The sequence below is a fragment of the Eleginops maclovinus genome, chromosome 4, assembly GCF_036324505.1.
Source record: "Eleginops maclovinus isolate JMC-PN-2008 ecotype Puerto Natales chromosome 4, JC_Emac_rtc_rv5, whole genome shotgun sequence".
In the NCBI taxonomy this organism is placed as follows: Eukaryota; Metazoa; Chordata; class Actinopteri; order Perciformes; family Eleginopidae; genus Eleginops; species Eleginops maclovinus.
In genome coordinates this window covers 29,342,561-29,615,615 of record NC_086352.1, presented here as the reverse complement: position 1 = coordinate 29,615,615, position 273,055 = coordinate 29,342,561, and the positions used below count along the sequence as shown (strand labels likewise).

The window sequence follows — 273,055 nt, the reverse complement described above, 5'->3', positions numbered from 1 at the left end:
AGGTGTTTCAGGCAGGGGGGGGAGGAGGAATTCCCCCTTGAATGACCTTGGGGATTTTAGCCTTTGCTGTCTCTTTTTCTGCGCAGTTTATTAGTAAATGTTTGCACGGAACTATTTGTACACAGCGTGTTCCATGGCATGCACAGCAGCGCTGCACACTTTCAGGTAGGGCAGCAGGTAAAGCCAGGACCGATGCTGTTGGAGGGCCTGCTAAGCCACCCCAATCCACACTCATTGGTTTGGAACTTTAATGTGGCGGATCCTCCACGAGAACATGCAAATGTAGTCCGTAGGGGAAAGGTGTGTAGGAGTTGGTTTGGAATTGGGCCTAAGAAAACATATGGGGCAAGGTGTTGCAGGATTTTGTGCAATGTCATGAAGACTGTACAAATCAATAAAGTGTGCCTGGCAGACAAACTGTGGGGGGCCCAGCCTCATGAATATTGAGAGTGCTTATAACTAGCTTCTGGGTCAGGGGTTGGTCTGGATCACCTGACTCTCTTCTGACTTTCGCAGGTGACTAAGATAACACGTGAGCTCACATTTACTACATATTACCTAGCTGCTCCAGCTCTCCCTGGCAAGTTATCACCTGTCACAACTACCAAAACTGGCCGACCAGAGGGTCCAATCCGGACTGGGGGGATGACCTTTGTCATAGCAACTTAAAATCAGCTGCTGCCTAGAGAAAGTTATGAGTCAGGTAAGAAACATTCAGTAACACAATATTTCGCTTTCTATTAAAGGTTATCAAAGATCTTTTAATACTTGCAAGTATGATGTTCTCCTCCAAAGAGAGCGTCATGAGTAAAATCAGCTTCAACACCCAACCCTTTCAATGCACATTAAAACCCCGCTTTGAGGCCCTCCCAAAACACGATAGACAAAGATCCATACCTTACAAAAGAACAACTGGGTGTGATCAAGACTCCCCCAGGGCAAATTGCTTCACCTTCTTCATTAATAGTTCCCACTTTAGTTTGTATGGTGGTGAGTCAAGAGGACTACAAAGAAGTGGAAATTAATGTAAAATAATTACAATTTAAAAACATTGTTCATTGAATGTGAGAATTTTCAGAAAGTACTTTTTGCACTAAAACAAAGTGAACGATTTGGAGTTGTGGTTATTTATAGGTTATTATGCTATGATTTTACTGGTCCGGCCCACTTGAAATCTTGTTGTTGCTGTCTGTGGCCCCTGGACTCAAAGGAGTTTGACACACCTGACCTACAGTCTCAGGTTCCCCTCACAGTGGTCACCACGGATATGTCTTCAAAGCTGGGTGTAAACTGTATGATTTGAGATGATGCCAATCATGGACATTCTTCCTGTTCATGTTCTCCTTGCTGATGTTGTTCTCCTGGTTATTGTTGTTGTTGTTGTTGTTGTTGTTCTTCTTCTTCTTCTTCTTCCGGTGCATGCTGGGAGATTTTCGGAGTGCGAGTTGAAGAAAAGAACGACACTTGTTGCGTTATATTTCCGCTTATTTTTGTTTATGGGTGTTAGTTTCATATAGTTTATCGGTGATAGTTTACTTTGCTTAACTTTTGGGTCTTTTGGTGGTGGGTTTGGGGTGTTTTGCGGGCTTCTCCTGCCGGTGTCTCGCCGGCCGGCGTCTGACGTAGGGTGGCCAGACGTCCGGCTTTAGGCCGGACAGTCCGGCTTTTCAATGCCCTGTCCGGCGTCCGGCGCAGCATCAAGCCGGACACGTATTTGTCCTCCTTCTTGAGGCACTAGGCTTGAAGAGCGGAGTTCTAGAATCTTTGCTGGGACCAGCACAACGTCCAATGCTGTAACATATCTGTTCTAACAAATGATTGGCTAAGAGCGGTGTCAGATAAATATCTGCTATATCATTGGTTAAAAACGTAAACAAGGCTCCATGTGCTGCCACGTCATACATATGCCGGCTTCTTTGACAGAACGTTTGCATCATACCAAAACGTAAGACCTCATTCAATCCAGAATGGACGAAAGAGCACGATTTTATATCTAAAACCAGTCGAGACTCTTTTCATGGCTTCTGCACACTTTGTCGTTGTGATTTTGACATAAGCAGTAAGGGAAAAGCTGCCATTGAAGGACATGCGGATACCGAGAAGCATGAAACTAATAGACGTGCGGCAGGTACCTCTTCAATGAGGACATTTTTTCGTGAAGCCTCGTCGCCCCTGGATAATAAAATAACCGCTGCTGAGCTGTGCAAGGTTTACCATGCTGTAAAGCAACACCAGTCGTACAGAGATTTTCAGTGACTCGCCCACAGCTAAAGGGATGACCTGTGGCCGAACAAAAGCCAAGGCATTGTGCGAGAACGTCCTCGGGCCCTATTCTGTACAGTTACATACCGACTACATAAAAGAAAACAACCTACCCTTTTCCGTGGCAACCGATGCCTCAAATAAAGGAACGACCAAGTGTTTTCCCATTGTGGTAAGGTATTTTCACTTTGATGAAGGCATCCAACATGTCCTGTTGGATTTCTATAGTGACAGCAACGAAACGTCACAGGCCATAACAATCCAGCTGCTGGCAAAACTTGAGATGTCTGGCTTAGAAGTGAAGAACATGTCTGCATATGCAGCAGACAATGCCAGTGTCAATTATGGCAAACATAACAGTGTGTATCAGAAGTTGAAACTGAGCCAAAAAGATGTGCTCCCTGCAAACTGTTTGGCCCATATTCTGCATAACGCAACCAGATATGCAGAAAACAGCCTTGATTTTGATGTGGAAAATGCTGTGCTGAAGGTTTACAGCCATTTCAGCATATCAGCAAGCAGAACAGCGCAATTAAAGGAATTCTGTGAGTTTGTGGAGGTGGAGGAATGCAACCTGCTGCGGCATGTTGTCACCAGGTGGTTGTCCCTGCTGCCATCCATTGACAGAATCCTGAAATATTGGAAGGCCCTGACCAGCTACTTCCAGAGTGAGGGTGAGGGGGACTGTGCCAGAACTGTGTGGAGATGTTTTGGAGAGGAAAGCAATGAGGTGTCAGAGACATATTTTCTGTTTCTCAGCCATGTTCTTAAGGTCTTCTCCGACACGATCGAAGCACTTGAGGCAAAATCCTTCAGCATTACATCAGTGTTTAAGGTAATGACTGAACTAAAACAAAAGCTAGAAAGAAGGATGAAGGACACGTACTTTGGGTTTACTGTTAACAGCAAACTGAAGCAGCTGCCCCCTTGCCAGTCAAAAAAATGTGAAGCAGATGTTCTGCTTTTTTATGAAAGAGCAAAGAAATACATCAGTGAAAGATATGACTTCTCTGACACAAGCTTTCATAGCAAAGTGGCCAAGCTTGGCCTCAAAACTTCTGTGCCATTTGAAGACTACAGTGCTGCTGTCCAGGCCTGCAATCTGGACATTGATATGGATGGACTGTATGAGGAATATGCCATGGTGGAAGGTTCCTTCAGCTCACCAGAAATGGAAGTTTGCCACAGTGAGGAACGATATTTGAAACTGTTTTCCAAAGCAGATGTACCACTTGTGAATCTCAGGAAGGTCAGTGCCTATATTTTCTCCATCCCATGCAGCAATGCACACACAGAACGTGTCTTTTCAATGATAATGCATGGAGAAACGAGAGGAATCGCCTGGATGTGGACAGTGTCAAGGCTGAGCTGCAAGTGTGTGTCAATTTCACTTATCCCTGCACAGAGGTGTACAAGAAGTTCATTGAAAACAAAAAACTCTTGGATGCAGCCAGGAAAGAACAGAAGTATTGCAGATAGACAATCAACTACTTTGTTGAGTACACTAGCTGCATGAAATATTTATATTTATTGGGTTGAAAACAATACAGATTTTTGAAGGTTGATAACAGTATTCTTGCTATGTTGTTATTTGTACCAGTCCCTGCAGGATATAAACAGGCCCAGGGGCAGTGGGGGCTTGGAAGCCATGATGTCAGAGGTGCTGTTGTCTCCTGAGCTGCTACAGAGGGTGAATGTGGAGTTTGCCTAAATACAGGTGGACTGCTGTACACACACACACACACACACACACACACACACACACACACACACACACACACACACACACACACACACACACACACACACACACACACACACACACACACACACACACACTTTTTTTACAATCTCCTTTGTTGTTTACATAAAAGGTTATTTATGGTTTTCAAAAAAGCATTTTTGTATTATTATGTATGTTACCTGTTATTTGTTTTTTACATTCAAGTCCACACATGTTATGCTTTGTGGCACTCTGCACTTTAAAAGATTCATCTCAGTGGTCAGTTTTTGAACACCACAATGTATTGAATAAATACAAATACTGTGAACAAACCTTTTTTGACTTTTCATTAATATTTTTTCCTATTCAGCTACACAAACATCATCTTTAAACCACACAAAATTGTATTGTAAATGAGAGTATACCAGAGTCCTATGTACACCATAGTAATTTATTGATATGCCGCATAATGTCCTCCTTTTTGGTGTTATGGAAATGGTCACCCTAGTCTGACGTCATGGTAAATGGAGACTTTCCCAGACTCACGCGGAAGCATGGCATTAAAATATCGGCCGGCTTCCCATGCACTGTGGAGGATATCGGGCTGGCTGTGGGGGAGAAGGTCGGACACAGCAGCATTAAGTCCCTGGCGCGGATGAACAGTGCAGTCGTGATCTTTCTGGACCAGGTGGAGAAAGTGAACCGCGTTATCGAGACAGGCATCACGGTGAGTGAAATGTTTGTGCGGGTGCAGCCGCTGACGCTCCCTGCAACCAAAGTGGTTCTGTCCAACGTCCCTCCCTTCATAACTGATGAGTTCCTCAGTAGAGAGCTATCCAGACACGGGAAACTTGTTTCTCCGGTGAAGAAGATGCTGTCTGGGTGTAAGTCTCAGTTACTGAAGCACGTGGTGTCTCATCGCAGACAGGTCTATATGATACTTAACAATCGGAACGCGGAGCTCAACCTCCGTTTTCACGTTAAAGTAGATGATTATGACTACGTGATTTTTGCAACCTCGTCAGTTATGAAGTGTTTTGGTTGCGGGGAAGAGGGGCACACCGTGAGTGCCTGTCCGGGGCGCGGGGACTCGACTCCGCCTGGTCCGGATGTCACTTCTGCCTCCGCGCCGGGGCCGGCTGTGGCCGTGCCGGTTGTAGTGGAGCAGCAGCGGGCGGCTGCTGCTGCTGAGGGTGAGGTGTCTCCAGCGGCGGTGTCCGCTGGTGCGGCCGCTGTGGTGGTGTGGGGCTCCCCTCCGGATGCGGCGGCTGCTGCTGAGGGAGGGGTGTCTCCAGCGACGGTGGCCGTTAATGCGGCCGCTGTGGTGGTGGGGGGCTCCCTTCCGGTGGTGGTGGGGGGCTGTTGGACACAGGCAGCCGGCTGTTCTGTGTCCAACGGGGCATGCGGGGGTGTTGCACAGGGTGTGGGTGATGGTAAGGATGTTCACGAAAGGGAGGTTGTGGTTTTGTGTAGAGGTGAAGAAAATCAGGTGGGGGGAGAAAAAGAAAAAAATAATAATAAAAATGGTGAAAAAAACACAAGAAAAAATGTAGATAATCGAAAAAATGGTAGAGACAGGTGAAGTCTGCGAAACACAGGAGGAAAATATGGGAAACTCTTTCGTGGAAGTGCTTGATAAGTAAGTCTGATATGTGACTGTTTTTCAGAAGTATTGCTGGATGCTTCACATATGGGTGTAACGTGGCTTCACTTAAACGTCCTCCCACTCTTAGGATCCCTTCCTCATCCAAAAATGGACATAACTTGTGCAGCTTGTTGTGCTTTGTCTTACGGATCACTTTCTTTACTTTCAAGCTCTTCATCTCATCTGGGAACGCTTCTTCTTGAACTAACCTAATGATAGCAATTTCCGCTTCTTTCCTTTCCTCTAAGCTTGTACTTCCACTGGTTCTTTGTTTGTCAGCTCTGTGTTCTTTAACTCGTCGTTTCAATCTGGCAACTGCTTGAACTACCCTTGTCCAGTCAGAAAACTTCTCGAGGCGGTCCAACAATGATCTGTTCTCCCTTGCCTTAGTGCTCAATACAAGAGCCTTGCGGAGCTCAGGATCATCTTTCGTAACTTCTCCCACCTTGCATGCTCTGTCAGGTAGGTCCTTTTGCCAAAGAAACTTCGGTCCAGAGAACCAGTTGGAAGACTTGAGTTGCTCTGCAGTTAATCCTCGGGACGCATGGTCGGCTGGATTATCCTCGGATGCAACGTGGAACCATTGTTCAGGCTTTGTACTTGACTTTATTCTTTGTATGCGGTTGGCTACAAACACTTGAAATCTTCTCGCATCGTTGTTTATGTAGCCGAGGACGACTGTGGAGTCCGTCCAAAAGTATTCTTGCAGGTCTTGAATTTCCAATTCATTGCGGAGCATGTCACTGGTGCGAACTGCAACTACTGCTGCAGTGAGCTCCAATCTTGGAATTGTTGTCACTTTGGTTGGTGAGACTCTGGATTTTCCCATTATTAGAGAGCAGTGGACTTCGTTGGACTCATTGATGACTCGCAGGTAAGTACATTCACCATATCCGGAGGAGCTTGCATCGGAAAAGTGATGAAGTTCATGACCCTTAATGTTGCCAAAACTTGAAGGTAAGTAGTATCTTTTGACTTCCATCTCAGCTAGATTGGGTAGATCTCTGATCCAGGACTGCCACTGGGGCTTCAGGGTTTCAGGAATTTCATCATCCCAGCCAATCTTTTCTCTGCACATTTGTTGGAGAATTTGTTTTCCGAGAAGGACAAAAGGTGCCATGAATCCCAACGGATCATACACAGAGGCTACTGTAGAGAGCACACCTGTTCTGGTGAGTGGATTGGACTTAACTTGAACTCTGAATCTGAATGAGTCAGAAGTAATGCACCATTCAACTCCAAGCACTCTCTCCATGTGAGGTAAGCTCAAGGCCATGTCTTGCTCTTTAATTGTGGCACGTTCTTCTTCTGGGATGGATGCCATCACATTGTCGTTATTGGAGACAAACTTGTGGAGTCTTAGCTTGCCAGTGGAGCAAAGTTCTCTTGATTCCTTTACAAGCTGAATGGCTTCCTTCTCAGTGTGAACACTTGCTAGACCATCATCTACATAGAAATTTCTTTGTATGAAGCGGATCGTGTCTTCACTAAACTGACCTTGCCCTTGTGCTGCCAGATGTTTCAGGCCAAAGTTGGCGCAGCCAGGAGACGAAGCCGCTCCAAACAGGTGGACTTTCATTCTGTAGGTTGAGGGTGTGGTTTCCAGATTGCCATGCTCCCACCATAGGAATCTTAAGTAATCCTGGTCTTCCATTTTCACATGAAACTGATGAAACATCCTTTCGATGTCACACATCACTGCGATCGAGCCTTTTCGGAATCTACACAGGACACCCACTAACATGTTTGTCAGGTCAGGTCCGGTGAGTAGATGATCGTTAAGAGAAGTTTCTTGAAATTTGGCAGAACAATCAAATACAACACAAATTTTCCCTGGTTTTTGCGGATGATAAACTCCATGGTGTGGAATATACCAAGCCGGGGTGTTGTCAATTTCCTCCTCAGGCACTTTCTCTGCATCGCCACGTGAAATGATGTCGTTCATGAAGTTCACGTAATCGTTGCAGTAAGCTTCATTCTTCATTAGTCTCTTTTGAAGACAATTTAGACGATGTGTTGCACATATCTTGTTGTTCGGTAGTTTCGGTCTTTCTTGTTTGAACGGTAATGGCATTTCGTAGTGTCCATCCTCCTTTTGTGTAATGTTTTCTCTTATCGTTGACAGGAACTTGAGATCGTCTTGAGACACAGGATCCTCTTCTCCAGCTCTTTCTGAGAAGTCTGACTCGAGGACCTTTAGGATGTCTGAGGGGGTGACTTCTTTGACTTTGGTTCTATTCACATAGTGTACTTCTGTTTTCAGACTGACGGAGGGGTTAACTCCTGGTGTCACTTGCCTCACTACTATGCGATGGCTGATTCCGATGGCATCTCCATAATCTACAGAGGCTTTCCCATGGCCGACAATGCTCCACCCAAGGTCTGTGCGCTGTGCATAAGGCTCATTTTCTTTGCCAGAAACAACTTCTCGTGGGAGTAAGGCTTGTGAGCAGTTGTACCCAATGAGCAGACCTACTTCACAGTCTTGTAAAGGTGCCACATCATCTTGGAGGTGTTCTAGATGGGACCAAGCTTTGGCAGTTTTAGCTGTTGGAATGTGAGTTCTGTTGGCGGGAATGAAGTCACGTGTGTAGGTTGGTGGTAAATAGATCTTCTTGTTGGAGTAAAAGCCACGGACTTGAAGGTTGTTTACTCTCTGAGAGCTTACCAGTGTTGTTCTTGAAGTCATTGTAGAAAGTTTTAACTTGACTTGCTCTTTGTCGGCCTCCAAAGCATTAGCTACTTCACTGAGAACAAAGGTTGTGTCACTTTGTGAATCCAAAAGAGCATATGTAAGTACTTCTTGTGCTGGTTGAGCTGCAGATGACAGCCAGACTGGAATTATTGCAGACGTTTGTTTGTTAGTTTCATCAAGGATTACTCTATTTGATGTAGCTACTGCCACTGTTTCATGTTGTGTGGCTTGGGGCCTTTCCCTACTCCTTTCCTGATGTGTAGTTGACCTGTCTTGCCTTAAGCTTTGCTTGACTTGTGGTGCTCTGTCTCTTTCCTCATGCAGACAAGTAGGATGGCGCTTGTTGCATGTGTCGCAAATGCTCCTTTTGTTGCAACTCTTTGAGAGGTGACCGGGCTTAAGGCAACCGAAGCACAGCTTTTCAGCTTGGACAAACTTGACTCTGTCTGAGATTGCTTTTTCCACAAACTTCCTGCATTTGAGCAAAGTGTGCCCAATCTTCTCACAGAAAGTGCAGGTTTGCACAGTCTCTTCATTGGAGCTTGTAGTCAGTGTCTTTGCTGTAATACTTTGATATCTTTGTTGTTTTGGCTTTTCAATTTCACCTTGTTTCAGTGAGTGCAATGATGTAACCGGGTTGCACGCAATTTTCGCTTCTCTTATCAGAAATTCAACAAACTGACTAAAGGAGGGGAACTTGCTGCTTTTCTCGTCCACTTCTATGACCTTCCGATTCCATCTTGCAGTTAACCAGTCTGGTAATTTTGACAGTATTTTTCTGTTTTCATTGCAGTCATTTAGAATCTCCAATGCTTTGATGTGGACCATGGCAGCCTCGCAACTTCTGAGAAAATCAACAAACTCTCTGAGCTCAAAGCTCTCTTTTGTGCCGATCCTGGGCCATGCTTGGAGTTTGTCTCTGTATACCTTTGCAACTGTAAATGGGTCTCCATATCTTTCCTCCAAAAGCTTCCATGCAGACACATAGGCAGATTCAGTCCCAAGTAGGAAGTACCCATCTAGTGCACTCTTGGCTTGTCCACTTACATATCTACGGAGGTAGTATATCTTCTCTTTCTCATTAATATTCTTCTGGTCTATCAAAGTTTGGAAAGAAAGCTTCCAGTCACTGTATATCAATGGATGGCCACTGAATACTGATGGTTCAGGAACTGGTATTCTGTTGGCACTTAAAGCATCTGCCAGGATCTTGACAAGCTCTTGTGTGCTTTCACTCGTGGAGGAAGTGACGGCTTGAGGGGCAGGAAACACAGGCAGGGGCAGGTGTCTTGGGGGGCTCCGTGGCTGGTTATCTGCAACCAACCGATGGCCTAGGATGTCTTTTGGCTCTTGATTGTACACTTGCATTCTTGCTTGCGCTGCACTGAGCTCCTTCATGGCCTCCAACTGCTTTATTCTTCTCCGTCTTTCCTCAAGAGTTCTTTGTATAGCCATATGCTCTTCTTCCAGCTTAGCTTTCATTTCAGCATCCTCTTCTTCTTTCTTTATTCTTCGCTTCACCTCTTCTGCTTCTTGTTCTAAGCGACGCTTTAGAGCTGCGGCCTCTTGAGCAGCAATCTTCCTTTTAACCTCTTCCTCCAGGCGCTGTATTTCCAACTGTTCTCTTTCTTGTTCTTGCAACACTTCCAGAACAGCTTGGCTTGCAGCAGCGTCAGCGGCAGCTTCTTGATGTTTCACAGAAGACCTATTTGAATGCACTGAGGCAACCTTTAAGATAGAGGGGACAGTTCCGAATTCGCTAATGCTTGAGTCCCAAAGAGAGCCTGCATCTGGCCAACCTTGTTCTTCTCCAGGGTACCCGCGAGGTCTTAAAAACGTGAAAAAGTCTTAAATTTAGTATTCGTAAATTAAGGCCTTGAAAAGGTATTGAATTTTGTTCACAGGTCTTAAATTTTGTTCAAAAAGTCTTCATTTTCATCCACCTCCTTATTTGATACGGCGCCACAACATGTATTTTTTTGTTCGTTGTTACAGCGAATCTTAGAACACCCAAACGTTGCATTTTAGTAGGTTACATCCTAAATATCAGGCAACCTGTACCGATTCATTGTAAACTGATTGAGACGCTGACACCCCCCTCTGCATTGCATTGTGTTCTCTTTGGTACAGTCTTTGAGTTCGCGCGAAGTGAAATCCGAAAAAAATGTGTTGACATTAAAGTAGGCTACTCTATTTGCTAGAGATGGGCAAATGTCGGTTCAATCCGTCGTGGGTACACGACCCTAAGTATAACTGGGTTCAGCCTGTGCCAGGGAATGTGTGGGAGGCACAGTGTACTTTATGCAGAAAAACCTTCAAACTTGGGACCATGGGGCATATAGCCTTGAACTCCCATATGAAGAGTGCTAAGCACACAAAATTGGTTGAAGTGCGTTCGAGCCAGGCACCGATAGCAACTTTCTGTGTGCCACCTTCAGTGCAGTCTACCTCCGTGGCTAGCGCTACACCACTGCAGCAGGTACCACTGTCAGGGTTACTGTGCGGGTCAACACCAACTCTGCAGGCAGAGGTAATATGGACTCTTAGGACAGTATACGAACACCACTCCTACTCCTCCAATGAGGGCATCACCGATGTATTCAAATGCATGTTCCCTGACTCTCAAATCGCGGCAACATTTTCATGCGGGAGCAACAAGACAGCGTATCTTACGAAGTTCGGTCTCGTCCCTTTTATCAGTAAGGAGCTCACCGAGCAGGTAAACCAGGCTGTTGGTTTTGTGCCAATGTTGGACGAAAGCCTCAACAAAAGCACAAAAACCAAACAGCTTGACATCCATCTCCGCTACTGGGACGGTGACCGTGTTCGATCACGATATTTTGGCTCGCAGTTCATGGGCCATGCAAAGGCGGTGGACCCTCTCAGTAATTTCAAGGTAAGTTGCTACAGATAACATTTCTGAAGAATACTTAATAAAAGATAATTCAATATGTAACCTAAAGGTAAAACAGGGATGTTTTGAAATTAAAGTCCATATAGGCAGAGCATATCCGTGCTACAGTGAGGCTCTGCACAAGAGATAAGCTAGGCTACTTTATGAAATGGTAAACAGGGCTGTACAATTATTCCCATGCTAACTTCAGAGCCCGCGCTAATGCGCTACTGCCATCTAGAGGAAATCGTTTTTGTCAATATTGAGTCATCACGTTTTCTTAGTTGCTTACCGTGCATTACCTAGATAAGAATTGCGATTCTTAAAACAACTGAGCTGAACAAGTTATTAGCAATTTGTCTAGTATAGTTTTGTTAGTAACTTTTCACACAGTCTGGCAACAAACTGCAGGAATAGCAGTACTGTGGAATAATGAATAGGCCTTCTATAATCTTACACAGTAATATGTAGTCTATTACTGTTAAGACTGACAAAATGTAAAACAAATAAAAAAATCTGTTGCCCTTTCATATGAAAATGTATATAGTGTAAACTGTTATATCAGCAACTTGTTCAATCCAACATTCCCCTACCCAAAGCATGATACAAATGGTTATAGAGCACTTTTATATTGTATGACAGAATACTGCAAAGGTATTGAATTTTGTTTCTGATATTTCTTGTAGGAGTGTTTACGTGACCTTGATTTGAGGAGGATGGTCTCTTTGTCCATGGACGGACCCAACGTCAATTGGCGTTTTCTTGAGATGCTGCAGACGGAGCATGCTGAGCATTTTGGGGGTGCCCAGTTGGATGTAGTGGGAAGTTGTGGGCTACACACTCTACATAATGCTGTCAAATGTGGATTCACTGAGTGGCATATGGAGAAGTTCTTAAGAGCTCTTCATACTATTTTTCACAATGTGCCAGCAAGAAGGGAGGATTTTTGCAATCTTACAAAGTCCAAAACCTTTGCTTTGCCTTTCTGTGGTCACCGCTGGATCGAGAACCTCCCAGTAGTGCAGAGAGCCATTGAGATCTGGCCTGACATGAAGAAATATGTTGATGCTGTTACAACCAAGAAGCTCCCAAACCCTGGAACGTCTTCTTATGACACCATCGAGGTGGCAACCAAAGACCCTCTTATTTTGGCAAAGCTGCATTTTTTCATGGCAGTTTCACGAAGTGTGACACCCTTCTTGACAAAGTATCAAACGGATGAACCTGTGCTTCCATTCTTTGCCAATGACTTGGCTGAATTACTGAAGGTAAGCTGAATCTTTTAAGTGAATCTGTGTGAATATATGTCTTTTTATTTAACATCATCTCTTTTCATTACAATAAGACTACTGCTGGTTGATTTGGGCCAATATGTGACCACAGACTACATCTATATAATCAATTTCAAATAGCTCAAGTGTATTGTGACAATGATGCTACTGTGTCCCAAAGACATTTTCATTCTCGGATATGTTTTCCCTGTTTTGTAGAATTTGCTGAGGCGATTCATCAAGCGAGAGCTACTGACTGATGTCACACCTCAGCACTTGGTACGGCTTCACTGTAAAAAAAAAAACGGTTGACAGAACACAGATTTTCTAGGCAACGTGATGCATTTGGTTTTTTGAGTTTTCTTAACTTAAATTCACTGTGGTTGAGTGTACAAACATTTTTAAGTTCTGCCAACTCAAGTTTTTGGAGTGTTGCATAGAAATTTTGAGTTCTACAAACAAAGGCTTTTGAGTTTCACATGTTAATATTGAGTTCTACCAACACAGTTTTTTGAGTTTCACCTTTATGCTCTGAGTTCTACCAACACAGTTTTTTGAGTTTCACCTTTAAGCTCTGAGTTCTACCAACACAGTTTTTTGAGTTTCACCTTTAAGCTCTGAGTTCTACCAACTCAGTTTTTTGAGTTTCACCTTTAAGCTCCGAGTTCTACCAACTCAGTTTTTTGAGTTTCACCTTTAAGCTCTGAGTTCTACCAACACAGTTTTATGAGTTTTACATATAGATTCCAGGAGTTCTACCAACTCAGTTTTTTTAGTTCTACCAATCCCCCTCACCACTCCCCATCATTCAACACACAACAAATTAATTGAATACAATTTGTTTTTATTTTTCCAACATCAATGGGCTACTGGTGTGTGTGTGTGTGTGTGTGTGTGTGTGTGTGTGTGTGTGTGTGTGTGTGTGTGTGTGTGTGAAAGAGCTGGTGTAGGCTTGTTCATGGAGGAGTGATGACAGAGCTGGGCGTGCGTGCGTTCGTGTGTATGTGTGTGTGAGTGTAAATCATACACAGGCTTCACAGCAAAAGCTTCTCTTTCAAGGATCGCGTGCGCTGCGAGCATCTTGAACCAAGCTCGGAAAAGATAGTCTGGATGGCCTCAAAGGTGTACCTCATCTTCTCTGGATAGCTTATGTCCATTGCATACATTAGGCCAAACAGGTAGGCGAAGGCAGCAGCGAGGTCAGGTAGGTCGTGTTTTATAACTGCCCCTTCCAAGATGACATTGATTTCAGTCACTGGTGGGGATTCGGTGCCATCATCATCGTCATAGACAGTCAGTATGGCAACTGCCACTCCTCCAACCACCTCTTCCTCAGGGTCTGTGTTCTGTGGGAAAAAACAGACACAGCAAATGTTTTAGTGATACCAACACCCCATTACAATTGCGGTCAACACATAAGCTAATTTAGTTGTTTACAGTCACATTTAGGACAAGACTACCAGTCAATATGTATCCAGCTTCTGGGGAGATATGAAAGAGGCACTGCAAATCTATTAATCACACCGAAATGCTCTGGACTGACTTACCATGCACTTCAGAAAGAACTCTGATGCATCCTCTCTAACAAAAATGGGAAGGCCTCTCAATGCTGTCGTCCTTCTATGGCGCGCAATGTCTGCCGTCTGTGAACACGTGCATACAACCATGGACAGACACACACACAGACAGACACACACTGTAATGCAGCAAGATAACTCTCAAATTAAGAATCTCTGTTTATAAACATCGAATGTCATGTGATTTTGATTATTTAAGGTTATTTTTCTTTTTTACATACAGTTTAGTTTGAGGAACATTACCCACCTCTTCATCAAGTGAATTCAGTAACTTTTCCAAATCTTGACCAAAAGCTGTCTTCCTGGCTCGGTAAAGTTTTATCAGGCGGGACGTATACTTGTCAAGAGATGCATTCCAAGTTTCATGGAGGTTTTTGCTGGTGACTCTATAAAATTCTTTAGATATCTGGACACAAAAAAAAAACAGTTTATAATTATAATATCCATACCAGGACTTAATGTGGTATAGTCATGCCAGTCTAAAGCTGCCAATGCATTACAAGACTTTCATCTCATCATTTGAATGAAAAGACTACATTTTCAAATGATAGTGTATCAGAAGATTAACCATATAGCCTAGTACACAGGAATGAGTGTTTCAGTACACAAATACACATGGGAAAACCATACACACAAAACATAAAGGAAAACATTACCTCCTCAGGAAAAAACAGTGCAGGCCATCTTTCTTGCACTGTTGACACCATAAATTATTCAAGTGCAGATTATGTTTAGATATTCATTTTCCATAAATGACTGAACAGTCCAATTAAAAGTAAACCAGTAAATTCAAAACCACAGCAGAGAAAAAATATATCAGTCAATATATAAGTCTATATATTAGTACTGAATGCCCTGTATGTAGGTTACCCCACAACCTAGCCCTTGCCTATCCTCGTGCTACTGCTCCCTCCACAACCAATGTTAGCGCTACTGTCGCTATCACTAGCTACTACTGCTTGATTGTTAAGCAGACATCACATGGTTCTTTCTGCAACACACGCGGTCCTTATGCAACATGTGTATGGAGTACATTCAATTAAGTTGAATATTTTAGCAATTTTAAGTTTAGATATTTATTTTCCATGAATTACTGAACAGTCAAATTAAAAGTAAACCATTAAATTCAAAACCACAGCAGCATTCATTAATGCGAGAGAAAAAATATATCAGTCAATATATAAGTCTATGGGTGCGTTCGTAAATTGCCACTCCGAGCACACTCTGAAACGTTTTAACCGATATATACAGTCTATGGATTTGACAGTATCATGAGACTGGTGAAATACTGTCTTTCTGGGAAGTGTTTCGAACGGTTAAAAAGTTTCAGAATGTGCTCGGAGTGACAATTTACGAATGCCCTGTATGTAGGTTACCCCACAAACTAGCCTCGCGCTACTTCTCCCTCTACTTCAGTTAAGACACAAGGGCACAAACTCTAACTCTCCCTCTACAACCAATGTTAGCGCTACTGTCGCTATCGCTAGCTACTACTGCTTGATTGTTAAGCAGACAGTTCTTTCTGCAACACACGCGGTCCTTATACAACATGTGTATAGAGTACATACAATTAAGTTGAATATTTTAGCAATTTGCTGCTACTGACTGTGCATAGAACATCACGTTCAAAAATTAGCATTAAGTTAGCAAACTAAAATCAGCTAATAACTTTGCTAATTTGGTTGAAATACATTAAATATACGACGCTGGTTAGTTCAGCGACCAAATCTATCTTCAATTATTTGCCTTACGCATTCTATTAAGTCATATTTTAGAGAAATAACAATAATTACCTGATATGAATCTCACGTCTGGCAATCCTCTCAACTTCGAGGGAAAATGGTAGAACGGTCGACTCGTGGAGACCTGTGTATGTCCATGGAGACAGGAAGGAAACCCCGTAGTAGGCGTGTCCATGAACATACAGTTGAGGAAACTTAATTTTTTGTGTTAGAATCTTTCTAATCTTGTTAGAAAGTTGAGGGAAACAAAAAATCTTGTTTTGGTGAATCAAATTTCCTTGTTGACCAAATTCTGAGAATATTGAGTTGGGCAAACATTAATTTATTTGTTAGATGACAAAATTGTATTTCTGAATTAGCTTACAATAAAATTGTGTGTAAGTACAACAACTGTAATTTCCTTTTTTTACAGTGTTGATGTCACTGACAAGCAGTCGAGGGTGCATCCAAAGGCAGTGGACATCGGCATTGGTGCAGAGACTGCCATAAAGGTATTCTGGAAATAATCATGGCCGACAAGTAGGCGTTTCACAAAATTGCAATTTGGTGGTTAAAGGGAAAGAGCAAGGAGAGTTGTGTTGTAAACAGTTGTGTTGTAATCAGGGACAGTTCACTTCAGCTAGTCCTTATTCATCCTTAGGAACTCCAACAGCGGAGTAAATCCTCAGAGGAACTTTCCATCCTACATTTTCAAAACCAATGCATGGAGTGTCTATCCAAAATGGTCCAGAAGATTCAGGAGAGGAGCCCTTTGAAGTTTCCGATTGTTAGACAATTAACTTGTCTGAACCCAGCCTTTATGTACAGCAACCCTGAACTGTGTCAGAAACAGATGAAGAGCATAGTCAGGAAGTTTCTACAAGACAGACAGTTGGATGGAGGAGTTGCTGCTGGTACATATTCATACATTATTTTATTGATGAGGTCTAAACATAAGCATACAATTTACTAATGTAATACCTGTACGTAAGGGATAAAGAACATCATGGTATTCTTGTATCAAAAAATACTGCATGTTCAAAGTGGTAGCACAGGCGTTACACCTCAAAGTGCATTATTTGTTTTATCTACGAATGCAGTTCGTTATCCTGATTATGCCATTGTTGTCATGCCATTATAAGTTAGAATAATGCTGTGCAGTGCATAGCACTAAGTGTATTGTAACACTCTTTAATGTGACAGTTCATTGAAGCTTCCCAATGCGGCCGATGGTCAAAAAATAGGAACTACGTAATAAGAATCATAACATAATGCATATGCTAACACAGCACAATAGGACATTAGATCAAGCAGTCGTATGAATAATAATATATTACTGATATTGTAGCTATACATTTATTTGAATGCTCTTTCATCCACTCTTCTTAGGTGATCTGATCACCCAGAAGTTCTCAGAGATGCTGTCCCTGGAGGTCCGAACTGAAGAATTTCAGTCCTTCCAGCCATTCAAGAAAAGACTGGATGTCTTTCTAAGCAACATCATCAGTGAGACCTACCCACAACTTTGGTCCTTTATCCAGAAGCTTCTACTTCTATCACACGGGCAGGCAACAGTTGAGCGGGGCTTTTCGGTGAACAAAGAAATTGAAACTGCTAACATTCACAAAGACACCGTTGTAGCGCAGAGAATCGTCTGTGACTACATCTCTCTCCATGGAGGGGTTACCAAGGTCCCCCTCATGCCAGCCCTGCTTTCCTCGGTCTCATCTTCCAGAGCAAGATATAGAATTCATCTTGAGACGGAGAGAAAAAAGAGAGAATCTCAAGCAGAGTCAGAAAAACGAAAGGCCATTGAGGAGAACCTGGAGCAACTGAGAAAGCACAGAAGATCCATCAAGGAGGTAGCCGAACATCTGCTCAGGGATGCTGATAAGTTGGCAGACCAGGCTGAAGCCAAGCAAGCAGGCAGCAAGATGGCGGAGCTAATAGCAAAATCGAATGCCTTTAGAAGGAGCCACAAGGAAAAGATGGCTGAACTCATTAAACTGGACGAACAGATTGCTGCCAAAAGAGCTGAGCTCCAAAAGCTGTAGGATCTATTGAAATGCACACAGGCACACCCACAGACGAATGCAGGCACACGCACACACAAACACACACACACACGTACACCCCTCACAGTTATTGTTTTAAATTATTCTGTCTTAGGACTTAAATACAGTGTAGATTGCAACAACCGCACACAGGCACACCCACAGACGAATGCAGGCACACGCACACACAAACACACACACACACACACGTACACCCCTCACAGTTATTGTTTTAAATGGTTCACTTAGATACAATGTAGATTGCAACAACCGCACACAGGCACACCCACAGACGAATGCAGGCACACGCACACACAAACACACACACACGTACACCCCTCACAGTTATTGTTTTAAATGGTTCTTAAATTAATGACTTAAATACAGTGTAGACAGGCTGTAGGTTACTTTGGGAAAAAACATCCATACAAAGGCGCACCCACAGACGTGTGCATGTGCATACATGCACTCCTCACACAGTTATTGTGTTTAAATATGGTGAATGTTATGTTGAAGCAGATCTTTGAAAGCTGTTGTCCTCAGAGCATATTGTTCATTAAAGTTATTTATTTGATTGATTGATTGATTGATTGATTTTCAATTTTTTCATTAATACGCATACCAGGGAAGGTGCGACGTTGGTCTTAAATTTTATTGAAAGTGGTCTTAAAAAGGTCTTAAAAAGTCTTAAATTTAAGACTAAAAATCCTGGGGGAACCCTGTTCTCCCTCTGGCGTCTTCCCACTAAACCGATTTGAGGCTTTGGACACGATGAAGCTGGAAATCTCTACACACAAATCCACTCTTCGACGTGTGTCTTGGTCTGGTGTTGTAACTCCGCGCAGCTCTTCATAAGCACGCTGGACATCTGCACAAAGGCCTCTGACGTCACCAATGATATCATGAAGCAGACTGTCTTCTAATGAATCTGATAATTGTGATAATGCTTGCTTAGCTTGTTTAACTTGTGTTCTCCATTTTTGGTTAATGTAATTAAATCTTTGTTGCAGTGCTTTAATTTTCGTATCTTGCATTTCTTTGCCTTTCTCTGTTAGATTACGGACTCGTTCACCGCGTCTTGGCTGATGCACTTCCTCTTGCTGAGCTTCAGTGTCTCTAGCTTGATCTTTGGCTGGCTCATTCTCACTATCCCTAACATTATCCCTTACCTGGATTGGAGACTCACTACCCTCTGCCATTATCAAAATGTCTTGAACAGTTTACTACATGTAAATTGTAAATAAAACTAAAACTCAGAAGTATAATAAATGTCTAGATGAATTGCTAAAGCTTACTCAAATATGTATAAAATGTGTGTACCTGCAGTGTCTTAATATTTAAACTGAAAAAATAATCATTAGCTATGATCATAAATAGCAGTAAAGTCAGTGGGTATTTTACACCTAAATAGCTCAAAATGCACTTAGAAAATGTACAAATAAACCTTGGTTCCCTTGGAACACTAATTGAGAACTTAAATATCAAATGGCAAATAGCCTTCACTTAGTATTACCACTTTACACACACTTTAAATTTGTATATTAGAAATTCAAAACGAAAAAGTATGTAGCATAGGCTACAACTTTAAGCCTTTAGCTTCTTAAACCTGGCTATACAGTAAATGGCAAGATTCAGTTGAACTTGCTGAACAAATAAGTTGCATTCACCACTCACACAACAGTGCTTCAATGTTAGCATCCAAATAAACATTTAACCAAACTTTGTAAAGCCCTCTTCTTAGCCCACTCTTATTAGTGTCCAAGTTCTTATGGCATTGCATATAAACGATTGCTAAATGAGTGTGTGTGTGCGTCTTCAACTGTGTGAAAGTGCGTGATATCGACTCATCTGCCAGTCCTTCGACGAACGTTCCAAGCACCGTAGCCACCGTAGCCACCGTAGCCACCACGTTGAGATTAGTTTGCTAGTCTTGGGACTTCTTGCTGCTTCGCCCACTCGCGTCGACGAACAGTCAGAGTTTTCACTCTGACTCCCTCCCAAGCACAGTCAGACACCAGTGGTTTTCTTATAAACGGGTTTTATGAAGTCTTCTCCCCATCCAACCGTGAAAACTAAAACACGGTATGAAACACATAGTACAAAACGTTAACGAGTTAGCAAACATACATAAAAATAACATACATTGAAAGTAAATGACAAACGGACAAAATACCTCTTTGGCTGCATGCACAGAAAGGAAATCTTCTTTTATAACACTTTTCTCCTTCAAAAGGCATTAACTAATCTTATAATGACCTCTTATAACTCTTAAACGTGTGTGTCACTACAGTACGTACATCTTCTCTGTCTCTATCTCGAGGTCTCTCCTGGCTCCGCCGAGGCTTCAAAATAAAAGTCCTACACATGAAATCATTTACTATCGGAAACCCTTAACAAATTATACAGCAACAGTTACATGTGTTTTAATTAACTTATTTGTTTTTATTATTGTATGCTCTACCTCACTCACAATGGACACTTTTAGAGTGGGAAGCCTGAACGTCAATGGAACCAGAGAGCTAAGAAAGAGGGCTTTAATTTATCAAACAGCAAGTATAAAACATGTCGACGTGCTTTTTTTTACAGGAGACGCACAGCGACGTTGGTAATGAGAATGACTGGAAAAAAGAGTGGGAGGGGGAAGTCATTTTAAGCCACAGCACCTCTCTCAGTGGAGGGGTGGGCTTCCTTCTCTCCAAGTCTTTTAATCCTGTCTCACTGGAGGTCGAGCAGTTTATCAAGGGGAGGTTGCTTTTAATAAAAGCAAGGTTTGACCTTTTTACGGCTGTTTTTATGAATGTGTATGCTCCAACAAACGGTGCAGAGAGGAAGCTGTTTTTACAAAAAGTGAATGATGTTTTAAACGGCTGTGCCACGGAGGATTTTTTATTCTTGGGTGGGGATTTTAATTGTACGGAGAATGCATCTTTAGATCGCAACCATGCAGAGCCGCATCCAGCATCCCAGCATGCTCTGAGGCAGCTGGTCCACTCCCACGGCCTGGTGGATGTATGGAGAAGGATGCACACAGACGATAGGCAGTACATCTGGTCCCACATCCGAGAGAATAGGATTTCATCAGCCAGACTAGATCGCATTTATTGCTTTAAGCATAATTTTAATACTTTTAAAATGTGCAGTATACTCCCTGCTGATTTTACAGACCACTCTTTGCTTCTATGTAATGTTTTTATTAGAAATGTTTTACCGAGAAGTGCTTACTGGCATTTTAATTCGGTTTTAACATTTGATAAACATTTTAAAGAGGCCCTTACTTATTTCTGGGGTGTTTTTAGACAGAGGAAGGGAGAGTTTAGCAGTCTTAGGCAGTGGTGGGACCATGGTAAGACTGAGATAGGAATGCTCTGTCAACAGCACACCCTCAAGGTCACACAGGACAACATCAGATCTATGAAAGACCTGGAGAGTGATATAGTGGAACTAGAAGCAATAAGCGAGTCCACAGAAGATCGAGGATATATTGAAATCCTCAAAGAGAAAAAGATGGCTCTAGCCAGCCTGCTGGACGTTAAAGTTCAGGGGGCACTGGTCAGGTCCCGGTTTTTAAACATAAATGAGATGGATGCTCCCACTAGTTTCTTCTTCGGCCTGGAGAAAAAGAATGGACAGAGGCGGGTAATCCACTCGCTGCTGTCAGACACAGGGCAGGAATTAACAGAGCCAAGCCAGATCAGGAGGCGAGCTGTGAGTTTTTATTCCACCCTCTACACGAGTGAATACAACGAGGACGAAACACTCTCAGAGGAGTTTTGTGCAGAACTACCTCAGGTCTCTGAAGAGGCCAACTCACAGCTCGCAGGGCCGTTGACAACGCAGGAGTTGCAGGCCGCACTGCAAGGCATGCAGGGGCGGCGGGCTCCTGGTATCGACGGCCTCTCGGTTGAGTTTTTTAAAGCGTATTGGGACATCTTGTCTCATGACCTTTTAGACGTTTTTAACGAGAGTCTGGCCTCTGGCTCTATGCCAATGTCCTGCAGCAGAGCGGTGATCACGCTGCTTCAAAAAAAGGGAACTTGCAGGACATCAAAAACTGGCGCCCTGTGTCTTTGCTGTGTGTGGATTACAAGCTTCTGTCCAAGGCTTTGGCCACCAGGTTGGGGAGAGCTATTGAGCAGGTCATCCATCGGGACCAGACCTACTGTGTGCCCGGCAGGTCCATGGTGGACAATGTTCATCTGATTCGAGATGTTTTGGAGGTCTCCAGCTCATTGGGCATTGATACTGGTCTGATTTCTCTAGATCCTGAAAAGGCTTTTGACCGCGTTGAGCACAGCTTCCTCTGGAAAGTAATGGAGAAGTTTGGGTTCAGCGCTGGTTTCATAGCTAAGATCAAAGTGTTGTACAATAAGATTGAGAGTGTGCTGAAGTTCAACGGTGGGCTGTGTGCTCCTTTTAGAGTGTGTAGAGGGGTCCGGCAGGGCTGTGCTCTGTCTGGGATGCTCTATGCACTCTCCCTAGAACCCCTCCTCTGCAAAATACGCTCTAAATTGCAAGGGCTGTTTTTACCTGGTTTTAATGGAAGCACGGTTTTATCTGCGTATGCGGACGACATCGTTGTTTTTATTAGTGACCAGAGGGATGCAGACATTTTAACCAATATTGTGACAGATTTTGGTTCAGCATCGGCAGCGAGGGTCAATTGGAAGAAGAGTAAAGCCCTCGCTGTCGGTGAGTGGCGTGGCGGTCTCCCAGTTCTTCCCCAGGGCATGACATGGAAAAGAGATAAAGTACCTGGGGGTGTTTGTAGGGAACACAAATATAGTCCAGAAGAACTGGGAGAACGTCACCGAGAAGATTGAGGAAAAACTGTCCAAATGGAAGTGGCTGCTCCCGCAGATGTCTTTTAAAGGTAGAGTTTTGGTTTTAAACAACCTTGTGGCATCCCAACTGTGGCACCGCCTTACCTGTGTAGACCCTCCCTCAGGCCTACTGGCCCAAATAGAAAAGAGATTGGTAGATTTCTTTTGGGATGGGCTACACTGGGTGCCACAGGGGGTGCTGTTTTTACCTAGAGAGGAGGGGGGACAGGGCCTTGTCCACCTGGCCAGCCGAACAGCCACTTTTAGAATGCAGTTTCTGCAAAGGTCTCTTACCGGCCCGGCTGATTTGGTGTGGAGAGATGTGAGCAGCTGCATTCTAAGACGCGTGAGTAACCTGGGGCTAGATGCTGCTCTGTTTTTAACTGATTTAACCATTTTAAAGTTAAGTGGGTTACCTCCCTTTTATCAAGGTGTTTTTAAGTCTTGGGCCCTTTTTTAACCATAAAAGGTGTCCAAAGACTGACTCTCTGCACTGGTTGTTAAAAGAGCCTCTGATTCATGGAGCCAGGCTGGACGTTAGCTGCAGCGAGACACCAGGACTGGCGGTGGCGCTGCGCAGATCTGGGACCCTGAGCCTTCAGCAGGTGGTGGAAGCAGTTGGGCCGGAGCTGAGCGATGCCTGGGCCTTGGGCTCTCTGCTGGGTCTACACTCTGTCCGGGTGGCCCAGAGGATCCTGCAACTCTGGAGCCGGAGCCTCTGCGCTGAGGAACAGAGACTGTTAAGGAGCTACGGACAGGGCAGAGCCAAACCAGACCCAACAGACCCTTTCCCGGAGATATACCTGAGCCCAGGGCTCGGAGAGCTGACGGGCCCCCTGCTCAAGGTTGCGAACCCAGAGAAAATGACCATGCACAAAGCGGACAAAAAGACTATATATACGCCTATATACGATTCTGTACAAACCCCCGTTAAAGAAACGTACTGCCGACCTCCAGTGGAGAATTTTACACGGCGCTATCGCCTCCAATTCTTTTATTTCCGTCATTAATCCTGCTGTCAGTAACAACTGTCCATTTTGTGGTGTTAGGAGACTGTTTTCCATGTTTTTACAGTGTGCCAGAGACTCACAGGTTTCTTCTCTCTTTTAACATTGGTTTTTAGTCTTTTTAGTATAGCTTTTACCGAGAGCGTGTTTATCATGGGGGCTCCATACAGAAAGACAAGCAAAGAAAAGTGGCAGCTCCTAAACTACCTCTCTGGTGAAGCTAAAATGGCTATCTATCTAAGTAGAAAGAACAGAGTGGAAAACAAAAAGGGACAAGAAGCAAAAGCGATCTGGCTGTGCAACATCAGAGCCAGACTCTGGCTAGAGCATAGTTTTTATAAAAACATCGGGGACTTGGAAGCTTTTAAACAACGGTGGTGTTATGAAGACATTGTATGTTCTGTGGTGAACGAGGATTTGCACTTTACACAAGTTTTTAAGGCTTAGCTTTTTTATTTATCTATTCTAGGTAAATTGAGTTGTGTTGTACTTGATGTAAATGTACATTTACTAAATCTGTAATAAAGTGTTTTTGTAAAAGTCAAAAAAAAGTCTTCTTCTTCTTATTCTTCCTCTTCTTATTCTTCCTCTTCTTCTTCTCGTTCAACTTTTTCCTAATCAGGTTCACTTTGCCGTTTTCAACACAGATGTGTCTTCAAAGCTGGGTGTAAACTGTATGATTTGAGATGATGCCAATCATGGACATTTTCCTGTTCTTGTTCTTTTATCCTTTAAAGGTATAGCCCAAGATCAGGAAGGGAGGAAAGAAAGAGGATGACATGCAGCAAAGGACCACGGGTCAGATTGGATCCCGGGCCACTGGACAAAGACCAAGCCCTCATTTAGAAGTGTTTTTTATCCTTCCTTCTACCATTGAGCTTTCAAACAAATCTTTATTGATCATTTCCAATAGCAGTATAAGTACAGTAGGAATTCATGAAGTGTATGCTCACCTGTTAGAGTTAATCTACCAACTATGTCTAAAGTTATAGGACAGCATATTTTTGGATGCTGCTTAAAATCCTGATATGAACAGATTTGTTCTTCTTCGCACCTAAAAAACACACACATATAAAAGTCTCCATTGACCCCCCCCTATACACCGTGTGTAGACTGGACTAGCTATGAGGCTTCCTGAAATGCTATCAACAAACAAAATCACCCCACTCTTCTTGATCAAGTAACATCGTACTAACTGTTAATGGTATTGGCAGTTTGACCGCATTGTCCTCCTCGGTTGAAAAGGGGAGTTTACCTCTGAACAGGCAGACCTTTGATCTCCATAAAAAGCCATTTATGTAAGCCAGGGTAATATGTTGCTGCAGTGTATGCTTTAGCTCCAGTCTCCACAAGCTGCCCAGGGTCTTCCTTCTCCTCCACACAGAGGTACTGTTACTTTATACTTTCACTAAACTCAGCTATCATTGGTTTGAACACTTTTTAGTTTAGGGTCTTTTTAGTTAAGTTAGCTGATATCAGTTAAGGTTCTCGATGTGTCCTTGTTTTCCGGCTGTGCAAGTATTTGAAATCACTTATTTCACTTATTTTACCCATCAGTGTCAACAAATACAGTAGCTAGTCATTATGCAAAAACATACAAACCATTTCACTTGACATTCAATTATTTGAAACAAGCCGTATAAGGGATAAGAAATAAGTTATTTTATTTACATACAATGAATTGCCGGCCACAAAAGCTTGATTTTATCAGATATCTTAAAGGACTGATCTATATTTCTGATGGTCTCACGTGCTTTTAGGTTGTAGAAAGTCCTCTTTACATATCGATGTTATGTTCTGTGACAGGTTTCAAAAACAAATAAGGATTTGTACATGGAGAATTAGGAGAGCCATTAGTTAAAAAATTGGGAACTTAGTATTCCAATTTTAAAATATTTAGCCCAGTCGCATAGTTTTGGTTTACACATCATTTGAGTTTCCTGGACTGGAAAACAAATTTTAAAAAAAGGTACTTCATACTAACAGTATTCACCCATCATGCATCACTGTGGCCACATAGACTATATCTACATTATAAATGAAAGTTTAAATGTAATCATTGTTTTTTCTTTTGGAAGCAAAATTAGCTTAATAATAACAAATCCCTTAATGAATGAATCATATGTTTTCACCTGTGTTTAAAAAGCAATTGTTTGGTTAAATTGGTTCGATTCCCGACCCGTGGTCCTTTCCGGATCCCACCCCGACTCTCTCTCCCCACTTTGTCACCCTCCTATCCAATTAAAGGCTAAAAGCTCCCAAAAATAACTTGAAAAAAAACAGTGATGTGTTTTGACTATATGCAATTATTAGGTGTAGGCTAGGTTTTAGCATGAGCAGCTTATATATAACGCGGCTGTATATATATGTATGTGGTCGTCATGCGTTTCAAATATAGCTATGAAATCTTTGATCAACATTTTTGGTCTGAGTATTGATCACGGTCCAGACAGTCATCTCAGGCCTAGAATGCTGTGACCCTTACCTGCACATACCTATAAATAGTACTGTCTGCAGTTTTGTGTCCATTTAAGACTTGAAGTTATGAGGTGGGGTGTTACTCCTGATCATAAATCCTTTACAGATGCTGCATGTAAAGTTGTGAAGTATTGAGTATCAGCGTTTTGTTGGTTTTCCTGTGCAAGGGTCACACAGACTCATCACCATGAACATGCATTTCATTTTGCTGTGGGAACTTTGACACAGTATTTACGAGGGACAAATGGGGAGGGGGTTCTGTAATTCATTGACACAATTGCATCAAAGACATTTGCTTTTTCTAAGTTATTATGTCACAATAAATATATAGAAGCAGTCTCAACAATCTTTAAAAAATACTTGTGAAAAATGTAAATAAAGAAAAGGCAAAAACAAAAAAGGAATATAAGACATAAATAGTGAACATTTTAAATAAAATGGATAAAATATAAATGTAATACAATATAGCTTTGAAATGGAAAAATGCTGCTTTATCTGTAAAGTATGTATTATAGGGGGAATACAGAAACCTCAAAAGTAAGAACAAGAAACATAAGATCATACCTAATGAGTTACACAGTAGGGACGTTGCCAGTGCTAGGGACAGTATACCAGCAGGAGGAAAATCTAAAGAAAATAAATCAGTAATCAGTAAATGTAGTCGCAGGGAGGAGGCAACACAGTTCAGAAGAGCAAAATAAAAGAGAGGCACCTACATTAAGAAAATGCTTAAAAATAAATAAATAAAATAAGTTAAATTGATAATATTACTAAACAAAGACTTTCAAATCAACTTTGACATTATTTTAAGGCGAATCAATCTTAGTATGGAGTCAATAACCTCAGCCGAGGTTAGTAACCTGCTCAAACTTGAATTATAAAGTCTTATGGCCTGCAGCCGTGGTGCAGGAAATAAATGATTGGTCGCTGTACTATAGTGCAGTCCTGGAAGAAGTACTCTATTTTTTTACATTTTACTTTTAAGTAACATTGCTAAATTGTAAAAATACTCAAGTAAAAGTCCTGCTACTTAAGTTAAAGTGCAAGCATATCAGGATCAAAATAGTTCCAAAAGCTAAATAATTTTTATCCATAATGGCCCATGTCCGATCAGACCTACATTACAGGATCATGATTATTGATCCCTCAATGTGTTGACCACAGTCGGTAAATGTAAAGCTATCCTTTCTATGGCTTTATATACTGCTGTTGGATATTTGAACCTATACTTCACTATGTCAAAATGTATTTAAATGATATCATGTTATTAGCTAACAATCTATAATTGAAAAGAAACATGTAACTAAATCTCAGATAAATGCTGTTGAATAAGTAAAAAGTACAATATTGGCTTCATAAATCTAGTGGATAACAAGTATGCTACTAAGTAACATAAACTGAAAATACTCTTGTGTAAATGTTGTATCCGCCACTGCTGTTGTGCACACGTTAAAAGTCACATAAAGAGGTATTGCTACAAGAGATTATATTCAGTAACTCCAAATATCAGCCTATAGTATACATTAAGGCTTCTGTCACGTTCTGTCTGGGTTTTCCTGTTTTATTCTGAAAAGTGTGCACTCCCCTAGTTATGTTTGCTTCTACCTCCTGTCTCTGTGTTTCCCTCCTGTTTGATTGCCTGATTGTGTTCACCTGGTGCTCCTGTGTTTTCCTCCCTCCCCACCTGTGTCTTTTCCTTGTGATCACTCCTCAGGTATTTCAGTTCTGTTCCTCTTTCAGTTGTTGTGAGATCCTCGTCGAATTTGAATGCATTCCCTAGGCAGAGAGTTCCGCTGTGTTTGCCGTGTCTTTCCTGCATTTGGGTCCTGCCTGCTTCGCTCCCCCTGACAGTTTTGTAGTCAACAAATACCAGATAACTATCAGAACGAAGCCCTATTTACATGATTTTGTCAGATATCTTTAAGACTGATGGTCTTACATGCTTTTAGGATGTTGAAAGTCCTCTTTGTAAATAGATGCTATGTTCTGTGACAGGTTATGTTTGTGACAGGTTAGGTTATGTTATGTTTAGTTATGTTTTCACCTGTGTTTAAAAAGTAATTGTTTGGTGAAAACAGTGATGTGTTTTAACTATATGTAATTATCTAATAGTATTAGGTGTAGGCTAGGTTGTAGCATGATCAGCTTATATATATAACACTGCACTACTGTATGTGGTCGTCACCCTGTGTCTTTCCTGCATTTGGGTACTACCTGCTTCGCTCCCCCTGACCGTTTCATATCCAAAAATACCAGATAATTATCAAAACATAGCATTATCAAAGCGCTAACTCTGTTTTAAACTCTGTCAGAAACAAAGTGGCAGCATTTGTGTACACCTAATGTAACTCCAGACAGATTCCTGGTTCAGAGACAACAACTTGTCCGAGGAGCTGCATCTATACTGTCAGTTAGTAACTGCTGGCTTAATGTATACTTCCTCTGTGGGCTCCAGCTAGCAGGATGTATTAGCAGGGTGTTTGTATACAGTATTTGCACAGCACAGCCTTCGTTATAGGTCAAGGCAACAGTATTTAGTAAATCCATCATTGCTCTCTGAGGTGAGATTTGTGCTGTGTCTCAATTTGGAAACGTCCCATAGCTTAACAGTGGCATATTAGCCCACCATTGTTGAATCTTGTTTTTCTGTAGAGTATTCTATATCTGTGCGTAATTGTTGGTCGGTATAACATTTCTGTTATGAACATCACTGTGGTCTTTAAAACAAGTATGACAGCTGGTGAAATATTAGCCTTCCCTATCCTGAGCCTCACCATTAGGATGCAGTTGTTCCAAAGTCTGGTGCTGCTGAATGACAAACTGTTATAGGATACATATTAACGCTTTTAGAAATATTAGGCTACAAGAAATGTTTCCACCCCTGCTGGCTGTTGACATTGCATGCTTACTGCCCTCCAAACAGGAAAAATGAAGCATGACTATACTTTGGACAAGGACAGTCAGCCTCCTGGAAAAGTCTCTTTTGTAAGTATAAAACACACAGCAAGTTTTCAGCAGAGCACTCCTGGCCTCTTCACATATTGCTTCCTTTGCCGGAGACCTTTTCCTCTACTATTGTTTCTCCTGCATCCTGTGTTTGTGTGGCAGATTTGTTTGATCCACCTTCTGTGACTTTTTAGTTGAAATATTGACAAAAGGTCCCCTTTCTTTCTGTCTTTCTCTCCCCAACATCTCTGTTTTTTTCTCCCTGTCTCTTTCGTATCCGTGACTCTGAAGACAGAAGATGGTGTCCGACAGAGAACTGAAAGTGCGGCCTCCAGTCCAAAACATACTGTATCGGACAACAGACAAAGATCCCCCCCAAGACACCCCACCTTGTTTGGAAAATACAACCACAGCATGCAGACCTTCAAGCCCTTCCGCTGGTCTTCATCCCAGTCAGTGTTTATTTACATCACTTTTCCATATTGATGCCTTCATAAATTGTTTGATTCATTTTGCTAACCTTTTTATACATGACGCCCACTACGTTTGACAAAATAGTAACCTCAGAGTCTAGAAATTGAATTGCCTTAAACCTGCAGTGTCTTAAATTAACCAAAGGTTGCAACAACAAAAAAATGACGAAACGATTGTATAGAAGTCTATGAGAAAATGTTCGAAGTTCTCACCTGGTTTATTAGGGCATTCAACTTTTTCCTGGTGAGCTTATGGTCTTAATCACCAGTTTCAAATCCTTTTTAATATATGGTGATCTTCACTTGGTAAATCAGGTTTCCGTTTACAAGAAATAGACAGAAAAGCAGACTATGTTTCGGGGGGGGGGGGGGGGCTATCTTGTGAATGAGAGTTCACCAGCAGGGTATTGTCAGGTGTTGGTACCGTCCTTGTTTTCTTCTTATCACTTCAACCCTTTCTCTGTGTTTTCAGTTCATGGAAGTTAATTCTAGCAGTTGGGTCATCTAGAAATGTCTTCATTGTTAGGTTGTACTCAGCTTCACCCTCTTGTGACAATATGTTGTGTCAAAAATACAACATTTCAGCATTCAAAACCGTAGTCCAAAAACCAATGGGTGACATCAAGGCGATCACAGCCCTTTCTTTTATCCAGTTGTCTTCTGAAGTGGAGAGATGCGTAGCTCCTGCTATATAAAATATAAAAGAAGAAAACAACATGATCTTTTACAAAAATAAAATTACAGTGTGATCTTACAATCTATACTTAAAGGATGTATGGTACAAATACAGTAATAAGCTAGTTCTGTTAGCCACTACATATTTGAACCTGTTTCATCATGGATGGTGTTTCATTGTCCAGGTCCCACCCTCTGGACAATGCAGGCTTCTTCTCCTTCACAACCTTTATCTGGATGACCCCCATGATGTGGGCCTTGTTTAGGAATAAGCTGGAAATGAGTTCTCTTAAACTGTCGCCTTTGGATGAGGCCCACAGCAGCGCAGAAAGGTCAGACACTCTTCTTGCTGATTGGGAGTTGGGGGGTGGGGAGACACTTGATGTAGATAGGGGAAAATGTAAGTATACAGTGGTATGCAAAAGTTTGGGCACCCCTCTGAGATTTCATGACAATTTGCTTTTCCTTTATAATAGAAGATCACAGCAACAACATTTGTTTTCCTACAAAGATGTAGACGTTTTAGTGTTTTCCAGACCAAAATTCTTAGGGTAGCATTACATAGTTTTATTATAATAAAATAAAATGCAAAAAATGGGATGTGCAAAAGTTTGGGCACCCTTATAAATAGCATTCATTTCAACACCTGTACGGATTTATAGCTGACAGGTTGCTGCACAAAATTGCTTTGATTAGCTCATTAGACCTTCAATTACAAAGACAGGTGGAACCAATCATGAAAAAGGCTATTTAACATAGGTAATAGCTGGCTGTGCCTGGCCTAGGTTCTTTCTTAGGGAGTGGCAAGATGGGGACCTCAAAACAACTCTCCACTGACCTGAAAGCTAAGATAATCCAACATTATAAATTAGGAGAAGGGTACAAAAAATTATCTGACAGGTTTAAACTGTCTGTCTCCACAGTCAGAAACGTAGTTGTGAAATGGAAGGCCACAGGAACAGTCCGTGTGAAGGAAAGATGTGGTAGGCCGACAAAAATAGGGGAAAGGCACAGGCGAAGGATGGTGAAAATGGTCACAGAGAAGCCACAGACCACCTCCAGAGAACTACAACAACATCTGGCTGCTGATGGTGTAGTTGTTCACCGTTCCACAATCCAGCGTACTTTGCACCAGGAAGAGCTCATTGGAAGGGTGATGTGCAAAAAGCCTTTCCTGAGTGTTAATCACAAGAAGAGTCGCATGAGGTATGCAAAAGCACATCTGGACAAGCCAGAAGCATTTTGGAACAAAATACTGTGGTCAGATGAGACCAAGATTGAGTTATTTGGTCATAACATGAACAGGTATGCATGGCGAAAAAAACACACTGCATTCAATGAAAAGAACTTGTTGCCCACTGTAAAATTTGGTGGAGGATCTATCATGTTATGGGGCTGTGTGGCTAGCACAGGTACTGGAAAACTTGTTAAAGTTGAGGGCCACATGAATTCCTTACAGTACCAGGAGATTCTTGACAAGAATGTTCTAGAGTCAGTCACAAAGTTGAAGCTACGCCGGGGTTGGATTTTTCAGCAGGACAATGATCCTAAGCACCGATCAAAATCCACCAAGGAATTCATGCAGAAGCACAGGTACAATGTTCTGGAATGGCCATCCCAGTCCCCAGACCTTAACATCATTGAAAATGTATGGATTTATTTGAAGAAGGCTGTCCATGCACGGAGGCCAAGAAACCTGACTGAACTGGAGACGTTTTGTGTGGAAGAATGGGCCAAAATACCACCTGCCAGGCTTAAGGGACTTGTCTGTGGCTACAGGAGGCGTCTACAGGCCGTTATTGCAGCAAAAGGAGGCAATACTAAATATTAATGGAATTATTTCTTAGGGGTGCCCAAATTTATGCACATGCCTATTTTTGTTTGAATGCACATAAACATGTTTCTGTTTGACCAATAAAAGTTATTTCACTACTGAGATGTTTCTGTTACCATAAGGTATAACATATGTTAAAATGAAGTTGCTGCTTCAAAAGCTCAGCAAGTGACAAACTGATGCAGTGGTTTTCCTAAGGGGTGCCCAAACTTTTGCATACCACTGTATATATGATATCACAACATTTGGATTACAAATTAAATAATATGTTTATTTAGGGAAATAATTCATTATCTGAGGAAATTTGGAGGCACAAATAGACAAAGTTGGTCAAATAAACAACAAGTCCACGATGTTTTAGAATCAGAAACGCCCAAACCATTCATTTGACCAATATTTTGGTCTTTTCAGAAAAACAGGGAACCTGTGTTGAGTGTTTCACAACGTAAAGAATTGACCAGGCTGATTGTTTTCATTGTGCACAGGCTTCAAAGACTCTGGGAGGAAGAGGTGGCTAAAGGAGGCCTGGAGAAGGCCTCTTTGACCCGAGCTGTTCTCCGCTTTCAAAGAACCAGGCTGATTCTGTCCGTCATTGTCGGCGTCCTCGCCATGGGAGCAGCGTTTGTTGGCCCAGTAATTATCTTAAGATTTTAAATATGAGCAGTACCAGTGCCACCTCTATTGATTGTAAAAAATACTCCACTAGTAGTAAAGTCATGCATATAAAACGTAAAAAGTATTATCTGTTGATAATTGATATTGAGCCTTAAAGATTTGTTTAAATGTGAAAAGTTTAGAAAGTGATTACGCTGCTTAACTAACAGACATCGTAAACATGAGAAGTAGGGGGTGTCACACAAGCCAAACTATTTGAAGGTGCAGTGCTTGGAAAATAACAATGTACAGCTAAGAAACACACACAGTATAAAGACACATTTTATTTGAAGTGAGTTAGTAACAGGTACTTATCCACAGTGAGAGTATTACCTGAATGGTTTTCAGAAAGGTTTTTTTCATGCTCTTTTACGCTGGTACTTACCATTTCTATCCTCCTAGGCTATCTTGATCTATGAGATCCTAAACTACACTGAGGCCCCAGAGCAATACCCACTATTCCATGGTGTAGGTCTTTGCTTTGCTCTGTTCACCTCAGAGTTCTTCAAAATCTTCTTCATATCCACGCTGTGGGCCCTGAATTTGCGCACTGCAGTCAGACTGAAGGGGGCCTTCTCTACGTTAGCCTTTCATAAAGTCATCTCTCTGCGTGGGCACAGCGGCATCTCAACAGGAGAGGTAAACACCGGGTTGCATACTTAATTCCTACATTCCTATTATATAGGGTAGCCACCATCATTTGTGATATCTTTGGGGGCAGCGTGTGCCGTAGGAAATAGTGTAAAGAGTTTATTATGAAAGGTAGTAGATCTATATGAAAGTGTTTGAGATCAGTGGTTCTCAACTGGTCAAGCCTCATGACCCACTTTTTCCGTCGTCAATCAATCACGACCCAAAGTTTTGAATTACTGCAGCAATGTATATATATTCATGCAAGTCAGATTATATCACTTCACAGAACTAAAGTATGCTTTCAAAAAAGTTCAAACTGGTGATGGTCATCACGTTTTCTAGAATCAGAATTGAACTTCATGAAATAAAAAAGGCACATATTTGTTGTATTAAATAAAAAGACAGACTTGGGATCAATCCTGGAAACTCAACACACGTAAAAAATGTGACATGTTGAAAACCCAACCCCTGAGATTTTTTGAAATACAAACATGTAAACTATGCATTCTGGTACACTCTGAGAAGCTAATAAATACTTGTTTTATTACCCGGCATATTTAATTATATTTAATGCCATTTATCTTTTGTTAGTTTGAGCTGACAGCTAAAGCTGCTGCTCCTCACAGAGAGAGGAGAGCGGCTGTGGGAATTACTTTACATTGTGGAAAAGGGTATATCGCCACCAAAATCAAAATGAAAGACAGCCTACACATTTTTTTCCTTATTATAAAAAAAAGAACGGTAAATGACATGGATGTCTAATGAGTAGTTCTACCGCAAAGTAATTCTCCGTGGAGACTTGCACCAACATGCCGTAATCTTGATTCTGATTGGGCAGAAGACTCAAGAAGCATCAGCAAAGATGTTTTATTGAGAAGATGATCACTATGTGACTGCAGTTTTCAAAACCGTTTCTGTTTTCCGACATCCAGTCAAACCGCTACTGTACGCACAGCATTAGAAATTCCTGTTTTCAAAATAAAAATAAATGTTTCACTTGCATATCTGCGACCCATTCAAAATGGGTCCGCGACCCACTTTTGGGATGCGACCCACCAGTTGAGAACCATTGATTTAGATGATTCTAGTATGAAGAAAGCACAACTCTACCATGAGGAAGCTTTGTTGGTTATGCTGGTTATTTAAAAAGAGACCAAACTGCTGGCACCAATTACTGTATGTTCTTTCTCCAGTAGGAGCAGAAACTTCAGCAGTATTATGATGATTTTCAATAAATCAGAGTTAGTTTCCCCCCCATGTAGGCTAATGATTAATCACAGACTAGTGTTTAGCATTTGTATTTTTGGTTGTTGATAATACGATCAAGGGATGTTAAAAAGAAATGCGTGACAAACTGGTAGGAGAAATCTGAAAATTCTTGATAGTTTTTATAACATATGGCAGACAAGGGTTCTAACAGAGGGAATTTTTGTGTCAATCTATTTGTAAAGCGCAATAATTCATAAAATACTGCCAACAGCCATAAAAAATACAATGTCCTTACCTGGGAAGTCATATGGGGAGAATCTATTACCATATTATAATTTTGCTGGATTTATTGTTATTATAGTGAATGTTTTCCAAAGTCAAAGTCCACTTTATTGTCAAAATGTCCACGTGTTAGACATACACACAATTGAAATACCGTTTCTGGCAGTCCCACAGTACAAATACAAACAAGAACATATAACAAAGATAAGAGCCTAGAAAAAAAGGGGGGAGTAAAAAGGGGTATACAAAAAAAACTAGATAATATATACATATGTTAGACACAGTCAACACAGTTTGACCGTAGTGCAAGAAGTTCTTTAGTGCAAAAAATACTTTGTGCAAAGTACATTTTCAGTAGCAGCGGAGAATAGAAAGTGACTGGTGCTGGGTGAGGGACGGGTGTGTGAGGGAGGGGGATTAATGTCCTGGATTAATGTTTCATGGCATTTAGAGTTTTTCTGCCCAAAATCATTCCACCAAAGCATCCCTCGTGATGTATTTCATGTTACATAATGTACTTTTCCAGTATTTGTTATCAACATTTTATTTGATAGGATCTTCTTCCTGTTTTTCATCTAACTTATTCAATCTTTCTTTTCTTTTTTTTACCAAACATCATTGTCATTACTATATCTAATTCTCCCTCTATGACCATTATAAACTTGCCCAATGAAATCTTGGCAAATGTGGATTAAAGCCTCTCCTCTCCCTCTCTTGTGCAGATGATAAGTGTTTTGACCAACGATGGCCACAAACTATTTGATGCAGTATTGTTCGGGAGCTTCGTGCTGGCCTCCCCGGTGCTTTTCATAGTGTGCATTGTCTATGCCTGCTACATTCTGGGCTACACCGCACTGACTGGAGTCGTTACCTACCTCATCTTCATCCCAATACAGGTGTGTGCTGCACAATAACTTCAAACAAAAGACTCTACATTAATCCTATTTTAATGGTGGCACATCACAGTTAGAGCTATAAAAGGGTACATCACAAAATTGAACAAATATGATAAGCAAGAAATACATTTACATATAGGCCAAACATATTTAATGATTGGCAAGAGGGTTTGGAAAGATTGTTTTTACTAGCATGTAGCATATATATATATATATATACTTTTTTTGAATTGTGACTTATATTAACTGTCTTTTTTTCTGCTTCCAGTTTGGGCTAGCCAGGCTCATTAACGTATTCCGATGGAAAAGCATACGAATAACAGACTGCCGTGTTCGCACAATGAATGAGATTCTCAACAGCATCAAACTTATCAAGATGTACGCCTGGGAGGATTCTTTTGAGAAGAAGATCACAGGTATGCGTGTTGACTTTGTCCTACAGAAAAAAATTATCTTTCTTGTTAACCAAATGTCTAAAGCAGGGGTCTTCAACGTTTTTCAGGCCAGGGACCCCCAAACTGATGGAGAGTTGGAGCAGGGACCCCCTACTATTAATATGGCATACAATTGTGTTTTATATTAAACGGGGCCTAGTGCAGTGTGTAAACATAGATACTGTTATTGTACATTCAATACTAAGCTATTCAAATAATACACAGGTTAATATATTCATGTTTTTATTTTAAACAAGTGCAAGGTACAGTGTGGCCGTACCACTGCCATTTATGAACATATATCTTGCTGTTGTCTGTGAATGGAAACAGTATCCATGTCTTGTCCCTGCGCCAGGAGTCAGCCTCAGAAAAGTAGTGCCCAAATTGTCCCTCGAGCGCCTCCAAATGCGCAAGAATTGCTCGTGTAATGGGGGGCGAGAGCACAGCAGAATCTCCCAGCTCATCCACTGATGGAAACATGGAAAATATTTCCTCCCCGATGCGCTCCCTCCACCTTTTGATTTTTTTTTAGAAAGCCTTCCATTTTGTCATACAGTTGAATGGCATGGGTATTGCGGCCTTGCATTGAACTGTTCAGTTTGTTCAGCTCAGCGAAAACATCAGCAAGATAGGCAAGTTTGGTGACCCAAACATTGTCACTGAAAAGTGCAGCCAGCTCTGTGCGCTTTTGGAGAAGTAAAAACTCCCGAATAGACTTGCGCAATTCCAGCACACGTGACAACACTGTTCCACGTGAAAGCCACCGAACCTCGGAATGGTAGAGTAGCGCAGTGTGTTCTTCTCCCTCAGCAGCACAGAGATTCGAGAAGAGACGTGTTTGCAATGCGCTCTTCTTGACTAGGTTGACTACTTTCACTACCGAGTCCATGACATCTGCCAATTCAGCGCTCATATCTTTGGCAACAAGTGACTCCCTGTGTAGCATGCAGTGCGTCCAAATCACTTGCGGAGACACATCCCTTACAAGCGCGATTAGTCCACTTTTTAAACCAGCCATGGCTCTTGCACCGTCAGTGCACAGCGCAATACATTTTGTCCACGGAATGTCATTCTCTCTGAAAAAAACATCGATCACTTTGAAGATTTCAGAACTGGTTGTGCGTTGAGGGAGGCACTTACAAAACAAAAATTCCTCCTGCATTTCCTTATCATCGACAAAGCGCACAAACGCCAGAAGCTGGGCGTCCTTCGACACATCTGTTGACTCGTCTAATTGTAACGCAAATGCATCTGCCAACCTCAGCTTCTCTATCAGTTGCATCCTCACATCAGATGCCATCTCGTCTATACGGCGAGCTATGGTTGTGTCCGACACTGGAATGGTTTTCAGTTTATTAATGTCAATATCATTTCCATACATGGTTTTACACATATCGGTTGCTGAAGGCAATATTAAATCCTCTGCAAGTGTGTATGGCTGTTTCTTCTGGGCAATCCGAAGAGCAATTTGATAAGAGCATTTCAAAGCTAGCTCCCCAACTTTGGCTGATTTTCTGATCAATGTCTGTTGACCTTGGAGGGATTTGAGGCTAGCTTGGAAGTATTCAACAGGTTTGTCTTTTAAGTGGCTGTGTGTTGTCTCCAAGTGACGCTGCAGCTTTGATGGCTGCATAGATTCATTTGAAAGAACAGTAGAGCAAATGACACACATTGGAAACTCAATGCCATCTGTCTCCTTAAAGGTAAACCCGAACTTCAGATAATGATCTGAATATTTTCGTGTCTTCTCCCTTTTGCGCTTACCCTTATTAGCTGCAACATCTGCAGGCGCAGCAGGTTCTGCCTCGTCACTTGCATGTTCACTGGTGGATGGTATCTCGCTTGTGCTTGTTGATTTTTTCGCTCGAGTTACAAAACGATCCATTTTATATGTATGGTCTTCTCAATAATGTCGCTGCGTGCATCCCTGTGTCTGGGTCTTCAGGAAACTGGGGCCTGAATAGGCTCTCGTCCAATCACGGGGAACCTGACAGAGCCAGCGCATAGACATAATATTATGTCTATGAGCCAGCATGTGTCACACGGCCTCGTGATTGGCACATCTGCCTCCATTTTTCCGTTCGCTATAATATTTTGGATTTGTGTTGTGCATTTAAAGACATTGCAATTTGTGGGAAAAAACGGTTTGTAAAAAATATATATATATATATATAAAAAATTGTCTAATCAACCAAAGATTTCGCGACCCCCCTGCAGTACCTCCGCGGACCCCCTGGGGGTCGCGACCCCCCTGTTGAAGACCTCTGGTCTAAAGCATCACTCAAACTGTCCACTAAACTTTGTTTTAAAGAAAATATGAATCAGGAGATGTTGTCAATTGTAAACCGCAAAGTATTTAAACGGGCCCTATTAAGCGACTGTTCAGGTTTCATAAATGTTTTGTCCTTCTATTTGACATGTTTCCATGCTAGAATGTTAAACACGTGCTTTATTATTGTCATACTGCCTGTGCTGCAGCACCTCTTTTCAGCCTCTATCTGAAACCTGAGCCCAGTCTGCTCTGATTGAAGATCTATCCCTTAGCCTATCACGTACAATGTGTTGTAGCACTAGCCAATAGAAGCGCTAGTCTTGCAGAGTGATGTCACCATGTTGTGGTTTAATCAATTTTGATGGAAAATCACATAGCCATGCTGCCTAGGCGGAGATGACGCTGCAGCTGCCAAATAAGACCATGTTGAATGATCTGTCTCTCAAAATGCTAGTTGGAATGAGCTCCAACGGGCCGTTTGCTCGAGCAGTCAGCATTAAGGTTTAAAATGTATTTATTTAACTTAGTTCTATAAATCTGATATTCTGATATGGACTGTTCTTGTGCTCACAATTACATGCTTTAAAGTGAGGTACATTATAATGTATAATAGCATTCTGAATATCTTGTGAGAATACAGTCTATTTAGCTTTTCATCAAATATGTGATGTTGCCTCTTTTATAGACTTCAGGAAAAAGGAGAAGAAACAACTGCAGAAGGCCAGTTACGTCCAGAACGTCAACGTCAGCATCACCACCATCATCCCCACCCTGGCCACCGTTCTCACCTTCATTGTTCACACATCACTGAAATTAGAGCTCAACACACCTGATGTGAGTACCGCAGCAGTTTGTTACACCATATGTAGCGCAGAGCAGTACATGTGTAAGTTAAATACATTAAGTATGACTTAAAAAAGGCACGTAAATGATGTGATGGAAGTTCAGAAATATGTGACAGCCATTAGAGGCAAACCTGCTTAGGCAAACCTGCTTGTGCAAAATGCATAATAGAGAGTAACATGGACTGTCATAGTTTGATGCATAGGGCCACTGATCAAGCTGTTGTATACTGTGTGATCAGTTGAGACTGTTAACTGGTTAAAATAATATTTATATATATATCACTTATACTTGCCCTACAAAAAATGATCAAACCATATGTGTAGACACCAAATTTCGACATCAGGAATTACTCAGAAGCTTCATTTTTTACCTTATCTATCCAAGCCATATAAAGACATAGTAAATTTAAATTCCCCATAATAAAAAACATATCATTAAATACCAAAATCATACATAACTGTTCCAGTGGTATAAATGATCTGGTAAAATACAATTTCCTCGGGTGGAAATGACGGCCATCTTGGATAATGGTGATACGTAAGTGGCGAAAAGTTTTTTTTTAATAAATGTCCCCAGAGGGATGATCCTAGAAATGTTGGTGCTTGTATCCATTTTTGAAAGATTATTAAAGCTATCTGCCGCACTAGTATGGATTGGACACCTAACATAAATATGGTTTAACAATTATCTTCCAGTTTCTTTTCCACCAGCGCACCTTTTGTTTGTTTGTTTGTGCTTGCACTGAGCATTATGGTCCATTTAAAGGTTATACATATGTCCATGACAGTTCTTTGTTATTTCCAGGCCTTTACTACCATTGCCGTTTTCAACACCTTGAGGTTCTGCCTGGGTCTGCTGCCGCTGTCCATGAAGGCTGTGGCTGAAGCTTCTGTTTCAATAAAACGACTCCAGGTAAATGCTTCTCTTTGTGTACTGCTTCTGGCATTTCTAATAAGTCTTCACAGCATTCATTACTACACTAATATTACTTCATGATGCCAAAATGATGCATTCAGCACTCGAAACTGCAAGGTTGTAATGTTTAAACCTGAGAGATAATCAAATGTGTACGTGGCTTTCCCCACCAGAGCTCATAAGCTGCAAAACTACATGGTGTGGATGTGCGGGATTTTATTTTTATCTTGAAATATCTTTTTTATGTTATTCCATTTTTATTGTCTTATTATAATTTGAGGCTTTTCCTTCTTAAAAACTTGATGTGTTTCTGTATCAGAAAATATTGCAGATCCAGAATCCAGACCCTTACCTGTTCCAGAAAAAGGACAGTGACTCGGCCATAGTGATTCAAAATGCTACACTTTCCTGGGCCAAACCAGCCAGCCAGCCGACCCCACTCCCAGCTCAGCCAATGGGGTGAACGGACAAAAAGTGGAGGATGTGTCCAAGAATATGGAGAGTGAAACCTTGCCGACCCTGAGGAACATCTCCCTCACACTGCCTAAGGTTTGCTTTACCACTGATAAGGATCATTTGGGTCCACCTGATTGGCTTAAACGTGAAACAATGTTCTCTGTCTTATCTCCTGAAGGGAAACCTGCTTGGTGTGTGTGGTAACGTGGGGAGTGGAAAGACTTCACTGATTTCCAGCATTTTGGAACAGGTTGGCTCCTTCTCTTATCTTTTTAAGTTTACTCATTCTTGTGAATGTCCTGTGTACACCTTGAGGGAATTTATTTTAAAATCTAGGGCAATGATCTACTGGGACTCAATGATGAACTGATTCGAATTTGGTGATAAAAGGTTAATCGTCAGGGCCGTGGAAAGAGCTGGTGGCCCATTTATTTGGGCTCACTTCAGGCTGCCGGGGCACTGGGTTTGACTCTTACTGGCAATTTTTTTTGCCAAATGTGTCAAATGTCACTTATAGAAAACAATGCGACTCCCGCCTTGAATCGCAATAAATATTTTACCTGTCATTTAGTTGAATTGATATGACTTATTGTAAGCAATTATAACTCAAAGGGGGCCTTTTCACAGGATGGACTACTGCGAGAATTGTGCATACAAATCATTTTATTGAATTTCTATGAATTTTTCAAATATTTATGCATTGTCAAGCAGATGGGCGCGGATTTTACAGTTTTTTCCATTTAGTCAGATACTGAATTAATGACACTTTCCCTGATCCCCACCTTTTATATTTTAGATGCACCTTCTGCAAGGGTCCTTCACAGCTGATGGGACATTTGCCTACGTTTCCCAGCAGGCCTGGATATTCCATGGAACTGTCCAAGAGAACATCCTGATGGGGGAACCATTAGACCAGTCTAAGTACGTTAATGATATGTTCCTGCAGACCATCAGACATGGAAACGGGAGGGATCGCTTACTTTGGGGATACTATTTATCATGTTCCTCTTTAGTGCAGGTTCACAATGGTTGATCTTATCTCACGTGACAAATGTTTAACTTGGAGAAAGTTCCTCTTATCTCTTACGGGTTACATCTGGCAAGGTAGTCAAACAAGACCAGAGATAATGGCTGTTATCCAACGGGAATATCACAAGGAAACCATTCCATGCTGCGGAACAAAGACGGCATGAGGCGAGACTGTTGACCTGTGCACAGGGTTTTGATGAGCCACCTCACTCAGCTGGGATTCATTACTGCAGTTATTGGCCAATAACTGTTATGTAATCTGTTTTATGAATGAAGTTATCGCAGCAGGAGAAGTTGACCTGCGTCAGACCATGACAGGGCTTTCCAAAACTACATTCAGAAATACAAAGAGTGTTTTTTGTCGACTCTCTTGCACATGTATTGTCTGTGGTTGGTGTAGGGTTAAGGATGCCCTAGTCAAATATAAGTTTGCCCTCAGATTTCTCCCATTAACTGCCAGAGACTGTACTGTATGTCTGAGCAATTTAAAGTATAATGTGCTCATTATAGTAATCAAACCTTTAAAAATAGTACTTGACAAAGGGTTTGTTCCTGAATTAAATAAGAAAGTGAAAAAGCAATAGTGGCCACGTATTTGATAGAATTAGAAATGTCTAAATTTTAGATTATTTTTCAAAAATGATACATCACATTTAACTTGTTTTCACTTTTAGGGAAACATCAAATCATGTCTACAAAATGTCTCTGTTAAACACACTCTATGTTGCTGTCCCTTGACTTTGAATGCATTGTCTTGCTTCACAGATACGACAGAGTTTTGGATGTGTGTAGCCTCAGAGCTGACCTCAATATCTTCCCATATGGTGATCAAACAGAGGTAGGAACTCTCAACTCGCCAAAGTAATGCTAATTTTTAGGATTTCTGACAAGCATAAAATACTGATAACACTGTTATGATGTGTGGTAAAAAACCCTCGTGCACTTTTGGATTCACAAAAGACAAAGATAAAGACCACCAAATTGTGTTATTTAGGGTTAGAGTTAACCTAGCGTAAGGGTTAAGATAATAATAATAATAATAATAATATAATAATATTACTATTATTATTATTATTATTATATAATAATATGGTCCAGGTACTATGTTTGTACCTGGACCTTGAAACGACCCGTAGCGATGCATTCGAGGATATCAGGGTGTAGGAGGGAGCATAGGGTTGGACAAATAACTTGCGGCAAGGCCTCTGAAGTGTCATATAAGCCATCAAACAAATCCTGAAATCGATTCTAAAAGAAAGGCATGTGATCAATAAGGGTCAGGTTAACCCTTAAAGCAGCCTGTGGTGAGTGATAGAAACAACATTTACCCAAGTTCAGAGGCGTTCAAAGTGTGTTCTACCTTTTTTGATTGTACCATTTTTTTCTCGTTTTATTGGCAGATTGGAGAACGAGGGCTAAATCTATCCGGGGGGCAGAAGCAGAGGATCAGCGTTGCCCGAGCTGTGTACTCTAACAAAGACATCTACCTCCTCGATGACCCTCTGTCTGCTGTTGACGCCCACGTGGGGAAACACATCTTTGAAGAATGCATTAAGAAGGAGCTTCAAGGGAAATCCATCATACTGATTACACACCAGCTCCAGGTGGGGAAATATATATACTGTTTTATTCTTTTAAGCATTTAGTCAATACAAAATTCCTGATTATTACACATAAGCTACAGTTTATGGAAGCCTTAAGAGGCAAGAATGAAAAAAAGTTCTATATATCCTGTTTTCAAAGTCTTAGTTTCTCTTTGTTTATTAATGAATAACTGGTATATCTATTTTTAAAATATATTCAGCAGTAGATATCTACCCCGTTATCTCAAAAAGGACTGGCCAAATTATGTTTTGTTCCAGGTTTAATTTCTTCATGCATTCTCAACACACGAAATGAAAGTACATATCGTGTAATGTTCGGATATTTCTTTGGACCCCAAAGCAGAGACTGACACGAGTAAGGATTTAAGGTGTTTAATAATGAAAGCAAGGAAAAGGCATGTAGTGAAGGCAGGGAGCTGGCTAGTTTGTAGAAAATGCTGAGACAGACATCCCAGGCCAAAACACAAAAAGTTGCACAAACTACAATCTTGAAACCACACGTTCAACAACCTTTAATTACCTGGCAGAGTAGTGGAGTGAGGACATGGGTTGCAGTCGAATAGTCAGTTTAGCTTAGAGAGGTTCCTAACGGAGCGAAATGACCTGGAAGAACCTCAGTGGCAGCCATGATAAGAGCTGTTTGAATTCTCTATATGATAGGAAAGGAGCTCTTAAACTTCCGTTATAACCTCCTTTAGCTTAGGAAACCCTGGACCGTCCTTTACGAAAGGAAAGGACAAAATGCTGTCCCACAATGCTTTGCGGCTGCAACATTTGCCTTGACACAACCTTCGGCCGTTCACCGAAACGGCCGGTCGGGACGAGAAATGCGTTTCATGAAAGTCACGGTGCTTATTAGGCAGTTTAAAACTTATGCCGTAACTTTCCAAAGTGCTTTGTTTTGAACGTTCAGCACTATATTAATCAAAAGGAGAATTATGAACATTACCTTTTTACTGAAATGATCAAATGAAGTCCACATTTCAGTGTTTACTACCGAGCTGTGTGGGGTTTCTTAAACGTTTTAAAACATGTTTGAATTGTGATATACAAAGTGATAGGTTAAGGCATAACTAGTTTATAATAAACACATTTGTATTTATTTAAAATATTTCATATAATCGTACGTATTGGGATTCATGTGGGTTAATACGTGGACCAGAGGGTGAGAGTGACAAGCATTAATTTCACTTTACTTTTTTATTTCAATTCCAACCTTGGTCCTGAAGAATATCTCTCTGTTGACCTCGTTCATAAAGCATAACACAACACCATCAGAGAGCACGGTGCAGAGTAGATGCGCTTTCAGTAGTCCGCTTTATAGAAAACTGAAGTCCTTCATCATAAATACGGTGGATAGTGTAAGTGCAGTCGGATTCTCAAAGCACCGCAGTCTCTTTTCTTAAGTCCTTTGAATGATCCTATCCATTATTCCTTAACCCTGTGACGTTTCACACAAAGGTCAAGGAATAGTAGATAGGAATAGACGATAGGAGCTGAGTTTTTGACAATTCGACCGCTACACCAGGCTCTTAAAGAGAAGGTTGATGAGGGGAGTGTGAACAGACCAGCCCTGCAGAGAAAGAGAAGCAGAGTAGGGAGGGGGGTAAAAGGAGCAAAGAACAGAAAAAACACCACAACCAAAAAAACATGCAGAAACATAACATATCGAGCCAAAATAAAGAAATCCCATTCATGATTACCTAACCTATAACATAAAATTGCATGGAACTAACCTGGGAGGAACTCTTTTATTTTATCTTTATTTAGAACCTGTCTTCTTGGGGCTGACATTAGTATAACAACAACACACAATAACAAATGTTCCACCTGTTTTGCACATAATAAGGAACTTGTAACAATTATTGTGAAATTTAAAATAAATGTTAGATTATAAATTCTAATCCATAGGCCTACTGTATGTGCTTAACCCCAAAGCGAGAGTTGCCATAGTGCTGCCATAGTATTTTCCTTATCATGAATTCTTGGCAGTATTGTAAACCGCTTTAGATAAGAGCCTGCCAATTGCCATAAATGTTATTGGTTCCCAGGTGATGATGGTTTTGTTGACCTCTGGCCACAGTGCTGGGATGCTTTCCTTGACACAGTTTGCTTCTGTCTGTCAGTATCTAGAGTTCTGTGACAACATTTTGGTTCTGGAGGATGGCAAGGTGCTGGAGGCTGGAAACCACCAGGACCTGATGAAAGAAAACGGACGCTACGCACAGCTGATCACCAATTACCAGATGGAAGAGTCTGAGGTAAAAACATACAGAAATATAACATGCCTTTGCAAATTGTTTTACCGATGTAAACCTTTCCCCCAGCTATAGTTTAAATAGCTCACAAACAATAAACTGCAACACTTGAACTGTAAACCAAATAATGAGAGATGTCAGAAGTGTATAGGTGGTAGGATCGTGTCTTTTACAAGGGACAATTTAACATCTATTCAAGGTGGGAAGTGAGGTTTTCTTTCCGACTCAGCAGTAACACTTTGTTCTTGTTTATCATTCACAGGCTGAGAATGAGGAGGAGGAAGTGACAAACGAATACAATGTCACGCTGAAGGACGTTGAGCTAAGAGCTGGAGCAGACATTGGCTTAGTGAACCCAGGTATGGACACCATGAAAACATTGAACACAGTGATTTAAAATGCATTGTGCTAACTTGTGATTACTTAATGTGTCACTAGAACAAGCTCATTATGGAGTTTAGTAAAAAGACTCAACAGATGTAAAGCACATTCTACAGTAACTCAATTCCTCAAAATAGAATCATTTAGAACAGGGATTCCCAAAGTGTGGGGTGCGCGAGCTGCCACCAGGGGATGCAAGAGATGAAACATGTAATGGTGGTCTGGTGTAAAAATATTACAGTGTTGTTTTTTAAGTGGGATTTTTCCATAGGCTACAATAAAAAACAGGAACAATAAACATTTCCTTTGTAATCCCTTTTATTTTAAATAAAAAAACTAATTTATTAGTTTTTGATAGAAACGTAGAAGAAGACAGCCGCTGTGGATTCTACGGTGGCCAACAGCTGCAAACGTGTTACAACGGTCTAAATACCTGAAACGTACTTCAGAAATATATTTGAAATAACTACGTTAGCTAGCTAGCAGATCAGCAATAATATCAAAAGGAGTGATTTGATCACATTGTTAAACCTAAGTCAATAAAACATACACTTCAGGTAAGTTTCCAGTGACAATAACAGTTGGCCAAATGAATAATCCCCAACTTCACCAAGCATTCCGGTCCCAGCCGTGTGCATGACTTTTTAGTGTCCCCGTTTCCATTATGTTTTGAGCTTCTCGCAGTTTTTTTGTTTGCAGTGTTTCATTTATTCACCTCTTTTAGTAAACGCTGCACATGTTTCTTCGACTTGTTGAATATTTAACTAAATCCTGCCATGTGTTGTCAAGTTAGTGAAGATGTTTCTCCATTTGTATGTGTTTGGCACGTTTGTGTTTTTATACTTGCATCTTTTTTGAATTTGTAGCGTTTCTAGGAAATGTTTTGGGCCACATTTGGACCTGTCGGTCACCAGAGAATTCTAATAATCCAGTACACTTAAAATAATTACTTTACTCATCACTATTATGCATTTGGCACAATAATGCGTAGAGCAAAGTGTAAAAAAAAAAAAAAAAAAAGGGAAAGTGTTGGCTAAATATACAGTAGGCCTATAACCGGGAGGAGGTAAAAGGTTGCGCAAACAGTCAATCATGAAACAAATGGACCCTAAAGGTTGAAATAAAGGAGGATGAAAATCCATATAAAATTACCAGACAGGAACATAAACCTATATGCTGTTAATATTGTATTCTTCCTGCATTTATTACAGTCTTCTGTATAGAGACGTCAAAAATGCCTTCCTGTAATATAATGCCCCCCCCCCACATGCTCCTTTCAGCATTTGTTCCAGACGAAGAGGATCCTGGAATGCTAGCTGACTCAAAATGTAAGTCTACACCATTACATTTTGTTACATTTTGAAAGAGGAGTGCATGAATGAGTTCCTCAGAACCCAGAAATGAGTTTGCATTTTATCATTTCTGGTTCCCTCGTCTCAAAGTCAGTGTATGACTCAATGTTATTTGCAACATGGCTAAAATGCAGTCTTTGGTTAAAAAAAGCAGAAGAGATGTTCATGTTTTGTTCTACAACATAGAAAATGTCAACAAGTATCCTACTCGTGATTGTCTGAAGTTGATCCCGCTACGATTCTATGAAATCTCTGTTTTGTTCCTAAGCTGCTGTGGGTGATCAGCTGGTCATTAAGGAGATCGCCTCGGAAGGTCTTGTTTCCTGGAGAGTGTACCATCAATACTGCCAGGCAGCTGGAGGTCAGATCACACACACACACACACACACACACACACACACACACACACACACACACACACACACACACAACACACAAACACAAACACAAACACAAACACAAACACAAACACAAACACAAAACAACAAACAAACAGTACATACACATACACATTAGCTCGTCTCCTGGCACAACTGGCACATTTTGACTCATGATGTTTATGTGACTGTGTTGCTGTAGGCTACTTCATCTGCTTCCTCATCCTCCTGAACATTGTCCTGTTGATCGGAAGCACAGCCTTCAGCAACTGGTGGCTCAGTTTCTGGCTGGGGCAGGGAGACGGGGTGAGAACCACACACACTTTCTCTGACCATCTGAATATAAAGTGCCATACTACCTGCCAGCTAAACTCATGCCTAGGGCAGAACAATGGTCAGGGCCGGGCCTGCCCATAATAACCACAAAGAAACATGAAATATATACTCAGAGACACAAAATGACTAGAAAATCAACCTCAAACAGCCACAAATCAAAATAAAAAGTACAAACATTTTCAAATAGACACAGAACTATTCAAAAAGATTGGATAAACAATGAGATGCCTAACAGACTTCCTTAGCTAACACTGCTGATCTTCAGTTTTTAGAGAATGCATTGCGAAGCTAGAAATAAATAGTTTCAACAAGCCCATACAAATAAACTAGCCTTAGCGTGCAAGGAAGAAACCGAGCCCTGTCTTATATGCAACTGATCAAGCTGTGACAGCAAGAAAAGGCTCAGTTGCCGTCTAAGCTGAAACCTTGGTAATCCCCGCCTAGTCACTGATGGAACATCTTCTGGCCATAGCATTTAGCACATAGTAATTGTACATGTCCAAGTTAGAATAAAAGGGATAAATTGTTTAACATTTTGTATGTGTTCTTTGTTTTTTTATTAATTGAACTTGGTTTTATTTGATTGGTAGCTTTGCAAGTTGTTGTGTTGGTTTCTATGCACAGTTGTAGGCACACTAACCTTCTTGTTAACGCAGCATCATTATCACACACGTGTTGATCTCACATTAATTGTAAAATGGCCTTCAAGCATTGTATAACAAACAGACATGGATTCAAAGATCCCGCTCATAAATACTGTATGTCCCTCTGTCCTATAACCAACAAACGGACGTACACAGATGTACACATTCCTCGTTGCACATTGGGTGCCCCCATGATGGGCGCACAATATACTTCAAACCAGAAGAATATTGACAGTTTTTGTATTTATATTTCAAACTCTTTAAAACAATTCTGTTGTGTTGATAAATGAACCATCTGGCCCTGTTCTTTTTCTAGCATCTAGTGTTTTCTCTGATTTTTTCCCCCAGTCTGCCAATAGCACATCTTCAAACCAGGGTGACATCTCACAAAACAAAGATTTGCAATTCTACCAAATTGTTTATGGTAGTATGGTTGCCGTCATGATTTCCCTTGCCATGATCAAATGCTTCTTCTGGACTTGGGTCACATTGAATGCTGCCTCCAAACTCCACAACACCATGTTCAAGAAGGTACTATTGAAAGAAAACTATCAAACTACTGCTACTTCAACCACAAACAATGTGCCTGGTGTTTGACAAGGATGACTTCAGTATCACCTGGTAGAACCAATAATAAAGTGTCCTTTTGTTCTCTTTCCTTCCTCAGATTTTCTCCAGTCCTATGAGTTTCTTTGACACAACGCCAGCGGGCCGCATTCTCAACCGCTTCTCCAAAGATCAGGAGGAAGTGGACTCTGTGCTTCCCTCAAACATGGACCCTTTCCTTCAGTTCAGTCTAATGGTCACCTTCACCATTGCCACCATCTCGGCCGTCTTCCCCTTCATGCTGATAGCTGTGGTTGTCATGGCAATTTTGTTAACCATTATTCTCTTGTGAGTTGACAACAGTTACAGCAAAGTGGTCCTGGTATGCCCTTTGGAGTTTCCTGGAGTGTGTTCTATAGGTTGTTGTGCATGTACATGGTCCTCAAAGGCTAAAATCCCTGTGTTCCCTGAGTTTCTCTCCCACACACTCCCCCCCCCCACCTGAAACGCCTCCATTGAACTCCTATGTTTACCTCTGCAACAGAGTGACATCACTATGTAACACTTGCAAAATTATATTGGCTAGCTCTCCAACACATTGTTCGTGATAGGCTAAGGGACATATCTTTTTGAGTTGACCCATCACAACAGAGCCTGCCACATAACGAATCAGAGCAGACAGACTGGGCTCTGGTTTCAGAGGGTGAAAAGAGGTGCTGCAGCACAGGCAGTATGAGAAAAATAAAGAGTTTTCTGAACATAAATGCATTTTAACAACAGTAAAATCAGCAGAATACATATATATGAAAGTGAAAAAGAGCATAAGATGTCCTCTGTGATCCAAACATGATTAAAAAAAATTATACGAGAGATGTGGGTGAAAAGGATCGGAGCAATTCTCAATCTAGAAATTGACAATCTCAGACTTGGTGAATTTAGTGAATTTGTGTCATTTGCAAGTTTTAGATTTTTATTGAAAATGTTTCAAAAGCAACATCTTTTTTAGGCACCTAGGGCGATAAGTGTTTTTTGATTAACAATGTCGGTCAGTGGTAAATTTGCTCATCACGTTGCATTTCCTGTGACTAATATACCGTCAACTTGTATTTCATCAGTCACATGTGATGCTACAGCAGTAAAATGTTCTGTAGGAGGAAGCTAATACAGTTTTCCTTTCTTTAAATGTCACCCAGATAGTAATAGTTGAAATATATCAATGGGTCATCACACCATTATGCTTACCCTTTCGGAAATAGAAAGTGACAGTTATTTAGATGAAAGACTTCGAGATTATTGCTTTAACAGACATTAATTTAAATGAAAATCTTCAAGAACGCTATTTAAGGTATGCTGAATATCCTCTGTGATTGCTCTGCAGTATGTTCCAGAGGAGTGTCCGTCAGATGAAGAGGATGGAGAACATCAGTCGCTCTCCCTGCATCTCTCTCACCACCTCCACCCTGCAGGGCCTCAGTACCATCCATGCCTACAACATAAGAGACAATCACATACAGCTGTAAGATACCAGAGTTCCTGAACGTGAAATACTTTATATCTTTTCTTTATGTATGCCAAAAGAAAGTGTGTTAAATGCTCTCTGCTTTACAGTCATGCTAAAGCAGCCGGTTTAGTCTGTGTCTGGTCCTAGTTTGCATGGTAAGCGCTGGTAAGGATATGCGTTCACAAACACTCCCATGCCCTTTAGGTTCAAGACACTGAATGACATCAACTCCAACCATTACTTACTGTTTAACTGTGGGACACGGTGGCTCTCCTTCTGGCTGGACTTCATGGCTTGCACCATGAACTTGATGGTGTCTCTGTTTGTGGTGCTCAGCAGTAATGACCTCATCTCTCCATCTTTGAAAGGCTTGGCCTTATCCTACACTATACAGGTACATTCGAACAGCAACTTAAATAGTTATTTTAAAAGAAATATATTTCGAACTGCAACGTGTGTGTGTATAAAGATTGTTTGTGTGTTTCCAGCTGACAGGCGTGCTTCAGTACGTAGTGAGACAGTCGACAGAGGTGGAGGCAAGATTCAACTCGGTGGAGCGGTTGCAGGAATACATCAAGGTGAGGGAACTGTACTCTTACAGTATACACAGGATGCCTGGCTAAGACCACCTACTCGTCCATTTCAACACTCAAGAGGAAGTCTTGCTAAAGCTCATTGTGCTAAGAAGTTATCTGCTGACCCCCCTCTTATGCCCTTCCTCAAGGTTTTTTTCTTTGTTGTTTTCAGGGTTGCAAGTCTGAGGCACCGAGACACATAAAGGAGACCCAGGTTGCTCAGGACTGGCCAAAGGATGGAACAATCACCTTCCAGGACTATAAGATGAGGTACAGAGAGAATACACCCATCGTCCTGAACGGCCTCGATTTCACCATTCGAGGTGGAGAGAAGCTGGGCATTGTGGGAAGGACAGGCTCCGGTAAGATACTGACGGCAGTCGTTTAAACTAATGATTCTGTTTTATTAGTTATATAGTTTGGTGTTAAGGGTTGATTCAGAAAATAATGTGATGTAATAATAACGTACATATAAACACATGCAACCTAATGAATAAATAGAAAACTATGGTCTATAGATCATAAGAAATCTTATATCATGCAAAGTTGATAGCCCAAGGTTCAGTGAGTAGCATTTAGTGACATCTAGAGGCGAGATTGAAGATTGCAACCTTCTGAACACCCCTCCTTCCCTTTTCCACCACATTCTCACATCACACTCACTTCCAAGTCATTAAATATGTCAGCTGGGTCAGTGACTCCTCTCTTCAAACTATGACGCTCTACGAACCACTACTGTTCTGTTCTGAACATTTTCATTTCTGCCTGTTACATGCCAACAATGGCTTTTCAAAAAGAACACAACTGTCCTGGGTTTAGGAAACAAAACTATAAAAACATTAGCATGTGGTTTGGATTACAAAAAACGTGTTTGTAACCTGGTTAATTACTCAGCTAAGCTAATATGTAACTTAAAATAAGTCAAGCCATTAACCCAACTCCTCCTGCCAACTCCTGACGGGCACTTTGCTGCCCTATGTGCCTGATTTCGGTCTTTACTCGCGCCAAAAAGTGCCCATGCTGAGCCTCATAGCTTGAAGTTATTGGCTACTGACAAACCTATTATCTTTCACGACTTGTGAATGAGAACAGGCTGTCTTTCTGAGCACATCGGAGAAACTACGGTGGCCTTCAGATGACACAAGCATATGAAAGGCCCTGTAGAGAGTTTAGTTTGTCTGCTCTGGGCTTCTGTAGAAACATGAACTTGCCTCCCTATGTAAATATACAGCTCATTCTAAGCAAATGAAAACTGAACCCTCCTTAGTTTCAGGAGTTTATACACATTATAATGAAAATATAGTTGTATTACTCTGCATAGATTCCTCTTACTCCTACACACTGGACTTTTAAATGTTATTGTGTTGCCATTACCAGCTGTACTATTCCTAGGAACTCTATGCTCTGTGTCTGTAGGGAAGTCCTCTTTAGGCGTGGCTCTGTTCAGGCTGGTGGAGCCAGCAGAAGGAACCATCGTGATAGATGGCGTGGACATTTCCACCATCGGCCTGCATGATCTGCGCAGCAAGCTGTCTATCATCCCCCAGGACCCCGTGCTATTTATTGGCACAGTCAGGTAATCCAGCTCAGTTTGAGGTTCATATTAACACCGGCCCACACTTCTCTCATTGTAGTAGATTATTCACCAACTGTGATAATGCCTGTGTTTGACTACAGGTACAACCTCGACCCTTTCAATAACTACAACGATCAGGAGATCTGGGCAGCGCTGGAGAAGACCTACATGAAGGAGTCGGTATGTTCTCCGAATGATATGAAGCCAAGTACATTCAAAATTCTGTTTTAGAAATGAATCCTAACCTAATCTTGTCAGCCAGCTTACGACTTTTGTCATCAAGATTGCTAATACTTAAATGCAATGGCAATTGAAATTATTATACAATTTAATTTAAAACACTATTTGTCCCTTTTGACAATTTACAGAGGAACACGGAGTAGTACAGTAACAAAATACAGGACATTTAAAAAAAGCTATACACATTATGATTATAAGGATAGTTATAAAAAATATTATTTTAATAAAATAAGGACATGTAAAACCGTACCTCAAATGTGTGCTCATGTACAGTGCATGTATAATCATAGTGAGTTGTGCTTCATCGCTGAGCTCGAGCAGTATTGGATCTTATCGTCTCACTGAGGAAGCCGATATGTGTATTTTCCAAAATTTCAAACCATCCCTTTAATGGGCTGTTTTGATCACTGTCAGCTTTTGTAGAAGCGATACAAGCTGTAGTAGAAGAAGTGCTATGAGTATTGTTTTGTTTCCTTAGATATCCAGACTGGAGGGGAAACTACAGGCAACAGTACTAGACAACGGAGAGAACTTCTCTCTAGGAGAAAGACAACTGATTTGTATGGCTAGAGCACTTCTCCGCAACTGCAAGGTTTGTACATCCCTCTTCTGATTCCTTTTTATTCAAACATCTTTAATATTGACTACTGATTAAAAGCACCTGCATTTCTAATGCCACATATCTGTGTGTTGCAACACCAATCTAACTGGTAACTGCTAGCAAGTTCATTAACAAAAACAATATGAAACCGGAGCCATACGAGCTGACATCAAAGAAAAATGCAAACTTCCCCATTTAAAAAAAGATTGCTGAAGAGGCCAAAAGCATTCGTTAGCTTAGCTGTTGGCTTTACATTTGGGTATTAAACATTATACCTTTTATACAGATTTAGCACCACAAATGAAGACGCATCCTGCCTCAAAGACCTAACTACCGCTATGCATTTCGCTCTTGCGTTAGGCTGCTACTTCTTCTACCACTCACTTATTGGTCGATAAAAGCCATGCTAAAAACATATCCTAAACTGCCAGTTTCTGACTAAACTGATCTTTATGCAAGATGCAACTTTTTTAAATGGTTAGTTAAAATTAGCTTGAAATTCAAACAGAGCTAATTTCCCCACAAACACTTTCTACACTATGCCATCCTCCCTCCACCTGGTTCCAGTCACTCCTCACTTATCTACGTCAATCTCGAAAAACATTTTAATGATGAATTAGCATCAGGAGGCTGAGGCCTTATTTCCATGCTTGAGGTATAACAATCTTTTATCCGAGCCAAGACTTCATTGTTCACCGTACGATCTGAATCTTGAAAGGCAGAATGGAGATTGACTTAAAAGACAATTCTACTATGACATTGTTTCAAGATCAGCCAATTGGCATTATTAATAGAAAGCCAAATTGTCATCAGGGGATAGTCATTGGGTGTCGAGACCGTATAGACCCAACTGTTCTGACACTTTTGCTCTCAGTAGGTCAACAATCGGTAACTTCAACACTTCCCATAGCGAGATGTTGTCCTGTTGCCTTCATTAGCAGATATCACTTTATAGAAATTAGGGCTATACTAACTGTCCATGCTGGTGCCCAACAGATCATTATTTTAGATGAGGCCACCGCCTCCATCGATGCAGAGACGGACACCTTGATACAGAACACTATCAAAGAAGCCTTCAAAGACTGCACCATGCTCACCATCGCCCATCGTATCAACACTGTGATGTACTCAGATCGAATTCTAGTCATGGACAACGGAGAGGTAACAGATAGACACAAAAACACAAAGGTAGGTCGATATGAATATAAACCTTGACTTACCGTAAGTGTTCTGTTCGACAGGTGGCAGAGTTAGACCATCCAGATGTGCTGAAGCAGCGACCAGACTCTCTGTTCTCTGCGCTCCTCGCCGCTGCTAACACTATGAACACCTGAACCACTGAGGCTCCACCATACGTTTCTGGCTGTAACAAGATAATAGTTATTCATGAGCCACCATCACTTGATCAGTCCGCTCATGTTATAATTTGGACTGGTTTCCTTGGATTATGCACAACTGAACAGTATAGATTGGGCCTACGGAAGCCCTGAGAAGTAAATTTGACTTTTTTTCGGTGGCTGTGGTTTTTGTCTTTATGCCAAAATGATGCATGACAGCAATGTCCCATAACTAGATTACACACAATATATGTACTATTTGTTCAGAGTGCAGGGACCAATTGAATCTCACCAAGCAAAAAACATGACTGTTTTTATTCCTATGAAGAACCTGTGCCTTTCTGCATCTTGTGGCAAAAATGTGTACTACAACGACAAACACTTTTTAGTTTGTTTTTAAGCCATAAACAAAGGAGATCACTTTTTAAAGTTCTGCCTTAGACAAGTAAATTGTCATAATTATTACTTTTTGCCACTTGTGCATCTGTAGCTCTCACCTTGATGAAGAAAAAGGATTAAAAAAAGATTTGTAAATAGTAATGTATTTATCTGTCCTATCTGTTGAAACAAATACCTGTACAATGTTATTTCACAAGATTTCTAAAGAAGTACACATAAATGTATATTTATTTATTGATTGTCTGACTTTCTGCCAAACTTGAAACATGTGTTGATCTGGGTTACAATGCACTACATGTGGAAAGCCTTTTAAAATAACTTTTGCGTTTCAGTATAACAATAGAATATGGATCTTACCATTTAAGTTAAAGATCCATAGACTGAAGTAGATGTGTCTGCATGTACTCAATGACAATAAATCATATAAATATGTAAGCTGTTTGCTTCAAACAATGATCATGTTTTTTTCCCTATCATCTCCTATTATTTGAATTTCAATAGTACCGTAACCGACCCACGCAAATGCGCTATGACAGCTACATAAGGGGAAATGCGCTGCACTTTCTAAAAAGGCATGCAAGTTAGGAAACATCTTCATCAACAGCGTTCACTTAAAGCTCTGCATTAAAGGAAACGCTGCAAATAATACAATTATGCAAGAAGCTAAAAACACAACAGAAACCCCAAAACATTTGTGTTTTTATATTTGCATTGATTTAGGGAGTTGGAGCGTGTTTCTCTTAATGTAAGTGTTTTGGTCTGTTGAAGCGTGTTTGCATCTGTTGGTCACCGTACAAAGTGTTCAAAAACCTTTCTTAGTACGCAAAATCAACAGCTTTTTTCTACAGACAGTAATTGACTGACTATCCTCTTTATAGGAAATGTGGATTGAAGGGGGGGGGGGGGCTAATGCGATCGATAGTTCCGCAAAGTCAGTGATATTTTTCTTGAGGATCAGTTAATACAGTAGAGAAACTTACCCTACTAACAGTTCTTTTCAAATGAATTTCACACATGTGGGCAGCAAATCCAAGCAGTGTTTAATAAGGAAGAGGGTGTTGTGCTGTGAGATCCTGTTAAGGTGTGACGTTTCTTTCATCTGTGCTTATTGTGTTTAGCTGGGGAGGTTTTGTCCCCTGCCTGCTCTTTCAATCCCTCCTTTATCTCCCCACTATGGGGATACACTATATACATATTAAGCAGTGGTGGGCCGTCAGGGCCAGCAAGGCCTTCTCTGCTGGCCTAAACATCATCAGAATATAAATTACATTTTGATATATTTTTTCCACAAATATGTATTAAATTATTCCCCATAGTCTATTCTCTTCATTTTATAGCGTTCGTCTTGGCTGCGCTGCTTCCAGCCTCAGAACGAGATTGGGAGGGCTGGCCTTTATGTTAGAGCTTTTATCCAATCATATTTCAGCCATAATGTGTTGCTAGGGTCAAAGAAATCTGCCCTTAGGCCTTCAGAACATAGACTGTATATATAGATGGACAGAGTGGCTCCATTCAGCTGTGTTCTATAGAATTGAAGCAACCGAGGCGACGCCATCTTTGAAAATTTGGAGCCAGTTCGAAGTACGCTTGCGCAGTAGAATCTGAAGCATGCGCAGTGAAGAGGAGGTCGCGATCAGACCCGCCCACTCATCGAGTGAAACACGCCCCTTATCGAGTGAAACACGCCCCCTTCTCCGTCCGTTCCCCACCACACACACAGGCCGAGTCCGACTCTCTGGGGCTAAACTGGCTGAAACTACAGTGCCCAGTTCGGTCTGGGTATTTGGATTTTCTCCGGTAAGTGTAACGTATGTAAAACAAACCTCTTGTCTGTGTTTGTGTAATACACCTCAGACAGCTTATATTTTTTGATTGTAGACACCAGTTTACCAGCTAATAACTTAATTGACATTACCGTTAACGTAAGTTAACCGTAATAACCGTAAGTTAAGTTAAGTTAACCGTAAGTTAACTTTCTAACGTTAGCGGCTAAGCTATCGCTACCGTCATTTTAATGAGTTCGCTAGCTAATATTAAGTTAATATTCACTTACCGAAAAAACTGCACAGAGCTCCCCTGAGATGGCCTGTTAGTACAATCAACAGCACAACACGACATGACTGTCAATATATAAATGTAAAGTAATAACAGCAAATAAAACAAATATGAGTTGCCTGACAAAAGAACACAACTACAGCCGAGCCTACAGCTACTCTGAATGAAATGAAATGTTGAAGGAGGTTGCAAGCGGCTGCACTGTCAATCAAAGTGTAACCACGCCCCTTTTATATTTATTAAAATAACATTAAAGAAAATAATTTCTCGGGAAAAAGAAAAATGGTGTGATGTGAAGCACCTTGAAAGCTATTTTTTCGAATAAAAAGTTGTGGATGCAAAATTTGTTTTAGGTGAGAAAAGTGACATAGAAAGTTGGTTACTTGCCCATTGAAAATACATGGGAATGGGCGGAGCTACGCATTGTACTGCAGCCAGCCACCAGGGGGCTCTGGACTAGCGCTTGCTTCAATTTTAACGGACGAACCTCTGTCCATCAATATATACAGTCTATGCTTCAGAATCAACAGTGCGGGCGGCTGTAGCTTAAAGTGAACGCAAACAAAGCTGTGGCGTTAACCAATCAGATTTCGAGGTGGCGACAACGGGCCAGCTAGCAGGCGTACGCTAACGTTAGCACGTGCACATCTTCTGATTGGATACGCACTATTGAGAGGCAGAGCTAGGCAGTAGGCAGAGCCATACAGTCTATGGGCAAAGCTAGCAAACAGAACTAGAACTTGAGCGAGCTAATTTGTGTAGATTTCTACAAGCTATTTTTTTTTCAACCCACAATGGCTGAAGGAGGAGAAGAGATCAATTTGGTCGAAGATATAATTACAACGCCATTTTCAAAACGAACTTTTCAAGTAAAGCTACACATCTTGAAAAGGGAACGACCAACTCCAACGCTAGTGAGCCTAGCACAGCAGGGAAACTACGAGTGGTACCCCTGGCTCACAGCCTCCGAGAGGCACTGCAAATTGTACTGCCGGGAATGCCTGGTATTTGCAACTGATCGATTTGGTGTTTGGAGCCACACTCAACGAGACACCAAAGCACAGCTGGGCACTTGGAAGCACTGGTGCTTTTGAAAACCTTTGGGGACACCCGAGTGGATCTACAGCTCAACGAACAAGTGCGCAGGGAAACGGAGCTCCACAACGAAAGGGTGAACAAAAATAGGGAAATGTTGAAAGACTGATTGATTGTGTCCTGTTTTTGGGTAAACAGGAACTTTCATTTAGGGGACACGATGAAAGCGCCGAGTCCAGAAACAGAGGAAACTACGTGGAGCTTCTTTCTTTTCTTGCTGAGAACAACACAGATTTGCATTACCACCTGTACACAAACAACATGTTTACTGGGACGTCAGGCAAAATACAAAACGACCTGATTTATGCTATTGCTGAAGTGATGGGAGAAGAGATCAAAATGAAGATTAAAAAAGCACCCTTTGTCGCTGTTATGGTGGACGAGACGTCAGATGTGGGTAATGTAGCACAGCTGGCACTTGTTGGCAGCTGGCGTTATGTGACGGACACAGGTGTCAAGGAGCGGTTTGTCAGATAATCTGATTAATTAAGTTAACTGTAAATGCTGATGTATTGATTATAAATGCTTCAGAAATATTCATATAACTCTGTTGTACTTGACTATGTTAAGGTGATGCAACGCCCGGTTATACTGCGTTTCTGTCTAAATGTATAGTTTCTAGAGCCATGGCGTCATAATGATGGTATTAAGAGGTGGAATAATTCAGGTAGGACTGTAGGACATCACTGAAGGCCTAGGTGTGAAATGCACGGCCCGCCACTGATATTAAGATATATCATTTTCACACATAAATATATAAAGGGATGCCTTACTTGAAAAAAATGCATGTTAAGAGCTAATCTAATAAGCACTTCACACTCAAACCTGTTTCTTGGTGTACAGATATCCAACATAAGAAGGTAAAAAATAACCAGCCTATGTTTTAATGTGTTGCTTTGATTTAACTTGGAGTTCAGTTTAGCTGATGCAAACACACAAGAACTTTTAGCTAAAATACAAGAAAACTCGTTAACAAATATAAAGGGGCTGACTTGTGGTGTGGGGTGATGGGATTTAAAGCATGTGGTGTTATGTTGTTGCTTTCTGATGATAGTGGGTGGTGATTGGGCGGGGGGATTTGAGAGTTCAGTTGAGTGATGACTCTTGAGTGAGATCTGTTTTTTAGCTTGTAAGTGTGAATCTAACACTGTAGCGCTTTCAGACTGCAGCAGAGACAAGAGATCATTTCGTATCATATCATTTTCACTTATTACAATTTCAGACCTCTGAAAAATGCTATTCTTACTCTACCAGGCCGGCATGTAATTTATTTAATTGTGAATAGTCAGAATTCGGGTGAGTACCATGGCATTGGGAGATTTGAGTTTTAGATATATTGTTAAAGTGACGTGATGAATATGGGTCATTCCTAGTATTTGGTGCCATTTGAGTCCCATTGACATAATATGGTATATTTTGTGTACAAATGGGCTTCTACTTATTTCTAAACCCTTTTCTTGTATGCTTAACCACCCTCTACCATAGGACACAATTATATGTACACAGGATAAATTAATTTAAAATAAAATAGTCTGATTTTAGCACAAGTACACTAAAATACTATGTCCCCAGACATGTTTGCGTGACTTCAGTTACATATATAAGTAAGGAAAATCTAATAAATTCAAGGTTTTTCATCATTTCTGTATTGTCTTATTTAAAGTATTTCTCACCAGATGTTATTTTCTGTTATTAATGCATTTTAAATGCTTAAAATCTTTCAAATATGTTATGTCCCTGAGTCAACTATCCCCCCTGTTACTCTGATGAGAATTCCATAGAACGCATCATCTGACTATTCTTTTAGTCACATGACTCTCTAATGTAACAATATTTTTGGAGGGAAAACATTCAAGAAGAAGCAGAGTAAGAACCACTCTTTACTCAACATTTATTTCAATGTTTTATAAAGGTTTACTGATGAGGTCAAGCATAACACGTCCACCCTGTTATGCTTGTTTATAGTGGGAACTAATATTTGTTTGTAATTTTGATAATATGGTTAATAAACATGTTAAAATCGTTGTCAGTGATCATCATGTACTAGCTTGTTGTTCATCAAATTAGCAGTAATGGCTGACTTTAGCATAAAACGTCCCCCCTGTTACTGTCCCTCCTGTTACTGTAATGCACGGTACCAGGGGGGACACATAGTAACAGGGTCGATATAAGATTTACATTTTGTTTCTTTAAGTGTGAATTGGTATGTATTATTAACGTATTATGTATTAATTTGCTGTATACTTCCAAAAAATATGATTTGAAATAGTATGCATGTATTTGTCAGGGAATGGCGCCATTGTCTGCAGCTGAAAAGCAGCGGCGCTACAGGGCACGTCGTGACACTGACCCTGAGAGAAGAGAGAAATATCTCAATAATGAGAAAGAGAAGTGGAGAAAGGACAGAGAGGAAGGAAGAAAAAAGAAAGTGGCAGATCTCAGTGAAAGACATCAGAGAGCACAGAGAAAGAAATGGCGAGAAAAGAAAAGAAAGCAGAGGGATAGTGCCAAAGGCAGGACGGCATTTGAGGCAATGACCACTCCTCCTCCAAGTCCAGATAATCCCCCAGAGCCAGAAAATGCCCCACAACCCGGACCCTCAAGGTTAGAAGAAAGTTGACAGTTAAATGCTTTGTTGATTTGGTAGATTCTAATTTGAATGATCAAACATGATCTTGCCCTTACAATGTGTGTGTGTGTGTGTGTGTGTGTGTGTGTGTGTGTGTGTGTGTGTGTGTGTGTGTGTGTGTGTTTGTGTGTGTGTGTGTGTGTTTCTGTGTGCTTGTGTGTGTGTGTGTGTGTCTGTGTCTGTGTCTCTATCTGTCTCTATGTATGTATGTCTCTGTCTAATGGTCTTCTATCCTTGAACTGGTGCATAGACATTTATCTATAAAGAGTGATTGTTAATTGTGACGATACTGTATGCTTTCTGTGTTTTAGACAATCTGTTGTTGGACGACGGAATGTCAGACAGGGGAGGAGGCAAGAGGCAAGCATGGGTCAAGAGGCAAGCCTGCATTGCACCGAAGGACCATCACGGCCTGAGAACATCTCAAAAGGCAACATTGGTCAGTGGTGCATTATCAATTATGATGGTGAGCCCTACCCAGGCATCATCTTGGAGGTTGAGGATGATGTACAAGTAAAATGCATGCACAAGAATGGCACCAACAAGTTCTACTGGCCAAGTCCACGAGAGGACATTTCATGGTACAGGGATGACCAGGTTGTGTGTCTAATGAAAGAGCCACAACCTCTGAATAAGAGGTCAGTTCAGCTGGAGAAGATGGTGTGGGATTTTGTTGGAAAACACATGGGTTGCTGGTCTGTTCCATAACTGTCTCCGTCTGTGTCTGTCTCTGTCTGTCTTGTTGTTGCATAGTTGAGAGGTGAGAGGTGTGAGTGATTTTTGGTGTACAGAGAGTTTGTTCAATGTGGACATGCATCTACATGAGTTTGTTGAGAGGTGCTAAATGTTTCTTGAATGTTTGTTGTTCACTGGTTTGATGTCCACCCTGTTACTTCCTGTCCACCCTGTTTCTCCTCTGTCCATCCTGTTACCTGTGTGTGTTTTTTATGTTAATTAAATCAAATCAACAAATGTAATGCATGTCTCTGTGGTTATTTGAAGGGAATGAATCAGCAAAATAAATGTACTTAAAAATGGGTTCAAATTCCATTTATATTCCTTTTAAATCTAAAAGAAATGTGTTGAAATTACATTGTGCCTTAAACTGAACATGGCCTCTTTCAATATAATGCTTGTTTATGCATACTTTCTGAAAATATCCTTGCAGGGTGAAATGAGGGACATTGTAGCTCTTAGAAAATGTAAATATTACTAAAACTGTGCATTCAAAACAGTTATCAAGAGGAATGAGAATGTCCCATAACAGGGTGGACATTTGGCTTACGTCATGTGTGAAGAATTTGGTAAAAAAACATTACAGTATAATATCCATAGCTGGACCAATACATTTTTCTTATAGTTTGAAAATCCCTCTTTCAGATGAAATGTTAAAAACATCAAACATTTTGTATTTTTTGATTGAAAGTTACCATGCTGAAATGGCACCGAATAGTAAGATTGACCCATATGTCAATTTGGATTTATTACAGGCGAAAATGTAATTGTAGATATCTGCAATCTGCCTTATGGACACATGGTGGCACCAGAGGTATTTTCTACTTATGGCCGAACATTGAATGCCTGAAGACTTGAGTTTCAAGTTAACATTTCACGCAATATTTTACAACATCTTCACCAACTTGACAACAAATGCACAGCATTTAAAAATATTACATTGCTGACATTTTAGGGACAGTGACAGTTGGCCAACTTTATAATCCAATGAATGTCAAAAAGTGTTCCGGTCCCAGCTGTGAACTTCACTTTTTAGTGTCCCCGTTTCCTGTTGCCTTGTCTTGTGTTCTCATTCTCACCTCTGGGCTCTCAGCAGACATAATGTTGATATTTGCTGCCCATTGGTTTAATCATTCTTTAAAATGGAGAAAAACACAACTTTCAATTCTTTATGCACTAAAGCAGTCCAATTAAAGGAATCGTATTTATATTTTGTACTTAGGAAGGCCTTTGAAAATCAAACCGTTACCTTGGTTTTGAATAAGTAAACACTTGATCTACAGTGTTGTCCATGTAGCGCTTCGAGCACAACTTCTCAGCTGCTTGAAAAACTTGGATTTGTTGCCATCCAGTCACAAGTTTTCTTCACCTTCCTTTAGGCCAGGGCTAAAATATATCAATGGATCGTTATTAGAATTTTGTTTTGGTTGCAGGCTGGTGAGTTTGATATCAACACTGTAAAATAGAAAGATCACAGGTTTTATATAGGTTTATTATCACATCTCAGATTTATACTGTCATCTTATCATCCAGCAAATTCATTAAGCTCCTCTGTGGGGACTTAACACTGAGGCCTTGATTTATTTAAGTCCCAATACACTGAGAAAATCACATCACAGGCTTAAATAGTGGGTACAGTGGTAAACAGAGCACATATTCCCTCTTTTCAAATTGGTGGGAAATGAAGCAGTATCCAAAGTTCAAGATATGTATTGTTTCTGTTATTTTAGATCTGTTTTTGTATTTTATTTTGGAAGGACTGAACTATGCAAAAACAACAGTTTTATACTGCATGTTATTTTTTGGGGTGGGTCATAGTGGAACTAGTTTCTTCTCATTTTTAAACCTTTTTCCATATTTTCATAAATGTTTCAGGAGTCAGACATTGAGCTGTCCAGATTAGACTGCCTTCTCTCGGGAACCTGATGGTCACTGGTTTAACTCCCAGCACAGACCAATAATATTCAAAACACATACATTTTGTGAACTATCAGCTGGAGAGATGCAAGTTTACTTCATGTGCACTGTTAAGGTTTTATTGAGCAAGGCACCAAACCCCAAACTGCTTCCAGTTACACACATCTCCATTAATGCATAGGTCCTGTGCATGTGTGTGTTTAACTGTAACTATATACCAACAGGGTAAAACCTGACTTTAGGTTTTATAAAGTATGCTATTTAGTTGTGCTACTACCCCAGAGTCATTTTAACAAATTGCCTACTGGTAGTAATATTCTCACATTTACTGACACACGTCACAAAATTACTTACACACGATATTACAGAAAAAAACACTTACACGCTGTTGGTCTTGTAGGATGAGGCAAACACGCACGCGCGCTGACGTAGTGAACGCTGGTGGGAGGAGCTAAGGTTCGCGCGGCTGTGAGTTTGTCAGTTTCCTAAATATAGCGGAGAGCTTCTGTCTCTGTTTGTTTGCGGGAGTCACTTTGATAAAAAGCAGTATTTACAGAAGTATACAGAGGGGTAAGTCTTCTGTCTTTATGTGTGAGAAGTCTGTTTACTGTCTGTCTGTTCGCTGTGGAGACTCAGAGGGAGGGGAGCCACTTCTTATAATGTTCCGATTTTCCTGTCAACACACAGCAACTTGGTCCGTTACATTGTTTCTTAAAAATAATGACAGTATATGCTCGTTAAGCTAAAAGTGAATTCAGAATTACGTCGAGAAACTACTTAATGTGTTTTTGTTGAGCGGTTGTGGCTTTACGTGTCCTTCCATGTGAGTACAGTACGTGTAGCCTACTGTACATGTTGTGATAAGCCGTGATGGAGAGCTCCATAACACTTTGATTCCGCCTGCAACGCTGTGCAAACCACTAGCTGTTTTTAGCCGGCAAGCTACTTTCTCCAATGTGTTCCTGGGATACTCCTGTGTCTTAATGTAATGGAACCTGCTGTTTCAGAAAGTGTTGTTTTTGTTTAATATTTTCTAAAAGGCTTACTAATGGGGCTGCTGTTGGAGTAGGACCAACAGCTGATACTAAACAAGTTCATTACAATTCAGAAACACTTTGAGTCCCTATTACAGTACAGGAATGCTATAGTACCAGTACACTGACTCTTAGCAATAGATGAAGGTGGTTGTCTTAAACACACAACTTTGATGTCACACAGTTGAACAACGAGTTCTGCATTATTACAATTTAAAGAGGTTTTTCCCCCCCAAAATGCTGTCAGTATAGTACCTCAAAAATACCAGCCGTACTATATCCCCTAAAAAGAGCTTGCCAGTTGTATGGTCTAATATAGTTTTGTTTGAAAAAGAAAAACATTAGATACAGTTTTCTGTGTTATTTTGTGTTCAGTATTGACAATAGGACCAATTACAGAATCCAATAGTGCTTTCAAATTGCATATCAGCATGTGAGGGTTGTCTTAAGACAGCATTGAAAATATGCCTTAATGTCTCTCCCTCTATTGCCACATATTTGAAAGGTTTTTAACTTAAAATGCATGCTCTGTTTGAAAACCAGTTGCTTTAATGCTGAAGATGTGGCGTCTATGAGAATTGAGAAAAATGTAAGACTTAGAAGGGAAGAAGTAGTAGTTTTTTTTTTGTCAGTGAATGTAAAACAGGAAAGTGTTTAGATTAGTGAAATACAGCAACTACCTCAAAGAGTTATGATCTTTTATATTTGTGTTCTGTATGATTTCCAAACAGGAGGAGAACACCTTTCAGATGAAAAATATGTTTGAATCTTCTCAAAGGACTTTTTTTAGTCTGTGTACATACATTCTTACTCTAACACATTTGTTCCAAGCGGCTCCATTTCAATGATATTTGGAGCTTTTCAGAGCAGTGCAGGGAGCGGATTGGCCTTGCTGTTGTGCTAGTTTCTGCTGTTGCTTTACAGATGTTTGCTCATAAAGTTATTTAGCCAACTCATTAAGAAAGGTGATAAGCATTGGACCTGGAATTTGAACAGAGATTTCTATACTATTTGAGCCCCAAGACAAATATAGTTCCTGGTTTTCTGAATGTTGTTCTCCAGTATAATTCAATACATTAATACATTTGCCCTGGGCTCACACAGATCCCTTTTCTCTGTCACAGATTTGTATTTAAAGTCAGTGTGAAGATGGTTTAACTTGCTCACATAACCTGGCAGGGCCTGGGGAATTCTCCAAAAGTCTCTGCTAGTTGTGTATGGAATAGCTTTATTTATTCAACATGACCGCTTCCTGGCCTTCCTTTCTTTCTTGAATCTTCCTCTGAGACTTTTTAGTTCAGTCAGGAGCCATTTCACCAGATGTCCTCACTAAGTTATGTTTGAAAGACATGCTTTTCTGAGTATTTTACAGTAAGCCTGTGAATCCAATTCCAAGTAAAACAAAGTAACTTCAGAAGGCTAGGGGTTAGGCATCTTTTTTATAATCTATGCTGTAACAGTGGAACCAGGAGAGACACAGATACAGTGGCTGGAAAGTGGCTTGTGAACAGACACAAAAAGGTCCTGCTCTGGGGTTCAGGCCTCTTTGGTTGCTCACTGCCAGGTCGCTGCTCTTTGTTTTCATATTTCATTAGCGGGGGTAGCGGCATGGAGCATCACCTTCAATTATCCTGCCTGTCAGTGGACTGACAGTGGCTGTCTGCTGGCTTTAGTGATTACAGGCTTCAGGGGACAGGTAATCAGGTCATGGTTACACTGTCAGCCTGTCAGACTGCTGAGACCACAGGGACCATATGGGATGGAGAACTCTCCCATCTACACTCAGTTGTCTCTGGCTTAGATATCCTGGATACTTTCTAGTCTGAAGCAGATATACTTTCATTTTGTTTGGTGTTTATATTTGTCTTCTTTTAGAATTCTGTTCAGTTATCATTTGAATGGCATTACGGATTTAAGGTTTCTAGAATGAGCAAACAACAATGGAAATATTGAAATGCTTGTATCTATTTGCTTTTAGGGACAGCCTGGGGCCCATAGCCAATGTACACTTTTTCCATGTGCAAGGCCAGTAATTACAAATATGACATTCATCGTTTTATTTATCATTTAGATCTGTTGTAAGCCATTGTTTCGGTGCCCTTGACATATTTAGAGCCTGGATGAGTTACAGTAAATATACTGAAACCTAAAGCACAAAATACACAATTCTAAGGCATAAAAACATGCATTATCAAATTTAGCCGAAATGCAGGGTTTATATTTATTTTGTCTCATAAAGCTATACATATGTTTTTGACCATAATCCCAAATCGTAACAGAAACCTCCATCTGATTTGATAAGCAATGACCCTCTGTGTCTGGTGGAGACCAAAAAAATGGAGCTGAAAAGATAGTATTTGCCATCAGGTGGCCAGAACGGGAAAGGAAATAGGAAAGTGACCAAAAATGTCCTTAAAAAAATACTTCCCCCTGATATGTTAAGGTCTGTCAGCAATATGTTGCAAAGCCCTGTGAAAGCCTTCTGGCATTTCAGTTACTGAAGGATGCATAAAGCCATCTCCAGGTCCTACCTTCTTGTATGGATAATATGGCTATTCCGGATCATTAGGACATCCTTGGGACGATAAAAACCCAGAACGTCTTGTGTTTTTAAAGTTTTGAAAATGTGTTTTTAACTTTCGAGGGAGGTACTGTCTTTTGCATAATGGGTACATAAGGTGTTGATTAGTAAACATCTGATTAAGATGTATGTCTCAAGTGTTCACATTGAAAGAAACATCACATGTATCATTTTTCAATATTTAGGTCAGGGTTTTCACATAAGGAGATTGAACAAATGGACCCAACCTTAATCATCTCTACATGAGTTAAAACAGGAAGCCTTAGCTTTAAAAAAAAACCACATTGTCAAGATGGGGAGCATGTGGGACAACAATGTAGATATTTTTTAAACCTGGCATTAATAGACATTTTATTCTGTATGCCAAACCCTCCAAACACTGACTGGCTGGATGTCATTTATTAGTTCATTAGAATGTAAATCCAAATATTGCTGTGCCCTAATGTAATCTGGCTCCAGACATTTCTGAGTCATCAAAACTCTTGGTCTTTATGCTAGAACAATGCTGTTTCAAGAGCCGTTTGATTTATGCATACATTTCTCTTTCTGATGGGTGTCAATCAGTTTAGGCTAGTTCTTTGGCATCATGGATACTTAGGTATAGTGACCTCACATAAAGGGCCAGATACCTGCATATTTATCTTTGTAGTGTAGATTTCAGTACCTTAACAATCGATCCACCTCACGTTGTGTTTATTGAAGTGATTCATGTCTCTTTCTTTGTTAGTCTCAGAAAGAAGCTTCTTCTTTTATACATCTGGTGATAAAGGTTGGTGACTGTTAATTGGCAATTGCGGAAGTTGAAATAGGTTCCATAAATGATACTTTAGGTTTGAACAGACATCAATTGCATTGTTACCAACAAAATCAAACACATGAATACCGGCCTGAAGCAATACTGCCCCCAAACAAAACTGTATTGCCAGTTATGTTTCAAAGGAAATGTTCTCCAGCATCACGTTGTCTTTCATCTCATATTTGAAATTTGACTTAATTTAAGTGTATGTATCACAAAAATGTACTCGAGTACATTTACTTATTACCATTCAAACACAGTTGCTGCATGATTTGAAAACAAATGAATAATTTAGATTACTTTGACCGATATTGACATTTTTATTGATGATTTATGATTTACAACATATGAAGGATTGGTCATTTTCGCATCATAAATCTCATCATGATTGAAAAATATTGTGCTTGCTTTGTTATTTGTTCCATATTGAGATTTTGATAACATTTCCCACTATTTGTTCAGCCGTAGTAAAGGTGCATCACATTCTGAGTCTAAAACTGAATTGACTGGTGTTGAATCAGTTGGTGATAAAGAGGACAAAGAGCTGCTGATTTCCTACGAGGGATAAAATATCACTTTTGAAACACCTTTACATGAATGGACTTAAAGCTGTAACCGGTAACATGACTTTGACCACCTGACCCCCGGCAGTCCGGCTCCTCGGGCGCCTGTATGGAGTCCATGTGTTCCCCAGTGGTGTTTTCTTTCCCTCCTAGTTTCCCTAAGGATAGAATATTTGGGGCCTTGTGGTAAACAGAAATAGCAACACTTCTGAAGGACAGGCTTCTCTTTTTGCACCACACGCTGAAGAAATAGACGCTGCACTGTGTGTGCGTGTGTGTGTATTTTATCCAAAGACTATTTAGAGTCGCCCGTTACCGACTGACTGGCCTACGGTTTTTCTAGTCAAGTAACATGGCCAGTTTTAGGGAGCCCGAGCTCAAGCAGGCTGCTCTTGTGTGGACCGAGGCAATTCTTATCCACTTTGATTAACTGTGACCATGTCTGGCTAAACCAATAACATGCTGAATCACGCACGGCACAGAGGACGAGATGTTTTGATGACTCTTTTCTGCTGTGGAGGCATGTTGTGTGTACCTGTCTGTGCTAATGCTAACATCCAGACTGATGAAATTATGGAACGGAACAGGCTCATACTGTCCACTTCACTTATGTCTGGGAGTTTTTTCTGCCTTCTTTTATTTTATTTTATTATATTATTATTATTAAATATATTCCTCTTTTTTCACCAATCTCATCCAGAAATATGGCTCCACTCATTACAGCGGGTCTACAGTTCGGTGCAAACTGATTTTAGGAGAAAAGCCGTGGGAGAAGGGGATTTCTGCTCTCATTGAAACTCCCGAATAACAGAACGAGGCCAAACATTTCCTTCTTTAACAATTAAAACAGATAACTAACATTTTTGTAACTTTTAATTTATTTTCAAGTTTTCCGCAGCCACGTGACGTACCAGAGTCCTGAAGGGCAAGGCAGGAGAAAACATCGTTGTCATTTTCTAAGTCGGATCTAAATAGTCGTCTCCTGTGTTATTCATCTTCTCCTGGACAATCTTTTTAAGGTGGATCTAGAGATTCACTTGCCTTGATGGGCCTCCGTTATTTTACTTGAGTGGGAAATTAAGATATTAAGAAACTCAGGCTTTTTCATACTGACACTTTCAGATAATATCTGATACCCCTTTGTGAAAATGGGCCAAAGCTCTTCCAAAACATAACAAAAGTGATCTTTTTCTGGCAATACGTAGGCCATTTATTTTTCTCTTTGCTAAGGGATGACTTATAATCACAGATATTTGTGTTTTAAGATTATTGAACCATAATTTCAGTTGGAAATAAATGAGTGAGCCCAGCGCATAATATTTCCTTAAATGTTACGCATTATGCAACTGTATTCAAATGACTTGCAGACTTTGCTGGAGGCTCAGGGGAAATAAAACAGTTTTATATGCATCTTTTATAGGGAAGTAAGATTGCAATCATGTTGCTGTGTTGAGCAATATGTTCTAGTGAGGGCTTTCGTTGTTGCCCTCGCTGTGGTTTCAGGAAGAGCTTCTAATCTGATGGACCTGAGAAGTCTTGCTGCTTTGGTAATCAGGCTGGAGCTGCTCCTTCCTAGCTAGCCCAACCTCTGGCTGCCTGCCGCCTGGCCACTGGGCCACACACCCGCACGTTTGATGCTAAAAATGCCGCAGAGGAGCTCAGAAATTACACTCAATAAATACAGAAATCAAATCATACAATTTCCAAATATTAGCCTTGCAATCTACTTTTCGGCAGTCATATAAAACCGTCTTTGTTGTTCACAGTAAATAGGTTTCCCTCCGCCTTGCCAACTCAAACAGTCATGTTGGGTCAATGGCGGCTCAGCCTAATTAAACTCGGTGTTGATTTGCTGAGACAGGGTCCAGACCAGAGAGCAGTTTGGGTCTGCTCAGAGTCCGGACGCTGTCATTTTGGAGCCAACACTTCATAAATGCTGGCTGTACATGAAGACTCTCACTGCTTTCTGAGTTAGGGACTATGCTAACAACTGGTATATGTTCAACTAAGGGCAATTGTGACTATTCAGACAAATAAAATAAGAAATGATGTTAAAATAGTTCTTGTAACCCATCTTACTATTACTCTTCCAGGGAAATTCCTAAGACCAGGGTGCAGGATCACTGAAATATCCTTAAAAATACAGTAGCTAAAAGGCAATTCTGGTTAAATCCTATCTGTTTATTAATGAGCTTTTGACGTGTCTGTCCAAATCGACTTACAATAAGTGCATTAAACCATGAAAAACAAACTCAAAAGCAAGAACACTGCTCATACAATAGATTTCAACAAGCCGAACTATTGTAACTGTACGGCGTTGAGAAGTGCGGTTCTCAGTTGTTATTGTCTAAGGTGCAGCAGAAACCGGTAGGTTTTCAGTCTGTGACTTGAGAAGTCATGATATCGGTTTTCTACTGGCTATTGAAAATTGTTGGTATATGAAGGTTAAGTCAGTAAGAAAATATAATGTCAATAACAATGTGTTGCTTTGATGACTGTTAATTGGAGTCAGCTTGTGTTGCATAGCCTCGGTGGTCGGGCTGGTGTTATCTCCCACACAGTGTGATCTCAAACATGGTTTACAGCAATTAAATCCTCCAATCCCAGGGGATCTAATCCCAGATGATATACCTCTTATTTTTCAGCAATCCAGTTTAAAGGAGCACTTTGTAGTATGGAAGCTATTCCAGCTGCATACAAATATGATCTTTGCTGACCAACTTTGCAGAAGCGGTCTCCTTGATGCTTAAAGTTATTTCAACTTTGACCTTCGTTGCCTCCAGCCTTTCAAAGGGCAGCTACTGAGATAACAGCTGTATGTGAGGGAGCCATTTTTATACTCCTACTCTGGCTCTACCTCTGCAGGTGACTCTCTGTGTAGGCAGCTTACACTTTCATTCTGATAAGGTTTGCACAACTATTATTCCATTCAGGAGGCCCTGTTGTGCTTTTTTGGGTGTTCCCTCTCCTGTAGTGTGGTGTAAAGGTTCCTGTGCATCTAAATGATCTGAAAAGGCTTAAATCCCAAAGTTCCCTCCAGAGGGATTTTCTATCCCACACAATCCCCCCCTGCCTGAAACGCCTCCATGTGACTCCTTTGCTTACTTTCGTAACAGAGTGACATCACTACATAATAATAATAATAATAAAGCTTTATTTATATAGCACTTTTCATACGTGACATGCAGCTCAAAGTGCTTTACAGAAAGGCATACATCACAAGTTAAAAACAAACAACAAGAACAGATGTTTAAAACCGATTCAGATACATGCAGCTCAACAACAAAGTATATATTGTAGCAGATTAAGAGATACATTCTTGCAAAGGTATGGTAATATAATAATAAACAATAACATTTTTAAAAGACCAACTTAAACGGAATGTTGCTATTAAAACTGTTACATAAATAATACAAGACCAATAAAACAATAATAGTAGGTAGATATTAAAGACTAAAAGACCATTTAAAAGGGGTCGCTAATAAAAAGCTAATCTAAAGAAATGCGTCTTTAGCTGTCGTTTAAAAATGTCCACTGAGAACATAACACTCATGTTTCCATTGGCTAGCGCTCCAACTCATGATAGGCTAAGGGGTTGACCAACCACAACAGATCCGACCAGCTAACCAATCAGAGTAGACTGGGCTCTGGTTTCAGACAGAGGGTGAAAGAGGTACTGCAGCACAGGCCGTATGAGAAACATAAAGAGCTTTCTGAACATTAAAGCATGCCACAGTAGAGACACAACATATCACCCTGAAAATGAGGATAATAGGGCCCCTTTAAATGCATGTCAAACCTTTGAGAGTGTGTCAGTATTTCATCTTGACAATGTGCTCCACTCACCCTGAAATGTTGATGTTGAATGCTTTAGTGGCACATTTACTTAAAGGAACAATTTTCCACACAAGAGTGATGGAGCTGAATGCATGTGGAAACTCTTCCATACCGGCTTTAACTGAACTCTAGTTGTCCCTTACTGTCTCCGAGAAACGGTAGTGTTGGTGTGTGAGGGAATGTGTGTAGGGGGTTTAGGGTTGGGGGATAGGAGATTGCCTGAAGGACCCTAAGGAGAGCGGCGTTAGATCTACTTAGCATCGCTTCACAACATTGAAAGGATGATATCACTTTGCTGAAAGCACAGTTTTTCAATGAGAGCTGGAAAAAAACCAAATGTTGAAGAATTCATTATAATATCATTTAGTAGATCAAAGGCTCGAGATGCTTCTCTGATGAAGCTCTGCAAACTCATCTGCAGTGAGCGTAGAGCAGGATTTGCTGCACATGTGGCTGCACTTTAGAATTTGTGGGGGCTTTACTAACTTTTAATTCTGTAAATATTACATCTATCTTTCGCTCACCTTTGTCCTAAGCATATCTGTCAAGACACATTTTATCTAAAGACCAGTGCTGTCCAATAGCTCTGTAGTTGGAATAAATTGGATAATCTGGAGGAGCTGGCTGAAGGGAGGACGAGGAAGAGGAAACTGGACAGTATCCTGGATAACCCCTCCCACCCCCTCCACGCAGAGGTAGTGTAGATGAGTACGTTCATCCACAGACTCATCCCACCTCGGCACAGCACTAAGTGCCTGGGAAACTCCTTTGTGCCTGTAGCCATCAGGCTGCACAACAAGGGGTTAACCATGTGACTCACTGACAATAACCCAGACTGTACATCAAGCCTGTTCATTGAATTCCCTGATTCCGTATTAACAGATACTCACCTGTGCGTCATTTGATTGAATGTTCATTTGATTTATCCTGTGTACTGTCCTGGTTTTTTCATTCTTATTCTGTTGTTGCTTTTACAACTGAACTTCCCCACTGGGATTAATAAAGGTACATCTTATCTTATCTTATCTTGGTTCCGAAGGGATGTGTTCCTGTGGGGTGAGGACCCTCAGGGGACATAAAGATGTTGTTGGGGGCCTCATATGTCCAGGGAAAAATGTTGGGGGGAAAAATGGAACTAACCTAGAACAACATTGTTTCACTTTGAAACTGAGGCCGCCAGAAATGGCTAATCCCACTTCTCAATAAAAAAAGAAGTACTAGATACGTACCTTTAAAAGGGAAATAGCAAAACAACTGTTCTCATTTCTGGATTTCACAATATACTGCTTTACTGCTTTTCTGCAATTATATTTTATGAATCAGAGGTTTATTAGTTTCTTTGTCAAGAATACCTAAAATAATAACATGCTGAAAGCGCTTTGAAGCTACTTCTCCAGCCAAAGTACAGTCCGTATATGAGATGTGTTTGAGTGTCCTTGACAGGGAATTGTCTGGGAGCAGTTGTGGTTTGGAGAGTTGTTTGATTTTATTGGCCCAGTGGGGCTCAAGCCTCTCTTGCCTGTTATAAAAATCATACTGTACGCCACATGATTACAGCTGGGAAGCAAGACATTTCTACCCGTGCAGTGTCACTTTGTTTTAGTCCGTTCTCACTTTTCCTCAGTCACAGCTGAAGCATGACAATGGCAGAAACAAAGAATGAAATAATGAGTTGGTATTGAAAGTTCAGCCGACGACCAATTAGAGTTTTTATGAAAGGAACAGAGAGTACGGAAGCCATATTTTACAGGGCAGCTTGTGTTTCCATCTGTGTTGCAGGCATGACATCAGTGTCTCTCTGTTGAGACAGGAAAATCTTATCCCACCGTCATAAAAGCAACACAATAATGAAATGACATCACAGCGGGTCCGTAATTAAATGAGTAGACTGCTGTCTTGGAGTTTTTACAAGGCTGGGAGATTGAGAGTCACAGTGCAGCATACTGGAGAACAGTGAGTAACCGGAGACAGCCCTGAAGCTTGGGGCTTGTCGAGTATGAAATTCATTTCATTTATTATGTTCATTTAATAAGAATGCTTTTTGTAATGTTAAGACATTATGCCTCAACATAGATCTAGCGACCCGGGTTTCCCGGCCAAATTACAATCAAGTATCACCCGTGTTAATTGGGCTTAATTAAATGGCCTTCATGAAGAATTATTAGTTGTGCTAATGTTTAAGGATACAGTATGTTCATGCAATTCTTACCCTGGGTGTTTATGGCCCTTTTACATACAAATAAGTATTATTTTACAGCCAATTACACCCCTTTGCAATTGAATTTCAAGTGTTCCTGCCTGCATTTATTTTGCCTTTGCCAGCTGGTGGCGGCTGCTTAAGTTGTTTTCCACTGCATGGTGCGCCTTTTTAAATGGATTTTACACAACTCGCATGCACAGTATTTAGTTTTCCACTGCAGGTAGTGCTTCTCAGCTGATGGCAGTAACAGTGCTTAAAAATGCTGTGTAAAACACTTGTTTAATCCTTTCATCTGCCACTAAAGAGAGAAAAGGCTGCAATTTGTCAATTATAGGTTTGGTGTTTTACTTACTTTTGGCTTTTATTTTCAATCCGCGGTTCAGTACTTTAAAAAGCAATCGATGTTGCATGAATATTCTGCCAGTGGTATATTCGCAGATGGATCTTGATCATGCTGAAGGGTGATCTTTTAATTAATGACTGCAGCATCACTCATTTTTACCGCTTATTACAAAGCCACATACTAAATAAACCAATGACTTTACTCGAAATATTGATACAAACTGATTTTATTCACTTATTGATTGCATTACGCGGTTGTTTCCAACAGCTGGAACTGTGGAAACAACCGCGTATCTTAAAGGTCCCCTATCATGCAAAATGCACTTTTTGCTGTATTTTATACATAAATGTGTCCCCGGTGTGAAAGGAGACTCAAGAAGTGTCAGAGAATACAACCCTCTCTCTTTTCCTCCTTACCCACATCTCTAAAAACAGGGGAACAAACGAGTTGATCCAGATCTTCTGCCGATATGACGTCATAACCGAAATGTGGGCTGGCTTTACATTGAACTCCTGGCAATGTTCCACCCACGTGACACGTCCCAACCTATCGTCCCCCATATACAGTCGGCGAGCTGAAACCACTCTGTTTCGGAAGTAATATGGTCTGCGTTTGAATTAGCAAGCATCGCTAACACTCAGAGCTAACGCTGTACTGGAGAGAGTATGTGTAAAGAAGCTTCAGCTTCAGCTCAGATTTTAAAGCGAAAGTCACAGAATCAGCACTTCAGGAACAGGGCTGAAATAGAGTGGGATGAGGCATGCTGCAATGGGGGATCTGTTTGGTATTTTGAGCAAAACACTTCACAGACATGTTTTGTATAGATATTGCCCTACAATATATTGTTGAAATATAGCATAATAGGAGAACTTTAAAATGACGACAGCACTGATCAAGGTTTCTGTAACTGTCCAAGTCTATCTTAAAAGGCTGCCAGAGCCTACACTGCATTCCCGTTAGGGTTTACTAAAACTGTGATTTTCTCCTTTTTAATATCACTGAACATGGTCCGTTGACCCTCAAGCATTGGCCATGTTATCAGCTGCGTTGTTAACAAGTATTTTCAACCTCTGAAAGGTTCAAATTGACCAATCAAAATCAACTAAGCTGTGTATTAAAGTCTTTGAACGTTACCTTGTTGTATCGGCTAACTATTTTTGCTGCGTTTAACAAGAAAAAGCCAGGCACCAGTTAGTATCGACACCTTTCGACCAATGAAAAACAAAACAAGAGCAAGTAAATGCTAGTGGAATGGAAACACAACTTCCACTGTCATGTTGCTTTGCCTCAGACAGCCCTACACCATATGTGCACTTCAGGTGTAGCCAGTAAAATATACATCTTATTGCACACCTTCTGTTCCATCTCAATTGTGGCCAAAGCGGTAATTACTCCTCTCCTTACTGAAACTAATTCTGGACACAGTCACACAGCATCTAGGATTGCCAACTGACCAGGGGAGTCAAGTGGTATGGCAGATGAAACTTTAATCCATCCAATCTCCGTGGCCTTCAGCCTGGCATTAACTGGCTGCGCTGCTGGTGGCGGGAGATGAGTTTAATTATTACGTTTCAGGCAGATCTCATTAGCTCAGTGACCTGCAAAGCAGCAGAGGTCAGGCGTCGATACTCAAGCTGCTTGATACTAGAGACCAGCCCGTCTGACTGTGGGTGATGAATTAATCACAGTGCGTGCTCCTGCCGCGCTCCGGCATCAGACAACAGCAGGATGCGGTTTCCTTACTCCTGCCTTGCAATAAATGACATAATAAGCGATAGGAAAGGCTGAAGTGAAACCAGTTAGGATCAGCTCTACTGACACTGGGCATAATTACGAGAGGACACATTTGCAATAACTGTTGTTGCCAGCTGTGACATGTGTATTAACTTGTGCTTATTCAAAGAGTGTGTATCGCTACGGAGCATCATTTGCATGAAAAATGCTAATTTCATCGCTGGTTCTTTTAAGTTGCTGCAACAGCGTTACGTTTTTACATAAATTGTCATTCGCTTTACTAACATCAAAGGAAACCCGTATTCACAACTGGGCATGTGGGGAGGGTTGGCACATTCAGTGCTACTCCAAACAGGGAAGTGTTAGACACTTCAGCCAGTAAGCAAGCCGCATCTCACTCCACCTCCCTTGGGGAGCAGGTCCACCACATAGTTCTGTTTACCATTAAAAGCCCCCCCTTAGAACTTTTATAAAAACTCTGCTTATGAGAACTTCAAAGAATGTCCGGACTGGCGGGGGAGAAGATTCTTCTATCAGTCCGCCTCGTTATGCCTTGAGTAAGAGAGCCTCTCCTTCTCTCCCTCTCTCCCTCTCTCCCTGCTGATGGATACGATGCAAATATGATGCTGGGGGAAGAAGGACAAGATGGAGCAAAATGCTAAGTTTAGGAAAGCTAGTGTTGAGCGCAGCTGCAGGGAAGACGGGAAAGAATGTAATCTATTTCATCAGTCGCTTTTGCAAACGCCGCTGAAACGGAAACGCTTTCATCTTCTTTCAAGTGAACGGCCATGAATCTCACCGTGTTTGTTTCTATGCTGACACTTAGGCCCAGCTCTCTGATGTATCACGTCTGAATAATCTCAGCAGGACCGGGAGAGTAGTTTATTTTATTCAATCATTTGTTATCTTCCAATGATTGTGAAAAGAAGATTATTGGGATTAAGTGACAACTTTGTTATGTCATGTGTCATAAAACCAGCCCGATCTTGATTGGCGGGCTTCGGGACAACAGCTCGATGTTGGGTAAAGGTCTGGCTGCACCTTGCTGGATGCATTACTGCCTCTGGTGGTCTCCTTTTATTTGCAGGCTAGGAAAGAACTACCAGAACATATAGCAACCAGTGTTTTTATGATTAAATAGTTCAGAGGAGCACACATTTAATCATAGATGTAGTGTCTAAATGATCTATCAAGTGCACAAGATGATGCATTTAACTTCAGAACGCAGCCAACCGAGGTTCTTTCTAAATGCGTAGAGGTGTGTTTCAAAGTTAGCCAGTATTCACGTTAAATAATCTGATTTCTGAATATGAGCAGCTCTAATGTTTACTCTTGCCAATATTGGCGACTGTGTTTGCTTTATTATACTGGTAGGTAGAAGAAGATTGCAGGGTTACCTAGTGGTGCATGCTGGGTAGTATCAGCTTGACACCTCATCGATTCGCTGTTGGAGTGACTGGAGCAGAGGTCATGGTGAGGTCAACACAATTAGAGATGAACCCAGGGTCTTTAATGAGGTGGCGGGATGAAAGGGTTGCCAATTACTCCGTGCAGCTTTGTGCGTAAAAAAAAAAACATCCCGATGATTAACCTTCAGCGGCTTTGCCTCTGTTGAGTCTTTACACGAGGAGACCGTAAAGAAGGGAGGGGGGGGGGGCTTTTAATTAGTGCTCCTGATGTTAGAACTGTTTCTCACAATTACTGTTTACCCCCTTTATTGGAGTTTATTGGGGTCAATGGGCCAGTGATTGAGGGGCACTGCCATGGTCAGAAAATAAAGGGTATTGTGGGGGGTGGATGTGAGTTTCCTAAGTATTATATAAAGATGAAGATGCAGCCTGTTTGCCCTATTTGTTGTCAGTTGAGAATAAGAGGATAACAGGAACTGAGTGCTAGTTACTGAAGGGTGACTAAGATCTCTGGTGTATTATTAATGTTAAGTTGTGGTACTATGGGGGGTTTGGTACATATTTCTAACCTTATCCTATATGTTTTAGCATTGCATTTAACAGACTGATATATGGGGTTTCGATCCTCACATTTAACTCTAAAAAGAAATGGGAAAAAAAGCCCATTTTCCAAATGTTTCAATATTCTTTAACATTTGAGTTTAAAACAAATAGCTTTTGACATATATTAGTGTAGTTGTTGATGTGTAAGAACTAAAGACTTTGGATGATACATTTATGACTTGATGAGGAAACGGTGATGTGTGTGGGAGAAGGTGTTTGGGAGGGGCTATTCTAAGTTCACTGTCAGACACACAAGTCATGAAACAGGAAGTACTGGAGTTGTCATGGCCAACAGGAAGTGGGCTGTGTGGAGGAGTTTTTGTTTCTGCCAGTCCTGCTCTCATCGTTTCGTGGTAGTGACTGTTTTTCTATTGCTTTACCATCTGCTGGCTGTTAGTGAAATGGATTTGATCATTTCTGAGTCTCAAAAGGGAGAAAGCCCCCGCAGGCATGTAGACAACATGCACACTCCACACAGAGATGCCCAGCTGGACGGCAGGTTTAAACACTCTTCCTGCCGACAGCACTAAACTGCACTGCTGTGCCTCACCATTATCACACATTATATTCATAGGTCACGGTCTCTAATACCACAAGGAAAGCTTTTGGATGTTAAATTAACAATATATCAACCAGCTAATTATCAATTTCATTATCAATTGGCCACAAGACAACAAATTCCAAATTTGAGCCAAATACCTTGTTTCCAGTCCTAATGTTAAGCTAAGCTAACTTAATTTCCTCCAGGTTCATATTTAACATACTAAATGGTATGGGAATCGTATTGATCGATACCAAATAAGCAATTAAACTCGATTTAAAGCTGCCGTATGTGCATCACATATCTTAATGTAAAGAATTCATTGACCGTATATATATTTACTGTATATGTCCTCATTGTTCCGTCATATCAAACATTCACGTTATGTGTATAGCATTGCTAGATAGAAACCCTTAGGCTGTATTTACTAAGACAACAATGCCCAAGAGACTCTTTGCTATTGTTTGAGCGTAACAGATGTGAAATCCTGTGAAATCCAACCTTGGAAAAGTGTGTTTCACACCCTCACAAAGCATGGTCACGCTTCCAAAGATCCGCAGGAATTGGATTTCACGGGGTGAGATAAAGAGAAGAGCGTTTGAGTGTGAGGTTCGCTCGGGGGGGCTTAGCACTTCTTTTTAAGGAAACATCCAGAGAGACAGGGGGTATATATTGAAGTTAAAGAGGGATGTAGAGAAGGTCAGAGGCAAGTATAGATTAGAAAGGGCTATTTCATTTGTGTTTGCTGTTCAATAATATCTTCAAATGTTACTTTTAACAAGCAGAGGGTCTAAGATATACGGATTCAAGCAGCATGAGATTAATATTGGTTTAATTTATTTCAAAAGGTACATCTCCATTTTTATATACGTATGAAGACACTTGAAAATTGTGACAAGTTAACTAGTCCTGCATTACCGTATTTCATCTTTAAGTGGTTCTTCTCATTGTATTAGAATAGCATGGCTTTGCTTTTGGGTGTAATGAAAAAATGAGGCATAGCTGAGCCTCGGAGACGTTTGTGTGGATGCTGGTGACTGCAGCCTGTCGGCTCCTCTCGTGGGTGGTATTGATCCTCCCGTCAGCAGGATAGAGTTTCTGCCATAGTAACATATTACATCTGCATCGATAAGGACAAGATGTCCGGGAAGTGAGATGTAGAACTTGCTCATTGCTCTACAAGCTTCTGCAGCAAGAGATTTACCGTCACAGAGAAAACATTGTCTGCAAAGTGGTGGTAAATGTGTTTGTTATTTGTATTGGATGTATTCTGTACATTTTAAAAATATATATTTGTGTCTTGCCATCAAATCATGTAGAATTTAAGTAAGATAAATCATTTTGACCTTTAAATCCCAAGAAGTCTTTGATACAGTGTGCACTCTGAACTGCCTTGGCAGGGTCCGCTGGGCTCTAGGCTTGTGGTGATCTGGAGGCGTTATAGGAGAGCGTTTATCTCTTTGCAAACCAATTGCAATTATATAAAACTTAACTCCTAAATGTTTTCACAGAAATATATGAAATTCAATAGTGACTGAGAAAGCAATCACTCAAATGTAGAATACCAGGATATCATAAAACAAACAGATGTTGAATTCATTTCAAATCAACATAGGATTTTCTATTTCCTCTTATTCCTTCTCATTAATCCATTGCATGGGGCATTTCAGGAGACTGGCACTCATGTTTTATTATATTCAAGCAAATATTGCAGTCATTTGAATCAGTAAGTAATCACAAGTACATTTCCGCTGGCGCATGACCAATGTATTTCTCCCAGCCCTGTGAACTGGGTGATGGTGGCTCAGCTCTGGGATTCACAGGCTGCAGTAATCCAGAGTGGGTTAGGATAAAGCCTGGCTTCGCCTCCCTCTCTGCCTCCTCCCAGATCAGATGAGATTAGAAGAAGAGCTAAGGAACTCTGGGGGAGGGCAGGGCTCAGAAACGAGCGCTGAGGCTGAGGAGAGGAGGGACACAGGAAGGCAGGTGGCCACTCCTGCAGGAGGAGAGCAGGGACGAGATCACTCAAAACCTCTGGGCAGAATTTTCACGTTCAAGTGAAGTAGTGCATCGGTGAAAGGGAGTTTGGTGCCAGCTAGAGAAGGTGTGTGAGGAAGATTTCTCAGTTACTTGAGTCTTTCTTGGTGTGTTTATTGTTCATCCATTGGTCACAGATTCAGTTCCAAAGAAAAAGACTTCTGAGACTTCGGGAGAGATGTTGAAGAAAGAAAGGGAATAGCATTCCCGCTGTGACAGAAATGCTGGTTGAGCCACCGGTCGCACTGCCTTTGGCTCGGTTAGGAGTTTTTAGGTGGGAGAAATCAAGTCCTTTGTCACTGGACTAGCTGCTTCTGCTGGATGGTCAGTGGATCTTTGTGCACTTCTGGTGATACTCATTGATGTTCATCCTTCCAGGAACAAAAATTAGGAAAGGAAAGCCTGAAGACTCGTTGCAAGAACTATCATTGTGGTTGAGCCAAGTTGACACAGAACATGTTGTTATGGGTGGTTGGCTGAATGGTAAAGTTTGTACAGAATTGTTCAAAACTAGATTGAGTAAAAGCGGTCTTGCAAAAAACACACTACAGTAAACTGTATTGATGTATCTTTTTATCCGTCATATAAGGTATATCATCTGATGATGATAAGACCATCCCAGAGTTCAATGATGTTCTGCCCACTGGATTTTGTTTCTGTGCAAGGAATCTATGGCCTTTTGTGAAGTGATGCTGTTGTAAACATCCACTCTTTGTTTCATGCAATAAATGACATTTTGAAAATGCATTAACTGATTGTTGACCCCGTCTTTATCTTGTTATTTTTCAGCAAGCCATGCCAAACTGATACTGGAGTAACAGAGCTACCAGTGGAACTATGTGTTGAGGACTGCCTGTTGAAGTCTAAACCTTACCTGGAGCCCTCTGATATTGTAATTTGGCTGTTGGAGGAATTTGTTTTGACCATGGGGAGGAAGAAGATCCAGATCACCCGGATCGTGGATGAAAGGAACAGACAGGTCAGTGTCCTCTTGTATCATTTTAAATCTTTAGCCATTTAGCTGTATACTTATTCGAAGCTCTTTCCCTTACAACAGCATAACTTGAGCAGTGCTGTTGCATTGCTTTACCAATTTAAATGGCTAAAGAGGGGGTCACCGGAGGTCACTTTGTTTTTTATCCTGACAAAACTAAATTTGTCCTTGTTTTTGTATTTAAGTTACTAATGGGGAGACATTTTATTGAAGGGTTCCAATATTTAACAAGAGCAATACAGCTGGAAGCAGCTAAATGGGATGCAATGTAATCCTTAGGGGCTTTTACAAACAAAATGCACATCCAATAAAAGTGCTTTTCTTTCACTCTGACATTCTCTGATGGTTACCATGAGTGGAAAAGGCCCCACAGAAATATAAAATGCTTCCATTCCCTTTACTTGATTTGTGCTGCTGCAGTACTTAAAACATTTCAAAAAGTGATGTCCCCATTTGTAATTTAGACACAAAAACTTGGGAAACAAGGTTTAAAAATTAACCGTTTTAAGCAGGGCGTTAACAAAAAAAAGTACATCTTCCATAAAAGAATTTTGCCTTTTTTGGTTTTGGCAACAAAAAAAAACGTTGGGTAACCGAAGTCGTTTACACATAAACATCTATAACCTGTAGGCTCCTTCTTTTGGAGACTAGTCCGTCTAACATTTCATCTTCTGTATCACAACAAACATCCATTCTGAAACACAGTGTTTATTTATGCCTTGGTAAACATGACGTAGAAGTAACTTTGGTTAGCTTTCATGGGATGTGATGTGTTGATGTGCCGCTCTGAATCACGCAAAGATCCCATTCTCAAAAAAGTCGTTATCAGGATTTTAAAACATGCAAAAGCGTACATATTAAAAAAGACTGAAGTACTGAATACTGAAGTAACAAACGTTAATTACATGTGGAAGTATTGAGAGCTTCATTAACATTTTTCGAAGGGATCGCTGAAGGGGCGTTCTTTGGGTCCCATTAGGTTTCAATAGAAAGAGGATCAAAGATCCAAAGGCATTTTTGCTTATTGAGAGTGCAGCGGTCACAGCTGGTGGCGAGGGCAGTAATTTGGGGTTAGCTGGGCCCGGAAAGCACCCTGTCATTAGCAGGGTGGGTCAGCGTTAGGGACACACAGTGGCCTTCTCTCCTCATCGTCTCCTCGCGCAACCACACTGCTGCCCACTGGAATCTCTTTCTGTCTGTCTCCTCTATATATATCACCTCCAACAGCACAACAAATACCGGCTTGTCTGGAGGGAAGGCGCAGGCTCTGGAAATAGCGATGTGGCTGGAAAATAAATATCTGGGATGATGAGTATATTTGATGTTTGGGTGTCTTGGCCAGAGCCTTTTTAGATAGACACTGCTTTAGCTGTCGAGTGTGCATCGCTGGAGACTTCTATATATTTAGCTTCTTGTACTCTATTTTTGGGAAGTCGGCTTGTGTGTCTCGTTTTATCTTGCAAGAGCATCTAGGGCTTCAAGCTGGTTTTCCTCTTTTTTTTTTTAAACCATCACACTTTTACACAACATGGTGAATATATAACAATGACAGTAAGATGAACCAGCGATAAACCAGCCATCAGCAGTTAAACGTAGATCCTTAAAGAGGAACAAAGTACTTCTTTCTTATCGCTTTTCATAGAAATGTGATTGCAAGTCATAGTAAAGTTATAGTGAGTATCATTTTACATATTTAAGAGGTAACTGTAAAACAAACACCACTTTAACTGCCTTTGGAATCATCAGAGAACTTTAGCGTCCATTTGACCACATCATCTAATCTAATTTACTTGAATGAGATGCAGTGTTTATTCAGTCATTACTAATGTTCCAAATGCTTCTGGCATTGGTGCAAATGTTCAGCTTGTTGAACATGAGCTCGGTTGTCCATCTGATGCATCCTGAACAAATGAAACTGCAGTGGAGACTAAATATGACATTATATCACACCAATTGGGAAAATGTGATAAGAAAATATACTTTTACGACCCAATAGAAGACTACATCACATGTCAGCGGCACATTCCTTTCTGAATGTGGCTTCCTCTGCTATAAAATATAAAAAAGCCACAGTGCTTTCATGCATATAATGGTGCTCCCCGCACTTCCCTGGGTAAAAGCCTCCAAGTTAGCCTGGAAGGGAAGAGCTGCTGTAAGTCACCATGCTCCCCACATTTAACCCAATCTACTGACTTATAAAGGCTTCAGTTTCCACTCTCCAAATGACCGTTATCTGACTAACGTCAATTTTAGAGGTAGAATTCATTCTTACAACGCTCAGGAGTTACAGCAGGTTGAGAGGATATTTCTGGGACCAGGGAATTCCCAGTGATGGTGAGGACGTGCAATGGAAATGGATAAAATGCTAGATGCAATATAAAGAAATGTGTCTCTTGGTTTTGGAAGGGTGTGAGAGGAGGAGAACAGTGTTGGAGAGGTTTAGTCATTCTTCTGAACAGATCAAATATCTCCGCATGAAACAAATGTCTGCCTAACCTAACCCTAGCCCGAAATATGTTTTAATAATGTCCTACATTTAAATGAAAAGATACTTTTTTATTAACTTAACTTCCTTTTAATGGACAAATTCTTCAATGTTGCCTCCCTTTTGTGTGCAGCATCAGAATGGCATTTTGTTTTACGACAGTGAGTGGTTTTTTTTTATTTCAAAGGCAGAAATTTTACATTCATCTTGTTTTCATGTCAGTCTTACTTCAAATGTTTTGGAGCAATCGGAAAATGTTTGGACCAAATGATAGCCCTCAATCATAAAGCCACCACTGAATCTAATGCTACGAAACTATCTGCAACTGTACAGGAATACTGGGTTAAAACAGATTACGTTATCAAACAGAAAACTCAAACGCCACCTGAAACCTTTGGGGGCATTGAAAGTTTTAAGGGTACCCTAACCCCCTCACCCTTAGAGCTTTTCATCAATGTGGATAGAGTATAAGTCTGCTTAGAACCCAAATCACTGTGCACTGATCCATGTGCTAAAGCTTTATAGTATTTGACTTTGCATTTATGTTTCTTGTTGGTAATAATAAAGAAGCAGGACTCTTCCTTCATCAACAGTTTCAAACGCCCGTAGTAAAGCTGCTCGACAACACATAACAGCTGTGTTGTGAATATTCCAAAATGCAGGAGCAGCAATGAGCAATACACCTGATACTTCGCATTGCTGGAAATGTTGAGAAATGTGCTGACATTCTGTCATGCTCACAGAGGCCATGATGAATTGAAGACAAACACAGATAAACACAGTTGGCTCAATGCAGGGAGTGAGCTGTAGTGTTCATTTGCTTAAAACAAGCAATGACTACATATGTTCGACAGACGTCATTTAACACCAGATGTGACTGCATCAACGGGGAGGAAATAACAAGGTGATATTTGGCAAGACTAGACGGACTAAAATGTTAACAACTTAAATAGTTGAAATTGTATTTGATTAATCAAGATAAAACTAAAATGCTCACACTTATAGACAACTAAATCTTTACTATAGGAAGACTTGGTAAATATGATTAATATCCAGGCTGAACACTTAATCATTTAAGAAGGGGAAACGTTACTTAGTTGCTCTCCCCACCCACTCAATCAGTGGCATTCCAGGAAAAGCCACAATTCAAGTTATTGCAACCCTGTTTTAGTAAATCCCCCCTCCTCCTCCTCCTGTGACACATTTTTAATCACTTATATCTCTCTGCAATACCAGGTTAGGTCAGTTACTAACTGTGTCTTGTGCTAATGACGTGTTATTCGGCTCATAATCAGTTTGTCTTGGAAAGAGCAGCTGTCAAAAGTGATTCCTTTTGACTGTGATTGAGGGTATGCATTGACACGTACTTTTAAATACATGGAATATATGGAATGGAAAAAATAACCTTGAAAAATCAAGTAAATAGCTTTGATTATAGATTGGAAAACTATGTAACGTATACAGCCCAACATATAACGAATGGTTAGATTTGACAATTAAAGTTCTGAAGAGAGTTGATGTATCTATTTTCTGTTCATTTGTTATTTTATACTTTTTTTAACCCTAACTCTAACTTCAAACTTGGGTAAACACATTGTTTCTTAAGATAACGAAACATTTATAAAAAAATTACCAAGTGGCAACGCATGAGTGGATGTTGGAAAAACAACATCACTTCATCCTCCATTTGTATCCTTCCAGGTGACTTTCATGAAGAGGAAGTTCGGTCTGATGAAGAAGGCCTATGAGCTGAGCGTTCTGTGTGACTGCGAGATCGCCCTCATCATCTTCAACAGCTCCAACAAGCTGTTCCAGTACGCCAGCACCGACATGGACAAAGTCCTGCTGAAATACACCGAGTACAACGAGCCCCACGAGAGCAGAACCAACTCTGACATTGTGGAGGTGAGTGCCAGCGGCCTTTCGTTCAAAGGTTTCCATCTCATGTCATAATGCTAGTGTTGGCACTGGAGAGCTTGGGCCCCCATTACAGTGTTATTTATGTGCAGTCTGTGTTTGGGGAGGAAATCTGAACTTTCTATTTCCACTTTGCTTTTGGAGGGCGATATATTTAACCCCTTTAAAAAGAGTTGTGAGTGCCAGATGAATTCCTAATTCCAAATATTCATCACATTAAACGGTCTGTTTTGCATTAATATTCAAGAAATGGAAAGACATTTGACAGATATTTAGGCGTGAAAGAAAGGGATCTCATTTAGAAAACCCACGAGAAGGAGAGAGATGAACAGAGACTTGGAATGTAAAACCTAACATAAAGGATCCAATTCTTTACTGTCCAATAGGGTTCATATACCAATATTTATTTCTGAAGGCTCTGAAACTGTTACCATTCATTTAATGAATTGGGGAAGGAAATGAGTTTGTGTTTCAGAAAGAGGAATTCCTAGAAAGTGCACATGCAGAGAGTTTGGCAGATCTGGTTGAACTGATGCTGCCTTCAGTGTGGTCTTACGCTTTTCTTTTCTTTTTACAATTTTGGGCAGCATAATATACATTTGGAAATACATTTGTTGTATTTTTTTAATTCAAGGAAACACATTAAAGCTTAATCATATTCGACACAAACCACTCCAAGAGCAGCTTCAACATTTTAGATGCAGAAGAGACAAAACTGGAAATGTCTCTCTAACAACTGAGGCCATGAAGTCATTTCATGCCGACTTACGTGGCACAGAACAAAAGGAGCTCATGAGACTGTGAACACTTAATGAAGTAACACGGATCAAAACCCTGCAGGACAGTTAAGTCCTCATGTTGCATAAAGGCAATTACAAACTATAAGGGGCTTGGAGAGCGCAGACCTCCACCAAGTGAAAATTAACGCTTGTATCCACCCCGGGGTTTTTGATCTGTTTCCAAATGAAATGAGTTAACCTTGGCCTCTGCCGAAACCACCTATCAAGTCTCAAGAAAATCTGGCTGTTACTGGTTTTCGTAATCCTACGGAGAGACCGGCAAACAATCTAAGCCGAAACATAGAAACAAGCCAAAACTTCACAGAAGGTCAGAAGAACATACCAAATGTTAAAAGTAGAATACAAATGATATAAAATGGCAAATCTAATATTAAAAAATATAGTTGTATTCTTCCATAAAGACTTAATGAACATCTAAAAAAGCATACCATGAACATGGTTTAGATCCTATGGATGATTACACATACTGGCAACGTTAGTTTAATAGTGTTAGAATGACAACATTTCAGAAGATGGTAACATTGCCTACACATAACTCTGGGAAGGGAAAGAAGAAGAAGTTAAAGAGCATGTAAATAAAGTGTCATAATTGATGGTTTGTTCTTTTTAAAGATCAAGCATGGCCGGCCTGAAACGAATACAATGGTGGAACATCTGCCTTGTCAGACTTTCATTGCGTCTTGATTTATTTACTCAGGAATTGAAGCACAGTAAGATTTTGCACTCCACTAATAATGAAGACTGAGAATATTCCACTATGAATCTGCTGGAAATAGTTAAAATGCAAATAATCTGTGAGACTTGTAACGTACACCAGTCATAAACTGGTCTGCTGGCTGCATACTAGATGTTTTCAAGGATAGGATAAGACCCAGCTGTTGGCCTGCTCGGTGGGGCCCTCCTGTTGCATCATGGTCCCTGAGCAGCGCTGTCACAGCACGTACTCATTGCGGCTGCCATTAAAAATGAATGGCCATCGTGACTCACATTCTGGCTGTTTATGTAAGCTCCTAATGTGTGTTTGCCTTGCTGAGAGCATGAATTTACTGCACACACACACACACACACACACACACACACACACACACACACACACACACACACACACACACACACACACACACACACACACACACACACACACACACACACACGCACACACACACACACACACACCACACACCTATCCGATGTAGAGGAAACTAAACTTCCCAAACAGACTGTGCTTATTAAATAAGTGCTAACACCTTTGTGAAAAGAGAGAGTTTAAGGAGAGTTTAGGCATGTTTTCCAACTGCTGTCCGTCTTCACTTTGTGTCTTTCTACATTACCAGGAATACACACTTCAACTTAACCTTACTCAGTAAATGTAACGTTAATTTTCAAGGAAAATAAGACAGTTATAGAACTACAAAGAACCTCAAGGTAAAAGAAGCAATAACGAAATGTACAAATCATTTCTTAAAACTCTTGAAAGTAAAAGTCCTTCATTCAAAATATTACTTCAGTAAAAATACAAAAAGTGTTGGCATAAAAAAATAACTTAAAGTACTCCAGGCCAATCTTAAATGACTGGATTATGATTATTTATGCATTCAGTTGCTCATCAGAGCTGGTCATGATGGAGATATTTGAAATTCATTTGATTACGGCTTATAGATATCTTAATATATAGTTAAATCTTCTTATTTGTTGATTTCTTTTTTGTTTAAATGTATAATTGAAATCTATAGTTTACTAAAGTTTACTGTATATATATATATATATATATATATATATGCTGACCGATATGTAAAAGACCAACCATATATATATATACATATATACATATATATATATATATATATATATATATATACAGTGGGGCAAAAAAGTATTTAGTCAGCCACCAATTGTGCAAGTTCTCCCATTTAAAAAGATGAGAGAGGCCTGTAATTTTTATCATAGGTATACCTCAACTATGAGAGACAAAATGAGAAAAAAAAATCCAGAAAATCACATTGTAGGATTTTTAAAGAATTTATTGGTAAACTCCTCGGTAAAATAAGTATTTGGTCACCTACAAACAAGCAAGATTTCTGGCTCTCACAGACCTGTAACTTCTTCTTTAAGAGGCTCCTCTGTCCTCCACTCGTTACCTGTATTAATGGCACCTTTTTGAACTCGTTATCAGTATAAAAGACACCTGTCCACAACCTCAAACAGTCATACTCCAAACTCCACTATGGCCAAGACCAAAGAGCTGTCAAAGGAGACCAGAGACAAAATTGTAGACCTGCACCAGGCTGGGAAAACTGAATCTGCAATAGGTAAGCAGCTTGGTGTGAAGAAATCAACTGTGGGAGCAATTATTAGAAAATGGAAGACATACAAGACCACTGCTAATCTCCCTCGATCTGGGGCTCCACGCAAGATCTCACCCCGTGGGGTCAAAATGATCACAAGAACGGTGAGCAAAAATCCCACAACCACACGGGGGGACCTAGTGAATGACCTGCAGAGAGCTGGGACCAAAGTAACAGAGGCTACCATCAGTAACACACTACACCGCCAGGGACTTAAATCCTGCAGTTCCAGACGTGTCCCCCTGCTTAAGCCAGTACATGTCCAGGCCCGTCTGAAGTTTGCTAGAGGGCATTTGGATGATCCAGAAGAGGATTGGGAGAATGTCATATGGTCAGATGAAACCAAAATAGAACTTTTTGGTAAAAACTCAACTCGTCGTGTTTGGAGGAGAAAGAATGCAGAGTTGCATCCAAAGAACACCATACCTACTGTGAAGCATGGGGGTGGAAACATCATGCTTTGGGGCTGTTTTTCTGCAAAGGGACCAGGACGACTCATCCGTGTAAAGGAAAGAATGAATGGGGCCATGTATAGTGAGATTTTGAGTGAAAACCTCCTTCCATCAGCAAGGGCACTGAAGATGAAGCGTGGCTGGGTCTTTCAGCATGACAATGATCCCAAACACACCGCCAGGGCAACGAAGGAGTGGCTTCGTAAGAAGCATTTCAAGGTCCTGGAGTGGCCTAGCCAGTCTCCAGATCTCAACCCCATAGAAAATCTTTGGAGGGAGTCGAAAGTCCGTGTTGCCCAGCGACAGCCCCAAAACATCACTGCTTTAGAGGAGATCTGCATGGAGGAATGGGCCAAAATACCAGCAACAGTGTGTGAAAACCTTGTGAAGACTTACAGAAAACGTTTGACCTCTGTCATTGCCAACAAAGGGTATATAACAAAGTATTGAGATGAACTTTTGTTATTGACCAAATACTTATTTTCCACAATCATTTGAAAATAAATTCTTTAAAAATCCTACAATGTGATTTTCTGGATTTTTTTTTCTCATTCTGTCTCTCATAGTTGAGGTATACCTATGATAAAAAATACAGGCCTCTCTCATCTTTTTAAATGGGAGAACTTGCACAATTGGTGGCTGACTAAATACTTTTTTGCCCCACTGTATGTATATATATATATGTATATGTATATGTAGTCAGTTGAGTAACTATTGACTTCCAAAATGTAGAAGTATCATTTTATTTTTGTATTTAACCAGGAACGGTGAGATTAAAAACATCATTTAAAAGAGAGTCCTGGCCAAAGATAGGCAGCATCACAGTTACAGACAACTTAAAACCATCACATGAAAACCCAATCACAGTCATAACAGGATCAGCCAAAGCATTTACAAACACAGCGCCTGCTTCAGAGTCATCAGAGTCGCTTTGAGTCTGTTTAAAGAAACCAGCTCTCTGAGTTTCAGCTCGTTATGCAGCTGGTCAAAACCACAGGAGCAGCGTAGCTAAACGCCCTCTTCAGTACGGACTTTTGGGACAGTAAGAAGAAGCAAGTCCTCTGAGCTTTGTAGCTGGGGGTCTTTTGTAATCCTGTGGGCCTTCTACAGTAGCATAATGTAAAAATACCCAGGTAAAGTACTTCAACATTGTACAAAAGTAGAGCATTTGAATAAATGTACTTCATAACATTTCACCACTGAGTAAAGGTTGTTATAATGCATTACTAATGTTGCCCATAATGATTCTAAACAGCATGATAATGTTTATTCTGCTGCTGTAGACCACGAACAGACACCTGCGTCAGCCATTAGCCCAGCCTGCTTTGAGTCCTTGTTTGCTTTTCCCTGTGTCTGTCACGCAGATAGCAGGCTAGTTAAAACAAAGCTGGAAAGTGAGAGGTTGGTGTTTTACATATCGGTCAGTCCATTTGCAACATCAAGCAAGACATTTGCCTATGTGTAAAGTAATACCCCACCGGCTGCTACAGACTTCCCGTGTTGCAACAAGATCTTGTTTGGATTCATTGTTGTGTCGTTGTTTGTTGAAACGTCTTGTTTGCTGATGATTATCTCCGCCACAAAAATCTGGCAAGTCATTGTGACACACAAGGAGCGTACTCCAGAGCTCTTCACTTTGTGTGGTGTCTTTTAAAGTTTAATTACAATTTGTTGTCTAGGTTTTTGATTCATTTTCAAAGGAATGAAATCATTGTTGGGAGTATTTGTTGAATAAATGAGTGGAACTATTTAACGACACATATGTCTGTTGACTCAGAGAAATGTCATACTTTGTATTGCTTCATTGTTGGTGGAAAACTTTTTCCCAACAAGCCCACCTGAGTCATCTATCCACCATTATTGTCGTAAAGGCTAATGGTATTGCTGATATTATTACTATATGTCCAATATTAGTTGAGAAGATTGATACCATTCTTGTACCCATGGAGTAACTCTCAAGCATACAACCCTCTATTGTTTTATTATATTAAGGCCCGTGCTTAGCACAATGAATTCCCCATAATTTCTCCTTCTCAAGGTCCGATTCAATTCAACAAAAACTAATGATTTTATGTTGCACATCTGCCCATTAAGTTTGCAGCTGAAATATTTGCTTTTTTTGCTGAGGTAGAGGAACAAAACTATTGTTTATAAAACACACTTATTTGTAAAAAAAAATGTCTTTCATAGCCTTTTTTTTAAACCTCTTTTAGAGATGTTTTGGTTTACTTCAACAAACCGCCTAGCGTTAAATCTTGTGACTTAAAAAAGAGCCAATATTTTGCTGTTAATATTTTTATATGTGCCTGTGGTTCGCTGAACTGACTCATCAAGAGAATGCTTTTATGTATTGCTGCTCTATTCTTTGGAGCCTCAAAATCAGCATTCACACACCTGATGAGCGAATATGGAACTGCATTGTTTGTCTGGAAAATCGTCAGGCGGAGACACAAAATGTCTCCTTTTCTAAACGATTTAACCTGACTTTTTAAGTGTTTTTTCCTATTATACGCAAACTTTTCCACAATGGGTGTTTTCCACTTTCTGGATCCTTGCTATAGTCATGATACCTCAGTTCAACCGCTCATAACAAAGGTTAAATTATATTTGGGTAGATATGGATGCATTTTGATGAGATGATTAGCATAAATATATGACTATGGATGTAAAGTCAAATCTGAATTGTAATACTTTAATTTAAGCAGTAACTTTCCAATCTATCTCCATACAGAGAAGATAAAAGTCAGCCTAACAGGAAGATGGATGCCAAGAAGACTCTTTTTCTTTGTTAATTGATGATGGTCCGCCAGCTAAAACAACTACAAAGCCAGTCCACTGGTCAGCTAATCTCAATGACGGATTACTTTTGTCATAATAATGAGACAGGTTTGTGTGTAGCAGAGTTGAGTTTCAGCAACAACAGAACGGCTGTCCAAGGTATGCAATGATGTATGCGCTCGAGATAAATTAAAACCATAACAGGAAGTGAAAAAACTGCAACCCACTAAAACCTGACACTTTGGCATAAGGCAGAGCAGGCTTTTGTTTGAATATAAACGACTCTTCATGAAAGAAATCAATCTTCAGAAAGCGCTTGGACCGGCCTCTGGAAGTGTCGAATCATATCTCCAAACAATACTTGGCCTTCTCTCTCCGTAGCCTATAGGGTAACCACCCAACTGGAAAATAATCTCTTCAGGGAGAAAGAGGGGGGTTTCTTTTTATCTTTGATGCAGCCCCAACAGCAACAAGACATGAGCATCACATGTTAAGATGCTTAACGTTGCAGCTTGTGCCTCATGGTGGCAAAGATCCACATGCCTCTGGAGCTCTGCTAAAGCCCACTTTGACATTTGAGATGATAAGGAGACACACACTCTCACAGTGTCTGAGATAGTCGTCAGTGCTCAGACATGATGTAGTGGTTTAAAACCAGCCTCTGTGGAGCCACATATAGCTCAGGGAGGTGTTGGACCAAATCCCACTAGACCCTTCTCTTCTCATGGGACTACCCAGTGTCCCTCTGTGCCCTCATACTGTCCATTCTCCAAACAAAACAACCATTTCTTAAGAGTTGTACCGCCCCCATGTTTTAAGACGAACTGTAAAGCTACCTGAGAATGGTGTGAAACATTAAAGGGGTGATCACATGATTAGAAACAGCTGTCCCTTTCCCTCCCTTTAGTTATTAGGTCAGGCAGGGTTCACACCTGAATCAGAGAGAATGATTGTAGAGTAACAAACTCCTGACGCTGAGCAAACACAGAGCTTTCCATTCGTTGGGATTTGGCTCATTTCTCCTTACGTCATTAATAAAAGATCGCCAAGTCATTATGCGTTAAATATATAATTGCCGGAATGCGCTGGAGCTGTGTCAACGTACTGTAAGGTTTTTCTTTCAGATATTTACCATGTTATGATCGCAATCAGACAGCCAGGTTTTGATCAGTTTGAATCATTTCTGTCTCTGTAAATATGTCCATTGTAGCAGAATCTCCTCAAACATTTATTTTCACAGGACAGACATTGGTGAATATTTAATCGCACCACAGTCTTTCCTGTTTAGACAAGCACATTCCAGGGTTAGCAGACTTGTGTGTGATATCTCAATGCAGGTTATTCCCTGCAATGAGCTGGGAGCTGACATTACAAACTGCAGTGCTTAATGTAGCAGGAGCAGGGCCTTTGGGGGGAATAAATATTGAATGTTTAACAGTCCAACCTAACCATCTCTGCCAAGGAGGTGGTGTTTTCAGTTTGTTTGTTTTTATTTGTCTGCAGGATTATGGCAAAACCACCGGCCCAATTTCCAGGAAACGTTTTGGAAGGGTTTAGCATTGGCAAAGGAAGAACCCATTACATTTTGGAGCGGATTCAAATGACTAGGGTTAGGGTTAACTTTCCTGTGTGTTTGTTTTCTGTTTGTCTGCAGGATTACAGCAAAACTACAGATCTGATTGAAATGATACTTGCAAGGAACAATCAAAACTATTCCAGAGCAAAAACAGAACAAAGCCAATACATGCATAACGTTTTGTTTTGAGCGTACAAATTGCACATAGAGTTTCTCTCAAAATGCTTTTAGTATTTATACATTGGAACACTCAACTCCTTTCTCCAAGAATGCTGTAAGAGTATGATTTCTATGTGAAATAGTCATCGCTGCTGATGGAGCTTGAGTTCTGACAATTCTACAAGAGTGTAGAAACCGATGGAGTTTTTGTTATAACCATATGTATCAGTGTCATATTATCTATGATCGATCTTTTCTTTGGCACCTGTCATTTTGCCTAAAAAAACAAATTGCGCCCACTGCTACACACATAATCTACCAGATTTAGACAACATGGCATAACTGTCAAACAAAGGATCCACCAAACAAACAGTTCTCCTAAGTTGAACAAGCCAAGCATTACGTGTGCCCTAATTGAAACCAGCCAGCTTGCTGTTTATTAGAGTGGAAATCGGCAGTTGTTGAACTGAGCAGGCAAGAGCGTGAGACTTCTGTGGTCACCAGTTGTTAAAATGTAGTTTAAGGCCTGTGGTGAAAATAGACATGTGAGTGTGTGTTTAAAGCTCCTAATAACTACCAGTGTCTGGGTATGCAGAGGACATGTGGTGGACAGACAGTCAGCTGGCTGGTGTGTCGGTCTGTCCTTTTCGCGCTATGATGTGTGATGTAATGAGGAGCAGGGATGAGATGATGGATACCAGAGGAGTGATGTCATCTCTCAGGCTCGCATGTTGCCCATACGGTTTTATTGTTTTACAGTGACTGCTGTAGCGAAGTCCAGGTCCTGTAAATTAACAAACATCAATTCACTTGTATGTTCTGAACTAGGTTGGTGAGGGATGACATATTTGTATAGGCGGACCCAGAGGTTAAAATTGCAAGGGCTCCCTTGACTTTAAGCCAATGGGATGGTCCAGTTGATTTTCTGAAAGCTCTGTGGCGAACAAACACTTATAATACAGGTTTTTTACAGCAGGAACATTTTTGCATATTGGTACCACTTTGTTAAAGCGTAAATGCAATCGGCAGAATAAATGGCCAACAATTGGCTATAAAAGAACTACATGATTGTTGCACGACTTGTCACAATCACTAAAGGTTGACTTGTAATGGACTCGTGATTATGACGTTTCGTCGTCTCATCTAGTGTAACTTGTTAGCAACCGCCATTGTTATACTTAAAGGCTCCAGACATTCACACGCGGGGTAATTAATGAAGATTTTACGTTGAAGCTTAAAATCATTTAAGCTTGTGTTTACCCCAGACCTTATTTCACACATCTGGAACTGGAACTGCCAAAATGCCAACTCATCTCTGGATTTAGGACTCATTCCTGCACCTCTGTATTATCTAAACCTAATCTTTCTATAACCCTTAAAAATGCCAAGTCCAACACAAAGCGGAAAGGGATAGTATATGGGTGTTTTACTGTAATCCAGGAGACATTTTCAATTCCAATTTTTGGAAGTTGCGGTCAAAAAAATGTTTAATTACATTTTTGCTGCTTATTTATCAGTAAGTATTTCAATCTCTGGACCTAAAGCTGCTATATTCAATATTTTAAATCAACACTGTCACATTATTTTGTGTCAAGTGACAGGTACAGCATGATCAGTTATTGCAGTACCCTGTTAAGTATTTTTTTTTACTCTTACCAGCGTAGTTCTCCGTCCTAGCAAACAAACATTGCAGCGTATAACTCGCTGCCCTGAAGTGGCAAGAAAAAGCTAGTTCAATGTTAAATAATACCTGTATGAGATACGTCCATGCTTAAAAACTGAAGAGCTGTAATGTGGTGTGTCTCTTTGAGTTATAGCAGAAGTGATCAAAGGGTGGCTATGGTAAATCTCTGTGGGGATGTAAAGACACTTCTATAGTTGCAGTATAGTACAACAGGAGAAAAAGTCACTGTGGCTTTCACCCCAAAGCCTGTGTGGTTTCAATTCCAAATGGTCTCATATACTCAGAGGTTTCAGTTACATTATTATTACTGCCTCATATTCTTTGTGCACATTATTGATTGTATGTTGCCGTGATTCACATGCCTCAAATTGCAGTGTCAGCAATGTTTAACAATTGCTGTAGTGGCAGAAGGCATATCCGGAAAGCCTTACCTCGTCTGTCAGGCAACACTTCAACTAACCTTTATCGTAGCTCAAACTGACATCGATACAAAAAATGTTCTGAGCATCTGCAGATTAATTTCCTACCCAATTACGATCCACTAAGGAAAGGTATGATACAAGACGGATAACTCCCTGTTATGGTAAACTCAACACCATCTGATTTTGAGATCCGGTTCTCCTCACATTGTTTTTTCTGCAGCGCTGTGGATATTTGTCCCAGCTGTGCTGCTGACAGTAAGTCGATCCTCTACAGATTTGTTTGTGCTAATGAATCTCATCTGACGGCTACGTCTCTGTGGTGTTAGGGACGCAGCAACAGCCAGCGCTTTTGCCTCCTATTTCCCTGTCTCTCCACCCTACACCACAATAAACAGCCAACCAAACCCACAGTTGTTTCAGGCTGGCTGTGAAAGAGATCTGCGTAGTCCAGGTTTAAAGAGGCTGCTGTGAATATAGATGAGCCCGTCTGTGATGAGGAGCAGCGTCTCTAGGGGAACACTTCTGTTATTGTGTGCCCTCCTCAGACCTTGTGTCTGCTTCAGAGCAAGGCAAACAAACTGTCAGACACTCCAGAGAAGATATGCTCTTTATACACTGATTATATTTGGCAATTTGTTAAAGAACACACCAATTGTACATTGAATTTCTAAGTATAGGCTATTGTTATTATACAATATATATTATATTGTCATGAGATCAGTAACTCACAGAGAAAATCAATAAGGGGTTCAGTCTCTCCCTGAAGAGCATTTGTCCATTATTGAAATCATTCTTATTGAGTCTCATTTCCTGTAGATCACAGTCTCTGTTTTAGTGTGAGCATACAGTAGAGAGGAGATTAGTTCCTCATTGCAGAAAAAGTAAGAAGGCCTACATTTCTTTATTTAATAATATTATGTACATTTGTATTTTTCAATCATCCTCGACTACAGCACTAGCATAGTCAGTTCTTCACTGAATAAGTTCAACTACAAAGTAATCCATTACACGTAAAAGTCCTTAATTCAAGATGTTACTTAGGTAGAAGTACAGTATACAAGGGTTACAGTGCAAGTATTATCAGCAGTCAGCAAGTATGGAGAGTCTCTTTCATTATTATTAGATTTTCTTAACCTGCTATGCCACTTTTGCTGGAACAAATGTAAATGTCCTCTCTGTGGGACTGTGAGATTCGGATTCTGAAGGTATTATAGTGTTAAAGAATTCATATCATTTTTCATGTTGAAGTTTGTCATTGTTTAGGCAACTATAACTTGTTCCTTAAACACTGGTTGATCAATCAATCAATCAATCAATCAATCAATCAATCAATCAATCAATCAAAATACTTTATTAATCCCAGGGGAAAATAATATTTTATGACAAATGAAATAAATCATATTCATATAAACATAAGTGGAAGTATGTGCAGCTAAAGTCAATTTTGGACATATGAACAACTGCTTTAAGATAAATCCTAGTCAGTGTGCTAACATGCTCACAACTGCTTCTCATACTAATTGATAGTTAGTTCAAGTGTGTTTATTAAGAATCACAGCAAAGAAACTTCATTTAAGGACATTCAGAAATTCAAATTTCGCCTCAGTGTTTGGGAAGTGAACTTGACTTTAACCCTCTAGAGATTCAGATCTGGTTTCTGATTGTGTGGGTGGTTGGTTGTCTTTCCTGCTCTTTAAGCACATATTACATGGGAGCAAGCAGAACTCTACATCCTCTGTGCTGCAATGCCTCAGCCTGTGACATAAACACATGTTTTGTGTTGTCATACCGAATAACAAAAAAGATTTCAAGTTTAAACTCCTCTGTCTGTTTTACTATATTTATTACGTTTTATTTGTGTTTTTCTGTCTTTACTGAATAATAATAATAATAATAATAATAACAATAATAGATTACATTTTATAGTGCCTTTCAAGGGGCCCCAAGGCCACTTTACATGGTGTAAGGACGGACAAAAAAACAAACAAACAAACAAGTAGGGCAGTGGGAGTGGAAGCAGGGGGACTGTGATGCATTAGGGGTCAAAGGCCCTGGTGAACAGGTGAGTTTTTATAGAATAGAGTTCTTTGTAAGAGAAACACTTAACCCATGGTTTTTAATGCTGAATAATTCTGCTGTATTTTAGACATTTTGGTCTGTAAGGCAGGACTTTTCCTAAATATGTAAATGATTCTTAACCAACAGGATTTGGATTTATGAAGCTTTCTCTGCTCTCAGTAGTCAGCTCACTTCTCTCTGGGGAAAATGTGTCTTTATAATGAATGTCAACTTCAACCCACTGTAAGGTGTTTTCTCATTTTTAAAACCATACTATAATTCTGAATACATTTTCTTTTGTTTGTCTCACCTACAGGCCCTGAACAAGAAGGAGCACAGAGGCTGCGACAGCCCCGACGCTGACGGCACCTATGTCCTAGCGCCCCATACTGAGGAGAAGTACAAGAAGATTAATGAAGACTTTGACAACATGATGAAGAGTCATAAACTCGTAAGTTGCGCTGTACACCCAGCACCAACTTGCTTAATAAAACCTGTTAAATAGTTTAGATCTGTTTAGTTGGGGGTGTATGAATAAATGAGTATCTGTGGTCTGCCAGTTTAGACAATAATCTCACAATCACTCAAACACACTAATGGATTGCGTTAGGGGTTTTATACAATCCACCAAGGCCCTTAGTCTTCATTCTTAAAGGTTAAGCAAGGGTTTATAAAATGTGTAGGACCATGGCAGATGATTTCCATCCAAATCATATCTCGCCCGGTCCTTCTCATACTTCTTTATTTATAATACTGCATTAACTAACTAAAACACGATTACATAAATAACGTGACGCTAATTCGTCAAAAACGTGCAATCCACACTTGGACTTCCAGCATCGTATTAGCACATCATAGTTCAACTCTTTTTGACGCACTGAAAGCTGCGTTAGGACACTTTCACCTGTTGTAGATAATAACAGAAACAGAACTTTAGCATAGTCCATCTAAATCAATATATATATACATCCCTTTAAGAGACTGTACCCCATTGGTTTCTTCTTCACTGGCACTTAAATTGAATTGGTTTGGAGTCATTCCATTTCTTACATTACGATTAGCTGACACGTTTATTCAAGGCTACTTACACACACTTACGTACCATAGACAGGATTTTGGGGGCCGTCTGAAAAGGCCCTCTTGTACTTTTGGGGGTTTCCTCTTTCCTGTAGTGTGTTTATATAGGTTTTTGTGCATGTTCCCTCCAGAGGGAGTTTTTCTCCCCCACACTCCCCCCTCCCCCTTGCCGGAAACGACTCTATTAGACTCCTTGGTTTACTTCCGTATCATAGTAACATCACTTTATGTAACACTGGCACTTCCATTGGCTAGCGCCCCAACATGTTGTACGTGATAGACTAAGGGGCGGGACATCTCTAAGCGGCTAACCAATTAGAGCAGACTGGGCTCTGGTTTCAGACAGAGGGTGAAAAGAGGTGTTGCAGTACAGGCAGTATGAGAAAAATAAAGAGCTTTCTGAACATTACAGCATGGAGACATGTCACAGTAGAGGAAGTATTACGTATCTTTCACAAAGACACTGTTGATTGCAAGGGATGGGGTTCAAACCACTGACCCTCCAATTGGCCCATAAGTCCCCTGAGCCACAGCCACTAAGCTTATTTTGTGTCTACAGACCAAATTAGTCAGTTATTCATCTGCTGATGATATTCTTGATCCCTTCAGTTTGGTTACTGATAATACAAACACAGAACACAAGAAATATAATCATCAGTATGGTGTTCTTGTATTGATTATGTTGACATGTCTCTATCCCTCACTTCCTCTCCAGACCACCAACCTTCCCCAGCAGAACTTCATGCATGGCAGCATGGCATACAGCCCCGGAGGAGGAGGAGGAGCGACTTCCCAGGCTCTGGCTGCAGCAACAGCAGCTCTGGCTGACAGTGGGATCCTCTCCTCGCCTCACACAAACCTCCACAGAAACATCAACCCCTCACAGAGACCTCCAAGCACTGGAAACACAGGTGTGTGTGTGTGTGTGTGTGTGTGTGTGTGTGTGTGTGTGTGTGTGTGTGTGTGTGTGTGTGTGTGTGTGTGTGTGTGTGTGTGTGTGTGTGTGTGTGTGTGTGTGTGTGTGTGTGTGTGTGTGTGTGTGGAAAAAAGAAAAGTTGTGCATGGTAAAGATCACTTTTTGTCTGGATGGGATGTAAAACTGGGAGGACCAACAAATATGGGGAAACAAAACACAGCGGGCAAACTGTTTTAGTTCCTAGAGGAGGGGGAAATAAATCCCACATGAATGATCACTGATGAGCTCATCGGATTTCAAAATCACCACCCTGATCTAGAAACTGAAACGTTGTCTTAAAGCAGCTAATGTCTAAATTAGGGCTGTCAGTTAAACGCGTTATTAACGGCGGTAACGCACCTTCCTTTTAACGGAACTATTTTTTTTAACGCGTGTGCGTTCTGTGACCCTCGGCCCGCTCCGTAGTTTGAGAAAATATCAGGAAACCATTTGTAGTGTGTTTCTGCTGGATCACAGCAGAAACACACTACAAATGGAGAAAGAAAAGTCACTTTTGAATGGAAAGTTGAGCTATAAAGACCTGCGGGTGGTTTCCTCGAACAGACCGAGGTAATATGTACGTGCTGCAAAGTGAATTAAGTTTCCTCCGGAGTACGTCGAGTTTAAAATATCACTCGCTGAACAAGCATAGCGCTGATTCAGAGACCCCACAGAGGACTACATAACAGCTGAATGGTGGCTGCAGACTGTATGTCAGTGAACACTGTGCAGGATGAGGCTCTGTTAGAGTCAAAACGACCTTCTTAGGAGCCTTGGAGAGCCGCCACTGTAAAAGAGATTCATAACTTCGTTGCAATAACAATGATGTTTAATGTCTTGAATAAATATAATGACATTACTTATCATTATTAATAATTATAACATTATAACTTATAATAAAGAGACATTGTTTATTTATTATAAACATAATTTACAATTAATTATAATGGAATCATATTTATCCACCTACAAAAACTAGAACATATCCTTTCTAAGGAACATTTAGAACAGATCAATAATGTGCGATTAATTGCGATATATTTTAATCGACTGACAGACCTAGTCTAAATGCATTTATGTGCCTTCACTGCTTTTCTGTGGAAATGTTTCTCATTGTGACTGACCGCACATTTGGTTATGTTACGTTTATATGCAAAGATAAAACAGACGAAGGACTAAAAGGAAAATAACAAATAATGACCTGTGTGTGTGTGTGTGTGTGTGTGTGTGTGTGTGTGTGTGTGTGTGTGTGTGTGTGTGTGTGTGTGTGTGTGTGTGTGTGTGTGTGTGTGTGTGTCCTCAGGCGATATGGCTCTACAAAATGGATCTGGGTCTGGTATGTATCTTATGTTATTACCCATTAGTCTCACCATAAGTACATTGTTGGAGCTCAACTAATTGTACACTAGGGAAGTAACATCTGAACGTCCCACTATTACCTCAAAGGGTGTCATCTTGAAAGTTTAGTTCATTGTTTTTTTCCTTCTTATTGTAAAAAACTCCAAATGTTTTGTCCTCTCCTCTCCCATCCCATCCTCTCAACATACCCTCACCACTTTGTGTACCTAGCATCCTTTGTGGTCCTTCATGAGCAGTTTACCTGCTATAGAGTGGTACAGTTATGATGTATTTTTGAGGGCTAACCAAAAAGCAACGGGATTTTTCAATTGGATTATTGTAGAAAATAAGTTCTGTGGCAAACAAACGCTCATGATGCTCATTTTGCTCAAACTATATTTAAACTTTTAGAACAGTTAAAGCTTAAATGCGATCAGCTGAAGTAAAAAGCTCCCATAATGCTAAAAACGATCTACATCACGGTCACATGACTTCACATCACCACCGCTAAACTGAAGACGGAATGGTCTTTGGCATGATAACGTTTAGAGTTTTATTTAGCATCTTAGCACCCACTATGTAAAACATGTCAAAGCTTCGGGCAGTGTTGGTGAATATCCACCTGTGCAGGAATTACTGGAACATTTTATATTGTAGAACAAAACTTTCAAATATTGTAATCTTGTATTAACCACAGAACTTATTATCTAACCAAAAACTCCTTCTAGAAAACATTGAGACAAAGGAACCTGGAAGTGATACAATGCTTTCCAGGTTTAGGATTAATTCCGGCACCATCGTCCATCTCCTGCTATATACTGAACATCACAAACCTCTTATAGTACTATTTAAAAACGTTCATACACAAAGGACCCTTCTTGGCTTCTTGTGTTATCTGGATGCACCTCAGTGTTTCTCTATCATTTTCTGATCTTCAACCCTCGTCCCAAACTGTCCTCTCTGCAACCTGTCCTGCCTGTGGTGTACTGCTCCCCCTCCTAGAACAGCATGTGTCATGAGAACACTGTCATTACGTAATGTCAAGAGCAAGAAAATATCAATTATTCATTATTATCTACTGTATAATATATAGCTGTACTTTCTCCATTCAGAGCTTAGTGGAGGACAGGTTTGTTTAATGGAGCTAACCCATGGGACTGAAACTTCCCCCTGGTTTTTAAAACAACATTTAGGTGCAATGTGCTTTTACATTAAGGCTCTGAAAATATCAAACCGATATCCTTACCATCACTCCCTAAATGTCCTTGCTTGTCTTCATTTCTGTGTTCAGTAAACGGTTTTGTGGGCTCCCCTGGTGGAGGCAGCTTGGGAAAGATCCTACCATCCAAATCTCCTCCTCTTCCACACAATAGCCGCAAGACGGACCTCCGAGTGGTCGTCCCTCAGTCCAAAGGAATGATGCACACACTGGTGAGTGAAGAAATGCTCTTTTTGAAGCTGTTTCTTTAAAAAAAAAGACGTGATTAGTGGCCACTAGGGGGCAGCCATAACAACAAGCTGCCAGATGGAGGCCACCCTCTTAAAGGGGCCCTATTCTGTTCATTTTCAGGATCATATTTGTATTTTGTGCCTCTACTGTGACATGTCTCCATGCTTTAATGTTCAAAAAGCTCTTTATTTTTCTCATACTGCCTCTTTTAACCCTCTGTCTGAAACCGGAGCCCAGTTAGCTCTGATTGGTTAGCTGGCCGGCTCTGCTGTGATCGATCAACCGCTTAGAGATGCCTCTTGTCTTAGCCTATCACGTAAAATGTGTTGGAGCACTAGCCAATAGAAGTAATTTCTCCAAAAGTGCACGGTACAAGAGGTTTTGGTAATTAGATGCGGGAACGGAGTTCATGACTCCATGCTTCAGAGTCTTCTTTATTTCTTCCTCCAGATACATCCAGCAGCCGAGGTTATAAGAGTTATTGATTTGACTTTACCTCTGTTACTGTTGCCCTTCCCTCCCACACTATGCTCAAACCTGAACAATCAGCAAACAAGGGAAAGTGGATTGTGTTTTTTTATATTTTTTATATATACAGTATATGGTGACCAAACGGCTTCACTACTCTGCCTGCTCTGGGGATTTTTACATTTGGCAGTGATCCATCAGTGTAGTTACAGCATTTCTTATTGCTCCTTTTATTCTCAGCCAAAAAATCAGCAATTGAAATAAAACGTTATCCAGATGCAAACATAAATTCCCAGTTTTTGTGAGTATTAGAAAAACATGTTACTTTGTTACTTTTTTTTTCAAATATATTTTAACTTTGTTAAAAGCCAGGATTTCCACACAGTTGCAGATAAAGATTATTCCACACTCATTTTATTTTCAATGTAAAATTCCAATTGTGGCGCATATACAAATTACATTTATATAACTTTAATAACAAGAGATTTTATTTTATTTTCCCCAAACTTTTCAAATTTAACTGATATTCAAAGCCTAATTGAAAGAATATGCATTTATTTATTTATTGGTCATTAGGTTTGCTGGAGCAGTTAGCTTGTTTGCTTCAGTGGTGTGAGAGTGTTAAATACCACATTTTATGGGCTGGCTCTGGCGTGAAGTTGTAATTAAGGCATAAACAATAGCATGCTAACATTTCCACAGAACAGAAATGGGTGATGGAACAGTGATGTGTTTGCGACCTCTGTAAAATCATTACCGTGTTACCTCGAACCTGAGTTCTGTGTTATGTGTCATCTAGTGACAGGAGTACCACAGATTACACAGGGAGGGGAAGGCTTTTGTTTTATAGCACGTTAGTTTCAGGCATGTCAACCGTGTGTGTGTGTGTGTGTGTGTGTGTGTGTGTGTGTGTGTGTGTGTGTGTGTGTGTGTGTGTGTGTGTGTGTGTGTGTGTGTGTGTGTGTGTGTGTGCGTGCGTGCGTGCGTGCGCGCGCGCGCGCGTGCGTGCGTGACCTCATTCAGGGTGAAGTCATTGCTGACATTATCAGTTCGGAGCGGCTACAGCCCAGAGAGAAACAACACAAAGTTCTAATGACTGTTAGCAATGTGTTGTAAACGTTTAAAGAGCAGCTTTTCCAGCGGGGCTTAAAACAACTTTCCTTAGGTTCTGACTATGAGTAATTAAGAATGAATTGCCCGCTATATTTAGTATGTTTTCAATTAATTGTTAGAGTACTCAATCAAGTGAATTCACACGGAGGTTGCAGCAGGAGGCCCGTTTACATTTCCTTATAAGACCGCTACCAGTTGCAAAATGCTGAGTCACGTAGAATACCTAAAATGTTTATAATAAAGTATTAATTGCTTTATTGATATTTAAAGACAAAGGCAAAATAAATATTAACAGCACAGAACAACGCATGGAAACCAAAACAGTGAATACAGAAAATCCAAATGTTGTTAAGGGACGCAAAATATAAATCTCTTATTGATTTAAAATAAATAGATTAGCACAATAACTATCATTATTAGTATTAATCTTATGTTTTTACTCTATAACCATGGGGTATTATTATTTCAATTATTTTTGATCATTATTAACCATACTAATAATATTTATGGTGTTGTTAAAACAAGTTATTACATCGTTTTTATTTCTTTCTTTTTATTTCAGACTTTTTTGATTCATTGTGGAAAAGTTTTGAATCTCTCTAAACATGGTCATTTTTATTATTATTATTATTATTATTATAGTTTAATATGACTGAGTAATTAAGTGGAATGCCAGCATGTTTTGTAATACCGTGTAATGACTAGCCTCGATGGATGAGCAGGGTTTAGAAATGAGTTGAAGAAACTGCCAGGTTGGTAATTGTCTGGTTGACTTTTACTGATGACAAACATTCAGCATCCATTAGCAACCCTGTGTTCTGTCCTACCAGCAGGACAATGATCCCAAACAACTTCAGACACACGTTCTGGTAGTTGCCCTTTGTCAAATGTAGGAATCAGTCAGTATAGAATAAGGAGTGGATATGCCAGAATGTAGATTTTATTCTTGCAATACAGGGTTCAAGTCTCTAGTTAGTTTTTTTCACAAAAGGGAATTAGTCCTCATTCCTAGTAGAAAGACTTCATATGAAAATGCATTTTACCTGACACCATGTGGATGAAATGGGGCATTGCAATCCAGTCCAGTTGGCTCCTTTGAACCACTACACAGGATGAATGCATAAACAAATGTGTGTTTATCTGCATTTCCAGGGCAACCAGAGGCTGAGCAGCAGTCTGTCGACCCCGGTGGTCTCCATCTCCACTCCCAGTCTGTCCCACCAGAGTCTGGTCTACTCCGGCATCAGCTCTGCATACAACAATGGTACCTGATGATGATGATGATTGCATAGACATAGCAATACCACACAAATACAATGTCCCTGACCACTCAAGGACATTAATATTTAGCTGTTTTCCACTTATTTATCCTTTGCTTCTTCTTATGCAATGGATAGGATGGAAAAAACCTCACTTAGCACTTAGAAAGGTCTGGGTTATTTGAAGCTGCTGCCATCACTATTAACAGGGTTTGGTTTATTGAAAGCTCTTTTTCTTTAGGGATCATAAATACACTTCAGCTAAAGGAGATGTCATTATTATTTATGTGCTGTTCATTAGATGGTTCAGGGATTTTTAACATCAAAGGAATAATTCACCCCCAAAATTATATAAATTAAATGCATACATTATAATGTGATATCGGACTCCATTTGTGTTACGTCCACAATAGGGTCTAGGGAAAACGGAAGACAGTAACAAACAACAACCAATAAACTTTAGAAATTCAGGGTGAAAGTGAACAGTGTATTTATTCTGACCACAGGTTTTTTTAGTGAGGGTGAGGAGATTTTGCCAAATAAATGATGTAAATATAACAAAACAAGGCCTGTCTCTAAAACTCCTCTTTGAAACAAATTTGAACAAAAAGCCCTCACTTTCTGCTCTGCTAACAAGGAGAATAAACCATTACAAGGGTGTTACATAGTGCATCTAGCAATTTTGACCTAAGTGCTGAGATGCAGAGGGTACCCCAAACTTACCTAAATCCTCCACCTCCCACCAGATCTCCGAGTAATTAACAGATCTATCAACGATCACTAAGAGGCTCTGGAGTCAGCAGCAGGTCTGAGTCTCTGTGTGACCTTGAAAGCTCTTTTGGACATGTCAGAGCAATATTAACTTTATAGGCCTTTTGAGAAAACACTAAGTAATTCATATATGTAAAATAAGTTTACAGACACTTGAAATTGTCTTGAAATGGTCTATTATTGAGAATTCAAGAGCTCATTGTGGGACTATGAGCAAAGTAGCTTCTAAGACTGATACTAAAGAGATTGACTGGATGTATCGTTGTGTGTGTTATCTCTAGTAGCTTACATGAGGTCTCTCTCTCTGTCAGATTACTCCCTGAACAGTCCCGAGCTGTCGGGCTACTCCCCCCCTACAAGCCTCTCTTTGAGCTCCATGGCGGCATGGCACCAGCTGAGCTCACTGGGGTAAGAAACCTCTCTCTATCAGCATCAGTTGGGATAGTTTGGACATGAACAGTGCACTGACAGGCAGAGAGACATTTACAGTAGGGATGCACCGGATCCAGGATCCGGGGTCCGGTTTTGCCGGATAGTGGCGTTTTTGACGAGGTCCGGTTACTGCCGGACCCGGTGCCCCAACCGGACCGGATCCTACAGCACGTACGCACAACGTGATTACGTCGTTAAATGTTTAAAGAAGATAACCTCCATTGTGCTAGCAGTCGTCGGCGGAAATGGATGCATTGAGCCGAAAAAGTGCTGTATGGCAGTACTTTGAACTGAAAGAGGGAGATTCAAGTCGCGCGATATGCAAGCTTTGCAGTACAAATTTGGCTCGTGGAGGTAAAGACACTAGACACTACTCAACATCTCCGCTGTTTAAACATCTCCGTGCAAAGCATCCAACGGAGTATGAGTTGTGCAAGGCCGAGTCTAACGTCAGTGAGGCTACAGGTACCACAGCAGCACAGTCACAGAGTGGTACTCAGACCACTATTGAACAGAAGTTGAACAATAAGCCTGTACACAAATGACGTTAAGCTGCACATTTCAGCGGTGTGTTCCAAGTAACTATTGAAATAAAATAGATAATGTTAGAAGTTATTGCGTATGTTTCATCTGTTAAGGAAAGGAAATGAAGTAATGAACTGTAAAGTGGTTTTCACTGCATTATAATGTACTAGCTGATGATCCGAGTAGGATCCGGTTCCGGTTCCGGTTCCGGCAGTACCTTAAGCAGTGGATCCGGTATCCGGCAGGATCTTAAAAATCAGGATCCGGTGCATCCCTAATTTACAGGAGATGACAGAGATGTGAAGAGGCTCAGTAATGAACGGAGAGGACCACTGAATTAACAACTCGTTGTAATGAAGCTAATAATATTCACTATGAAGACGTATGGTCACACCAGAGGAAATAAGACAGGAGTCGGAACAATCCTGAAGGTATTGAACAGAACAAAGATGTGTTTGAATTCTTATGAGTTCAACTTTCAAAATGTTGCCACTTTAGATGTCTGGATTCAAATGTTTTCTCAATATAAAAGTATGTTTTATATAATAAACTTATTTATAACCAGGGTTAAATGCTCTACATGCTGATCAATTAGTTTCCTGTGATTGTATTATTATTATTATTATTATGCATAAAATATTAGATGTTTGCTTAAGCATAACATTTTTTAAAGCGTTTTATTTATTATTTTTTGTGAAAGATGAAGAGAAAGGACGTAATTGTAACAAGTGTCTATATACTTAACATATGATAATATATTTTTTGTCATAAAACATTATACTTTATAAACTCGGCTAGTTTCAACTCAATACATAAATAAATATATTTATACATTTACAATCAGATAATCTGAATAATTCTTCTGTTTTCCTCAATCACCTTCACATTTAAATGTTAATTAGGAATCAGTTTTATATTCCAGATTTTGTATCGGTGCGCTAAGAAAAATATATGCGGCGGGTGGGGATTTTTATTCTTATTTATTTATGTTTTATATATAAATAGTAACACCTTACCTCTTTTGTTGTTGTGAAATGGAAAGATGTGTACATTTAAAGGGAGGTTTGGGATTTTTGAAGTGTGTTTGGGGTGATTATTACAGTTGATTGTGGTCAACGTTGTTTGTTTGTCCTTGTTTGTTTGTACTCTCCTCAACAGCTAAACCATGCTGTTGACGGGGGCTGCAACCAATTGTATTGTTTGTTCTTTAAAATCAAATACCAGTTCAGATGTAGGCTATATTGCCAACATTTTACCTCACTGCCATGGGACCGTTCCTGTCCACAGGCCTTTAGTCAGTTTCTCCACTGGGTGTCGCCATCACTCCACAGTCCCAGCCTTCCAACATCCTCTTCCTCTCTCCCTCCATACGCAGGTCTGGGAGCTCCAGTCTCTCCATCAACACCAACCACGACATCAACATCAAAGCTGAACCAAACTCCCCGCCCCGCGATCACCTCAGCCAATCAGGGTACATGACCCAGGCTCACGGCCCTGCTCATCCTCACACCTCCACCAGAGCAGAGATGGGGAGGTCTCCCGCGGACAGCGTCAGCTCTTCCTGCAGCTCCCACGAGGGCGGAGGCAGCAGCGACCGGGAGGAGCAGCAGAGGCGGGACTTCCTCCCTGTGAGTCGCTCAGAGGGCATGGAGAGTCCAGCGATGGTCAAACGAATGCGAATGGACAGCTGGGTGACATAAAGCCTGCAGTCACATGATGTCACAACAGCAGGGCGAACACAGGAAGGACACTGTTATGCAAATGTATTTCATTGATGTGTTCTGTTATTTTATGAAGTTTTATTTTTTTGTTTTATTTTGTGGTCAGATTTCAGAAGTCAGTCTGCATGTTTTGGATCCATCAGAATTCTTTCATCATAGAATCTTAAAAGGAAAACCTCACCAATAAAATGGTAATTTGGACTTCAAGTAATCACTCCGTGTTACTTTGGATTCTTGAAGAACATGATATTTCTTATCAGTGGTATGCAAACGTGAGATTATTGTTGGTTTTGGTGGTAAAGCAGTGAAATGCATCCGGATGTCTCCCACTGGGTGTCACCAGATTCATTTCTGACCTTCTCAGGGTTTGAAACAATGAACGAGTCCAACATGAAAGCAATACTCCGCCAACATCTCCTATTTTTTACAAAAAGTACTTATTTATATCAGCCAAAGCAGTATGCTGTTTTATGTTGTTTGTGTGAGTTTTTATATTGTGCACAGGATAAGATAATACTTCATTCAGATTTCAATCTGAAAGCCATGGACACTTGTTCTGTATGTACTTCCAAAAATGATGTTTTTGATTTGTATATACTATCTTTAATATATATCACTTTTGGTGTAACTCTACTGTTCATCCGTCTATTTTTTCTGCCTAGGTATTACACCTCCACCTCGATTGGACCCTACACCTCCATCAGATTTGACAGAAGTATATTTTTGTAGATGATTTCCACATTCTGTCGTAAAGTATATTTTGGTCCACACATGAATGATTTTCTATTTAGTTTTTCACTTTTTATAAAAAGAAATGTTTTTAAACTATTGATAATTGAGAAAAAAAGAAAAGAAAACTACCACACACATACATCATAATAACATACTCTTTCACACAAGAGTCATGTTCTTTTACATAGTGACATCAGTATATAACACTCATGCTTCTATTGGCTAGATCTCCAACATTTTGTACGTGAAAGGCTAAGGGGCGGTACATCTCTAAGCGGTTGAACAATCACAACAGAGCCGGCCAGCTAACCAATCAGAGCAGACTGGGCTCCGGTTTCAGACAGAGGGTGAAAAGAGGTGCTGCAGCACAGGCAGTATGAGACAAATAAAGAGCTTTTTGAACATTAAAGCATGGAGACATGTCCCAGTAGAGGCACGAAATGCAAATATGAACCTGAACGTTTGCTTTATAGGGCCCCTTTAAACAAGGTTCTCTAAAAATATACAGATTTTTTCAATCAAAAACGGAAACAAATTAAGTGTTAATTAAGACACAATCTATCAAATCCAAAGAGGCCAACAGAAAATAACTTAAAGTTCTGATTATGTCCAATGCAGAGGCTTATAACAGACAAGAAGAAAATCTAGTTTATTATTCAAAAGAGGAATCAAATGTTGACCACTGACGAACAGAAATATAAAAATGTGTTAGTAGGTAATCTGGGTTCGTACATGGAGTAACTTCCTTCAGTGTGTATTTAAAAGCACAATGAAGGAACAAATCCTATGCAATTTGAGCAGAGTTCAGTCCATACAGTGATGAACATAGTTGAATTGTATGACTTATAGGTTGGATAAATTACATTTCCTGAGGTTCTGGGTGATGGGAATTGTATGTGTGATTGAAAAGTTGATGATTGATGCAAGAAACTGAAACGTGCGGGTAAGTAGGATGCAGCACTTGAGGTGAAGGGTGCAAGAGCTGCAAGAAACCACAGAATGAAGGTGGATGGGAAGCATATCAGTCACAAGCAAAGGTAAACGAAAAATGAAAGTATGGTCACAAAAAAATCCCAACTGTGAAAGAGGGTGCTTGGTTGATTGTAATACAACAATAAGACCAAAAAAAGGGGGAAAACATTTTTTAAAAGAGTCAATTTTGCGGTTGAGAATATAGGAAGAACTATTGATAGCATCAGTATGAACTAGATTGGATTGTTAAAAGTACAATAGCCTGCCTCGTACAGAGAGGAACTCTGTAGTTCACTGAGGATGTACTTTGTAAGTCATAATGTCTGTGGAACAGGATTATTTGAACAGAAAACCATGATGGCCAAGGCCTAGCAGTACACTGATGTGGAGAATTGAAGGGTGGAGGGATTAAACAAGCCAAGGTTAATGGGAATCATGAGGCCAAACAGCTGTTTGAGAAAAGGATTAGGTTTACGTGAGCCACAAAAGACTACTCTGGAATAAATCTGAAACAATGTTCGGAATTATAAAGTGGATTTACTGTATGATTCAGCTTTCCATGGACATATCTGAGGGTTTATGTAACCTGACAGAATATATTTGCATTATAACAGCTTTTGATTTTTAAAATGTACCACAGTTGCTTAAGTTTTGTTATCAAAAATACAGTACATTACTACAATTATGTTCAGGAACAGACTGTTAAACTGCTAAGACAATGTATGCGCTGGGTATCTTTAAGCATATTAGCTTAAAATAGAAACATATTGTATACAATATCATATACTATCCATTTCAGCTAAAACTGAGAAATGTGAGATTTATGCTATAAAAATACATTATATCAGCATTAAAAGTTTTAAAGTAAAAGTGACAATAGGCTACTAAATTGTGGTAATACTCTGTTACAAACAAATTCCTGCATTAATGATCTTTCTCAAATACAATTACCAAGTGTTAAAAAAATGACATAGTGTAATAAAGTACCTGTTTGCAAGTGCTCATTGAGTATATACATGATAATACATTACTAAACTCTGAATGTTGATACATTACTGGGAGTTAGAGGTACATCTCATTTTATTTAGGCAACTTTATATAAACCTACATATACTGCTGCTAGCTATCTTAACATATTATATGTCAACATGTTTATATATTACTATGTTGGGTTAGTAATAATGTCAGTCTTTAAAGAATGTCAAGCTGTCAAATAAATGTAGAGTGAAACGTAGTACAATATTAGCTCCAAAAATGTTGTCGAGTAGAAGTACAAAGCAGCATAACACACTCAGGTAACGTTTAAGTATCTTAAATCTGAAGTATTAAGTTAATGTACCTGATAAACCTACATTTCACCACTGCACCACTGCATGCTGCAGGCTGCATGCTGCATATTCATAGTATTGGGTTTGCGTCCTATTTGGTGCACGCCTCTTTTTGGACGAGCTCGTGGGCAGGGCTTTTATTTTGAAAATCCTTATCTGTAAGCGGTTGCGCGAGGGTTGACTTTTGATGCTGAGAGGAGGAAGTCCATCGGAGCCACGCATTTGGTCGCAGTAGCGAGAGGGTGCTTCGCTTTTCTGACCCCCATGTTTGGTGGCAATGAGGTGAATGAGAAACACTCCTATGGGGATTTGATCAGCAGAAAAAGGTAAGCGTTCACTCTTTACTGTCTCTCAGGGGAGAGGGAGAACTTTTGTTAGCTAGGCTACCTGTTGGGGTCTGTGAGGGGAAGCGAGTCAGGTGAGCCTCCTTCATGTCCGGAAGCGTGTCCTCTGGCGGGCAGGTGAGCAGTCTCAGCGTCTTCCGTTTGAACTTGTCTTTGTTACCTGGGAATCCTTCATGTATACTGTTTACATCTGTATGGAAAGAGCCTGAGTCAACCACTCTTCAGGGACTACTTGTTTTGCAACGCACAACTTGTGTTCTGCAACATGATTTAAGAAAACTCTTCATGTCGACATGAGTGGGTTGTCATTGGGAATCGAACACACCTTGTTTCACACCTCCACCTCAGCTGGACGAGAAGTTGCCACTGTAAAGTTGTTTTAAACGTGTTGGGTAATGTTTGCTACATGCCGAATGAAAGAGCAACTCCCTTTGACTCACTTCAGGTTATGCAATATTATCTTTAATATTTCCCCATACGCAGTATCACATTATGCGCATTATTATGTCATGGAGTTTGGTCTGGTGAAGCGCGTCAGGTTTAGCCTGTGTTATTGCATTTAGTTGCTTTTTCAGGTACCGTGTACAGGACTCGTTTTTGGAGAAATGCCCTTCTGTTATAGTTGGAGTAAGTTAAATAGTACACGTTCACTTACTCCAGATACAGTTGAAACGTTTTGGGGGTTATTGCATACTTCAAAACGCCATTTCCCCGCATAAATTACAGCATGTTGCAAACCCACAGGTAATGTTTATGCTGGAAACACTAAACTGGCAGCAAACCGTTTGAAATTCACTGCAATTGAAGATATGTAATATATGCATGTATTACTTTTTAGATGTTCTTACTAGGGTAGATGTCACCTCTAAGCCCAAGTCTTGCTACAAACTGAAATACCACAACTGTGAAATAGTTTCAGGAAATAGCTTCTTGTTCTGACAAGACAGCGCTGTGATGTAGTTGCTTAACTCTTCCCACTGACTGAAGTAAAACAACTCTGAGGTCATAGAACATTGTTATAACTGTTTTATGATCTTTTTATTTTCACATGATTATTTAGCATTTTATTGGTGGAAAAGGTGCTTTTAATATCCATCTATTTTCTGCATTGCTTGGTTATCATTACATCACTAACATACAAAGAATTCAGTCAGAGATAATCTAAGTACTCAGAGGCTTTACTTGGGTAAAATAAATAATACCACAGTTTGATAATACTCTATTGTAAGGTAAAGTCCAATATGTTACTTAAGTCAATGTATAGAAGCATTATCTGTTAAATGTACTTAAGGTTACCAAAATACAAATAAACATTGTAAAAATTGCTATTGTTTTAATATATTATAAAGTTCCGTTCTTTTGGCTTACAAATACTTTGACATATTCTTTTAATCCTCTAATTTGTCAGTGTGTCACATTTTGGTTACTATATATACTGGAAGTAGTGGAACACACATCATGTTATTTATGTAAAAATGTACTGTAACCATTTTTTGAAAGTGCAACATTTCCTGCGAAATGGCGTGGAAGAGGAGTTCAGCTACCTCAAAATGATACTTAAGTACACTAATTGAGTAAATGTTCTTTCCACCACTGGATCCAGTCTGCAAACTGCTGTCATTCACACCAGCAGATTAACCCATTATCCTTTGAAAATGCTACCATCCAGTATTTGTATGCCTAGTATTTCGGAAAAACTGTGTCTTTGTTTATTCAGAATGTGCCGACGTCATTTGGGAATGGAAGTGGAAGTACAGTACAGTGTATCTGTGGCTGGCATAGTATACCTGCACTACATGTCTTAGCCTGCTCCACGACCTGCACTAACCTCTCATCATTTTCCTAGCCTTCTTATTTGTGGCAGTATTTTTCCAAGTAAGTGTTTCAGTGTGCACGTACTGTACAGGATTAGACATTGTCTTTCCTGGGATTCATTCATCAATGTAGGCACTTTTATCACATGCACCTTCGTGATCAGTATTAGTAATATAAGTTACATCTGAATTATGATGAGATAAATGTTGTAATGTGTTCATTTATTCAAACCATACAGTGCAGACAAAATCCTTCTGCTTTTAAATCAAACAGTCCAATTTAAGATTCTGGGCTAAAGGAGAAAGATAAAAAATATTTGTGCAAAAGAAATCAGAACTGAAGTAGAACAGTGATAAGAACAAGGGAAATACACCCAACACATACTTAACAATCATTTTTCTAACATTTCAGAAACCTTTACCATAGTCAACTTGTATTGTCTCCTGTTAAATATTGTTAGTTCTAGTTCTTTCCAACGGTTTTTTTTTTCCAGCAAGCAGCCTGGTTGTTCACAGTTGTACATGCACGTTGGTTCCTATGTTGTTCCTGGCCGTCTCACTGAATTTTTCCTTGTGTAGGAGACGCATATAAGTCACAAAAATGCGACACAAGTGACGTTTGCGCGCAGGGTTTCTGGAAAGGTTGTGTGCAGAATTGAAGGATGCTCCAGCTCGGTCCCCTTGAACTAGTCTGGCTCTGCGTCACAGCCTTCACATGTCCAAGGCCGGCAGTAAGGACGTAGTCTGAAATGGACTACATTTGCCAAGTAAAACTTGAGCAGGATCATATTTTGAAATCAGATGTGATGGGAGCGTAGATCTCTAAATTTTGAAATTGGAATGGAGGCCATTGATTGTAAGACAATATGAAACCCACTCTCTAACATCACATAATTAAATTGTATTGCTAAACAATGACTCTTGAGTTAAACGATTAAATCATCAGAAATGGGCTCCTTTCACTGGATTATCTGCCGACAAAAAGGTCCATATCACACATTGAATAGCCACTCTCTATTAATCAATGCTTATCTTTGTTTCACGACACATTTATCTAGGACTGTTAATCGCGTGAGGAACAGATGCTTTTAAAGTGCTGGTATGCCCTTCTTTTAAAATATGGTAACGGATATAGGCACACCTTTTTTTTTTGTTTTTGTGATCACATTTTTATTAAGCAATTGCACATCAAAATACAAAAATACAATACAATATTGAGTGGGCATGAAAAGTGTAAGGTCGGCCATTTGTCACAAAAATATGCAACCAAATTTCAATAAAATATCACAACTTCGTGACGCAAAGAAAAATAATGACCCCCCACCCAAACCAATCTAACCAAAACAAAACTAACACAGCACAATAACATGTGATAAGGAAAGAAAAGGGAAAATTAAAATTAAAACAAAAAGCAGCCCCATGCACGCCTGCCTGTATGCAAAGGGATGCATCCAAAACACACACACACACACACACACACACACACACACACACACACACACACACACACACACACACACACACACATACATCAAACTTCAGGGGAAAGAAGGAGTCATAAAATGAATGTCACAAGGGGTGATGATAGTAAAGGTTATAAGGTTACCCCAATAAGCCTTTCAAAGATTCAGCTGCTGTCTGCCAAATGGACAGAGTTTTTTCAGTAGCTCCATGAGTACGGGCAGTTGACAATTCCAAATATACCACATCTAAAAAGGTAAGAATCCACTGTCTAATGTTAAGTATCTGTGAGGGTTTCCATCGCGTAACAACCATCTTTTTGGCGGCCGTTTTTTATATGGAAAAATTAGGACGCAAGGACTCGTCAGCATCTTTGTGAACTAAAGTGACACGTGGCGTTTAAAAATGTGTAAATGGTGTTTGTCCACCTTGATATATTGGTTACAGGATTGCACGGTTTACAGGAGTGCACCGTTAATGTTTAAGCATTAGTCATTTTACAGTCAAATCAAGGCTCCAGTGTGGATGAATGACACTTTAGTAGCGCCGTACAAAGGGTTATTGACGTTATTTTGTGCTCGTCTGTTTAGGTTAATATCACTTTTTATAGAATTAATGTGGTGGGTCTTTGTTGAAAGACTTAGCAGTGTTTCCATGATCAGCCCTGTTTGTGTCGTAAAGATCTGGATCTGGTTGGCATATGTTTTGAAAGGAAGTGAAGGTGCGACTTATTTTTAAACACAGTTGTTTGCAGGCAATTAAATAAACTTTGCCACCAATGTCAATTCCATATATTGATGTAAAACATGTCTTGTAATTCATAAATATAATGTACATTTTGCATACCAGCCAAGGAGGACCAAGGTCACAGTGGATTATTTTCTAATCCCACACATGATCAGTCAACGTTGTTATTTGGACGTGCTGACTGTCCATTTTTAGGGAATTTTAGGTCTTTTTTTCTTGGCTTATCCTGTCCCAGATAAAAAATTAAATGATCTAAAGAAAATTCTTCCTTTTTAACATTTCCACATGGATTCTACTTGAGCGTGAAAACTTGGGAAAATGTATGCATGGGATCTCCCAGTGTTCGTGCCAATCGTTTAGGTTCGGATCGAGTGATAGGCCTCAGGAATAACTAGAGAAATAGCACATTTTTCCACCAGTGATCTCTTTTGCAAGTCATTTAGAGGCATTAGTATTACATTGAGTCTGTATTCAAACAAGTTATAAACTTATTTGTGTAGCTTTTATCAAGATGTTGGCTAGAACTGACCTCAGCATGCATGCAAATAGTAAATGCTTCCAAGTATTTTTCAAGTATGTTTTGTTTCTGGAATGCTAACATGATCATTCAGGGGTCATGGACCTACTACCATTGTCATTTGACCTCATTTTGTTTCTTTATTTATCAAGTTATTGATTGTATAGAATCTAATTTGATTGTAAGATGCTCTGACATGAGTGTTTAGAAGTGAAACTCCTATCATGATGACAAATATGTGGACCCATGCTGGTTAACTGGTTTGTCTCGTGTAGGTTATTAACAATGGTGGATAAAACACATTCCAGTTTCAATCATAGACTGGTGCTCCCTTCAGGGCTCCTTTTTCTGCAATAAGTCACTGTGGAAATGGGCGGCACTAAATATGCGAGTGAGTCATGGTTTTAGTTTGAAATCTGTTTAAAGGATCAGGAACAATACATTAAATGGGTTTTAAATGATAAATCAATTGTGTTCTCCCGACCTTAGACCTGAAGTCTCCCAAGTGATTGCTGTATATTGTTGTCAAAATCTAATGAAAGGGTTCAACAGAACATGGCTCTGGATTTAATTGATTACAAGAGGATGTTGACCTTAGCAGCTTGTGCTTTTAGAGCTGATGAAGGTGTCGATGTTGAAGGTGTCGATGTTGAAGGTGTCGATGTTAAACGTGAAAATATTGTTTTGTTTGGCCACTTGGGTGTAGCTAAACTGAAGCTATAAATCACTTGTAGACTTTAATTTGAATTGTCTTTTTCTTTGTTGTACTTTGTAATTCTGGGTGGGAAAATGGCAGGTTGGGTGATAAATCTTATTTGGTATGACACTTTATTTGGCACTTTCAATTAAAGGGGCCCTGTGCTAATTAAAATGTTCATTTTTTAAATTTTGTGCCTCTACTGGGACATGTCTCCATGCTTTAATGTTCAAAAAGCTCTTTATTTTTCTCATACTGCCTGTGCTAGAGCACCTCTTTCACCCTCTGTCTGAAACCAGAGCCCAGTCTACTCTGATTGGTTATCTGGCCGTCTGCGTTGTTATTTGTCAAGGGACCCCTTAGCCAATCATGTGCAATGTATCGGAGAGATAGCCAATAGAAAAGTGAGTGTTACATAGTGATGCCATTATGTTGAGGAAATAAATAAAGGAGTCCAATGAAGGTGTTTCAGACAGGGGGGGTGAATGTGTTGGGGAACAGTCCATTTACATGCACAAAAACCTATATAACACACTACAGAAAAAAGGCATAATAGGGCCACTTTAAAGAAGAAATAAAAAAAGACAACACGGCAGACACAACGTGGCAGACACAACGTGGCAGACACAACGCGGCAGACACAACGCGGCAGACACAACGCGGCAGACACAACGCGGCAGACACAACGCGGCAGACACAACGCGGCAGACACAACGCGGCAGACACAACGCGGCAGACACAACGCGGCAGACACAACGCGGCAGACACAATGCGGCAGACGGTTGGCTTTCTTTCACTGTACACCCCCCTCACTTGCTAGATGGAGGAGGAAATGTGTGAATAAAGAAAGATCGCAAACTATAATCTTTGAAATGTAAACAAAGTGTTATTCAGTTAAATCCAGTACACACCTCCTGCTGATAGACCTCTAAGCCCGCTGCCTACAAGCTGCAGTGAGTTTTTAAATGATGGATTGGGTTACCCAATGTTGTAATCCCATTTGATTGAATACATTTATGTAACCGTCCACTAGTTCCAGATAAGTCTGTTTTGCCGTTAGGGGAAAAAGAGGGATTTTGAAATACTCCAAAAATATATTTGTGCCACATTTTGCATTTAACTAGTTGAATGTTAACACAGGGAGCGAACATAAACATATCTGGCTTTAAACATGTGGTTAATCCTTTACATCGTGACACAATTGTGTACTTTAGATAGACTAATCCTTTCAGTCAATTTGTACTTGAGCAGGTCTTCAGTCAGTGGCTCTTTCCACTATCTAGTCCTAGTTGGGTCCAGCTACATTTTTGGTTTCCGAATTTAGAATATTTTAGTAAATAGTTTCCACATCTTCTCCAAACTGGATAGGTGGTCGTAGACTTATCCTGTAGTTATAGCTCAAATCTATTTGGGGAAAACATATCAGTGACACCGTCCTGCTGTTCCAGGTTGTGTTGTACCTGTCGTTATGCCGTATGATGTTGTGTTTTATAAAGCTTTGAAACTCATTTGTATCCACGCTGTGTTTTCAGCTTCACTTTTTATCGTCACTTCTATCTTTGCAGGGTTTGTAAACATTGATTCTTGTCTTGTTCCTTGATCTGTCACTCCCTCCCCCCACCCACTTCCACCTAGCAGCTGAAAACACGGCATGTCATCGTTCCTGGTTAATAGCAACACAAAGTCTGAGGCCTGTAAGAGGCTTAAAGCGCTGTTGCATTACAGAAGCAGGTTTGGTCAGAAGCAGGATGCCGGGGCAGGTCTGGCTGCTGTCTGTGTTGCAGAGCTCACAGAACACATTTGATGCTTTGTTACTCTCATTGGAAATGGAGATGTTGTTTTGCATTCAACAGTAACTTTGGATTAACTGTGAATGATTGACCGATGACTCTGAATAAACTCGTTTTTACCTTCACACCATGGTTATCCTGATAAACTCATTATTATGCAAAGCTTAACTAGGTGGACCAAATACTTGTACAGTTACAGTATGCAAAAACAGTTCATTGTTATTTCATTCAATTTAGATCCCATCTAAACTATTGATTAAAGTAATTAATATATTTATTCTATCAACACTTTGATGGAAAACATAATTGGGGTGTAGGAAGGTATAAATACATGTATGTTTTGTACTTTTATAGATTGATTTCTAATGAATGGTTGACATGCATTGCAGACCGGGGGTCATTTTGTATATTGTGATAAATTGTATATAAAGTACACTTTACAATGAGATGTATTAAAGAAGACTTTATATCTCCTTATTTACAGTGTCTTCGTTGTGAAGGACTGCTGGTAAAGGTTGCACAAAAAAGGGGATTTTATTTACCCAAAATCAATTAGGATGCAAAAAAAAAGAAGTGAATTATTAATATAAACAGGTACAATCTAAATCTTAATTAACAAACAAAATGTAAACAAAATGGTTGAGTGCTGTTCTTCTCCACACTGCAGGAGTTTATACTATTGCTGGCCAATCCATTGTGGCGTGCAGGGGAGAGAAGAATCTAAAGATGGGTGGGTTAGATCAAGTGGCCTCTTCAAACACGCCTCCAGGTTCAGGGGAATGGCACAGTCCAATTAGCCAGGCACATCTATATAGGCAGGTGCTGTTCATCAGCTCAGCCTTTTGCCAGGTGCAAGGTGAGCTGCAAGACACTGACAACACCCAGATCAATGAAACACATAATTAACAACCACTCATTTATCAAGATTGCTCGCACCCAATCCAGTAAAATAAAGTTGTTTAAAAAATGTGTCTGTATGATAAAGCATAACTTCAGGATGTGTGTTTGGTTGTGAGGCAGTCATATATCGCTCTGTTGAATCAGAACTCCAGCTAATAGCAACATATGCTAACTGCTAACTTGCGCATAGCCCTATACAATAACTGATTACCTGGAGCTAACGATGAAACGTTACTTTATCTCCACCCAAATTTGTGTACAAATCTGTAAACGTTTATTAAATATTTAATAAATGTTTTGTATAATAATTAAGAAACAAATCTTCAATGAGGAAGAGGAAGTTTCTTGTTATTCCTCCAAGTCATTAAAAAGGCCAGTTCTTGTAATAAATAAATAAATGATGCTGATGTCCATACCAGTATCATTAAAGTCATACAGATATACATTTATGTTAAAGGAAGCTTTCAATTAAATAACATGGGACCACCGCCCCCATTGAAAGGGCTTTTGCACCAATACGTTTGGAAAATGTTAAAATGATGAAGAGGAAAAACTCTCCTGGTGGTCGGTTTGAGCAAAATTATACATAGTCATGTTTTTTCTGGATCTAGTGGGGAAAAAAAGTGAAATGCAGGTATCTTGGGATCGGAGATGTTGTGATACTACTTTGACATGTGCATTGAAGGGTCACCATAATTTACAGCAATAGTGCAAACACAATCACTAAATGCAAGTATGACATTTAGAATATTTACCCAAAGTATCCTGCAGACTCAGGTGTGAGAAAGTGATTTCTTTTGCGAGGTAGAGTGAGTCAAAAACATCAGAACTGTTGAACCACAAACACATTCTGACATTCAACTCAAGTGGTGGGAATTGGGAACCTGTCCCAAGTTGTGTAATTCCTCATAGCGCCTCCAACTTTTCCCCATGTGCGGTATTGTAGCGTCATATTCATGTGGTATCTTGTTTCAGTTTGTATGGGATCAGATCCATGAGTCTTAAAAATGGCGCTGATAATTACAGATTTATAACAGTTTACACTGACCATTTACAAACAAACAAAAATGACGAGCTTCCCCCTTAAGACTTCTAAGGAATCCATAAAGAAAATGAACTTTAAGAGGAATTGATAATGGTATCAGTATAATTAAAATGTTACCAATTTCCTTTCCATTGGTTGCCTGACAGTTCCAGTTAATGTTGCCACTATGATTTTTAACTGCATCTACAAAAGCACATGTTTAAAAGGTGGTTTAGGGCGTTATGACTGTGCTGACTGATGTGTCATTTCCATTTGATTTATTGTAGGCAGGGAAGTCTGTGTAGTGTGTGTTTTGTAATACTACAAGTCAGCATAGGGAATCATTTAATAGATCAATGACTCAAAGTTAAAATAGAAAAGGTATGTTGTCATACATGTGATACAATTAATATTATAAATAACATGACTTTATTTAGTACATTAAGACATTTATAATTCTACTTGACCTTTTCTTACAATCAAATGACCTGCTGAGAAAAAAGTTTTTATGTGGAAATCCGTTGTATGGATTATGTAAATAGTTGGTTATCTCTATTAGTAGAGAATGTTTAATTCCACAGGCATAAGTCTATTAAACACCCGAGCTCTGTAAAGTGCCTCCATAAGGGTTCATCTGTTGTCCTCTTACAATGTATTGCTCTAAATAGATATCACAGTAATAAACAGTATTTCATTATTTCATCTTACTGTGCAATAGTTATCTTTACGTTCTGATCTGGTATATATTTTATTTACGTGTATATAAACTCATGCTTGCGCTATTTTTATTTGAATTAGTTGTATTGTTTTATGTCTTGTATAACTATGTTTGTTGGAGGAGCTCGGGACTTGATTTGCATTGCCATTCCTGCACTGTAGCTTATGTGCATATGACATTAAAACCTTTGAATCTTGAATCTTTATCATGTAGTGTGCTCTAGTGTCATGCTTTCTGCAGCTTGTTGCTTGTTTTTATTTGTTTAACTCTAGCAGGAACTCAGTTGTGAGCTTTTGTTTTTTAAAGGCACATACCAAAGCATGAAGAGTTAAGTTACCTTAAAATTAAATCTTCCCTAATTTGACCCAGAAGATTTTCTTGTATGATCATCTTGGGGAAACTTCAATGTTGGATAGAGTTATTTTTTCCTCCCCGTCTTCCTTCTTCTTGTAGTTCTATTGTTTTGGTTCCAAAACATGACAATATGATACCTGTTGTTGCTTGCTGTAGCTTCACATTGAAAGGGATGTTATGACATAGGTCCTTCTCCTCTAGCTTTGGTGCAATAACTTTTATATCTGCACTAAAATAAAAAATATTGTGCATTCATATGAACTAATGCCAGTTACTTGGGTTTTCCTGCCTGACTCTGATGAATTTTAGCCCGTAGCTTCAGATATGAAAGCAACTATGAGGGCGCTCCTTCTCCAACAGACTGCTCCAGCTCCGCTGTCACAAGGACAGATACAGGAGAACATTCCTGCCCACTGCCATAACACTTTACAATAATTCCCCTCTGGCTGGCAGACAACTCTCTGCTCCATAGCCTCTCTGTTAAGTGGACAAAACATGCACACCTTGAGATTTGTACATTTCAAATTTTTACTCATTTGTATTCATTTTTATTTTTATTTTTAGTTCTAATTAATTGTTACGCTTCTTCTTTTTGTATTTCTCTTTGTATTTCGCTGCTTCAATGAAAACATTTCCCAGTTTGGGATTAATAAAGTATTTCTGATTCTGATTCTGACTGACTCCACTCTGTCTGTGATTTGTTCTGTAGGTGATGTCCAGATCTTAGACACGGACCAGAACTCCCTCCCATCATGGACTCCAAGAAGCCGAGCATGCTCCGGCATCTCCGCCAGAAGATGATGCCGCACCTCCGGCGAGGGAAGCCGAACCAAAGCAAGCACCTCCTTCAGCCGGGGCACACCCTGGACCACCGGATGAGCTCATCCGTTCCGGACATGAGGGACATGACGCAAGAGTTTGCGCACATCTCCTCCGTCCCAAAGCTGCAGCAGAACAACACTCCCAGCTTCAGCAACCCCTCTACTCCACTCGTCCAGTCAGACAGAGGCCAAGGAGGAGGTGGGGGTGGCCTGCTGATGGGAGTGTACGACGGTGAAGCTGGGAGGAGTGTCCCTGCAGACTGCACTGACTGGGCTTCCTCTCAGGAGTCATTCAACAGTCTGTGTGGGGAGGAAAAGAGCTCTCCAGAGGCCAAGTACAGAGCACCTGGGGTCATGGAGCCTGAGGAGCTGGGCCTGCCCGAGATGATGACCGTGTACAGCCCGGAGCCTCCATCAGTGGAAGTGTCCCAGGACAGCTCTCAGGTACACACTCACACACAAAAACAACCTCCAAACACAAGCTCATTCAGAGAGTTCTTTGTTTACAAAAGTTTGCTCTTACTTTGGGTGTCTTTTTATATATAAGGCTTCTGTAGAAACATCTCCAGATAGCTTGACAGCAAAAACATTTGACACTGGTTCATTTGATTTTAAGGCTTGTGTGGAATCATTAGCATGAGAGTAGTCGAGCTAGTGTAGTATTGATTTCTGTTTCCTTGTTCCTAGCAGAGGAATTGGCTCGTCTAGTTGGTCTTGGCTGCTGAGAGGTGTCAGGTGTATTTGCACAGGACTGTGAATCCCGGATAAGCGGAATCAAGTTGAAATTTGACCTCCGTCTAAATGTATTTGTCTGCTGCAGCACTGTGCAAACTGTGGCAGTGTTTGTTTTACCTGCGTCTCACAGCAAGGGTGCCAACTTGGCATGCTCACATTACATTAGACATTTGGTACACATTATAATTAATCTTATGCTGGGAGACTAAAGGGAGAAACCACAATGCATCACTGGACATGTGAGGAGTTTCTTTTAAAGGGGGAGGGTTGTTCCAGATGCGCTGATGTACAGATATTCATTTATAAAATATATCTGTTTACTTGTCAGTCAGTATGAACAGGTCTAATAAAAAATAAAATGTCCCTTCCTACATATTGTCAATTGTCCTGAAATCAACTATTGTAAAGTTAACAAGTTAACAAAAAGTTTGGAGACTGCTTTGGTTTGAATATACTCCTTAAAAATGCTTGATTTTTGACATAATCTCGCATTTCATTTACAGATCGCAACTCAAAAAATATTTATATTGTGGTCCCTCTTTGTGATTTAGTCCTCTGTTGATCCCTTACTATAGAAATTAGCAAGCAATCAAAAATGATTAGGACTTAGTTTGAAAAAAAAAGATTTTCCTATTCAAATCCATCCTCATATCAATGATTCGATATCAATTGATAAAATCCAGAGATTGATAGCTCTTCAAATGTTCATTTTCCTGTGCTTGTGTCACGCTTTAACCGGTTTTGGTATTGTACCTAAAATGTCAATGATCAAACCAATATAGATTGATGTATATTTAATTGAATCGGGACCTGATAAATCAGACTCAAAGGGCTTCAGCAAAACTGTGGGGACACCCAGCCCCATGTGTACAATTTCTGTCATTTAGATGTGATGACAAATGCTTTAAGAGTTGTTGAATTTGACAACTTTCTAAACCGTGTTATTAAGATAACATTTTCTGTGACTGTTACTTAAGAGAAGACAAACAAAAATGTGTACACAGAGCTAAATCCAGCAGACCTGTCAACCATCTTACTCATGTCTTTACAAATATCAATGTCCAAACCAAAAGTGTGGCTGAAAGATGACGGCAAACAGTGAATGTCTCATGACATGCACCACATCATAGACATTCCTCCTGTGATGACATGTAGTACAGTAAGCTCTATGTACACTTATACACCAAATATTAGAAAGTAATCTCAAATGTCATCACTTTGCAGGGAAAATGATCACATGCTGTTGGACGGTTTGTCATGAAGTTTTCACTCATGATGAATTGTAATGTTATTGTTGTATTTATCGTTTTTTCATCTCTATTCAACAAAAAAATGTGCTTAAAGTAGTTGTGCAGAGAAACAAGAATCATTTTAATCGAAACATAGTTAAACAGAATTTATGATAACAATTGTTCATTGTTTTGAGTCTTAATACATTCTCTTCGCAAATTCAGTAATATTATGTGTAACGGCCAAAATCATAGAAAAGTAAAACAGAAATGAACTTAAACTAAACTGCGGCTGGGGCACCGGAAAGCCAATCTTACGCTGGTAAAGAGTGAATGTCGAGGCACGAACGTCTTGTTTGTTCCTTTTATTTTCTTGGATTCAAATACTATACATATGATATACAGAACAATGGTTTCAGCGGGGGACTTTCCTGTAGCGGTTCCCATGTTCCCTGTTAAAAAACCATGGTCTGGTGCGCCAATCCCACCACCACCTGTGTCATATATATAATAATCAACAGGTGCCCAAAACCGCCTTCAAAATAAAAGCATAAAAATAGTACATTTTACTAAAACAAAACAGCAAGAAAAACATGTTATCCACACACACACAATTATTTTAATTAATCTGCTGATTTATGTTCTTGAATAATAGTGTGGTCTACAAAATAGAGAGAAATCTTCCATCCTAGTTTTTCAAAGTCTTTAAATGTCTTTTTTTGTCAATCCAAAATCCTCATTTTATTATGATCTTAAACCAAAAAAGCAGGATATCTCCGTATGAGGCAACCAATTTAGCAGGTGAATATTTTTGTTTCTGTCTATTGACTCGCAGAAAGAAGAACAAGCAATTTAAAGTTTTACAAAAGGATGTAATCTTTTGTATAAGCTCGTCCGCAACACTAAGCTTATCGAATAAGGTTATCGCTGTGATGTACATTTCCTATTGAATATTATATATATGTATATTATAGTTCTTCAGATGTTGTATTTTTCAGTAGTTTAGAGAGGTCCATTTTATTGCTATTCATGATGTGAATCGTGGAAATGTTTCATTTAAGTGTCATTCAGTTCAACTGGGTTTGGCCTTGGCCCACTACGGATTTCATCCCAGGTTTTTCACACCTTAAATTCACAGGACTGGCCACCTTCTGTTCTCTGGCATTCGACACTGTTGGAGCCGCTGGAAATAGATTGATTCTGTTAAATGCAACAGTCTTTATTAAATGACATGACTTTGGTTTAAACGTGTAGGTTTGTTCATTTTCTTACCAGAAGTTGGTTAAGTGTGGAATTTCCACCACAATGTGTTTTGTAATCTTGAGTTTATTGTAACCACATTTCGTTGCACTGCACAAGCTTTACAGTAGAAAAGGTGACTGAAATACTCAATGTATGGCGGACCGCGTGGTAACCGGGAGTTTAAAGGGTTCATATTTGCCCTGCGGCCCAGAGAATGGTCTTTTGAACTTTGCTAGGATTGTAAAGAAATGTGGACACAAACAGGAAAGTCACCATTTTTTTCTTTAGGTGCATATCTTTGCACCAAAAAAAAGTGACCAAGGAATAATTCTGTACGTTGTTTTTCATCTTTCCACTCCACTGTTCAAAAGCAAGTTAAATATTAAGTGTTGGGTAAGTGTCAGAGTGGTAGTAGCAGTTGTGTAATTTCTGTAGATTGAACTGAACAACAGTTCTTTGGTGTGATGCTGCTGCAGTCCACCTGAATATGCCAAAGAGAGTTCACTTCCTGAACCTTTTTAACTGAACAGCTGAATAAAAACAGTTCCTCTTTCACCACCTGGGACTTTTACGGTCTTCTTTATAGATCACATGTTGATTTTATATAAAGAACGTATCTTTTTGTCTCAGCAGTATGATTGTCAGGAATACGGATCAAAAGACGAGGACAACCAAAACGTAAGTGCTGCATTCTGAAGATTCTTGAACCTGTATCACTTTAACATTGTACTTATTGTCCAGTAAGAATTCATATCTCATAGAATAACATTGTGGCTTTATCCTGAGCCACATCTCTTTGGTTAAAAGGACTGTTTTACGTCATGCAAACAGCAGCATAGTGCTTTAGACGACACACACTCATGTCAAAGTTTAATTCCAGATTATTGTGTTGTGTTCAGAGCAGGATGGGACAGTAGGCCGTGTGCAGTTCAGTGTGTGTCGTCCTGGCTTTTGTGGCTGCGCAGGGCTGGGATGCTGAGCCGGGGGATTCCAGGCAACCAGGGTTTATTTTCTGAAAGATGCCTAGTTTGGTTCAGAGAGGATTAATGGTGAATAAATAATCCATTGCCTGGACAGGAAGCAATGGACACGGGGCATACAGCAGCATAAAGCCTTCCCCAGAGAGGGTGTTGTAGATTGTATCAAAAGCAATGATAAAAACACGGTCATAACAGCAGAGGTTAAAAACGTAATGGAGTAAATTCCAGTATGTGGCGAACATGTGATGTCAGAATCAAAGCATTGGGTAATGGGTAAGGGGGGGGGGGGAATAAATGACAGTTCTGTTTTTTTTCCACTCAATCAGTTTGTGTAGGGAGGAGACAAAGTGGAGTTAATTGTATATGATATAGAATAAAATAAAAAAGATTAAATGTAAAAATACACAAGTATTTCACAAAATAGGAACAGTCCCTTTGTTATTATGCTTATGTTGGCATCAAATTGGTAGCCGAAGAACACAAGATAGGATAATCTATCAAAAATTCATAGTATGATTTAATCGGTAAATGATTTGCGTTTAAGACTATATTTTTTTGTGTCACAAGTGTCCTGAAATGTTATGTTTGAATATGCAAATGGACTGTTATTAAAACAAACGCCTCATTGTGTATAATAGATGTGTTCTTTCCTTTAGCCTAAAACCAAACAATGTTCCTGCCCTTAGTGTCTTGCCTTATGTAAATGTGGGAATCTCATTTATAAAAACATATAAGGAAATGGAAAATGTTTTCCCCCTTTGGGCTGGGTATCAGTCGTAAAACGTATCAGTACCGAAAGCTAGCATCAAATGTCTGGCTACATTTTTAACATTCTACATATTTCGTTATGGAAGTAGGTAGACATAAAATGTAATCAAGATTTGATTTATTTTTGTGTGTAAAATAAAAAAATGTTGTGTTGGAAAATGATGTTTATGTTGAAGAAAAGCGGGAATACATTATAAAAAAATACAAATTAAAAACACAATTTGTGTTGACCTGCAGTCGGGATATGATTGAAAAGAAAATGATTCACACTATCGTTGAAAAAGCAATTAAAATGACGAAAGTATATAAGATCTCTACCAGACATGATTTGTTTTAGTTGTTTCATTAAAAGTGTTATTTTAGATTCTGTGCTCAAACCTTAGCATACTAGCTCAGCAAATCCAGCCTTAATCACATGTACCACGTGTTAAAATTGAATAAGTAATCATAGTGTGTGTGTGTGTGTGTGTGTGTGTGTGTGTGTGTGTGTGTGTGTAGTCTGAGATGGGCAATGAGTCTCGGAGAATGTCGGAGGGAATCAAGGATTCTCTCCGGTCCTTCCTGCTCACCATCAACCTGAAGGAGGGACGCAACCTGGTCATCAGGGACCGCTGCGGTAAGACGCTCACCGTATAACTTTTACCAACATAAACACCTTCTGTGGGGCCTTCATTCTCATCAACTGCTGCTGTATAATCTGAAACACAACAGGGAAGTGCAATAACGGTCAAACAGATAATCTTACAAAGAAAGAATTCACTGTATACAGCTTCTTTGCTGGTTATTTTCCAGAAAACATATTTTAAAACAGTGTAAAAGGTCCATCCCAGTTCCTCCAAAGTCTTGCATGATATATTTAAAGGAATAGCTTTAGGTTGAGATCAACAAAACAATGCTTTCAAACAGAATCGCTGGAAATCCTTTACCTGAGAGCTTCAAAGCTTCCTCTGGACTGTAGTCTGCAGAATGTGGCAGCTGTTCTGAGCGTGATATTATGCAAACATCACTAAATCAACAGGATCTACAGGTAAATGCTCCTCATAACAAGGAAGCTAGTCCGTGCAGTATCAAATATAGGTGGTATTATTGTCCAGAGGCACATTGACAAAAGGCTTTTTCTTTATTCGTACAATTTGTAAAGGAGCTGTTGGATGTTTCTTTGAATAAAACCACCTGTGCTAAATGTTTAGATCATAACCTTTATTTAGGCCTTTTTACAAACACCAAATTCTTTTAAAATCCTGTATACTTTCGATATTTTACCATAATGTTCTATTCCATCTTCCATGTAGGTGCATGTCCCTTCAGTGGGAATGTCTGCTTTACCTTTACTTTATGTATTGTTTTGGTATATTTGTAGTACTCTTTAGAGGTTCTTTCCTGTGTATGTGTTAGTATACTTTAGTTTTCTTTTCTTTAATGTGCTTTATTTTATATGTATTTGTTTGAAGAACCCCCTTGAGCACAATATCTAAAGGGGTTTTAGCCTTCAGACCAAATGTCTATCAAACAATGCTACAGTGTTTGAACTTTTGCATCCTTGCTAGTAAACTTAGTTTTTCCAGATAGTATACATGTTTTTTCACTTTGATCATTCTTGTCTTCCTGCTACTTCTGACACACGGTAAAGTTTGTCACTTATGTCATCATTTAGCACGACCTTGTGCGTCTCTGTCCCAGTGACTAAGTGTTACTACTGGTATTAATTTACCCTACCTGTTCTCTCGCTCGTGTTGCAACTGTTAGTTGTGTTTACTCTTTTTTTTATTTTTAAATGTTCCGTTTCCTGTATCACCTCTGAAATGACACAGAGATTATTGAAGTTACATATTCAATCACCAACCATACTTATTGAACTTCCCTTAACCTTAAGATTGTTTTTTTTCGTGCATGGCGGGAACTTTTAAAGGGGTCCTTTTATGCATTTAAGCGTTTCCCCTTTCCTGTGGTGTGGTATATAGCATTGCGCCTGAAACGCCGCCATTGGACTTCTTTGCTTAGTTCCGTAACATAGCGACTCACTCTCGCACTTTTATTGGCTAGTGCCCCAACACATTGTATGTGATAAATTAAGGGGCGTAACATCTCAAAGCGGTTAACTAATCAGAGCCAGCCAGCTAACCAATCACAGTGGGCTCTGGTTTCAGAAAAAGGGTGAAAAGAGGTGCTGCAGCACAGGCAGTATGAGAAAAATAAAGAGCTTTTTGAACATTAAAGCATGGAGACATGTCCCAGTAAAGGCACAAAATACAAATTTGAACCTGAAAATGAGCATCGTAGGGTCCCCTTAAACCTAGCAGGAAAACCTGTGTCCTCCTGCCGGTGTGTGTTTCTGCTGACCTCAGTCTGTGTGTTTAGCCTTGGCTTGTAAACGCTTGTGTCTGTTTGATTACACACACAGTTTTTGACTCCAGGGACAACCGAGACAGCCGAGTGTCAGGTTGTCTGTGAGGCTCTTCTAACAGCCGGGGCAGGATTCCACACGGCATATTAGAACCTGTCTGAACCACACCCAGCACTCACCAAAGCAGGCCTTTCACTCTGGGCATGTTTCAGATTAATTTCTCTCTCGTGTGGCTTTGTATTTACACAGGCAGGCTGTGGGTAGAGATAATGCAGAATTGACGGGGAGGATCAAGGCAAAGGAGGATTTGGTTTCCCCTGCATGTTACGACTGCAGCCCTTTAAGAGCAGTGCATGGAGAACATTTCTTTCTCTTTGTTTGGATTATAAACAATGCATGCAGAGTGTATGCTGACAGTTGTTTGCTGATGACAAACACTGATTTGTTTCATAATATTTTATGTAATGCTTATTTCCATTTGAGCATAATAACTAAAATTATAATAGCAGAAGTAATATTAAATAGTAGGGCTGCACGATTAGAAAAAAAAAACACTGGTTGGTTAATTTGGTGGCAATATTGCAATTGCAGTATGATTTGCATTATTGGAGGTTATCCACAAATATATATTTATATTAAATAGCAATAACCTATTTGTTCTTTAAAATATTATACTTTTTTTAAATGTGTGATTTATAGAATATAAAAAATAATAAAATATCTATTCATACGTTGTATGTATTTATATTTACAGACATTTATCTGCATTAAGGCACATACTGCATAGTAGTTAAATGAAAATGTCTTACCTATGACTAGCTTTGATGTCGTTGTGTCAGTGTGTGTCTATCCTGTGCATTTACATTAAAATAAAGGGGGGGGGAATGTATGTGCTTAAATCCCTAATGACCGCTTTTAGAGAAATACAATATTACTCGCAAGAGAAGATAATAACTAGACTGTAATCATGAAATCTACAACTGAAAAACGTATAATATAAAATTCAAACAATAAAAGAATAACCACATTCAAATTCCTTGTATTTGTGTACATATTTGGCCAATCTACTGAATGGGATGGTGCGATTGGTGGACTGCTGCCCCCAGCTGGCTGATAGAACAGAATATTCTTTTACCTCAAAGTGAAAAGGATTTGAAAGAGCAGCAATGAAAGGGAGATGTTTAAAAAAGTAAAACACTTTTATCAAAGCTAATAATAAAACATGTCTTCATGTGATACATTAGTCATGAGACAAACACAGTTTCAGCTGCTGTCACTTTTTGTAGTGGAAGAGGAAATCTGATTGGCTATTGATTCAGGAAGCTGTGGTCACCTTGGTTGAAGAGGACAGAAACCACATCCTCTGTTCAGACTCATGAGAGACTACACCTGGCTCCTCCTTTCACTGGAAACCCGTGCAGTTATTTTAGAAGTTGAGAAAAAGTGTGCTATTTAAAAACCTAGTTTGGAAATAAACGGCACCGTCATTGCATCAGCGTATTTCAGTCATGATGGAAAAAAAGGCCCTTCTTTTGAAATGCAATAGAAGAAGTTGTGGCCTTAATTCTGCTTACAGTATATGCAGTTTTCAGAAGTCACCATCATTTCCTTTTAATGCATCCGGGGAGTAAGTGGTGGCCTGTAAGTTAAAACTAAACTTTTCCTTTGTGCATGTAAATGGTCTACAAGGGATAGACTCCCTCAAACCCCTCTTGTAAAGTTAAATGAACAACTAAGTAATGAGCAATTTAAGTAAATGTTTAACCCCACTACTAATTTGATGAGAGTAAACACCAGCGAGAAGTATGACTAATTAATCCACCTGCGTTGTCTTGTATTGGTTATGTTTTCAGGTACCAGCGACCCTTATGTGAAGTTCAAATTGGACGGGAAAACATTCTACAAAAGCAAAGTGGTTTATAAAGACCTCAACCCGACATGGAATGAGACCTTCTCCATTCCCGTGAAGGATCTGAACCAGAAGCTGTACATTAAGGTAACGTCATTTTTCACTCGGTGGTAAAGTTATTTTCAATGCTTTTCATCACTATGATCATAACTGCTCTGTATCAACTCTCGCTTGCCGTTGACGTGACTCAGGTATACGACCGTGATCTGACTACTGATGACTTCATGGGCTCCGCTATCGTCACCCTGAGTGAACTGGAGATGGACAAGTGAGTGTTTCATTTAGAGTTCAGGGGTAAATGATTTGTTTATAAATGTATACTGATTTTGTGTGAATTACAAAGAAACGTGCTGTAAATAAATTGGCGTGCAGAAAATAAAAGTTGTACTTAAAACATAAACAAACTTTTTAATCAAGTATTTCATAGTTTGATTATACCTGTTTTTCTTTTAACTTGGTCTGAAGTTTTAATAAATGCTTTACCTTTTTTTTTCAAGATTAGCTTTTTAAAAATGAATTTGGCATTTCTGTACTGCTACATCTTGTCTCTGATTGGCTGACCTATATATGCTTATAATTATGTTTTTACAATAAGCTATCATCTTCCAATATGTCACCTGACCACATCACAGTTTATATTGTGACAAAAAAAGTTCAGATTGTTTTGGCCTCATGATGAGACAAAATATAAGAAAAATCAAATATGAAAGGTAAACCAAAACAAAATAATTGAAGAATTTTCAATGTAATGTATTTAAGAATGAACACACAAGGAGTGCCAAATCTATCTTTGGTTGTCTTTCTGTTATTGTTTCCTGGGAGATCTAAGTGAGGATAAATCAAGTTAGAAGAATGTAGAAATACCTTCACCACAAATGTGATTTAAACGGTGCACTAAATATATTCATGCAACTTAATGCAAACGAAACTTGCTTATCAACAATGGGAGAGGTCTCCACTTGAGGCCATCCTTCCTAGGTTGTTTAGCTCTGCCTCTCCAGGAAGCAGAAGGGCAGCAGGTGAAGAAGGCTGGGAATTTGTGGGAATTCTCCACAACTCTTACTAGCAACATCCTTTTAAAATGACCTTATAGTAGATTAAACTTCTCTCTGACATCATGTCAACAAAACTTAATGTGATGGTCCCTCTGGTCGATGTTTTCCAGGGTCAACGAGATGTACTTGCCCTTGAACGACCCCAACAGCCTGGAGGACGACATGGGCCAGGTGTTGGTGGACATGAGACTTTCACTCCGGGACGGAGAGAGCAAAAGAGGCCCTGTATGTACTGCATGGTCCCCATCTGAAGGGAGACCTGTGTTGTGCATTGTATTTGTCGCTCATGCATTGTATTGACTGCACATGTTTGTGTCTGTGCATGACTAACCATCGTGTCATTTTGTTTTGCTGCTAACATGCATGCTCCTGTCGCCAGAGGTGGCCCCAAAAAAGAAAACGAAGTGTTAGGGTAAGGCACTACGGAGGGACCACACAAGACAGACTTGAAAAAAAAACACTTTTAATTATTTTGGTCTGCATTCTAAATACATCTGCTATTTATGAATCTAAAAATAAATGTAGGAGTTAATTGTAATCATGTGTCTCTTTGCACAAGAGGGCAGCAGATCACCATGTTCTGTGTGTCTGTAGCATGTTCTGTAGCAAATGAAACCTGATAAACCTGAAGCCATTAACAGTCAGTTTCCTATTCAAAAAGATAAATAAAAAAACATTACAAAGACCAATACCAACACTAAATTGATCCTGTCCCATAGTCTTCTATTGTCATCCAAAAAACATGAATACCATGAATGTGGCCCCCATATACACCGTCCTCCTGCCATAAACATAAGTAACCATTCCTAAAAAGTGGCATCATGGGAGATTACTGAAACCTGTGAGACAGTGTAAACGGAGCACAAGCACAGATATTTACAATTCAGTTTATTCATATCAAGTTTTCATGATATCCAGAGAACGTCCATAGAATCAGTTTGGCACACTATCCAGGGGTTCCCTTTCATACATTTTGAAAAGCATTTTTGCATCACAGAAGCATTCTCACTCAATAGAAAAAGTCAAAAAGTAGATGGAGGAACAACATGACCATTACACCTCAGACAATTTCAACAATTTTGCCTTTTAAAGACAAAAATTCCCAAACCGATACATTTGTGACACTTTTTTTATAAAAGAGATGCACGCTTTCAGTAAAAACCAAAGGGCTTTGATTGGAGTGCCTCGGAGAGTAAAGTACCGAGACGCGTTGTTGGTTTGGTCTTTGTATGGGACTTTTTTTACAATAACAAAATATTAGGAACATTGATAACTTATCCATTATATTTATGGTGGTTGTGTTCTGACCCGCAGAGCAGCTGCTGAATGCATGTTTTCTTTTTGCTTAGCATGCTATTTGTGTACCCTCTGTTTTTATAATGCATGCATCTATGAATCTGTTCAGGGCTGCTTTCTTTTCTGAGATGCTAGAACCAGAGTGTGTCTGTGAGTGGTGGGAATCTTTGGGTATCTCAACATTCAATAAAACATATCTTTTTAAATAATGATTTTAGATTGCGTGCATATTGGTGATCATTCAAGGATCTACCTTAGTCAGCTGTATGCTTTAAAAAAACGGTAGTAAATGATGTCATGAAAGCAAAGTAATGTGAGGATAAGACTAAAGAGTTTGTATATTTGATAGAGTTATATCAACCCGTTAAAAATGTAAACGCACAGTCGAACAAAGCGAAATATATTCATGATAAACATGCACAAACAAACAATATTTTTATTCACATATGTTTCTTATTTCTTAGTGACTTAGTGGGCTAAGACTAGATTCCTCAATTTGATTTGCCAATTTCAACAATATAATGTACTCAAAATAAAACTGGGAACCTGGCTGACACAACTTTGACTTTGTGTGTAGGCTTACTGTCCACCACTTGCAATATTTAAATTTTTCAAACAAGGTTTTCCACATAGATTTTCTTTGGCTTTGGATAGTTTCAATATCTTAGAAATTAAGAATATTGATTCTAACATAAAACAGGTTTTCTCCCCTACTGTGCGCATGCTTATAGATTGGGTTGCAGCCACATTGTTGGTGTCTGGCAGTTCTTTGCATGACTGATTCCAGTCCCCCTGCTACTCCACATGCTAATTGTACTCAGCCGAGTGCAACTGAGTGTGGTCCGTCAATTGAAATGTGATTTTTCTGCATGTGGCAGAGCCGTCACTGTCAGCCTGATCTGCATGAATTGAATCTGGGTTAAATAGATCTCTCTACTGTGCTGTCTTCATGTAAGCTCAGCTAATTATCCGAGAACATGGCTGCCTATTATATGTGGAAGAGAGACGGTACTGCAGGCTTTACCTAATCTCTCAGTGAACTGAAGGGACAATTTAATCCTCCTTTCACTGAAGAATAGAGAAAATAGTGTTTCATTCAGCCGCCTCTCCCAATGGCTCATGACAATATCCAAGTAGAATCTATTCCATTTATTCTACTGCTTTGTGTTTAGTTCCTTTTCTTCCTCTGCTTTGCTTGATACATGCATGCATCGTTATAAAAGACAAGAGGATGGTTATTATGGAAATGAATTTGATTTGGTTTGATTTAAGTATACAGTATTTAAGCAACATTTGTTAAAAGCAAAATATGTGAAGATATCTGGATTACTTATTGTGGTGCTGCAGAAAAACAGTTTTCCACACACTAAATAAAATAAATCCTTGTTTAGTCCAGATGGTCTTAAAGGGGCCCTATTTATTTGTATTATTATTATTATTATTTACTCTTATCATAATTGAATATACTTTCCTTACATGGTGACCTCATTATGTAAGCCTCAAACTTCTATTGGCTTCCATTCCAACACATTGTACATGAAAGGCTAAGGTTGGAACTTCTCGGTCAAGCGGTTAACTAATCACAACAGAGCAGACTGAGCTCTGGTTTCAGACAGAGGGTGAAAAGAGGTGCTGCAAGAGATTTTTGAACATTAAAGCATGGAAACATGAGGTTTAGAGAAACAAAATACAAGTAAGAACTTGAATCATTTATTATGTAAATCAAATGAGATTCGCTCTAATATCGCAAGCCAAATTATACCTGCAATATCAGTCCAGATTAATCACTATTAGTTCTGGTGCAGCCCCCTTAGATAACCCGAAAGTCTTTTTCTCTGTGATCTAAACTCTCCTTTCTTTGAATCCTGCCGCTGCAGTCGGGAGGCTCTTCTCAGAGCTTCAGTCTGTCCGAGTCTCTAAGGAAGAGTCAGCTGTGGACCTCTGTTGTGTCAGTGACTCTGGTGGAGGGCCAGGAGCTGCCGCTGGATGCTCAGGGGGGTCAGCTCTTTGTCCGCTTCAGACTGGGAGAGCAGAGATTCAAAAGCAAGGTACTTCTCATCTCCTCCACCCCCCTCGTTCTCGCCTATTGTCCTCTTAAAGCCCCTCTATTCCTCAAATCCCCCCCCCTTTTCTCCCTTTCCTCTGTACCTTCTCCCTTTGGCGGCAGTAGCTCAGACAGTAGGGACTTGGCTCGGGAACAAGAAGGGTCACCAGTTCATTCCCGTTTTGTGGACTGGCAGCTGGAGAGATGCCTCCACTGCCGAGGTGTCCTTGAGCATGGCATCAAACCATCAAATGCTCCCTGTGGCCATACTTGGCAGCCACTTGGCTCTGACACCTCTCTGAAAAAAATGTGTTTGTGCATGTGTTCAGTCAGACTTAATATAGATGCATGTGTGAATTTGTACTGTGTGTACATATAGACTGAATTAGTTAATTAATGTGTCTTTTCCAACAATCCAAAACACTTCTTTATTATAAAACTTCTTCCCTTATCTTGTTCCTTTTCTTTTGAAAGTTCCACTTTGGAAAGTAGATGTTTTACTTGTCTATTATTTCCTAATCTTATCTAATATTGTTATTTAATGATATACTGGTCTTTACATTATTGCATTTTTGTTGTTCATATTTATCTATCTTGTCCTGTAAGTCCATCTTATTCTAGCTTACTTAAGTTAAGGCATTACAGTGAAAGTTCTACATACAAGATTTCACTTAAGCAAAGCTGCAATCGTATTAAAAGTATTTAATTAAAGTCACTGTTGGGCAGACTTCAGGGAGTTTGTATACTATGTATATATCATATTTTTGGAATATTTTGACTGGTCCTTTAGCAGAATTAAAGTGTAACAGCTAATTGAGGTGGAGCACATTTTAAATAATTGATATGCTGTTGGATAATTTAATCTCTAACAAGGCATCACATTTTGTGAATTAATCTGATGTTGTAGTTAAAGCATAAGATAGATGGATAAATGTTGGGAAGTAAGAAGAACACATTTCCCTCTGAAATTGTGTGGTATTGTAGTATAAGGTAGCATTCAATTACAATACCTGAGTAAATAAAAGTACCTCCAATTTTACTTTAGAATAGTACTTAAGTAAGTATGTTCTAATATATATTTGGTTAAAAATTGCAAATTGGTTGTGATTTTTAAAATCAAATGTTGGAAATTGTCTTTAAAACCCAAAGTTGTTTGTATTTATCTGTATTATGGTATGTTTACCATGGCGTTATTATATTGTTGGCTATTTTATGCAACAGAGTTTTACGATATATAAAATAAATGAAGCACTCACCTTTGTCCTGCTAAGACTGTTAGCAGAGGGTTGATGTTTATGATTGAGCAACGGAATAAAAGAAAATGGATTTCTGGTAGTGACATGAAAAACTAATCACTGCTCATCCTGTCAGCTGGATGATGTCCGAACTGATTAATGTTGTGCTATTCTGCAGCATCATCCTTTACACATCAAAGCTACATGCTAATGAGCAGCATCACTCCGCTCATTTCTTTTCAGAATGACAGTAATTACTGCGTGCTTTGATGTGCGATGGAAATCTGATGCTGCTTTCTGAAGATGCTTGAACACAAAAACATTCACACACTATTCAATTGAAGAATCTGGAAAAACTGATGAACCCTAAGAGCTATATAACTACAGGCTTTTTATAAATGTGATGGAAAATTAAAGATAACATTCACTCTGACAGCAAGTGGAATTATATCGTCAAAGATAAATTGGGACATTTTTTATTTGAGTTTGATTGGCTACTCTCAGGGTTCACATGCAAGTGAATTTAACAAAGTATATATTTACATTTGTTGTTCTGACCTCTTTTTTTAAATTCAGAATCACTGCCGGGTGTCCAACCCACAGTGGAGAGAGAGGTTCACTCTGAACCAGTTTGTGGACAGTCCGGACACCCTGGAGGTGGAACTCTGGTCTAAAGAAGGACGGAGGAGCGAGGACATGCTGGGAGCGTGAGTCTGCATTCAGAAGCTGCGTGTGTGTGTGTGTTTCTGCACCCCTTACAAAGCCAGTATGGGACAATTCCCCAAAATTCTGGGGTGGATATAATGAGACAAATCTCAGAAAAAGGCCCGTATGTTCTCTGAGATTATACATGCTTGCTGTGTATTATGCCTGCAGACAATGACCTAATCAAATTATACTTTGCATTTAAATCAAGCAATATTAAAATACTGATTTCTTGCCAGAGTCACCATATAATTGTGTGTGTGTGTGTGTGTGTGTGTGTGTGTGTGTGTGTGTGTGTGTGTGTGTGTGTGTGTGTGTGTGTGTGTGTGTGTGTGTGTGTGTGTGTGTGTGTGTGTGTGTGTGTGTGTGTGTGTGTGTGTGTGTGTGTGTGTGTGTGTGTGTGTGTGTGTGTGTGTGTGTGTGTGTGTGTGTGTGTGTGTGTGTGTGTGTGTGTGTGTGTGATTATGCTCATTTTCAGGTTTCATATTTGTGTTGTTTGCCTCTACTGTGACATGTTTACATGCTTTAATGTTCAAAAAAGCTCTTTATTTATTGAAAGTTTTATTCTCATACATTTAAAAACTCAGTATTTTTTATTATTTTCCTACAATGGCCCCAATAAGCGGCTTTACTATGAAGCCCTACTTTGTTGCTATGAACAATGGGGATCAATTTAAGCAGGCGTAATGATTAAGCACATGATTCCCAGGTGTGTTTATCTTTATAATGATGCTCTCTGCACATGTGTATTCTTGGTTTGTGCTTTTATGTGTTTATACACTGTATGTGACCACACTTGTCTGCATACCTGCTACTCCTTGTGTGTGTTTTTTGTGTACAGGTGTGAAGTTGACCTGTCCATGGTACCCTTTAATCAGAGACAGCTGTTAACACACACCCTGAACCAGGGCAAGGGGCGCTTGGTCTTCCTGCTCACACTGAACACATGCAGCGGCGTCTCCATCTCTGACCTGAGTGCTGCGCCTCTCGATGAACCCAAAGAACAAGAGATCCAGCTGGACAACTACGTCAGTACCCTATCCGACAATTCTTATCTGTAAACTCAATTTTGAAATACAAAAGCAGCCAGTTATATACAAATATGGGTCAGTCTCAACATGGTTAATTGAGGTGATGAAAGTCATGTCTCAGTGATTATTAGTGTCACATTCATCCAAACTAGTTCTGAAGCTAATGTCATAGTGGATATTTGTATAATGGGACTTTCTAATAAGCTATCCAGAGCTTAGGAATAGGGGCCCAAACACAAAACAAAGTATTTACAATATATAATACAAACTGATCTAGAATTGAAGAGAGTTCATGCATTCTACCAAAACGTCACAAGCTAATAATCCCCTAACGCTAACCAAATACCCTAAACTAATCCAACCTAAATGGTTCAAAACAGTACTTTCATCAGTCTAAACATGGGTTAAAATAGCCCCCAGCCATTTAATCTATTTAAGCACTGACTTATTTTCATAACGGCTGCATTAAGCTCTTTTTAAAAACAGACCCAAATAAAAACATTGCTATATTTGTATTATCAATCTCAGTCCATACCTGTGGACCTCTGCAAGCAACACTGCTGCTAAATCTGGTTAATGTTCACCCTGCGTACGATGCTTTTCCCTAGTCTCTTATTTATGTAAGGGGATTTGAGGTGGGGTAGGGTCGTAGTCTGTGGAAGATATTGCTTTCAGTCAGTTTCAGGAATCTGTAATTCAACATGTTTATATTTAACAGTCATGGGTTCAAATCCGAGCCAGGCCGGGGTTATTCAAGTCTAAACTGTTCCTAGGATTCTTGCGGTACCTTCTGTGTTGAAAAGGCCAAGAGATGGCAGTATTTTCCTAGAAATATGTTGAGAGTTGGTAACAAGAACTCTGCTTTATTAGTGTTTATCAGCTGTATGTAGCTTTACTTTCAGATTCAGCTGGGTTGCTTCAAAAAAGTGCTGAGAAGAGAATAGACATTTTGAAACTCGACAGGAGATAGCAAACCTTTACAATCTGCCTTCAGTCATCAAAAGCCTGTTTTCTTGTCTATAAGCTACAAATTATGTTTATTTTACAATCAACAGTTGACATGACATCCACTTTTAGATGTTATATCTTATGTGTTACAGCTGCAGGTTTTAATTCATGCCAGAAAACGAAACTATGAAAATGAACGTGCAGCAGTTACTTGCTTGAGATGAGTCATCCAACGTGAAAACGTTTTGAAAGAAATGAATGTTGGTTTGTTAGAGCGCTTGTGGAAAATATTGACATAATAGATTTCAAAGTCAGCTGCTGAAAAGAAACTCCCTAATCTCTTCATGCCTTGATAAAGTGCCTGGTGTTATGTCATAGATTGAGATTGTGAAAAGCCTGAGATAATGTGCGGTTGTCTCTTAATGTTTAGTCAAAGTTCTTTATTATTATTTTCCAACAACAGACTCAAGCCTCCAAAATAACTGCTCTTTTGGTGATTATCCCTTAAATCATGGATGACACAGCTTCACAAAAAGCCTTACAACTGTCACCATACTTCCTTAAAACCTCATTTATTTGTCTATTTAGCGCTGAAGTGGGAAATATCTGCATATACTGAACCTGTGGTTATGTGGTTATTCTAATATGCAAAAACAATGTTTGACATGGCTATTAAATACAAATAGAAACAGTCAGAATAAACAATCTTTTTTTATGATTTAAATGTAATATGTATTTAAATGTGACAAATTGTTATTATTATTCTTATATATTGTTTTTACCACACTAAAGATGTTGGTTTTTGTATCCCAGATCATTTTTTCACAGTTCCTAACATTGTGAGATGTCCTCTTGAATGAAATGGAGCTTGGCTCATGTTTTTCTGGGAGGAATAACAAGTTAGAGGACTGTGCACTTGGTGGCAGTAGGTAGTCTCTGAGTCTTTTTAGTTATAATTTGTTCCCGTTTGTCCCCACAGAGTTTGAAAAGGTCCCTGAAAAACCTCCGTGATGTCGGTTTCCTTCAGATAAAAGTCATCAAGGCTGCAGATCTGATGGCTGCTGATTTAAACGGTACGACACACACAGGATCACACCTATTGTTATTAAAGGTTAATCTGCCGTTTGTACGTTTGTCTCGTCAATGGACTGTTTGGCCAATAAATTGTCGGTTAAAAATAGTGGAATTGCAATCCCTGTTCCCTTTTTCTGTCCAAAACACAGATATATTCACCTTAATTTGATATAAAATTACTTGTTTTAAAAAAACAACTGGAAATGTCCATATTTGAGGCATTTTTGCTCAAAGAGGTACTTCAACTTTGAATTGATTATCAATAAAGTTGGCTTTATTTTTCTGATGATAGACAAATCGATTAATCAACTTATCGTTCCTGCTCTAGTCACAGATTTTGATTTGAGTTCTCTTTGTTTTGCATGAAAGGGACGGAGGGAGCCCAATGTTAAATGTGTTTGTTGTTGTTCTCCAGGCAAGAGTGATCCTTTCTGTGTGCTGGAGATGGGGAACGACAGACTGCAGTCCCACACAGTCTACAAGAGCCTCTACCCAGAGTGGAATAAAGTCTTCACATTGTCAGTTTGACTCTATTTTTCCCACCACATTTTCTGTTTAATACAACTTAATGCATGTATGCTGTTTGACAACCAATTGAAAAATGGGGAAAATAAAAAGTGTGCTTGTTTTTGTGGACTATCTGACCTCATTTCTGTCTCCACAGCCCTGTCAAAGACATTCATGAGGTTCTGGTGGTGACTATCTTTGATGAGGATGGAGACAAGGCGCCAGACTTTCTGGGAAAAGTTGCCATTCCCCTGCTCTCGGTACACACTACCTCCCCGAGTGTCCGTCACACGGACAATAGACGAATCTATTTACACCCTGTGTCTAAATTAAAGTGAAGAGGGCGATAACACTCCCTTGCGTTGAAGACTCGCTAAAATGTAATCCAGCTTGACTGACGGTCAGGTCCAACGATGAGTTCAGCACCTGATGCCCTTTTCTGTCCCCGCAGATCCGCAGGGGACAGCAGATCACCTACCCGCTGAAGAAGGAGGACTTAGGTGGGCTGTCGAAGGGCAACATCACTCTGGAGCTGGAGGTTATTTTTAACCCTGTGAGTAAAAGTTCAGCCTGCAGTGATGGCTGTGAAACGTGGGCCTGATTCTGTCCACTTGTCATCGTCATGTCTTTTTATTTATTACCTTTTTTTTCATTATATCAGGTCAGAGCGAGTGTAAGAACCTTCCAACCACGGGAGAGAAGATTCCTGGAGGATAATCCCAAGTTTTCCAAAAAGGTTTGAAACAGTTCTGATGATTCCCTCTATTATACAGGGGTTCGGAATCATAATATCATTTTTATTTTTGAACCGTTTCGTAACATACATTTAGATAAAAAAATTGTTACATGTTACTTTTCCGCATTAAAATGTCTAAAGACAACTAGTCCTGTTATATCCGTTTGAGTTGCGTGTTTACATTATCTCAAATGTTTCCAAAATTTTAAATCCTGTAGATATCTGTAATTGGAATCACGGTAACGCGTTTAATTTGCTCGCATGTAATAGCTACGTATCTTCTTGTGAACATTTGTATATACCTTTTATGATACCACTTTAGATCAAGGTGGTTTTTAAATATATATGATAACCTGAGTGAAGATTTTGAACATTGTATGTCTCGAACTTAAGTTTTCAGATAGTTTAGCTAAGCAAACATTAGCACTCTATGCACCAGAAGATGACAGCAATTGTGCTTAAGACATCGCCTCCCATGACCCCATGCTTACTACCCACTAAACTCCCATCTTTTGTCATTGAGAGCCTCCTAGTGGCCGAAAATTATGTATTCTACTTAAAGAGGTTTGATTTAGAGCAGCATTGGATACATATGAAGGATAAAATACCTTTTAATTTCTAATTGCTAACTCCATTTGTCGATAAATCAATCGGTTGCTAGACAGAAAACTAATCATCATATTTGCTCTTTCTGTTATGATAGTAAATTGATCATCTTTGGGTGGGTGGGTTTGACAAAACAAGGCATCTGAAGATGAAAAGTTTCAATTTGTTTTGATATCTTACCAACCAAACAATGAATCATTTATCATTTAAAAGACTGAGCAGATGAATCGACAATGGTCGCAGCCCTAAACGCTCACCAAACGTTTCGAACAGCATCAGTAAAGAGGGCAAGGGTCAGAGGTCACTGCACTTTTGACAATATCCATGTGATGCTTGGATAATTGAAATTTCAAAGAATGAAAGAGCTAATGCAAAGAAAAAGTGAAAGACGAGCGTTTAAAATGTTACCAAGTCTATTTTCAAAATGGCTCTGAACCTAAAAAGGTTGCGTTAAAACATTTTTTCCCCTAAAAAGCCACGACGGCAACTTAGCTCCGCCTGAATTGGTTGAATTGAGCTTTAATTGACCCCAACTGTGACTGAGTTTGTGTCCAGTGTTCTGCTACATTAGTTTGATATACAGTGTGCAAGACAGGGTGCCTGACTGTCTGTACTTCCCACAAAGACTCATTGTTGTCAGACAATACATCGTTCGCCAACGCCAAAATTGGCTTAAGCACAGAGGACTCCGATGGTAATGTGCGGTGCTTCCTTCTGTTTTAATGTTGAACATCTTGCTTGACGAAATCAGGCCAGATTACTGACATTTTTTTACCCCCGGTTGGGACGGTCTTTGTAAAAATGTATTCTGTTACAATTACTAATTACCTTGAAAAAGAAGGAAGTAACCAAATCTAAGTATTACAATATAAAAGTAATGTAACCTAATGACTTTCCATTCAAATGCAATGGCAATAAATACAAGAGAAAAGGAATATCAATAAGATGGCTTTAATTTACTTTTTTGTAAGAAAAATGTGTCCCAGATTTTATTCATAGGGAAACCTGCCTTTAATCAAGCATATTCAAGCAGTAGCCTATACACCAAAAGTGAATTCATGAGCGCTACAGTTTAAAAAGCAGAAATAAGATCTGAGCTGAAAATGCTCCGTTTTAGTTGATTACACACGGTTAAACTCAAACACACTATTTTATGAACAAATAGGTTCCTCTACTGAAAAAAACAAAACAAAACGAGAAACCATAAATACAATTCAGACAGTAGTCCTTAAGGCTCACACTTAATAGATTTCTGCTCCTAAAACAAAATATGATCTTACTACAGTATATGGAATAAGAGCACCTCAAGTATGTTTATACAATCAGCTTGCCCTGAATAGTAATGGTGTTTCCCCTTTCTGCTTACAAGACAAAAGGAGGGCCACATTTTACCCAACGACAGATTTCTTGGATCGAGAGGCCATACTGAAAATCCGCTATGGCTGGCTCAGTGTTTAAATGTGTTACTTAGTATATTGTTCTTGATTTTAAAATGTATTGTATCGTGATTATGAAAGTAACCCTTCCATTTATTTTTGAATGTGTGTAACTCTAAGGGAAGACGTTTCACTTTTTTGTATCCTTATTGCTGTATCCCGTTACATGTAATCCCCAACCCTAATGCCAGGCTACTGTCACGGTGACGGGACGTTAGTATGAACACAAAATCAGACCTCTACCTTATGAAATCATCTCTTTTCATAAATATGGTGAACTGCTGTATTTACATGTTCATATGTTGTCTCTTTCAGGTTCTAGCCAGGAACGTGATGCGCGTTCAGACGCTGTACAGGGCCATCATGTCGACTCTGCAGTACATCAAAAGCTGCTTCCAGTGGGAGAGCGTTCAGAGGAGCCTGCTAGCCTTCCTGGTGACGTGCTTTAACTCTCTTTAATCTGCATTTCCCTCTGTTTTCCCTCCGAGCTGCGGAAAAAACACAACCGCAGCCCGGCTATCCCCTACTTGAACTCTCCCAGCAAGATTCTTAATCAATGCGGCGTCGGGCTCAGCATAAAATGGAAAGGCTCGGCCCCCGTCTCTGCGTCGGAGTGGACGCTCTCAGCGCCGTGTGTCTCGTGGATGCAGAGTTAAGCCTCAGCTGGAGAAAGTAGCGTCCCAGTGGAGTCGAGATAGTCTATTTTTGTTCTACTTCCCTGACAACTCATTAACCCTCCGTCCAATCTGCACTCGGTTTGATTTAGACCCCATTATGCAGACAGGAGTCCAATTAAAAGACTCTTTTAGAGATAAGGCTTCTTCTCCTCCTCCCATTGTTCAATACAAGTGTTAAGCAAGTGCGAAGACAGAAACACAGGCCCTGCCTTTTAAACCGTAAAGTGGATAGGGTTCGGATCTTATTGACATTATTTCTCTCTCAAATCTAGTTCAATTGAAAAGGCATACAGCAAGTTGTGCATTAACTATGCAGGAAATCAAGGTCATGTAAAGTTCTTTTTGTTTTTGCTGCAGACTTCCTGTAGATGGCACTGAAGGTGTGTAAAGGCGATGGATACTGTACGTCAGCCAATAGTACAGTTTGTCCAATTTGCTGTGAAAAATGGGAGCTGCAGCACAGAGCTGTTATCTGAACAGAAGCCGGTGCTTGAGCCATGCTTTTTATTTTGTGCTTTAGTTGAGGATCACTTAAAAAATCTGCCCTTTTTGCTCAGTGAAAATATTTGTAATGCACAGTTACTCAAAATGAAACCGAATTTCATAAAAATTCCCAATCCCGGTCTCTAAATTACAATAAAGAGTTTTTAAATATGTATAATATTGTTGTTTTACCTGACAGATCACACACACACTCAAGCAGAAATCATACAAGCATGAAAAAGCACACACTGTACACACACATCCTCCCACTGTTTGAAAGACAGTACCATCTGTACTTGTGTTTTCACACCAGCGCTCCCTGCCATTTCAAGCCTCAGTGAGAAGAAATAAATGCCCACTTATTACCGCCATATGAGAGAAATGAATCAAAGCTTCACTCTGCATGACAGGATGGAACCACCTGCAACATCTGCCCATTGTCAGACATGTGTGTGAAGACAGTCAATGTAGTATAGCAATGTGTAGTCAGTATACTTCAACATGTGCAAGTTCTCCCAGTGAGAAGCCTCCAACCTGGCAGTATAGATCACATGCTGTTGTTCCTAATTACGTAATTTTCTTAAGGGTGGTACATTTGGCAATTTGACGTGACATTTATATTTGAAAAATCATTTAAATATTGACCCAAACACACACAAAATAGTCACCCATGGGCAACATCGCCATACACACTTTGTTAAGTTAAATCCATAAAAAAAGACAACATTCCATATTGAGATCATTAACTAGCCCTTCAGGATAAGCGAGTAAATGGCCATAAGCACATAAAAACAAAGCAGTAATTGTTATTGGTCAATGTTGCTGATCTAAGAGATGTGTGTTTACTACCTCCTTTGTATATCCTAGTATGCACACACCTAACATAATGTGTGTGAACAAGCACGTTTTGTATTCAGCTCTATTTTCAGTATGCACTCTTTTTACACCAGGTTGATATCATGAAACCTAGGCAGTTCACACCAACAGGATTTAATGACAAAGCTTATATTCAACATGTTAATCGTCACATGTTAAAGTTGATTTAACACAAAATATTTGATGTCTGGTTCTGAAAAAAATATGAAATGGAAAAATATTGATCTCTTTTTCTTTTGCTTGGTCTGGTATGACCTGCAGTTAATGGCGGAAAATATCTGCAAACTTGACGTATATATTATATACTTTATGCCACTTTTAGCACCCTCCTCCAGAATAATTCATATGACTGATCAGGTGAAGCAGCAGTTCTATTGTCCCTTCTTTAAACAATAAGTCTCAGCTATTTTTTTTCCTGCTCTTGGATTACCACCGTGCCATGCAAACCCTTCCCCGAGCATTAGCCTGGAAATCCTGCTACAATCTGCAAATGTGCTACCCTCCAGTCCGGTAGCCCTCCCGACTTTAGGGTAGCCTTTGATTTTTTTTTCTTTCTTTTTTCTCTCCAATCTGGATCACATTTCCAGAGCCCCTTCTTGCTGTCGAACACAGTGTAATGCCTCTCAAGCTGAAATGCGCTGCAATTATCACAATCTTTATGTGCTGGGTATACATTTCCACCAAAGCGTGACTTGGCTTTTCCCCCCCACCCCCGGCTCTCCCATCATCACAAAGTCCTCTCTAATAAAACATAACCCTTTCAGTCAGGAGTTGGTTTCATCGGCTGTCCCAGGCGCTGTTCTTGGCTTGTGATAACACAGACAAGAGCCTGCTTGGCTCATTGCACATTAAAGCTGATGGTGGGGTTGCGGGAGGGGGTGGTTTGAAAATCCCATCTTTTATGTCAGTTGGTGCCTCAGAGGAGAGTGATGTCTTTACCAGATGTTCACTTCTATTTTTATTAGCATATCACAAACCTGTAAACCTGTTCCCCACGCCTTGTGGCACGCTGCCATGCTGGCCGGCGCTGACTCTCTCTGACAGGATTATTTCATCGTTTCCATTTAGCCCCGCAATCGAGACATCACACTCTTTATCCCCTAATCCATTTTTTTTTACCTGATGTCCATCACGAGTGGCATTATAAATCTTCATAACATATTCACACACGGACTCCCTGTGTCTCCGGTGGGCCACGGGGTCGTCTTTAATGTACACAGGATGAGAGAGATGGATCAATTAGACTTAATGTCAATGTATATACACTGGGTGGGGGGGGGATTGGAGTGGTCGCCCCGCACAGCGTATGCAGAACAACCGATAGTAGGAACAAGGCTTTGATAATGGCGGGGTAGCCTTCATCAGACTGACCATTGCTAATTAAATCAATAGCAGATTGGATCAACCTTTAGCTAGCGGGGGATTCAGGAACTATGGAAAATGTCTTTGGGTGGGACTTAATAAAGAGTTTGTTTCATACTCCAGACCCCCTCCGGAGCGTGACCCCACTCATGTGTGACCTCTGCCTGCAGGTGTTTCTGGTGACAGTGTGGAACTGGGAGTTCTACATGCTGCCCCTCTTCCTGGTGCTGCTCATCGCCTGGAATTACATCCAGATCCGTTCCGGACGGGTCGCTCAGGACGAGGTGGGCATCTTCATCAGCCTCCTTCATCTTCTTCTCCTCTTTTCTTTGTGGGTTCTTGTTCACACTCCTGTGTAGCAACTTTGTTAGTCTATGTCTTCTTCTCTTTCTTTTTCTATGTCTGTCTTCTTCTCTTTTGTCTTCTTCTTGGTGTTCATATTGATCTTCGTCTTCATTCTCTTTTTGTTTTCAAGACCTGCTGGTTCCTGTTCATATTTTCATTTTTTAGAAAAACCCAGGACGTGGTGAGCCTGCGCAGCTTCGTTAGCCTTCTTCTTTTTCTGTCTCCATAGTCTTCTCCTTGTCTTCCTCTTCGTTCTTCTTCGTCATCTGCATCAGCTTCTACTTTGTCTTTTTCTTGTTCTTCACTGTCTTTATCTTCTCCTTTATCCTCTTCTTTGTCTTTCTCTCTTTTGACCTGTTGGTTCCTGTTCACATTTATTTACTTATGTATTTATTAATTGTACGAAATCAGACGTGTTGAATGTGGAGCAGCTTCGTAGGACTTCTTCTGTTTTCTATCCTCCTCCCTCTGCAGAGTGACCCACTGCTACCTGTCCTCACTTAATTTATAGTTGAAAAAACGACCACCTCAAACACATTTTCCTCTCAAAATTAAAAAGCTGGTGTGTTTCCATAGCAACCAGCAGCACCTAGCTACATAATAATAAAATAGCACATAACACAGAGAAACCTCGCTGAATAGACTAATGCAACATATTATTACAGCCTAAGCTAATTTGCAGTACACTGCTTTCTTCTTTCCCCCAGTCTGCCCCCAGTTATTGTCCTGAATCCTTCCTCTTCACTGTAATTGGTCTGTTGCCCTCTTCTCGTTGAGACTATTTTTTTTATGCCTCTGCTCTGTAAAAGGTCACAACTCACTGTTTTTCCCCCCACTGTGACCACGCTCCGTTTTTACACCAAAGAAAAGGACGTAGCATCTTGTTTGTGTCAGTGTGTAGAAGCAGTATGTATTTACTGTATACACTCCAACACAGGTTTAACAAATAACATACACAGTGTGCAGTTCAGACAACAATGTGCTTCATTTTACTGTTAGAGACCTTCATAGGCTTTCATGAGTTGTCCCTTTCCTGTAGCGTGATGTATTGGTGCAATGGCCTGCCTGAAACGCCTCCTTTGGACTCTGTCCTTTACGTCCGTAACATAATGACATCACTATGGAACATATCCGCTACTATTGGCTAGTACTCCAACATATTGTACCAGATAGGTTAAGGGGCGGGACATCTCCAAGCGAACAGAGCTATAGTCAGTTTGAGCATATCATTCATATACGAATAATCATACGATGGCAATAGGGCCACTACTGGATATTAAAAATATGATTTACATTTATTGAGAGAAATACCTCTAACTTTAGCTTTGTAAAATGTACAGATATAATCCTGGAAATGTTGATAGTATCTTAGTTAAATTGGAATAATTTACAAGAATATGTCCGAAGTTTACAAAAGAAATACAAAAAACGAACATACAGCTGTGGAAAAAATTAAGAGACCACTCCACATTTGTCTTCAATCTCTACATGTATGGCATCCATTACAGTTTCTGTTGAATTCCAACACAGAGAAATGCTGTCAGTAGTTTATAGAATACAAACATAACATTTAAAAAAAGCACTTAACTCAAAGACATACCTATAAAAACTAAAACCGGAGAAACTGATAATGCTGAAGTGGTCTAATTTTTTTTTTCCACAGCTGTATTTAAAAAAAGATCTGAAAAAATGTTCCCTGACAGAATATTCAAATGTCTTTATCGTAAATTCACGACTTCTCTATCGGAACTTTTGTTCCCCCTTTCGCTCCCTGCACTAGCCCTATTACGCTGTCATATTAATACGTTACCCCCAGATAACATACAGATATTGATTCATCATGTTCTGGTGTAGACGTGTGAGTTGTCTCACCTTCGGTTGCCGTGGTGCGTTGTGAACAAAGACCAACACGGCCTGCTGTCAGTCAGCTGTCCCGCAGTGGCCAGTGTTTGTGCAGGCCGACCCCGGGGTCACCGCTGATCCCTGCACTCTGTCAGAGGACGACCTCAACAGCTCACTGGAGTTAATACGGAGTCCCAGCGTCAACATGAGACTAAGTTCATAATATAGGAAAGATCCTCAGCTTTATAATACAGCTGTGGTTGTATTTTCAGGACAATATGGATGTGGGGGATGATGAAGAGGATGATGAGAAGGTATGTACCTGTATTTATTTTGTTTGCAGTTCTTTAAATTTAAGCATCTGTACTTCTGATGAAAAGAAAGGAAGTTTATTTTGACAAATTCCTATGATCTGTGATTTTGGGCTCTTTATTCAGTACTAAATCTTCGGATGCATTTTGATTCCAGACAACCACAAGATTTTTAAAAGACGCTTGGGCTTAATGAAGACCTCACCGACCCGTTTCCACATGTCACGACACATTCATATGCTAATGGGGAGGTGGGCGGGGGGGAGGTTCTGCTGCATTTGGGAAAGTCCCTGAGCTTAACACGCCATATAACACCATCAATATGGAACTAATGACAGCACTTAGACATGCTTTTTCAAAGCTCATTGGAAAGCTGGTGTTCAAAGTGTTACAATGCTTTTTAGTCAATGAAATATTCCTTTAGTTTACTCTAGACGTTTTGAATGGTCTGGCATGGAGTGGTTCTCAAACTGGTGTCAGTGGGAACATGACCCTGAACTGGTTGAAGTGGTTCAGGGCAGTGAGGCGGTTTGATTGATATTTGACTATTCATCTTACAGAGACTGATAGTCCCCATGCATGTGGCATATCCCAGGTTTGAGCCCCTCCACAGCTCTTTTTCCCAGGCCCCTCCCCAGACTATGCGTGGCATCGAGCCAGTGATGCCTCCGTGTCTCTGAGCAGAAGCAAACACACATCACAGAGATCACATAGCGATAAAGACCATGGCTTTAGCCAGTAAATAGTCCCCTGATAACCAGCGGCTCCCCATGTTTGATGTGGACATGTAACCGTGTCTCTACAGATCTGTGCACTGAGAGCCAGACTTGAGACACAGTCTCCTCCTGTTTACTCTAAAGCCATCCTTCCCTCCTGGGATATGGACTAGCCTGAGAACCGTGCCTCTTCTCTTTCATAACGTGAAGTCCAGTCCCACTCTGAGGTGCATTCAATTCACAGCCATTAAAGCTGTTAAGAGTATCTGCCTTTACATTCTGCAGACACCAGTCACTGTTTGGTGTGTTTCTCTGAGGAACTCAAAGGCATTATTGTTTCTATTAATGTGTCTGGTAGGATGAAATCTGTAGTCTTGACTATGTCTGGGATGTCTGACCAGAAACAGCTTTACAAAATTGTAAGACGTGTATTTTGCAGAGGTGGAAAAATAGTCAGATCTTGTACTGTGGTATTTTCTATTACAACTGAAAAATCCTGCTCAAATACAAAGTTATTGGAATGTTCTTCACTACAGACAAAAGCAAAGATACTTATTAGGCCGATTTCAGAATCATACATTAAATATGTTTCTATTATAATTACTGATGTATTAAAGTGTTTATCAAGCTATTACTGTGGAACTCATTGAGGTTACTGCAGGGTAGCTTGTGAATTTAATCCAGGTGTAACTAAAGCCTTATTTAAGGTTTGATTTTTATATATATATATATATATATATATATATATATATACCAGCGGCCCGCAGACATACATATATATGTGTGTTTTGTTATTAGTAAATATCTGCAAAGTAACTGCAGGTACTACATTAATGTAGGGAGGTAGAAGTACAAAGTAGCATTACATGAAAATACTCTAGAAGCTCAGAATTGTTTAAAGTACAAAAGTAAAAATTTGATTTTGTTTGTCTTTTCAATTGTTTTTTGTTTTCAATCCTGTATTAAATCTGGTTTTTGGTACTGATAGTTATTTCAAGATGAATTTAATGAGCTGCTTATCTGAAAGTGTCTCACCAGGTTTTATAGTAACTTCCTTTTTTCACCAGCACAAACCTTTATTAGATTCATAAAGGGCAACATCTTTTATTCTTTAAACATGTACCTTTGTAGAATTATAATATAATTATCTGCTGACAACAACCTACTTTTTTTTCTATAAAAGTCCCCAAAAAGACAAACTCAAACAGCAAGTAAGAGCAGTAAACACACCCTTCTGAACTTTCCGTTATACAATGTTTGAAGACTTTGGACCCTTTTTCTTTTAACTGTAGGAGTCAGAGAGAAGAGGGCTGATGGAGAAAATCCACATGGTCCAAGACACCATCATCACCCTTCAAACCCTGCTGGATGAGATCGCCAACTTTGGGGAGAGGATTAAAAAGTAAGAATTATCTAGCCACGGTGAATCACAGCTCATTATCTCTGTTTGTGTTTGAGCTCAACTGTTTTGAATGACATTATGAAATGGATTGAAAGCTTCTCCAGTATAAAGTCTGCATTAGAGGGGCCGCAGATACATGTTTGTACTGTGTTTTACAGACGATGAGTAAATGAAGTGGGAATATTTACTGATGTTTTATCTTTTTAGCACTTTCAACTGGTCGGTGCCATTCCTGTCCGGCCTGGCTATCCTAATTTTTATCACTGCAACAATCCTCACGTACTACATCCCTGTTCGATACGTGGTTCTAATATGGGGTGAGTGTCAAATACAGTTTATTAAATCATCTGTTTAGTGTTGATCTGTCAGTTTGCCTTTATTTAAGCAAAGAGTACAGAGTATTTGCTCCTTATATTTTCTGGCTGTTGAGTCCCTTCCCCATTATCTCCTTAATATTAGCTGCTTATAATGTGCTGAATGAGATCTTATTGGTGTTAAAAGTCTTCCAGCCTAAGAAGTGAAAGTAAAAGAAGAATAAAAGCTACAGCAGTAATATTTCTCGGACGGCTGAGCCTCCTCTGCAGGTATTTGTTTGTGTGGAAACAAAGAGCGCAGCCACAAGAGACTAGTGTTAATGATACGTTGGGTGTGAATTTCTGTTTTAGGCATCAATAAATTCACCAAGAAATTACGGAACCCGTATAGCATCGACAACAATGAAGTGCTTGATTTCCTGTCGAGGGTGCCTTCAGATGTGCAGAAGGTAAGCCGGCCAGGAAGCCCAAAATCCCCCAGCCCCGCTATGCCGTGCAACACGCTAAAACAACTCCCAGGCATTTTTCCCCCTTGTCTGTATAATTAGCTTCATCTGTATAATTATGTAGCCCCGTATAATTTCTGTTGTGTTTTTGGTTGTGATACATCCCTGGTGGAGGTCTGCTGCTTGAGCTGCTTTGCAGGGCAAGCTGTTCCCAGGCTGCCTCCTGCATGAACCCCCCACCCCCCCTCAGCAGGAGCAGAATATAAGTGTGCACACCACAAGTCCTCCAACTCGAATACACCCACGGCTGGGCGATGGGAAGAATGAAATTACACTATCTAAAATAATGCAGCAGTATTTGTGCTTTCCCAAATATAAGTTAAAATTTGTTATTTTATTTATAATCATTAGTAATGTGCCGTAGTGGAAGAAGTACTCGGATCCCTAAAGTAAAACAAACATTCCACTGTCTAAAATGACTCCATTACAAGTAAAAGTTTTAAATTCAAAATGTTTTTTTACAGAAGTATTATCATTATGCAGATTGACTCTTTTCACAGTATGATATTAGAGATATTATATTATTCAATTTTTTCCAACAAATACATGTAAGAGCATTTTAATGTTCTTTGTCAACATGGAGCCAATTTAAGTGAAATGCTATCCATTAGTACTACAATACTGCATCATATCAGACTAGCATGTATTTTTGTGTTAATAGTAACTCTAATTTTGAATAAATGTTGGGGATTAAATGTATAATTACTCGGGTATATGTACTCGTAACATTCCACCACTGGTAATCCTAACATAATTAAAAATGCCATTCACCCTGTGAATAAGTGATCGCTCATTTTTCAACAGCAGCCAAAAATAAAACCATAAGGAAAAACTATTAGTGGTATTATGAAAAGTTTTCTAATGCCAATTTAAAGTATGAGCCATTTACAAAAAATCAGTTGGCCGGCTCCCCTCTTGTATCCTCCCTCCTGCCTTTCTTTATTTTCTGTCTTCTCTCCTTTTACCCGCTGTTGTCTCTCCTCCTCACACTCTCTGTGTCTGTCCTTTTCTCTTTAAGTCGTTTGACCCCATTTGTCTCCTCCCTCTCCTTCTTGAATGCCCTTGGGCCTCTGGGTTTTGTGACGGTGACTCTCTCTAGCTTCTCGGCCAGCCACTGTTATTTCTGTCTCATGACTGTGGTCGTCCTGCTCAGTAGAGGTAGTTCTTCATTTTAAAGTGGTGCAGGAATGAGTGCTGAAATCCGGAACTGAGTTAGCATTTTACCGCTTTCTGTTCCTTTGTTTTGAAGTCAACAGTTTAGATGCTTCAATTAACATCTGTGGTAAACAGAACATTAACAGATTTTCAAGTTGTGTTACTTCTGTGATGTAGTTTGTTTATAGCCTTACATTGGCTGCTTTCAGCTTAGCACTCTTAGTTTGTTTAAAGCCCAACATTGGCTGCCTTTAGCTTAGCAGTGGTAGTTTGGCTATGGCCTAGCATTGGCTGCCTTTAGCTTAGCAGTAGTAGTTTGGTTATAGCCCAACATTAGCTGCCTTTGGCTTAGCAGTGGTAGTTTGGCTATGGCATAGCATTGGCTGCCTTTAGCTTAGCAGTAGTAGTTTTGGCTATAACACAGCATTTTATTTCTGCTGATGGCATTTACACACTTTAAAAAATCATAAAGTAGTGTTACTATATGAAGACTATCCTTTGTAACAAAAAGTGTGAATATCATAAACATGTATTTGTCAGAGATCCTTTTTTCTACAATATTCCAAAATCCAATGGATAAACACCATTGATTTGTCAGGTGAGCCCTTGAGATTTTAACTTCCAAATCAGCCTACAAAAATAACATAACTTCATAACTGCACAAGTCTATTGAGACTGTTTTGCAATGAATAAAAAGCACTACAAGATGGAGAGGAATAATGGTTATGTTAAACCAAAAACTTAAAATAAGAAACAACTTTGCTCTGGTTTTAGAGTGACTCATGTTCTTATTCCCTGCAGGTTCAGTACAGTGAGATGAGAGGCAGCAGGAAGAAGAAACTATTGTAGTTCCTCCTCAAAAACAGTTCCCAGAGGACCTGCATGTCTCTGGGTGCATGGTAGGTTTGAATCTAAATCCCCTGGTGGTGATACACAGCTGGGCATCGCTCATGTCACATAGCCCCAAAAAGACCTTTCAACCAAAGCAGTCCTTTGAGGACCCCGCAGAGATATTTGTAATTTAATTTCCAAAGATTGTATGTACAGTTTTTTTCTTTAAGATAATCAGAAGCTGCTTTATTTTCTATATGTCATGGCCCCAGGTTATGTTTTTTTGTGAAACCAGCTGAAATATCAGTTTGTATTATATTGCATGTATGTGCTGGGTGTGTGACAACTTGTTTAATATCTTTATGTTATTTACATCGAAAATGTGCTGACTTCCAAAATGGAATAATCACCAAATGGTGAACAAAGTTGTTGCTGGAATGAACGTAAATTTAATTATGGGTCACCATTTTAAAGTACAAGTCATCATAAGACATTTTCATAGAAAATAGTACATGGTTTTTGGGGTTTAAAAGAATATGATGAATTTTCGGTAAAAAGAATTAAGGCTTTCATATGTACATATAACGCTGGCCCTGAAAGTCAATAACAAAACATTCATAAAACATAATTTCACAAAACACAACTGCAATTCAGAAATTCCAACAACATAACACAAACAGGAAGAGGTAGGTAGGTATTGGAAAAGAATTCCCCTTTGCTGATTAGTTGCATCTAAACAAAGGAAAATACTTCTTATTTGGGCAAAGACTGGTCCACATTTCCCATAATGCCTAATGGTGGCTAATTGATTACGTTTGCTGAGTAGTTAACGCTTCTTTTTTTATATTACTTTTTGAGGAACACACGTCCAATACGTGCTGACATTTTCCGGTTTGAGGAAATGTGGTTGTTTTTCTCTACTGCTGCTGTGTTTTGTGAAATCTTACGTTTTCTGAAATATTTTTGTTTTTTAAAAATGTTTTGTTTGACATTTACAGCAACATTGATACGTAGCAAATATTCTGCATGTTTTTTCTTTTATTTACCTTTTTATAATGGATAAATGGCTATATGCGTACAAAATTGACTGACTGATTTTACTTTAACGTGACTTTATGGACTTATATTTACATAAGATTAGTCCTTACATGTAGTGTTTCATGCAATATACAAAGAGGAGGATTGTACTCTGTTGTATTTTACTCTTTGCTTTTGAATGGGATGGGGCCAGATCTGTATACATGCAACTTTATTTATTAATGACAATCACAGATGAAGACTTTGTTTCTCATTTCCAAAAGCAATAAATGCAAAGTTTGGGTATATTTCCTGCCTTTGTGTCTCTGCTCTCTCTTTGAATTCTCCTGCACACTGTTTTCATCCTCTCCATGCTCCCATGCTGCAGGATAGTGGGCGTCTAACAGCACCGTTTCCAAGCCCCCCTCTCTTCATTAGGCTTTCATGAAGCGAGGCGAGGCTGTGCGAGACCTCACCAGCACCCGGGCTCCCCGCTGTGTTGATGGCCCTTGGGCGTCGCCACAAGCGGGAGGACCTCAGCGACCTCCTCTCAGCTGCTGCAACGAGACGCCTGCAGCCAGCATCCTATCAAGCACAGCAGCCAGACAAAGCTCCGGTACCGGGCTGCATACTGCTCAGAAGCAGAAGGAGGGTTTTAAAAAGCAGCCACAAGCAACAACAGCCGCACCAATTTAGGGATTGTAGAATTGGAATAGTTAAGATGTTGGCGTTCAGAGTAATACCCTGGGATTTATGGCTTTTAAGTCGGAGCGCGTGGGCTCCCAGTCGGCAGTCTCTTAAATGAGTAAAACAAGTGGAAAACTGCTCATGTGAAATGCAATAAGAATCCCATCATTTTTGTGTCGAATGCTGTATAATTATAGCGCACCTGAAAGTATTTGATAATTGACCTGATACTCCTATCCTACACAGATCTAAAATAATTTGATGATTTGTCCGTTTGTTCCCAGGACAGGGGGTGTGGGGAATGTGGCAGACGATGACCTGTATAGCTCTTATCTAGTTATAATGTTGACTTAGGTATTCAATATTAATAACCTGCTGTCAAGGACACTGCAAGGACATCTCAATCTGACACTTATAGGCCCAGCATGAATATGTATAGGCAGTGAGACGCTTCAAAATTACCAAGTAAAATCACAGTTCACACGTGGGGACTAATGTGATGCGGCACATGCATTCTGATGAGCCACAAAAACAGCAGCTGATCGGTCTCAAAAGACTTGTTATAACTCAATATCGGACCTGAGAACACTCAGCTGTGCCTGAGTGTGTGCAGAGAGGCGCTGCATGTGAAGCTCCATTGACAGTGGGAATGTCTATTATCCATCAAAAGTCTTTATTAACACATTTATTACTACACCCTGAATTTTTGAGTGGCGCATAGGAGATGGCATGGAGGGAACTAATTGGGAACATGGTGTTAAACTTGTTCCCAACATAAAATATTGCAAGTGAGCAAACTGCAGAGCAGCTGGAAGCTGTTTCAACACTGGCAGCAAGACTGGTTTGTTGGGTGCTTTCTGGCTCAGTTTGTTTACATTTTATGATGCTTCCTCCCCCTCAAACTCTGGCTGGTGGTGCTACAGTATGTCCACTGAATTTCAAGACTGACTATATATTTGTCATAACCCCCCCCCCCCCTTGAATGTATAAGCCTATCAAATAACCATTTTCAGTTGTCACCAAAAACCTAGATTGGCAGGTTTATGGCCCTAATGTACCACTGTTTGATCAGAAGGCCACTTTTATATATGGGTGTGCTGTGTCGCCACGCATTTCTTAATTAAGGTTATATTTGCAGGTAATTTTGTGAAAAATCAGTGTGCTGATTTCTCGCACAAAATCTTTTTGAATTTCCGCTGTCAATCAGAGCTGTCGGCTGTTGCTTAGCCTCAGGCTCTTCTGGATCAAGGGCTTTGATGTTGGCCTGCTCTGGGACAACGCAGTCGCTCCACAGCCTCTGGGCAGCAACCCAGCTAGTACACAATTCGCCCGTAATTTACCTGGACCCAGACTCCCTATAGAATTGTTCACACTATGGGGAGTAGTGGGGGGTCCACATGGTCAAAATCAAGCTCATTCTTAAGGGAAATTATTGTTGAACAAAGAATGAAATAAACATTTGAGAAAAACATTTTTTTAAATAGAGAGAAAAAACGAGTTGAAAGAGTCACAGATTTAAACACATGGTTAATGCTGCACATTTAACGCCACTGTACTATTTTCAGCTATCGACAAATACAAATGTGTTCCTGACAGACCCCACAGCCCTATCAGATGTACTCGGGTAGGGGCAACCTCTTGTTTGAAAACACCTATCATGTTACAAATGTACTCGTCTCAATATAACAACTGGATGTTATTTGACCATTAATAATCAAATGTGTTCATCTTACAATAGTTATTTCAACACTTGATATTTTGCTTCTTGAGTATGCAGTTGTAGGGTCCAACTATTTTTGCAAAAAGTTTTTAACATTATCCATTAGGCCTACTTTAGCAAACAACATCAACCTACTATGGCTCTTAATATTTCAACCAACTCCATTACTTGGATCCTTCAATTTCAATCATTTGGACAATATTTCTAGTTAACTAATCCAACTATTTATTGATTACGTTTAACTAGCAATCATGTATTTATTAAAGCCAACTGTTTCAACAAATGTTTTATTACGCTACTTAAAGCTAACTTTTAACCATGTGTACATTGCTTTAAGCTAACTTTTTAACATTTATTTATAACTTATCCATCTACTAGCTAAATTTATTTCAAAATTTGTTTCATTACTTCTGGCTGACTATTTCAACCCTTAACATACTTTAAGCTAACTATTTCAACCATTTAGCCATTACTTTAAGCTATCTTATCTTATATCAGCATGTTTTCTAATTGTTTTTACACTGTCTTCATTGCGAAACATATCATCAGGTAATACAGAAGACACAGTGCAGGTATCCTCTGTATTGCAACAAAGCCACCCCCAATATTTCCACACAGCATACTTCCTGTGTTTCACTCCTCTGTATGGGAATCATTGATCCACTGGTGTATTTGAATTATGTTTTTGAACAGGGTCTATGTCAGAAGACTCAGCCTCAGTCAGCTTGGTTTTGGTTTCTTCATCGTATTTGGTGACAACAAAAAACATATCAAAATAAATAAAAACCTGGTGGGACAAGATTGTGGAGGTTTAATTGTGTGCCAAAATGTGTGTGCTGATTTGCACAAGTAGGCGTTTTTTTCAAGAGAAATAGATTAACTCACAAAAACAAAATGTTTACATTTGCTTTCATTTTATGAAGTACAGTATCAGAGGTTCACAGATTCCATTTTGTTTATCTAATATTGTGCTTTTAACATGTATTTTCAGAAATTATTACTTTGAGCATTTGGTTGAGATGTTTTGGCAGCCGTAGAGCGCGTTGATCCTCACGATGTCCCAGTAGGACATGCCCTGCCTCTGGCCGATCTGGACGTTGGGGTTGGGGATGGGGGTGATGGAGTCTTTCCCCCACTGGATGGAGAAGGCTGTTTTTCCATAGTGCATGATGGAGGTGTAGTCATAGGGGGTGTTCAGGTTGTTGGTGGCCTGCCTGTAGAAGTTGTAGGCCATCTGCGGGTTGATGTTCTGCCAGTTGATCCTGACGTGAGAATCGCGGTCGCTCCTGGTCTGTTCGTGCTGGAAGCCCAGAGCATGGTTGATCTCGTGCTGGATGATGCCGTTGTAGAGGCAGCCCTGCCTGTTGAGAGAGAGCACCTGTCTTCCTCCCGTCCTGCCCAGAGAAGAGTAACACCCGGCTTTATTCTCAATGCTGATGTAGTCATACTGGTCCTGACGAGGGACGAAGCGGAGGCAGGTTCTGCTTTGGAAGGCATTCATGGCGTAGTCGATCTTCTGCCTCTCCCAGCTGGTGAACTCACTGCTCACGGTAAAGGGGATCGTCACCAAGCCGTTGGAGCCTTTCTTCCACTGGCAGCTCTGGGACCAGCACGTCATTGCGTTTCTGGTTTTGGGAGCCAGCAGGTCTCCTTCCAGCAGGAACTCATCAGTGCCGTTGTTAGAGGTCAGAATCCTGGTGGTGATGTCAACAGTGTCGTCTTCTTCTTCTTGGCCTGCTTCATCCTCGAGAGGAAGTGCCTGAGAGAGGCCGAGCAGGAGCAGCAGCAGCAGGCTGGCAGAGGGAGTCATCTTCAGGGTCGGTCTGGAGGCTGTGGAGCTGCTGTGGAGAGACTCAGTGAAGCTTGATGTTTGACTCAGCTCAGTCCAGGGTCTTTATACTCTCCTCTACAGGTGTGTCCGTAGGAGGATTATGGGTTGGGGTCTACACTGCTAAGCCTGAACAAACCTCTGAAGGGAGGACTCCACAGACCAACCTGCTTTTTAAACAGGGATTTATCCCCCAAAGACATCCATTTTGTTCTATTTTGTGTGCCACATCCTTAGCTACACTTTGCTCAGGTGGTTTTATATTTCTCTGGATTAGAAATGGCGTTCAAGCCAGCTTATCCAACGTTTATATGTTAAAATGAAATATGTGAAACCCAAATACTGTCCCTTCATTTTCTCTTGACCTGCGTAATTGAAATCCCGGGTGCGCTTTTTATGACAAGCTGTTAAAGTTGTAGAAAAAGCTGCGTGTCCCTCTGTGAGGATGATAGACTGCCTATTGAAACTCTTGCATATGTAGAAGATGGTAATAGGTTCCTGTGGGACATGTTGCTGCGGTCTTGCCCGAGACAGCTCTCTAGTCAGAAGAAATGAATACTAAATTGTATGAAAGAGTCGGGTCTATTGTACAAAATCATCATAGCTGCCCCCCCATCAGGGAACGCCAGTAACTTCTGTTTAATGATGCATGTGGACTAATTATTATGCCTTTTCATTAAATTAGTTTGACGCAACTTAAGCATCTTTTAATTTTTCTACCTTCCTTCATGTTTTTCTTTTTTCAACTATTAATCTGCTAGGCATATGAACAGTTTTTCTGTATTCTGTAACACATTTTAAAACTTAATTAGATATAGCTGTTTATTGGTATGTCCTCTAGTCTCATGAAAATATGGAGTTTACTTTGTTCAATTTAATTATCGCATATAAACCGACTACACCTCCCTTGAATCCTGGCCTCATATAAAGTGTAAAGATGAATTGTGAAAAGAATGTGTGTTTTCTCTCAAACAGCCCCCCCGCCCCCTCCTTCTCAATCTCATCAGCCACCGTGATTAAGGTTTGGCATTGGGGATTGTGCTGTCTTTTTGGAGAGATATTTCAGCTGCATTTCTGACACTCTGAAAGGAGAGGAAGATAAAGGAGGCGTCGGGGAAAAAACTCCTTCCCGTTGTGTGAGTCCTAGAGAGGGCCTTGAACCCTGCCATTCACGCCTTTCTCTCCATCAGCTGAGTCTAATTGCCAGAGAGGACAGGAGACCCCGGGCCCGATCGTTCCTTATCCTCTTTAGCGCTTTCAGGCAAGTGAAAGGCGAGCTTCTGCTTTTGATCTTTTCTCTGATTCGCTTTTTCTTCTCTGTCATCCCTACCATCCTCTCCTCAGGAGTGACACCAGCTCCTTTCACTGCCTGCCCCCGTCTCCATCTGCCCAAAATAATGACCAAGGCCCAGGCATTATTAAACAGAGGTGGAGAAGGGAGGTCAGCACTGGGAGAGGGAGAGGGAGGTCTGGATGGGGACTCCGAGCTCGTCTAAGGAGGGGTGCCCCTATTCCAAATCTACTCCGTAGCCTCTCTGTGTTCCTCTAGATTCATCCCTTAAAGTTTCATGGCCTTACCCTGGAGAAAGCCCATTCTTTTTACAGACCACAGACGTGAAGACTCGTCCTTTCCCAGAGGCGCTGCTACAATACAACCCAAGGCTGCTTGAGACAATGGGGCCAGTGTGATCTCTCAGCCAGACTCAGGATGAGACGATGCCTTGCTTGCCAGTCCCATGGGAGGGTAGAACCAGTGGTCATTGTTGACAGCTAATGGACAGCATCTTTCCACTGGCAGGCCCCCCCGCAGACTGTGTCATTTTAGGTTGCTTAATAAAAAAACTCATGCCGGGCTGACTGAGGAATCCTATCAAGAGCAGCAGTTTGTTTGCAGATGAAAATCATTCTGCTCACAAATCTCCAAAGCTAACACTGGGGGGGGTTATTGGATGAATGAGTGCGGTGAGCAAAGACACCATTCAGCAGGCGAAATTCAATATAACTTATGAAAAGAGAGACTGGTCATGTGTGTGAATGACCAGAATTAAAATTGCCTCATTCAGCAGGAACAATACAATTACAGGCCTTTGTTTATCTCAATCCAGAGCAGAGCGTACTGACCACCAATAATACATCTGAACATGCTCACATACAAGATGCAGGACAATGCAAGACACAAGGGAGACAACACTCTACATATCACGCATACAGACGTTAGAAATGCAGACCTCGTGTTTGGCAAAAGTCTGATCAATATTAAAGACAGCACGAGTCTCTGACGGGTCTGGTTCCCATAGTGATGGTGTACATGCTGTCGCAGTAAATGTACATACACTTACTACACTAATGTTCATTTCAGAGTAGGGACTAAGTCATTGTTTTGTAAATCCAAATTCAAGACCGACTAGTCCAAAGTCAAGTCTTCCTAAGTCAATTCCCAAGTCAAGACTGACTATTCCCAAATTAAGAGTGATTAGTCCCACATCAAGACTGACTAGTCCAAAGTCAAGTCATCCCAAGTAAAGTCCTTAGTCTAGACTGACCAGTTCAAAGTCTTTCATTTTTGAGTCCTAAACAAGTTATGAAGTTTCTATTATTCCAACTAACCAGTAAATGTTAGTTTCTTTATCGCACTTTTTCTGCAACTTCAATGTATGCTGTCACATAAAACATAGTGGATCTCTGCTGGGAATTAAAAGTGGTTACGCAAGTCGACTCGTGTCAATAAAAGGAGATAATTTATTTGTGGAACACTTTTCTAATACTCTTTTTCTCCTTGAGCTTGGAAGAGGTTATCAAGTTTCTTCAAGTCAAAAGACTCGGGTCCAAGTTAAGGCATGAGTCATTGGTGTTAATGTCCAAGTTAGGTTGCAAGTCTTTTTTGAATTTGTTGAGGCGGCTTTAAGCTCACAACATTTTTGATTTATTACTTTAGTATGACTCGGGTCCACACCTCTGCATTAAAGCAAGTTATTGTTAGCTTTTTATTATTTTCTTTTAAGCACTTCCACAGCACAATTTTTTATATTTTTTAAGCCATTGTGAGAACCACAGTGATATGCACTCTGTGGTTGACCCACTGCGTTTTTATACAGTAGACTTTCAGAAGGCAGCATATCATTTGTTCAACAAATTGTATAAAGTATTTGTTTTAACGTTGTAAAATAGTAGCCAATAATGTTTGCTTTGATCAGGCTAAATGGCCTTCAATCCTCTGCATGAAATTAAGAGGCTTGCTTTGGGATTTTCCTACACGTCTCTACACTGTGCAGAAATCTGCTTTGTAATCTATTTTTACATCCGTCCCTATATCCATTTCACTGTGTCACACTGGTGGTCTAAAGTAAGCCGTATTTCATTGCACTTGAAACTCCATAAAGACATTCTCACAATTCCTTCTATGCTTGTAACCTCATACCGTGGCAGATATACAGTGGGGCAAAAAAGTATTTAGTCAGCCACCAATTGTGCAAGTTCTCCCATTTAAAAAGATGAAAGAGGCCTGTAATTTTCATCATAGGTATACCTCAACTATGAGAGACAAAATGAGAAAAAAAAATCCAGAAAATCACATTGTAGGATTTTTAAATAATTTATTTTCTAATTATTGTGGAAAATAAGTATTTGGTCAATAACAAAAGTTCATCTCAATACTTTGTTATATACCCTTTGTTGGCAATGACAGAGGTCAAACGTTTTCTGTAAGTCTTCACAAGGTTTTCACACACTGTTGCTGGTATTTTGGCCCATTCCTCCATGCAGATCTCCTCTAAAGCAGTGATGTTTTGGGGCTGTCGCTGGGCAACACGGACTTTCAACTCCCTCCAAAGATTTTCTATGGGGTTGAGATCTGGAGACTGGCTAGGCCACTCCAGGACCTTGAAATGCTTCTTACGAAGCCACTCCTTCGTTGCCCTGGCGGTGTGTTTGGGATCATGGTCATGCTGAAAGACCCAGCCACGCTTCATCTTCAGTGCCCTTGCTGATGGAAGGAGGTTTTCACTCAAAATCTCACGATACATGGCCCCATTCATTCTTTCCTTTACACAGATCAGTCGTCCTGGTCCCTTTGCAGAAAAACAGCCCCAAAGCATGATGTTTCCACTCCCATGCTTCACAGTAGGTATGGTGTTCTTTGGATGCAACTCTGCATTCTTTCTCCTCCAAACACGACGAGTTGAGTTTTACCAAAAAGTTCTATTTTGGTTTCATCTGACCATATGACATTCTCCCAATCCTCTTCTGGATCATCCAAATGCCCTCTAGCAAACTTCAGGCGGGCCTGGACATGTACTGGCTTAAGCAGGGGGACACGTCTGGAACTGCAGGATTTAAGTCCCTGGCGGCGTAGTGTGTTACTGATGGTAGCCTCTGTTACTTTGGTCCCAGCTCTCTGCAGGTCATTCACTAGGTCCCCCCGTGTGGTTGTGGGATTTTTGCTCACCGTTCTTGTGATCATTTTGACCCCACGGGGTGAGATCTTGCGTGGAGCCCCAGATGGAGGGAGATTAGCAGTGGTCTTGTATGTCTTCCATTTTCTAATAATTGCTCCCACAGTTGATTTCTTCACACCAAGCTGCTTACCTATTGCAGATTCAGTTTTCCCAGCCTGGTGCAGGTCTACAATTTTGTCTCTGGTCTCCTTTGACAGCTCTTTGGTCTTGGCCATAGTGGAGTTTGGAGTATGACTGTTTGAGGTTGTGGACAGGTGTCTTTTATACTGATAACGAGTTCAAAAAGGTGCCATTAATACAGGTAACGAGTGGAGGACAGAGGAGCCTCTTAAAGAAGAAGTTACAGGTCTGTGAGAGCCAGAAATCTTGCTTGTTTGTAGGTGACCAAATACTTATTTTACCGAGGAATTTACCAATTAATTCATTAAAAATCCTACAATGTGATTTCCTGGATTTTTTTTTCTCATTTTGTCTCTCATAGTTGAGGTATACCTATGATAAAAATTACAGGCCTCTCTCATCTTTTTACATGGGAGAACTTGCACAATTGGTGGCTGACTAAATACTTTTTTGCCCCACTGTATAACGCCTGCAGACTTTAGAAACAGTTATGCTTTGAATGTAATTCTATCTTTATTATAATCCTATTTTCTTGTATGAAATTGGATTGAATACTCTCCAGGACTTTAATGGAAACTATTTCCTGAAATACTTTGGATCATATGAATAGATTAATATAATGGTATTGCAAAGTTTTTAAATTCATATTGCATTTTTAGGAAACTATGAATCTGGTCTGTTTTTTTTTACAAGACTAAGAGATGTTCTGGCTGAATTAAGCATGCTAACGTGCTAACAATAACATTCTGATGATTAACAAGTGTAAGGCCCTGTTAACCATTTGAGTTTGGTGTGTTAGCATGCTAGCAGTTCGCACCAAAGCTGGTTATGGCAAAAAGATGAAAAGTTTGAGGATCAGCATGGTGGCAGTAAGCTCTACAGGAAAAGACAACGGATCAGCAAAGTTGGTTGGATTAATCTTTTGGGGACCATATGTTTGTTAACAAAATGTCATGACATCGATCCAATCGTTGTTGAGATATTACAGTTTGACCGACAGACCGATGCTGCTACTGTAGATTAAAACACACCATCTGAAATCTATTCTGTGGAATTGTTCTCTAAGGATGTTATATTTATATTGTACAGTACAACTGACAATAAAAATGGATGAATTGGTAGGAATGAGCAGTCAAATATCCCTGTTTCGATTCATACACATCACAGCTTTAGCAGAAATACCTCATGGGATTGTCTCCGAGTTGAGGAAGAGAGCAGTCTTATCTGAATTACTTTCAAGTGCTGGAGGCTGTAAAGTGTTTATTTCATGTGCTGCCTGCTGGGGAGGAAAAACTTAGTGGTATTCCTTCTGTATTTTCAATGTTTTTGTTTTTCCCTTTTCTTCTTGTTTTTTAATGTGTAGGAGTGAGCGGCTCAGGCCAGAGTGTGATGGATCCTGGAGTGTAAGACGAGGGAGGGAGGGAGGAAAAGGGCAGAGTGTTAGGTCAGGCTGATAGAGATGTCAGCAGTGCTTCAGTAATCTTGTGACGCCTAAGAAAAAAAAACACAGGGGAGAGAGCGGGACGTCTGAAAGACCGGCGGCTTGGTGACAGCAGAAGCAGAGACCACCCTAACAACAGCATCAGGGTTCATGGGAGGGGAGGGGTGCTGCAGGAGGGGTGGGGTGGGGGGGTGGGAGGAGTGAAGCCGGAGGGGGAAGCTGATCTTCAGTTACACATTATGGCTGATAGTTAACCCTCCTCCTCGCAGCAGTGTGTTAGACGGGGAGAGAGTGGTGAGCCAGTTATCAGCGCTGTAGAGGATTTAAGCCTTGTCTACCTCATTTAACATCTCCGACAGGCAACAACAGGAATGTAATGCACCTAATGAAAAACACCAATGCACACACCGGTGGGGACAGGAAATCCTTTTAAATAAGTGGAAATAATGTCAACATAATGAGGCCTTCTTGTAGAGCGTTTCTGATGTGCTTATAATCTATATCTGAATAGTAATGATTTTTGGACAGCACACTGCCAACACTGTCGTTCTCTCACAGTGCCATGTTGTGTATCCGGCTGTAAAAGAGTCCGCCGCTCGGTTCAGTGGCTGACCGAGTCATGAAATGTGATTCAGGTGGTAGATGGATATCTGCAGTGAAATATCTCTCCCCACTCGCTGGCTGCAGCCCAGACGTCGCCTTCTGCTCACTCCTGCTGGAAAGTGTGATTCGCAGTGTTTGGCCTTTTGTCTGGGCCAATTATGTTCGCCATTAACTAGCTTTCTTCTGTTATTGTTCACGGTAATTTGAGCTGATGGTGCGATGGTGCTTAGAGAGTTAGTGGTGGTACTCCCGGGTGTTGTGGGGGGGCGATTAATACCACAAAGAAAGAGAAGTTGGATAGTGTTTTACTATTGTCTTTCTTTATTCTTAATTCATTTTTGTATTTTTTAAACAGCTTGTGGAGTAAAGAAACATTCATGTATATGGTCTTCCTCGCATAGGCCAGTAAGACACTGTGTCCGTCTAAGAGTTTCATATTTATAATTGATGACATTAACGCGTTAGTAGAGCAAAGCAGAGGACACTATCAACAATAACTGTTCTCAGAAACTTTTCGTAATTATGGCTACGAAAATAATTTGCAATCCACATGATCAATTTCACAGGAAATGTCAAATAAAACTCACGTGATTCTCAGCAATGACTGGTGAATGGTATAAGGGGCGATGAAGTCTGAGTGGGAAGGAGGATGGGGTGAATGAGTAGTTCCAAATAATGCGGGACTTAGATAGAGCTGTTTATTTTTCACCTGAATCCAGAAGTCAATACGAGTCATTCTTGCGTAACTTCCGTACTTAAGTAACAATGTTCCGGTAGTTATTTAAATCAACACCACAATCTTTCCCTAAACCTAACCAAGTAGTTTTGTTGCGTAATGAAAAACTGACTTGTTTGTAAGGTACCCTCCGTACTTAAGTATAACTACTTTCATAGTCATTTAAATCCAAATCCAAATGTGCTTCAGTTAACCCCAACCCTAACCCTCAGTGATCTTGTTCCCTAAAGAAGGTATTGTTGGACTTTCTTAGAAAAAAATAGCATAAAATAATAAACATTTTTACTTCTTGTAGGATATTGTAAGATGATACGTTGACAAAACACAGGTGTCCTGCACAGAAGTTAACCTTGCCTAAGATCGGCCAACACGCTGCATAAGCCAATCTGAGACATGCAGACCCTTTTCCTTCTTGATAACTCGGTAACTCGATCAAGGTGATTTCCCTGTTTATTTTTGAGGTGGTAGAGATTGAAGATAAAATCATTTCAGCTTCCCAAGAGTTGTAAAATCCTGTCTCCTATTATTATTATTAACTACTCTGAATGGTTTTGGTGTCAGATAACCCTTGAAAAGTCATGGGGGTATTACATAGACTCGACCTCCTGAGAAGAAAAACCATGAGCCCAGAAAGAAATATAGAAACAAAGTCCTATGATATATTTTGCTTTTATATACATTTATGTAAATGTGATAAATAAAAAACAATGATAGCATTAGTTACCCTGCAATCCAAGAAGTAGTGTTGGAAAAATATTGGAAATCCTGTTATGTTCAGCACTATAAATGCACCAGTTTCACATTTAATGTCCATAAATAATTTGGAAAAATGATTCAAAAATGTTGCCATAAAATGATTCAAATGTCATAATTTTAAGCAAAAATAATGAATAAATATATAATCCATTTGGAGAGGAAAAAACCTTGCAAAGGGAATGTTGTTCTTGTAAATGTATGACTTTGTAATCAGAGATATTTTAGTTTTCACTAAATTAATTGTTATTACAGAAAATGGCACCAACATTCAGTTGTGACACCTTAAAATAATTGTACCCATTATGCACAATGTTGAATTCATATATTAAGAACACAGCATTGTTCTTAGTGCATTACATTTAACGCTAAACTGTAGTTTATTTTTTGGCAGAATATGAATTGTAAGAAAAATAAACCGTTTTTTTTCTTCCTCTGGCTTAATAACATCCAGGGACATGAAAAACCCTTTTGTAGCAATGAGTAATGTCCTCGTACGAACCCAGCAACCTCCACTGAGAGGACAGGCGGTCAAAATAATCTAAATCTTTGGCAGAATCTTTAGGGGACCTAGATTGAGCCGTTTATGGTGCGGTGCTGTTTTGAGGCATGATTAACACCTCATAAATGGGCAGCATTCCAGCATTCTCCTCCTCTTTGTCTGAGCAGCAGAGAGGCCTGCAGGATGCCCATCAGTGGCACGGCTCAGATAATGACTTATTGATAGGAGAGGATGCCGGGTGCCCCGTGCACATTAGCACGACACCAGCTGGTCGCTGCACCGTTGCTACACCACCCGCAGCATCGCTCAGGCAATTACCTGTAGAGGGAGGTCACTCTGCTGTCAGGGTATATCTCTGTTTCTACTCATGCCACAAGTCTCTAATTTCTGTTAATCGGAGACATTAATTACTAACACTTGAAGGCAATTTAAAACTTTTATTACTCAAATGAAAAATGAGAAGGATTAAAGATGACATTATACCGTTGTTTTTATATCTCTGTGTGACTTATTGGCTGGTGTTCCTAATTGTGCAGCCAACCAAAATTGATAAACCAGCTAATTTCAATTTCATGTAAAGACAAAACTTTGTTTGGCCTGTGTGACAGGTTGATTTGCTATAACTGGTATCAGATCCTCAGAGAAATCTCCCAATACAACCTTAGAGGTTACCTTGATTTATCAGCAATACACAACACATTTTATTAAATAAACAATATAAATGTATGTAGGTATGCCTTGAATGTGTTACTGCCTCATCTTTTCCCTCCTTCTTAATTATGAAACCAACAAAAGCCTCCCTGAATCCCAGCAATGGACCGTTCCCACATGTTACCCTGTTGACATGCTTGTACACTGAGATAAAAAACATTTCTAACAAGGCCAGGGAAATAATTCTGGCGTATCAAGTGAGCTTGGGAACAGTGGAGGGAGGGGAGATTCCCAGCGTGTCCACAGATGACAGTTCTTCGCCCAGGGCTGGCCGACGCTGCGACATTGTGCGCCTGTCATAGCTGCCCTTCAACGGCAGATGAAGCTGTCAGCAGGACGATGACTTTATTCTGACAGCCACTCCACCCTCTCTCTTCAGAGCGACGCAAATAAATATGTTGGGTTTCAAAGCTGGCAAGGCAGACGTTGGACAGTGGGTCAGGGGGCCAAACGCAGAGCAAAAGCATTCCCTTCCCCTCGTAACCTGCTCTCAAAGAGCCTGGTCACCTCGCCAGGGCACCCATTCAATGTGAGCCATCCAAAGGGCCCCGGGGCCCCAGATCTCACACACTGCCTGCCGGGGGGAGTTCTGAAAGCTTCTCTCTCTCTCTCCCTCTGACAGCCGTCACTCTGTTCCTCTCTTCTTCTCTGTGCATCTCTGTGGAGAGCCAAAAATATCCTCAGCAGAAAAACAGCATTTCTGACAGAATGTGGTTCAATCAGATGACTTCTCTTTCTCTCATTGCTTTCCATGTTATTTAACATATATCATGTTAAATAATACTGTATAATTAAGACTATACAATAAACAATGCTTAATTACAATTTTCAATCATAATTACTGCACACTCACTGACTTCATTTGCAAGCCCCCCCTCTATAATGCATAATGAACAGGGTTATTTAAAGGATGTTACAGTATATGAATGTACTCCATATGGTGAGTATATTGAATTTTAAAATTATTATAATATACAGAAACCATATGAACCATTAAATACTATTACCCCTGCAAACATATGTCAGTGAGTGGCAATAATTCTGTATAATGATACCTTCTAAGTCATTTTAGATTTATTTATAGTGTGTTTTTGTTGTTTTCACAAAGCATTTTCATTAGGGCTGATAATTAAACTGTATAAGCATATCATCAAGTGTTTTTAGGATAATTATACACGTAGGGATCATAGGAAGTCTTAATTGATACAATTTCTCCTGATGATCTCTGCTTTTTCTTTGTCTTGTATAATCCACAAAATCGATTTCGATTTTTACAAACTAACTGAAGACAAATGTGTCTGTTTTGTTGAACTCTTTAATGAGGGGTTTCTTATTTGTTTACTGTAATAGACTAAGTGACTTATTCATGTATTACAATATTGAACTAAAGGTTTAAAGGCAATGAAAATACAATTGTGACAATCAATGAAAATTACCTTCTTTTTTTTTCTTTTCAGTTGAGAGACTGTCCCGTCTTCTCCAGCAGGCTCCACACACCCCACTGGATTATCTGGTGTGTGCGTGTATGTTAACAATGACGAATTAATATAGAAATAAACAATTAAATAAATAAATAAAATGTCTACTATAGTAAACCACAGTCTTCCTCATATTTACAGATATGTCATTTTTTTTCCAGCTACAAAACTTGAAATGTACTTTCATGTATGATGTGTGATATTGACAAAAACATGAAGCATCAAATATGTGACATTTCCTACTAAAAATAAAATCATCCCAGGAAAATATCCAATAAACTTCACAAAGAGTTCCAAACATCTTTAATACAACTTTTTTTTGTATTCCTGTTTGACTGTGGAGTTTTTTAAATGACAGATTTGGTATGCTCATACAAAGCTCCCCCTGAATCCTGATGTATAACCCTTATTGACAGAAAAAATCATTTCAAATTAGCAAAGAAAATGTATAGTCTATGTAGGCTTCAGTACATCTGCCAGATGAAATGACAGAAATGGTTAATTAATCAAATAAGTCTTTTTTTTTCTTTTAGCCATCTTTGATACAGGTAAAGCAGTTTGGGTTCTCTGGTTGGACGGTTTTGGATGGACAACTGAAGCAATCAGAAGATTAACCTGGGATTGAGAAGGTAATGAGCTTTTAATTATCTATTTATTATTATTCTCACATTTTAAAGACCTACTGTAAAGGTTAATTATAATATTGCCCTTCAAGTAGCCATTATTCTCATCCAGATTTCAGCGTTAAATCAGTTAAACAAATACAAACAATATTTCCCAGTAAACAGCCTCTGGTACACAGGAAGTGCAGCAGCATTCAGTTGGTGTTTGAGCAGCACCAGTATTTGAAATAAACATCAGTATGGCCAGAGGTGCAATGGCACTTATCTGTCAATAATAAATTACACATCCTGTATTTTCCTGTGTCCTCTAGGTGTGATATGTATGTCATGTAAAGTGTGTCAGTGTGTCATTTTGTATAGTATATTGAAGTATAGTGTGTGTTCTGGGTATTCATATCACAAGTACGAATGTCCTGGTGAGCTGTTATAAGATTCTATATTTATAAAGTCATTTCATACTCAGCTGCAGCTGATTTCTTTGCTCAGTTTTTTTTAGGGATTTTATATTTTTATGACTGATATCTTAAACAAATCTGAGCACATTTTCTTTTTCAAAAAGTTTTTGTTATTTTAAAGCATTACCATTTTGAGAACGTACGTATTATATCGGCTCCAAAGTCTAAATTTAAGGGTTAATTTAACATTATGTAGGAAATATTTTTATTTTAACTTAATGTATATTACAAATGTTAAAGAGAACAAACAATTCTGTTAGAGGAAAACCAAATCCTGGAAGCTACCAAATGTAGGCACAGCCCATTTCACTTACTCTGTCTTTATATAACAGATTACAGCCTGCCCTTACATAACAAGTCTAAATGGAGACACTCTTTGCACGCAACCAAATGCAAAACTGATGCTACTTTTTGGATTAAGATTCACTTCCTCCGTTTGTTTCAGGTCATGGACTTAAAAGTGGGCCTCCTGAAAATATTACGTATGTAACTGCATTTGAATGAAACGCTGGGAGGAAGCTGTTACTTAGAGTTGAAAAGTGGAACATGGTCCCAAATAAACAAATCCAGATGTTATTTAAACACTAAAATAATCCTGACCTCAGTGGACTTTTCCACTTTTTAAGTTTTTCAAATGTAAAAATATTTGTTTTATATAATGCTGTTAATGGTGTTGCCCCACGTTACTCGAAATAAGCTCTCAAAGCCAATGTTATGGATGTAATCTAATGTAATGTAATTAAATTGCAGCTCTTAAGACACATGGAGATATTTATTTGTTTTGATGACTGACCTGGCTGACCATTTAATTTTCCTCCAGAGGTATTTAAAAAGCTGCAGCGGATATGTTTTTATCTGGCAAACTCTCCCTATTTAACATACGGATATCAACATGGTCCCTATTGGAGACACTTCTTTATAATGTTAGGTCACAACTTGAGATTTAAAGTGTTCAAGAGTATCATTTAGACAGTGTTGGCATCTTATTCAATTTAGCGTAGAAGTTCAAACTTGTTTATAGATGCAAGTACAACTCTTTTCTATGCAATTTATGCATTCCATTCCATTCCATTTTTATTTTTATTTTTTAGTATGTACTGTTGCATGCAATATGCTTACAATTGTTACATATTACTATTTCATAAAATGTAGCCTTTTGATCATATAACCCCTGCACAAAGGATTGCAGGTCATATTATTTAGAAAAGCATGCTCACAAGAAGCGATGCAGTAGGACATCTTGACATTTCTGGCACACATACTAGATTTATTCCAGGCATACTTACAAGTATAATATTTTGAGTAATGGAACGCACAAGAAAAGTAATTGTTTTCTTGGTATGCCTGAGTAAAAAGACATGGATGTGTGTCACTCTTTTAAAGACCCTGTTCTTCCAATCCGAGACTGATATGTGCTCCACTCCAAAGATAGGTTTCAGACATGGTGAAATGATGATGATCCAAACAGGAACTTTGTATTAACCAAATGATTGCTCTGCTGTTATCTTCTGCAGGACATTAGAAGAATGAAGGGCTGCGAATGGCAGCCTGTGATTTGGAGATGAGCCATGATATCTGTGCCATCGTTGAGTAATGTGAAACAGTAGCACAAGGACCAGTTTGACTTCGCTATGATCAGTTTTCAGGGGAGCATCAAAGTAAGTCTGAATAAATAGTGTGATTTATTTATTTATTTTTTGTGTCTTTTTGTCTTGCTCATTAAGTGCTATCAAGTCAGCTAAGGTTGCTGCATCTTACGTTCACAAACATATTCAAGTTTTACAAAATCAAATGCCTGTCCTCGACCAAACTAATTCTTAGTCGTCTAACACTCAACGACTTGTCAACCAAGCGATTACATCATTTAATAGATGTGTTTTTTTTAATTAAGACATTAATCATGAAAAGAAAAGAAAACAAGCGACTAATGGACTGAACAACTCTTGGTCGACTGACACCAAAAGGACCAATTGGTTGACTCATCAACTAAGAAGGGCAACCCTAGAAAATCAATTTTTTCCTGCAGTTTAGGCTGGCCATATACACCACATACCAACCTCTTTCAGATCAGCACATTTTCAGCTTGATGCATGCGGGCCCCTTATGTCCAGGGCCCCAATCCCCGCCATACCAACCCCCACATGTCTGCAGACGGTCTCCATTTAAAGTCCTTAAACTAAGAGAGAGGAAAACGAAAGTGACACCTTTTGAATTAAAGCCAGCTAAACTTTAGGAATTTACGCGCTCCTCTGATCTACCGTCATCCAGTTTCCTATATCGGCAAGATTACCAAGCAGCCGTAGTCAGGAGATCAGAGGGTCAAAGGTCACAGCACACAAACAATATTCCTGTGACCCATGAGTGATCATAGATGATTAAGAAGTGCTGAGAAGGAAGTCCACCTAAATCCGTCTTTGTTTGAAACAATGCTGCACGATAGGCAACAACAAACACGGAAGCGAGTTTACTCTAGAAATTCTCTGTGATATCACACGTGGGCCAACTCTGTGCAATGTTATCGCATATCACTGCCCGCGAATGTCCACATGCATCACTGCCCGTTGGCAATGACATGTTTATTTCAGATTTCATGTTCGAGATTCCCCCGGATATCTGAAATCTAAAGGATTTGCTTGAAACATCAACTGACTTCTGTCTGACATCATAGGTATTAAAAAAAAAAGTGAAAAACAAAAAGGTAGAAAAGTCATGAAGACCAAAGTAATTCAAACTTTAATAGGGTTCAATGAATAGATGAAAAGCTTTTATGTTTTCATTAACATCATTTGAATAATAAAGAACCTCCTGCAGAAGAGCCTGCAAACTAGTTTTCCAATTTATTAGGTGCAGCTAACTTAACTAACTTTGCTTAACTAGCTTATTTTCCCCCTGATGTTCAATATAATGCATCGGTATAGGATATTACATCACAATCATTTCTTCAAGCCATCTCAAGCCTGCATTGGAAACTGACCCTGCAAAGGGTTGCAAGTTAATACGGAAGGCCGTTAGACAACATATAATTATAAGAAAGTTCTGATACCCAATGTATTTTTTTATTACTTTTCTCTAATCTTTTTTTCCAGAAATATTTAATAGATTTACTTCTTTGGTCCTCAAATATCAGAAATTAATATGGAAAATGTAGTTCTGCTGCTAACATGTCCAGAAGAATTTGGTTGTTTTGTCACACGTCACAAAGGATTGGAAGCTAATAGTTTGAGCTTTTATGTTTTTATTATTATAGAACTTTATCATTATATATGTCTTTTATAGGTTTATCATACATTTTTGTTATTCAAAATCCTTTTTTTTAGAAGCAACTGGGAATTATATCTTTCAGATAAATGTAAGAGAAAAAAGTGCAATATTTCGTTCTTAATTGTACCATATATGAAATACCATGAATTTGATTGTCTCACGTAAACTACTTAAAATGTGACTATATGGTACAACATACCTGCATATGTTCCTTTGTACCACTAGAAGAAAACCAAAGCAGTGACTCTGATACTGAAGGCACATCTATTCTATGTAGAGGTAGTTACATTTTAAACCAATCAGCTGCCTGAATCACAGGAAGTCACCTGAAACATGTCCTTAAATCACACAATCCGACAGTATCTGGAAGGTTCTGAGCGACCGGCGCTTTATTTGATACTTTGATATAAACTCGATCCGCTGAGACTACTGTGGCCTACTTTTGTCTCTGCTCTCCTCTGAAGGCCATAATATCCGATTTAACTCTTGCCATTATTTTTGTTCAACCCAGTATGATTTTTCCTTTTGCCCCAGTTGCGTTTTCAGTAAAAGCAAGATTTGCATCTTAATGGATCTTAGCAACAGCAGAGGCCCTTTTGGCACTGTGTTTTTCAGAGTCACATGCACTTCTGCAACATTTAAAAAACAACAACAAAAAGTAAAATTTTGCGTGGGCCCCTAAAAAAATGTCTATTGTGCCTTTGGTCAGATTAAAACCTGTTCCAGGAAGATGTTTGGATGGGGTTGTAAACAGATCACTGATAGCAATGTATTAGTGGGGGATTAACACGACTTTCGCCCTGCTTTCAGTGCAAAATAAAGCTTTAATCTAGACTACAACTGGGAGGCGGGGGCTTTCAGGCCTGGTCCAATGAGGTTCCTCGGTGAGTAGCATGTTCCCGCCCATGGGTATCTCCTGTGGTGGTGCTGGGTTCCGGCCTGGCAGCCGTGGCAGTGACAGACGTGCCCCTGGGATTCCACCTGTCAGCCGCAAACGCACTAATCGACAGGCCTCGTATAACCTGAACTCTCCGCCACCTCTCTGTCAAATCTCCATCTTCTCATTCGCCTGACAGCCTCCCACTAGCCCACCCCCCACCCTCTCTTTTCTTATCCCGCCCTGACTCCGCCCATCCACCAGCCTGGGTAAAAACACTGACACTACTAAATTCATTCTGGTGTGTGGAATAAAAAGGTTTTCCTTTAAGGAATAATCTAAAATGTTCTGTACAGCTTGACAAACCCCACCCCCATCTCAGCGTTATTGTGACAGAGGTGGGCTTTAATGTGCAGTAGTAATTGGGTAGGAGAGGGAAAGACTGCTCGGGAGGAGGAGGAGGAGGAGGAGGAGGAAGAAGGGTCATGGTCAGGTTTCTCATGGAGGTTACTCTGTATCTGTCTCTTAGCAACGACAGACCGCTCTTTGTACAGTCCTTGAGTTGATTGGTGCGCGTGTGTTTTTTTTTTTCCCCCTCCTTGGTGGCTGAAATGTTTTTTTTTTTAAAGGGGCTCCTCAACAGACAGCCTTCCTCCCACATTCACTGATTTAGGATTTTTTTTATGAGCATCAGATGGAGTCTCTGAGGCGTGGCATGAAGTGTAAATGTGTGTGCTCACGAGAAGAGAATAAAACATACACTGAATTTGAAATCAACGCTCATTGAAAAGTGTTTGCTTTATAATTGATTATTACCTTCTCAGTCAAGTGTAGATAAATGCCATTAAATCAAATGACTGTAGCACAGTTTAGAGGCTGGATGCTATTGCAGCTCATCCTCCTTGAGCATCTCTTACCACTATCATATCCCCCTTCTTTTGAGCCTGTGTCAGGATAAGGGCAGCCCGGGGTCAGAGGTCAGTGGAAGGAGCCAGGGGAACCCCTTAATTCAAACCGTCAGCCTTAAGACATCAGAGCTGGGAGCCAGAGTGGCGTGATGTCAGTCTTACACATGGAACAGGATTAAAAGGGCAATTTGGGGACAAGGAGCAGAAATAAAAGAAGAAGAAAAGAGCCTGTTCTCTTTTCCCATCAGCTCAGATTCAGACACAGATAGATTCAAACATAGACACACATAGATAGATATTGTCAGTATTATGGTCTAACTTGATGTCTAGACAGCCCCCTTTCCCCCCATGTAATGAGTTTCCACCATTTAATTCAATGACAAAAGTGTATAGTATTGTCAGTGAAGTTATTTGTCCCTTAAAACATTAAAGAAGGTTTTTCTTTGATCTGACAAGGTTTCCATGTTAAACGTGTCCACAGATTGTTGCTTTTGAACAGGAGTACCACACAAAATGTGGAATTGCTTCTCAGATGTTTTAGCCTGCAGGACCGTTTAATGCCAGATTCAGACAGATGGAGCTTCATTTCAGCAATGAAAGTGCGTTTTTATTCTCCTTAAATTACACAGTCGCACAATAACGCTTCGTTCAAATCAAGAAGTCCACACGAGGACAACACCTGAGCTTGGATTGACTTATATGATATTGAAGGCGGTTGTTTTGAATATGTTGTGCTAAAAACCTCGAATAACTTGATGTATTTCTCAGAGATTTACGCTGAAATAAATCTGATTTAAAGCGTTAAGTTAAGCCACTGTACAGTTAGTACAGACATTGTATGAAGTGGACAAAGTTCAGGACCTGCGGCGATTTACCAACTTTACCTTTATCAGAATACATCGCAAAATAATGAATCAATACGGGAAGTAGCGTACATAAGTTAGTCAGTAGGCCTAAATATGAACATTAATGTGAAGTGAAGCGGGATTGTATTCATACAATTAAAGACGATGTAATATTAATAGGCTGCGTGATATTCAAATATAATTCCGCTTTATAGTGAATATTAAAATATTTATATGGACACAATACGTTTAAGCTGTTTCTGTCGATCCAAACCCTCACACACCCTGCGGTTATATTTGTTTACGTTTTGTATAGACATATAATTTTGCGTACTTTGAATTTTGAACTCGTTTTTATTATCATAAATGTATCAATGTGTCGTTAACAGTCAAACATTTGATCTTGCTGTTTATGTAGGGTTTTATTTTCATTATGTAGCCTAATGCGTTTCCTTTTGAAAACATTATCATACGTATCTAGACGTGTTGTGCACAACAGAAACCAGAGAACAACCAAACCCTAAATAAAGAATTTAACAAATAATCATCATTTTAATAATTACATTTGAGGAAATGTAAAACTGCTGGCTTTTTGGATTCACGTACAGTGGCCACAGAGATGGTGAAACGCTGCTAAACTGTTAGGCCTATCGGAGCTGAAGGGTTATATAATGTCCACTGAAATCTGGGATAGAAAGTTGTGTATTAATTTAAAAATTGTAAACTCAACTATTCGGTTAAACAATTAGTGTTTTACATTGTTAAATGTAGCCCATAGGCTTTAATAATATATGCAGTTAAAATACAGATAATAAAATAACTTAATATTTCAGTAATAATTCTTACCACAATGATTCAACAGTTTTTGTAGTCAAACTCAAATGACTGCCAGCGCATTCTTGTTTGAAAATGTTTCCCACATGAATTCAATTTGCCGTGAGATATTGATTTAATTCGCCAAACCAGTGAAACACATTCTAAAAAAGCAACAGGGAAACACGAGAGACGGTTGACTTTCATTAGGCTGTCTAACAGATTTTAATTTCTTTCTGTGTGTTTTAGGTCTGATATTAGTGAGTAAATCTAATGTATTTGTGTTGCCCTATTTCATTTCGTCGGCCAATTTTTCTCAAATGTCTTTTACGGTAAAGTTTTGTTAACGAAACATTTTAACAACATAATGGCTGATTAGAATTTGTGGAGGATTGTGAACGAGTTTGGCATCATTATAGAATTTGGAGTGGTAATTATTTGTATAAAGCGTGCCATTGAAACGGCTCCAAAGCTGCAGTCAGCATCACAGATAAACTACAGGAGGGCAGCCACGTCCCAGAGACTAAACAATATTTATTTATTAACATTCACATGCAATAGCATTAATTATACTGACTTGTTTGATTTTACAATTTTGCTGTAACAGCTAACACTTCTAAATGGTGAGATGGTGACCCCAATGTGTTCCCTGTTTAGGCCTATCAGTTATCACGTAGGAACTGGGACACAAGACATAATATATAATAATATAAAAACAAAAAATGATATACATTTGGCATTAGAAAAAAAACCCTTTTAAAATCATAAACCATTTCTTTCCAGAAAAAAATGTTTGCTAAAACTGTTTCACTTGTTTTTAACACCAGTTCCCAGTTTTCGGAAATGTTCCCGAAGCGTCAATATCACAGAAAAGGTTTTATATAATTGTATAAATGAACATTAAAGTGTTGTACTCAAGATACGTTAGCACATCAATATAATAATATTTGATCACCACCAGAAGAACATTTGGGTCGGATAAATATTATTTCATCTAATCATTTGCCTTAAAGTATAGTTACTATATTACTTGAACATCTGTTATCATTGTCATATGTGGGCCTTAGCCTCTAGGTTCAATAGTAAGTCCTCACTTGACTTCATAAATATTAATATTTATAAAAAATCTTAAGAGCGATCTGATTGGCTACAAGATTTCAATGCGGAAAGCTGATTGGCTGAGTGCAAACCATGCTGCGCGGTGACTGCTCCTGCTTCAGTTCCCCTAAAACAGAAGAACAGCGGCTCTCTCTTATTTATGACCGGGATCAATTTTTTGTAAAGTGACGTAAATACAGAAGCAAATGGAAATCAATTGGAATAACAGAGCTGGTATTTCCCCTGCAGCTCAAGCTCGACTGATTTCCCTTCCTCCTTGCACCCTGTACTCCTTGGCATTTTCTTCTTTTGGACGTATACGTGTGTGGGAAAATGCTCCATTGTTTTATGTTGGCCCTTTGGCCCAGAACACCCAGGGGCGGTTGAGCGCCCAGCTTCATCTTCCTCAGGGTAAACTGTTGTGACAGAGCACTCAGGGGCCCCTCATTAGCTCTCTGTCCACTAAGAAGCAAAGAAACTGCTTTAATCCTCTCTGTCCTCCTCAATCTGGCAACACAGACATGGATTATAATTCCAATTTCATTCTGCTCCCCTGTCTGATGCAGGTTTAACAACCTTTGTGAACAAACCCTAATAACAAAAAGCAAGTTTGTTAAGATGTGTTAAATTAGCATCAAGCTATTAAAGCTAGTATTAGCTGAAAAAGAAGTATTACGGTAATAGTTTAATCACTGTTTGTGTTTTTGCAGATTACTCCCTACATACAAATATTATTTTGTGTGTGTTTTGATGGTTGATTCATTACTTTAAAGACATGTTAAATAGTGGTCCATGTGTGAATACTGAACTTGGTCTAGCATCTACTTAAATAGTACATTTCAGGGGTTAATAGTTTGCATGATGTACATTTTTTCAGCGTTTTAAATATGTTTCAGGTGCTGGATGATACCCAATATAACATAAATGCTGGAAAAATGTAAATGTTTCCTGCTGAATTTTTCAAATGAGGCATCTACTTTAATATATGTTGGCATGGCATAAGGCTTGTCATTGAAAAGCACTTAGTTTGGATCAAATGTCTAATTAGTGACAATATTAGCATCAGGAACTAAGCTCAGCATTAATTTTGTTACCAATTCCAGTATACAAACTTGTGTACATGCTAACACACACACAGGCACATTACATACACATATTTTGTCCTCATATGAAAGTGGCGGCAGACATAAACAACATCGAATTGAAATGTCAAAATAAACCAAATACACTTTATTTATAAATCTTGAGTTATAATTTAATATGGTACCAATATGTTAACCAATATGCTTTCACAGTACATCAGAGTGGTTGTCAAAAAGAAGTAAACACAAATACAATCTCACTCACTCACGCACACACACACACACACACACACACACACACACACGCACACACACGCACACGCACACACACATGCGCACACACTCTCGTTCAGTTCAGCAATACCCTGCAGTGTTCTATTGTGCCTTTTAAGCGGCCTGGGCTCATAAATGCATTGAAATACAATTTGTACTTTCACTGGAAGTCTGTGTAGTGTTCAATAGGAGACTGTAGTTACAGAATACATTGGGCCCAGTGCTTTTAAAATCTCTTGGAGACAGTCAGTGTAAAAGAAATAAATGAAGGTTCTGTAATGCATTAATCATTAAACCATTAAAGTAATAACATGACTTTCCCTGTGACAAGTTACAAGTCAAAAGAATAGGATTATAACCCCCTTTAACCCCGCTAAATAAGAAAAAACGGAATATCTTACAGCTATTTAATATTCCTTCCCTTTATCTATTTTGCCACGTCATCATCTTTCAGTGTAAGAAATAACAGAAACGTTGAAATTCTCTGGGTGTCAATATTCACCACTTTGATGAGAAATATGACGTTCCAAGTATGTTTCAAAGGAGAACTTTAAAAATATTGATTTTCGAAGGTAAAAAAACTGCAGATATTAGGCATTGTGGAAAAAAACATTTATAGAATTTCTAATTTAAGGACATGATGATATTACCTATGAAAGGAGTAATGCATTACTTGGAGCAACCTAACACTGATCGTGGGAAGTGCATTATCCAAATATATTTTTGTTGCTCGTCCTTTTCATTCTGCGCACGTCCATAATGCAAACGGAGCATTGATGTCACTATTCGGTCTATACACAATTGAGCCAATAGGTTAAAGTCAGATGATGTTGGGTTCAAAACACCTGCATTAAATCTTTCTAAAATGTTCCTTTATTTTAAAAGTGCCATGTCTGGAAGGTATGAAACAAAAAACAATAAAAACACAACAGATCGACACGAGACAATCCCTGCAGTTCTCTCACTTGCCGGGGCATAAAAAATACGGAAACATTTAAAAAGGAGCCAAAACATAATTTACAAGCACGATAAATATACACACAGGGTCCAATAAATATTGTTTGTTATCCCAAAAACCAAAGACGGTGAGAGGTCACCACACTGCAAAGATAATGTCCGTCATTAGCAGTAATTTCATTCCGTCAAATATCGTTTTCCCCGAACAAGTATAAAAAAATCTGCCAGTGGGCAAAACGTCCATAAGATGGGTTAATTTTTTTTCAGGGACAGTTTTCCAGAAACATAGGGACACAATGCAGCATTAGGCGGATAACCCCTCCGGTATTGCAGGTGGTGTGAGAATATTATGAATTGAGATCTTATTTTTACATTGGAAATGTCTATAATTATCTCATTGCACTGGCAGTGTTTTTTCCTTGTTTCGAAGCAACAGAGAATTTACGGCGCACTGAAAAGGTGCGGTGTGGGACCTTTTCCTGACCTTAGAAGCAGCACTGTGGCTTTTTCCTTCTATTGAATAGGCATGTAAGGCCAGTTGAAGCTGCTCCCAGTCAGCAGCATGTCCCTTATCAGCGTTTCTATGGGTGTTTTCCCCACCAGACGCACGAAGAAAAGCTGCTCTATGACAGAAGAAGAGACGGTGCGGAGGGACGGCAAGCGGAGTAGCAGCTTCCCAAACCTGTTAGGCTGGTTGGGGTACTGGCTTCTCACGTACTCCTCTAAAGCACACTGGGATTTCTCCTGCAGACCCTCCACATGCGCCACGTCCGACAAACCACAAGCATCTACAGACGGAGAGAAGGAAAGTGGGACAGGAAGGAGAAGAAGAGGTCAAGACCAGAGTTCGAACCAGTCGTCGAAATGATCGCAAGCATGTTTAGGAATGTTCATGCTGCAGGTACTTCCCTAACTATACAAGTAAAGAGTGACTACAACATAGAGCAAAAGGGAAGACAGAACACATCATTTTTTTCATATAGTGTTAGCATAAGGCAAAAAAAAAATGTCTAGAAACTGCAAAAAATATCTGTTTTGCTCTTGTAAGTTATTGTTATTTACTTCACAATTGCAGACTACTGAGCCTTTGTGTTCTTTTTCAAAGGTATATCTGAGTAAGTCTGGGTGAGATAGTAACACAAAAGTTAAGCAGGTTCATACGGAAATAAGTGACATCTATAAAATTGCATTTTTAAAGACGTAATAGCTTGAAGAAAATAATTCCTGTACATCATCAAATCTAGAAAATGGTGTTCAAGAATGCTCAAGAAATTAGTTTACAGTGTGATTGTAACCATAAAAGACCATTACAGACTGAGAGTGTGTGTGTGTGTGTGTGTGTGTGTGTGTGTGTGTGTGTGTGTGTGTGTGTGTGTGTGTGTGTGTGTGTGTGTGTGTGTGTGTGTTCTACACTCAGCAGAGCCCTCTGTTTGTACTGTATCGCTGCAGGCCGGATGACAGCAGCCGGGGTTAAAGAACGGTTTCTATGTCCCAGTTTGAAGACACGTGTTCAGATGTGTTCATGGGGACTAAAATAGACCCAGTACACAGGAGACTTTTCTGTATTTTTCAATCAGTGGCAACTCATCCTTTTGATGCTGCTCACAATCCTGCCATCAAACATCTGGTCTTAAAAGGCTATGAAATACATATAATGCCTTTTTGAGAAAATAATCAGTTTCTATCTCCAAGGTGTGACAATGTAAAGATATACCAAAAATAAATACATCTTTGTGCGTTTCTAGTTTTGAAATGTATGTTTCAATGGCATACATTTTATTTTAAATATATGTATTTACATTTTTTAATGCATTATTTGATCAATAATTTTATGCTAAATGTTAAGCCCACAAATCCATTTTAACTACTTAATATAAAAACCTTCAATTATTTAATTTAAAACTGATCTATTCGATAAAACAGCCTATTCGAAAAATAACTTTACTGATACTTCTTTAATGTGAATAATAAATAATTAAATTAAATATAAATACTACGAAAATGAATTCTCAGCCATGTTTTCATTTAAATGCATCTTCTGCAGGCTTCTGTATGATGAGTGTTTTATATTTTTTGAGGCTGCATGATTTAATGCAGTTTGTAAACCCATTTAATGAACTTCATAATACTGAAAGACTGTGTGCTCATAGTTTATTGTACAAGGTAAAAAAGACGTAAATATATGAGTTTTATAATGACAGTAATTTCCCCCTACATGTATTTCGTTTACCTTTACCGTGATTCTGGAGGCCAGAGCACTTTGGTGAAAATAGATATTAATTAAGAAAGTATGTGTTTTTTTCAGCTATTGTGTCCCACTATACAGTTATACATAGTTGCTGGTATTTAAAAAAACAAAAAGGCCAAATGGTCACTATCAAACCATCTTTAATTTCAATTTAATGCATGCCTCAGCCAACTGTGGAGTTACATGTTTTTGTTTATTTAACGCGAACATATTTTTGGTGTGTTCACACTAGTAGTTGTTTGACAGGAACGTTACTACATTACACTGCTGTGCCTACACTTTAGCTGTGCTAAAAACACACTTGAGCCATCCTGGCCTCCATGATATGACATTAAACCTTTCGAAACTTTGCATGTTTGTGTGCAAAGAAAGAGTGTTTACCTGTTGTGAACAGCACGATGGCCTTGATGCAGCTGTACTCTGCTGAATCCACGTGCAGCACCTTGAGCTTCTCCACCTGCTCCTGGAAGACCCGGATGTGGTCCATGAAGGCAACCACCCGGTCCGCGGACATCGGGGAGGCGTGAAGGCCCGCGGCGGCCAGCAGCGGGGCAACATGGACGGGCATGGAGCATTGGGCGGCGTTCAGCACGAACAGTTCGCTCCATGTGAGGCGGAGCAAAGCGACCTGGTCAGTCACCTGCAGGTCCGGGAAGAAAGGGATGTTGCGGGCCCACTCCACGGCGCTGAAGAGCATCCTGGCCGCCAGCTCACAGATGTTTTCGATACCCATGATGTTGTTGCTCTGCAGGCACTGAGAGCCGAACCTGGACGTCGGGTAGGGCTCGGCCCGCAGCAGGAGAGATATGTATCCCGATAGATAGGAGTGACACTGCAGAGGGTCTCCGTTTGTCAGAGCAAACTGGCCGTGGTAAGATTGGGTGGGAAGTCTGCCTCTTTGCACAGCTGCAAAACAAAAACAAAAAAAACCCCAGAAATGTCAAATCAAGCTGTTATCGGGAGAGATTTTTTAAAGCGACGGAGATGTCAAAACGTACACACACAGAAATGCTACTAGCTTCTTAGCTATGAGAGTTCATTGGTACGGTCAACGGGCTATTGTGGACAATCTCTTAACAAGTGGACGTAAATACGTGTTTGAGACAGTTCCTGGAAATAATGTAACTTTCAGCTCGGTTATGAATAACTGTTAATATTATTCAATTCAAGGCTCAAAGCGTTGAATTTTTCTACTTGAACCCATGCACTCTAATATAAGCTAGTTTCTGGCAAGTAACTTAGCTTGTAACCTATTTATTTTAACTCTAGCCTACTACCTGTGTATTTTCCCCCCTGTCGTTTTTGGTGGTGATATATTTGACTTTTATTGAAATGTTAAAGTTATTATATAACTTAATACGCATTTGTTAAGTTTGGAAGCATTAAGAGGAGGCAAAGGCTACAGTAGGCTGAGCTTGGCCTGTACGACCAGCACGCGTAATGAATCTCGCACACACACACACACACACACACACACGTACTAACACACATGCATATCATATGCTACGTCATCTACCAACAATTTAAAAAATATATATAAAATTCAGCGAAATATAGCTGAAAATGTGTAGAAATAACCATGCGACATTAAAGCAGCCTCGCGTTGCTGGAGCTACACAATGGCCATGTAGGACGGACATAGCCCGGGCGAGTAGCACAATAATAAACACGCTGCAGATGCTAGCAGTAACATTCCCTGTAATATCAGCGGCTGGACAGTGTGCCAGGCTATGTAGCATAAAGAATATCTAAGATAAATATTCAGATATAATTACAATAGGAGTGGGCGGAAACATATCTGTTAAAGATTCACGGAGTATAGACAAAGGCAAACGGCTGTGTCCAGGAATAAATCAGGGTTTGTATACTAGCTACTAAAATGTATCATGCATAACATCTACAGCAGTAATAACGCATAAATAAGTCGATGTATAGTGAGCCTATTGAACCATACAGTGTCCAGGACCGTTTAGTGCTGGATAATACGATGTGATACCGACAGCAACATAAGGAGGACGCCAGCCGTACCTTCCCTTCTCATGCCGACTTTGAGGCATTTCTTCAGGCGACAGTACTGGCACTGGTTACGGTGGTGCTGGTCCACGGGACAGTTCCTGTTGGCCCTGCAGGTGTATGACAGGTTCCTCCTGACGCTGCGTTTAAAGAAGCTCTTACATCCTTCACATGTGAACTGTCCGTAGTGCTTCCCGCTGGATTTATCCCCACACACGATGCACTCGATCTGCTGGTTCTGCTGTTTGTCCATGGACGAGGAGGAAGAAGATGAAGAGGATGTGTTGTTGTTGTTGGCGGTAGTGGTAGTAGTAGTGCTGGACGGATTGGGCGGCGGTGCGCCCTGGTGTGCTGCTGCTGCCTGGGGTATTTCCAGAGAAGACGCCGGGTTCATGTGTCCCGAAAGCTCCCCGGGAAGAGACATAGGGGCAACTTGGGACACAGGGGAGGAGAGTGTCCCCTGAGAGTCCCCGACGCCCTCGGTGTTTCTCCACGCCACCATAGCCATGTCGATAGTCTCTAAAACTTTGAGCGCCCAACTTTCCTATTTTTTCAGCAACAATTCAAGCGCACTATCTGGCCTAATTACTAACGCACGTTCAGGAAAACTGCAGCATTGTTTGTCAACATAAAGTACAAGTTACGCCTTGATAATATGAATAAAGCTCATAGAATAACGGTGATATAATTTAAACGCGCGTCTTTACAAGTAGCCTTTAAAAATCGGCAGTCATCCAGAAACAGTGTCGGTCTCTTGGAAGTCCAACAAGAAAGCTTCATTCAAACCGAGATGATACACTATAACATCCACAGATTTGAACACCTAAAGACGAAAAACACTGAGCCAGAATCCATCGAGTAAAGCAATATGTTATCCCAAAAAGAATATACAATCTGATCCTTGTTCTGCCGTGTGTCCACTTTAAACAGAACAGATCCTTCACCAGAGATGGAGTGCAGGCTTTCCAGACGCTGCGTGCTCTCCCGATCAGTCAGAAGTTACATTCAAAAGAGAGCAGAGGGGAGACACAGAGAGGAGGTGATGGATGAGCATTTTGATGATGCCTTGCTCCGGGACGGAGGAGGAGAGTGGTGCGTCCACACGTCATGAGCTGTGACTCGGTGACGCCTCTGTTTGGGGCGGGGCTATAACTAGAAGGGAAGCTGGTCTGGGATCAGCAGTTTGGGGCTCCAGTTGGATTTCTGTTGATAAACACGGCCAAGTGTGTAGTGAGGTCTTAGCTTCCCCTGAGCTGCTCTGGTTGGAGTGTGTGTGTGTGTGTGTGTGTGTGTGTGTGTGTGTGTGTGTGTGTGTGTGTGTGTGTGTGTGTGTGTGTGTGTGTGTGTGTGTGTGTGTGTGTGTGTGTGTGTGTGTTGCACATGCTTTGCTCCAATATTTGCAGTGATTCTGACAGACCATTGTCTCTGTCACACTCTGAACTATAATGAGAGGACATACTTAAACTCACACTCCATTAGTCTCACATGAGGAGTGCAGTGGATCCCAAATGCAGTAATTTGATGCCACCTAGTGTCATCAGTAAATTACACAGGAAATCAACTTATGATGCATTGATTTATGTAGCTTGAGGATATACTGTATTGCAATCAGCACAGCTCTCCACTCCAATACAGTATATTTGTCATATGTAAATATTGTTTATTTGTTATAATAGTCTTAAAATATATTTTAAAAATAGCTGTCATAACAGTCCTTTTTTTTTTTGCTATGTAGGCTTATTCTTTTTTCAGTGTCTTTGTATGCACCACCATATACCAAAGCAAATTCCTCGTATGTGTAACCCTACTTAGTAATAAAACCAATTCTGATTCTGATTGTAACCTGTCAGTTGAAAAAGGAGAATTTATATCTGCTTATAGGTCTGATAATAAAGGCGAATACATTTTTTATTGTAAGGGTGTGTTCAGTATAGGCATGTTATGAAATATTTAAGCAATGTGTAGATAATAACTTATATTGATTTTAAATAATGTATTGATTTTTACAAGGACTCCCTGCAATAACATGGGTGTCAATAGGACGCCTCTGCCAAATAAAGGGACAACAAGAAAAACAAAAAAACGAATTCACAAACTTCTTAATAACACATCTAATATAACCTTTATTTACTTTATTGTTTAGCCTGGATTGCACTTCAAAATACTTTGAAAACAATAAAATAAATTGGAGTCACAAAGACTAACAATAAGACTAAAAAGTGTTTGCTTTGCCATGCCTCATACAATCAATGTCAAATCTCAATAGTAGTCTGATTGAATCAATATCCAATTTCTAAACAAAGAAAGTTTAACAAATCTGTTCCAATTTAAAAATGGAGCCCACTGCATGTCACTGCATGGTTGCACATAGGCATTCACCACTTTTTTATAAATGTAATTTGTACAGTGTTGTTTTGCCATCTGTCTCTCACTGTGCTACTTTTAGCTCTTGGTGTGTTTCTGCACCAGTGTTGCTAAGGATGATTCCTGTCAATTTTTTGTTCTATTAAGAGATTAAATTATCTTGATGTTCATGGAGGTCTTTTGGAAGCAAGTCATCGCCATGTGAAAATGTCTGCACGGCCCCATTCCTGTTGACTCATGCACCATGAGTCCCGAGGCCGAGTGTGTGGCACGTTCTTCCAGACGGCCAGATTTGCAGTCATCCAGTGACTGCTCACACACAAAATAAGCTCTGCTCAGCCTGTTAACAAAACACACGGCTAACGTCCAAGACCAATCAACAGTAGAAGGTCAAGGCTAAAGTGTTTACAACGCTGGATACGGATGATGAATTCCTCCACATTTAATTCACTGAACTCTCCCCTATGTAGCGACAGGTCCAGTTAACATTAATCACAGATTTAGGAGTTTAGAGATGATAAACCCCCTCTTGTTTTTGGTGAACCGGTGCCCTTTAAGACTTATCACATGTGGGGAGCTGAAAGCTAGCCAATTGGAGATGAATTGAGAGAGAGAGAGAGAGAGTATGGCCAGGAGAGGTTGCTGTGTGTGCGAAGCTACCAGGATATGGCTGTTTATGGCACAGTGGGAGACAGTGGCTGGCTAGCAGCCCAGAAATCTGCATTTTCTTTAGATTTTAAAAAGGGCTACACAAACAAATATTGTTAATTTACAGCACTCTTCTAAACTCTTTACCCTGTCTAACACACCAATGGCACAATATCAATATCTGTTAAACCCACCAAGTGTATACAGTAGTAAAACAATAATGACAGCCTGTGCTTGAAGAAGCCAAATGAAGGCCCACACACATAAAAATATAGGATGGTCAAAAAAAATGGTGTCCCTTTCCTGGAAATGTACTTTTGTAATCTAAAATTACCTATAGTTCAGTTTTAAAATGTGTCAGAGTTCAAATATTACTGCGTTATCTTTAGAATGGTGTAGTGAGAGATTATTGTCTTCTAGGAAAATGCAGTAGTACGGCACGGCCAATATGTGTAATGTAAGCTCTTTATGGTAATGAGATTAGTGTTGTGATCTAAAAGTACACTGTAGCTTCTCTTTCACATCCTTTTGCAATCTCCTACTGGTGTTTGTCAAAGAGTCAGTAAGCGTTCAGATGCAGGAATGTCACGCACTGACCTGATGTAAAACTAACTCAACATTATATTTTGAGACAATCATACATCAGCAACTTGTTCTATCTGTAATGGTTTTTGAATGTGGGGTTTGTTAGTGGATATCTGAATACAGTGTGTTGTCTTTTATAAAAAAATAAAAATAAATAACAAATATGAAATAATGGAAAATAAACAAAATAGTGTAAACATTTTGAAAATCTCAGAAAAAACAACATTTAATAGTATGTCGAAAACATGCAAGAAAACGACATGGAATAAATGTCAAAAAACATTCAAAAGGAATGACATATAATAGTCTGTTTCAAAAGAACAATATAGCATAGTGTTTATTAAATACGCAAGAAAAAGACAGTAAAGTATTACGAATATATCACAAAAAATGACATACTATAGTATTATGAAAATATCAGGAAAAAACTGCATCGACTATGTCGAACATTTCTGAAAAAAAAACAAAATTGGATGAATGTCGAAAATAAGCAGAAAAACATCAGAAAGGTAGGTGCTGGCATGATGGTGTGAGAGAGGAAACAGGAGGATATTAATGGAAAAGACAATATAACATAGAACACAACTCAATAAACTATTATTAACTTAGAAAAATAGTTAAACTCAATTAAATACATTTTTATTTACTAATACAAATACGTTGCTTCGACTCAATTAAATAACCATTATTAACCAATTAAAAATAGTAAGTTCAACTCAATTAAATGGCTATTGTTATAAACGCAGAACAATGTTATATTAGAGTAAGAAAATTCTGAATAACATAATCGTATAGTAAGGCACAATGTTCAGAAAAAACAACATAGTATAGTATGTTAAAATAAATAGTTTGGTATTTCGAAAATATACAAAAATTACGTCATAGTAGTCCATGTCGAAAAAATGCACAACAATGGCATGATATAGTCTGTGAAAAATATACGCAATACACCACCGTAAGTATAGCATATGGACATTTTCGGAAAAAACATCATAGTATAGTATGTCATTATCATCATAAAATTAACATGGTATAGTTTTTTCTAAATGTTAAATAACAACGTAGTATGTCGAAAATTATAAAAATAATATAGAATACAGAAAATGTTTGAAAATATCACAGTGTAGTGTTGAAAAAAAAAACATAGTTTAGTACGTCGGAAATTATCAAAAAAATATAGTAGAGTATGTTGAAAATATATAAAACAACATAGCTAATTTTGTTGAAAATATAAAAAACATGACATGTCATGTTAGTAGCTCTTTCCAGGTATGCAGCATTACTACAAAAAGATGCATAACGGGGTCCACATGGAAAAGGAAGTGCTTAATTGTTCCAGTGCCAGCAGCAGAAGAGAGAACTCTATGGTGTAGGACCTGCTGGTGTTTCTGTTTCTCAATTTAGGATTTTTATTTGTATATTTTGTATATGTTCTTGTAATAAAATCCTATGAATTCGACTGTTTCAAAGGCATTCTTCTGTTAGCGGGCCACCTAAAGTTAGGTCGTAATAGTCAAAAATAACAGAAAAAAATGACATAGTATAAGAAAGTATATTAAAGGATAAAAGTACAGTATATTAAAAGTATATTTTTAAAAGAAAAGGCTTAGTATAGTATGTAAAACATTGAAGAGAATAGTAATTGTAATTTGTGTCAAAAATATGAAAAAAGTACTTGTATGTAAGAAAAAACCTACATATGTTGAAAAATGTTGGGAAGTGGCACAAAAATATCTCTAAAGTTAGTGAGTGGACAAGCAGCAGAATTCTGGATGTACTGCAGTTTATTCAGGAGTTTGGATGAGTTGTTGATGGCGAGGAAGAAGTTGTTTTTGGTTTTGATGAGGATTTGGGATCGATGATGAGCGTGTCAGATTTATCACAGTTGTATTTGAGGAAGTTGCATTTCATCTATGTTTTTATATCTGTGGGGGCAGGTATAGAGAGTGGAGCGACTTGCCGTGGTTATCGATTTTTTTAGACATATTGCTGGACTTTAAAGGTGTAGCAGTGGAGGCCATGGTGGCATGATGTTACTGAGGTGAGAAGGTAAGGGGGATAAAGAGGAGAGGCCCAAGCACTGTACTCTGAGGGGCACCTTAGGATAGGGGAGCGGGGAAGGTTGATGTTGAAGAACTTTGGTCTCCTGGTGAGATAAGTCAAAAGAGGGCAGTACCAGTGATGTTGAAGGAAGTTTCGAGATGGGAGAGAAGAACAGTGTGGAGGGCTGTTTCAGTTCTGTGTTGTGAGCGAAACCTAGATTGGAATCGTTCATACAATTTCCTGTACAGTTGTTGGACTTGAGGTGGGTTTGCAGTTGGGTGGGAACTACATGTAACACGTTCCAGTATTTTTCACAGAAAGGAGTAATTGGCTGAAATTTGGGACGGTGTTTTGATGACATCGGCGGGGGGGGGGGGGGCCTTGGTGTCTGCGGCACACAGCGGCCTATTAAGCTACATAGACTGTATACAGTAATACTATCTAAATTTGCGCCGCGCGGTCTCAAAATGGATACATTAGGGGCTGCCACAGCCAATAAGCAGCCGGCGCGCGACTCAACCTCTATGGACATATTTAATGGTTTATCAGACAATAACTACTCAAGATTCAGATTTTGTATAATTTCGGGACAATTAGGGCTGGATTCGGGATTCGGGACAACAGCTTAGATTTCGGGACTGTCCCGAATTTTTCGGAACGTCTGGTCACCCTAATTGTAGATGGGTTGGAAATAACCCTTATCTCCAAGTTTTTTGAGGTGGGAGGTAACAGCAGCCAATTTGAGTGATTGTAGAATGTAAAACATCATAAAATGTCATAGAAATTAATAAAAATTATTTAGCCGACACAAGGGTAGGATCTCTTAGGCTTCTCAAATCTCATTCCTACAATAACTTGTCAGTTAAATTGGCACATCTCATCCACTGCTTTACCTGTGACCATCGCACCACCTTTCACCGTTCATTAACCCCAGACCGCCGAACTCTGACTCCTCTAGAGACGCTCCACCGTTCACCATGTGGAGGATTACATGCCTGAGACGCACATTGTGCTACAGGTCAGTGTCCAATGATAACCCACGCTGACAGCCTTCCTAGATGTAAGTGGAATCATCCTGGCAGAGTATAGGGATCCTTCATTAGGACTTTTACAAAGCTCTACTTAACCTTTGATCTCACTTAGACAAGAACTCATTATGTAGATTAACCCACATAGAGGTGTAGATTTTTTAAATACACAACTATGAAATGAGTCTTTACAGTGAAATAAGAACCTTAAACATTTGTTTTATTTATTTACATGGACTATTATTGCCTTCCAAACAAGCAGCATCAGTACATATAATACGCTTAAAAACCCACCAAAATATACAAACAAGGATGAATTTTTGCCATAACCAAGTAGTTTACTTGTCTTGTTTAGCTTAGCTTAGCTTAGCTTAGCTTGCTCAGTATCCAAGTAAACAAGACAGGCTAACACCAGAAAAAAACATTTGATGAATATAAAAAACATTTAAACAATAATATAAAGTAAAATAATATATTATAATGTAATGGAGGATTCATGTGAGTGTACCAACAATTTCTACGTTTTTTTTACCCCAGTTTTTTCTTCTTCTGAATAGCGATAGTGAAACAAAGTAGGATTTGGGGCTTCCAGGAAGTATCCTTGTCCCTGCTCTGTTGGTGTGCACACCGCAGGGAGGTGATGCTGAAAGGTTTGGATTTACTGGATGCTACATTCGTTCAGACCGCTATGTGAAGGCCAGGAGGGACACAGGCAGTTTGGGGATTGTCTGAATAAAACGAAAACACATGTTTTTCTCTGTGCTTCTCAAGGTCAGGTGGCATAAATGACTGCAAGTCAAAGAGACAGTTCCCTTGCATCTGTCTTGGGAAATAGGTATAGTTTTCCAAGTGGACGGGAGTTAAGTTGCATACTCCTTTAAAACTCACAATGTGCATTGAATATAATGGTTTTACTTTGGCACTTAAAGGATGAAATGGTGAGATTTCACAACCAACCAAATAGAGACACAAATCCTTCCTCTTGCTTTTTCTACTACATAACCAAATGTCATTCAAAGGCAAAGACACTTCTTTTGTCCTTCACAGTAGCATACTTCCTCAGACTGAGCACACTGCCTGGTGTTTTTGATTGATCATGTATTTGTATCTATTCATAGAGGCCAGATTCATCATTCCAATTTGTCAAGTTGCTGGAGTTAATTATGTGCAGGACAGTCGGGGAAAAAGAGGAAAGCCTCATGTTTGGACTCATCTGAGGTTTTCTCTTTCTCACCTCGGCTCCAAACGAGCAACCAGAGCTTCAGCGGGCGACAGGAGCTGCTTGACACCATGGGTAATTAGTGTGATGAATGCTTTAGCGGAACAAATAGTGGCAGTCGCCTGTCTCGCTCATCGTGTGGCTGTGCTGTCGTAGCTCAGGGGCCGCGGGCTCATCAGGGAAATGGATGATTCTGCAACAGGACCATCCCTCAACCTACAGCACTACTAATGCTAAAAGGAAACACAGAGTTTTACATGTTTCCTCTCTGCCTCAAAGGTGGTGTTTTCCTTCCCTAAAAGCATCTTTACTGGTAATAGATGTCAAGTGCATGTGTAGAAGGTTACGGACAACCAATAACTCTGTAAATATAGAATCAAAAAAGTGTTCTTTCAAGAAACTATAAACATGTTTTTTGTACTTATTTCTCCCCATAGAGCCTCACAGGACTCTATATGTAGATATGCAAACATCTTCATACTAATCCTCTGTGGGATTATTTTCACTGCCTGGGGTGTAGATCCGGCGTGCTAAAATGATGGATCACATTATTAGATTAGAGGAGAGCAAGGACAGCTAGCAGCTGGATTTGCATTTCAAATTTTGTATATATGGTCCTTTTCTGCATGGAAGCCATAATTGGGCCGTTGTCACTGAGTCAGATTGTTTTTTTTTTTTACAATGCAGGGAACCTTGCAATAAATCAGGTCAGGTGTCTGAGCCATGTCACAAGACATGCATTAGTCAAATATGCAGAATAATTATTTTGCATACAATGTAAAGAGGAATACATCATCATTTCTTTGCCGTAAGAGAAGTCCAGATATCCTCATTTGTCCAACAAATGAAGGGCATATGGTGATTTTGTCTTGTGGATGAACCTGAAGGAAGAGGCAGCCATGACTGTGTCGCTCTTTGAGCTGTCATTTCAGGACCAGCTAATGGGCTGTGCTTACTCTGTGCCTTGACTCTCGAACCCACAGTGACAGTAAAGAATATGCGGCACGTAAAGGCTGGATTCTCAGCCATGTCATCCGTGTAGTGGAAGCTGAATAGGTTGAGCCACAGACAGGTAATCCATAGCTACAGTATATCAGAAGAAGGAAAAAAAACAAGATGAGTGAATTGTTTCGATAGCAGGCCAGAGCCACGACTAACAGAGCATGAAAGACAGACAAGGTCGTAGAAAGGTTATTTCTGGGTCCAGGAGGTGAGACTTTGGGGATGCGGACACGTCAGTTCAGCAGTGTCCTCGGGTCAAAGTGAAGACAAGTGGAAGACACATTTCTCTGTCAGCACGCAGAGAGCCCGCACGGGTTCAGGCTTTCGACGTGAAGTCCTAAGTCATTGAGTCAATAGCCAAGGAACATGACACAACCTCTCACAGTCACTCGGCATCAAGCGGAACAGGGAATGGCATGCTTTCCATTTCACTGCACCCTGGCCCCGGCAAGACCCCGTCTGCACTCGAGAAACAGGAGAGCTCTCAGCCCTGGCTCTCGCATACAAGCAATGCTGAGACCTGGCCCCGAACATGGCTCCCTCAAAGCAGTGGTATAAGGTGATCCACCGGTCAATCCATAACCCCGGTTATTATCTCCACTGGCTGCCGTAAAGCGCGGCAGGGAGGCCGATGGATAACCACAGGGCTTGGATGACAGGGAATTAGATCATGGCAAAGCACAAGCACATTTCAATTAAACTGATGTCAGGATTTGTCTTCTTCTGGCAGTGCGTTTAGACGGGGGAAAAAATAACCTTTCACCCTATCTGACCAAGCATTCGCCCAGTGAATACAGCCCTTTATCCCAGGCATGGCATACAGGAAACCACATACACTTGCATAGAAAAATTGTTAAACAAATAAAAATGGAGTTTCTTATAATTTCAAATCATTATTCTAATGCACATTAACTTATAGCCAACACATTTCTAAAGAATGAACCCAATGTCACGGAATGCAGATGTACATTTGCACTTCAGCCAAGATTCCTTAATAGAATGTTTGGTTGAAATCATTTTGTGGGTCACGAGAAAGTATCAATGATATTTGACAAGGTTAAATCAAATTTTACTAAGTTGTTCTACTCACACAACCCTGTAGGGTCCCAAACCCTGTTCTTGAATGCAATTTAGACAGGGAAGCATCATAATCTTCTGACTGAATATACAATACTCTACAGCCAACCATTCTTCAGTCTATTCCAGCTTTAAAATAAGCATGGTAATTGTCACTGTGCCTGAAAAGATTCACAAAGAGCCTACATTACTCTATGGCTGCACAACTGTTTTACACAACTTATCATCTTGACGTGTTAACATTATCTAGTGAAAATATTTCTGGCTGGTTTGACAGTGTAGGTTTCTCGTGGGTGAATAATTGATGGGTCTCATGCATATTAAATATAAAAACTGATATTTAAATGGTGAAAAAACCACCTCTCAGTGACAATGAGTTTAAGCAAGAAATCATCATAGTTGTTAGGCAAGAGAAAATTGTCATTTTAAAAACAAAAATAGTATATTTAATGTATTTACAATAAACATACAATCATGTAATCTTTTTCAAGAAATATACAGAACATAAAGCTTTTAAATATAAATTCATATAATCTAAAGAAAACAAAATCCAAAGAAGCAAAACAGCATATCTAAAAATCTTTAGTGATGCTTTGAAAATATAGGTGATATTTTCATATTTCAATGCCCTTTTCTTTTCAAAGGTCCCCTGCAAAGAGCCATGAAATTCACACATTGAATATCACCCACAACATAAGCAAACACATCACTCGAAAACCGTCACTAACATGGTTAGCACGTGGTTTCACTTTAATCAAAGGCAACATGCTGCCTAAAGGCTCAAACCAAAGGTTTATCTATCTTTATACGAAGAGTTTGCTGCCAAAATAACATCCGTCATTTACAAAAAAATTGTCTATTCATAATAAATAAATTATCGCAACAAAAACAAATCATGGAACTATTTACAGGTTAACTCTCCATTGATGTTAAAACGTCTGTTGAATGATAAAGCTCAGGATAATTTTTGCCCAGAAATATCGTATTTTGGCAGTAAACTCTTCATATGTCCATACTTCTGTCACTAAAGATTCCGCTATAAAAGTCAACCTGCTGTTACCACAAGGCAAGGTCATCAAAAGAGAATAATGAGAAAAATAGGATGTAAAAAAACATTTATGCTCCAAAGTTATTTTCTCATCACAAGGCAAAACAGTCCTGTCGCCGCAGGTGAATACAAGGTCAAGCGAGCGCCGTCACACTGGCCAGCGCGTTAGACAGACCTAGAATATGTTGGCTTCTTCTTTGCAAGTGTTGAATGTTACAGTGCACAGGTTGATATGGCACAACATCAGGAAGTCTCAGAGTAGAGCTCAATATCCAGGCACAGGTGCAAGACTGCTATCAGTGAAGATAGGCTGATTTTTCTACAGTCAACCTCATCTACTGTACAATGTCAGGCTGAGGCTCAACATTGGTGCCACTTGTTTCAAGCAAAGTTTTGTTTTTAGTTGGACCAAAGCAACAAACAATTATCAGCTTTGTCACTGATTGAAAGAGAGATTAATCTAAAGTTGACGATACCTTCACTAGTAGAAAAGTTCTACATATTAACAGTTATTACACCCTAAATAATATGGTTTTCTAGACCCATATACAGTATTTTATAGGCAATATGTTTTTGGGACACTTTTGTATGATATGGTGAAAGTAAGTGGAGGGATATCACAGAAAGGCTACAAACAGCTAGAGGATCTGCTCCGAGCTCCAGCGTGGTAAAGACAAAGTTCTCTGCAGGACATTACAGAAACACTTCTATGGTGTCACTTTGGCACTTGTATGGCACTATTATGTACAGAGGAGTCAGCACTATGACACACTGGACGTTACAGATATCAAAGACAGCGCCACCTGTTGGGGGTTACTGAGTACAAGCCGGTGGCCAGCTGGTAATGTTAATTAGCAGCCCTAGAAACTTTCTTTGTAATTGTTTGTACATCTTAGCAATATGTCCAGCTGTCCTGTATGTCCTGCTAGGAGCCAATCTTCCCATCAGTCAAAATTTAGCCTGGAAACTTTTTCAATAAAATAATCAGTGCCCGAAAAATCATTCCATTTTAAGAATTTCAGTTTTACTACTGTGCTAAAAAACTGTATGTATACTCTCTTTGTTCACATCACACTAGGCAGAAAGCAGTCTGGTCTGGCATGGCTCTGTGTAGGTCCACTGTTGACCTCCAACATTTTCTAACAACTGTCTTTATCCCCCATTTGATATATTATTTAATATTTATGATGCTGAAGCATCGTCAAAGTATAGTTTAAATCTTATACTATTAGTTCATTTAAGTCCTAAACTAAGAGCACACGAGTAGTGTGGATCAAAGGTAAATTCCATCATTTGCAAAAAAATACTCATAAAACTTGAGTGTTAGCATAAAATGAGACTGAATCATGGAACTTTAACTTAAAAGAATAGTATGACATTTAAAAAATGTGTTTTTGGCGAGCATTAGATAGAAATATCCTCCTCTTTCGTTCCTGTACGGTAAATATGAAGCTACTGCCAGTAGGTGGTTAGCTTAGCATAGCACAAAGAAGGAAAACAGTGGGAGGACAGCTAGCGTGTGTCTGGTTCCAAAATACACATAATAGTAGATTTAAAACTAGTCTTTGAAGACCTTATGTCTAATTTGTTAAACCTAAACAAAAAAAAATTCACGATGGGTTTTGTGCATGACTTTAACTCATGGACAAGGCAGTCTAGCAAATTCACTTTATTTACCTTCTTTATGCTATGCTAAGCTAATCAGCCACGGCTCTAGCTTTATCTTTACCGTACAAACACAAGTTTGGTATTATCTTCTTGTCTAAAACTTGGCAAGGGAATCATCATATTTCTCAAAATGTAAAACCAGACCTTTAACCCCCACCTTTAACATCATAGGGAGCAAATCTATAGCGATGGTGAGTGGCTGGACAAAGGCCCATATTTTTGATGCAAAACATATTAGATACTTACAAAGTAAGCCAAGAAAACCAATATAATCTCTATATAAACTGGATATGTCAGAAATCCGAATCCCAAATAATTCGGAAAAAAAAAAAAAACTCTGTTTAAACAATCACTGCAGTGTGAGTGATTATGAGTCAGCTGAGGATTGCTAAGAATTGTCAACATCACAATGCAGTATGCATTATAAAGCTTTTCCATGGTCTAAAATAGAATTTGGAGGCCATTGTAGTTAAATTTGTATTTAACCATAACCATGGCCGCCAAACCACAGAGTCTGTGCAGCTTAGTGACATACTGAATATTTATTTGTATCATTGCATGCATTACCAGCATGCTTTAAATGAACTAATTCTGGCTGGACACTGTGCGTCATGCTATGCTGTGTCTGCTGACAGCTAGCCCATCACAATCATCACGTCTCAGTGCCCTGACTTGGCTTTCCCCTTAAATGCCTTCACACTCTCAGTGTGTACGCACGTGTGAGTTTTGCTGCTGTAACTGACTCTATTACTGAAGACCTCCTCCCCCACAGCCTCCACCTGCTCTGACCCCACTGCATCCAAGTACCCTGGAGAGTCTTATATGCAATGTTCCCTGCTTGTTATTTATCATAGTGCTGTGTATTCCATGCATTACTGCTGCGGGGGGGCGTCTCCAGGAGTAAAATTCCACGCTCAAGTAAAACTGTATATTTCTGTCTCGTTTTGACATGAGTGTTCCTATAATGGTGCTACGGGTCAAATCAGTGCGAGTGGTGAAACTGAATGTCACAGGTTCAGTTACTGAAGCGACATTCATTGATGGACCACCAAACTCCTGTTTCCTCTCTCATAATCCATTGATTTTTAGATCATAAGCTAAAACCCTAGAAGGACTTGTTTAATATATTTACTTTTAGAAGTTGGACCTAATTTCTATACATTTTAAAGAGCAAAGACTGACAATGAATAAATGCTGTGAAGTGAAATAAAAATAACAACAGTCTTGTCCAGCATTCATAGTAAAACTCCACACTATGACACAGTAAAGGGATAATTAATACATACTAAGTCGACACTCTTCTACCTTCCACAGATTTCCTAAAATACCCTCTAGAACAATACAGGCCAATTACAGTGAAATGTATCGAAATACACTTAATTATTATTTTTTAAATCTGAGCAATATGTGCAACTCAAAGTGAAGAATTGTGTTCCAAAATGGGATATCCACCCTTTGAGGCACCATGTCCCTTGCTCTTGACAAACTCAAATCTGTTTCTGTTAGAAATATTGTTGTTTTATAAGATATAACAAGAAAACTAAATCTTCCATTCATTTGGTTTGTTTTTAATGAAGAAGGTTCCATAATATACATTATATTTTCTTTTATATGTTGCCCATTGCTTTATTATTTCAATATTATTCTTAGTTTTTTCCTGTTCCTACTTATAATTGTTGTTGCTTCTTGCTCATTGTGTTGTGCGCCTGCATTGGCCTCTGTAATCTATGCATATCTCTCTTTCAGTATCTGTTATGTTAAACAGTTGAGTGAGATCTGTATGTCTGAAAAAAGTGCTGCAACCATGAGCTAAAATATGATCAGCTAATGATAAACAACAAAACTAAACTGCAATCATTATATCTGTCATCAGACCAGATAGGTACTTCCTTCTTAAAGGAAAATAAACGGTCTAATAAAGCTGATGAAAATACCACATTTCAGATTCCTGCTTTTTATCTTTTTTATTTCCTCCCTTGAAAAGAGCTGTTAATAAAGTTGAACTAAAGAAGATGTCTGAGGGGCGTGCTGGCTGATTAGTGGTTAGGGGGAAGGGTTAGGGTTGAGGTTAGGATGAATTAACTGCTGAGTCATTCCTTTCTCAATGTCAATATATATTCTGCTGTCAAATTAAGTTATGTGAAAAGCAAAACAAAAATTTGAGAGTCAGTTTATGACAAAAAAGGACCAGATTGTATTTTAGCAAAAAGTGCAATGAGGATATAGAGCATTTTGGGAACACTTCTTCATTTTTTACAGTATGTGTGATGTTTTAGGTGAGAAGACCCTAACTGAGAACATTCTTCTAGACTGATACGACTCCAAAGAAACATCAGATCAGTTGCACATTAACCACCTCAGCTCCAGTCCCGGTGCAGACCGCCACTATAAAACTGACTCCATGTTGTCACACATCTCTTGGTCCTCCAGGTTGTAAATGAACTTTGTCCTGTTGGCTGGGTTCTGGGTGATCTCCTTGCCCAAATTGTCCAGAGTCACATTGGAGGCAAAGAGTTCGGTGGGCGTGAGGTAGCCCTCGCTGTTCTTGATGTATTTCCTGTAGTTCTTTCTCAAACACTGCCACGTGGTGGCATACAGGATGAAGGCAGACGACTTGAGGGCGATGGCGATGCTGACGTACAGGTGCCTGTAGGCCACGTTGTCGTAAAGCATGCAGGCTCCCTTCTCGCCGCAGACGGAGCTCCAGAACAGACAGGTGGAGTCGATGCCCATGCCGAAGATCAGAGGGGGTGGGATGAAGCCTGCAGCAGGACAGGATCGTGCACAGAGAGCAGGTGAGGAGTTCAACAAGCATAGCAGTTCAGTTTAATTTTCCTTTGATGTTAAGGGGCCTTTTTATGCTCTTTTCTGCTTCATATATGTATTTTGTGCCTCTACTATGACATGTTTCCATGATTTATGTACAAAAAGGGCTTTATTTGTATTGTTTAATTTCTAGTTTTATCTTCAATATTTTTATGCATACTTCTTGATTGATATTAAGCTATCTTTGGCTCTTTGCTTGCTGTAACAAATAAAATAATAAGATAAATGTCCCCTCTGTGCGACGAATAAAGGTGTTCTGATTCTGATTTTTCTCATACTGCCTGTGCTGCAGCACCTTTTTTCACCCTCTGTCTGAAACCAGAGCTCTGTCTGTCTGGCCGGCTCTGTTAAGATTGATCAACCGATTAGAGATGTACCGCCCCTTAGCCTATCACTTAAAATGTGTTAGGGGGGAGACCATTTACATGCACAGAAACCAATATAACACACTACAGGAAAGGGAAAACCCCCAAAAATGTTTAATAGGGCTTGTTTAAAGAAAATTCCCCGATTTGAACGCTTCAATCTTTTTTTATGACAGCAATGAAAATGAATTTGAAAGGCTATTCGCCACAAACCCAAACACAATTTGAAGCAAATTTTTTGTTACATCTACAATGATGTTCACTGTACCGCACATGGAAACAGCCTAAAGACTTTTTTTTAAACCAAAGTTCACTGATTTTTTTATTGTTTTTTTTCACACTTTCGCAGCATTTTGACTTTGCATAGAGATGGTAACTGAACTGCATTCGTTACAACGCTTCTTTAGTTATAGCAAACACATATGGCGCTTTAAAACACAAGCCAATTATGAAATAGTTTGCTTTTCCTGGATTGAGCATTTGATATTTTAACAGTGTTTCCATAACAGCTGCTTTAAATGCACCTCGAAATGTGTTCCAGCATGTTTGACCTTGAAAGAAGTATGCACTCTCTGAGAGCCCTTCTGGAGAGCTTATGCCCAATATTCAGCCATCAAGAACAAAACGGCACAAAGCAACCGGAGGAATGCAAATATTTCTGCCAGTCAAGTGCATAACATTACTTTAAGGTTTCAACGCTTCAAGGTAAGTGTTGAAGCAGTTTTAGCGTGGAATTATATTGTATTGCATAGTAGAAACTGAGAACACATCGGTCTATTAGCTTTCATTCAAGACGTCATATTAAAGTTAACAAGATATTTTTCTGGATACAAAAAAATGTAATTTTCGAATCTGTATTTTCTTATTGAATTCTGACTATTGTATTTGACAACGCTCTGGAGTTATGGGAAATGTGTAAATCACACAAGCCAGAAACCATTCTATTCAGCCACAACTGGAATCTAATTCTACATATAGTATCATACTAAGAATATATATTAGCCTTTTCTTATCTGCAACTGATATCTCTAACTCAACAGAATGTAAATATAATAAAGGCATTACCTATCAGTCTCAGCAGTAGGAACAGAACTCCAAGGGCATAAGACTTCAGCTCTGGACTTACAGTTCTGAAAACAAAGACAGATGGGAAAGAAATTAGCAAAAATGATTTGTACTGCTGAAATAACTGAAAAACTAGCCAGTTTATTCTTGTCTATAAGAAATAAGCAGTTTAATCAGGTAAAATAGCAATGCTAATAAGAAATAAACAGTTTTACAAGTAAAAGTACAGATTAGCCCATTTTATAATCACCATCATAATGCTGGCTCATCAAAAAAATGTGGCTAATTTAATTTGATTTATAAGCGGCTTCCAATATCAAAACCTATTATAATATAAGTATTGTTTTATTAGTTAATTATATCTATATCCATATAGCTTTCATCAAGAGCCATCTTAATCTAGATGAAAATAATACCTAAAGTTATACAAATGTTTTAATAGAGTTAAAAGTAATAATTCTAAGAATTAGACAAGAGCATAACATGTAAATACTTAAGTAAGTTACTCAAAACTCTACTCAAATACAGTACTACAGGTAAATATAATTATTTATTTCCACTACTTTCTGCGGTGGGAGAAGTTCTAGGATTATTCAAATTAAAAATAGAAATACTAGGATCTTAAAATAATGTCCAAATGAAAAGAGTAAAAAGTACAATTTTTGCATAAAAAATGTTGTAGTGTAGAAGTATAAAGAAGCCTAAGATAATAAATAAAGTAAAAGTATGTCAAATAGTACTTAATACAATACTTGAGCAACTGTACTTTGTTATTTTCTACCACTGTCTGTGCCAAAGTGACTCCCTTCGTGTCCCTTTGAGCAGCCACACATGTCAACAGCTCCCTCTTGGGGTGGTTTATGAATAGCAACAGGACTCCTCACCTGATGAGGATGATGACAGAGGGGGTCTGGGCCATGGCGCCGATCATGCTGCACACACAGATCACACACAGGAAGGTGAGGAAGGCCTGCTGACAGCCTGGACTGGGACACTTCCCCGGCAGAGCCACCGCCTCTTCACTCAAGCTGGATATACATGTGCAGCTGGTCAGGTTCTGACACAAAGATGAGGAAAGAGATCAAAATACTGTTATAGAGAATCACTGCACTGGTCGAATGCTTCCTGTCTCTGTCGTAATGTAAATATCTCCGGTGTTTAAGGGGGTGGTGACACAGCTCATTCCAGTCCCTTCACTCACTGGTTTGGTGCAGCCGGCGAAGCAGGCTGAGAGGTAGGTGACTCCGTTGGAGCCACAGACGGGGCTCACTGACGCTGTGTAGCAGTTACAGTTGTTGATGCACGCTGACTCAGGTCGCTGCCAGGACCGCAATGTCCTGAAGAAGAGGTTAAGGTCAAAAGGTCAGGTTAGAGAGCAAAAATATGTATTTGTTACATTTTATTGTTACAATTTAAAGGTATTCTGTACATTTATAAGGTGTATTCGATAGAGCTACTGTTTATATTATTTGTCTACTGCTGATATTATGCATATATTTACTGTTTGTTTATGTTTAGTCTATATTTTACTTTATATATATTTTCTGGCACTGCCGCATATTCTAATCTAATTTTATATATCCATCATGATGTTTATATCAAATTGAAACAACCACAGGACTTTCGTGAAAATCTACACTTGACTTTGCAAATGATAAACTAACTATATTTAACATTGCACTTTTCCACTTTTAGCCACCACTTTAGGCCGATTGTAATTTGCTTTGCTTGGTGTGGATTGAGCATTTTGATATGCTGACGTATCACTTAAAGCTGCTAAAAAAATCAAGAAACACACGTCAAATTCCTTTATCACAATAAGGGACCTTTAGCTTCTCGAAATGTATGGCCTTGGCTGAAATCTTCACTTAAATATTTAAAGGCTATGTTCCGAATATTCAACCATTAAATCCTAACATCATAAAGTAACCAGGGATGTAAAAGCAAATACTTATGTCAGTGAAGTGCGTATGAACTTCAAGGTTTCAGCGCTTCAAGTGCAGTGCTTATTGAAGCAAGAATGTAAGTTGTTTGGTCCTTTATACAAGACTTGAATTCTGAATAATGCCCAAAAGGTATTCATTTACACATGAACAGATACAACACATAGCTACATAGTTAAATCCCCACTTTGTTTTAAGCACATTTTTTGTATCAATCATGTTTGAAGTGCATTTTTGCAATTTTCCTAAATTGTTATTTCTCAATATCAGGTACAAAAAAATTTATTGAGATAATTTTTCCTTATTCATTGAAATAAAAATAAATGTCTTTTGAACTAGTGGGTTAAAAAAGTTCTGCCGGAATCATTTTCTAGTTTGTTTTTTTTCTCTAAGGAGAGTTTTAATTGGTCCATGCACAAGGTGTGCTGTCTTCTTCCTCTCAGAGGTTCCCTAGAAACAATATCTTTCTATAAAAAAATCTCAGTAGGTTTCCACTGCTTACTCGTTGCCATAGGCTACAGTAACCCCAGCGACAGGTCCGGTGTCACAGCCCAGGAAGAGGAAAGAGACGTAGCAGGCGGTGGACACCAGGTTGACCATCATGGCCATGCGGACAGCGCCCAGGGCCGACAGGTTCAGCTTCTTCACCAGCAGCCCCCCGAGGAAGATACCAAGACAGGCACAGGGGATGGCTGTCATACCTGGGGAGGGAGGGACATGGATTAGTTTCCCATTTTACTAGCATTTTCCTGAGAGAAAGTTTCTGTTTTCACAAATGTTATTTATTTAATTTGACTTTTAAAACATTTCTCCATCATCTTCGATCTCAGATTATGACCTGCCTACCTAGCAGCTGATTGGCCGAGGAGGTGGTCAGGTTGAACTGCTGCTCCAGGTATTTTCCCAGGAAGGCAGCAAAGCCCGCAACCACAGCGATCTCCATGCAGGCTGCCAGCGTGATGCAGCTGAACACCGGGTTGGAGAGAAGGTGTCGCGTCACCCGTGGTATTACTGGGTGAATTATGAAGAGAAAAAGGAGAAAAGGGAATTATCATATCTGAGATTTTTCATTAACCTAATCTTTTTTTAAAGATTTAAAGGTTATTGGATTTTCTATGAGTTGCTGGTCAGTCATAGGAGTAGCTTGAGTAAAAAGGAAGACATTTTTAATATCTTGTTTTATTTAATTTTATGATTTTATGCACATTCTTTTTTATAAGTATTTTTTTCATTTATATTTCATTTTAAAATGGAACAACTGCCACGAAACCCAATCAGTTCTGATCCGGATTTTTGCTATTTACACAATAGTTACACAAATTTGTTGGCAATGAAAAGTCCCCGGCTTCTGCAACCATGCAACATACAGTACGCACAATATACCTGTGACATAAAAAGAAAAATAGTGGAGTGACACAATATTGCAAGTAAATTCAGGAATTGGTACTATTTAAAATATAACAAGATGAAACTGAATGTTAAATTCAAATTAAATACAGTACTGGGGAATTATATACTGCTCATTATATAAATATACGGTAAACAGATGAGTTAATGTTATGTCTTCCTCAGTCTCTCCCCACTCACCTCTCAGATGCTCACACACTGTGAGGCCGCTGTTCATGTCGAAGCCGTGAATGGCCCCATTGGGTTTGGAACCCTGGTACTCCATGCTCAGGGAGGGAGGCAGCATGGCCTGCTCACTCTCCCCCCCGCTGTCCATGTCCGGCTCGCCCAGCGCCTGGGGGAAGCCGAACATGAAGAGGGCCGACAGGAAGAGTAAGGCACCGCAGAGGAGGAAGCCGCCCCACCACGCCCCGATCCAGCGAGGGTCATCCGGGGTGATGTCCAGCTTACCTGCACGAGAGGGAGGGACATTTGCACAATGGATGGATGTTATGTCATCGGCAGTGGTGTCCATTGATTAAAAAAGGCGATAAGCACAATGATATTAAACATTTTGTTGTTGCTGTTTCTATACTATCTGTTCCTACAGTGTCAACAGCTGTTTTGTAATGGATAGTTCAGTCTGTAGGGACTTGGCTTCGTAAGCGAAAATCATGTTGCGCCATCATGTTGACATCAACATTGACAGCCCTAGTCATAAGATGCCATTTTAATTTATAAATGTATGTAAATAAATTGCAGTTCAATCATTTGGTTTACTTAATTTCCTACTTAAGATCTTGAGAAACTTAAGTATTGCAAGGAACATTAACAAATTAAAAGATTTATTTGAAGACTTACTGGTGTCGATGAAGACAGCATCAACGTAGACTTTGGTACAGACAGAACCTAAGATGAAGCCACAGGCTGGGCCGAACACTAATGTGGAAAATAAAATACCTGCAAGACAGAGCAGTTATTGAGGATGAGGGATAACATGAAATATGCAGTTGAAATACATTTGAACAGATGTACAGTATATTGAAGTATTTTAAGATAGCTTTTAGCTTAGTTAAGTTGTACAGTTGAAAGAATACTTCTAATATGAGCGATGGTCCACTGTTATGACACAGTTTAATTTATTGAAGTCACTATTTTTGAAATAGTGACTGACCACTGTTATATGCTCGTTATATGTAAACAATATAAAATAAGAGTCACAATTTAGGATATATGAATATTATATATTTCTAAAAAGTCCCAAACAAAAAATAACTTGTAGTTTTTCACACCTCATATATATTTGTTATTATGATTGTGTTGTAAATCTAGTAAGTAAAATACACTTTTAAATATTTGGGGGGAAATTCTCTCTTTATTCTGATTTGCAGGTCCATACAATCATCGATACAACATCAGTATTCTCTTCCTCGTCATTTACAAAAATAATAGTAGACAACAATAAATCCCAGATTTGGTGGACAATACAGAGGCGTGGAAGGAATCACTGACCTTCAAACAAGCTATAAAATAAATTAAGAACCTGTTAACCGGTTAAAAGTGCACTGAATTTCTAAATGTAAGGTCATGCAAATTTCCAAAAAATACTTTGGTTGGTTCCTGATATCCAGCTTTATATATATACATATATATAGCTCTTTTTTCAAGAATTAAAATTAGATTTCTGATTATTTATATGTATTTCCTGAATTCCACACAGCAGATTACAGTATGTGAAGATCAGAGGAGGGAAGTAACTAAGTACATTTACTCAAGTACTGTACTTAAGTACAATGTTGAGGTACTTTTTAAAAATATTATTTTATCTTACTTTGTACTTCTACTCCACTAAAATTCTGAGTTAAATCTTGTACTTTTACTCTATTACATTTATTCAATACCTAGTTACTCTGCAGATCTGGATTAATGATGGTAAATATAATCAGCCCTTAAATCAGACTTTAGTTCACCTGCAGTAAATTCCGCAGCTACCCTGCAGTATACAAAGCCATTAAAACTAGCTGCACCTTTACCAGCTCTGAGAACACTTTAATGATCAATAATTATCAAACATATCAGAGATATTATTCTGAAATGGACCAATCAAACAATGACTACTTTTACTTTAAATATATTTTGATACTAATACTTTTACTTGAGTAACATTTTGAATGCAGGACTTGTATTACTAACAAAGTATTTCTACTCTCTGGTACTTCTCCCATAGCTGGTATGGAGGTAAAAGAGCGGTGCAATATAAATGCATGTATCCAGAATAAAGCCAAATAATTGAAACATCAGGTACATTTCCCCTCATGTTTCAGCAGAGGGCAGCATTGTATTAGACCTGAAAATGGTCTCATACGTGTTATTAAATATGTGGTAACGTAGAGCTTCCCATCAAACGGAGACTGAAGTTCTATTCAAGAAAAAGTTTGAGTTCATGCCAAGGGACTTTACATTTCATGCGATGTCTCCCAGGAGAGAGTTATTCACGGTCACTGTAATATGCGGCTCACAGGTTGCGCAGTGTAATTGATCTAAAACTAGATTATCCAGCAGCGGGATCATAAATCAGCAACAGGAAATGGGTTCTTAGTGTAAGAGCAGTGGGGAACCAGAGGCTAAGAGCTTTCCAGTAAGCAGCAGCAGACTATGCAGAAAGGTGTGTGTGCGTGTTGCTGAAACTCAGTTATCCATGCTGGTGGTAAGTGGAACAATAGAAGCCTGACTGCTAATAAAGAGCCCGGAGCAGAGGAGGCTGCCCCCTGCCCCTGTCCCTCTCGTTCCATCAGCAGGACACTCAGTTTTGTCTGAGGGATGAAATGATTGGAGCTGGGTTTATCACTGGGGATAAATCTGAGAGCGGAACGGCAGCTTTATTTTTGGGCGTTCTTATCAATGCATTTCCAAAGATAAAATCTCCATAGTATAAGCCAGAGAGAGAAAATGGTTCCAACCAGCTTTGTTGATTATTCGATGCCAATTGAAATCTACGGAAGCCCTGGGAGGCAAAATGACGAAAAAATATGGTGATGTATTTTCTGTCTGATGTTCTTTTTTTTTTCTCTTCTCTGTTTATGCTTTTAAGTGTTTATTACTGGTGAAGTTTAAAAATTAAAAATAAAGGAAATGTAATGTAAGTCTTTCATATGCTTAAAGGTGGATTTGACAGAAATGTCACAACATTATCAATTACTAAAGTTATTGATATAGTGTGACTATGGCTGCGAGGGAGTGCGGTCGTCTTTCAAGCAGAAGGTTGTTGGTTCGGTCCCAGCCCGTACAATCAACATGTCAATGTATCCTTGGGCAAGAGTTGGCCAACGCTCTGTGAGTGTGTGAATGTTAGATTCCCTAGAGCAATTGGCACTGCTCTGTATGAATAATGGGTGAATGTCTCAAAGCGATTTGATATTTGACAGGCCGTTTAACATGAGTGTATCAGTCACACGATAAGCCTGTGAAACCTGTTACTATCAGGTCCTTATAATTGCAAAACAGTTTTGTTCCTTAACACAACAACTACGATTTGTTTTGCTTTGGCCCTGATACCATTATAAAGCCTCCTTTGTAAAATCTTATTTTATTTTAGGGATCTATCATTTTGCTTTGCTCATTTGTATTTATAAACAAAAAATGTTTACACATTTTAAATGTATATGAAATATTATTTAAGTTCTTTGCTCTGCTACCACAATTGCACGCTGTTTAAGGGGTCTGTTTAAAACCCAAACAAACCATGATATTATAAAAACGACTGTTATAGTACAAAACCAGAAATCACGTTGTTCAGTTACCTGGCGAAGTTTCTTTATAAGACACAAGTGCTGCAGTACCTTGGTGCTTTGAGCTAAATGCTCATTTGCTTGCAATAATAATGCTAAATTGCTAACATTTATCAGGTTAATTAATGAATTCAGCATTTTAGCTTGCTATAACTAAACAAATTAGCATTAGACAGCCCAATTGGAATCTCAGTGTCATTGGTTTTGCAGATATTTGATCATTAAGCAAAGTATATAGGACAAATAAAGACAACAGAATGGGGCTATATACTGTATGATTTTTTACAATGTATCCCTTTGAGACCACACATATCTGAATATAATTCATCCTAGAATAAAAACTGAAAGAAATATATAAATTAAATAAAACATATATTATTGTAAACACAACCTAGCTTAACTGTGACCCAAACTTGAGGATAGAGCCTGGAGTGGCCTCTGGAGTGAAACAGCTGATGACGGAGAATTAGCGGTAAGCTTTGTTTTGCCGTGAGAAAAGACAGAGTGCTCATGATGGTGTAGCAACAGCTGCTGGACACCATCAGGAGAAGCATTCAGGACGGATGCCAGTCTGTGGTCTGGAAATATAAGGCCGTTTCCTCAGAGACACCACTGAGTGCTCATGGCAGTAGAAGAATGTGGTACAATAGTCATGCAGTAAAACTTTATTAGTATCTTATTGTTCTCTTCCGATACTGCATTTTTAAGGCTGTGAAAGTCATGGTGTTAATTCTTGGCACATCACCTGCTCAATATCTTGCACATTCCTTCACAAAAGTGTAGTGTTCCCTTTTACAAAAACAGATAAATGTCAAATTATTTATATTTTCTGTAATATTTCCTTTTTATATTTTGTCACCAAAATGCCAAGATATATTTATTGTATGTGAAATCCTGCTTTGCTTTAAAACAGTCTAACAAATGAAAGTAATGGAATTCTGTTTAAATGATGTAAAATACAAAATAATTGTGTTGTTATTTTTCTTTATAATGCATTTCAAATGGACTGGTTTAACAGAATTTTAGAAATGTTTAATGGATTATGACATTCAGTTACTATTTTTGAAATGTAAAACCAATAAGGGAACACACTGCCCAGCCAGAAAAAGGGTCACAAGCCTGTTGGGGGGCAGTGCTATGATCTGGGGTTGCTGCAGTTGGTCTGGTCTAGGTTCAGCAACGTTATGTGCCCAAAGAATGAGGTCAGCTGACTACCTGAATATACTGAATGACCAGGTTATTCCATCAATGGATGTTTTCTTCCCTGATGGCACGGGCATGTTCCAAGATGACAATGCCAGGATCCATCGGGCTCAAATTGTGAAAGAGTGGTTCAGGGAGCATGAGACATCATTTTGACACATGGATTGGCCACCACAGAGTCCAGACCTGAACCCGATAGAGAATCTTTGGGATGTGCTGGAGAAGACTTTGGGCAGTGGTCCGAATCTCCCGTCATCAGTACAAGATCTTGGCAAAAAATTAATGTAAGACAGAAATAAATGTTGTGACATTGCAGAAGCTTGTGGAAATGATGCCACAGCGACTGCGTGCCGTAATCAAAGCTAAAGGCGGTCCAACCAATATTAGTGTGTGACCTTTTTTTTGGCCAGGCAGTGTAATTTGACACTGCAGTGGTAAGATTGGGTAGTGCCATATCTTTACTTGATTAGTCTGCTAAAATAATAGAACATTTTAGCACCCCTCTAAAATGTTATCACTAGCTGTCAAGGTATGACAGACATTTGTGCTGATGAAATAAAGCTTATTACACATTAAGAAAAAGAGTGCAAACAACGGCAACAACTTAGGAGTTATGATGTGCGCACATTGGTAAATACATTTCTCATGAAAAAATCAATGCCTTTGAGGTTAGTTTTCAAAAGATTGGTTTAACCTTTGTTTGTTCATCAGAGGCAGAATGTAAATCCTTTTGGATTCATTGACTTTGCTATAATTGCAGTTCTGCATCAGTGTGTAGCTGTGGTAGATGAGAGCTGTATACGGAGGAGAAGAGAATGATAAAAAATGTATGTAGGACCAACCTTTCTAAAACAAGATGGACTACTGGATGCATTCTGAGAAAGAAAACACTGTTAAAGGGGCACTAATATGTTTTGGGGGGTTTTCCCTCTTCTCTATTATGTTATTTAGGTTTTTGTGCATGTAAATGGTCTGCAAAGGCTCTGTCTCAAACCTCCATCGGACGCCTTTATTTACTTCAATAACATCACAATATAAACACACGACTTCTATTGGCTAGCACTCCAACACATTGAACGTGATAGGCAAAGGGCGGGACCACTCTAAGCGGTTGACCAATCACAACAGAGCCGACAAGCTAACCAATCAGAGCAGACCGGGCTCTGGTGCCGCAGCACAGGCAGTAGGAGAAAAATAAAGAGCTTTTTGAACATTAAAGCAGGTAAACATGTCACAATAAAGGAAGAAAATACAAATATAAATTTGAAAATTAGCTAAATATGTCCTATTTAAACTGAAACACTTATTTCATAACAGTCTCATCAGGTGTTGGTGAATATCTGCTATATTAAGATTGACTTTATGTATTTTTTAAAGCAAAGCCCTCTGCAGAGAGGGTCACAGCGCACAGCATTAAAGTCTGTTATGCAGTGATGAGGACCTTTATGAAGAATGACCTTTCTTTATATATCCTCATGTGTCTCCAACGCTGTTAGAAAAATAAGCAAACATCCAATTTGGTAACTATCTGCAAAACTAAGCCTTCCCATTTTGTAGGACTATCTGTTCCCTTCTAACGTATGAACCCACGAGTACACAAGGTCATTTAACATACATAAATACACAGTGTCCTAACTCATTAGAAAAAAAGCTGTGTCCATATACTATAAAGTTATAGCAGAGAAGTAAGACCAAAATATTAGTCTTTCTAAAAATCCTCTATCATATCCTCATTATTTTGGGACTACATATGTAACTAGTGATTGTAAGTAGCCAATAGAACAAAAGGAAAGTCTATTTAAAAAGGTAATTTCAAAAGGTTTAAAAGGGCAGAGGAGTGTTGGTTGACATGGGGGAATTAAATTTGACACCCATCGCAGACACACGCTGTGGGCTGTTTCAGCCCTGCAGGCTCTTCCCTGGAGACACCGTGCACTATGAAATATTCCCAGACCGAACACTAATGGATTTCCGATGTTGCTATGCAAAAAAATCAGCTGTATCCTCCTATGACTCTATTTTCTACCTGCTGTGTCTGGAGGCTGTTGCAACGAGCACAGGTACAGAATAAAGGTCAAGTATGGTAATTCAAAAAAACTAAAGCAAGATTAGTTTAATGTTCTTCCTCTGTGCCACTGTAACTCTGCGTCACATGATGACTGGAAATAACTGGAAGTGAAAATGAAAAATGACAATTCATAGAATCATTTATTAAGCTACAGACACGGGGAAGGTGTAAGAGCTTTAGACGTATATCCATGTTAAACTGTGGCAGCCCGTCTGAAAGTCATTTGGAGATGGCAGGTAGAGACACTCCACTTAAGCTGAGAGCTTGCACAGGATTTGACAGCTCCTCCTACGCTGAGATTGTATAGCTAAGTGATTATAATAATGTATATATATATTTCTCTTCGTATTCACTATAACATCTTGTCTTTTTCTCACTATAAAAAATGGTTTTCATAGTACACAGATGGTTTGATTTTTCAATGTAAGGAATGTAAAACCATTTAGGAATATCAAAATAAACTAATTTAAGTGGAGATGAATAAAGTACATGTAATCAAATACTATGGAGTACTATATGTGAGCATGTTAATTTTATTTTATTTTCAAAAGAACAAGCGCTCCCGAAAGTAGAGTCACATTAAGAACTATGTGAGGTCCATATTAAACACAGGCAGTGGTGGAAGAAGAACTAAAATATTTTTATAAAAAAAGGTTTTTAGTGTTAATATAATTCTTCCAATTTTTACTTTTTACGTAATTGGTTCAGAAATGTAACATTTATTAGTTGGTTTCTTTTCCTTAAATCCATTGAGACGATTTAAATTTACATAGACTTTTAGTTCGCATTGTAGCTGTTGAACCCATTTATCAAAACATGGAATTCAAGTTGAAATTGACTTCAAAGTGCGATCTGACTGAAAACACACGATTGTTAAAATGCTCCCTTTGATAAGCGGAATCACCCGTAAGCCTTAACCTTTATAAATAAGGGGGGGGGGGGGGGGGGATTTATGAAAGGCATCAGCTGCAGTGAAGACTCAAGATTTACTAAATATTTTGTTAAGATAAAAAATGAAGCATCATCTCCAGTTTGCAAAGAAAAGTAAAACTGTGAAACCTTTTCTGTCAAGATAAACGTTCTTTAACAATATCACAACAAAAATATAGCTTGGTCCTGAACTGGAAGAGGGCGCGTTTTACAGTTTGATATAAAATAATCATCTGTAGCGCTGACTTGCCCTGATATACAGTTAAACATATTTAAACATTATTAAACATGTAGATAATTGTTTTAGTCTCATTGTATTATTATCGAGGTTTGAGAAATCTTGACAGTGAGCTTTTGAATTCATGGTATTGTCCAATATACGCTCCAGAAAATGACTTTGTTTACGTGTACTTATATACATATATTGTACCATTGCTTATAATGAAAAAATCCAGCGTAAGACGTTCAGTGCATCTGTAGTCGACTTTTCTTGGTTTACTCTTTGAGAAAAAAACACTGCTGCTGCATGAGGCTAATTTACAGTATCTTAGCCAAACATGATGATAAAGGCCATGAGTTTTGTATCCAGCTGCAATGAATGCAGCAGAGGCAAGGTCATCCTGTATGAGACAGGGCTCCTCCACCTGCTCACACTGCCAGCGCATGAATAATTTCTCACTCAGACTCACATTATGGCACGGTTCAATCACTGGCAGTTTGTATCTTGGCAAAGGTGCTCTTAAAAGGTGCACACATAAAACAACCTGGGCCGGTCGGAACAGACAGTGTGTGCTGATTCAGCGTCCGTTTCCTTCCTGTGCTGTCCTACAGAGGAAGAGTAATAACTCCACTGGAGTAAAAACATTTTTGCTGCAGTGGACTCTCAGCCTCGCAGCGCTTCATTACACGCATTACAGCGATGAATAGGGGCTAAGATATGAGGAAGGGAGAGAGGAGCTGACCCAGCGGCTGCAGAGCTGGACCCCTCTGGCACCGGACTCACTGTTTACTATGCGCTATAGGCTGTTGTACTTTACACTCCTGCACTGTCAGTTGCTGCCATTTTCTGCAGACATGAAAGATCCCTGTTGTTGTGCAGCATAGTCTGAGGTACTTCCTTTAAACCAGTGTTAGAAAAAGTAATATGATCGTAAACTGGAAGTCTCTGAAACGCTGTACTTAGGTTGTGCTGCCCATTGAGCAAAATGCTAACGTCAGCATGCTCACAATGACAATGCTAACATAATTAAGTTTAGCAGGATCACTGCCTAAGTGTGTTAGTTTGCTGTATTTGATTTTAAGTGCTTCTCCCGGGGTAATTTTAATATGTTATAATATACTTCTGCACCTCTTGCAGAACCTGCTTTAGTTGATCTATTTTCTCTGTCTTATATGATTTGTCTTTTGCTCCTTTTCATTTGTTTTATAATAAAGCTTATGAAAAGCACTTTGAATTGCCCTTGTGTCTGAAATGTGCTATAAATAAAATGACTTTAACTTGCCTAACATTTATAATTAGCACAAGACACAAAGTACAGCTGGGAATGTCATTAGTTGTGTAGGTATTGTTATCAAAGCTAGGGTTGGTAAATTTAGGAAGCTAGCAAAAGTATGTTACTTAGAAAGAATCCATCCCTGCAGAGCATGATGCTAACAATAAACGTGTCCCAAGATTTGTTGTGAAGCTTCATTTTGACTTCAAAGGGCAATTTTGAATGAGAAATGTTGCTTTTCTGATAAGGCAGACAAATGTGACACCGAGAACGAGTGGAGGCATTTGAGTAGCCTAATGAGTCCATACACAGTAGTGTTACTGTGGAGCTCACATAGATGGACTGCATGCCGTATAGCAAGAGATTTACATCTTCCATTAGCGAGGAACAAACATTTACACAGCAGCACATACTGAACCTCATTAGGATGTAAAGCAGAAACTATTTGGGGCTACATTATTGTAAAAAAAATAAAAAAGGCACAGGGCATGAACACTGTAATTGAATAGCTGCTTTTCCGTTGGAGGCTCTGTGAGCGATACAATAGATAGGAGGATTAGTTGCCTTCGTCTGGGGTATCAGTCAAGCAGTAGACAGCAATCAATAATCCAATTACAATCCGGGTCGGACATTATCCTGTAGTCAACAGAGCTCAGGAGAAGCTTAGTCTTTCTGTGGGAAGCCATTGCTGGTCCTATAAACCACAGGTCAAGACTTTAAATATTAAATACATGGTCATACTGTAGTTTTAATGTGGTGGATACGAAATGTATGGACAACAACACGAAAGAGCGGCTTGGATCTTATTGGTCGATCAGACAGTCTAACATTATGGTTCCTACTGAAAAATCCCAACATTTGGATGGACCAAGAAATTTGGTTTTCAAGTTCCACACAGTTTAAAGTTGAATGTGGTTTTGTGATTGTCTTAATTTTTTTAATATTATTAAGTCACAATTTGTCCAAACCTGCATCCTCCTGATTTCTTTAGCAAATAGTTTTTTGTTTCTCTAAGTATTATTAGGTTATTTTGTACAGTATATACACTGCATGTGTACACAATTATTAAAACACAGATATGTTCTACAGATAAAGTATAAAACAATAACAAGATTTTAACAAATAAAAGATCGGGTAGGGGGCTTAAAAAAAGTTATGTATAACACATTTTGATATAAAACTATATAAACTGGATCCTAAAATGTGACACAATTATCAGTGTTCCTTCTTGAACACTGTGTGTTACATTATGTTTCATATGTTAGCATCTTCAATGATATTCTAATTTTAATATTCTCATTTCCAAATCTATCCACCATAGACCTTATAATTCTGTGAAACAACTTTGATCTCAAATAAAGATATATTTGGGAACTGTCATAACAGATATTGACATAATATATATATTTTAGAAAATGCTAGCATGTTATCATGCTAAACTAAGGGAGTAAATGCTGTAAACATTATAGCTGCTTAACATCAACAAGGTAACAGTGTCTTTGTGCTCTTGTTAGCATGCTGATGTTAGCATTTAGATCAAAGCACTGCTGCTGTGCCCCTAAGAGGCATGGCTGTAGACTCTGGACACACAGATCCCACTCTTTATTGCTTGTGCTGCAGTGTATCACTGCTGCACAAGCAATATCTTAGTCTCTAGTTTGTTTCCCTCTCGTCTGCCAGGAGGCCCAATAATCTGATGGCTAGCTAACTGAAAAAGTGATTGTCTTAGTTTGTTTTTGTTCAAACCAATTAGGCCTAACATAGAGGAAAACACATAGAGAGAAGTAACACACTATGTGAAAGCCTTCTTAACATTTGAGAACCATCTACAAGACATACAAGTGCATGCTGGGGAATGTGCCGTGACAATTGGTAAGTGTTTCCTGGTTGCTTTTCAGTATTCAAGTATTTTCAATCTCTCATTCAGGCGTATTGATTCTGTGGGGTGAAGATGTAGCCACAGCAGAGCAACCTCTCCTGGTTTGTTAGTGAGCCCCGTTGAGGGCTGCTGCTTTAATATTTAATCATTTGGTTAGATGTTTGCTAAACAACTCCTAAATGCTTCTCTGTCACGCTGCATTATTCAGGGCTTTTGTACAATGTTATTGTCTTCACACGTCAAGCTTGTCAAACGACACCACCACGTTTAGATGGGAGTAATGGAAGCAGCAGAAATACTAAGGGTCACCTATCACACATGGGGTGTAGAAAGACCGGGATCCATTTAATTACGGAGCCACAGCAGACAACGTAGCCATCACATTGTAGGAGGTTACCATGGCCATCGATGCCATATGCCTGGATTGTCCCGATAAAAACTGAGAGGAGGTGTTGCAGAGAAACGAATCATCTGAAGGTGTCAAATGAAGACGCTTAGGGGATGTTACAAAAGAGACAATTCCTCATGGACTGGCAAAGGTCGCCACAGAGATATAGAACAGAGGCCATGATACTAAATCAAAATCAAGTCAAAAACACGTTGTTTGCACATTTCCAAACTAATCTAAACGGCCAAGTGGTTTTTTTTTAGGAGCAAGCAAAGGGAAATCTTTGGTTGACTGACTGGACTGTCAGATCCCTTCCATCACATACATAACATAAACAGACACAATCAGATCCATACTTACAAGCACTCCTGACTCCAAAACTGAAATCAAAGTCAACATTCTTTGTTGCTATCAATATCATGCAAGAGTACATTGGTCGATCACCATACGAAGGATTACCAAGATAAGAGGCAATGATTGTCATTTTGTGTTCCATTGACTTTTACCTCTAAACACGACCAGCATGTTAAAAGTGTTGGCTTGACCGAAATGTCACACATTTTGTTCAGGCTTTCTGTTCTGCTGAAGTTTAGGGTTCAGTATTTATTTAGTGCAGGCCTGACGTAGTTGGCTTTAAACTCTTAGATTGGTTTAATTTAAATTACATTTCAAAAAATCAGAAAAGATGAATCACAAAAAACACAGATAGTAAGAATAAAGTCCAATTCCAATTTTATGGGAAGACAAGCCAAGTTATATTTATTCACGAAGAGTCAAATCATGATCTCACGACACGTCATATAGAGCAGGTCAAGACAAAATGATAATTATGAAGAACCCATTAGACTTTGGAGCAGATCCTAATCACAGGGTGGATCCCCACATTATTTTTCAATTATGAATTGGTATTGGCGGATGTTTCCCCTCTCTAAGTGATAAATAAATAGGTCATTTTAGAGTTATGTTAAATGTGTTTTTCTGCTAATGGAATATTATCACATTATAACAGGGAAACGTATGGATTAGTAGCAATAAAGTGGAGTGAATTCCTTTTTCAATTTTCTAATGAAGAAAAACATGACTAACAGGAGGCATCTGGTAAGAGTTGGGCTCTAGCCAGGCTGGGGGGTAGGGTGGGATGTTGTGTGCTGTGATAGCCTTGTTTGCCCTCCTTCCTCTCCTCCATCCTCGGTCCATCCCTCTCCTTCCCTTCCCCCCTCCCTCATCTGTGCTGACAGATAATGTACAGATCAAAGCATGCACAGAACAAACCGCAGGCCTTCTCACCCTGCAATAGGTCTGCACTCAAACGGAAACAGAGATACCGCAACCTCGCCAAGGACGAGCAGAGAAGCCTGTGGAGGAGCAACTAGCCACATGGTAGCCAGCTACGTACTCTATTCTTATGTGCCTTTGTTCCTACAATAAGGAAACATTGATGAGCCAACAAAAAAAGAAAAAAGAAAGAAATGATCTGCTGAGAAGATGACAATTTGTTAATCCCTTTGTCTCCTTGATCGCTTAAAGAAACGCTGTTTTTAAGATTTAAACAATTTAGAAAGTATGGATACATTTATGTGAAAATTGGCCATGTTTACAGTTGTCCGTGCAGGTACTGTTTATGAACAAGTGTATTAACTAGTAAGGTTTCAGTCAAAAATACTATAGGAAGCATTTAGCATTGAACTGGATGAATGAGACTTGGACTTAGCGCTTGTTTAACCCATTTTATTTCAATACATCAAGAAATGAATTTGTTCATTTCGGAAGAATGCAAGAAAAACATGTTTTCTTCAAGAGTTCAAGATAACATTGGGGAAAAAACTGATATACAAATGATCCTTTTGGGGTTAAAGTATTCCTTTAAGGACAGCCTCAGAGCTCTAACACATTAACATAAAATAAAGCTATGCATCATCTAATTGCAGCATCAGCTCTTTGTGGTTTAATGTGAGGTTGATTTATATATTACAATACAACAATTGTATGTCATTACCCAGCTGTAGACTTTGCAAATGTGTGTGAAAAGCAATAATAAGAGACTCACAGATTGGAGATTTGTGGATAATAATGACAATACCAATACAATTATTGCATTGCTTTGTTTTATTTATTTATTTTTCTTTCATTTTTACAATTTATTAAAGAGGCTTCATCATGCTTTTGAGGGGTTTCCCTTTCCTGTTCTGTGTTATAGGTTTTTGTGCATGTAAATGGTCTGCAAAGGCTAAAATCCCAATGTTCCCTCCAGAGGGAGTTTGCCTAAAATGCCTCCATTGGACTCCTTTGTTTACTTCTTTTACATAGTGACATCACCACGTAACACACTCTCTTCTATTGGCTAGCTCTCCAACACATCGTACGTGATGAAGGAAAAGACATCTCTAAGCGGTTGACCAATCACAAGTGCTGAAGTTGCTGCTCACCCTTTTTAGTCATGGATGTGTACTTACCTTATTTGTCTTTATTTTTATTGTAGTATAACTAATGTGTGCTTTTCTTCTATATATCAATATGTTAGCTTGTTCAATTACTATTGCATGCTTCTTTTTACCTGCTATGTCACTTTTGCTATAACAATCTCAATTTCCCCGCTGTGGGACTAATAAAGGATCTCTGATTCTGAGTCTGAACAGAGGCGGCCAGCTAATCAATCAGAGCACTGGGACTTCTTTAAAGGCTCCGGAGCAGAGGTCTTGTAAATGTTGCTACAAAGGCTAAACACAGTGCATATGGTCCTTGTGCATGAATGCATGATACAAGTCTTATCCTACTGTGATGGCCATGTAAAATAAACCAACTTACTAAAGATGTATACAATAAAAAGGCTGTGAATAGAACTCTTTAGATTGACCAGTGTGTTTCCCCTCTGCTGTCCATTCACAGTCACAGCTATTATAAATCTATTATTCAACACAAAACAAACATTATTGTATACATTTATACTCCTCATTCTGTCCATCTCCCCAGATGGAGCACTGATACAGCAGGTCGCTGAGCGGTGAGACCAACAGGGATGGCATAAAGCCTTAGTGCCTATCTCCTCACTGTTGCCTTGGAAACGTTGGCAGACGGACTGTAATGTGTGTTATGTAGACCCCTCGGTTCCTGCTGTAAGTTTAACTGCACAGCTCTGCTGCTGGCCGTTGATCATGTGTAAAAGATGGGAATAAACGGATTGCTCAATGGCACCTCGATAAGAAAAGGCAGGAAATATTTAACCTTATTTTTTGTTTTACAAATGTTATGATACTTTAACTTTAAATGTGACATATTACAGTAAAAGGTATTTTTACAGACAGAGTTTTATGATTTTCTTTGTTTTACAAAATGACTGTCAACAGCCATAGAACTCATTTATTTTCGCCACGTTTTTAGAAATAAAATGTTACATAAATCAGGCTATGAATGACGTTTGATTAAACCCCGCCTAGTATAATCCATCAGAATACTGATCAGAGTAAAAATGGAAATTGAGATGTATGTAAGAATATGAGAGAAAACTCAAAATGGCAATTATATAAATTCATTGATAAGTTTACCTTTAGTTTTACACTGTGCAAATTAAGCATTGTTTAATGCTTACTTTAAATAAATCAAGTGCATTAAAAACAATGTTTTTAGTGTCTAAAGATTAATTATTTATTTTCTTTCATTTTACAAAATCGCTTTTCTAACTTAAAACACGCCATGCTTTTCCCGCGTTATACCCACATTATCTACTAAATGCTAGTAACATGGTAGTGTAAGAAACCATTCAGCGAAGAAGAGCATAAAATAGCACGTATTGATGGACCCATCACACATAACTAACATGTTTAATAGCCAGCAATATTTCCAGCCACTGGCCAAACTGATTATCTGGGCAGAACACACCAAAGTCAATACTGTGCAGTGCAGCATCACAGGAACAAGTGGCTGGGCTGGTCTCATCTGCTATAATGACAGACAGTAATAGTTTTTTTTAAATTGTGGGCACTTGTAGTTTGACTATTACAATGTCTTTCTTTTTTACTTTAAATGAAATTAAACAATTTTATACATAATTTGGTATTTGAGAAGTGTGTGTCCATTGCAGTCAACAATACACATTAAGTTTACGTGTTTGAGATTTACCTATTTTATTGAATGGTGTCAGCAATCCTTCTGTGATTTACTTATCATGACAACGGCAGAGGAACACACATCTACATGCATACAATGTCTTGATGAGGGCTAGGAAAGGGGCTCTATTGGCTAATAATGAGTATTAGGCAAAGGTAAATTATAATGTTTTCATGATGTATTCAAATGTATACTTGTAAAATCTGTTTCCTAATCATTAAAATGTTGTGGGTTTTATGCAAATAAACAATACAGAAGACAAAGGGAAATAAACATATAATATTTTGAATTTTTCACAATTTACACACATTTTGGGACAGTTTAAACACAGTATTTGGATGGTTTATGTGCCGTGGTGAACAACCTGGGTAGGAGTCTTGAAACTCAGACTGTTAGAGGAGCTATTTCTCCTAAAGAGGCTCAAACATTTTTTTATCAGATTGCTTAAAATAGCTGCAGTCGTTAAACCTGCCTCAACTCCCAACCACTGCTTTCTCTTTGCTGCAGGTGCAACTGTCATTAACCATTGTCTAACTTATCGTGACTAATTATGATTCAGTGAAGATTAACATGAAAAACATTATATTTAGTTTGTTTAATCTTAATCTATGTTTGGAAATGTCTGCATATTAATGTAGTATCTGTTGACATGGGACAAGATTTTGGTATTGGGAGTAGTTTCTACCAATCTCGTTGGAGTGGACTTTGGTTGAATGCTGGTCAACTGTCCTTGAGTTGAGCAAACGAGGCAGAACACAATTGCCAAAATGCAATTTCTTCTGCTAGCTAGCATCGATTCATCTTTCAATTTATCTCTGCCAACAGATATCTGTATACGAATGGAGGTAAATAATCCGGTCATCTCTCAACTCAAACTCCATTCTCACATCTCAACCTGATTATCGGACTGAAACAATTTCCTGCGGAAGAGGAAGTCTTGTTTATTGATACTTGTTATCCGGTTATCCGCAAGCTACACTGGAACCCCATAATTATTGGTCTCTTCCCCAAGATCCTAATCCTCGTCAGAATAGCCAGTGGGTTCGGAGAGTGTCTTTACATTAGCAGAAACATAAAAATGGCATTTGGTTTTTCAAGTTTTTACATGATGGCTAGCTCTTTGCCCCCTGTTTTAGTCTCTCTGCCTGTTGGCACGGCTATAGACATAAGAGTGGTATTAATATAATGCATCCTACTCTCAGCAAGCAGCCATTAAGCCTCCCTTTTTCTACAAGCACACTTGTTAGAGATTGAGTCACCTTGTATAACGATGTGAAATAAAGACGCTGTTTTACATCTCTGATTCTGAATATGTCTAAGGCTGTTACGCGTTTCCTTCCTATATATTTATGCAGGGGTAAATAGCTCAGCAACCACAAGGTTTCAAGGTTTCAAGGTTTCAAGGTTCAGTTTATTGGTCATATGCACAGCATATACAACGTATATGTTGGCAATGAAAATCTTGTGTCCCATGCTCCTCCAACAACTCAACATACATGGTGCACTCAACATACATGGTGGGTATCACATCATAATGATTTGATACAGGATTTAGAATTCAATGTTAAAAAATTGCTGTTAGAACTCCTATTACCAAGAAATACTATGAAGACACACTTTACCATCAGCATTTGTACAGTAGCTCAGTGTTACTCACCTATATACAGCGAGGAGTCCTTCCTGTGGACATGGTCGTCGATGTAGGACACTCCCAAAGGCTGGACGGGTGTCGCTCCGATGCCCAGCAGAACCTGGGCTCCGATCAGCAGAAGGTACATCATGTTGGTGTTGGCTCTGTTGCCACACTTAAACCCAGAGTCTCGGTTTTCTGACCTGGAGTTGTTGGAGCAGACGTCCCTGCCGTCCTCGGCGTGCCACGAGTCTCCGGCCTCGTACTCATACTGATGCGTCAGGAACTCTGGCAGGGCCGACAGCAACGCTCCCAACGCCATGACAATCCCGCCGCAACCAATCAGACGGGGTCTGTGGGCCTTGGCGCCAAAATAGCTGACAAACAGGATTAGGGCCAGGTTGCCGATTTCGAAGCTGCTGGCAATGACGCCCACATCGGCGCTCTGGAGGTTGAAGCGTCTCTCCAGAGTAGTCAGAACACTTACCTGGCAGAGAGAAATAAAGAGAGAACAGGTGTTACTGTGTTTTCATAATTAGCAGCCATTTATGACAGGTCGATGACTTCCTAGCAAACCCACTAACCTTTGAAAGCAGGTTCATACAATTGATGTTATATTAGCCAGTTATAATGTATAATTCTTACACTATAAATGACTGCGCCAACCTGTGTGAAGCATGAGACATTTGGCATCTTGGCACCTACATATTTTATAGATGTTTGTCCTCTTTTTGTTGTTGCTTTGTGTGTCTTTGTAGTGGTTATGCATCTCTGTATTTTATAAAAACGTTGTGTCTTGTGTTGTGTTCTTTTTTTGTAGTTTTTTAGTCTAATTTTGTGTCACTTTATAGTTGTTTTGTGTCTCTTTGTAGTTCATTTTTTCTCTTTGTAGTTACTTTGTGTTTCTGTTTAGTCATTTTGTGTCAATGTTACTTTTTTGTGATCATTTAGCTCCTTTTTTGAAGTTAAGTATTGTTAATTTAAACTAACAATCTTTGTTTTCTATGTGGAACAAATCTGCTCAAATTATCAATGTTTTAATCAGGATTTAAAATCCATTTAATCTCTTTCAAGTAAAATTTTAAATGTTACCATATGGTCATTTTGTGTCAAAGTTTATTGTTGTTTATTGTTTGTGGTCGTTTTTGTAGATTAGTATCTCTTTCAAGTCATTTCGATGTCTTTACTGTCATTTTGAGTCTCTTTAGTTGCTTTGTGTCACGATATGGTCATTGTGTGTCTCTTGTAGTCATGTTTTGTCTCTTTGACGTTATTTGTGTCTCTTGGTAGTCATTGTGTGTCTTTTTGTATACATTTAATGTTTTTCGTGGTCACGTTGAATCTCTTTCTGGTAGGTACAAGTGTTTTTACAGTAAAATATGTTATATGTTGAGTTGCATTTAGCTTACGGAGCTAATCAGTTACAGCATGAATGAACCGTGCCACTCGAACCAACAACAGCAACCAGTTGATGACACACAGTAGATGAGCTGCTATGCTTCACCCCCACACTCCTCATCCTCCACCTAAGACAACCCTAAGGCTAGCCTGACGCCAAACTGGGAAAAAGGGAAATGTGCATGTGTGTGGCTTTAGGCAAAAAACCTCATGCAAGCTGTTCTAATTATGAAAAGGACACAAACACATCGTACCAGCTGTGTTCTGGGTCTGTTCTTGTGATGAAGTGGGTCCTTGCATTAAATGTACGATGAATCATCTTTCTACAGGAATGACGGTAAAAGGTTGTTCAGGAGATATTTTAAACTTTTATTAATCATTCATCCACAGCAAGAGGTGTAGCATAAGCTCAACACATTTTTGAAGTAATTCCAGATGTAAAGGAGAATTTAACCATGACTATGACAGTGAAATCACAAAGATAAAGTTTAATATCCATATATCTTTTGCAATTTTGCTTATCCTTTCATGCCAAACTCCTAAATGCAAAATCGGACAATTTCTTGTTGTCTTCTTTATTGTCAAGTAGGGCTGTAACTAAAGATTATTTTCACAATCTATTCATTAATGACTGATCAATTATTTCTACAACATATCAGAACATTTAGAAAAGTGACTGACAAAATGTCCTAAATCCAAAAATAGTGACTGATTGCAGGTTTCAAAATTGAAAACTTGCAAAGCAAAGTTCACCATTTTTGCTTAAAGAAAAATACTTAATTGATCAGCAGTTGAAATAGTTTGCAAATGTGTTGCTGTAAGTTGAAGGAGAAATAACTGTTCCATGCCCTCAGTCATGTTGTACTGTGTCTGTCCTTGATAAACCCAACCACCTCCACCCCTACAAACACGCGCACTTCCAAGACAGGAAGAACAATCGGTAATTTACTTCTAAAACAAACTGTCTGTTACTTGAACTAAGGAACACTAGTTCTGTCACCACACAGTAAACGTGTAGGACTGATGGAACCGTTGACAGTGTGGACATTTGTTGGATTTATCAACATTTACTGAACATCAAGTGCAATCTGTACATCTTATAATTATAACAAGTGGTAATTCATAGTCATGCTTGGGGAGTAACGGATTACATGTTACAAGATTACATAATCAGGACAGAAAAATAAAGGTAACTGTATTCAATAACAATTCCATTTAAAAAATAAGTAATCAGATTACAGAGTTACATTACATTAATTTGACATAAAGATCAATATATATTATAGGAAGACATACTGAGTTAATTTAACTACTTAAATTTCTTCTTTATTTTTAATACATTTATTTTTTAATGCAGTAGGAGGACACCTGATTTATTTAACAAAACTTCCCTTTGCTTTGACAACTTATTGTTATTTATTTAATTTATTTGTTTTAATTTGCATTGTATTTGACATTGAGGTAATCCAAAGGTAATGGAAAGTAATCAGGTTACATTACTTTATCATTTTGATACTCAGATTAGGTAACAGATTACATTTTTTGACACATGTAACAAGCTAGTGTTACGAATTACATTTTTTAAGTATTTCTCGCGACGCTGTTCATAGCTCCCTGACGTATCAAGCTGGGAGGAAACAATTTGGAAGTTGTGGAGTATAAACAAAAGGGTTTGAGGTTTCAAGGTTTCAAGGTTTCAAGGTTTTATTTGTCATATGCACAGCAGATACAGCGTATATGTTGGCAATGAAAATCTTATGTCGCGTGCTCCTCCAACAACTCAACATGCATGGTGCAAAAGATTTACTCTTTGGGTCCTAAGAGATTTAGAATGTCTTCATACTGGCCGCTGATGGAGAACAGCCTCTTCACACCTTCTACACTCCAGATCTAGACATTTAAGTCCAATCCATTGAAATTCTTATAGACAATACAAATCGTTTTAGAGCTTAAGAGACCAAAGAAAAGAGAAACCCCTCCCATTTCAGTTTGATAAAATAAGACTTAGCTGTAATGCAGGTGATGCTTAGCTGACAGTGTTGATTCTTCAGTCAATATAGCTTTGCTGTCTAAGTTTAACTGTCATTTATTTAAAGAAATAACAAGAAAAGCTTCTAAAAAGGGAGCGATAAACAGACCCTGTGAATCGAGAAACAGGCTGAATTTAAAAACAGACAGAAAATAAAATATGATGACAAACAATATTTTTTACAGGGAATAATGGATCGGCAGTGTTTCTACAGTGCTTTTGTCTGCAGCGGGATTTGCTAAAAGGTGCACTTTTTGTTTGGGACGCTGTTTTAAAGGAAAAATATACACTGCAGTCTTCAAGGTAAACGCTAATGCACTTGAAATTTGTGACTGGTGCAAAAGACATTAAAACCAACTACTAGTGTTTGTGCCAAGCTGCAGTCTTCACCAAGGCAGGTTCTTCTTTTCCTAAACAAAGCCTCCTTTTTATCTCTCAAGGGAAAAGTGACCGTGTACAGTATGACTCCGTTAGCTCAGCTCATGTTGTTTAAATACAATAGAGGCCTTTTCCCATAGGTGGAACTAAGTGATTGTTTGGAGGTGAAAGTAAGTCTCAAGTCTTTTTGCAGTTAAGTCCAAAGTCAAGACTGTCAAGTCCATAGTCCTAATCTTTGAGTTTTGAGTTCTAAACAAGTCATAATGTGCTCTTAATGGAAATAATGCCATTTTTGGCATTTTGCAACTAGTAGCTAGTATGTATTAGGTTTTTTGTTTACCACCTCTCAGATTTGTCAGCTCTGGGAAACATTGTCTTTTGTACAATCGTCTGCAACTGGTTCTGCTATGGTTCATGGCAAGTTGATTAGAAACTGAATGTTTCAGATAAAGTGAACCTTAGGAATGAAGTTGACTTGCTGGGAATGATTAGCGTTAACATTAATAAAGAAAATACAAGGAGAGTTATTCCTTTATGGGCTTTGAGGAGGGCATCAAGTGTTTTTCAAGAGGTCCATGTAAAAGTGAAGGCAAAAGTCATTGGTGCTTAAGTTAAAGTCCAGTTGCAAGTGCCTTTTTTTATATTTTCTAGTTGAGTCTAAAGTTATCTTTGTGACTTAGGTCTGACCCATGACTCTGTTTTTTGTTGTTTTATCTTCCAAACCCACAAGCAAAATCTGCCCTTAATTTCTATTTATATATAGCCCAAATCACAAAAGAACTTTCAGACTTTTCATAAAGAACAGGTCCTCTTAAACAGTAAGAAATCTAAGGAAAAACACTAGTTAGGAAAGCTGTATATAAAGTGAGACCTAATGAGAGTCAAGCAGTTGACCTTGCCTCTCTTTAAATTCCCTCCTGGATTGTGTTGATATGACTGTGAATGAAGGCAGGTAATTTGACAACTTAGTGTTCTGTCCCTCATGAAGAATAAAATAAAGCCCCAAACGGCATGTGCAATTATTTATAGTATCAAGACTTTGCTGCTGACGCCTTTCATGGGCTTTGGCTTTGATCAGGCAAATAATAATCCATGATTAAAGTGGAAACATTCATATTTTTAAACATTTACAGTAAGTGGTGAGGCCAACTCTGACTAATGTGGGTGGGCCACACAATTAATGACTGCTGTAGTTGGCTTTTGTCACATCATAAACAGCTGCCATTAAACTCAGTGCCCTTCAAAATCCATTCATCACATGTTTTAGTACCTGTTTTTTTATATATGTTTGGTGTTAGGGGAGTTGCTTTAACTTCACCTCTGCATCAATGATTATGAATGAAATCTTCATTTTTGCTTTTGGCTCCTGGATTCATTTTCTGTACATCTTATCTCTAATAGTGGCATGTCCTTGACTTAAAAAATGGTTACTCGACTAACTCTCGATTAACCTATTAGATGATTCAATTGTCAGATCTGTAAAACTGAGTGTCTTCACAAAGGATTATGCAAAAGCACCCCTTTAACTCTTGTGTTTACCATAGGTGGGTATATGTTTCATGGAAATAAGTCAGCATGAAAATGCATGGATTAATCAGCTAAAGAAATCTTAATCAAATAACAATAAACAACTGATTAGTCAGCCTATCGACTAAAATGAGGCAGTCCTATGATTTTGACAGCAATCTAACAATATCAAGCCGAAATATCACATTATTTGGACCAGACTGTCAGTGGGAGTACACTGTTAATGAAAATCAGATATTGGGAGTTTTTTGAAAACCCTAAAAAGACTGTCGCTTCTGTTGTGGTGATCACGTCATCTCCTAGGCCTATATCCTCCAGAGTCAAAGGCCTCCTGCTTCACCGAGGCTACACGGCTGCAGAATGAAGCAGGTCCTCCTGACCACTCGTTTCATAACCTGCTCCCCAACAGTTCGTCCATATATAAGCTATGAAAATGTCCAACAACAACGTGGATCCTTTACGGCCGCTGTGACGCGCTTTGTGTCATGCAGATGGTGCATAGGCCTGATGGATAATACGCAGCAAGTCATCAATCAGTGAGAGCACCGCGGTCCCATGGCTGCTGGAGGATGTGATTATTCTAATGTCATCTGAATAATATGATTATTAACCGCATGAGTGAGAAGCGCCGCATCGTTACTCACTGTGTGTCTGTGTGCCGGTTTGAAGGGCGCTGCGTTAACCCGATGTTACCTGAGAGACACTGACACACATACGACGTTCACCAACATTGTGTCCGTGGTGGATCACTGCCCTGGGGGGGGGGGGGGGGGGGGCGACTCACCAGATAAGCGCCAACGGTGCCCTGTGCCAGCATGAGAGCGCATTCCGACACCAGGAAAATCTTGATGTTGGAAAAACACGAGGTCTTCTTCTCCTGGTTGTCATCTTGCTCCGGGTCGTCGGTGCTGCTCCGCTCGGTGCAGATCTGGTTTTTAACCTGCATCCTTCGGGCTCAGGCTCCGGTCGGCTTGGACGGCATGAAACTGAACGGGTCCGGTCCAGCGGAGAGCATCTGGTAATAATGACGAGCTGCACTGCAGAACAAGTGCGAATCTCTTGTCAATAGCCTGTCTAGGCTGGAATAAACAGCGAGAAATACTGCTGTCCACTCAGCATTACGCGCAGTCCGTCAGCGACCTCTCTGCTCTGTCCTGTCCAGCCAGTGCGTATCGACTACATCATATTTAAATACGTAGACTACGCATGTGTATGTATGACGGCTCAATACACGACGTAGAACTACAGGACGCTGCTTCACCACATCCGGTGTGTTGCATCTACACCGAGGACCGGTACCCACTGGATTTTGGTTTCTCAGCCCGGTTCCGAACCGCAGCTCTGCGTCCTTCAGGCGACGTTACGATGCTCCTCCTCCCCCCTTCATCTATACACCAAACACAACGAGGGAGGTGTAACGCCCCCACCCCCTTGTCAATGTGTTTTCCCACATCATCATTTCACCTGTGCAGACTTTAATCATTGCCACATAAAATGCATCAGGACACACAGTGAAGGATGCCCCATAAGCACACACTGATAAATCAGCAGAGTGTAAAATGATACAGCACATCTTCACTTGTCTATAATAAATGTTCTGATATTACTTGGCTGATTTATACAGCAGTAAAGCGATATGACTGTGACATGGTTTGCATTTAAAAGTGTACCATAAACAAATCTTTGTAAAACCAGCTGTATTTCAATCTAGAAATTCATTTAGTTTAAGGCAAGGTTAAAACACCTTTTTTTAAAAGCTCTGGTCAATTTTGAGATATTTTGATTACGTAATATCCCATATTGGAAACAAGTGGAAAGAAAACATTCAGAAAACACAATTAGGTATTTGTCATTTTGAGGGTGTATATTTCTCACAAATTCACCAAAATTTAAAATAGATATGTACATATTTCATATAACATTTTCAGAACTGTCTTAGGAGAACTTTCATTTTCATTAGTTCATCTATTTGTACCCCTCTGCCCCTGTAGTGTCTTATATGGACTTTTATAATACAGATCTTTTAAGGTTGGAATTAAGTTTATTTGTTATAATGCATTTTCGCATATAAATGCATTTCAGTAGTAGGCCTACTAACATATGCCATGTCTCCTATATTCTTAAGGTTTTCACAGAGGGGCTTATATCGTCTTATATCATCATAGCCTGATTTGCGGAACATTTTATGTATAAGATCATGTTGAATGTTTTTTTTTGTGTGTAGCTGTTGGTAGTATTTCCTGATGTATAGAGAGATGTAAAGAGATATATAAAGTTTCCTCAGTGAAAATACTTAATTTTAAAATGTGAACAAAATAAAACAATCCTTTTCTGAACATGGCTTCATTTGTTCTTCAGATTTCTTTTCCAGAACTGTTTGGATATTTACACAAATTTAACAAGATGATGCTTGTGTTGGACATCAAAGGGAATCATTTTAGGATTTAAGAATATATGTTTTTTCTGCCTCTACTGTAACATGTTTACCTGCTTTAATGTTCAAAAAGCTCTGCACCTCTCTTCACCCTCTGTCTGAAACCAGAGCTCAGTCTAGTCTGATTGGTTAGCTGGCCAGCTCTGTTGTGATTGGTCAACCGCTTAGAGATGTCCCCATAGTTTATCATGTACTATGTTGGAGCGCTAAAAGCCTGTGTGTTAAATTGTGATGTCATTATGTTTATGAAGTAAAACAAGCCCAATGGAGGCGTTTCATGCAGGGGGGAATGTATATGAGAGAAACTCCTTCTGGAGGGAACTTTGGGATTTAAGCCTTTGCAGACCATTTCCATGCACAAAAACCTATATAACACACTACAGGAAAGGGGAAAGCCCAGAAAAACAATAATAGGGCCTCTTTAAAACATTTAATCCCGGACAACCTGTAATACAAAAAATAATTGTCTTAATGACAGTAACCAATGTAGTTTCATTTTAATATAAATGAGTTATCATGTTTCTCCATTAATGTTTTTTACAACCAGCCTCCTGCTGCACAACTGCTGTTTTCTTTTTTACTTCTTCACTATAATGTAATTCAACAGGAGAACTGCCAGTTAGAGAAGGTCACCACTGTCCTCTCTGATTCCTCATCAAAGTGTGGTGAAGAGCAGTGAAACACTGATCCTCACAGCTACTCTAATGGAGCTGCAGGAGAAGTGGTCTGAGGCAGCTTTAAAGTGGGAATGTACTTCCAGAAGGTAAAATGAAACTGAGGGATAATGATGAAGATGCTCAGTCACCAAGGATATGATATCTGGAACAAGAGGTGAACTGATTTGTTGACCGAGTTAAATGTTTTCAGTATGACCGAGGGGGTGAGATAATAAGAACAAAATAATAGCAGGATAGATACAGTGGGGCAAAAAAGTATTTAGTCAGCCACCAATTGTGCAAGTTCTCCCATTTAAAAAGATGAGAGAGGCCTGTAATTTTCATCATAGGTATACCTCAACTATGAGAGACAGAATGAGAAAAAAAAATCCAGAAAATCACATTGTAGGATTTTTAATGAATTTATTTTCAAATTATTGTGGAAAATAAGTATTTGGTCAATAACAAAAGTTCATCTCAATACTTTGTTATATACCCTTTGTTGGCAATGACAGAGGTCAAACGTTTTCTGTAAGTCTTCACAAGGTTTCCACACACTGTTGCTGGTATTTTGGCCCATTCCTCCATGCAGATCTCCTCTAAAGCAGTGATGTTATGGGGCTGTCGCTGGGCAACACGGACTTTCAACTCCCTCCAAAGATTTTCTATGGGGTTGAGATCTGGAGAGTTGCTAGACCACTCCAGGACCTTGAAATGCTTCTTACGAAGCCACTCCTTCGTTGCCCTGGCGGTGTGTTTGGGATCATGGTCATGCTGAAAGACCCAGCCACACTTCATCTTCAGTGCCCTTGCTGATGGAAGGAGGTTTTCACTCAAAATCTCACGATACATGGCCCCATTCATTCTTTCCTTTACACGGATCAGTCGTCCTGGTCCCTTTGCAGAAGAACAGCCCCAAAGCATGATGTTTCCACCCCCATGCTTCACAGTAGGTATGGTGTTCTTTGGATGCAACTCTGCATTCTTTCTCCTCCAAACACGACGAGTTGAGTTTTTACCAAAAAGTTCTATTTTGGTTTCATCTGACCATATGACATTCTCCCAATCCTCTTCTGGATCATCCAAATGCCCTCTAGCAAACTTCCGACGGGCCTGGACATGTACTGGCTTAAGCAGGGGGACACGTCTGGAACTGCAGGATTGAAGTCCCTGGCGGCGTAGTGTGTTACTGATGGTAGCCTCTGTTACTTTGGTCCCAGCTCTCTGCAGGTCATTCACTAGGTCCCCCCGTGTGGTTCTGGGATTTTTGCTCACCGTTCTTGTGATCATTTTGACCCCACGGGGTGAGATCTTGCGTGGAGCCCCAGATTGAGGGAGATTAGCAGTGGTCTTGTATGTCTTCCATTTTCTAATAATTGCTCCCACAGTTGATTTCTTCACACCAAGCTGCTTACCTATTGCAGATTCAGTTTTCCTAGCCTGGTGCAGGTCTACAATTTTGTCTCTGGTCTCCTTTGACAGCTCTTTGGTCTTGGCCATAGTGGAGTTTGGAGTATGACTGTTTGAGGTTGTGGACAGGTGTCTTTTATACTGATAACGAGTTCAAAAAGGTGCCATTAATACAGGTAACGAGTGGAGGACAGAGGAGCCTCTTAAAGAAGAAGTTACAGGTCTGTGAGAGCCAGAAATCTTGCTTGTTTGTAGGTGACCAAATACTTATTTTACCGAAGAATTTACCAATTAATTCATAAAAAATCCTACAATGTGATTTCCTGGATTATTTTTTCTCATTTTGTCTCTCATAGTTGAAGTGTACCTATGATAAAAATTACAGGCCTCTCTCATCTTTTTAAATGGGAGAACTTGCACAATTGGTGGCTGACTAAATACTTTTTTGCCCCACTGTAGATGATACTCTTGACTTTACTGGTATATTGTGATACCATTGCATTTCCCTTTAACACCATAACTGTACTACATTAACTGCATTATTTTTAAAAAAGGAAGGAAAAATATTGCAAAAATTAAGAAACATATATAGAATAGAAAAAAAGTCTGTGTAAAAAATATTTAAAAATATGCCAGAAATAAAATGTTAAACTTGTGTATTAGTTGAATGCTTCAGCAGATGTGGCAATATTCCTTTAATAACAACATTTGTATTTGGTTTAAAGGATGTTATTTTGTTTTTCCGTTCCTAAATACCCGGAATAACTTGAAAGGCTCTTTTTCCATACCATAAAATGTCTCCAGCATTTGCAGGGTGGGGTTCATTTAAAAATGAAAGGTCACACTATAAGGACATTAGAGAGAGAGCTGCAGTGCATGCTTGCATCTTATCATAAACATCATCTTTATCTTTCTGAAGGTCTGGGATTAAATTATTTATGGCCACTTAGCCTTTGGTGTGGAACATTTTTTGAGTGCATACAGGCTGAATGTCAGGGCAGCAAAGCCATTAAATAAAACCATAATTTAAGGTAACAATAACTGATTTTTTTTTTTCCAACAGTAAATCAAAAATAATCACATGAGTTTTGAAATAAATTACAAATAACCAACATTTGTACGAACTCTGAAGCTGGTTAAAGGGGCCATGTTATGCTTTAGGTTTTCCCTTTCCTGTAGTGTGTTATATAGGTTTTTGTGCATGTAAATGATCTACAACGGCTAAAATCTTAATGTTCCCTCCAGAGGGATTTTCTCTCCGACACCCTTCCCCCCCTGCCTGAAATGCCTCCATTTAATTATTTAGTTGCTTCCCTAACATAATGACATCACTATGTAACAATTGCGCTTCCATTGGCTAGCCCTCCAACACACGTAATAGGCTAAGTGGTGGGACATCTCTAAGCAATGTGCTCATAGTGTTTTTTGTTGTTCTGCTTGGTATGAGTGGTAGATTATTCTCCTCAACAGGTCAATTAAGAAAGTTGCAACAGGTGTGCATCATTATTTGCTCATAGCAGGGAGGGGCTGGGTATTATTTAGGTGTAGGAAGATAGGTTAGGTGGTGATGTGCGCTCTCAAACGTTTAGAAATAGAGAATTTGAAAGCAGAGTTGGGATTGGGCAACCTGAAGCACTAAGGAAGTTGACCAATCACAACAGAACCAGCCAGTAAACCAATCAGAGCAGACTGGGCAGACAGAGAGGTGCTGCAGCACAGGCAGAATGAGAAACATAAAGATGTTTTTGGACATTAAAGCATGGAAACATATCACAGTAAAGGCGCAAAACACAAATATGAACCTGAAAATGAGCAAAATAGTGCACTTACAAAAAAAGCATGAGCGCAGCTCCCAAGCCTCCCCCTGGGCATGCTATGTTATGTTATGGTAGTTTTAGCTTAGGTAATCTATCTTCATGCATGGCTGAAGTGTACTCCGCTGGCTTCAGGATGGTTAAAAATGCAACACTTGCCACAAGAGACCTCTATTTCACACATCAGCAGCCCGCTGTGTTGCACTGCTGTAGTTGGTGGTATCACTTTGGACTAATGCTCAGGGACCGTTATAATCTGCACCATATTTATTTTATGATATTCAATGTGTTACGGTGTTATTAATCTCTCCCTTAGAGTGATTTAATGATGAGAAAATGCTGTGTATCCTGTTAAAGAGCTTATTCTTACAATGTACTTAATTGTTGTGGTGAGAATTGAAAATGCAACCTCTAAAGAAACGTAATGATGCTTTTGTTCGGTAAATGGCCAGTGGGGAAAGTAACTTAGTATAAATACAAATACAAATATTGAACTTATGACTATAATGCACTACTGTATTGCTAATTTACACAGTATTTTAAGTATCTTCATTTGGTCCACAATACTTAAGTGGTCTTACCGTACACATAAATGAAGAAAACATGATATTATGATAACCATAAAAATGTAATACTTTGAAAAGATCCATTATGAATAATGAGTATTTATATACTTGAAGTACTTGAAGTCATTTTTACTGCCAATACTTTTACTTAGGTAAGATTTTCAATGCAGAACTTTGACTTGGAGCAGACACTGCTGCATTATTACTTTTACTTAAGTATAAGATGTGAGTACGTCTTTCACGACTGGTAAATGCAATGATTATGCTTCGTTAACTGAGAGAGCCAGCTACCAGTCAAGTGGATAATGTAACTCTCCATTATGCTATTTAAAGTTAATGCCATTTTGAAATCTGAATAAATTGGTTAAATTAGACCAGAAGTACCTTTAAAAATGAGTATTTCACCAAATGTAATAGCCTATAGAATGGTTATGTTTAAAGTTTTGAGTCCTTTTGCACATGTCCTTTCCCTTTTAAATAACATTCCACTCAACTGTTTGTATCAGAGATCAAACTGATGGCGTTCATTCCCAGTGATGTTCACCATGCAGAAAAAAATGAAAATGACAGCAGAGTGGCAGGACTGAGCGCCACAGAGACATTCATAAAAAAAAAAACACAGGGCGAAAATCCTCCATCATAAACCGTGAAATAAGAGAGCACTAAGTGCCAAGGTCACTTACCACTCACCCCGCAGCTTTTGGCCAACGCTATTACTCGGACCATTCAGATGCTCTATCAGGACCAATTCAATAGCATCTGAAGCAGCACAATCTATCAGGCAAACTGTGGACTCAGCAGGAAGAGCGTCCATTTCTCATGGAGTCACTCAGAGTACCCGGGGTGATTTACAGTGAGATCAAGCACAGTGCCTGCTGATGCAGTGCAAGCCAACTGAAGACATTATTTTAGATGACTCTTAATCACAAGGTCCACAAAAAGAAGAATGCAGTCATGCGTTTATGCTGTAACAAACAAATAAATTACCAGAACATAAATGCAAATGATGTCAGAGTTTATATTTAATGCTAAAACCTAAAAAGGTTTGGCAATAGGATATTTGATATACTGTGTATAAGACATATCTGATATGATTGTTGAATATCTTCAGGGGCTGATAAAAGGAGTGACACAAACACCACGTTGAAAATGTGCTTTTTTCCAAATCTGGATAATTATTCAAAGTAATGAGAGATTTACATCCAGATGTACAACAGCAATATTACTTTACAGTATTTTGTTATCTCTAAAATAGCAATAACGGGAAGGTTACTTGGAAAATTGCCCCAGATTCTGTAAACAAAATGTTCCATCTCTTTTCTGGTTGTTTTTAAGCAGATCATGAGATAGACGTTAATCTGACTGTGGCCTTCTGACTGTTGGCTGTCATGTTGATGATGAAGCGACTTAAGGTCATTGTAGTCTTGACCTCTCTGGACAACTCAATAAATGAAACAGCATTCACCGGACTTGCTTGAGAGTTCATATTCTATCAGGTAGATTTGAGATTTATGACAAAATCTGTAAAATGAGACAGCTTCTGAGATGTTTTTCAGCTTGTAAAACAAACATCAGGAGATCTAGAGCCAAAAGCTGTGATGTAAAAAGGAAAATCAATACTAAAAGAGTCCTAAAGACACAAGATACACACAATTTTGCTCAAAATATGTTTAAAATAGATGATATTTAATCTAAGTAGATGAATGCAATATGAGATGTTTAGTCAAACATGTTCCATCTAATGACCAGAGATAACAAACATGTTTAAAAAGCAGGTTGGTCTGTGGAGTCCTCCCTTCAGAGGTTTGTTCAGGCTTAGCAGTGTAGACCCCAACCCATAATCCTCCTGCAGACACACCTGTAGAGGAGAGTATAAAGACCCTGGACTGAACTGAGTCAAACATCAAGCTTCACTGAGTCTCTCCACAGCAGCTCCACAGCCTCCAGACCGACCCTGAAGATGACTCCCTCTGCCAGCCTGCTGCTGCTGCTCTTGCTCGGCCTCTCTCAGGCACTTCCTCTCCAGGATGAAGCAGGCCAAGAAGAAGAAGACGACACTGTTGACATCACCACCAGGATTCTGACCTCTAACAACGGCACTGATGAGTTCCTGCTGGAAGGAGACCTACTGGCTCCCAAAACCAGAAACGCAATGACGTGCTGGTCCAAGAGCTGCCAGTGGAAGAAAGGCTCCAACGGCTTGGTGACGATCCCCTTTACCGTGAGCAGTGAGTTCACCAGCTGGGAGAGGCAGAAGATCGACTACGCCATGAGGGCCTTCAACAGCTATACCTGCCTCCGCTTCGTCCCCCGTCAGAACCAGTATGACTACATCAGCATTGAGAACAAAGCCGGGTGTTACTCCTCTCTGGGCAGGACGGGAGGAAGACAGGTGCTCTCTCTCAACAGGCAGGGCTGCGTCTACCACGGCATCATCCAGCACGAGATCAACCATGCTCTGGGCTTCCAGCACGAACAGACCAGGAGCGACCGCGACTCTCACGTCAGGATCAACTGGCAGAACATCAACCCGCAGATGGCCTACAACTTCTACAGGCAGGCCACCAACAACCTAAACACCCCCTATGACTACACCTCCATCATGCACTATGGAAAAACAGCCTTCTCCATCCAGTGGGGGAAAGACACCATCACCCCCATCCCCAACCCCAACGTCCAGATCGGCCAGAGGCAGGGCATGTCCTACTGGGACATCGTGAGGATCAACACGCTCTACGGCTGCCAATAACAATGCTGGTGCTGAATGCAACGAATAATTGTTCTGTTTATTTTTCCTGTAATTAATCAAAAGCTACTGTGACGTATGGAATCAACAACAAATATTTCACTATCCTTCAAAGGATCAAACTGCAGATTATCTGATCGTCATGTGCCTACAGTCAATGATTTGTAATAAAAGTAATGCAAAGATAACTGATTGCTGTCAACTTATTTTCATTGTTTGTGTCCTTTCTAAAAAATACACATGTGCACATGAATGCAGTGCTGACATGGTGCATGCATTCATCTTAATAATTTCAGTTTAGTGTAAAGTCACAGCTCCTACTGGGACATTGCGAGGATCAACACACTTTACGGCTGCCAATGAAGATGCTGATGCTTGATACAACTTTTCACTTTTTCTTTTTCCTGTAATTAATCAAAAGCTACTGTAGCTTTGGAAACAACATTAAAGATATAGTTATGTTTCATCAGCAAAATACAGAATTCCCACATAATTTAATGATAATTAAGCTAAAGAAACTTTCACTCTTGTCATTTGTGTCCCTTCACTGTATCTCCACTTCTTCAATATTTCACTTTCAATTGTCCAAGCATTGTGAAATATACCCAATAATGAAAAACTTCTTTAAAATGTTTTTATTTATTTATCGTTATGCAACTTGTAAGTACACACACATTGCTAAACTAGCTGCTGGCACCATGTCTAATGGTGTAAACGACTGTAAAGTAACAGGAACACTAACAGTCTCTCAGAGAGACATCTGAAGAGCCATTCTTTTTTTTAGCTCCACAATGAAACAGGTGTTCAGATCCTATAGCACAGTAGGGGTGTGATGTGTGTGGGTGGGTGAAGGTGGGGGACTTCATCTGCTGTTTAAACGCAAGTGACGATAAATATCAAAAGATAACGGTTATAGATGTGGTCTATTGTCGGACATTTGTTGAATTATCGCTCACTTTGGGTTTTCCTTTGTTCATGTACCTTGGATAAACTGTGGGGTTGTAACCAATTTTTTTCTACCTCTTACCCCAGTGAGAGGCGTGTTTATCCCATCTGTTTTCATCCTCCCGTGGTATCTCTCAGTCTGGCTGCCTGCCTGACAACTATTTCTTCCATGATGTGAGGACATTTTCCCACAGGCTATTCATACGGAAGACCTTCTTCCAAGACACAGCAGACAGGAAAGCTGCCACTAAAACTCTGCTCTGTTCTGCAAATAAATGTCCTTCACACTAAAGTCTGTACACCAGCAATTGTTTTAGGCACAGTTGTACTAGCCAGACCAATTAGTCGTGTGCAAAAGCACTAAATGTAAAAGAACAAAAAGGTTTGTTCTTTTACATTTAAACAAACACATTTTGTAATTTATTTCAGGTGTTTTTTTTTTCCTAGGGTTAAGGCATGAGTTGATGAAATGTGTATTTATTTAATATAAGAGCAGACTGTGTGTATGTTTAGCCTTTTGACTGTTCTTATTTCCATGAAAGTGACATCATCAAGTTGTGCCTGTAACAAACGTAAATCAAAAACATTGCTCTTTTTTACTTACTGTAATTTTTTGGGGGGACAAGAACCTAGTAAAAAAGCTTCCTTGGATTCTTCTCATTTAAAACGCAAATCAAAGGTGTTATTTCTTGCAATTATTTAGTCTTTAAAAGGTTTTCAGCTTTCAAAGCAAGACAGGGTATATCTGATCAGTCCCTGGTGCACAGAAGCACCAAAAACAGCAAAGAAGCCAGAACAGAGTGATTACATTGTTCTACATAAATTGCATTAAGTGTAGAGTATTATTCGAAGGGCTCTTTGACACTGCAGCATATTAAGGTTAGGTAAACTGCTTTAAATATAATGTTAATTACATTTATAGACTGTTCTGTAGTGCCCTCTGGAGGTCATTTCAGTGGTTTGTCTGTAAAGGCATAAATGAATCCATCAATCTGGTAGCTATACTTGCTCACCATTGAGGACTGGGTTAGATTTAAAGCCAATCACAGCTGACATAGGGCAAGAGGGGGGTTGCACTCTGGTCAGGTCGCCCATTAATCACATGGCAGACACATTCTCGTCACAGTCTAATCAGTCAAATTCAATACAGCTCAATTCAAGCAGTCGAGGCAATTGATATTGATCATTTGTGTTTTGAGTTAGAATTCTAAATGTACTTTATTCTGAGGAAAAATCAAACATGCTTGTCATAGCGAGCGACCCTATTCTATGCTAATCCATCAATGCTCATACACAAATGTAAACCACTATGTTTATCCTCATAACACACTTTGGTGCAAACACCACTCTGTTTGAAATTAAATTCTTCTCTCAAATTATAAATGTGCTCTGTCTAAGACAATGTGTTAAAATAACTGGAAACGGAGTCGTTTCTTGCTTGTTTATTGTTTGTGCCGACTTAAACTCCACCAGATCTATTAATCTTTCATTATTAGCAACAATTTCCTGATATTCAATAACGACATCATCTATAATCACCTAATATTGTAGACGCTGGTCATATATTTCATTTGTAAAATATTCATCCAGTAAGCGTAGAGTCAAAAGAACAATATTTGGCTCTAAAATCTATAAAGATGCCTTAAATGGAAATAAACAAGTACATGTTCCTCAACGTTGTTTTTGAGCTTTATACTAAGAAGAAAACAATAAAGTGATGTATAAGTGATGATTCTTTTACTAAATTACGAGCTAACTTGTACTGTAAAATTGGGTATTTTTAAAGTTTTGAAGTATCCATACAGTAAACAGTTATAAAAAATACATACTTTATATATCACCAGCCAAATGCATAGAATGTAGTGATCATGCTTTTAAAACACCAGTAATAGTGTGTTGTTTGGGGTGGTTGAGGCTTATAGAAATGTCTTTTGAAAGAGCAGCACATTGCCACCACTTCCAACACAATAGGCTTAAACACATTATGATATAATAGCCTCAATGTTACAAAATGCCTTTTTCACTGAAGATTTTGACATGCGACAGAAGAAAGATTATGTAAATTATTGTTGAATTCCATTTAGCTTCAGTGATCTCGGTTCACGGTGTTGTTATTGTGCATCCTCTTTGTCATACTAATACTTTCTCTCGGTCTTGGGCTGACTGAGAAACTTAAATAGGCCCTATTATGCTTTTGGGGGGTTGTCCCTTTCCTGTAGTGTGTTATATAGGCTTTTGTGAATGTAAATGGTCTGCAAAGGCTAAAATCCGGACGTTCACAACAGATCCGGCCGGCTAACCAATAAGAGCAGACTGGGCTCTGGTTTCAGACAGAGGGTGAAAAGAGGTGCTGCAGCACAGGCAGTATGAGAAACATAAAGACCTTTTTGAACCTTAAAGCATGGAGACATGTCACAGGAGAGGCACACAATACAAATATGTCTGAGGAATGAGCATAGTAGGCCCTCTTTAAATAGAACAGAAACATTATTAATTAGATTATTATTAGTATTGATTGTGCTTTTACTACTTTAACAAGCAACAACGTACTGTATTTAAAAACTTTTTTTTTTCTTAATTCATTAAGAAATGTTATGAAATACTTTAAAATGATTTCATGACAAACGTTCTGTAAGCCATTGGTTGTTCTGTGTGTGGACCTTTAGCCACTAGATGGCAACCATCACCTATAGTTACATAGAGGTATTATTCCCTACCCCACCAAACTTCTTATAAATGCATTGTATTTCCCATTCATGTAAAGCGCCTGCATTAATGCGTAGTCATTTTTTCCTCTGTTGGTCCAACTGCTACCTACTCCTGCTTTGGCAAATTCCCCCACTAAGGTCATTAAAGTTTAATTGTTTCGTCTTGTCATGACAGTGGGTCACAGATTCAACCCCCCTGAGAAACTGGGAAAGGAAATGAGGAACTCATCCCTCTCATCCCTACACATATACAGTACTCTAGCTTATTGTATTGCAATATTATATAATATATACAGTGCCTCTACAGAAACAGCTGACAGCTTTTATGAGCAGATACCAGATGTCCTTATGCAACTGTCTCTGGTGACAAACAAAAAGCCAGTGTACAGCCAGATTCCTATAAGAGATTTGAGCAGTACGCTCCACGTAGAATTTGAATGCATTCAACTCCAAATCTGTTGTGAACTTAACTTCCTCTCTGACCTTCAGTATTCACATCTCCATCTCTACACACATAAAAACATCCAGAAAAAGACATATCTTCTTCCTCAATATCTTTTCAAAGTTTACATTTTGTGCTAGCAGAGTGCGGCACCACCTTAGTTTTTCAAAGCCTTCTTTGATCCTACACAGCTCTTTCATCTATGGAAATGAAATGGCGATAAGGTAAATGAAATGGTACAGAACTCACCGGCAGACAGGTTGTACTGTATGTAGCCCCTGGCTCATACATGCACGCACGCGCCCACACACACACACACACACACACACACACACACACACACACACACACACACACACACACACACACACACACACACACACACACACACACACACACACACTGACACCCTAACACTTTAGAAGCCAGTACATACAGTGTTATCCTGCCACTTATTATACTTAAAATCCCCAGAAAACCATCCTCTCCGATAAACCTCCATTGTTGAGAGACAATACAGACTTACTATGTTCAGTGAGGAAGTAATCCAACCAGCAAAGGCCTCTATGTTGCTTTTCTGAAATGGGCTCTGCATCTGAATCTGTAATGCTGAGACACTCTCATTCTCAATTTGTAATTTTATTTTAGGAATATTAGCCACTGTCATGGTGTATGTTGTTTGGTGTAAGCCTAGTTAGAATACATTTTCATTTGTGATTTGTAATTATGTATGTTTATTTTAGTCATGAAGCTCAAGTTCAAAGATGAGCGTGATCTAAAGTAAGTAAAGCTTGGCCCGCACACTTGGCCCTGATTGGTGTGATCGCTTTGCCAGGCGGTCTCTTGTTATATAAGGATCACAGCATCAGCTGCCGACATCAGGAACACCAATGAAAAGCATTAGCATATTTTAATAGCTTCCCTGGTGCAATTAAAGGAAGAAGACCAAACACATGTTGGCATAACTCATTCGTTTACACACAAATGTCTATTTAAAACCCTTATTTAGGTTTGTTGCACATCAAATGGACTGTTGTTCCAGTTGCAAATGGTGTATACTATTATAACAATGTTCCAATTCATACAAGAAGGTATGATTTGTAATACATGTGATGATCTTAATTTAGCCAGCAGCGGCATTATATCAACATAATAATATCAATTATAATTTAACGCATCACACTAGTTCAAATGTGTGCCAGTTTATTTTCTTCACTGGTTGACATTACAAGACATAATAAATACTTTTAAATTATGGACACCATGACTATGTGTAATGTGAAAGAAGTACCTTTTCATGATGAACCCACAAATATATATCACCCTATACTATGCAGTTACTCTCAAATTTATGAAGATTTTTTAATTATTTTAAAAAGTTCTCTACATTTTTTTGACACACTGCTTTTATCAACTTTGTTCAAAGCTATTTCCAGCCAAAATATTTGTATATTCATGATCCTCAAAATTAGTTTAAGATTTAACCTTGTGTTATACTACTTGGAAACATATTTCCAAAATGTAAATTTCCTTGGATTCAAGCTTAACTTCCTGTGAATAATTCGAAAAGTTGATTCCGTTGATGTAAGTCAGATCATTTTGCCAGTAGCTCAGTACTGATGCTATCATGGGGACAGATGTCTGCTTGATCTTGAATAATAAGAGTGAAGGACACTGTTGACAAAATCAAGCAATGATAGCCACTCCTAAAATTAAAACTACACGGTTCCTGATGTGTCATCCTCCATGTTGTGTCAAGCCCACGATGTGTTGTCAGACTGTGTTTTTATGAATGTCATCCTGATGTGTCACTCGTTCTGTTGTCACCCATTCCCCCACGCCACCCCCAGATTAAGTTGATCTGAGGACCACTGCACTTTAATTTCACTGTTACTATTTCTGCTCTTCATGTTAAACTATGCTCTGAAAGGAACTACTTATCAGATATGTTGTATTTTGTCACATAATGCAATATAGGCAATGTCATGGTGAGTTGTATTTTGGTCAACGGTTGCTATGATTTAGGATAACCCGTTCTGAATCTGCAAGTTAAGAATTAAGAAAGGCTATTACAGCAGCTGATATTTGCAATGATAACTGAATGATGCCATCACAATGTTATGTCACAACCATTCTGCTCATTTTCAGGTTCATATTTGTATTTTCTTCCTCTACTGTGACATGTCTCCATGCTTTAATGTTCAGCACCTCTTTTCACCCTCTGTCTGAAACCAGAGCCCGGTCTGCTCTGATTGGTTAGCTGGCCGGCTCTGTTGTGATTGGTGATTGGTCAACCCTTCGACAATCACATACAAAGTGTTGGAGCACCAGCACAAGTTATACATAGTGATGTCATTATGTTACAGAAGTAAACAAAGGGGTTCCATGGAGGCATTTCAGGCAAACTCTCATTGGAGGGAACTTTGGGATTTTACCCTTTCCAGACCAGGGAGAGCCCCAACTAAGCGTAATAGAGCCCCTTTATATATAGGCCATAAAACGTTAGATAATTTGTCTTTTTACTTGTGCTTATTTAATTTGCAGTGCAAAAAGCTCTTAAGGGTATATTTCCCAAAAAGATTAAACAAATCAAAAGTCAGCAAAATAAACAGTTCAAGCTTATGTGCTGTGTATTTTAGATCAAATATTTAAGTATGGAGGGACTTAACATATTCATTGTCTAAATAAGCCATAAAGCACTAACATCAGAAATGTGAAAAAGATTAGTGTGCACCAAAATGATCTCCAGTATGCAGCCAAGGAAAAGTTTTCTGCATGTATGCAGAAAAAACTAACAGATAACACTGTTCCAGCTTTAGTGAAAAACATTGAAATATGTTATCCCTACAACGCTTGACACATTCAATAAGTCGTCCCCTGAGTTTTGAAAATGTAAGTGTACTGAAATGTAGATAACAACTTCAGTGCATTTATGCCTCTAAGATCAATTAAAAGTTCACCTGCTTGATTATACTGTAAGAGTTCTAGGGTATAGGGACATGACAATACTGGTGTTCTTTTCTGTCATTATTTTAAAAAAACAACAACGAGAAACTACTTTTAATATGCCGATCGTATGTACGAAAAGGTTGTAAAAAAAAAGATGTGACATGTTCACCGCAGAACGAACTTCAAATGCAGCGACAGAGAGGTGAAGCACGAGAGATTAGATAAATGCAAAGTGCTCTGCTGATGTTTTACAATCACCCAAGGAAAATGCTTGGGGGGACCACAGCCTCCACCTAACAAGGCATAGCCAAATTGGGTGCAAAAGCTATTGACTTTTTCCAAGTCAGATGATTTTAGAAAATAATTCAAACGCCTTTAGTAAAAGGAAAAGCCCTGGTGCAGAACATTTGAAATATGAAATATTTATAAACTGTAACATAAAATCATTTCTATTTTGCAAAATGTGTTTTACTGCAGACCATCTTCATCCTTAGAGAACTATAAATCACCCCACAGTGAACTGAAAGTTGCTTTTACATGTGTGGTATATCAGGCATGAGTTTAAAACCCTGTAAAATAGATCATCAATCGTTTTTTTTCTTCAGTAAACCTGAGAACATGCCTCCAAAGACTCTTAATGCAGTTGCACTCCCTTCAAAGTTTGATATAAAAGAGGCACTTTTGTGCTTTTTGGGGTTTTCCCTTTCCTGAATGTGTTATTTAGGATGTTGTGTAGTAAATGGTCTACAAAGGCTAACATTTCTCTCCCACACACTTATCGCCTGCCTGAAACGCCTCCATTCCACTCATTTGTTTACTTCCTTAGTACAGTGAACTCACTATGTAACATTAGCGCTTCTATTGGTCCCCCAAGACATTGTCCGTGATAGGCTAAGGGGCAGGACATCTCTAAGCAGTTGACCAATCACATTCACAACAGTCAATCAGAGCACAGTGCAAGACTGTGCATACGCTACCTAAACATAATTATAAAAGATGAACAAATCCACACAAGGTTGATATATAAATGACAATTGTCAGGCCAAAATTGTTTAGCATCCTTATCAGTTTTCTCTAACAGAGTCAATGCATCAAGACTGTTTGCATGCTGATTACAGACTTTAAATGTCATGATAATAAAAGGATAAGATTGGTGAGATTTCACTAAGTTTTAAATAAACATGACCGACAGTAAGATAGCCCATCCCTCCAAACTTTCCAATTTCCTGTCTGTGGATCTCCACCCAAATCCCATTTGTACTGTCACTATGTGGTGAAAACAGCGATAGGGTCCAAATGCAGAAGGAGCAGGCAGACAGCAGTATTTTAGTGATGTATGGCCTGCTTGAAGCCTTACTGGCCAGTGAATACAATTATGCAGACAGGCAGTTTCTTAGGCTACTAGAGGCAAAGTGACAGAAACTCAGAAGCAAAAACCACACAGCAAGGAGGAAACCTGCCAGCTATATTGGTGTCAGGGAATAAATAGAACCAGCTGCTATACGCACTGAGAGGCCTATGAGGGAATGAGATGCAGGTGAGGAGGGGGATGGGGAAGATCAGGTGATGGGAAAAGAAGGGAAGGTCTGAAGAAATGTTTACAGAGCCAAAGCTAACCATAGTATGCTATTACGTTACTAGTCCGTAGAGGCGGCTGAAAACTGGTTTCGTTGGCGCTCTCCGAGCTCTAGAGATGATGGAGACTGTACACAACGGCCTGCTCACCAGAGTTACATTGTGCAATATCAGGCGACAGGGACATCATTCTCCCCATTAGGAAATATGGGAGAAACATACAGGTGTAAATCATTTGTTGGACACAATCTTTGTAGCTATTTTGGTTCTCTATTCAATATCTTAATGGAGCAGTCAACCCATATCATATCATCCACTGTTTTATTAGGTTTTGGTAGATGACCCAGCTTCTCTGTGGCAAATCTTCGCTATGAAGTCAGGCAATCCACAATTTGCATACATTTGGTTGTTCGTTGAATAACTTAATTGTGTTTGAACACTTAACAGGACATTTTCTAGACAAAAAAACACATTTGCACATAGATGGGCAAAATGTGTACGGATGGCATGAAAGCTGCTTCTTTTTTTTACGAAATGTACAGTGGACAAACAAAAAGTCAAATTAACAACCGGAAAATTCTAACGGGTGCCACCACAAACCTTTTTTTTAAGGTAAATCAAAAAGCCCCTAATATGTCCTGGCACGCCTGGTAAAGACTCTGGTGTTCAATGGACAGTTACTAAAGATAGATACCGAAACACACTTGGGAAATCCTTGAGGGACCACATACTGTACCTCACTATAGGTGGGAGGGGGGGTAAGAAATAAAATGTGAAAATAAGAGGCAAGTCTCTGCATTGCTTCCCCTTTAGCATTAAACTTTCCTGACACAAATATTGAAACACTGCTAATATACATTTTATAATAACATTTGCCTCGCTATGAAAATCAAAACTGTAATCTGACATGACTGAATCAACGTTAATTCACAAGCTGCAATGTTAAACTGTGCAGTTCAGTTCCTGATAGGGACGACATATTTGAAAAGGTCACTATAGATGTGATAAATGCCACCTTCACATGACAAAACTAATTAACAATGATTGAAGCTCTCTGCATCTATAAATTGGGAATTAGCTGTGTACTCAGCTATCTCTGCACTTTCTCTGCACCAGTATTTGAAAGAAAATAATCCATCAGTCTGTACCATAAAGTACATTAACTAAATGCGAAGTCTTCAATCTTTAAAACCTGCTCATACCTTGAAAATGGAGTCAAGAATGATCTGCATTGGCTCCTAGGTTTGAATTTAAAGCAACTGAAAGACACTGTACATGTTGTCTTTCCCAAAAAGAAGCAGTGGGATAATAAGAAAAATGCACAAGAATCTCAACAGGGCAATATGCGGTTCGGCAGCAGGCTATTTAGTTGTGCCAGTATCCTATCCTGGGATGTTTTCTGAGCATATACTATGTTCCTCTTTAAGGCCCTTGATACCGTTGCCCATCCAAATTTCATTGTCTCAGTGATAACTTAATGATGAGGTGGTGTACACTTAGAAATGACTCATTCCTCTGCTCCCCTGCTGCAAAAAAAAGGGCTCAAATAACTCCAATGAGCTCATTCAAGAGTTACTGCACAGAGAAGAAATGCAGTTTGACTTACTGAAACGTCAGGAAGAATAAGAGCGTAGGCACAGATAATTTAACAATGGTGCTTTGTTTTGTTTCCTTTCAATACAATTGAAGTGCCACTGCCACATCTAAACTGTAGATGAAGTGGTTTGGCATCAGAAAACTTTAATAAAGGATGTTAAAGAACCCGGTTGATAAGGAGGAGTGGTGCAAAACAAGAGAAAAAACAGTAAGCATCCAAATCACACACAATTAAACATTTCAATGATACAAGATAAGTTACTGCTGATACATAACTTATCTAGGGGCAATAATTTATTATCAATGAGGGCACCAAATATAACAGATTGTCTGAATAATTGCAGAGCTATGTTATTTGAGTAGTTACTGCATCCCCAACCCAAAAAGAAAAGAAGAATTTCCTTCTTCTTTGGTTTTTATTGCTACTGTCATTCAAAACATTTAATAACCACCAACGGCTGGATTTAGACTCAAATCTAACTTGAAAATAAAAGTAACTTAATATCCACCCGTTTTCTTTACCTTGTACAGCAGCTGGTTCTCGCTATATCCAAAGGCCACCTAAACATAATTATACGTAGAGTAAAGCACAAAACGACAGGCTTCTCATGATGGACAAGACTTTTTTGCTCTTCTCTAAAATGGTTCCGGCAAGAGTTTAATTGGCGGGTGATTCATCCTTAAACTTGTCTTCTAAGCACCTGTCCTTTTCCAATCAGTTTCCAATAATAGCTTCTCAGATGCTTTTAGACAATCAAACCATCTGGTCCTTCAGGTTGCCCATTCCCCACTCTGCTTTAAATTCTCTTTTCTCTATGTGTTTCCGAGTGCACAGCACCACCTTACTTATCTTCCTACACCTAAATAATGCCCAGCCCCTTCTTGCTATGTTGATGTTGCACATCTGTTTGCAACTGAGCTGTTGAGAAGATGATCTACCACTACTCCTAAGCAGAACAACAACACAAATCCTTCGAGCACATTTAAAAATGCATCTTATTTGACAATGGATAAAATAAACTGAAACATTGGATAACTAAACACTGTTTACAAGAAGAAAAAAAAAAGGAAATCTTTTCAACCTCTTTTTGGCAGAGAGTAATGGGCAGTCAGTGAGGGACTACATATGAATCAATGTGGAGAAACAAACACCCACAGGGCCGAACTTTACTGAAGAAGATATACTTTATTCATCCCTTACAGGGACATTTCTTTTCCCACTCTGTAGTGTTTTACATGCACATTAAGCACAGGGAAGATATATACATGCACAAACACAATCACACATGCAGGAGAGGTGGCAGAGTAGGGAGGCTGCCAAGTACCCGGCGCCAGGGAGCAGTTTCAGGATTCAGTGCCTTGCTCAAGGGCACCTCGGCAGTGGTTCAGGAGGAGAACTGGCACCTCTCCAGCTACCACTGCCTCCCCTGGCCACATAATTCATAAAACTACTTTGGGCCAAGGATTATTTTCAGTCTAATAATATCTCAGTCAGAAATGTCATCTAACCCTTTGAATGAATACTGCTGATTCACAAGAGGCTTAGATTCAGCTTTCCTAGTAAATGAAAGAGCACTATTCAGTAAGGAGTGAGCACATTTTCCAGAGCCATTGGTCCGTAACACTAGCTTGTCCTCAACTCTCTGTTCTTTCTTGGTATATCTGTGCTGGTTTCATGTCAGGTCATTGAATTGGCGGCTACAATAAGGTCAAATGGGAAACATGTACCTTTCTTGGCTTCAGCAGCTGTCTTTTAGCGCGATACAGCTACATTCATCTGTTCTGTGAGCGGCACAACCTGGATACATGTTGAAAAGCCTGTGTGATGATGTGCTCATCTAACCATGTGCTGCCCTCCTACTGCAACAGAGACGTAATAGGGTTGGACAGGCGTTGGAAGGATCGCTGAAGACTGAATGAGTTGGCAATCTCCAGCTGAGATGCGAAGAGAAAGTAATGTGGGCCAAGTCCAAAACGATGTAAGCAACAACAAGTAATTTAATCTTTGTATGGCGTTTCTATCTTTCAGGCTTGACTGATATGGCTGTGTGTTGTGATTTATTCTTCATTAAGCCAATGGCCATTCTTTTAGTTTGTCACATCAATGCCCTTGATCAAATGTGCTGACTGCTCATATGACAGGGACACAGCTTCAGGGTCTCCAGAGTATTCAGTTGAAACACGATGACAAACATCAGTGCTAAAATTTTCCGGCCCCAATGGAGGCTCTGACGGATGCTTGGACTTTCCTGTTCAACACAGCAGTCAGAGGAAAAATTAGTGACTGCATCACAATAAATGAGGATGGCAAAGGGGGACTCATAACAACAAATTCTACTTTGTACCAAGATGGGTCATATGCATATTTATATTACTGTATATCAGGACATGACATACAGTATTGGTTTCATGGTTGAACAAGTTTCCTGTTTATATCAGGATTCAACATATCTTCCATCGCTGACTGAATACCAACTTGGATTGACTTCACCTTGGCAAATAAAACCAAAGCCTAACCCTAACCAAAATTGATAGAACTGAATAAGTAATTGAATAAATTGATTTGGATTAAAATGTCAGCTAGAAGAAATGTTATGTAATTTAATGTATTATTAGAAATACTGATTTGAAGTATCATGGGTGGTTGATTGTGTAGCTGGTTTTGTCATGGTATTGGTCATTGGGTGTGGGATTTGCCTTGATGAAATATGTGTCATCATGGTTCCACTTTTGCACCAGATTGGCATAATGTGGTCCATTTGATGTTGGTACCACAAACGGGTGGGGGATTGGTCCAAATAAAGACATGCACTTTACACTTACCTCCAAAAATTAAAATATACATATCAGCTCAATCTTTTGGAAAGTCTTTTTAAGTGAAGTTTCCTTTCCTAGATGGAAACATTTTGATTCATGCATCACATGTATTATTAATGTTTTGAATATGTTTGTTCCCAAAAGAAGAAGAATTTAATTATTCAAACTTCAATTTAGTAACCAAAGTTTTCAGGGAAGACATGCTGTTGGATTTTGAAAGGGCTCTCCAGTCAAGTGCACCTTGATCATTTGTTAACCACAGTGGTGCAAATAGGCTGTAAATATTTAGTTTCTCCATTTTTCTTTTGAACCAGTTTAGATGATATCCCAACAGTGTTAACCCTAACCTTCTCTTTCTATTTTGCAGTTTGAAAATTAATATTCTTTTGTTATATCATCATTTATTTAATAAACTCTTTTATCCCAACCCTTATCCCTGGCTGCTATACCCATTGAATTATACAAGGCCAGCCTGAAGAGATTAAGCTGATATCTGTGCATGGGTTTAGTCAGCTTTGGTCACGAGTCCCACAGGTGAGGTAAGGCTTAACAGCAAAGCTTCTTAGTCAATTTGTGTATCCCTGCCATCAGGAAGCAGTGAAGGTCAAGTTGTACCAAAAGTCTGACTGGCTGTCTAAATCAATGGCTAGTATTTTAATTCATTTCTATCAGGAACCTTTAGGAAATTAGCAAATATGCCTAAGAAATACATAAAGTTAAAATCTGTTTACCCCACTTTAAAACTTTTGAACTCATTTATTGATTCACACATTGTGAGGATCCACAGTTCTGTCTCCCTGGCTGGGCATGGCTGACCTACTTTTGGATTCCCGCCTCTACACCTCTTCAGCTGCAGCTCATCCCACTGATTGCCACTACTCACCTACACCTGTATAAGATCCCGGTTCTCATCTCCAGCTTTCGCCAGTTCGTCGTTTAACCTGCAGTGGTAAAAATGTCCAGGCCCACATGCTTCAAGATAGCTTTTTGTTAGTCCCTTTTGAAGTGTTTTCTCGCCATACTAACCTTGTGCTCTCCCTATCTAGATCCACCTGAATTTCCCCGCCTGCTCCTCCCTTTTCCTAACACGGCCACTACTCCTGGACCCAATCCTATTTCTGGCAAATAAACCATTTTCACTCCACCCCACCCTTCTTCTTTGGTGTTTGTAGTGTGGGTTCGTCAACTAGTTGCTCGTTCTGAGCAACTAGTTGACGAACTGGCCAAGATGAACCCCTCAAACACTAATCCGGAACCCTCAGCCCTCCACCATGCTCTGTCAACCCAGGGCACAGTTCTTGGCCAACATGACCAGCTAATCCATGCGCTAGTTTAGAGTAATCAATCCATGGCTCACCACATCTCGGGGCTAGCCTGCCAGATCTCTGCCCTGGCTACATCCACCTCTTCAACTGCCGCTCCAGCCACCTCCACTGTTGCGACACCGTGCCAGGATGTTCCCATTGCTGACCCCGAACCCTTCTACGGGGATGTAGAGAGGTGTTGTGGATTCTTATTCCGATGCAATAAGGTATTGCGTCAGCGCTCCTTATCTTGTGCCTCAGACGTCACTAAAATAAACTGTGTTGAGTTTGCTACGTGGGAAGGCTCTAACCTGGGCAGAGGCGTTAAGTTCAACTGTGCACTATGATTCTTTTTCCTTTCTGAGTTTTTCTGAACGTTTATCTGCTGTTTTTGACCACCCCAATTACTCTGGTTCCGCTGCTAACCGTCTGCTCAGCCTGCAACAGGGAACCCAGACTGTGGCGGAGTATTCCATTGAGTTCTGGACTCTCGCTTCCGAAGCTTGTTGGGACGAAGCGGCTCTTAAGGCGGTGTTTGTAGGAGGTCTGAGTGATAGACTCAAGGATGAGTTGGCTGCACGAGATGAGCCCGAGGACCTTCAATCTCTCATCTCCCTTGTGTCCCGCCTCGACTGCCGGCTGCGAGAGCGCCGCACTGAGCAGATGCAGGGTTCTGCACCCATTCTACCCGGAAGGTCCAGTAACTCGCCTTACTCTGTACCCTTTCCACTCCACCACTTAATTACTCCTCCTCGTCAAAAGAGGAGCCCATGCAACTGGGACGAGCCCAGCTTTCCCCAGAGGAGCGGCAGCAACGGGTAAGAGCTGGTGAGGGCATGTATTGTGGCCATTCTGGGCATTTCGTAGCTAGTTGTCCAGTTCGCTCAAATGGGGGAGCTCGTCAGTAAATTTGGGGGTCCTGACGAGCCCACAACCCTCACCTGCACATTCCCAAACTTTAAACCGCTTTTTGATTCCTGCCAAGCTCTGTGCTAACACCCAGACGTTGCCCCTCCAAGCTCTCATTGATTCAGGCGCAGAGGACAGTTTTGTAGACTGCAAGCTAGCTAAACATTTAGGCCTCATCCTGGAACCCTTGGATGAACCCATGACAGCCTATGCCCTAAACGGACAACAGATATCCAAGGTAACTGAGCAGACCAATCCTGTGACCCTGTTTATTTCTGGCAATCCCCCAGAACTCATCAAATTCCAGGTAATCTTCGCTCCCACTACCCCTCTTGTTTTGGGCTACCCCTGGCTCCGCACAAACAACCCTCACATTGACTGGGCAGGAGGATGTGTAATTGCTTGGGATAATTTCTGCCACACTCATTGTTTGCACTCTGCCTTGCCACCTGTCTCTGATGCCCCTAGTTCTGTCTCCTGCTCCTCAACCTCTGTAGATCTAACCAGTGTTCCAGGGGTCTACCACGACCTTGGTGAGGTCTTCAGTAAGGTAAAGGCTCTCTCTCTTCCTCCCCACCGACCCTATGACTGCGCCATAGACCTCCTCCGTGGTGCCCCACTTCCAACAAGTCGGCTCTACAACCTGTCCAAGCCTGAGAGGGAGGCTATGGAGCGATACATCAATGACTCCGTGGCTGCGGGAATCATCCGACCATCCTCCTCCCCCCTTGGAGCAGGGTTTTTCTTTGTGGACAAGAAGGATAAGTCATTCTGGCCGTGCATTGACATTTGTGGCTTAAACAATATCACAGTCAAGAATAAATACTTTTTACCTCTGCTGAACTCTGTATTTGTACCTCTCCAGGATGCAATCATTTTCACAAAACTTGATCTCAGAAACGTTTACCACCTGGTGCGTATCCGTCAAGGGGAGTGGAAGACGGCCTTCAACACCCCCCTTGTTCACTTTGAATATTTGGTCATGCCATTTGGTCTCACCAACGCCCCAGCAGTATTCCAGGCTCTGGTCAATGACGTGTTGCGGGACTTCCTTAACCATTTTGTCTTTGTTTACTTAGACGACATCTTGATTTTCTCCAAGAGCCAGGAGGAGCATGAGAGCCACGTCCGCCAGGTCCTCCAGAGACTGTTGGAGAATAAACTCTTTGTCAAGACCGAGAAGTGTGAGTTCCACAAAAATCAGGTGAGTTTCCTAGGTTACATTATCAGGCAAGGCAGATTGGAGGCAGATCCCAGCAAGATCAAGGCAGTGGTGGAGTGGCCGCTTCCCACCACTCGGAAGGAGTGGCAGAGGTTCCTCGGCTTTGCCAACTTCTATCGACGGTTCATTGAGGACTACAGCAAGGTTACTGCCCCACTCACCAGACTCACCTCAGTTAACCTGAAGTTTTCCTGGAACAGATGAGCCAATGAGGCCTTTCACAGGCTTAAATCTCTGTTTACCTCTGCTCCTATTCTTGCCCAACCAGACCCCAGTAAGCAGTTTGTCGTTGAAGTCGATGCATCTGACACTGGAGTGGGGGCCGTCCTGTCTCAAGTTACAGGTCCCAGCAATAACCTTCATCCATGTGCTTTCTTCTCCCGCCGTCTCTCTGGCAACAGGGAACTGCTGGCAGTGAAACTGGCACTGGAGGAATGGAGACACTGGCTTGAGGGCAGCGAGCAGCCATTCCTTGTGTGGACAGACCATAAGAACTTATCATACATCCAGTCTTCAAAGAGGTTAAACTTCCGTCAAGCCAGTTGGGCCCTTTTCTTTAGTAGGTTTGATTTCACACTCACCTATCATCCTGGTTCCCGGAATACCAAGCCTGATGCCCTGTCCAGACTTTTGTCTGCCGACGATCCTGTTACTTCAGATGACACAATTCTTCCCCAGAGCTGCGTCATTGGTTCCCTCACTTGGGAGATTAACAACCGCATTCGGGAGGCCTTGAAGGAGCAACCGGACCCTGGCACCGGCCCTTCTAACCGCCAAATTGTCCCTGACTCCGTATGCTCCCAGGTCCTGCAGTGGATCCACAGCTCCCGTTTCTCCAACCAACCTGGGGTGAACCGCACCCTCTCCTTTCTCAAGAGGCATTTTTGGTGGCCAACTATCCATAAAGACACCAAGGCATTTGTTTTGGCTTGCACCACTTGTGCCAGGAGAAAGGCATCCCACCAAATCTAGCGGGGGCTGGAGTGCTTCAGCCTCTTCCCATCCCTAGCCGACCCTGGTCTCATATAGCTCTGGACTTAATCTCTGGCCTGCCTCCCTCTCAAGGTAACAACACTATTCTTACTGTTGTTGACCGGTTCTCTAAATCTGCCCACTTTGTAGCCCTGCCAAAGCTTCCCTCTGCCATCGAGACCTCCCGACTCCTCACGGGGCATGTGTTCCGCCTGCATGGTATTCCGGCGGATATCGTCTCCGACCGTGGCCCCCAATTCACCAGTCAGGTTTGGAAAGCATTATGTCAATCCCTTGGCGCCTGTGTCAGTCTAACTTCTGGCTATCCCCCCAGTCAAACGGTCAAACTGAGAGAACCAACCAGGACCTGGAATCTGCCCTACGCTGTGCTGCTGAAAGGAATCTTTTGACCTGGAGTCTCCATCTGCCCTGGGTTGAGTATTCCCACAATTCACTCACCTGTTCTGCTACTGGTCTCTCCCCTTTCGAAGGCTCGCTAGGCTACCAACCCCCCCTGCTTCCCGAGGAGGCGAGCAAATTGATGGTTCCATCTGTCCAACAGCATGTCCACCGTTGCCGCAAAGCCTGGAAGGATACACGCTCCGCCCTCCTTTGCACTTCTGCGAGGAACCAACTTTATCGTCCAAGAACATCCTCCTTCGTAACGAGTCTAAGGAATTGGCCCCTTGTTTTATTGGTCTCTTCACCATTTAAAGTCTAATCAACCCCTCTGCCGTCCGCCTCAAGCTCCCCAGGACCATGAGAATTCACCCCACTTTCCACGTTTCCCAAATAAAGCCTGTCCAAACCAGCACCCTGATAATTAAGTAGTTTTGATAGTTAATTTTGTTCTAAGGAGGGTGGTTTAGCTGCTTTGATTTGTAGCCCTGTCTCCACAGCAATCAGCAATCAGTCACAACATTTTAACCTAAGATAATTTACTTTTTATTTTTTGCTTGTTTTTGCAATTATGCCTTTAAGAATTTCTTATAGTACTGTAATTTTCATTTTACCTGTGGCCCTTTACTGTACGTTGTCCGCTCTCTGTCCAACTTTTATTTCTCTCGCAGCTGTACTGATTTTTTATAATGTTGCGTACTGTAAAGAAACAATTTTAAACTCTTAAACAAATGTTTCACCAGACCCTTGTATATGATAATTAAACAAACAATTTTTTTACTTGCTTTACACGTGCAGTCACATATAATTTCTAAAGGCTCTTTTCACTGAACTTTTTCAGTGTCACAGCATGAAAAACACAGGAGTACATAATAAGCTGCTTCATTCTCAAAGGTCCTGGTATTGTGCGTGATGGCTCCCTGCCACAACTCACTGGGACTCTTGAATAGAACGTTGTTAGTGACATCGGGCTTTGCCTACCATGACATGAAGGACATGTGGTTCTTTGTTTTTCCAAAGGGATGGACTGGATAATGCATGTCTAAAGCTTCTAGTCTTGCTTTGTTTTGCAAAGCAGCAAAAGCGCTCAAGCTCAAAAAACAAGTAATTTGAGGCTTCCTAATAGACATGTGTGTACTTTAACAACACACACAGCACCGACAGTTCTGTTGTGTAACCTGACAATCACTATTTTCTATTTTGTATTATGTCCTCAAGCTTTTTTGAGACCTCGGTGAAAGTATATTCCATATGGCAGGCTCATCTTAAAATAGGACCCACTTAGACAACACACAAAGCATCAAATAGCTCCAAACATGTTTACTCTGTTCATAAAGATGTTACATAAGCTTTAAGGAAGATGGACAGCCTTAAGCATCACACTCACAAAGACATATGAAGGTGTCCACAATGTAATGTTTTATTCTACACATGCACATAAGTTGTGATTCTGAAAAAACATGTCCAGTATACAGATTACTCTGACGGAAAGAAGAAATTGTTCCAGTTCAATTATCAATGCAAGTTTGTGGTTCTTTCAGAGACTGTATAAGGACGTTTCTTTGGGTTCTGAAAAGTCTAGCCATTGCGGAAGTGCGTTAAACGTGCAGTGCTCTAATATCCAGCAGGGGTACCTTCACTCGTCTCATTGTCTAAAAGTCTATGAGAAAATTACCTTACTTCTCACTTGATTTATCTCCTCGGTAGACATGTTTCTAATGAGTTTACAGTCCTAATTACTAGTTTAAATTCTCCTTCATTACAGCATGAGGTTGATTAATTAAAATAGGCGATGAAGCAGGATATGCTTTAGGGCGTGACTGCCCAAGTTATTTCCTCTGCGACCTGTTAAACACGTAGAAGCCGATTAACACCATCTTGTCCGTATACGGTCCCTTCTGGTTCTCAAATACAATATGGCGATTGCTCAAGGTCAAACTCACAGCTTAAAAACGATAATCTACAAACCAAAGGGTGATGTCACTTTGACTCAGTCTGTTCACGGTTGCAGACGGTGTCAACAGGGGGCATCCCTCTTCTATTGGGCAAAACAGGATCAGTACATTTCAATATCACTGCGCTATTTTCCTGATCTGACATCACTGTGCCTTTGCGGTAGCAGCTTCTCAGCCCCTTGCGGAAGCGTATGGTGAAAAGGCCGTAGATGATGGGGTCCAGGCAGGTGTTGAAAAGCCCAAAGATGAACAGGATGTGGGTGAGGGAGTGCGATACTTTTCCCTCAAGGTCGTCTGGGAAGAACCAGTACCATAAACCCAATAGGTAGTATGGAGTCCAGCATACTATGAAGCTGATAACTATGACAATGCTCATTTTCAGAGTTCTCATTCTAGCTCTGGGGATGTTGTTCTTTGAGCAACGGAGATCTAGCTCGTTTGGGGAAACTGGGGGAAAGAAAGAGAGTTGAATATCAATTACCACATTTACTAAAATATCTATCAAATGTTCTGACCAATCAGGATTGGGTTTGAACTTACAGTTCTTTTTTGACATCCGTTTAGAGATCTGGATGAAGATCCTGGTGTAGCAGATAATCATTAGGACCAGCGGCAGCAGGAAGAGGCAGGAGAAGGTGAACATGTTGTAGGATGTTTCCTGCCAGTGTGTGACAAAGCTCCCCCTAGTGGTGCACTGAGTAAAGTTGGCTGGATACGTGATGGTCACATTATGGAAAATAAACATCTGTGGAATTAAAAATTAAAACGTTTAGAAAAGCCTTTTGCTGAATGCCGTATTCTTGCAGTACTTCCTTTTTCCCCTGTTGCTAGAGGTGAGTAAGATAGATTATATATATATAGTACATTATATAATAATGGTGTTCTGGTTATCCGACAGTATCCCAAGTTATTATGTTCAAGTAGGTCGTATCACTTACCTCCGGAGACAAGTGTCCCATATAAATTAGTAATGTGTTTATGTATCATGGAGAAGAAGAAAAACATTTTCTCTTAACATTAAAAAACACTTGGAAATTCAGAACAACAAATCATAGATCTAACCTCTGTCTTGCTTTTACAAGTAAGCAAGATATCAATCAAATGCATATGTAAGACCCTTTTTCGAGGATTTCAAAGAAAGCCATATTGAAAAATGTTAAATTTGCATTCAACAGCTGACAAGCCTTTCATGCAAGTTGCGGCCAGCAAAATATGTTAAGTACCTTAGCTAGCTAGTACGTTAGTAAAAAACGTTAGCCATAGCTTACTCCATAAATAAAGTACTAGACTTTTGTTGACCAGGGAGATGACTGGTGGTGGTGGTATTGTTGTGCTCTACTTTTCTGAAAACTACAAGCTATCTGCTCCAAAGATCTTATAATGGATTTTTCCATTCCAGTGGACACGATGGAATGAACTCCTTTTCTCATAACTGTTAAAAATGTGTTATAATAAAAAGAGATTCAGAAATGTTTATATAAGAAACACCAAACTAACTTTTTAGCTAACCGTGTTTCATGTGCAAATTAAATGTATGTGTCACGTAACTGTTCCTGGTTGTCGCACAAAAGATAAGGATTACATTTCTGTTAGATCATTCGAACCGTTGTAATACACGGATACATTGTATGGGGTCAGATCAGTCTCACAAATGTGTTGCGTGTCAAACCGCTGAACCAGCATACACAAAGCGCTTTCTGTGCATGGATCGCTGTGCATTCGTGTGTGGCTTTTTTGAGACTCCCCTGACCGTCACCCGATTCGTACTTGGAATGTTTTCTATCTATAGCCAATCAGATGCCTCCTCCATTCTAAGCCAATCACATGAGCGCGCCCCCACGAGGGTATGATTTCTTGTGTTCATGAAGTAGCGCTTCATATAAGCATTTTGCACTGTCCGGAGCTGACAGGTCAACTTCAACATGGCCTCTAGCACAAGTCTAAGTGATAAGTGTCTCTGCGTGAATGATTCAATATGCTTTAGGGTTGAATTCTTGTTACGTTAGTGATGTGTTACTGTTAGCATGGAAGTAATATGGGTGGCAAGTTAGCTATATAATGCTAATAGACTACCCTAGGAACTTAACCGGTTAATCCTATTTAACGTCAGCTCTAAATGTTCAATTCCACTCCATCATTAAACGCCAATGGAATATTTTTTGAATAGTAATTTGAGCAGGAAACTTTGGATTCATCCTTGCTAAGCTGTCGCTAAAAAAGAAAACAAGAAAATGAAAGAAGTTAAAGACATGTATGGCTAATGTTAACTATTTAAGGTCATAATCCTAGGTAGTGTATTAGCATTATATAGCTAACTTTTCAGCAAATGCTAGCATTACATGGCACCCATATTACTTCCATGCTAACAGTGACACATCACTAACGTAACAAGAATTCAAATCTACGCAAGAAATTATACCCTCGTGGGGGCGCTCATGTGACTGGCTTAGAATGGAGACGACATCTGATTGGCTATAGATAGAAAACATTACAAGTACGAATCGGGTGACCATCAGGGGAGTCTCAAAAAAGCCACACACGAATGCACAGCGATCCATGCACAGAGAGCGGTTTGTGTATGCAGGTTCAGCGGTTTGAAACGGAAAACAAATATGTGTGGATCAAAAATACATATGTAAAACTTTTTTCTGTGTTCTGTGTGGATTTTACTTACATGTAGCCTATATGAAACGGAACACATTTGTGTGTGCATTAAAAACATTTGTGTAGATCATGAAATACAAGTGTGAATGCTTCTGTGTAGATTTGTGTATTATGAGGCTGATCTGACCCCATAACATTGGTGCTGATCAAAATCATGTTCAGACATTTTTATCTGCATATAATCCAGTGTTTTGCAGTATCATACACCAATTACTTTCTATTTGAAGATCCGATTGATCTTGGATTATATCGCCACACTTCAAATATTGCCACAGAACAAGCAACAGTATAATGCTAGGCTGCCATATGTCTCACTGTTTACAGTGACGCATCTATACTTCAAGGATTAAAGATTCCCATCCTTATGTTACTAAATTATAAAGCCTCTAATCCATAACAGCAGGACCCTTTGGGCGCTTCTAATCAAAAAGTAGGTTTTCTTGAAGCAAAGCCTCTACGAATTTTATGCATTCACATTTTATGTAAATGCAGAGATAAAAAGGGAATGATGAACCATATTTAACAATGTATGTCAAAAATATGTAAAGCCTCATTCAAAATTCTTCAAGGATGAGTGGTTTGCCCACAGTTTAATATATAAGACTGACAAAATGCATGCAGATCCAATAATCTGATGCATATATTTAGACCTATGCTCTTTATATGGAGAAACACGAGAGCGATAGACCTTTTCTTTAGCCAAGCACTTTCTCTCTGAGACACGTGCCTTAAAAGTCTCAGCGTTTTACTAGAGGTAAACAGCTGTCTTGTCAAACCAGTGTCCCCACGCCTTACCTGGGGGATTGAGAACAAGGCGCTCATAGCCCACGCCACCGTCAGCATGACCCTGTTCCTTCTCCGGGCCATGCTGATGGCCAGAGGGTTGAGTATGGCCGACTGTCTGTCAAGACTTATCACCACTGTGACAAAGGCACAAGAATACATGGCTTGCAGCTTGAGGAACATCAGTAATCTGCAGGCCAGGTCACCGGCCAGCCACTGGACAGTGATGTTCCAAACTGCGTCAACGGGCATCACAATGAAGGTAACCAGGAGATCGGCCGCAGTCAGGTTGATTATCAGCACTCGGACATGGGATTTCCGCTTGTGGTTGTTGGCTGCCCACAGCACAGCCAAATTGCAGCAAGTGGAAATGCCACACAGGATGAAGGTAACGATCACTCTGACTTTGGCTGCCGTAGAAAAGGTGGGCAGCTGCAGCGCGCTGTCCACCAACGTCCAGTTACAGCGAGGAGTCAGCAAGTCACAGCTGGCATTGAGGTCAAACCCTGAGCTGTGCTGATACATAGGGCGTGCAGGATCACAGCAGGAAGAGGCGTCCATTTTCTGACCCTCACCAAGGAGTCGGCATTTCTATTCTGCTTACATGGACGCTGTTGATGGCAAAGGGAGATAAGGCAAAAATATATTCATGAATTGACGCAAAATATTTATCTGCACAGATTTGAATAAGACTTTAAAAAATAGTTATGTGAGTAATACAGTGGCTGACAGAGGAGCATTCTGCTGCGTAGGGCGCTATCTCCCTGCTCCATGGTGTGGAAAGATCTGCTGATTGTTCATCACAAACCACATCATGTGCATAAGGTGGTCTCCAGACTATTGAATTTGCAGCTCCATCAACACTAAACCTGACAAACATGTAAGTTAAAATAATTGTTTAGCATCCAGATCATAAACTCTTGAGTCTTTCAGTTGTGAAAATCGCAATACAATAACATCTTAGTTATGACTTAAAATGTGCATAATGTGCTCTATAATCAGCAGATAGGACTCTGTAATAATTAGGCTTCGCTTTCTTTTCACCCTGCATGAAATAAGCTGCAAACGTACCTTACAATAAGGCAATATATCAATATTGTACTGATATTACCATCTGGGAATAGGTATTCATAATATGAAATAAGTGTTGTCTTTATTTGATCATTTGTATTTTGTTTGAGTGAATATTCAATGAAAGCACCAATAATCAACCATACAATATAAAATAATAATACATCATTTTAATTTACTCCACATCGCTCGGTCCTACCTTGGAAGTAATCCCTTCTTAGCTTTAAAGGTCTTTCTAAAAACCTGCCTGCATAAATTGCTGTTTGACATGGTGTTTGAAATATATTGTGGATTCTGCTGGTATCTCCTTTATGTCTCACCTCTTTTATGATTTTGATGGTTTTCTAATGTGTTCGAACAGGTAAAATTGTTTAAATGTGACACTGGTAATGCAGCTCTGCTGTCCAGGACCACCTTGAGAAAAGATTTAGATTATTGTAGGACCTTCCTGGCTAAATAAAGGATAAATAAATAAAAATTAAATTATCTTTCAACTTGATGTATCTAAGTGTATACAATTCTACATTTCATTAAACACAGTGAAAACTAAACAAATGGTGACAATAAAGGGTTACAAATACTACATTATTCACACTATTAATCTGTTCGTCTTTTATCTTATTTTGTATGGCTATAACAGGGTAAATGCAATTTTTCTTAATATAAATACAAGAAATAGCTAGAAAAGCCTTACATTTGGTCGTATAGTGACGTATTCCCAACAGATGTTAATTTTAAAAAGCGGAATCCTCTTTATAGAAGTCCCAGATCCTGCTGCAGCTCCCTCTCCCTGCTGGACTCCTTTCATTCAGCACTGTGTGCACTATGCTGAGTACTCTCCAGTGTTGCTCTCAGTTTTATCCCAGCGTCCCCTCAGGAGTTTTTCATCGCCGTTTGTATTTATCCCCCTCCCCTGTGCGCGCACGTGGCTCTGTATAGGCGCGGTCACGAGTCGCTCCCCCGCAGAAGCGTCAGTTCAGTGAACCTCGAGCTCCGCCAAAGTTACTGATCTTATCCCAGCCGGAGTACAACTAATCGGACACCGCCACCCCTATCATCAAACCTGCTCATTAACTGCATTAATTATGTGTCACAACTAATCAGTGTTGAGGAGGTATTAAGATCCTACTTGTGAGTGTGGATAACAATGCTACAACGGAACAATATTGTTACGAGTCGTGCGTTTCAAAGGATTTGATTTGACCTAATATTTTTTATTGGAGTCTTGCATCAAAATAAATCATACCAAAAGTAAAAGTACTAATTGCATGCGCGTCGCCACAATAGTACCCTTGAAAAAAAGTCGTTTGGACCCCCCCACATTTGCCATCAAAAACATGAGTGCATGACTGCTCTACTAGTCCAGCGTTCTTTCAATTGCTTCACAAACAAATCCGTTCCACTTTATCAGTAGGGGATTACCCACATCAACAGAAATCCACTCCGCGTTTGTTTTTTTAAACACACAGCAGCAGCAGCATCACGCGCTCGGCACGATGCGTGATGCGCATATTCAAAACATTCACTGTTGAGAATCGGATCACGAGATGGACATACAGAATGTTTTTTCGAAGAAGAGGAAAGTAAGTCTGAGTTTTCCCTTGAGTGGCCAAACAGCTAAATTGCATTCTTCCATGGTCAAACACAGCCAGCTTTTCTAATAAGAATGTTAGCACCCTTATGAGACATTCTCTGTCTATATTAGCAATATAATAAGCATACTAGCTAGCAATATTAGCAATATAATTAGCATACTAGCTAGCAATATTAGCAATATAATTAGCATACTAGCTAGCAATAGGAGCAATATAATTAGCATACTAGCTAGCTAGTCAGTCACAAAGATCCTTCAGCGCAGTGCCCACCCACTGCACGTTGGAATCAACCAAATATGAGCTAGATCAGCTATGAATATATATATATATACTTTGTTCAGCTACTAAAGCTTAGAGCAGAGGATGATGTTCTAAAGCGTTGGCTCAGTAAGCCCTGTAACCATTACACAAGTCCAGAAGTGCAGAATGAGATGCTAAATATTATGGGCAACTCCGTTGTGCGAAAAATATCAAAGGAAATACATGAGGTGTCCACACTCATGTACTCCATCATAATTGATGGAGTACAAGATTTGTCTGGGAATGAACAAGAGGCCATATGCCTACGCTATGTAGATAGTGATTTGCTACCTCATGAGGACTTTGTAGGCCTCTATCAAGTCTCCTCAACAACAGGGAAAGAGTTGGCTCGGATGGCAACTGATTTCCTCCTTCGATTGAACCTGCCCTTATCCTGCCTTCGCGGGCAGAGCTATGATGGGGCAGCCAATATGGCAGGTGGAGCTAAAGGCGTTCAGGCAGCCATAAAGGAAACACAGCCTCTTGCTCTCTACGTTCATTGTGGTCCTCATTGCATTAATCTGGTGACTCAGACAGCCTGTAGCACAAGCACTATTGTGTCTGATGCGCTGGATTTAGTCCACAAACTTGGCAACCTGTACCATCTATCTGGGAAATATAAGACAATATTTAAGGAGGTTGCCCAGTCGGAAGAAGGGAGTTTCAGAACTCTGAGGCCCCTCTGCCCCACACGATGGCTCATGAGGGTGGTTGCTATCCAGGCAGTTGTAGATCAATATGAAAAGATTTTGGTCAGTCTTGAGGAAATGGCATCTGGTTCCTCTGACACTTGCATAACTGCAAGGGGGCTTCTGGAGAGGTTTCAGAAGGGGCACATTTTGCTCAGCCTTATTATGACCCTTGAAGTTCTAAAAGAACTTGAATGTCTCAACCGCTCCCTTCAGAGCAAGACAATGAGTGTCTCAGGGATGCTGGCTGCGGTTGATTGTGTGAAAAACACAATTCAAGTAAAGAGATCTGATGAAACATTTCATCGTATATATACCCAAGCCTGTGATATGATCCAGGAGTTGGACATTGAGGCTATCCAGACTCCTCATATCCGGAGACCCCCAAAGCGCTTCACAGGAAATGCACCTGCGTTTAGACTACTTCCCCTGAGGAGTTCTACAGAATAGAATTCTTTAAAATGTTGGATGTAGTTGAGGTCCAGTTGACAAAGCGCTTTGACCAGAGCAGCTTCCAAACACTCAACATACTGGAAAGGGTGTTAATAACTGGAAAGGTGGAGGATGTGGATGTGGTCAGTTCTTACCCAGAACTACACCAGCATTCTTTGGAGGTACAGCTGGCAATGTTCAAACTTCAGTATCCCTGCAGCACGTTCAGTGAAGTGGTGGATACTCTGAGAGCTATGCTGCCAGAGGTTCGAGGTTTGTTCACTCAAGTAGACATGTTGGTCAGGCTTCTTCTTGTTGTGCCATGCTCCTCAGCAGAAGCTGAGAGAAGTTTTAGTGCCTTGAGAAGGCTTAAGACGTGGCTGCGCTCTTCAATGTCTCAAAAGCTTTGAACAATGTGGCTGTTTGCCACATCCACCAGGAGCATCTTGACAAACTTGACTTAGGGGAGATTTGCCAGTCATTTGTGTCTGCAAATGACAAAAGAGGTCACACTTTTGGAGCCTTTGTATGATCTCTTACTTTTGTTCTAACTGTAAACATCCTGCTGTAGGCATGATACAGATAATAGGGGAGAAATATGATTATAGGAGAAGATATAGAACATTTAATGAAAGGACAAAAAAAAGGGAAATCAACAATTTTGGGGAAAGGATGGAGATAGTAAAAGCAAGTCTTTAACAGGTTGTAAGGTTGTATTGAGTTATAGTTTTATGTTCTGCAGGGCACTGAAGAGGGCTAAGTTTGATTGTAATAGGCTCTGAGTAGACTAGGTACGCATTTTATGTTTCCTCATAACTTTTTTTTCAAGAGATTTTTTGTTGCATGACATTAAAATAGGGCTATATGTTGCCTCAAATTTACCTCATTCTTTTCTAATTCACTCTTTGATTTTTTAAATCCTCATATTTTGCTCTCATTAAAAGAAAATAAAGTGCCAAAAAAGTTGTCAGTGTCAGTCCTCTGTGTATTACACCAAAACATAATAGTAGTCAGTAATTGCAGACCATGCCGGCTCCAAGGAAAAACAATGAAAGAGGGAGATCATTTTGAATGTAAAATGCACCAGAATGCGGGAAATTGAATCTACTTCTTTCAAAATTTTATGGGGGAGGACCCCCAGACCCCCCGCAAAAATGTGTCCCCCCCACATTCAAAAAACTGCTGACGCCCTTGACTAATTGTAAATGGCCTATTTCCTAATTATATACCGTATAATATTACTGTAATTAAAGTAGAGTTATATTTTGAGTTTGTAATCCTAATTAGGTGGAATTTATCAACAACAACAAAAAATATGTCAAATTGAACGTCTTTGGAGAAAGTGGTCCAGTATCACCATCTGCTGCTGATGGGTTCAACATAAGTGCTGCACACTGAGGCTTGTTCCCTCCTTCTGCACAGGTCATACAGGATACAGTGAAGCATGGTTTGAACTATCGAAGTGTAAAGAAAAGAATCAACACATGTAAGAGAAAATAAAAAGGCTTGTTTTAAATCTCAAAACAATATTTTCTGCACATCTAAAACCCAGAGCATTAAGGGGTAGCTTCAAATATGTATGACAATGTGAAATATTATCAGATTCAATCAATTCAATTTCATGTACGTGCATTTCTTGTACTGATGAACCAACACAATAATAACATACCCTGCAGTCACCCTCAGCTCTATGGAGCATTTTAGCGTCTTTCAGCTAGTGGTTTTGATTCACTCACTTGGTTCCACGGTAGTCAGCTGTCTAAGCAAATAAATCTACTAAAAGTATGAAGGTACACCACCTGCACAGCACCAAAAGGCAGACAGACATAGCTATTACACTTTTCTCTGAAGCTAGTGGAGAACAAAGCAGAGCTACAAGGAGCATAAACTTGTACTTACAATCATCAGGTATCCAGAAACAAGATGTCAAACTGAATGCTAATGTTGCTCCATAATTGCTAAATAGGTGAGCAGGCAATTATGAGCTAACAAGTTAAACTACAAGGAAAACTACTATTATTAACTTCCTAACCGGCAGTTAAATTAAGCCTTGAAGCAGGGTTGGCACAAAGTAAAAATGCAATGGTGGTTCAGTGTTGCTATATGGGAAATGCTCCAAGGTGGGAAGACGATTAGCGTATCCCCCCAGGTTTAGGGTTTCTGATACTGCCAATTGGAGCTGGAGCCGATAATTACCTGTGACAAATTAATCATTTGTCCTGGTTATGAACATGGACTCCTTTCCAATTAAATACAAAAGCCAGACGTTGTTGGGTGTTATTGTACTTTTTGTCCAATGGTAAAGAGACTTGACTTGCACATAATATTTCATCTGTACTAATTCATTTCACAGGAGTTGTGTGTGACACAGCCCCCTTTTTATAAAATATGATAATATGTAAGTATTGTGTGGTCAACAAACATTAACTTGTATAATTAAACACACTCTTACACCTACAATTTCTGGGTTTACAGTCACAGAAGGCCACTGCAATGTTAAGTACCTGTCCTCAATTTCTGTAACCTTAAAAGGTAACAATGGCCCACACTTATACAGTATGTAAGAGCTATGCATGCAATTACACACAAGAAATGTTAATCAGTGAGTCGGTCTCATTTCCATGAATTTCAGCACCAACACATGATTGTATGACTCCAGCCTTGGCTTCGCTAGAGCCTACTATGAAACATCTACACTGTACATTCACATGAACTGAGCTCTTTACTGTATGTGGAGTTACAAAAGAAGTCGTACATGTGCTTTCACTTGTAAAATGATAAAGAGGGAAAGAAAGGAAAAAGTTGCTTTACTGATAATACCCCAGTCAGGGGTTAATATTTCAGATTTTTAAGCCTCAGATAGAAATAATAAGGGCTGATGGAAGCAATATTTTTTCTAAAATCTAATAGCAAATGTCTAACTTTTAAACCTTAAGTTAAGTTAAGATAAAATGGACTTTAAGCAGCAACAGAGTGAGAGCGAAAACAGGGACACTAAAAAGTGATGCACACAGCTGGGACCGGAGCACTTGTTGTAACATAATATCATATTGATACATTTCTCTACAAGTTAAAAAGGAATGGGTTCTAATCAGTCCCAGTCAGTGGTCTGTCTTTTGAAATTCAAGACAGAGATTCAGTAACAGCATGCTGTTTTCATGTATGTTGAATCTATTATTTGATATAATCACTAGAACAGGATGGACGGTTCATAATTAATTGCTATTCTCTGCTATTTTGGGCAGCAGCCATGCAGAGAAGAAAACCAACATGTTCTTGGTATGTCACTGGCGTACCTTTCAGCACACGCTCTCCTCCATTATATCATTATATTATATATATACAGTGGTGGATCATCAGGCGATTAGCTGTTCATAGTGATGGAGCAGGTGTTGGAGCTGCGGGTTGTTGGCTTATGCAGATTTAGGACTCTGGGCTACTGTCCAAACAGGCTATGACCTTCTCGACTCAACTGAAATCTGACTCATTTTGCCATAATCCGCAGTAATTTTGGTGCTTGTAAAGTGTGCTTCTACCTTCATATGGGTATAGTTTGAGGCTATAGAGGCATGATAATATGAGGGGCCCCTAGGAACATGTCCCTAGTGGGCCCCTCATATGATAATGTTTGTTTTACGATTACGTTAGAAGGAAAAGGCAGATGTTAACTGTACTTAGTGTAGTGGCCGATTATGCTTAACCAAATCTTCAAAGGCCACTTTGAGAATTTGAGTATTGACTACCATGAAATAACTAAATCCAGATACCTTCATCGTTCCATTCAAGTGCTTTATTCCAAGGTTTTCAAACAATCCTTTGTTGGCCCACTGCCGACTTGAGACTTCTGCACAGCACAAAGTGAATTGATAGAAACGAAAAACCAACCGGCGTGGGGTCGCATGCGGTCAAAAACGTTTTCGCTTTCCCCTTCCAGACTTTCTGCTTTGCCGCAACGGCAGCGTCATTTATACCCGAGGCTGCGCGCCACAGTCTGCTATAATTCAATTCTATAAATAATAACAAAAAATAAACTTAGGCTCTTATACTTAGTTGACAACGCTAAGTCTTTTGTCAATGTGTCTTGTGTGCTCTAGCAACACTTTTTCTTGGACCTTGATGGAAAATCTGATGTCAAGTAAAGATATAAAGAACAATTTATGAAAAGACAGCCTTTGCTACAAGGATAAGAATGCACTTATAAAACCACAAAATGACTTTTTCATGTTTTTCAACCACATAGGCTAGTGCCTAAATGCAGTGGTGAGAAAAGAAATCGAGAATTA

At 39.7% G+C, this 273,055-nt stretch overlaps 8 protein-coding genes and 1 pseudogene across 12 annotated transcripts; 5 read left to right on the top strand and 4 right to left on the bottom strand.

Moving 5' to 3' along the window:
* Positions 1-16,219: 16,219 nt before the first annotated feature.
* Positions 16,220-18,416, top strand: LOC134862573 (uncharacterized). The gene is made up of 3 exons (XM_063880567.1): positions 16,220-16,299; positions 16,449-16,701; positions 17,177-18,416. The coding sequence occupies exons 2-3, from the start codon at positions 16,512-16,514 to the stop codon at positions 17,839-17,841; spliced, it is 855 nt and encodes a 284-aa protein (XP_063736637.1). The 5' UTR covers positions 16,220-16,299; positions 16,449-16,511; the 3' UTR covers positions 17,842-18,416.
* Positions 18,417-24,982: 6,566 nt separating this feature from the next.
* Positions 24,983-55,862, top strand: abcc12 (ATP-binding cassette, sub-family C (CFTR/MRP), member 12). The gene is given in 32 exon segments (XM_063882140.1): positions 24,983-25,054; positions 29,070-29,131; positions 29,384-29,544; positions 30,426-30,572; positions 32,560-32,707; positions 33,131-33,367; positions 35,575-35,748; positions 36,017-36,164; positions 39,140-39,288; positions 40,105-40,212; positions 40,535-40,646; positions 40,649-40,764; positions 40,850-40,921; positions 41,468-41,592; positions 42,466-42,538; positions 43,101-43,304; positions 45,431-45,565; positions 45,825-45,921; positions 47,224-47,271; positions 47,564-47,656; positions 47,875-47,978; positions 49,001-49,183; positions 49,320-49,546; positions 50,577-50,714; positions 50,904-51,093; positions 51,188-51,277; positions 51,447-51,636; positions 52,691-52,850; positions 52,952-53,030; positions 53,569-53,682; positions 54,688-54,852; positions 54,933-55,862. Coding segments are annotated over 31 exon segments (4,137 nt in total). The 5' UTR covers positions 24,983-25,054; positions 29,070-29,074; the 3' UTR covers positions 55,026-55,862.
* Positions 55,863-64,304: 8,442 nt separating this feature from the next.
* Positions 64,305-110,948, top strand: LOC134863842 (myocyte-specific enhancer factor 2A-like). Of its 2 annotated transcripts, XM_063882575.1 has the most exons (10): positions 64,305-64,428; positions 82,326-82,515; positions 86,717-86,920; positions 99,523-99,657; positions 100,999-101,194; positions 102,542-102,574; positions 103,868-104,007; positions 106,760-106,871; positions 107,949-108,045; positions 109,970-110,948. In XM_063882575.1, the coding sequence occupies exons 2-10, from the start codon at positions 82,462-82,464 to the stop codon at positions 110,292-110,294; spliced, it is 1,296 nt and encodes a 431-aa protein (XP_063738645.1). In that variant the 5' UTR covers positions 64,305-64,428; positions 82,326-82,461; the 3' UTR covers positions 110,295-110,948. The 2 variants fall into 2 exon arrangements, with proteins under 2 accessions (XP_063738645.1, XP_063738646.1); XM_063882576.1 differs by lacking the exon at positions 102,542-102,574.
* A 2,586-nt stretch (positions 110,949-113,534) lies between these two features.
* Positions 113,535-158,559, top strand: LOC134862953 (multiple C2 and transmembrane domain-containing protein 2-like). 4 transcript variants are annotated; one of them, XM_063881100.1, is made up of 23 exons: positions 113,535-113,673; positions 124,423-124,978; positions 128,374-128,418; positions 129,987-130,104; positions 133,686-133,828; positions 133,933-134,009; positions 134,907-135,021; positions 135,176-135,208; positions 137,970-138,140; positions 139,948-140,078; positions 140,918-141,104; positions 143,035-143,128; positions 143,545-143,647; positions 143,794-143,896; positions 144,088-144,189; positions 144,298-144,372; positions 146,730-146,849; positions 149,983-150,096; positions 152,272-152,313; positions 154,319-154,428; positions 154,636-154,745; positions 155,094-155,191; positions 157,205-158,559. In XM_063881100.1, exons 2-23 carry the CDS (start codon positions 124,466-124,468, stop codon positions 157,250-157,252), a joined length of 2,652 nt encoding a protein of 883 aa, XP_063737170.1. In that variant the 5' UTR covers positions 113,535-113,673; positions 124,423-124,465; the 3' UTR covers positions 157,253-158,559. The 4 variants fall into 4 exon arrangements, with proteins under 4 accessions (XP_063737170.1, XP_063737169.1, XP_063737172.1 ...); XM_063881099.1 differs by having other exon boundaries at positions 128,371-128,418; XM_063881102.1 differs by lacking the exon at positions 128,374-128,418.
* Positions 158,560-161,708: 3,149 nt separating this feature from the next.
* On the bottom strand, positions 161,709-162,468 carry LOC134863313 (high choriolytic enzyme 1-like; annotated as a pseudogene).
* Positions 162,469-183,437: 20,969 nt separating this feature from the next.
* LOC134862622 (COUP transcription factor 2-like) lies at positions 183,438-189,776 on the bottom strand. The gene is made up of 3 exons (XM_063880628.1): positions 188,753-189,776; positions 187,106-187,630; positions 183,438-185,264 (listed from the first exon to the last, which is right to left on the bottom strand). Exons 1-3 carry the CDS (start codon positions 189,243-189,245, stop codon positions 184,990-184,992), a joined length of 1,293 nt encoding a protein of 430 aa, XP_063736698.1. The 5' UTR covers positions 189,246-189,776; the 3' UTR covers positions 183,438-184,989.
* A 9,429-nt stretch (positions 189,777-199,205) lies between these two features.
* LOC134862590 (solute carrier organic anion transporter family member 3A1-like) lies at positions 199,206-232,968 on the bottom strand. Its single transcript, XM_063880591.1, has 10 exons — positions 232,604-232,968; positions 226,515-226,974; positions 209,866-209,964; positions 209,206-209,475; positions 208,465-208,629; positions 208,121-208,319; positions 206,877-207,012; positions 206,560-206,732; positions 205,676-205,740; positions 199,206-204,181 (listed from the first exon to the last, which is right to left on the bottom strand). Exons 1-10 carry the CDS (start codon positions 232,763-232,765, stop codon positions 203,805-203,807), a joined length of 2,106 nt encoding a protein of 701 aa, XP_063736661.1. The 5' UTR covers positions 232,766-232,968; the 3' UTR covers positions 199,206-203,804.
* Positions 232,969-240,659: 7,691 nt separating this feature from the next.
* On the top strand, positions 240,660-241,448 carry LOC134863294 (high choriolytic enzyme 1-like). The gene has a single exon (XM_063881729.1). It carries the CDS (start codon positions 240,660-240,662, stop codon positions 241,446-241,448), a length of 789 nt encoding a protein of 262 aa, XP_063737799.1.
* Positions 241,449-260,963: 19,515 nt separating this feature from the next.
* Positions 260,964-266,599, bottom strand: LOC134863299 (putative gonadotropin-releasing hormone II receptor). The gene is made up of 4 exons (XM_063881739.1): positions 266,451-266,599; positions 264,698-265,296; positions 261,779-261,983; positions 260,964-261,685 (listed from the first exon to the last, which is right to left on the bottom strand). The coding sequence occupies exons 2-4, from the start codon at positions 265,244-265,246 to the stop codon at positions 261,264-261,266; spliced, it is 1,176 nt and encodes a 391-aa protein (XP_063737809.1). The 5' UTR covers positions 265,247-265,296; positions 266,451-266,599; the 3' UTR covers positions 260,964-261,263.
* Positions 266,600-273,055: the final 6,456 nt, after the last annotated feature.

Excerpts from the sequence above, each read along its gene's own strand:
- LOC134862590 (XM_063880591.1), bottom strand. The coding sequence starts at position 232,765 with ATGCAGGTTAAAAACCAGATCTGCACCGAGCGGAGCAGCACCGACGAC. Across the intron at positions 226,975-232,603 it reads GCACCGTTGGCGCTTATCTG|GTAAGTGTTCTGACTACTCT; the intron begins GTGAGTCGCCCC and ends TCTCTCTGCCAG. Across the intron at positions 205,741-206,559 it reads TCTGTCATCATCCTCATCAG|AACTGTAAGTCCAGAGCTGA; the intron begins GTGAGGAGTCCT and ends CTTTGTTTTCAG.
- LOC134862953 (XM_063881099.1), top strand. The coding sequence starts at position 124,466 with ATGGACTCCAAGAAGCCGAGCATGCTCCGGCATCTCCGCCAGAAGATG. Across the intron at positions 140,079-140,917 it reads AGCGAGGACATGCTGGGAGC|GTGTGAAGTTGACCTGTCCA; the intron begins GTGAGTCTGCAT and ends TTTTGTGTACAG. Across the intron at positions 155,192-157,204 it reads TGCCTTCAGATGTGCAGAAG|GTTCAGTACAGTGAGATGAG; the intron begins GTAAGCCGGCCA and ends TATTCCCTGCAG.
- LOC134863299 (XM_063881739.1), bottom strand. The coding sequence starts at position 265,246 with ATGGACGCCTCTTCCTGCTGTGATCCTGCACGCCCTATGTATCAGCAC. Across the intron at positions 261,984-264,697 it reads CCTTGTTCTCAATCCCCCAG|ATGTTTATTTTCCATAATGT; the intron begins GTAAGGCGTGGG and ends TTAATTCCACAG. Across the intron at positions 261,686-261,778 it reads ACGGATGTCAAAAAAGAACT|TTTCCCCAAACGAGCTAGAT; the intron begins GTAAGTTCAAAC and ends TCTTTCCCCCAG.
- LOC134862573 (XM_063880567.1), top strand. The coding sequence starts at position 16,512 with ATGGAGTGTCTATCCAAAATGGTCCAGAAGATTCAGGAGAGGAGCCCT. Across the intron at positions 16,702-17,176 it reads GGATGGAGGAGTTGCTGCTG|GTGATCTGATCACCCAGAAG; the intron begins GTACATATTCAT and ends CACTCTTCTTAG.
- LOC134863294 (XM_063881729.1), top strand. The coding sequence starts at position 240,660 with ATGACTCCCTCTGCCAGCCTGCTGCTGCTGCTCTTGCTCGGCCTCTCT.
- LOC134863842 (XM_063882575.1), top strand. The coding sequence starts at position 82,462 with ATGGGGAGGAAGAAGATCCAGATCACCCGGATCGTGGATGAAAGGAAC. Across the intron at positions 86,921-99,522 it reads CCAACTCTGACATTGTGGAG|GCCCTGAACAAGAAGGAGCA; the intron begins GTGAGTGCCAGC and ends TCTCACCTACAG. Across the intron at positions 108,046-109,969 it reads CACCAGCTGAGCTCACTGGG|GTCTGGGAGCTCCAGTCTCT; the intron begins GTAAGAAACCTC and ends CTCCATACGCAG.
- LOC134862622 (XM_063880628.1), bottom strand. The coding sequence starts at position 189,245 with ATGGCTATGGTGGCGTGGAGAAACACCGAGGGCGTCGGGGACTCTCAG. Across the intron at positions 187,631-188,752 it reads AGTCGGCATGAGAAGGGAAG|CTGTGCAAAGAGGCAGACTT; the intron begins GTACGGCTGGCG and ends TTTGTTTTGCAG. Across the intron at positions 185,265-187,105 it reads CATCGTGCTGTTCACAACAG|ATGCTTGTGGTTTGTCGGAC; the intron begins GTAAACACTCTT and ends CTCCGTCTGTAG.